This window comes from Camelus dromedarius, chromosome 8, assembly GCF_036321535.1.
Source record: "Camelus dromedarius isolate mCamDro1 chromosome 8, mCamDro1.pat, whole genome shotgun sequence".
Taxonomy (NCBI): Eukaryota; Metazoa; Chordata; class Mammalia; order Artiodactyla; family Camelidae; genus Camelus; species Camelus dromedarius.
Window position 1 is genome coordinate 68,277,653 of NC_087443.1, and position 252,977 is coordinate 68,530,629.

At 45.3% G+C, this 252,977-nt stretch overlaps 4 protein-coding genes across 10 annotated transcripts; 3 read left to right on the plus strand and 1 right to left on the minus strand.

Moving 5' to 3' along the window:
* Nucleotides 1-41,100: 41,100 nt before the first annotated feature.
* On the plus strand, nucleotides 41,101-75,404 carry HABP2 (hyaluronan binding protein 2). Its single transcript, XM_010983224.3, has 13 exons — nucleotides 41,101-41,251; nucleotides 53,444-53,480; nucleotides 60,878-60,988; nucleotides 62,460-62,567; nucleotides 63,751-63,867; nucleotides 64,635-64,754; nucleotides 65,245-65,416; nucleotides 66,621-66,718; nucleotides 68,103-68,358; nucleotides 69,448-69,590; nucleotides 70,302-70,436; nucleotides 71,803-71,948; nucleotides 74,062-75,404. Exons 1-13 carry the CDS (start codon nucleotides 41,183-41,185, stop codon nucleotides 74,224-74,226), a joined length of 1,677 nt encoding a protein of 558 aa, XP_010981526.1. The 5' UTR covers nucleotides 41,101-41,182; the 3' UTR covers nucleotides 74,227-75,404.
* NRAP (nebulin related anchoring protein) lies at nucleotides 74,655-149,197 on the minus strand. Of its 4 annotated transcripts, XM_064488447.1 has the most exons (43): nucleotides 148,772-149,197; nucleotides 142,148-142,327; nucleotides 140,272-140,366; nucleotides 139,618-139,705; nucleotides 135,146-135,250; nucleotides 132,590-132,694; nucleotides 131,408-131,512; nucleotides 130,600-130,704; nucleotides 129,708-129,815; nucleotides 129,314-129,418; nucleotides 126,299-126,403; nucleotides 125,212-125,328; nucleotides 122,725-122,829; nucleotides 120,602-120,709; nucleotides 119,464-119,568; nucleotides 114,443-114,541; nucleotides 113,127-113,231; nucleotides 111,853-111,960; nucleotides 111,508-111,609; nucleotides 109,634-109,831; nucleotides 108,956-109,060; nucleotides 107,459-107,557; nucleotides 106,242-106,346; nucleotides 104,964-105,071; nucleotides 103,089-103,400; nucleotides 101,828-101,932; nucleotides 98,951-99,049; nucleotides 97,228-97,332; nucleotides 96,391-96,498; nucleotides 95,731-95,844; nucleotides 93,808-94,005; nucleotides 91,956-92,060; nucleotides 90,560-90,658; nucleotides 88,479-88,583; nucleotides 88,024-88,131; nucleotides 86,848-87,159; nucleotides 83,656-83,760; nucleotides 82,749-82,847; nucleotides 81,360-81,464; nucleotides 77,953-78,060; nucleotides 76,379-76,690; nucleotides 75,469-75,600; nucleotides 74,655-74,907 (listed from the first exon to the last, which is right to left on the minus strand). In XM_064488447.1, exons 2-43 carry the CDS (start codon nucleotides 142,196-142,198, stop codon nucleotides 74,803-74,805), a joined length of 5,172 nt encoding a protein of 1,723 aa, XP_064344517.1. In that variant the 5' UTR covers nucleotides 142,199-142,327; nucleotides 148,772-149,197; the 3' UTR covers nucleotides 74,655-74,802. The 4 variants fall into 4 exon arrangements, with proteins under 4 accessions (XP_064344517.1, XP_031317637.2, XP_064344518.1 ...); XM_031461777.2 differs by lacking the exons at nucleotides 142,148-142,327; nucleotides 148,772-149,197 and adding an exon at nucleotides 140,680-140,955; XM_064488448.1 differs by lacking the exons at nucleotides 76,379-76,690; nucleotides 142,148-142,327; nucleotides 148,772-149,197 and adding an exon at nucleotides 140,680-140,955.
* A 12-nt stretch (nucleotides 149,198-149,209) lies between these two features.
* CASP7 (caspase 7) lies at nucleotides 149,210-183,700 on the plus strand. 2 transcript variants are annotated; one of them, XM_010983223.3, is made up of 7 exons: nucleotides 149,210-149,350; nucleotides 155,217-155,326; nucleotides 175,940-176,073; nucleotides 176,512-176,640; nucleotides 178,989-179,164; nucleotides 180,010-180,139; nucleotides 182,085-183,700. In XM_010983223.3, the coding sequence occupies exons 2-7, from the start codon at nucleotides 155,217-155,219 to the stop codon at nucleotides 182,306-182,308; spliced, it is 903 nt and encodes a 300-aa protein (XP_010981525.1). In that variant the 5' UTR covers nucleotides 149,210-149,350; the 3' UTR covers nucleotides 182,309-183,700. The 2 variants fall into 2 exon arrangements, with proteins under 2 accessions (XP_010981525.1, XP_031317650.1); XM_031461790.2 differs by lacking the exon at nucleotides 149,210-149,350 and adding an exon at nucleotides 149,985-150,115.
* Nucleotides 183,701-196,553: 12,853 nt separating this feature from the next.
* PLEKHS1 (pleckstrin homology domain containing S1) lies at nucleotides 196,554-220,374 on the plus strand. 3 transcript variants are annotated; one of them, XM_010983221.3, is made up of 14 exons: nucleotides 196,554-196,747; nucleotides 197,964-198,047; nucleotides 200,879-200,925; nucleotides 207,228-207,316; nucleotides 207,430-207,536; nucleotides 207,867-208,001; nucleotides 209,322-209,397; nucleotides 210,290-210,406; nucleotides 212,213-212,338; nucleotides 214,446-214,549; nucleotides 215,052-215,258; nucleotides 215,948-216,049; nucleotides 217,287-217,422; nucleotides 219,973-220,374. In XM_010983221.3, exons 3-14 carry the CDS (start codon nucleotides 200,898-200,900, stop codon nucleotides 220,150-220,152), a joined length of 1,407 nt encoding a protein of 468 aa, XP_010981523.1. In that variant the 5' UTR covers nucleotides 196,554-196,747; nucleotides 197,964-198,047; nucleotides 200,879-200,897; the 3' UTR covers nucleotides 220,153-220,374. The 3 variants fall into 3 exon arrangements, with proteins under 3 accessions (XP_010981523.1, XP_031317653.2, XP_010981524.3); XM_031461793.2 differs by lacking the exons at nucleotides 196,554-196,747; nucleotides 197,964-198,047; nucleotides 200,879-200,925; nucleotides 207,228-207,316; nucleotides 207,430-207,536 and having other exon boundaries at nucleotides 207,861-208,001; nucleotides 210,287-210,406; XM_010983222.3 differs by lacking the exons at nucleotides 196,554-196,747; nucleotides 197,964-198,047; nucleotides 200,879-200,925; nucleotides 207,228-207,316; nucleotides 207,430-207,536 and having other exon boundaries at nucleotides 207,861-208,001; nucleotides 215,052-215,216.
* Nucleotides 220,375-252,977: the final 32,603 nt, after the last annotated feature.

Consider the following 252,977-nt stretch of genomic DNA (forward strand, 5'->3'; position numbering starts at 1 on the left):
AGTTACAAGAGTGGGTGAACAGCATGGGATCAACACCTGTTCTGCACAAAAGCAGAGCCGAGGTGGGAGGGATGACAGGCAATGAGGCATGAAAACAGCAGAGATGTGCAACCGACAGATGTGTAATTCACAGATCCAAACTGAGAATCGGCTGGCCTCTGCCTAGCATTGCACTGAGGGAGCATCAGTCTGCCACCCGAAAGTGACTCCGAAGCAGTTCGATCTACATTGCAGTCCCTTCAGAAACCACGTCACAATGCAAAGCAGGACTTCCTAGAATTCTTTTTCCGCTCATCTCTCCGTGACCTGGTCCACACGTGCACAGCAGCTGCTTCCCAAATCTCCCCTCCTCTGTGCCAGTCTTCCCCTAAAACCTCTCTCTATACCCATCCCAAGCTGTCTGCTCACCTTCCCTGTCTCTCCCTCCCTTTTCAGAGCTACTTTTGTCTCCCCACTTCCTAGCTCTCTAAACTTTCTAATTCTAAACTTCCTAGCTCTCTAACTTTCCAGGCTTTCTAATTCCCCGCCTGAATGTTTCCTGTTACAGCTCTTAGGCTCAACTGGTGAGTTGATCACAGACCAAGAAAAGCCCGTAAACAAAAGGAGAACTCTCAGGGGCAGCCTTGGGAAAATGACTGTGAATATCCATGTGTTATTATTATTATTTTAATTATTATTATTACAAACAGACTGATTGTCAGCTCCACTACTTATGAGTTAGGTGACCTGGAGTAAATTCTTTACATCCTTTTGCCTCAATTTTCTCACCTGTAAAATGGGGCTTATAGAACAGCACAGGAATCTCGCAGGGAGTGAATGAGATGCAGTGTGTGCAAGTAGTTCCTGCATAGCAGCAGGAAGCGATGTTTTCTGTCCTGTCTTCCCTGAACTTGCAGCCCCTCTGCTCCCTGTGCGGAGAATCAGAGGTGCAGATCCAGCCCAACTGTACAAAGGACGGTAAACTGAGGCCCCAGTGATCAGCAGCAACCCGCCATGATGCCAGCTGCTCTGGGTCTCCCTCTCGAGTTTCCTGGTCAACTTTCAAGTGACCTTGAAGGAAAAACTGCTTTTCCCTGTGCCTCCAGCTGAGCGTTTCTGCCACAGGGGGAAACGTGCCCACACTTCGTCCCCCAGGGCGGGTTGTGAAGGTTAATGAATTGGTATTTGTGAAGTGCTTTGAGATCCGCGGATGAAAGGCTCTATGAAGTCAAAAGCATTGGGATGATTATTAAATTGCCTAGCCTGAGGTCAGACAGCACAGGGCTAGGGGAGCCAGGAAGGGAAGACTGCTCCCTTTCTTCCGTTCCCCTGCTAGAGCAACGGAGACCGCTGCGTGTTCTTGTTCAGATGGGCCCGTCCCTCCGTGGATGGATGTCCTTCGGCCTCCACACCCTGGCTTCTTTATTCCCGCACCCTGGTCAGGACCAGACGCGGGCTCCTCGCCAGCCCTGCTCATCGGAATGCGGTGCAGCTCCCCTGCGCTTGGGGAAAGCGCCGGGTTGCAGGGTTTTTTAAAGGCTCAGGGAAGCTGTTGGGTGAAGGACCAAGAATCACACTTGACCCTGGGGATCTTACTGGAAAGAAGAGACAGTCTTTCCTGTGCCAGCTGGTCACCCAGACTCAGAAGGATCTCTGCCCTGGCTGAGTTGGGGGCTGTCCTCCACAACGCCATTTCCTGCGCCCCATTTTCTTTTCTCTTTTCTTTTTCCTTTTTCCGTTCAACCAGCCTAGCAGTTGCAACATTTGTTTTACAAACATCTCCTCCGTACCTTTGTCTTTTCCTTCCCCATGTTGGCAGTCCTACAGACACCTCATTGCAATTCAGACACCTGTCACTTTTGGATGTCATTGTGGCTGTTTCCACACTGATTAGTTAAGATGAAGAAAAAAAAATACAGTACCATATAAATAAAAAATTAGAGACTGTCACATTGTGTAAAAACGGCCAACCTTGTAACACCAGATCTCGGCAAAGCCGCATTCCTTTTTTTCCTGGGCATCCCAGCCAAGGGGAATGCTTATCATGTCTTGTTTTAGTGATTAAGTGGTTAATGATTTAATGAACTAAAAAAAAAAATCTCATTTGTTGCTTCCCTTGGACTTGGAAAAAATTTCAAAGAGCTGATTTTCTGTGTACCTCAGTCCAATATTGCTACCTGCTGGGATCCGAACACAGTCTCTAAATAAATTGCTAGTGGCCTTAGGCGGGTGGAAGAGTCTCTCTTTGATCCTGCTCGAGCGGATGAAGTCAAATGTTCAATCAATCAATCACATTCATAACTTGCAGCTACAATCGGGCTGACAACAGCCTATTATTTATTTTTAAAATCATATATTTCATTATTGCAAAACACACAGGCTCTCACGGGGGGGGAAGAGACTAAATTATTGATAAGCCGTATAGATGACGGGGTTTGTTGCTTCTGACATGCTTGTCACTAACTATCATCAGGAAGAATTTACTAAGATGTAGAGTCAGGAAAGTTGGCCAGGAATGTATGCCGTGCCAAAGCGGAGACGGAGAGAGGAAACTCTAATGGCTTCTCTCTCTCCCTCTCTTATTGGAGTCTTGTAGGTAAAAGGCAGCTGAAGGCAGAACGGGTTTCTATTGTAAAGCAAGACTTGAAAAGCCCCCAATTTGATTGCTACAGAGCAGGAGATTTGGTTCTCAAAATAGCCATGCGTCTGGGAAATGAATTTTTGCTGGTGTCTGTGCATTCCTGGAAATAACAATCGTAACTCTCCAGAATTCCCACATGGACCCAAGCCAGGCATATTTATTCAGTATTGTGTGTCGGGGGCCAGGGGTGCGAGGCGATGTGAAGACGCAGTCTGAAGAAGAGGGTGTGAAGGAGGTTGGCTTTGGGCTCCGATGGCGGGAGAAGAGGGGGCGCTCTCCCCCCTGCCTCCCTGTCCTGCTCCCTGAATGGCAGGGCATTAGCAATGGAGGTGTCCTCCCTGTGGACCTGGACTTGAACTTCTCTAATGGGCTTAGGAGAAGGAAGGGCAGTCGGGAGAATGCTGACCACTCCTTTCTGTGTGTGTCTTTCTTTTCTGTTTTCTGGGTCACTGGCTGGGGAGACCGTGGCGAGCTGTGAGCCCCACCCAGGATGCTCAGAGCCGCCACCAACCCTCTGGGTGTATGAACAGTGAGGGGTCAGGATGGAAGATCTCCCAACATTGTCACCTGGCTGCCACCTCCACAATAAGGAGAAAGTTGCTTCTGGATTTGCTGGAAGAGAGAGCCCCCTGAACGGTGGTAATGAAAGATGTTTTACTAAGGGAACTTAAATGTCCACTCATATAGATCAAATCCTGTTAGAAAAAATACCATCATGTTTGAACAGAAACAGCTGCAGAACTAAAGATTTCTCATCCACATCCACCCCCGTTTGATGCCCCCGGAACACAAGTACAATGTAAGTAAAAGGCAAGCTCCTGTGGAGGTCCAGTTGAGACTGGGCTTGTTCTCCTAATTTATTCGCTCCTTCCAAGATGATTTCCCGGCAGCTTGGATGGAGAGAGACAGGGGTCCATGTGTGTCCTAGAACCAAAGTGTTCTCAAAGGGCCCTTCCAGGACAATGTGTCCAACCTCTCCCTTCCCTATTTCACAGATAAGAAAACAGAGTCAGAGAAATAGGAATCAGACAGCCAGTTAGTGGCAGGTGCCTGGCCTCCAACCCTTTCCCTAAGTGAACTATTAGCAGAACTTGAGTCAGAAAGAAATGCGCCTGGTTTCCCAGTCAAGTGCTCAATCCACTTCATTATGCTGCCTTCTAGGGTAACATTCGACTCTGTGTTCCCTTGGTTTTTAAGATAGTGAACTCCATTTAGAACCCAAACAACTAGAAAACTTGTGTAATCACATATGTTTTCACCATGCTAACCCCTGACAATGAGTAGAAAGGTTGTATAGGAGTAGGATTTGGAAGTGACTTCTGAATCTGTCAGAAGATGCTGGATCAATCTTCTGGGAGTCGGGAGCCCTCTCTTCTAAGCTTGGGGCTGCCACTTCCTCTGTGTGTCGCTCTTGGCTGACTTGCCCCCTCTGGGGCACAAATTTCCATCCATGAAGTAAGAAGTGGTCCATATGTGCTTCTATGCAACATATAGCTCCAAAATTCTACATAAAATCCTCTCCAGTAGCATTTTCCTTCCATTTTTTGGAACATTTTGCAGCCAAAGTTAGCACACAGGGAAACTGAGTTGACCAAAGCAATCAGTGCACCAGAATCAACCATTCTTCATCACCTTCAGGACATGGTAGAGTTAACTCTTCACTAGGGACCAGGAAACCTGGCTTTCCTGAACTTGGGTGAGTCATGGAATCGCTCTGCATTTCAGTTTTCCCATCTCTACAATGGGGAAGATTGCCTCCTTTTCTATCCACCCAGCTGGGGTGGACTGTTACGAGGATCTAAATCCATTACATGAGTGAGGGGATGGGAGAAAGCAGCTTACAGTGCACTACCGATGTAGGGCAGGACTATGATTCAGTGGTGGGAATTTACTAGAGATGAGAGAGCTTGCTGCCAATATAAGATTACATTTTTAATTACCTTCAGATGCTGACCTATGTAAATAAGCCTGTTTTGCTTCTTTGGGAGGGGATAGGAGAACGGGATGGGGTGGGACTCATTAACTTCTTGGCAATGCTTTTTCTGCAGCAGTTTCAAGGAAAATCTTGAGGAGGAGGACAAAACAGCTGCTTTCTGCAAAGCTGGAGTGGGAGAGAGCTGCACAAGAGCCAGCTCTTCTTTTTTTCATCCTTTTTTCATCCTTTTCCATCTTCTGGGTTGCGAGGTGCATTTGGCCACTAACAGCACACTGGCAGCTCTCTTTTGACAGTGTCCATAAGCATTCCAGTCACTTCCTGTGTGTGGCTCTTTTCTTTTGAAGACTGTTTGCTGCACACTTGGGTGAAAGTTGCCACCGCAAGGAGGGCCAGAGTACCTGCGTGCTGTCGGGTTGTCGGATGCCAGACAGATGGCTATTTCCCTCTGGCAAGATAAGACTATATTAAGTGTACGATTTTATGAATAGTCTCCCTCCTGGGCTTGGCCCCCCTTGGGAGCCTCCCGTGATTGGTCAGTTGTATGATTACAATGGGCGCTAATTAGACCTGGAAGCTAAGGACTAGCCTGCGTTAACTTACAAAGCCCTCGGTGATAAGGGTTTGGGGGAAACACAATGAGATAAAAACGACTTTATCCTTCCAGAAGGACAAAGGAATTACTTCTTGAAAAATGAGTGACTTAGGAAAACAGTTTTAAAAAAGGAACAGAAATAAAACAGAAATGCTTCCAGCTTTTCACCGGTTAGGGGAGCACAGGCAAATTTGGATTAACCCTGCGTGGCCCGGAGTGGAGTCAGTAGAGGGTAGTCATGAACTCATCCTGCTTGGATGCTGGGAGCATTGGGATTCCAAGGTTACTGATTCTCAATGAAGGGAATTCTCTAGTGTGGAAGCCAAATGGGGTCCTCTTTCTAGACCCCAAATGTGTTCATTTAAGCCAAGAGACAGCCCCAGCCTACACCCCATACAAACGCTCTTTATAAGGGCTCCTGCTTTTTCTTCCAAATGACTCAGCAGCAGCTGTGCCCCGTGAACTCGTCCTCAGCCTGTGGCTCTTCCTCCAAGGACTAGTCAGCCAGGAGAGTTCAACAAGGTCAGGATGCAGTATAATAACGTGCGTAAGATGCAGCTTGGGCACAAGAGGCACCACAAGCCCCAGAAGGAACTTCCTGGAGGGAGGGTGATGGGAGCCGGAGGTAAACACACAGGTGAAGGCGAAGCTCCTGTTTCCGGAGGACGGCTCACTCTGGTGTGTGGCACAGAGAGCTGGATTTTTCATTTCTTTGATTCCCAGAGTGACTGGCTTCCCCATGATTTCAGACTAACGGGGGAAGTGAGTGGGGTTCCCCTGCCGCACTGTTCTTTCCCCTTTGGAGCATTGGGCCACTTAACCAGGACACACCCAGCCCTAGTCTACAAAAGACCCTCCACACACTCAAGGTGTTTCACATCCAGGAGGCCAGTGGTTTTGTGGCAGACAAGCGCATTTGGTGTGATCGCTGAGCCATGGAGTCCTGAGCCCAAGTTCAATGCCCTTAGACTCGCCCACAAGACTCTGCGTGGTCTGGCCCTTATTAGTCTCATCTCCTGCCGTTCTAACCCTTGCTCACTCTGATCCAGCCAATGGTCTTCCTGCCGTTCCTCAAACAGGTCTTGCTCTTGCCCCAAGACCTGCCCCCTTACTCTTCCCTCTGCTGAGAACATTCTTCCCCCAGATAATTTTCATGGCTCCTACTGACTTGCATCAGGTCTCTGCTCAAAGACTCTAAGAAACCTTCTTGGTCAAGCTGTTCCTGAACATTCAAGCTGAATAAAATAGCAACAACCACCCTTCCTCCAGCCTCGCTCCCTTCCCTTGAGAGATTTTACCACAAAGCATGTGCTGCCATGCAACAATAATTATATTCAATTGTTTCATTGTTTATTGTCTGTCTTCCCCCTCAAATGAAGCTTCATGGGACCGGGAGCCTGGCTTCACTCATGCTGCAGCCTCAGAACTTAGCAGAGTGCTTGGTCCATAGTTGGTGATAAAAAATGTTTGTTGAATTGAATCCAGATTCAAACACCCACATAGACCATTTGGCCCAGATCTCTTCTCAAGGCACATCGAAAGGCAACCCTTGAAGTCAGGTGCCCTTGGGGGATGTGTTTTGCTTCTACAAAAACACACATACGGCTCATGGATGCTACTGAAAGGACATGATTAAACACTAAAGTAGAAGATGTGGATGGCATAGTCATTGCCCACTGGGAGCTAGCTGAGAAGAGCCTTCAAAGTTTCTATGTGTGTGCTATTTTCACTTTTGATCTAGCCTAGCAGAAAGTGGTTTCTAGACTTTTTGGCAGAATATCGATCATTTTCCTAGATTTCACTTGCCCAAGTTGTCAGAGAAGAAGGGATGTTGTCTGACAGAAGTAGACTAGAATAGACAGCCTTGGTCCCTGTCTTTCCCTTGAAACTTGAAGCAGAGCAGCACCTCCCAGCCATACCCCTAGACTTCTAGCTCAGGCTCAGTGGGGTAGATTATATCACTTATTCATAATTTTTCTTTCCTTCTTGCCCTTGCATTGTTCACTGTGAGTAGAGTGTATAGCCTCATACCATTGGTTTTGTCCCCATACCATCATTAGATTTTTGTGTCGTAACTTGGTTTGATCATATGATAATGGCAGAAAGATGGTGTGCATGCTCTGAGCCAAGGCCTTTAGAAGAATCACTTTTTGGTTTCTATCTACCCCTCTTGAATCTCTGATTCCCCACCATAAGAAAAGCCATCAATCCAAGAGTGAGAGACCCATGGAGGCAATCTGAATCCAGCCCACAGCCTGAAGCAGAGCTGCCTCAGCCAACCCACAGACCCCATGAGTGAGAAAAGCACACATTTGCTGTTGAGGTTTTGATATTTTTGTTACTCAGCATTACTACACATTAGCTGACTAATACACTCAGTAAGTGATTTCCAGTGATCAAGACCTTCCAGACTGTTATTACACCTCTCCCCACATTTTCCTTCCATGTAAATATCCTTTGAAGATACAGCTACCAAAAGTTCATCTTTCAAATGTACTTTTGGTACACTTACCAAAGTGTTACTCAAAGTAAACCAAAAATGGTTTTACCTAAGAGAGACTGGGAGATACAAGAGACACAGAAAGCTATAGCATAGATTATGTGGGAGATGGGAGAGATAATGACTGATACGTTTTGACTTTTGAGTTGTTCTTATGAAGCTAGATTGACTTTGCTTGTCTTTTGTCCTCTATTTCAAAAGCAAGTCTCTAAATTATTGACTACTTTGATGAACTCAAGCACTCTCTAATTAATGATCTGAGTTTTCCTATATGCTTTTTTTTTTTTTAAACATAACCCTCATCCTGGTTGAACAACAAGGCTTTGGGACATCCTTGCCACCCAGCAGCAGGGAATTCGGTAAAGGAGGGAGCAAGTGGGCCACAGCAGCTGACCATGACCCTCAGGAAGGTAAGTTGGGATCACAGGTCCCTTTAGGAGTTTAGGAGATTCTCTTGGGCACCTTTGTGTAGAAATGGAGTGACCCTTGCTTCTAGTACAAGGTCCCAGAGGTTCACCAGCTTCTACTATAGGGTGATGTCAGTAATGCTCATAACTCTATCCTTACCTGGTTCCATCCAGCGATCATATTAACATAGATGGAATGCCTACTAGGGGCTGGATGTGTTATAAATGTGATGGTTAATTTTATGTGTCAACTTGACTGGGCTATGGGATGCCCAGAGACCTGGTAAAACATTATTTCTGGGCATGTCTGTGAGATTGCCTCTCAAAGACATTAGCACTTTAACCTGATAGACTAAGTAAAGAAGATCACTCTTACCCATACAGGTGGGCATTATTTAAACCGTTGAGGGCCTGAATAGAACAAAATGAGGGAGGAAGAGTGAATTCACTCTCTCTGCTTGAGCTGAGACATCCGTCTTCTCCTGCCCTCAGACATTGGTGTTCCTGGTTCACAGGCCTTCACATCTTTCTACTTCACGTGCCCACCAACATAGATTTATAATTGTTGCTTTAGGAAGTTGTCATCTTTTAAATCACATAGGAAAAAAGAGACATTACAAACCAGAGATTACTATTCTATTTTATACTTACCCATGTAGTTACCTTTAACAATGTTCTTTATTCCTTTGGGTGAATTTGAGAAATTTCTGAAAGACTCCCTCTAGCATTTCTCGTAGAGAAGACCTCCTAGGGGTTAATTCTCTCTGTTTTTGTTTATCTGGGAATGTCTTCATTTCTCCTTTATATTTGAAGGACAATTTTGCCAGACATAGAATTCTTTGTTGGTAGTTTTTTCTTTTCAGCATTTTGAATATGTCATCCCACTGCTTTCTGGACTCCATGGTTTCTGAAGAGAAATTAGTCTTATTGAGGATGACTTGTATGTGACAATCATTGTTCTCTTGTCACTTTCAAGATTCCCTCTTTTTGTCTTTGATTATACACAGGTTGATTATACTTTATCTCTCAATGATTCTTTTTTAATTTACACTACTTGGAGTTTATTGAGCTTCTTTGGTGTGTGAATTAATGTTTTCATTTTTAAATCGAGACATTTTGAGCCATTATTTCTTCGAATATTTCTTTTACCTCCCATTCTCTCTCTTCTTTCCTAGAACTCCCATTTTGCGTATGTTGGTATTCTTGATGATGACCTACAGGTCTCTTAGGCTGTTAATTTTTCCTCCTTTTTTCTTTCTACACCTCAGACTGGATAATCCCAATTAAGCCATTTTGAAATGTGCTGTTTCTTCTTCTGTCTGCTTAAATATGCTTTTGAGCCCACCTAGTGAATTTTTTATTTCTGTTCTTATAATTTTCAACTCCAGGATTTCTGTTTGATTCTTTTTTATAATTTCTATCTCTTAATCAATAATCTGTTTGGTGATATATCATTTTCATGATTTGCATTAGCTTTTTGAACATATTTAAAATAGGCAATATGAAGTCTTGGTCTAGTAAGTCCAACATCTAGGTTTTCTCAGGAACAGTTTCTACTGATTGCTTTTCTTCCTGTGCATGGACCATACTTTTTTGTTTCTTTGCATGCTTCATAATTTTTGTTGAAAACTGGACATTTTGAACATTATAATGTGGCAATTCTGGAGATTAGATTCTCTCCTTTTTCAATGTTTGTAGGTTCTGTGTGTTGTAGTTCTTTGTTAAATGGTTTTTCTGAGCTAATTTTGTAAATCCTGTATTCTTTTTCATTTGTGATCACTGAAGTCCCTGTTCCATTAGCCTAGTAATCAGCCAGAGGATGGACAGAGACTTCTTCAAATGTTTGGAACAACAACAATAAAAGCTCTCAGTCTTTGCAGATGAGCTCTGGTACATATTGCGGCATGCTTTCAACACTCAGGCAAGCAGACAACTCTGCCTTAGCCTTTATTTTTTGTTTGTGTACCACCTGAAGATCAGTCAGTGATAAGGCCTTAGAGACTCCTCAGTTCTTTCCTGAGCATGAACTCAGCCCTGGGGATGCATGTGACCTTCAAGACTCCCAAGAAAATGCCAGAACTTTTCAAAGCCTTTATTCCCCAAAACATCATATCCCCCAGCTTTTCCTCTCAAATTTTCTGGTTAGTTTATTGTTTACCCCAGCTGTTATCCACTGTCCGGTTAGCAGGAACTAGTACATTTCCTTAAATGTCTTTGACAAATGCCCCTTGGATAGCCATCTCAGCACTGGGAGTGTTCTGAGTTAGGCCAGATAATGGCAAACCCTTTGAATTGCTCATCCACAGAGCCACCAGATAGACCAAAACAACTAACCACAATTCTTTGAGAATAAGATCTACTCTTCTCCCTCAAATAATTATGCCTCTAGTGGGACTGTAGGCTGCTGTCTTCAAGACCATTTGCCTAGCTGGGGAGTGAGGAATGGAACTAGGGTAAGTTAAAAATGCCTCAAAGCTCTCTTACTGAGATTCAACTGTTTTTTCTTAATTAAGTGTTCCCTCTTTGTTGTTGTATGCTTTTGATTAGTTTCCAGAATTCCAAAAGAGTTGATTTTGTGAAAGTTTTTGCCAGTTCATTCATTGCTTTTGAGACTTCTACTCTGCCATTTTCACTGATGTCAGTCCTGCGAATATTTTTCAAGTACTAACCACATGCTCCACATGGGGCTAGGTACTGGGGATGCAGAGATGCTTACAACATCTGACTTGACCTCCAGGAGTTTACAGTCTAGTAGGGGAGCAAAATTCTGACACATGAAATGACCAAGACTAATACGGAATGACAGCTGCCCAAAGGCAAGACTCCCATTTCCCGAGAAGGCCATGGAGGAGAGAATCCTCTGGGAAGACAGTGGTGTTCAAGCCAAGTTCTTTTCTCTAGCAGTTTCCTAGGCATCTCCTTGTCACCTCTCTTAAGCATCTAGTGTATCCTTAGAAGCTGCAGCCACCACTCTGTCACTTTGGGTTCTTGTTTGTAACACTGTACTAGACCAGGATCATTCTCTCCTAACCAGCTTAGAACTGGCCTTCTCTGATGTTCCTCTCTTTAAATTAGACCTGAATAGAAACCTGAGTATTTGGGATTTAGAAGCATTGATTAGGCCTAGGTTGAACTGACCTGGTCTAGAAATAAGTGGCTATCAGATTAACAGAGCATACACATTTTTAGTAGAGTTAATTTGTAACAGTTGTAGGTCATGTCAGCATCCAAAGAACGATCTCTTAGTCATTCAACTGCGCTCTGCTGTCTTACAGGCAGCCTTCTGTTGGCCCCAAATCCAACTATTTCATTCAAAAATGTTTATTTTGTACCTGCTGTATGCTAGAAAGTTGGTAGAGATAAGATATTGAAGAACAAGTCAGTCTTTTGCCCCGAGGAGATCACAATCCTCAGGACAAAAGAAACTCTTGGCAAAATAATCTGGGTCTACATAACACAAAAATGCACCATGAAAAGTGCGAGTCAATTATTTGGATGCACTCCTTCCTCCCCTGCTCCTTCCTTCTCACCTTTGCCCTCCCTCTTTCCCTTCCTCCCTCCCTCTTCCTTCCTTCCTTCCTAGATTCCAAAAACATAAGATGTACAAAGCACTGCTTGCATGCTAAAAATAAAGTACTAATAAAACAGACTCAATTTCTGACTTCCTGGAATTTACAATCTGGCACTTGAATCAGAAATATAAAAGGAATTCACAAATGATTAATTACTATCAAATCTAGGTAACATCAGAGGCCATGAATTGCATCCCCAAAGAGAGGATATTTAATGTGGGATGAGGAAGGGGAAATAAGAATGATCCAGGAGAAGAAGTAAGGGGAGAACTTAGGAGGAAGGGCCAGGAGGTGTGCAAAGGCCCTGAGGCAGGAGGAAATCTGAGCGTGGGGAATGGGAAGCAGGCCATCATGCCAGGCATGGAGAGGGAGGAGAGGCAATGGTACCAGATGAGATTGGAAAAGGGGCAAAGCAGGGACCATGTCATGCAGCGTCTTGTGGTAGAGACTTGGACCTTATTCTATAAGCAATGGAAGTTGTCATAATCATAAAGCCCGTGGGGGAGGAACGTCCACACTTATCTCTAAGACTCAAATGTGCCCCTAGAATGTAACATTTCCCCTCTAAGTAATGCCAACCTGATCTTGCACAGATATCTTCCTCACCACAGAGAAATAAAAAGCTTGACGTTCTTAATACCTTAGTTACTTTCGATTTAAAGCAATCTGAGATGAGCTCTTTGGGACAAATTTTGATCTTTCCAGAATGTGATCTCAATTCATTCTGGATTTTCCTCCCCCTTTCAGCTCTCCTCCGTGGGGCAGCCTCGCTGGTCATTGTTGTCACAGTTGTTTGTTTGTTTGTGGTGGGGCGGCTTCTGTTCCACCCTGGCATCGTGGAAGAGATGTGTCCCATGGGCTTGTTCTCCTTGTGCCACCCCTGGGTCTTCACCAAACTCTCCAGAGATGTGTCCCATCCCGTGGTCCCTGGTGGCTGGTATCTGTTCGAGTGAGATGGGGACCCTTGGCTCCTGCAAGACCCACAGCATCTTCCCAACAAAGTCCTCACACTCAGAAGCTTCCATCTCCTCCCATCCCTTGCTTGTGTGACCATGTATTAAGCACACCTCTTCAGAATAAAAGATGGCACGTGCATTCCAATCCAATAGTTGGGACAGCTTACTTTGACACACTCATTCTCTCTCCAGGGGAACCATTCGGTCCCTGTTTCCCCAGGACTTTCCCAGTTTTACAACTGAAGTTTCCACGCCTAGAAAACCTTTCTGTTTCAGACAAATGAATTCGATTGGTCACCCCACACCCATTCCCCCTTGTGACCAGTGGTCAGAAGTCAGGGGACCGAAGTTACAAGGACAGAAATGAACCTACACTGACCCAGAGAAGGAAGCCAAGTGCCCCATCCCCTAGACAGCCACAGAGCCCCGGTGTCGATTCCACCTTGCTGAAAATACAAAACAACCTCCTTGCTTGAATATTTGCCAAGGAAGAGGTTATTCGCTGCATAAATGGATTTGATAAAATAAATAAGTAGGACACACGCTTTAAAGTGTAGGGATTAAGTAGCTAAGCCTTATGCTGAAGTCGGAAGAGAAACAAGAATCTTAGGTCATGTATCGGAGTTTACACAAACATCGTCTAATTCTTACTTATTTGGTTAACACTTTGGGGCAGGAGGAAAAAAGTCAAATGCTATAGTTTCAGCATCAAAAACATATGTAAAGCAGCTCCTACTTGCCCACACGGTTGATGGAAACTGCCCCTTTGGAAGGAGCGCTGAAGAATGCCTTTGTGTTGCTGAGTTTTTACGTTCTTGACTTACCAGATCAAGGACAGATGTGAATGTGTTTTTCGACTTCATAACCAACAGGGACTGTTGCAACTTAAAGCGGCTGGGGGAGGAAGCTGCGTATAAGACAACGTTCTTTCTGGAAACAGGCTTATTTTAATAGGCAAAATGGGAGGCAGTGGGGTTGGGTAGCTTGATTTGCTGGGATAAATATGGTTTGGAGGAGCGAGGGGCGATCCCCGTGTTTCTCCTGGAGTTATGGGAAGTCCCTTTGGCTCCCTCAGGGGAAAGGCCCCTCTTCGAAAAGATGCCCAGCTGTCTTTTCTGTCTGAGGCCCAAACCTGGTAGGGGTGCCATTTGGGGGCAGGAGCCAGGGAGAGGATTTCTTACTAGGTGCCAAACCCCGTGCTAAGTGCTTTACATGTGCTATTCTGATTTCCAGAATAATCTTTTGAAGAAGGTATTGCAGATCCAGATCCTCAGGCCCTCATCCAAAAATGCTTAGCGTCTGATGTGTTTCAGAATGAAGACTTTTCCTCCCAGAGTTTAGTAAAGGGATAGTATGGGTGTTGATCATATAGTACGTTCCACCCCCAGCAGGATGGACGGTAGCAGCCTCCCATCTAACACAGTATCTTCACTTTTCGTGGGACACACAGAAGCTGTGAATTGCCTCACATCCATGCAGGTCAGGCTTCACCACTAAATGAGTTTTAGTGCCAAATATTTAGGACAAAAGATGAGGCTTTCTGTTTTCAGAGCTTTTTGGATTTCAGAATGACAGGAAGGCATTCGGACCTGTACTGTAAGGCCCACGTGACAGGTAAGGCCACGCATTCATTCTCTGCATCTCATTCTTTTCCAATTGCAAACAACTGTTTCTCAGTGGACTCCATCTCAGTCTTTAGAATTTGAGTACAGCCCGTTCTGGCCTTTCCCTGCCCTCCCTGGCTTCCTTCTGGTCCATGGGTTGCCTGCTCTGGGTCCTCGGCTGCATGGGGGCTGGACACAACCCTCCCGTTATGGAAACCTATGCTCCGTCCTCATCTTCTGAAGAAGGAAAATCAGGACAAAAATAATGGTTCATTAAAAAAAAAGACACCAAAATAAACAACCCCCCTCTACCCCCCCAAAAAAAGAAGAAAATAAAAACAAACAAACAAATGAGACCCCTATGCTCCCCTGCCTGGGACTCTCATGGCTTGGGAGCTGTTATCTGTGATTCTAGAACATTCCCTGTCTCTTGTGTTTCCAGGTGAGAGAGAAGAACCTCTGTCCATCCACACACGGGATCATAAATCAGCACATAATAACCCCTCGCCCACATGGTGATCTGGGGGGAAGGAAGTCAAAGGCGCTAGCAGAGGTAGGCAGGCATCTCCCTCACTCTGAGGTGCACACGGTACACACAGGAGAGACACATTTGTAAGTGAGGCCCAGGTGAACGCTACCAGCAAAGCTCAGGTGGTGAGATCGTGAGCTGGGTCCACCCACCTGTGTGAGGAAGGGTGGGTGTCCCTCTGAATGGGGTCCAAGCCAGCTCCTTTTCAAAGGCAGGAGCATCCTTGATGGTCTCTGCCCTGTCCCTCCTGCCTAATTTCTGGTCAAGAAGAAGCAAGGGGTCCAGGGCCAAGAGACCAACCCAAGCCATGAGAAGGTGGATGTGCACTGGGCGGGGCCTCCTCGTCGCTGTTCTTCGGGCTGATGGACGGACAACGGGCTCCTGTGTAAGTCCCAACAGCAGAGGACGGGGTTGTGGGTCCTCGATCACTGCTTTGCGGGCTGCAGGGAGTTGGAGAGCCACCAGATTTGACTTCCACCTCTTCAGGCAGATCATGCAAGGCTTTCAAGATGGCGAAAAAGCCTCACTATTCAGAGAGCAAGCAGTGAAGAGCCTGGCATGGAACAGAAGACTCAGTCACGCCGTGGCAGGAAGGAAAGTTTTGCCCAAGTGCAGAAGCTCTGCAGTGTGCTCGGCTCCCCTGCTGGCCCAGCTAATGCTCTAACTTTCAAAGAACAGGTAGGAGTCTGACATGCTCACCGAAAATAGAGAGAGAAAAATAAATCTTCCCCGAGAACTTTTAACATCAACTTTTCTTCTCTCCGTTTCTGAAGGGACTCGGCCCACGTTCTTGCCTGGGGAGAAGCTGCTCCTGAGATCAGAGGGCGTGGGGAGGGGGGAGGGGAGGGGAGGGGGGACGAGCCCGGGGCGCCCACTCTGAGGGCCCTGGGAAGGCGCCCCCAAGGGTGGAGGGAATGTTGGTGGGGACTCAGCAAACAAGAGATGATGCAGAAAATGCCACCCCATCTGGCTCCCATTCCCTGGGTGATGGCTTCATGCCAGGCACTGTGCTGGGGGCTGTATGTGGGGACTATTGTTCTCTGTCATCAATTCTAAAACAAACATCCACTGCATATTTTAGGATCACCAAAATTTGGATGTGTCTGAGTGTTCATGGCATCTCAGCATGGAGTCAGAGTTTAATCAGTTTTTTAAAAGCTTTTTGCAGTGGTATATAACATAATGGTGCATCGTATAACTAATGGTGTCTTAGATGTGCTGCATAAGTCAGGTTTTAGCCCGTCTCACAGATGAGACAATGGAGGCCCAGAGAGGTTAGGAGGCCTGCCTGAGGCCACACAGCTGCTCTTTGGACTTGAAACAAGGTCTTCCCAGCTCTCAGTCACTGGCTTCCCCGGGGGGCTGGGAATGAAAGTGCCACCTGTGCAGGGACGGGCAGGGAGGGGACACTGCAAGATTTGGCCCAGCCTACTGGGCTCTAGGATGGGATGGGGTGGGAGAACAAAAAGGCACAGGGCTGGCTGGCCTCCAGGTCTGTGGAGCATGTTTTTGTACTCAGGGTTGTGTTCATCATGGCTCATCCCTTAAACATCAGCTGATGTTCTAATCTGCCTGCATGTCATGCATTTTAACTCAGAGTAATCAAACTATCAAAGAAAATTTTCATAAGGTCTTTGTCCTTTGGATCCAAAGTGACTAATTCTTTCAGGGAGGCGGTGGGGGACGTGGAGAGGGGATGAATTTTGAAGTCACATGCATCAGGATTTGAATCCTGGCTTTTGCTGCTTTTTTAGCAAGTTTGTAAGTTCCTTAGACTCTCTGAGCTTCAGACTCTTCATCTATAAATGTGGGTAATAACGACATCTACCCGGAAGGAAGTACCATTGTGACGATTTCACGTAGGGAAAGTGCTTTAAGTGTGGTAAGTGCTAGTAAATTAAAGTTACTCTTTTATTATTATTATTGTTAGTAGTAGTAGTAGTATGATGATGATGGCGATGATGATGATGATGATGATGATGGTGAAGGTGATGATGATGATGATGGTGATGGTGTTGAAGGTGATGGTGATGAAGGTGATGGTGATGATGATGGTGATGATGGTTAAGGTGATGATGATGACGATGGTGATGGTAGTGATGGTATTGAAGGTGATGGTGATGAAGGTGATGGTGATGATAATGGTGATGAAGGTGATGGTGATGATAATGGTGATGATGGTGAAGGTGATGATAATGGTGATGATGGTGAAGGTGATGGTGATGAATGACACACAGGGCCTTCCTCTCTAGTGCCTCACATCTTCACACTCTCCCCAGGCTCTGCCACCCCTGTCCTCTTACTCTCTAGTTGCTGGGTTGATGTCCCCCTTTCTGGCCATGGGTGCAGCCCTGACACTGTGATTGACATGGTCCCTGCTCCCACCCAGCCCTGCCCTCTCTTGGGCTCCCCTGGAGAAGGAGCAGGTCTGGAATGAGGGGGCCATGACTCTCCCCCAGCACCCCCAGGGGTCGGCTCCCCCATCACATTCCCTCCTTAGTCCATTTCAGTCCCTCTCAGCGCCCAGCTTCCTCAGGCTAAGGGACAACACTGGAGGAGACAACAGTAGCAGCCCCCCCCCCCACAACAGTTTCTCAATGTAGTTTCCTCACTAGGGCTCCCCCTGCTGGGGGAGGGGGGGACCCACCTTCCCCCGGGGGCTCCATGAAGCGCCCTGACACCCCGACCTGCCCCGTCACTGCCCCTGAGATTGCCGGCATCCTGGGGTCCACAGCCCAAGCCCTCACTTGGGACCCCAGTCCACATTTACCTCTGTTACGTCTCACCACAAGCCTGGGAGGAAAGGAATACAATACCCATTCCTCAGATGAAGAAATGGAGGCCCAGAGAGGCCAAGCGTCAAGTCCAAGCTCACATAGCCAACGTGGACGTGGCCTAGATTTGAGCTCAGGGCTGATCTCAATGACCTCATGACCTCCTGCCCCACCTTATACCCAGAGACTCAGATCAATTGCCAGAGCAGCTGTTGTTTGCCATGGAATCTGGCCTAAATCAGGAGAAAAGTGGGGAGGGCCATTTTGGAGAAAAAGCAGGGCTGGAAAATCCAGCTGCTCGGGACTGAAACTGTGGCCTGTTTTCCAGAATTGAGAGCTGGGACCTCAGCCATCTCTAGCCAGGTGCAGAGGTGCAGGTGGAAGTGTCCTCAGGGGTTCCCACCTTGTCCCCTTGGGCTTGTTCCAGAGTTAGATCCGTGATGCCTTTGCTGGGAACTCCCATGAATCTGCTCATGAAGAATATAACCATAGGAACTTCCTAGAAAAGATGGTTCCCACTGCTACCCTCCAGCCAGAGCCTATAGCTCCACTCCTGTGGGTGGTTATACACCTGACCCCAGAAGACAGGAGAATTTCAGGGATCTTTGTGTAAAGATGGCCATCAAGTTCTAGCCCCTGGCAAGCAGTAAAAAAAAATTCACTTTCGTGCCAGTGACTTCTGCAGCTCCCACTCTCCTGTTCTCTTTGTCTGGGTTGCCCTGTCCCCAGCCTTCTCTATCTGGGGAACTCCCAGACCTCCTCCAAGACCCAACTCAAAGGTCACCTCCTCTGAGATGCCATCCGGGACTCTTCTAGGAACATGGTGAGAGGTTGCAGATTCCTTCCAGAAACCTGTACTAGAGTTGTCAGTTTACTTCTCTGTCACCCTCGGTAGCAGCATAGTGCTTGGAATACAGTAGGTGCTCAATAAATGAAGGTGGCACAAATACATTCATGAACCAAAGCCCATTTAGCTTAGTTTATGCTGGATACCGCGGGGAAGCCACACGTTAGATCTTTGCATCAGCCTGTTGCGATACATTTCATCTGGAGATTTCTGACAGCGCCCGAATAAAACAAATGACTGCTGCTAAGGTCTCCCCTTGCTTCTGAGGCCTGGATGGAGTCTGGTGCGATTCGGTCCCGGTAGCCTGGTGCTTACTGCCCTCTTGTGGCCAAAAATGTTGCTGTTGCATCTGAAAAACCAGATTTCACGGCCGCCACAGAGAGGGAGATATTTTTGTTTCCTGGAACAGTCCTTTTTGGATCCCAGAGTCATTTTGATCCAGTCCCACATATCTTATGGGGATCTGTGATCCTCCCTCCAGTGCCTTGAGAATCTGTTAAAATAATGCTAGATAGATAACTAATAGGGCCTGATTGATCTCAAACGGGGGCATCAGAGACTGATGCTGGGTGTTGTTGGGTAATTGGGTGTGGAAGGGAAGGAAATGACAAAGTGTGCGATTTCTGCCCTCAAAGATGTGGCAGTCTATTTGTAACACCTTCGCCAAAGGTGAGCAGTTCAGGATGACACCACAGGACACTGTACACTGATTAAGAATCATTAAGAAGGCCTGTCAGCCTAACAGGCTGAGTATGTGATCATGGTCCTTTGGAGGCAAGACCTCTGGCAGCTCGTGCCAGGCAGATTGTAAAGGGCCTGAGCCCCGAGGAGAGGTGAGGAGGGTTGGGACTCAGGACAAGGAGGGAGACAATCGCCAGGGGTGCTGGGGAGGCAGCTTTGTGGGCTTGGTGACTCCTGGCCAGGCAGGAATGAAGGAGGTGGCGCCATCAAAGCTGCTGCTCTGACCTTGAACTCTGCAGGCTGGAGAACAATGACGCCTCCAACGGAAGGGGGGGTTGGGCACGGAGGAGAGGATGTGCTTTGTTTGGGGGTGGGGGGGTGAAGTTGGAGGTGCCAATTTCCTGCGGGGAAATGGGAGATGGGAACCAGAGCTAGAGCGGCAGATATGAGAGAGGAAGAGAGAAAAAGGTTAATGCTTTACAGGTCCAGCCTCGTTTTTACTCAGAGCGGTTTGGGTAGAAAAAGAGAGAGAGTGCATTCAGGAAAAAAGATAAACTGGGTGGAAGGTCATGGTTTAATTAAGAGGCATTTGCGGCGATCGGGTTATTCCAAAAGATACTGCGTATCTGGGTCAAGTGTCCTTTTCACAATATCACCTAAAATGAGTAGGAAAAAAAAATGTTCTTTGGTAATAGGGAACAGTAAGTCTCATGCACAGGACCCCGAATATCCCTGTTGCTAAGAAAGAAAGTGTATATTTAACTGAAATACCCCAGCAATCAGAAGAGAGGTCATAAGGACGATTCCTTTATTAGGAGTCTCCATTCCCTAATGTGTAATAAAGTTACTTGGGCTCGAAGGTCAAACAGACCTGGATTTGAACCTCAGCTCCACCACTTCCTAGCTGTGTGACCTTGGGCAAGATACTTAACCTCTCTGAACCGTGGTTCCCTCATCCATAAAGTGGAGATAATAGAGAACCTAGTTCATAGGGTTGTGGTGGTAATCAAATGAAATAATGTATATAAAGGTTTGGTCCAATACTTGACAAGTAATAAGCATCGAATGTATGAGAATTATCTTTTTGTCCTATTACCTAACTTTTTTAGGACCAGGTTTTAAGCAAGCAGTGATTCTTTTCATGGTTAATATGGTTCCTGAGAAGTCCTCTGGGGGAGAGAGAGACATCCTACACGGATAGGAACCAGCAGGGTACATTTCTTCATCCATTGCCTTGTCTGCTAAGTGACACAGTGGGAGGGGCTTCAGGAGTTCTGTAGGAGCTCAACAGCTCACTGGCAATGTTCCATGGACTTGTGCCCCGGCGAAGGTCTGGAGGGCTCTGCTGTCTGCTCTCTAGTGTCCTTCTCCTTTTCCACCAGTGTTTACATGATGCAGGAGTTCCTGGGGGGGTCCCATGTACTTCTGTGATGGCTCCCTTGACCCATGGGAGGGGATGCCCTCTCAAGTCAAAGGAATGTCCTTGAACCAAGGCCAGTGAGCAAAGATAGGGTCCCTACATGACCCCAGGCTTGTCCTTGAGAAGACCTTGAAGAATTCCTAACACTGTTGGCCAGCAGAAGACTGAAAGTCTGGAAGGTTCTGGAAGGCTCCAGGTCATAGGCTGGAGTTTAGGTTAGAAAGGCAACTTGTTGCAGGAGGGTTAAACTCGCGGTATAACAACAATACCTAACATTAACTGAGCCACTACTACGTGCCAGGAACTGTCTGAAGTACGTATGGACGCACTCCATCCTCACCATGACCTAGGGAGGAGCTATCCTCCCCATTTTATAGATGGGTCACTGAGGCCCAGGGACATTAACAAACTTCTCTAAGGTCTCATGGTTATTAAGTGGCAGGAGGATGATTTGAACCCAGGAAGCCTGACTTCAGAGCCTGTACCTGGAACCCCTGTGCTACAGCTGTGTCCCAAGGCTGGCTCCACATTCGGGGGAGAGCAAGGGCCCTGATTCGAGTCTCTGCTGGTGAGGAAGTCGTCTGTGAGCGAGGTCTGTCCAGACATGAGCCTTCCTCAGGGGAGTCTTGCCCGGAGCCAGGCAGCCAGATAAAGAACCTTCCCATCAGTTGTTCCCGATGGCGCGTCACCCTCAGGAAGCTGCTGGACTCTTCCAGGCCCCTGTGGTTTTGTTCTTTTGTTCCTTTTTCCCTTTCCGGGGATGAATAGGACACTGAGAGAATCTCTCCAATGCCTATATTTACTCATGGGCTCTTCTCATTCCCAAGAAGAAAAGGTTCAAAGCTCCCTCTCACACCATCCTCCTCCCAACTCACGGGGAACTGGCGAGCTGACTCAGGGTCCGCGGCTGAGTGACTCTCCTTGTTGAAAGTATAACCCAGGGCTGGACCTCTGTTCCCTCTCTGAGTCCGTTCCAGCAGAGCCTCTGAGAAGGGGAGGCAGGATCGGAGTGGCAGGGACGCAGCGATGCTCTCAGGCTCCCACCATCAGGAGTAGGAGGGAAAGGGTCCATTCCAGGCTCCGGGACACCCAGACAGCTGCATGTTGCAAGATTCTCTCGCAGCCACTGGCGTGAAGGTATGACGGTAACTCTTAGCGACTTAGGACAAGGGAAGGGTGGAGACAGAAATACGGAAAGTTGTCTCAGGTCCGTGGGCCTTTGGAGAACAGATCCAGAGACCTCCTCGTGCTGTCCTAACCCCGGGGCCACACCGAGCCCGAGTCAGGACAGGAATGTTACGGAAGGAAAGACTGCAGTCCACTCACTTATGACTCACTCATTCATTCCACACGCAGGCAGCCTGCCGTGAGCCAGGCATACAGAGCCCAAAGGACACAGTCCCCAAGCTGCCTGCAGTCTGGACAAGAGCAGACCTCCAGCCCCCCGCTGGTGGCCCACATGGCCCTGGACTGCTGTTCTGAAGCTCAGAGACCCAGGAGGCCCTTCACTGCTGACCCCACCATGATGACATTGGCCAGGTGAGCCCAGTGAAGGCTGGGGAGGAGGGAGGCGGCAGCAGACACCACTCGGGTCCCCCCGAGCCCCGAACTCGGCCAGCCCCCTTCTCTGCTCATCCTCAGGGAGCTTCCGGGGGATGTGCTTGGTGGGACTTGCCCAGGCTGAAGGCCTAGCCATTCCTCTTTCTCTCCTCACCATCGCCCACCATCGCCTGACCTATTCAAACCACACCAGGTCATGGGAACGAGGGGACACGAGGACTGTCATGCTTCTGCTTGGAGGGCAGGTCTACCTCTAGGGGGTAGACGCTCACATGGGGAGCCTGATTCACCCCAATTTGCATCTGGCTTTGCCCCCTTGAGAAAGTGTCTTCATCTCTGAGCTTCTGCAGAGTGGGTGATAAGAGGACCCCTCCCAGGGCTGTGGCACCAGTGAAATGAAGACGATGCCTGTGAAGCTCTTCACTCAGACCTGGCCCCCTGGAGCCCCGCCGAATGGTGGTGTGTATTACCGTCAAATTCAGTGCATGTGTACTACATTCAGAGTCCTTGAAAATTGGAGTGAATTTAGAGTCAGGAGACCGGACCGGAGTCTGGGTGCTGCCCTCCTCACTGTTCTTCATGTCCATCAGCATCTCTGAGCCTCTCTTTCTTCATCACGAGGGAAAGTGTAGCTGCTCCACTGCATTGCAAGGACCAAAGGAGACGACCACGAAAGAGCTTTGTTAAGTCAAGTGCCATGTGAGTGGAGTTGATCATGAGCCGGGCATCCCTGGCTTCTGTCCCACCTCTGCAGTGAACCCTGGTATCCAGAGCTTCCTCCCCTCCTCTGTGGTCTTCTAGCCCTTCTTGGGAATGGAGTGTGTTGTCCCCACCCCAACCTGGGTGACGACCAGCCCGTGTTTATATGTAACGGAGAGTGGCCTTTGTTGCGTTCAGGACGGGCCGAGCATTTGTCCACATCTCATGTTCTCCTCCCGGCAACCTGGACCGGGGTGTAGGGCGGAGTGAGGAGACTACCCTTATCCCCATTGTCTACAGGGGGAAACTGACTCCTGGAGGAGTTAACAATCGCCAAAGACCCAACAGCCAGTGTGTGACTTTTCCATCAGGACCCACAACAGATATTTGAATCCAGATCAGTTTGATTCCAAGCCAAGCTTTTAGCCTCATGCAGAGTTGAGCCCAGGAGGCCACCCAGCGCATTTATTTTGTTTGGTTACTTCTGATTTCTCTTTTACCCCCACCTCACACGTGTAAGGGAGGACACCATTGCAAGAATTCATTAATCATAACTCAGCAGCCCTCATTAACATTCCATGGGCACTCAGTTCACACTGGTGACCAGCGCAGGCACGGTCTCTGTCCTAATTCCGTCACCAGGGGTCTGAGCACCTATGACAGCCAGACCCATTGGAGATCTGGGACAGCAACTGGCCTAGTGGTCAGGGTCCTGTCCTCAAGGGGCGTGAGCTCTGATGAGGAAGATGGGCACCAGGTGCAGGATGGCCAGGAGCGAATGGAACTACGGGGGAAGGCAAGTCAGAATAAGGATAAGGGCTTAGAGTCTGACAGGAGTGGGATGCGCCTCAGCTTGAAAGGCTGGGGGACAATGTCTCCAAGTAAGTGACACTGGAGCTGAGACCTGAATAGGTGAGGAAATGAGCCGTGTGGCTACAGGGGAAGGGGAGGGGCAAAGGGCATTCCAGGCAGAAGGAACGGCAAACACACAGTCCCTAACAAGGGAGCTGCTGGGGAAGAAACGTTGGGTGAGGCCAGATCAGTGGATCACGAAGGGGCGGGGGGCCCACAGTGGACTTGTAGAGTGAGACCAGAAGCCACGGGCGGTTCTGGCGGCCAAACAGAGAAACACAAGCACCCTTTGTCTCCCCTAGTGTAGACCAATGGTTCTCACCGGGGTGGGGGGAGGCATTTTGCCCCACCCTGGGGACATTTGGCGATGTCTAGAGACATTTTTGGTGCTGTGCCACTGGCATCTGGTGGGCAGGGGCCAGGGAGAATGCTAAACAGCCTAAAACGGACAGGACAGCCCTCCACCCCCAACAAAGAATTGTCTGACCTAGGATGTCAACAGTGCCAAGGCTGAGACACCCGGGTAGGACCCAAGGATGGCAATATTCTCTTACGAAGATGGAAGGGGCCCACGAATGCAACATCCAAATCCCTCGGGCTCCGAGTCCTACCCCCACCCTGGAGGTAAATGTCCCCTGCATTGCTGTTGGTATTTCCTTATCAGCTCCAAGAACCCTTCAGGGGGACACACTCCAGGCCACTTCCTCCTGCTTGGCGCCTGCTGTGTGTCTACCCTGAGGGTGATAAATTTTCTGTGCTCGGGGCCATCCGAGTGTGTACACAGCCCTGACGTTTTGCACGCATCCTGCTTCCTGAAGTGTAATTTATTAGACCTATTCCCTGTCTTGGGGTGGGGATGGTAAGTCTTCCCTGTAGAAATGCTGGGGAGGAGGACGTGCCCCCTTATCATTTCATTAGGACACCGCTGGATATTCCAGGTGTCCCCAGGTAGGTATCACATGCTGCTTGGGTGATTTAGCAAGAGAGCCAGGGTCCCCCGTTCCTTCCAGCACTAGGGACAAGTATCCACAGACTTCCATATGTGTAGCTCTTCTTATTACTAAACCCCTTCCCTTCACCTCTTGCCAGTTTTGTCCTTCCACAGCTGGAGAAGATGCTCAAGGAAGCGTCAGACATTTATCGCTTTCTCAACAACATGAGTAGAAGATGCAAAAGCAAATGTCAGCAGCAAAGGTTTCTACCTCGAAACTGGTGCTTGCAGTCTCCCTCTGAAGTAGCACTGACAGAGGCTACCAAGGCAAGTAGCGTGTCCCATGTCCTCTTTGCTCCTTGAGCTCAGCCTGCCCACCCATGCAGAGTGAGGGGAAAGGCGTGGAATTATCGAGAGATTTCGAGCCTCTGGCTCCCCTCAGGAACAGTCATCGCTGTCTCAGTCACCTGGCTTTGCCCTTAATTCCCCACCCACTCCCCATATGCAGGGTCAGCTCTAACACGCCCCAGGTGGTAGGTTTTACAGTCACTGGATTCTAATTCCCCAGTTGGCTCAAGTAAATTGTTCTTTGCATGTTCATTTCATCTGGGAGGTATACCTTCTTCTGGGTCCCTTCTTTCCCATCCTATTGCTGGAGTCTCCACTTGATTTGATTTGGGAATGATTCATGGACCTTTCTTTCTCTACCACCGCAAAGGGCTCATCAGCCATTTTACAGCTTCCCCCATCACTATGGGAAGCAGCTGGACCAGGAGGGAGCAGCTGGAAGGCTGCAGAGTCTGAACTTTGGCTTGGATCTTAACACAACACCTGAGTAACTGAGATATCGTGGGCAGGTCATTTCTCTTTTCCAAGCCTCAGTCTCCTCATCTAGCAGTCTTCACACTGCAAGGGGCAACTTGGATGTTGTGATTCTACTCCGATGTGTCACTTTGCTGCGGGTGGGCTGATGATATGAGAATCAGTGGGATGATGTGAAGGAAAATAGCTCCTCCTCCCAGGGTGTGGTCAGAGCCCAGGGCTTGCTCTGTGCTGGGATGAGGCCACCACACCCATTGTCACCATCTCATCAGCTGAACAGGTGGAAGGAGAAGGGAGGGGGCCACTCTGCATCGCCACCTCCCCTGCAGGTTCAGTTTTTCCATATTTGACCATCGAGATGGCCAGCCTTTCTCCAGGAAGAAAATATCAGACAATATAAGACATTAAATGCCCCTCCTTCCCCTTCCGCTAGACTTCTGGCAGTGCAGTCACGGACGAAAGTTCACACACTCAGTTTCGAAGTCGTTTCTGTTTAGCCCATCAATAGTTGCCTCTGAAGAGCGATTGCATGCCTGGGAAGCATTTTAAGCCTTTTTAAGCTCCAAAGATTAGGGTGAAACAGGGAGGGGGGTGGGAGGAGGACAGATAAACAACAGCCTGGAGAGCGTTCTCCATGCAGAGAAGTAGATTCCGTACTTTGGTTAGATTAATCCCCAAATTGAAGCCGGCCCCGAACATCTTCTGAGAAAGGAGAGCAGAGATAAGAGAAAGGCCCTCGGCAAAGCCCCGGCATCGAGCTCTTCGTGGAAATGCGGGCTGCGTCCTTTCCCTGCAGCCAGAGGACGGAGAGACAAGCCGCAGAGGACGGATAGAGGGTGAGAGTTTCCGCAGGACAGTCGGGGGCCATGTGGGAGGGAAGAGGAAAGGGAGCAGCGGCCACACATGTGATGCTTGAGTGTCCTGTCAAACCACCAAGGTGTCTTTCCTTATCAGCCCAGTGGCCACCGACCTGCCTGTCTGCACACCATACAAAGCACAAGCATTGGGTTCTGCAAAGACCAAGGGGCAGGGAAGGCTGGCTTTGCTTCTAGTCCAGGCAGAAGGACACTTGCAAAAAAAAAAAAAAAAACCTTAACATGCACACGAGGAAGTCACCCCTCTCTCTTGCCATGTGCCTGGTTTCCAACCCCCAGACCACAGCCCTCTCCAGAGAGGCAGCCCTCTCTAGAGAGGCAGCCTTCCGTTCCAAAGACATCCAAGTCTTGCTTGAAGGCTGAAGATTGTCATGAGAGGGGCGAACGGGACGACAGGTCTGAAGGTGAGTCCCAGCCAGATTGATGCCACCCGACTAGAATCCCTGAGACCTCCAAGAGAGCTGAGTGCTTCCAAGAGGACAGTGCTCATTTGGAGACACTGCTGGCTTAAAATAACAGACACACGAGTTCACAGTCACACCTATAAGGGCTGAATTGCCACATCTGCAGGTAGGAGCCTGCCAGCCCCAGCTGTCAGGAGCAGGAAGGGGACAGGACCTAGCATCCAGGAAGAGCCCAGCAGAGTGGCTCGGAGGCACTGGTGGGGAGATGGGCTCTGAGGCTGAGAGCAGAGAATACAAAGAAGCCAGGTTTGTAAAGAGTCTGAAGGGGGTCCCAAGAACAAGAAAGTGAATGTGCAAAGGCCCTGTGGTAGTGAGTGTGTTCATGGAACTGAGAGGAGGCCTTCAGCTGGATCGTGGCAAGCAAAGTGGAGAATGGTTCAAAGTGAGGTTTTCAGAAGGCAAGAACAGACAACGTAGGACCTGGTTAGCCAAGCAAGGGGTCTGGATTATATTCTAAGCACGTTAGGAAAGCATTGGAGAATTTGAGCAGGGAAGTGACAAGACCCCATTTTTGTGCCTTAAGATGTCCTTTCTGGACAATGGACTGGAGACGCCGATGGTGTTCCACCTAGAGTCATGGACACCCCATCTTTCTTGGAGAAAGAGATCCATCTCCCTTCCAGATGTTGTCATCTGTGGACAGTGAGTAGTTCAGGGATCTGGAAGAAAAGAAGGTGCTTAACAGAGAGCTGTTCAAACCGAGGTGCCTGCTTGGCCACGTGGAATATGGCGACTCTCACATCACAAACCAACAAAAGGGGCACTGGCTTTGAGTGGCACCATCCCAGGTGAGTGGAGTCCACCAGGAGAGAGAGGTAGCAGCCTGACAGCGTTCGTTCCCCAGGATTTCAAACTGGGAATCAGAAGACTGGAATTACAACCAGATGTATTTCAGTCCTCTATTAACATTTTTTTTTTTTATCACCTGGACTCTTTCCCGGTCTCCCTGGCTCCACAGCAGGGGTCCCCATGTGATTTCTGCCGGGATCCACCCCCACTTTCAGGGAACAGGGTTTGAGGCACTGCCCCTCCACTTTTCAAAGTCTTTCCCCTGGTCATCAGAGAGTGTCTGCTCGGGGTTGGGCTCTGTGAATCGGGGACTTTCTCCCCCCGCCCCCTCGCCTTCCTCTCCCTCCCTCCGCCCCTCCACTTTTTCCTCTCCTTTATATTCAGTTGTCTGTTCAGAGCAAAGCCATCTCCGGGAACTGCCTGGATGGGATCTTGTCGCCCATCAAAGCTGCAGAACCTTTCTCGGGCCCAGCTAGTGGTGTCTGTCAAAACTTGAACTGCTGCAGCCTTGGGAGGCAGCTCTCCCCTTCTTGGAGCTATAGGGCAGGAAGCATCACTAGTAAAGGCCCAGTGTCGGCTAGTGTCAGCCCATAGGGCCTGGTGGTTAGCGAAAGCCAGGCCTGAGCCAGTCCTCAGTTCTGTAAGGCACCTGCCTTGGTGATCAAAAGCTCTAGAGTCCAACTGTGTCAGTTCGACTGGCCACACTAGGGACTAGCGGTGAGATGGACAGCAGGCAGTTTAACCTCTCTGAGACTCAGTTTTCACATCTGTAAAATGGGGCTAATGGTGGTAGCATCCTCTTCACAGGGTCATTCAGAGGGCGAAGTATGATTAAAATACATGTACAGCACTTAGCACGTACAAGTGTTCAAGAAGATTCCACAGTGAAATTCCAGCACGTTCTGCGGGTACTGAGGTCACAGAGGAGGCACAGAAGTTTCCAGAGTAGCCACAGGAAACACAGCGTAAGGGAGGCATTCCCTAGCTTCTCCCTTCCTTCCATCCTCCAGTCTTTCACTAATGCCCCTCAGTGGCCAAGCCAGCCTGGAAGCCAGAGGGCAAGAGAGCCTGATCCGTGTAATCCCCTCCCTCACAGACGGAAGCAGGGGAAGGACAGAGGATGGATCTGAAAACAGACAGACACCTGTCTGCCGTGGGCACAGGGGTGTGTGTCTCCGCACTTGGGGTGTGTGCAGTGTGGGTTGCGTGTCCGCAGCTATGGCACATCAAGAAGTCACAGCAAAGCCCTTTACTTCACTACATACGCACCCCTAGTCAATTTTCCCAACATCCTGTAACGTAAGGAAACTGAGGCTTCAAGAGCTTGATATATCCAAGATCACGCAAGGCATCAGCAGTGGAAGTAAGCAGAATGGTCTTGCCCGGAGCCAGAGCTCCCGACCACCACACCGTCCAGCCCCGCAAGTCAGCTCCGGCTCCCCTTCTGTCAAGACCAGGGTCCCGTTTCCCTGAGACATGGCTGCAGGTGCCCACGCCAGAAACAGGGGTCTGCTCCTGCAGGAAACGCCCAGGGCAGGCTCTCCCCCTGCTTTCAGTTTTTCCTGTCTACGCGCTTTACCACTTAAAAGTGCTTCCTCAGCAACACTCCAGCCGGCAGCACAGGAAAATAAGGGGGATCAATTACCCCCAAATAAATAAATAAATGGTTCCTCTGGGGAAGAAATATACTGGATTCTGTTCAGCTCAATGCAGCGTAAATTGGTTTCTGACAAGAAATCCAAAGAATTGCCCTCCCTTTTCCCCTCGCCTCCCCAAGCCTCCAGGTGAGTCTGGGCAGGTCCCGGGCAAAACGGCGAGGGAGGAGGGAGGACAGCCAGGAGTGTGGGCTGTGGCCGCCCATCCCTGCCAACCCAAAGAGCGAGACCGTCCTTCCTCCACATCAAAGTCCAGGGTCTGAGATGGAATCAGCAGGTATTTTGTAAGCCGGCCAGCAAGCCAGCAAAATTTGTTCCTTTTTGTTTTCCTTTTTGGAGGGAAAAGGGATGGAAGAGGAGAAATGCTCTCATGTCTTATTTTTATAGTGAGTCACTTGGGCCCGTACCAGCAGGAAGGCCAGACTCCGCCCCCTTCGAGCCCTCCCCCTACTGACTTGTGTGATCACCCCAGAAGCTTACTCAGTCCACGGGGGGATTCGGCACAGAATCTAAAAATCAGGAGGGAAGAAAGCTGGGAGCAGGAGATAAAGGTCGAAAGCTGGCCCAGGGATGTGCTTTAATGGGACACAGATGACAGTGGCCCACACAGGTTAAAAAATCAGTGAACTAGACATCAGAGGAACTCAGGATTTCTGGCTTCTCTTGAAAAAGCTAATTCTCTGGCCACACTGGGCCCACATTCCTGCGGAGCAAGGATGCCGATGCTGGTGGGACCATCCAGCTCACCGCAGTCTCCACCACCCCCTATTGCTCCCCACCCTGAAGCTAAGTGTAATTACCGTTCATCGTGATCCTCAGGACGTTTTCCTTACTTGTCCCTCATTCCACCCACTTCAGAGTACCTGCCTGGCCCCTGTAGGCATCTACATTAAGAGCCCTGCCCATCAGTCTGTTACTGCCACTGCTTCTGTCCTTGCCACTTGCCAGCTGTTCCCAGGGGGCCACACAGAGACCCAGACCTGCCCTCCCCAAGTTACTTCCCACTCTGATTCCACTTGAGGCCTCCATACAGACAAACAATTTATTCTCGGTTCCTTGAAAATGCATTGCCCCTCCTGCCCACAAGACTTTGCCGAGACATCTCCCCTGCAGCCACGCTTTCCCTATTTTTCCTTTAGCAACTAACTTTTAGCTTCACTATTAGCTTTCTTCTTCTATTTTTTGTTTAATTGAAGAGTAGTTGATTTACAATGTTAGTTTCAGGTGTACAGCAAAAAAAAATTTATATTTTTGAGGCCAAGCCAGGGAGAGGGGGAGGACTCGTAAGCCATTTCTTAGCTCCTAGAGGCCACCCACATTCCTGACCCTCTCTCCATCTTCAAATTCTGGTCTCTCTCACGCTTTGAATTTCCCCTCCTTCTGTCTCATCCCTCTTACCCAGCCAGGAAAAGTTCTCTCAAGTCTTTAAGAAATTGAGCACACCCAGATAACCCAAAACAATCTTAGCATCTCAAGGTCCAAACCCTTAATCACATCTGCAAAGTCCCTTTTGCCATATAAAATAACATATTCATAGGTTCTGGGGGTTAGGGCATGGGCATCTAAGGGGGCCATTATTTTATCTATCTTTCTGTTCTAATCTGGTCTCTATCATACACCATTAGAAGCCCGACTGAAGTCTTACATGTTCTAAAAAGTCCTGCTTAACCATTTCTCTTCTAAGCTACTGTGCTGTGTGACTTTGAAAGAGTCACTCGATCTCTCTGTTTCTCATTTCCATTGGGTGTGGTGGTGTGCTGGTAAATGTTTAATAGCTGGCCCTCCAGGGGAGGGGAGAAGCGCTGATCCATAGTGTTTGCCTGTTTCTATGATATGTTCCCACATGGTTGATTTCAAGTTACCAATGTGATGTTCCTGAATGTAGAGCATGAAAGAGATGTGGACAGTCAGCTCTCAGCCAGTGGGAGTCAGCTCTAGCACCCCACTGCTTTGTGTAAAAATGAAGAATTGACTCATCGATCCAAATATCATTGATGAATCAGCGATTTCTCAAAATCCAGGAAACTTTTGCTAGCTCTCTGTGTACGCGTGTTCCTTTCTGGAGCTGGTGCCATCTCCAGTGTAAATATTTCAATGATAGAAGAACACATCAGAGAGATGGTTTTTGTGAGAAAGGGCCGGGAAAAACTACCCAGAAAGACACCCAGGGACCCAGAGACCTCTGGCATCTGTTGGCCTCAATGTGATCACCAAGTCCCAAATCCAACCTCAAAATGAGTTTGTTTTTAGAAAACAAATGCCAGCCTCATAAAGGAACCATGAGGATGTTATATAAAGTACATTCATAATTTCCTCTTGCAATATGTGCATTCATTTGTGGGTCGTTGAACTGCTTGCTCTAAGGCAGCCCAAGAAAATGACAGCTGCATTTATTGAGCGCTTACTACCTGCAAGGTAGTGTACCAAGACCTTCAGTTGTGTTACCTACTTCAGCTGGCCTTACTAGTCCCAATTGGTTTAATAACCAGGTCACTGGGCTAGAAAATGGAGCCACTGGGATCCAAACCTCAAACTCCCAGCTCCACTGTTCCTGCATGTGAACGCCGGCCCTCAAGACGGGCTCACGGCAAGGATCTGTACGGGAGCCAGTGGGAGGGGTCGGGCCGGACTAAGAACTGGCAGGAACGTATTGACAGGGAAGAGCAGCCTGTTTCTGAAGGGACCAGTTCCCATGGGCCCATTGACAAACACTCCCTTTATTTGCTGTTGCTGCTGCTTCCACTGACTCAGCTCCAAGGACGGAAGTCCAGGACAACATCTGAAGGGACTCAGACTAGACCAGGGGGCCTGTCATCTCCAGAGGGCACCACTGCTCGCTTCTAAGCCGGCCTTCATCTCTCTTTTTCCTTCCTTTTCCCTGTTCTGAGATCCTTGTGAGCTCACATGCCCCTAAGGTGACATATACACGCTCACTTCTTTCAGAACACAATTATTGAGCACCTACTGTGTGCCATGGGCTGAAGTCCAAAGATGAGAGAATCACAGTCTCAGCTCCAAAGTGTCCCCAAGAGGAACACGTCAGGGTCTTAAGGTCATAAATATCAAGATGCCACAAGAGTTCTCAGGGTAGAGAGCAGACTCCAACTTCCAGGGGAAGAAAGCTTCCCCCAGGGGGATGGTCGAGCTGAGATTTAAAAGAGAAAGAGTGGGATTCTTCAGGCACCAGAGGGGGAAGAAGACTTTTCTGGCACGGGAACCACGACTGTAAATAAATGAAGGCATCAGGCAGGCCTGTGACCGCAGCTCAGGGCGGGTGTGAGGATGTGCATCAGGGGAGTGGGAGGGGAGCTGGGACTAAAGCTGGCCGGGAGAGCAGAAAGCAAGTGGCCAGAGGCCAGCTTAGCAGGGCCTCGTGTGTCACACTAATCAGTCCGGACTTTGTCCTGCAGCCAGTGAGGCACCGCTGATGACTATGTGGGTGATACAGCCGGATCGGGATTTCGGAAGCTGGCCCTGTGGCACAGTGAGGGCTGGGTTTGAGGGTGGGGCTCCGAGGGCCCAGGTGTGGCTGTGAGTGTGGGGCTCCGAGGACGGACGTGGAGGATATTTGGTTGGGCTCACACTCAGACCGACATACTCAAGTGCATCCTTTGCAGGGGCCCTGCGGGGCGCTGAAGGAAGCACGCTTCGCAGACCCCAGCCAGTCAGAGGAGAAAATGAACTTTGGAGAAAGGGGGCTACTCAAGACAAAATCACCTCTCTCCAGGTGAACTGCTGAGCACTGACTGTACCAACCGCTGCAGAGATGGCTGCTGGGGGCAAGGCTTGGCGACGGCACACAAATCAGCACGCAACACTTCAGGAAAGAGGGGACCAGCAAGGGCAAGAGAAGAATCGGCCCTTGTGTGGGGGAGGTCATTGCGTTTTGGGAGCATTCCAGCCCTTCATCGCCACCTTGGCCAGACTGAAAAAAATGAACTACATTTTTACAGTTGAGAAAACTGAGGCTCAGAGAAGTTGCTGATTTGCCCAAGATCACCAAGCTGGTATGAGAAGCAGCTAGAACTAAACCCTGGTCTCCGGAGACCAAGTATAGCCTCTGGCCACACTGTCCTGACTTCCTTTTCTCCAATTCTGTGCCTCAAGCTGTCTGTTCCACGTGGTCTAACACTTGACCCGTTTCTAATTATGTCATAAGGTAGGAATGGCTTAATATCTGAGGTCTAGGCTGCGCGGCAGGAGATGTTCTAGACACTTCAGATGCTGTTTGCCCTCAGCCCGTTTGCTCACTCAATAGCGGTCAGGCTCTTCGGGACATAACAGGGCCTCTGCTAGTTAGAGGAGGGGGAGTTCCACGGCTTCCCCTCTCAACCGGCTCCCGACGGAAGCACCGCATTAGAGGTAGTTCTGCCACATGTACAAAGAGGCATAAAGGCACCCACGTGTGGGTGAGTCCCCGCCCTCTGCCACTTCAGGCTCTCCGAAACCCCTTTGCAGAAAAGGGTCACTTTTCAATCACAGCTCAGCTGCAGAGTCTGCGGGGCTTCTGGCTGAACCGGGAGTTGGCGGCAAAACCAAAAGGAGGTCTAGACCTGGAACTCTTGTCTGAAGAACCTGGGCGACCAGCGTTACCAGATTCTTTTCTTCTGTTTATGCCTGGGCGGCGGTGACTGCTCAGTCCACCATCTATCTTGGCTATTGCTCATTGTATCCACAAAAATTTAATATTTAACATCCTTTATGCTAATCATCTGAGCCGTTGGTGCCGCTTTAGGTAGTAATATGTGAAGCTCCGGCAGAGACACTCTGGAGGGCAAGTCATTTAACAAATGGCCTCAGAGCACTCGCTATGTGCTGGCGTGGCTCCGAGCACTTCAAACCTGGCGCATCACACCCCATTTAAGTGTCGTAACAACACTACAAGATACATACTAACATTGTCCTCATGTCCCAGATGAGGAAACTGAGTCATACAGAAGTTAAGAGCTGTTTCCCCAGACCAGGTGTGCGGACCTTCAAAGTGAGACCATCAGGATCCTCCAACCTCCATCCACAGAGCTAAGCCCAGTGCTGGACACACAGAAATAGGTCTTGGTACCAGTAGTCACCAATATGACAATTGGCTTTACTGAGTGTCCTGAGGTTGGAGCACATGGTGAAGTACGAGTTGGCTGAAAGCTCTCCTGGAATGACTAATGGAACCCATTTCGCGCCAATCATTCTCCCAGTATGATTTCCTCCAATCTCCGTGGCTGAGAACTGGCCTCCGGAAGGACCTGTGGATTTGCCCACTTGGTTTTCCCTCAACAGAGACAGAGGTCTCTTACACATCTTAGTACCCAGCACAATGAATTCTCCTAAAATAAACGAAAGAATGCATGATTCAGGAAGACAAGTCACACAGCTGTGTGTGGGTTGTTGTTTCCAGTTTTGTCTAAGTCCTTTTCTAAAAACTTGCTTCATTGATTATCATGCCAGTCTGGAGGAAGATGTAGAGTTTTCATAATAAATACAAAAGGAACCAAGACGTGGAACGGAAAAAAGGGAGAAAGATAAATTAACACAAATCAAGTACGTCCTGTGTGCCAGGCACTTTTGTACTTATCATCTCATTTAACACACCAAACGTATTTAAGACAGGCTCAGAGAGGTTTAGCAACCTGCCAAAGAGCACACAGCAGGTAAATAGCTGTGCCACTGGCTCTGTCTGATTCCAACCCAGGCTATTGCCACCGCACAATAGAGGCAGCAAGAAAATGTGCTTTGGAAAGAGATTCATGTCAGGCAGTTTCTAGAAGTACATTTTAGAGAGGTGCTCAGAGGTCTGCCTTCCCCAAAAGAGAAAGGCTTTTGAAAATATCACAGTACCCTCTATTCAGAATGCCGACAAGTCTAGACAGAAAGGGACACCTAAATCTCAAGATCCCTTCTCTCTTTCAGGTTTTCTATCATATCGAAGGGAGGGGAAACTTTCCAACATGTAAAACATAGACAGAATTTTATTCAAAGATGTTTAATAAATCAAAGATGCACTTAGAACAAGAAGCATCACACAATCCAGGTGATAGCTCTTTGTGAGGCTGGAGATCCAAAGGGGGACCTTGTGTTTCTTTAGAACTGATTGATGGGATGCAAGAGATTGCAGGTGAAAAAAAAAAAACCACTCTCTGCCTTAGACAACCACCAAACAGAGAAAATTTAAAATGCAAGAGGGAAGATTGAAGCCCCACAGAAGACTAAAGAAAGGAAAGAAGCACAAATAGTCAGATCAATTATTGTGTGAAGATCCTAAGGTGTTTAATTCACATTAGGTTGCACTACGTTTGGTGGTTACACAGTTGTACTGCATCAATTGTTCTTATGTCTTCCCAAACCTCATAGATCACAGCAGACAGAATTACCAATGGCCAAAGACCAGGGTTCACTTTGGCAAGAGGAAGGCAGCTCTGGAGTCCATGGTGAGCCCTTCCCAAAAGAGAGGCTTCTGGCATCTGATCAAACATGGCTGCCCACTGTCCCTTCATCCATCCATTCAATCAACCAACCATCCATTCATCCGCTCATCCAACAAGTAAATATTGACCCTTCATACCAGGCTGTGGGCTAGGGGATAAGTTAAGGCCGTAAACACGACAGACAAGGTCCCTGGTCTTATGAGAACACTGCATGTCTGAGAAGAACCCACAATGCAGCTGAAGAAGTAAGCAGAGGCCAGATTAAACTGAGTCTCAATAAGAGTTTGGGATTCCATTCTAGGTCCAAAAGGATGATATCAAAGAGTTTCAAGCAGGAGCTTGACATATTCTGATTAGGCTTTTTACAATAAATGCTTTTAGATGGTAGAGAACGGGCTTAAGAGGAAGCAGGAGTGGAAATAGGCAGAGCAGGGAGGGGGGCTATTGCAAGAGACCAGGCAGGAGGTTGTGTGGGCTTGGACTCGGGTGGAAGGTGCTGGAAGGATTTGAGATGCCTCCTGGAGGTAGAAACACGCTGATGATTTGAGTTTGGGGAAGGAGAGGAAGAGACAAATGATGATTTCCAGGTTTCCAACTTGAAAAGCCACGTGTATGCTGGTGTCATTTTCTAAGATGCAGAGGACTGAAGAGGCTGTTTATTCTTCCCGTCCTCCAACTGGCATTTCTTGAGCACCTACTATGTGCTAGAAACTCAATATCTGCTTCTAAGAAAAATAAGAAAATCTGCGTCCTTAGTTCATCGAGACTCCTGCTCAGCCTGATAGACAGACAGACACCCTTCACTGGTGATGCTGATGGACCACGTGAAATTCACGATTGCCAGGGTGTCAGTGAGTTTCCCCTTCCTGTTTACTCAACCCCAGCTTGTGCTCATCAGATCATAATTTTTTTTTAAGAATGAAAATTGACCTGGAATTGGTCATAGGAAAAAGAATTGGCTTAAGTATAATGAAAATCATGCCAAACGGTCAGGGTTTTCCATTCCCTTTGGCCGACAGCGAGCTTAACTATAAATTTGTAGCTTGGCTTGCCTAATAACTGTGTAGAGTTCCTGGTTCCTGTGGCAGCATTCTGGTTCTCTCCCTGATATTGATTGCCTCAACTAAACGTCAGTCATTGTCCGCTCCATGGACCTGGATCAGCCTGGCCATGCTTGTGGCTCCAGCCATCTCTGATTAGATCAAGTATTAACTAGGGATGTTCATCCAAAACTTGGCTGAGCCATTCAGGTTTCCTGAATTGGGTGTTTGAACTAAGGGATGTGGGGTAAAGTCCCAGGCAGTAGTTGGAATAGTGGATGCCGTGGTGTGTACTACCCACCCTTCCCAACTGACACCCTCTTGCTCTCCGCTGAGTTCCTCTCTGAGTGTTACTCTTAACCAGCATTGCCTTGCCCAAACTCATGCCTCTTCCATGGGGAGAGTCCTAATCCAGTGACGGGATGCTCCCAGTTCAAAGTCCCAGCCCCCGCGGCTTATGGCAGGACAACACTGAGGGCCATCCCAGCTCCAGAAGATTCCATGAAGTGGACTCTGCATGGCAGCCCAGCTTTTCCCTCTACCCAGTCCTGCTTCTTTCACTCCCTCAGGGTATTGATCCTCAAGTGCCCCCAACATCTGTGTTTCCCAGGAAACCCAACCTAAACCAAGCGGCTGCTGTTGCGGGAGGAGATGGTCTCTCTACTAACCACTGGGCACGTTGCCACTCTAAGTACAGGCAATAGGAAGGAAGACAAGAATACGGAAATCGGTCAGGCAATTGGCAGTCTTTGCTTTTAGACATGCTGTTTTCTTCAGTAAGTTCTTAGGTGGCTTGAGGTCAAAGGCAAAACCACGACTCCAAGACTCTAAGTCCATACAACAGAGTGGGAAGAGCTTCAAACCTGGCTCTGTCTCAAACTCTGTGACCTTGGACAATTTACTTAACCTCTCTGAGTCTCAGTTTCTTTATCTGTGAAATGGGCCCAATCACCTTGCAGTGTACTTACAATGACTGAATGAGCTCAGGATTGTAAAAGCACCTGGAACACAGAAGGCACTCTGTGAATACTGGTTTCTTCTCATAAACATGGAGGGGGTGTATCTTCCAGGTCAGAAAATGGAGTGTGTGGGATCAACAAGTTTACAATAAATATGAACATACTGAACCATGCTGGGGGACGTGGGGGCAGAGTGGGGAAAAGTTACTGCCTCTGCACCAAGTTAGTAAGCCGTCTCCCCTTCCCTCCAAAAGAGGGTGCCCCTGAAGTGAATGGATCAGACAGGGGCCTCTGGAGACAGGAAGGAGCAGTGACATGTCCCCACAGGATGTCGTCTCTGACTGGAGATGACTTTAAGAATTTAGCTCACGACCAGCCACGTGACTCTGAGTGAGGCTTATCATGGGGGCTCAGCAAGCGCCATCCCATAAAAAGATTTGCCTGATGTCAAAGCCAGTGTGTTTTGCAAACTATGCTCTATGCTAGTTGCCTCACTTAGCACCTCACCTATATGCTCTCACATACACCTCGTGGTAACGCCATAAGGTGGGAACTATAGCATCCCTATTTTGCAGATGAGAAAACCGAGGCTTGGAGAGAATGGCCCATTGTCCACAGTGGGGATATGGCAGAGCCAGGGCCCACCCCAGGTCTGTCTGGAGTCTGAGCTGCTGTTCTTAGGCCCTCCCCTCTGCTCCCTCTCCACTGCTTCCTCCCCATACTGAAGGCCTAGCAGGAGGAAGATGCTTGTTACTTAACAACAAATATGAGGCAGGGTGGTCCAGGCCCAACAGACCTCACGTAACCTAGTACATCGAAACGTGGATCTCCAGCAAGGGCATGGTGAGGACATCCTCTCTTAGGGTGGAAGAATCATCCGCTAGTGAGCCAGGGTCCCAGGGCCTCCAGAGGCAGGACAGAGGCTCTCTCCAGCAGCCTGTAAACCGACACATGGGAAAGTGTCCCCCAGCTCTCCAGAGAACAGACTGACTCGATCACATCTGAACCCCCCCCCCCACCGGGATATTTGGATTTAAAAAGCAGAGATCCCATGTAGGTTTTTTCCGACTCCCCAGAAAAAGCCATATCACATGATAAATAGTCCTCTTGTCTTCCTAAATTAAAAGGATTAAGCGTCTTTTAGAGAATTCTCTCCTTCAGGGCCATGTGCAGAAATTTATTCAGTTCCATATTGTCACGATCGCAAAACTTCAGGGAAATAAGAGACAGTATGTGGGAAGCATGTAGTTGCTACACAAAGGGCACAACTGTCTGCTTTTTGCTTGAGATAAAGGGAAGACTGCATGTCAGGGAATTCATCCGGATTCTAAAGGTGAGCACCGGGTCACTTCCTGTTGACACAGGAAGAAAAGCTTCTGGTTTGTTTGCTGGAAATCTCTCCACAAAGTCAGAAGGTCGCTAGTTCACACAAGGATGCCTAAGTCACACGAGTGGTTCAGTGATTTGACGTGCCTGAAATTCCTCCTTTTTACAGACTGCACAGATGCTGGGAGGGCTTCAGCTTTGAAACTGGAAAACAGCAACCCCTTCGTGCACGCTGCCTCTTTGGCCCCTGCTCTATGACCAGATGACATTCCCCGGGGTCAACACTCACCCTGTGACCCACTTCGCCAACATCACCACCATCGCCACCTCCTCGTCTCCAGAAGCCTCCCACTCACAAGGATTTCTGTTCCATTACCTTGTCTCTTTCTTTTCCAGATCTATCACTAACTAAAACTAACTTGTTTACTTTTTCATGGTCCACCTGTCTCCCCCTCAACCAGAATTCGCTCTCCTTAAGAGCAAAGTTCACATCCACCTCCTCCGTTGTCCCAATGTTGACAACGCTTGGCTCACAGCAGATCATCGGTGGATAATCGATAAATATTCATAGTGTTCATGAATAAACTGAAGTGTGTCTACCATTGCACAAACAGTTTTTCACATCCGTTTTCTTTTCACATTGACTTGGCTATGCTGTCTAAGGTGCCCTGGTCATGAAGTATCCAACTATCACTGTAGGGAAGCGCTTACTCCTTTGCACGTTCATTCAAGGTGCGTTTATTTTATTGAACGCCTATCATGAGCCAGGCAAGCACCAGGCATCCCCACAGGAATTCAGTGGTGAGCAAAACAGAGTGCCTACCTCATGAGCTTTCAGTCCAGTGGGGCCAGTGAGGGAGCAAATACGAACAAAAGAGCAATACAGGTATGTGATTATGACCTTGATAAGTGCTAGGAAGGAAAAAAAACTCATGCAGGGCTTCTGAGGAAGTAATGTCTGGGCTGAGACCTGAAAGATGGATTAACTAGGTGAGTTAACTACGTGAACTTGCGAAAGAGTGATTAGGGTTAGAGTTAAGAACAGAGTTAGGGGTGGAGTAAGGATTAGGGGAAGGAAAGGGTAAGGTTAGGGAAGATCTCTTCCAGAGAAGTCTGCATGCGTTAAAGGATCAAACGGATGCTGACCAGGAGTGAGTTGATGGCTGCCTAAAATAGGGTGGAGAACAAAAAGACAAACTGGAGATGATTGAGGAGGTAAAATGGCAAGACTTGGTTTGTCCCTCAATGGCCATCTATCTGGTGGCTGGGGCATTGACTCCGGCCTTCTCCCAGCCTGGTGCCTGTAAGGCCGTCCATCACCAGCAACCTGGCTTCTAAAGGTGGAAGCAGCCATTGAACAGTCCAAGTGCTTGTGCCAAGTAGGGTTGGCAGATGAATGAACAGGGGGCCCAGGTGAGCACCTGCCTCAGTTGGTGCTGGATACAGGACTTAGCGGGAGGATTCCCAGAGCCCTTGCATAAATGGCTGTGGGCAATCAGGTGTTTACAGGAGCCCAAGAAGATGCCTATTAAAGACATGAACTGTATCCATGAGAACCCATGCTTCGTAGGTAACTGTTGCTTTATACAGCCCTACCTGCAACCCATGCGGCTAAGAAAGGAACGTAGGAAACAACTGGCCCCAACTATGAACATCGTGGTTTTTTCCCCTGCTTTTGATCAAAGAAAGACTCCAATGAAAGGGAAAAAAAAATAATTAGAAAGTTAGAACCTTATGTAATGAAATTTAAAAGAAAACTTTTGAAGCTAACAAGCAACCATGGGCAACACTTCAAAGGGTCCAGAATCAATGTTTGTCAATAGCAGTTTTGCATCCTTTATCTTTCATGAACATAGAGCGTGATGTTATTAGGAGCCTATCCATGCCTTAATTCAGTTTGAGATTTGATGAATCAGAGCTCTATTAATATTCTGTTCAAATCAGCGATGTCGGAGGCCGGTGGCAGAAATCTCACCTGATCCTTCAGCTGGGATGCTAGTTAACCATTGGAACTTCTGCACTGAACACTCGACAGCACCCTCCCCGCTCCCTGCTCCCCACTCCACTGCCCACCAGGAGCCAGGGGCACTTTATCTCTGCCGCTTTCTTTGGAGACTTTCTCTCCAGAAAAGAAACCACCCCATGACTCAGCCCAGCCCCAAAGTTACCATTTGTTTAATCAAGATAGTTGGTTTGCAAAACATTAAACATTAAACAGTATTTGATGCCTAGTTAATAATTTGCATCCTCTTCATTTGTTCCTGAATCCTTGGAGACTGACATTTTGCCCCCCTAAAGGCATAGACAACAAAAGAAATTTTATTTAGAGCAAAACAAGAGTTCTTAAACTACAAAGATGTTTGCCAGAATGTCTGATCTCCATGTTCTGCTGTTAGTGGTTCTGGCGGGAAAGACAGCCTTCGGGGTAAGTGTTCTTTTCAAATATCTATAGTGGAGAGACGCTGGGGTTATTAGGAGGACCAAACCAGCCGGGCCAGGGACGGTGAGAAATTTTATCTGTGAAAGGCTGGTGTTGCCAGGTAGGATATGCCCTGATTACAAGCAGGTCTGTGATGCTGGTTGCTGTTAAGCGGCCAGTTGCATGGAGCCATGCAATTGACTTGAGCCCTCTCGGAGCAAAGTCTCCCTGAATACTTTCCAACTAAGGGGATCGCAGTAAGAAAATCTGCTAAGGCAGGGCGTCGTGATCGGGCATGGATCTCAGAGACCCATTTGGAAAGCCAGTGAAAGCCTCGAACTCTCTGCACATGCTGGCACACATACCCCAGGTGTCCAGCCATTTGGGGTGACATTAAGGCAAGAATCTCCATGCTCTGGCCCTAAAGGAGAACCCTGCTGGATGCCAGTGATCCTGGCAACAGGTTTACTTAGATGGATTCGATTTGGAGAGAAGCTTTGTGTGCAGTAATTTTTCTCTTATCACCCTGTGACTGTGGCTGTAGTGAACGGGACAGCCTGAGCAGGGGCCCAAGAGAGGGTTGTGGTGAGCAGGGAAGGAAAGTCTTGCACGGGGGACTCAAGACACTTGGGAGCAGATGAGTTGTGGAGATGTCGGCTCCTGCTGTGTGCCGTTGTGGTCCACGTGCATTAGCTGGGTTTCTGTGGGCCCACGAGAGGGCGATCTCACCAGAAATCACACCTCCTGGAGTTCCATGCTGGATGTGGTCTGGGCTCGGGAGCCCAGGGTTTGAAGCTCAGATTTGCCACATTCTAGCCACAGAACATGGAGCAAATAACATCATCTCTGTGGGCCTCAGTTTCCTCTACTGCAAACCTAGTGATAATCTCCCACAGGTTTGGGGAGGGTGACACTCAGTTAAATAGGGTGATGCATGAGGCTTTCAATACATGTCAGCTCCTTTCCCTTAAAATTTTCAAAGTGAACACAAGTTCTATATAAAAATCAGAGCATGCGCCCCTTTGTTGGGGGGTGGGAGGGTTGGTGTCGAGGACAAGCAGGGGATGAGAACTGAAATCACAGTCATAACCTCTTTATCTGATTAAACACCTTTCCATCTTATTTCCCATTTTACCATGGAGCTCTTCCTGCAGAGAACAGATTAAATACCCGGTTTTCTGATTAGCATGCTTTAAAAACGACAGACACCCACCTTAGCCCCAGATTGAGCTGCCAAGTGACTTACCTCTGAAAGGGTTTTCTTTTCCAATGATGACTTTTGTGTGTGGTGTGGCCGCCATCACCAACTGTGGTCAAACTCCCCGCATCATTGCTGTTGGATGTCTGGGGCCAAGACCCAGCAGAAATACCACAGGTCTAGAGAAAAGCTGTGGAAATTATCAGAGGTTTACTAGGGGCCCAGAGAAAGTACCAGTTAGAAAGAATTAGATCCTAAAGTTTGCAGGCAAGGTAGAGAGCTGGCACAGTCTGTTTGAAGTTTAGCAAAAGATAATGGTCCCCCCATGTCCCTTTTTTGCAAGCCCCAGTGAATTTTTAGGGTTAGCAATGAAATTATAAGTCAATAATGGATAAAAGAGAAAATACAAGACAGCCTTCAGGCAATGAGCTTAGTCAATTCCAAAGAGAGGATTCAGGGCTTTGGAATGCTTTCTTACCGCCAGACAGGTGGGTGGGAGTGTGGCTTGCGTTCCACGGGCTAGTGCACAGACATAAGGGGGAAAGTGGCCGGTCACTCAGTTGCTTTGGAGAGTTTGGGGCATTATCAGGAAGGAAGGAGCCACATAGCCAGATGGACTGAGTGGCCTCTCCTGCCCCATGTAGCTAAAAATAATTACCAACTGTTACCATTTAATGAGAAATCCTGTGTGTTAGGCTCTATGCTTTTGATGGATTGGTTCATCTCCAGAAGGACCCTAACGGACCCTAGGTACCGTCATTGCTTCCAATTTATGGATAAGGATCTGGGTAACACACCCTCGAGTCATACAGCTGGGAAGTGGCAGAGCTGAGTCTCAGACTGTGCTAGTGTCCTTCTGTCTAGATAAGGCCTCTCGCCTGGGGCCCTGACTGACGATGAGATTTCTTTGGTCCGCACAGCTTCAGGGGCGTGGTCCTTCCTTTAGGATGGGCCTGCTTGCAGGGTGGAGCATGATGGACCCCATGTGCTCCTGAAACTTTGAAGAAAAGCAGCCACAGGGTCTCTGTGTGCTGCCCGTTGGAAAGATGCCTGGTTATTCTCTTATGAATTCAGATCATGGAGCAAACATTATGGTGACTCCTCTATGGGCTCATCCTTAACTTAGATTTTTATCCAGATATCCATGACCCAAAAAGGTGTAGGTCAAATATTATCGCCACGAACTCCAGGAGATCATTCATAGCGCCTTCCTAGTCTGGTCTAGATGTGTTTTCCCTTACTTGTCGGTTTTGAACACCCATCCCCGGCACAGCCTTGTGTGGTTATCCCCACTTTAGGAATGAAAAACAAGCCCAAAAATGCTGAACTAACTTCCCAGCCCGGATGAAGACCCAGCTCTGACGACTCCTCACCCAACACATGAGGCCCGCCCAGCTGTGTGAGGGATGTGCCCGGTCCCCAGGGCTTAGACATCTCTCCTCACTGTGGTCCTTAGGGTGATCTGGGGTGCCACCAGGCTCAGCCATAATGGAGTTTGACCTCCTTGGGGTCAGAAGCCAGAGGACAAGGCTTGTCAGCCCTGCCCTGCTTCTCTCTGCCCATCCCCCACAAGGGGCCTTACAATTAAAATGTGTGTTTGCTCCCATTTCTTAGCTTTTTAAACCCTTGAGTTTAAACCCCCAAACTCTGGAACTCTGGCATCCTTCTCGGTTTAGAGCCACAAAAATGTTTGCTGAGACCAGAGGCTGCAAGTTGTCAGCTCGGGGGGATACGTTCTGCTCACAGCTGAGCCCTGTTTGGCAGGTAAAAAAGTTCATCCTGAAGAGTATTTTCCTTTCCTTTCAATTGCTTGGTGACACTGGAGGATCAGAACATTACACATAACAATCCAGCCCTCCCCTTGCTCCAGCTTTTCTTGAAAGTGAGACATTCCAGTAACACGGGGCTCACATCCCTGTGTGGCACCAAGGAGAGGGGGAGCGACTGCTTCATTATGAGGAGAAGCTGAAGCCCCCCAGGTCCCACAGACCCCAGCACCCTCCACTTTTTGACACTGTCCCCGCTTAGGACTGCACATTATCCGCCTGGTTCTACCTCGGAAAGAGAGAGAGAAACAGAGAGAGAGAGAGAGAGTGTGCACGCACTTGTCTGGTTATTGTTCACGAACACTGTGGATGCTCAAGTATTAGAGATAATTTTGGATGGTCAAGTCAAGAGGCTGAGCATCTGATTAATTCCAGCATCCAAATCTGCCTGGTCCCCAGGACAAAACAAGGCCTTTGATAGAAAGACACAAGCCACCCTTTCAAAGCCTCAACGCTCCAGAATGTCAGAGTCTCTCTTTCGGGTCTAGGAGCCAGCCCTCCCTCTTGCTGTAACCCACAGAGTCTTATGGAAAAGAGGGGAACTGAATTGCCCTGCACATTCTTACAGATTAAAAAAAAAAAAAGAAAAGAAAAAGAAACACTGATTCCAAGCCCAAGTCCAACTCATGAGCTTTGGCAGCGTCCACTGGTACTTAGGGAAATCAGGTCTCAGGAAATCACATGTGTATATAGGCACAGATATATTTTTACTTTAAATTCATTAGGGTTTTCTAAATGCAAAACAATTCTGCTGTCACAGAGAAACAGCATGGCAGAATATTTGGCAGCCGGGATTTTAAATAAAACATGCCTTTTCTTCATAATTAATATAACAAGGGTTCCTGGCTTAGGACTTGGCAAAGATCCCAGGAAAAATGGGGGGAGGGGGTTGGTGTGACGTACTTGTGACCCGACAGACAAATTCCAGGAAGAGTCTGTGCTGAGCAAGCTCTCCTCAATCACTCCACAGTTTGTGGGAGAAAAAAAAACTCAAACTCATTGACAATAGTGGCTCATAATTACAATCATAGCAGCGAGGGTTTAGTAAGTTTATTAGGACTTTACCAAGTGTCAGCTATTGTGTACTTTATGGTTATTATCTCATTTAAAGCTTCTCAATAGTCCCACGAGGTAGAGACCACAGTCATCCTCAGGTTACAGGTAAGAAACTAAGCTTTATAAACGTTAAGTAATCTGCCTCAGTGGCTGCCCTGGGCGGTCACGGAGCTGGGATTTAAACTAGGTCTGTCCAATGCCTGTTCCGTGCTCACAACCACTGTGGTTGTGGTTGCCATGCCAGACACTTCCCCAAAACAAGTGAGGCTTTCCAAAAGGGTCAGTGGCCTCAGACTCCGACTTCAGGCAAGAGAAGAAGCCACTCCTACCTGGAGGCTTTTTTTAACAATCTCTGAAGCTTTCCTCTCCAGCACCAGAAGGATCGGGTCTTGCTAGATGGCTAACCAGTTGGCTCAGTGATTTCAAAACTTTAGCCATAAATGAATCCATCTTCAGAAATTTTGCCAAAGCCCAAACTGGATTCTTAGTACTTTTGTTAAACAGATTCATCTTTCCTCTACCTAAACAGATTAATTTTTAAAGGAAACCATCACTACTGTAAACGGGAAAAATCAAAGAAAATGAAACAATGCCATTGAATTCTAACTGGCTGCAGCTGTCATGCTAACACTCCGAGCTGAAGCCTGCGTTCTCCTCGTTAGAAGGGGAGATTGGCAAGAGGTTGATTTCAGGGACTTAGCGGCAGCGCCCCAGTCTGCCTCTGTGACGGGACTGAAAGAGCTGACAGCAAAACTCAGAAGGGAATGACTTTTTCACGTGGTGTTAGGATGTGATGTCGCTCCCTGGCCAGGCACTGCCCACATCAGCTTGGGTACCAGCAGTGGTTCAAGGCCCACACTGCAGATAACACAGAAGTAGAGACAGCTTCAGGGGTGGAGTTGGTTCCCATCGGTGGGAAGTTACTTTCCGGAGAACCCCTGGGCTGTTTGCTGAGGCCAACTGGCCAAGGAGGTGAATCTGGGGGCTTATATCCATGTGGGGGGGGACTCAGGCTCAACCCCAACCCGCTCTTTTGTTTTGTTCATTCATTTGCCTTTTCAAAGGGCTCCCAAGGGCATGATCACATCCAGAAACAAGTGTTTGTTGTTATCCAGCCTCCTTACCCTGGATGATGTCACTCCCTAACCTTCAGCCCCCTCTCCCCAGGTCCCTGGGGTGACCCATTTGTACTGATATTTCTCACAAGTTCTTACCCAAAGAGTAACCCATTGCAAATCCTGTACTCCCCCTGCGTAGACAAATCCTGACCCAAACATTGAGTTGGGTGAGCGAATTCTTACTTTTATAACTGGGGAGACTGAGGCACAGAGCGATTCAGTAATTTGCACAGGAGCAAATCTAGGCTCACCAATCTCCTTGGCCAGGCAGTCCTCACCTAAGAGAGACCAAATCAAAGTGTGGCCAAGGGCAGAGCCACCTGGGTGAGGGTTGAAAATGCATGTCTGGGCCCACTCCAGACCTCTGGAAGCACAACCTCTACAGGGGGTGTCCAGGGATCTGAACTTTTATCTAAAGCTCTCCAGATAAAAATGGAAATTCTCTATATAAAATAGATACACAACAAGGACCTACTGTGTGGCACAGGGAACTATATTCAATATCTTATAATAACCTATAATGGAAAAGAATCTGAAAAAGATGTGTATGTGTATGTATGACTGAATCACTTTGCTGTACCCCTGAAACTAACACAACATTGTTAATTAACTAGACTTCAGTTTTTTAAAATGGCAATTCTCAGGGTCTGCAAAGGGGACCCTTCTCTCTGCCCTGGCCCATCTTTGCTGGCCTCATGTAGCTGCAGTCCAGCTCTCAGTAATTAACTGGGCAGAGATCTGCACAGATGGCTCTGAGCCGGACACAGGTCACTGGCCAGAGTGAGGAGATCTGGCCTGGTGTGCCCCCTGCCCCAATCTGCTCGTGTCACCCTGCTGGGCCTGAGCACCCTCCTCTGCGCGTAAAGGGTCTAGGCCAGCTCCTCTTCACAGCGCCCCCTGGCCATCACTGTGGTCCTGTGCACAGCGGCTCCCAGGCTCCCCAGAAGGAAACCACCCACAGGGCCCGCTGGCCCATGCCTTCTCCTTTGGCCTCTAAATGTCCCTGTGAGAGCTCTCCCTCCTTGCCCTGAGCCTCAGATTAAAGCCAAGCCACAGCGAGGCTGCCAATCCCGGGACAGCGTTGCATGGCTTGTGTGCCAAAAAAGCAAGGACAAGATTCCTTTTGACTACAAAGGACCAAGTGATGCCACTTCACGCCAATTAGGATGGCTAGAACTTTAAAAAAATGGAAAACAATAAGTATTGGTGAGGATGTGGAGAAATCAGAACCCTCATTTATTGCTGGTGGGAATGTAAAATGGTGCAGCTACTGTGGGAAAGAGTAGGGTGGATTCTCAAAAAGTGTGCCTAGAGTTACCGTATGACCCAGCAATTCCACACCTGGGCATCTACCCAAAAGGATGAAAATCAGGGACTCAAACAGGTATTTGTACACCAATGTTCACAGCAGTGTTATCCATATAGCCAAATGATATAAACAACCTGTGTCCATCAACAGATGAATGGATAAACAAATTGTGATATACAGCGGAATATTATTTAGCCATAAAAAGGAATGGAATTTTGATATATGCAACAACATGGATGAACCTTGGAAACATTAAGCATAGTGAAATAAATCCAATCACAGAGGGACACATGTTGTATGATCCCACTTATATGAAGCACCTAGAACAGGCAAATTTGTAGAGACAAAGCAGAATAGGGGTTACTCGGGCTTGGAAGAGGAAGGAAGAGAGAGTTATTATTTAATGGGTACAGAGTTTATGTTGGAGATGATGAAGTTTTGGATATAGATCATGGTGATGGTTATATAACATTGTGAATGTAATTAATGCCACTGAATGGTATACTTAAAAATGGCTAAAATGAACAGTATTATGTGGTATGTATTTTGCAATTTTTGTTCCAAAAAAGACCGAGTGGCTTTGCATAACTATTCATCTCATGACATAGCTTATGTTCGCAGCAGGGCCAGAGCAGGAGGATGGTACGAGGTAGCAGTTGGGCTGGTGACTGGGATACTGGCAGCCCCGTCCTCTGTCACCTCTACTTCTCACCCTAACCTTGAGCTCTTTGTCCAGCAGCAGGGACTGGCCTTTCTGAGCTGTGCACTCTTGTCCATGGCCCGTCTTCCAGTCCAGCAGCTGGAGCTTCGCTTGCCCATGGTGCAGAGGTCTCTCCTCCCCAGCTGTCTTTAGGAGCAATGCTGTCCTCCCTGGTGTACAGTGACATCTGGTCTACCACCAAGTCATGGTAGAGCATTCACAGAGAAAGAGACGAGTAGGATTTGAAACTTGAATCCCAGTCTCTTACCTACCAGGTGAAAGACTTTTCTGCTATTTGTTCACTCTGAGTCAAGCTTCTGGCCCCAAAGTCCAGGTCTTGCCCCACCTCTCCCCCGGCTATTTCCCAATCCTCAGAACATTTTCCATCAGTTAATTCCTGGAACCCATCAATGCAGACTTTTAGCCTCTGCCTTTTTGTTTGTTTGTTTGTTTTCTAGAAGGTTTAGAATTGTGAAAAGTAGGGGAAGAAGCTGAGGTGAAGCAATCACTAGATTAAAGATAGTGCAGATAAAGATTAGAGGGCAATGCCCCGCACACCAAGGAGATTACCTTGTAAATCAGTAAGTCTCAGACGCAGGCGCCCTCTCTCTGTGCCCCGCCCTGCCTTTCCCACTAGCCAACCTCAGCCTAGCAGACATGAGATCATAAGGCATGCTCCCTGGTAACTTGCGGGGAGATTAGCATTGCTAAGGGTTTGCTCCCAACTGGGGAAGGCCAGCGTCCTGAGCCTCGGACCCACTGTGACAGCCCAGTTGTGGAGCAGATGGACCCAAAGTTGGCTCCAGAGGAGTCTCTCCGAATCTGTTGCAAAGCATTTATATTTCCACATGCAAGAAGCGCTATTTCCAGCTCCTTAAGAGAAGCTGCGGCAGTTGTGACCACGTGTTATTTTATCCCCATTGAGAATAGGAATTAACCATGGTGGACTAAGCAGGCAGTGGTTTGTGTGCCTTTCGAACTGTGTGGAGATGTTTGCTAAGATGTGTTTGCCACACTGGCCTGGCTGAGGCTCCCGCTGACTTTTGTACCTTTCCCAGCTGTCCCTGGAGCCCAGTGGGCTTCTCTGTGTCTGCCAGGCCTGGGCTAGTTTGCACAAGCCTTTTGCAAAGCTTTCCAAGAACAGAGGCCTATCTCTTCACCTAGTTCAATACGCTGCCTCTCATAGGGTTAGGCAGCTCTCCCATTTCCTTCTCCATTCTTTCACTACCATGTTTTGTATGCTGTGGTTCCCTCCGGTGTAAGACTGGCTCCATTCTAGCCTGGTTCCAGCATTACTAGCTGAGTTACTTTGCACAACTTAATCTCTGCAAACTTATTTTCTCACCTTTAAAATGGACATAATTATAGTACCTCAGTTATCAAGGAGTGTACAATAAATGAGACAAAATGCACATAAAACACAGTCTTTGGCGACTGTCAGCTCTTAATAAATGTGAATGGAGATCATAGTTGTCCTTTCCTCCTCCTCCTTTGGCATTGATGATCATCCCTTATGGACCTGCAAGTCCCAGGAGCAGGAGTTCTTATCATTTCCCTATCTCTGTGGGAAAACAGAATGGAATAATGGGATGAAAGAGGCAAGTATTGTGTCTATCCATCCTCCCCACCCCCTCTCCATCACCCAGGTTAGTTTCAGGATCCAAATATAGGGCACAAATAACTGGCTATTGGCCTGGCCTTTCCCGTACGAGCCCCCCATATATCCAGCCTGGGGTTCACATTTCACTAAAGCTTCTTTTCTGCGGGTGGATCTGGTGATTCACAAAATGAGTGGGCCTGCTTCGGACCCCTGGGACCCCCTGACGTGCAGCCCAGGCTGCACAGCTGGGCGGCAGCTGCTCCAGACTCCCTGAGAGCCCGCGGGATCTGAAGGGCCCCCTAGCCCGGGAAGGTTCTGCTTTCTTTTGTTTGGTTTCCCTCTGAGCTACATTCAGCTCTGGCTCCAGCTCTAACTCCTGGGAAGGGCACGTCTGCCACCTTCTGGCTATGTGCAGCGCAGCACCTGGCTGTCCCTCAGAATCTGGTTTAGAGCTAAGATTTGGGGCTCTGGCTTTGGCACAGGTCCTGGAGGGCTGGAAGAAGTCAGATAGAGAGGGACAGACCCTGCCCCCCAGACAAGCTCTGTGGAGGGAAAGTGAGGCAGGGCAAAGGACTAGGACCAAGGCGGAATTGATTGGCTGTGATGAGGGTGAGACTGAAGGAGGTGTAACATTTAGCCTCAGGGTCCCCTCATGCCCTGTCTCTGGCATCTGCCTGGCACTCAAGCCCAGAGGTGTTGACATCAGATGCTCCTCGTTCAAGCACCCTGGTCCTAGGAACACCCTTGAGATCTGAACCTGCCCTTCCTCTGCCAACCCCTCCCCTACTATCAACCCCCCACCAAACAGAACCCCACCCCCTCATCCCATTTCCTGCAGAAACAGGGCAGGGGAATTTTGATGCATTTGAACAGACATAATCCAGACATCAAATGGCCGCTCCCTTTCTTTGCATGCCTGTCACCTCCCCAGCTTTTTATTTTATAATTTGTCGAAACTCCAGAAAAATGGAAAGAATGATACACTGAATATCGCTCATCCAGATAGATGCAACACATTTTGCCACGACTGCCTTCTGTCAGGATCGCTCATGTATATGTTTGTTTTGTTTGTTTGTTTCCTTGGTTGGTTGGTTTGAATCATTTACAACTAAATTGCAGACCACCCCCTCCCTACTTCAGCATCTTCTTAGAATAAGGACATTTCCTACAAATAAGGACAATACCATTGTCACTCTCAAGAAATTCAACATCAATACAATAGTACTCTCTTAACATAAGTCTATATTCAAATTTCCCAATTGTTCCAATGATGTCCTTTAGGGCTTTCTTTTTTTTTAAATCTAGGATCCAATCAAGGATCTCACCCTGCATTCAGTTGTGTTTCTCTAGTTGCATTTAATACAGAAGAGTTTTCTCATCGGTTTTGTCTTTTACGACATTGACAACTTTGCACTCTAGGCTAGTTGTTCTGTAGAACGCCCACGGTTTGGATCTGTTGTGTTTCTCAGGATATGCACTTTTGTCCAGAACACCGCAGGCTGACGGTGTGTCCTTGGTACAGCATGTCAGGTTGCACTCTCTCTTTTTACTGTTTTACCCCAAAACTGTTGGGAAGGCTACAGTAAAACAGAAAATTAGAACTTCTGCTGAGGTAGAGGAAGGAAGTATACCAAAATGCCTAGACTAGGCACCAGGAAGAGACATCACACTGATGGCAGATTTCCGGCCACAGAGACCCAAAGGGAACCTTGTCAGGGGCTAGAACTCTTGTTTTCTAAGTCAGAGGGCAGCAAACTTTATAAAGTGCCAGACAGGAAATATTTGGGACTGCACTGTCTCTGTCACCACTGCCCTGCCATTGCAACACAAAAGCAGAGTTAGACAATATAGGCGTGGCTATGTTCCAATAAAACTTTATTGGCAAAAGCACAACTGCTGGGTCCAGCCCAAGGGCCTTTGTTTGCTGACCCTTGATTTAAGTAAAAGAAAATATTCCAGTTATTAAATGAGTAAAACTTTCTGGGTACCAGGAGGGAAGGGAGTGGGAAGGGATAAATTGGGAGTTTGAGGTTTGCAGATACTAACTACTATATATAAAATAAATAATCAACAACTTTATACTGTATAGTGCAGGGAACTATATTCAAAATTTTGTAGTAACTTATGGTGAAAAAGAATATGAACACAACTATATGTATGTTCATGTAGGACTGAAGCATTGTGCTGTACACCAGAAATTGACACAACATTGTAAACTGAATATACTTCAATAAAAAATACATATAAATACAAAAAATAATAAAATTAAGGCTTAAGAGCAAACTACAGTCAAATGTAAAAATAAGGAGTAAAAATTCCTTTTTCTGGTAAGGATTGCATTCTAAAACAAACAAACAAAAAACAACAGCAACAACAACAAAAACTATTCCTATCATTATTTTTTCAGCAAAAATTTCGAGGCATGCCGTGTGCCAAGCACTATGCTCAGTATTGGGCAAAAGCATCAGTGATGAAATACGCAAGAGCCTCAACTTTCTGGAGAACCGAGCTTGGTGCAAGAGATAGCATGCCTATTAACTCATCAAACTACACGCTATAATGGGGACCATGGAGGAAATGAATGGGTGCAGAGACAAAACAATGGGGGGTATCATACTGACAGGGGAGGCAGAGAAGACCCTCCTTGAGAAGATAACATTTAAGCTGAGACCTAGTGATGGTCACAGGGGAGAGCTTTCTAGGCAGAGGGAACAGCAAGTGCAAAGGTCCTAAGGTGAGAGGAGCTTGCCATTTTGAACCCAGATGTGGCTGGAGTTTAGTAAGGAGCCGCAGGACAGAAGGGTATGGGAGGGGGTTTACAGGTCATGGCAGGTGTTTGTATTTTATTCCAAGAAAAATAGAATCATTGGAGACTTTAAAGCATCTGTCCATCTCCAACCTTAAGGAACAATCACCTAGACTAGAATCCTGTCACAACTGCGAGATCTCTGAGCTTAATTTTCTCATCTGTAAACAGGCTAATAAAAGCTTCTTCATAGGGTTGTTATAAGAGTTAAAATGCAACAACGTACAGCCTGGCAGAGGAGCTGTGCTATACGTGCTGATCACTGTAACTGACAAGATGGTCAGTACCTGGGCGGCCAGGTTCCAGCAGGACAGTAGGTTAGAACTCTAAGAACTGGGGAGAAAGGGAGATGTTTTGGACACTCAGTCAGCACAGGAAGAATGAAGATATCTTCAAATAGGTCCCACCGCCTCCCCCCTACTCTCCAGCCATCAGAATGAATCCAGTGCCCCTGTGCCCAGGATCTGAACCCCCCGCCCCAACCCCCATCCTGGGAAAGGCTCCACTGAACTCCTAGGAACTCAGGAAGGCGCCAGCCAGCTCAGAGGACTCAACCTTGCTCCGCTCTGTCATTCTGTTTTTCAGTTCTCCCTGATGTCTTTGCTCACAGACCCGGACCCAGGTGAGTGTGCGGACCACCCTGGGGCTGCCCCCCTCACGGGCTGGTTCTGGGATGGAGGAAAGGGGGCCTGCACATGTGAGTGTGGGCAGGACCTCAGGGTTCCAATGGTTTGGAAGTGTCACGGACCCCTTTGAGAATTTTCCCAGAGAAACACACCCCTGGGTATTTGTGTGTCCATGCACACAGACAATGCTTCACACACTTTTGAGTTACCTGTGGGCACCCCTGTTGCTCAGTCTCAGGACCCCAAGGGAAAAGCTGCTGAAGCAGTTAAACCCCTTCATCTGACAGAGAAGGAAACTGAGGCCCAGAGAGGCGAAGCAACCTGCCCCAGGTCACACAGCCCGTTCGTGGCTGAGAAGAGATAAAAAGGTGAAGGCAAAGTGAGGCTGTCTTGAGCCACGGCTCCAGGCCGGCCAGCCCTGTGCCACCATACTCACTCCACCCACTTTGGGGAAGAGCCAGCTCCTTACTGCTGATGCAGGCAGCCCCCAGGCTGGTCCCCCCACTGCTGATGGCCCTCCACCAGCATCCCCACTGTTGTCCCCTCTGCCCGGTTTGTTTCCTTGGGTGCTCTTCTGTCGCAGACACACCCACCCAGCTCTCCCCTCCTCCCTGTCCTGTTTCCTCTGCCTGCTGCCGTCAGCCGTGCCCAGGCTGAGCAGAGCTGCTGCTTCCTGCCACATTATCCATCTCGGTCTCTGTCTCTGGGTCTGAGTCTCCCTTTGCTGCTCTGAGACCCAAGGGAGAAACTCCTACTCACTACTCCACTGGGGCAGAGGACAGCATCCCTCACTGGTAGTGACCTGTGCTGGTCACCTGCAGAGGACAAGAGCCAGGAAGACAACAAGTGGAGGTTGCAGTCATGTCTAAACTTTGGATCAAGGGTCTCTTTGGAGCAAAAATGGTGAGCACTGGGCCAAATTCAGCTTGACAGTCAATATTCTCTGGCAGTAAAGCCAGAGAATGGGCAGACAGACTTGTGCCAGCTCAAGGCAAGTGATGCCTGGACCTTGTCCACCCTGGGTGCTCAGGCAATGTTTGTGGAATTGGATAGAAATATACATGAGCATGGTGTGGAGGGTTTAGAAAGGATCTGTGTCTTTCCCCAAAGTAGAGTGTTAAATTCAATAACGTATCATTCAGTTCCTTGGAAGAATCGTGTTTCAGGGGGCTTCAAACCAGCATTCACACTTGAAATCCAGGGAGGGTCCAAAGCCAAGAGATGGGAAGAGCTGTCCCATCCCCAGGCTGCAGCACAAACTGCTCAGGCATCACTGAAGGGGCTGCCTTGGTCTAGGTGCCCAAGAGACAGAGCTGCAGAACTGTGGGGTCACACAGAGGAAGCAAGAGGAGCATTGAAGACTCAAGGGACCTCACTCTCTTCAAGTATTTGAAAAGCATCCTCCACCTTGTGTCCATGAGGTGCACTCTGTGGAAATTAAGAGGTGCACTTACCTCAAGACACTTTACCACTACCTGCCAGAAAGTTGTAAAAGACATCTACAATGACTCTGAGTTTATGACACCCTGGATTATGCAGTGAACAACATGAACAACTGTACTCAGTGGCCCTACTGAACAGAGATCACAGAAAAGGGAGTGGATACAGTCTATGTGTCAGTAAGGCTTTTAACTTTAACTAAATGAACTGGAAACTACAGGGTCAGATTTGATCTGCAAACAGGAAAATCTTCCTCACCATCAGAGTGGTCCAAAAATTTGAATGGGCTTTTGGGCTCTTGGAGGGTAGTGAGTTCTCCATCACTGGTGGTATTTAAGCACAGGCTAAAAAAACTACTTAGTAGGGAGTGGAGAGTGTGAGATTTAACATTCTGAGATTCTGGGCTTTATAAGAACTCTGCCAGTAGTTTCTGATAGTTTGGTGAGCAGACCCCCCTGGCTTCCAAATCCATCTGGAGGTGTTCTGTCAGCTTCTAGCTGTGGAGCAGGGTGAGATGTAGTGGATGGGGCCTTTCTGCAAAGATCAGATTAGGGTCTAAAAACACCCCTATTTGTGTCTGATTTAATTTCACCTGAGGGTTGCACTTTGATGGAATTTGTCAGATTCCCTGCAGGCTTTAGACAACAATGTAGCCAGGGAAACACTGTGCTCTTGTCCACAGGCAAACTGCTTCTTTAGTTGGTCTTGCTGGAGACAGGGCATGGTGAGGGCCTGGCTGGAGCAGGAGGGGCCCAGGCCACAGTCCCCAGTGGGTGGCAGAGGAGGTGACCATGAAACAGCACAGACTCTGCCCATCTCCCCAAAGCAGGTGACACGCCAGCCAACAGGCCTGCGGAAATGCCTCTTCAAAGCTGGCTTGACTCTGCCCTGCAACACAGGCTGAGCCCATCCATCAGCTGTCCTGCCGCCTGCCAGCGAGGGTCTCTGCTGGGCTTGCCCTGTCAGCCGGATTGGATGCGTTAAATGCAGGCCGACAAGGCTGAGATGTGGGGGAGGCCCTCGGAGAAACCGTCTGTGCCACAGTGATGGATGGTGCCAACAGGGACGGCATTCCAGGGATTTTCATTCTGTTCCACACATCTGGCAAGCTCTTTAACCAGAGCAGCTGCAAATTCCCCATCACAGGAACTCTTGAGTTTTTCCAAGAGATCCCGGGTGTGGACCACGTTGATCCTGGTCAAGGGAGCTGGAGCACATGCTAAAAATGATTTCCCAACGCGTGTTTCTTCCTGGAAGCTAAAACCCATGGAGTTTCATGAAACACAAACCCACAAGAGGGCCCAGGGCTTGTAAAAAGGCAAAGCAGACTTGGAGTTAGGTAGACCTGGATTCTGATTCCATCTTCTGCCTTAGCTTTTCCTTTTCTGTAAAATAAGAATAATAATACCCATGCCATAGGGGTTTTTTTTACAGTTAAATAAGATTGTGGGCAACCACACTTAATTAGTGTAGTGTCCCATACATAGAAAATACTCAGTATATAATAATTTATTATTAGAATTATTTGAATTACCTCTGGATACTCTTACCATTCTTGTTGATAAATCCTAAAAACAGACTCTGATAATTAGACAAATCCACAAGGGTTTCTCTTTGTACCTGATATGAAATGCTTCTGACAGCAGCTCCATTCCTCCCGCAAAGCTTTCTCCTTTTCTGTAGCCTAGAGAAACTCTCGAATAATCTGTATTTGAACCTGGAGTCCTTTCCTACAATCTACCAATGGAACCAAATTTCACATCAGGCTGCATGCACTGCCTCTTACCCAGGAAAGAACTGGGACAAATTTCTACCCTCCTACAGAGCTCATCAGGCATTTTCTTCACCAAATACCTAAGACCCAAATCTCACGTGGTTTGTCCCCTCAGTTGCCCTGTTCACTCTGCTCCAAGCAGACACTGTCTGCTGGCAGAGCTATGAGCCCACTCTGCTGGCCATCAGAAGGAAGGGAGGCTTGGCCACAGAGAGAAAGCATCATCTGTCAAACACACAGATTAACTGCATATAGGGCTCTGGGCTGGGCACTGCTGGGTAGAAAGAGGGATAGACCTGGCCCTTCATTTGAAGAAACCAAATATCTAGTTGAAGGAAACAAATCCGGTAGACCAAGTTGAATACGAAATACAAGAAGGAGGTACCCTCTGAGATCTAGCCGTGAAACCTAAAATTCTGCAGCCACCTGGCCCACTGAGGAATTCTAATAACTGAAATTTGTATCCCACTGGCAACTAAATGTTAATCAAGCCGTATGTGTCCGTTTGTTATCACTACATGATACAGTTGAACCTTGAACAATGCAAGGATTAGGGAAGCTGATTCCCCCCGTGCAGTTGAAGATCCACCTAAAACTTTGACTCCTCCTAAACTTAACTGATAATAGCCTACTGTTGACCAGAAGCCTTACTGACAACATAAACAATCAGTTCACACATATTTTATGCGTTACATGTATTGTATACTATATTCTTACAAGTAAGCTAGAGAAAAGAAAATGTTACTAGGAAAACCATAAGGAAGATAAAATACATTTACAGCACATGTATGAATGTATTTACTGAAAAAAAAAATCTGTCTGTAAGTGGACCTGTGCATGTAGTTCAAACCATGTTGCTCAAGGGTCAACTTACACTACCCCAAACTTAGTGGTTTAAACCATTATCCACGTATTTAGATCTTAATTTTCTAAATGATTATTTTGGGGGGAAGAGGGGGAGGCAATTAGTTTATTTTTTTATTTTTATTATTTTTAGAGGGAAGTACTGAGAACTGAACCCAGGACCTTGTGCATGCTAAGCATACGCTCTACCACTGAGCTATTCCCTCCACCCCAGGTCTTAATTCTTCATTCTTTGGGTTGGCAATTTAGACTGGGTTCAGCTGGGCAGTTCTTCCAGCCTGGACCAGGCTCAGTTGATCTTGGCTGGGCCTCCTCATGTATCTGCAGTCAACTGGTAGATTAGCTAGGCTCTCTCCCATGTCTGAGGCCTTGGCTGGGGCTGCAGGGCCTGCTGCTGCCCCACATGTTCTATTATCCTCCTTAGAATAGCCCAAACTTGTTCACAGGGCAGTCACTGGGGTCCATGAAGGAGAGAAAGACAGAGGGAAAGAGCACAAGGCCTCTTGAGACCCAGACCTAGAGCTGGAACACAGTCCTTCCACCACAAGCTATTGGCAGAGCAAATCCCAAGGCCAGCCCAGCCCCACGGGTGGGGCAATGGACTCCATCCTTTGGTAGGAGGAGCTGCAAAGGCATATTGCAAAAGGTGTGGCCGCAGGGAGGGGTGAGGAATCAGGGCCCTTTTGTGCATCAGGTTGGCTCCTACCACAGTAGAGTGTCACTGTGAAACTTGAGGCTGCCAGGCCTAGACTTGGCCACACCTAGCTGCCCTTCCTCTTCACCGCCCTTTCATCTCTAGAATCAGGTCAAGAAAGCTGGCTTTCTTCCCCTACCCACCCTGGACTTGAGGCTCCTTTGATGGAAGCCACATCCCACTATTTTTTGTATGTTTCTCCACTGTTCCCAATGCCTTCCTGCACCTGGCATAATACTTGGCCCATTGTGGGTGCACAATACATGTTTCTTACCTAGACAATGCGCTTAAGTGGCAATAGAATAGAAAAGACAAAATAAGCACTAAGTTTGGATGTAGAGAAGCCTCCCCGGGTGCAGCCCACCCCAAATGTAGAGGATCTCGGTGTCTTCCCTTGCACAGTCCTCCAGCTGGATGGCTTCTGGTGATCTGGGGCCTCCAAGCCTCTGCTGTTTCTATCCACCTCCACCAAGGGCCCTGCCTGGGCCCTGGAGAGTAGCAGGGACTTACAGCCTTGCTTGGCAGGAGTATATAATTCAAAGCCTATGTGTTTTATCCCCTCCTTCTTTGAGCTGAGCAGAACTTGATAGGACTAGATTCAACTCAAAACCCTCTAACAAACATTTTGTCCATCCCCTGTCACCAAGAAAAGTTACACCATTCCATCTATAGGTAAGAACCTTCCCCCATTTTCAAATATTTGCAAAGGAGATCATTCATCATGGCCTTACCGGCCAAGATTAGCCAGTCTGACCCTCACCCTGTGGGAATGATGGGAGAAATTACAGGAGCAATCCGAAGGGGCTTATGTATAAACACTTGTTGGACAAACAAAAATAAATTCTCTGAGACAAACAGAAAGGAAGAAATGGGCCCATCGCCTCCTTACCAGACCCATTGTCTCTCCCCAGTGTCAGTTTGAAAGCTTTCATGTCAAACTCAGGAAAACATTCTTTCCCCCTCATTTTCTCACTCTCTTTCTCTGCTTTATCATGCTACAAGGAAAGGAACTTTATTTGCTCCAGGAAGACAATGGCCTTATCTTCAACCTAGATCCTCCTGCCTGGAAAGGTGGCCTCCTCTGGGAGCATTTTCATAGTTGGGGGAAAAGCAGCGCGGGAGAAATAATGAGGAAGCAAAGGGAGTCTTGACTTGACACTGTGATAAATGAGGTGAAAGTTTGGCAAGGAACCAGAGTTGGCGTATTCAAAAAGGAAATAAAAAGATAGCTCCATTTTAATGGGAAATATAAAACAGCCATTGTGCAAACGTCAATTTTTCAAAAGCCACAGAGATAAAGACTATAAGGGAATGACTGAGAGACGAGTAAGATAATGTGGTTGATAATCAGGCCGAGGTAAAGTGCCATCCTCTGAGTCATCAGCCGGCTCCGTGGGAGCGCCTTTTCAAGTCTGTCTCTGCAGTTGCTCGCTTCATTACCATATGCATCTCTGGACAGCTTTCTTACAGCTTCAGTCTGCCGACTTGCCATACTCCTGCCAGCTGGAGCCAGCAAACTCAACCCCACTTTCTTCAAATCCCAAACTTCTCTCCATAAGCCCCAGCGCTACCAGCATCTTCCAAGGCCCCAGGCAGCCCTGCACCTTAGTCCAGCCTGACACACACCTGCTCTTCCCAATGGACTGTCCTAGTGTGAGGTTTACAGCCATGGGCAACGCCATCCACTGCCCTCTCTTTCGGTGGGCAAGATCCGTGAACCTTCTCAAGGTTGTTCTTGGGTGATTCCTAATAGGCTGGATGTGCAATGAGAATGGTTGGACCCATTTCCCAAGGGTAAGTGTGGCTTATCTGAGGCAGTGGAAGAGGCCTGCTGATGCACTGAGACAGTGCAATCTGGGGGTTGTATGGAGATAAACTACCTTAGTTCATATGCTGCCATTTTTTAGCTCTGTGACCTCGGACAAGTTCCTTAACCTCTCTTAGCCTCAGGATTCTCAACTTAAAGTAGAGGTAATAATACACCTTTAGATCTTTATGAGAATGAAATGGGATGGTTCGTGTGAAATGCTTAGTGCAGGGCCCAGCACACAGTAGAGACTCAGTAAGTATTACCTGTTATGATGACTCTAAAGATACAGCTGGGAGTAGTTTGATGCTGAAGCCGAAAGTAAAGTGACAGGTTTCTTTGAGTTTATTAAGCTAAGGTGACTGATAAAGTCCCTTTAAGAAATTTCATCTATAGAACCACCCAATAAGGTGCTCAAGTTCCACTGGGCAGACCTCAAACGGGACCTTGGAGACCTCCTAGGCCCCAGTCACCTTCCTGCTGTTTTCAGGTGAGAAAACCAGGGCACAGAGGCTGCAACTGGCTTATCCAAGGTCATGGTTAGTGGAAAGCCAGAACTTGACTCCTCCTCCCCATTTCCGATCAGGTGTACTCTTGACCATACCTTATGCCAGTGCTGCCCTGCTGGGTCATAACACCCCCAAAATGAAAACTCATATCCCTGGCCCATCAGTTTCAGCAGCTGGAAAGACACATCCATCCCCCTTCAAGCCTAGAAATCTCTGGGAAAAAAAGGGGGTTTTCAGTGAAATAAATGGCCATTTATTTAGGTCTAATGGCCAGGGTTTCTTCTGTCCGGTTCCCACTTCTGTAGATTGGACCCCCGACTACTACGAGTACAGCCAGGAGAATTACAACCAGGAGGAGAACAGCAGCAGCCCCCTGGCCTATCCTGAGACCCCCGACTGGTACTATGGCGAGGACGGTAGGTGCCAAAGCTGCTGGGGGGCTGCGCTGGGAGGAGAGCAGCACACCTGAAGGGGAGTCTATCTGTGACCAGATGCAAGGGCTCTCTCTCTCTCTCCTCCTCCTCTCTGACCAGCATCATAAAATGGGTATTGAAAAAATTATTTAGACTGGCTTTTTTTTTTTCCAGTTAGAATCATATGCCATGAAAACAGGGGACATTCTTAGAGACCATCTCTCCAACCCTCAAATGACAGATGGAGCAAGTAGGGCCAAGAGAGGAGGTGACCTGGCCAAGGTCACGCAGCAAGTTAGTGCATCATCATCCAGGTCTCCTGATACTGTAAGTTAGAGTTATGTTCAAAGTCATTCCCAGGGCTTTCGTTACAGGGAGGTCCTAATTATGCAGAGGAGTCAGTTAGTGTTAGGCATCAGATCGCAGCATTCACAGATTTGGCATTGGCACATCCCTTCCACCTGTGCTGTGTTTTTCTTTTCTTTCTCCTTTCATTCTTTAGAAGCTTTGCACCTTTGTTAGGGTGTGTGTGTGTGTGTGTGTGTACTCTCACGCATGTGCTTCTGCTACATTTGCTTTTGTTTTTGTGGCTTCTTAACCCAAACAGTGGGACAGAAAGGAAAATGAGAAGCTGGGCCTAAGCAAAGCCGTGCGACTAAACCAGGAGAAGGGATGGAAAGCACTTAGCAGCCGGAATAAAAGCCGTGTAACTGTGAAGTGGCCTGGAAGGCAGGGCCAAGATACGGGGCATCAGGGGAACATCAGAAGGGACCATCAAAACAAGAGCCAGGCCCAGGGATCCTAGTTCCTGAACCAAAGAACAATGTGTGTGAACAGAAGGATAAAGAATTCCCCAAGGGAAGATCCATTCAGACAACCATGAAAAGCCAAAGGCACAGATGAAATATGACAAAATCTAACTGAACAAGTAGTTGAAGAAAGATGAAGGCCACTGGGTCATTTCCTCCTCGCCGTCAATTCTTCTGTCACCCTCTTGCCTTTGGTCTTCTTTCCTGATGTTCAGAAAGCTTGTGTTTCATTAGGGGTGGGTTTTCGTTCCCCACTCCTGACCTTCACCCCTGGGCACTGGGAGTAGGGGAGGTCTTCAGGCTTGTGAAATGCCTTCAGCATCAGAGACAGACCCCGTGGCACTCCCAGCGAGACTGGGAGGAGAGAGACACTGACGGTGGGAAAGGGGAGTTACTCCATGAGAAAGGCCCCATCCAAAGCCAGGCCAAGGGAGACAGTCACGGCCCCTTCTCGCCTGTCCTCTCACTAACCTGAATCCCTCTCTCTGGTCGTGTGGTGGCAGTTTCCCTTGCTCTTTAAGGGCTATGTGTGTTTCCCCCTTTTCCCAGTTACTGACTATGCAGTTTCTCTCTCTCTTGGGGCAGGAGACGGAAATTCAGGGAGCACATGGGGGCTTCTTGTCTGCCGTTCACTGCAAACATTGACTTCTGCCCATGTGTTTTAGATCCATGCCAGTCCAACCCCTGTGAACATGGTGGGGACTGCCTCATCAGCGGGGACACCTTTCAGTGCAGCTGTCCGGCCCCTTTCTCTGGAAACAGGTGTCAGAATGGTGAGTGAGCCTTCACTGGATTTGCTGTTCCCCAGGCTGAACAAGAGGCAGCTCCTCTGCCAACTCTAGGAGGTAAAGAAGGGCTAAATGATCCCGTGGAAAGGCTGATAACCACACATATTACACGATGCATAATGGATTCCTCAGCCTGGTCACAGGCAGCATCTCACTAAATCCTCACCTCCACATGTTAGGTAGGACTAGTGTGTCCATTCCACAGATGAGAACATTGAGGGAAAGAGGACATAAGAGCTGGATTCTGACCGAGGTGTATTCTAAACTCAGGACTTTTTGTTGACAGAGGAATGTCCTCAAATAGGAGAGCAGGAAGGCTCTCAGGGCACATAAGGACCAACCCTATTAGAGAAGGGGAGTCCAGAGCACTTGGGGACTTTCTCGTGGTCACACACAGGTTAGGAGAAGAGCAGAAATTAGAGCCTTGTGCCTAACTCCCAGGCCCACGCTCTTTCTGCCTGCCATCCTCACTTATAGAGACTCTGATGAAAGCTGTGTCTGCCTTTAGTGACCTCTTGTGAGCATAACATGAGGCTATGCAATAAAATTGCATATTGGAAATAAAATTCTGATGGGCTAATCGCACCTCTAGAGAGAACCTGGATTTTGTTCCACCTAGCAACCATCTAACGGGTAGGGGAAGCAGTGAGGGTTTTATGGTTGACTTCTTTTCTCTATGCCCTTTTCAATTTTTTCCTACCATTTTCAATCCTACAAGTTTTTCAATAAATGTTTCAGGTTGGTTTGGGATATCAGGCACAAACATAGTATCTGGATTCATCCCTCAGCTTCTTGGAAGAATGACAAAACTGTAAACAGAATCTAAAATCAGCTATAAAATGGAGAAACTCAAATTGCAGCTCTATTTTTTTTGAAGGTGTAAAAATTATCAAGGTGTTTATAAAGATAGGATAATAAAGGCCGTGAGCACTGGGAACTCATAAGGGACTGGGAAGCAATCATCCTTGACCCAAGGATAAGAGAAAAGCCTTGTCTAGTGGGCAGCATGGAGTTTCAGAACCATGGACAAGGGCACATGCTCTATCAGTCACCATCACCACCTCCCCTTGCCCCCGTCCCAAACATTGTACTGTACGGGTATCTAAGTAGAACGTGCTCCAAATAACATCCTGTACTTTGGCCCTATGTCTCTATTGATCTCCTACAGTGAAAAACAAATGCAAGAACAACCCATGTGGCCGGGGAGAATGTCTCATTACTCAGAGCCCTCCTTACTACCGCTGTGCCTGCAAACACCCTTACAGGGGTCCAGACTGCTCCACAGGTAAGTGCTGGAGGCCTCTTCTGTGCTAGGCTCTCTCCGCTCTGGCTTGTGCCTGGGATGTCAGTATCCTCCCGTGTGGACGTCCAGATACATCCAATGTTTTTAGTGATACCAAAGATGGCCCTTTTAACTGGGACTTTTTAAGATTTATTATTCCTAGAGAGTCCAGTGAAAACTGACTGGTTTGTGTCCCTTCCCATTAAAAAAATCATCCTGAAACTCACTTCCTCTAGGAAGTAAGCCCAGGTCTATTTCTAGAATGGGCCACATAGGAGAATAAAATCTACAGTCACTGCTGTGAGTCAGGCATTGTCCCAGGAGATTTACATTCTCTCTCACATTCTCCCAAACACTCTATAAGAAGAGTTTTCCAGATTTAAAAAACTGAAGTTCAGAGAGGTTAGCCAACTTGCTCACAGTCACACAGCTATCAGGAGGCAGAGCTAAGTTTCAACCTAGCTCAGACTGGCCCCCAAGTTTCTGCTCAGTCTGTGTGTCTTGTTATTCCTTACTGAGTGACCCATCTGCTTATATACTTTTTTTCAGGGCCTCCATCACATTGCTTCATCCATGTTTTGTTTGTGTTCTTAAGGTTTGTGTGCATGTTTACTAGCATGTCAGTGGGGCTCTCTTTCCCCTTTGATAAAGACCCATCTTTTGTGAAAAGATGGACACCAGGAAAGTGCCACCAATATCTCCCCATCATCTCAGATGTAGCGGCCACTCCTTCTGAAGAACCATCCTGGCCCCATTTCCTGTATTCACAGTGGTTCCCGCGTGCAGGCCAAATCCCTGCCAGAATGGCGGCACCTGCTCCCGGCATCGGCGGAGATCCAAGTTCACCTGTAGCTGTCCCTATCAGTTCAAGGGGAGGCTCTGTGAAATAGGTACGGGTCCCTACCACGACTCTCCCTGGAACTCAGAGACATATTGTGAGGCCTTTGAACACTTGTTCTGTTGGGGTTTTGTTGCTAGAATGGAGTCAGGATTCCCAAGTCTTGCTATTGCCTCAGCCTTCCTAAGGGCATAGGCTGTGTCTGGCTCCAGGTGGGAAAAGTAATAAACTGGGATGAGGTGCAGGCAAATCAAAGACAACTGGGCATCCTCGGGCCTCAGTCCACCTACTACCAGTTCTTGTTTGAGCCAAAATTAACTAACTTGGCTCCCACCCCCACAACCATGATATTCCATATTTTTAAGCTGGGTTGAATGTGGAACATTCAGACCACCTTCCTTCTGGGACCTTGTGGTGAAATCTCAGGGGGGAACCAATATTCAGGTCCAATCCTCTCACCACCTGATACACCTGCCAGGTCCTGGCTGGTCGTGGCACGCCAGTTGGTCTCAGTTCTCACACTCCTGCCTGCTCTCTCCGAGGTTCTGACGACTGCTATGTTGGTGATGGCTACTCCTACCGAGGGAAAGTGAGTAGGACAGTCAACCAGCACTCATGCCTTTACTGGAACTCCCACCTCCTCTTGCAGGAGAATTACAACGTATTTATGGAGGATGCTGAGGCCCATGGGATTGGGGAGCACAACTTCTGCAGGTAAAACTTACCTTCTTCCTTATGCTCACTTGTCAGTGTAAGGGTTTACTTGTCCCTTCCCACTCCTAGTTTTCCTGGGCCAGCTTAGAAGTTTTGGAATGAAACACTGAAACTCATCAGCTTTCTTTCTAGGAAGATTTTCCAACTCAGGATAGGTTAGGATATGCTGCTATAACAACAACCCCCAAGTCCCAGTGGTTTGAATACATTAAAGTTTACGTCTCACTAATGCTCCATGTGTCATGTAGGTTGGGAGGCAGGGGTGGGGGAATTCTTAGCTCCACAAATTTACTCAAATAGGCAGGAAGGGCAAGGAGAGACTGGAAAGTGGAGCATGAGATTCTTACTACCTCAGCCTAGAAGTGACACATCATCTCTGCAACACATATTTCATTGGCCAGAAATAGACACAGAGTCCCACAAAGCTTCAAGGGAGAAATGGAACTTCAAAGGAGAAAATGGAATATTTCGTGAGCATTACAGTCTTTGCCACGAGGATGTTCAGGTTTTCCCAAGTAAGGATGATGCCACTTCTATCCCCGGTGATGACTAGTTACCTTCTTCCCCAGCTGCTGCCTCCAGACCATTCTGTTGGCTTCCTCCCACTGCTCATTGTCTAACTAAGGCCAAGGACATGCACGATCTGCACACAGAAACAGGGACTTTGCGTATGGCTTTAAACTGGCTCCATTAAGCAAGAGGGTTTCCCTTGCACAAAACACAAGTTCCCTTCCACTTTCACTTTCCTTGAGCTGTCTTCTTTCCTTTCCCCCCATGGAGCTGTCTTCAGGGTGACCCCGGCAGCCTTTCTCAAAGAATTCCCATGCATGGAATTTGAAGTTTTGGGCAGAGGAGACCTACTCTCACCATGTTTCCATGGCTATTTCACTTTCCTGCAAAGAAGGATCTTCAACAGAGATCTCATTTATTTTCCTATAAACAATTTAATATGCTCTGTGAACCCTGGCACAAAACTTGTGAACTACCTCCTGGTCATTAGGAATCTCCTCTGGAAGTTAAGCTTTGGCCCCAAAGCTATGACCACCCTTGTATGCCAAGGTTTGCTAACCTGTTGGGAGAATGGAATGGAATGTGGTCCCAGGGGCAATGCAAGAACTTGGTACTGTCTTACCCAAAAGTCCTTTAATGACGTCCAGTGGGCTCACCGAGCCTTGACCCTGGGTTATGTTGTTTTTTATTTTAGAAATCCAGATGGAGACAAAAAGCCCTGGTGTTTCATTAAAGTGAACAAGGCAAAGGTGAAATGGGAGTACTGTGATGTCTCCACCTGCTCAGACCTGGGTAAGGGCCTGGGAGTGGGGAGGTTGTAGATCCACAGAAAGATGTCCCTGGCACCCCCACTCCTACCTCTGTCCTCCCACCACACCTGCTTCACCCTCTGCCATCCCGGTAGCAACCCCACTGCCCGATCCTCTGCTCCCTTCTCAGGATGTCAAGCAGACCTGGATACCTTTGTAAACTCAGGCTTCCTGACTTCCAGTCAGTGCGCTCAGTGGCTACTGATCTGTTGCTTGCTGTGTGCCAGGCACTCTGCCAGCCTTCAGTGCACAATGGTGATCAGATGTCCACTGGGTCTCCATAACTTCTCAGGCTACAACATGGTCTGAATTCCAGCCTCACAACCTTCCTGCCAGTCTTCCTTGGCCCACCTCTCTACCCACATCTGGAGCAATGCACCCTCCCGCCCGGGCATTACTTCCCTGGACAACTTCGTTTCTGTGCCTTTGCTCTAATGGTCACTTCTGTCTATAATGCTCCATCCATATCCAACCATTCTTTGAGAGCCAACTCAAGTAACCACTCTTCCCGGAAGCCGTCCATGAAGTACCAAGTGAAGTCTTATCTCTCCCTCCTTACAAACCCCATGGAATGGATTGGGCATCACCCATACAACATTTATTGCCCTCTCCTTTGTAATGACCATGATCTGTGCAAATGTCTTATCTCCTTCACTCTACTGGGTCTGGATGTCTTCCCCCAGACAACAAAAAAGCCTCCAAAATATATGTGTGCATTAACACATAGTTAAGCACATACCCAGAGATGGATTTATATATTTATACACACATATTTTAATTGAAGGATAGTTGCTGTACCGTAGTATCTAAGTTAAAGATGTACAATACAGTGATTTGCAATTTTTCAAGGTTGTACTCCATTTATAGTTACTATAAAATATTGGTTATATTCCCCAAGTTGTACTATGCACCCTTGTAGCTTATTGTATACCTAGTAGTTTCTACCTCTTAATCCCCTACCCCTATGTTGCCCCTCCCCGCTTCCCTCACCCCACTGGTGACCACCAGTTTGTTCTCTATATCTGTGGGTCTGCTTCTTTTTGTTATATTTACCCTGGTGTTCTATTTTTTAGAGTCTAACATATAAGTGATACACATTTTTATGTGTGTGTGTGTACACATGTCAAAATAAGAAGGAAAAAGCAACATCTTCATCATTAATTCTATAGACTTGCTTTGTATTAATCAGTGTGTTCAACAAATGTTAATTGCACACCTACTAGGTGCCCATCCAGAATGCACCAGCATAGTGTCTTAGCTCTGTACACGGCTAAGCTGCTGGATGCAGAGTCATACCTCTGGCAAGGTCCTTCTGAGAACCCGGATGGATGGCGAGAAGCGTGATGTGTTTTTCTCGTGTTTCACAGACACTGCCAACCCAGAGGGAAGCCCCACAGAGCCCCTGACCAAGCTTCCCGAGTTTGAGTCATGCGGGAGGACTGAGATAGCAGAGAGGAAGTTCAAGAGGATCTATGGAGGTTTTAAGAGCACAGCAGGCAAACACCCGTGGCAGGCGTCCCTGCAGACCTCGTTGCGACTGACCATCTCCATGCCCCAGGGCCACTTCTGTGGGGGGGCGCTGATCCACCCCTGCTGGGTGCTGACTGCCGCCCACTGCACTGAGTAGGTACCTGGGGAAGCAGAGGCCAGGGTGGCTCGAGTCCCTGGGGGTGTTCCCTTCCCATCTAAGTAGCATCTTGGTGACTCTGGCAGGATTAGGGGGTCTGATCTAGCTCCAAGGGCAAAAGAATGTCTCATTTAAACCAGATGGAAAAGAGCTCCCCTGTGTAGGATGCTTACCATGTGTATCACATGTATCGTGATATTCAATCCTCAAAACTATCTACTGAAAGATAAGCTCAGGGAAGACAGGGCTTTTTATCTTTGCTTAATTGTAGCATCCCCAGTGCCTAGCACAGGTCTTTGTACGGAGCAAGTGCTCAGTAAATATTTGTGCATTGAAAGAGTTGATTGTTATTCTTATTTCATAAATGAGAACCCTGAGTCTTGGAAAGGATTAGCACTCTGCCTGAAGTCATGTGCAAAGTAAGTGGGTAAGTGGGAAGGGAACCCAGACCCACCTGCTTCCTTAACCTCTCCAGCCCTGCCCTGAACAGAGAAAAATAACATGATGCCATCACCAATGAGCCTCCTGGGTCAGGTTTTGACTCTTGTGTGCCTTAGAGAAGTCAGCACCCACTGGGGAGCCTGAAGAACCACCACCTCCCCCAAGTTCCCTAAGTTCATGGTCAGGGCTGGTCCCATGTAGCCCAGGTTCTGGGGGTGGCCTTGAAGGTCTTCCAGTCCACCCTGTTATTAAACAATTTCTTCTGGGATTCTGGGAGGTTTTCCTCAAGAGAGGTCAAAAATGTAAACATTAGCATCTACCAAGAATACATGTTCAAGATGTTAACTGGCTGCTTTATGGGAAAGCCCAGGGGAATGAGAGGCCTCCCAGGAAATGTGGGCTACCAGTTAGGGCTTATATTTGGAGACTGTTCCATTAATAAAGCTGTCTCCTCACATTATCTTATTTGGATGACACAGCAGAGTTCTGTGAACAAGACCAGGATTACAGTTGAGGATGCCAAGGTGTGAGAAGGTTGGGTCATCTGTCGAGGGTCACACAGCTCACCAGGAGTAGAGCCAGGGCGTGGCTCCAGTCTCTCAAATTCCAGGGCTAGTTCCTGATCATCTCACTTTCCCCTGTAGCTTAAAAGCCAAGTATCTAAAAGTGGTGTTAGGGGACCAGGACCTGGAGAAGACAGAATTCCATGAGCAGAGCTTCGGGGTGGAGAAGATATTCAAGTACAGCCACTACAGTGAGAGAGACGAGATCCCCCACAACGACATTGGCAAGTCTCTTCTATCATGGATCTCCCGTGGGTCTCATCCTGGGGGGGTTTCTCTACTGACGGAAAGCTGAAGCTTGGCTCTAGAAGGTGCTCTTATCTTTTTGGTCCCTCATAGACCCTATAAGGTTGAGAATTTATCCCAGAGCTTTCTTAGTTCTTAATAGTCTGTGTTAGCGTTGCAGATAAATGTGCACAAGCTCTTAAATTGAGGGGAAGAGATGCCAGGAGCATTGTGTTGTGGAAAGAGCTCAGCCTTGAGTCCTGGCTGCCCTATGTATTAGCGGGCTTAACCCCGCTAAGCCTCAGTTCCGTCTCCTGTGAAATGGGGACACTGATGTATGACTCCACTCTCTCTCCACTCACTCAGCCTAGTAGGCAATGATGCACTTAAGCTGCTTACTGCTCAGTCTGTACCCTATTTCTCCAGTCATGGGACATTCACGCTCCTTCCTCAATCTTTTTCCCCCTTAAAGCCTGTCTTTTTTAAAAAATAGATTAGAAATTATTTAAAACTCAACTGCTATTCCAATATTGCTCTCAGTCGGAAGAGTTACTCCTCCCCAGGTGAAAGTTACAAGAATGAAATGACCAAGGGAGACATTCTTAGGCATTGGGAGCGGGGCTTTGCTACGACCACCTTCTAATCAAGTTGAAGCTGATGCTTCTTCGACAGAGAGGATATCATTGTCCATTTCCCCTTTCTCTACCTAGCTTTGCTCAAGCTAAAGCCAGTGGATGGTCACTGCGCTCTGGAATCCAAATATGTGAAAACCGTGTGTTTGCCTGATAGTCCCTTTCCCTCTGGGACTGAATGCCACATCTCTGGCTGGGGTGTTACAGAAACAGGTAAGACTGGCCATGCATTCTCCCGAGACTCGGGTGAGTTGCATCCACCGGATGAGAAGGGGTCACATTCAGCTGCCCTTCTGAACTAAGATCAGGGTTATATTCAAAATGTATTATCAAGAGAGATTGCCCAGCTTTCAAGCTCTGGTTTAATCTCATCACATCCAAGGAGTCTTCCCTGATGTCCGTGTGTGTCCTTAGCTCCTACCCTTAGACCCTTGACTTTCACCAAGGATTGATGCTGTATCCATGGAGAGCGCTCTCCTCCCCTAGGCAGACTGGAAAGGGGATAAGTTAGAAAGAAGATAGATTTTGGAGTCAGACTTGTTTTAGATTCTTGGCTTTGTCACTTGGACAGCTGAGTTTTAGCTTCCCAATAACCTCCTAGGTTTGGAATCATGATAATAGGAGAGGATAGAATTCTCTAGAGGCATTAAGTCAGCCCCTGGAGGGCAGGGGTCAGGTTTCATTCATCTTTGTCCCTCCCGTGGTGCTTTGGTCAAGACTCTCTACATGGTAGCATTCTATAAAATATTGTTAGCCCAAGTTATTAATTTGCCTCTAGGGTTTGGTCTTATCTAAAAAAAGGAACCAAAGGGCTACTTTCATCATAGTACTGACAAGACTACATCCTCTAACACGTGAAATTCAGAAGTATATTTTAAGTCTTTTTCAAAGACTCAAAATAGATTCCTCTTTCCCCCAAATCTTGTTCTTAATCATGAAAAGCAAGAATTAGTTTAAATAGACCTGTATTCAGGAAGATGTGAAATGTAATATTCAAATTTATCAGAACTTTTGGGAAAGAAGATATCTGGTAAATAATCAGACTTAGGGTTAACCAGAAAATCCTTTTTGTAGCGAACTTCATTGTAGCATTGTAGTCTCTCTAAACCTACCTTTCAACATCATCACACTGACAAGAGCAGATTGAGCAGAACAGAGGTTCTTTAGGGGAAGGAATGTCTGCTCTGGGAAGCAGGTAATCTAGACGGTCACAGGGCACTTCAAGCATCGTTAAGGATCCACTCCGTGCCAGCCCTCTGCCCAGCACGGGAAATTAGAAATAGGTTTGAGACATCATCCCTGCTCTCCCGACTTCATGGTCTAGTTGTGGAGACAGAGGAGGAAATAAATGATTCTGCTCCATGGTGATTAGCACAGTATGAAGGTCTGCAGGGCCATGGCGTCGGCTGAAAGCAAAGAGCCCCAACCCTGAAAGAGGAGGCTTCTCTGCCTGTCTCCTGGAAAAACCCTTCCTTCCCCAGCTCAGGGCTGGAGGTCCTCTTCCGACCCCTGCTGGCTTCTCATGGGGCAGGTTCAACCCTGGTCCCTACAGGGGCAACCTCTTTCCTCTGCCCCCTAGGAGAAGGGTCCCGCCAGCTCCTGGATGCCAAAGTCAAGCTGATCAGCAACACTGTCTGCAACTCCCGCCAACTGTATGACCACATGATCGATGACAGCATGATTTGTGCAGGAAACCTTCAGAAGCCTGGGCGAGACTCCTGCCAGGTCAGAGATGCTAAATGGCACTTGGAGAAGGGGAGACTGGTGGGACCTGATGCTGGGCACAAGGGGCCCTTAGAGCCCTGGGCTTGGAGGTGGGTTCAGTGGCCCAGCTGCCACAAAACCGAGGCACAGATGGCAAATCTGAATCTACATGAATCCAGGACAACTCGGCATGATAACACTAGCGGCCACTTTGCCTGGATTGTCTAATTTAATTCTCAGCCTGGTGGAGGGGATGTCGTCATCACCATTGGACAGATGCTGAGAGAAATTATCTTGGCCTCTAGCACCTGGGTGGTCAGGAGGCAGAGCAGGAATTCGCTCCACTGTGTTTAAATGTGACGATGCTCCTTCTGGCCTCAGTGCTGGGCAGTGTGTCTGCAAATCCCAAGAAGCAGGGAACTGTCCCAAAGACCAGTGGCCAGAAGGATAAAAATGAGAGGCCAGAGAGTTCAAAAAGTACTGACTAATCACTAGGATGTGTGTGTGTGTGTGTGTGTGTGTGTAAAAGTGTGTGGGGGGTAGATTTAGCCCTAATAAATTAATTGGGTGAGTAGCTCCTCTGTGGCCACCGCCAACCCAGAGCCTGTCTGACATCCCCTCCATCTAGGTCTTTGAGATACCAGCAGGGACACATTCAAATCTGAGCTCCTCCCGACAAAGGGACCCGACAATGATCTGCTGGCCTTGAGCCCACTTTGGGATGGAAAATCACAGTGGCTCTCTCCAGGTTCCACTGTGACCCTCCGCCCCTTTCCAAGGGGCCACAGATATCCACTTACTCAAAGGAGGGGCATGGGCAGGTGGGTGTGCTTTGCCCTGAGTCCCTAGAAGATGAGTTAGAAAAAATTGTTCAATTCCCTAGGTATTTCAAGGGCTTCCCTTGCAGGCTTTGGAAATAGACAGTCATGGGTTTGAAACCTGGTTCTGTCCTTTACTTTGTGACCTTTGTCAATTACCCTATGCCTTAGTCAGCTCAAGCTTCTCTAACAAATTACCATAGACTGGGTGGCTTACACAACAGACATTTACTTCTCACAGTTCTGGGGGCTGGAAGGCTGAGGTCGGGGTGCCGGCCTGGTTGGGGTCTGCTGGCTTCTCATTGTGTCCTCACACGGTGGACAGAGAGCTAGATCTCTAGGGTCCCTTCTGTAAGGGACGTGTGAAGGCTGCACCCCCATGACCTAATAACCTCCCCAAAGCCCCACCTCCCAACAGCATCACGCTGAGTATTAGGTTTCAGCACAGGAATTTGGGGCAGAGGAGGGGCACAAACATTCAATCCACTGCATCAGAGTAATTCTCCGATCCCGGGTGTCTAGTCTATAAAATGGCAATAGTGTACCCATGAGATCATGAGGTTGTGGCTAAGACTGAGAGAGACAGACAGTTCATTAAACCTCCTACCAGTCGTAGTGTGCAGGCAGCAGCAGCGTGTGTGACAGGTAGCATCCGCGTTCATCCTGACCCCTTTACCTGAGGGCTTAATATGAACCGGACACTGCTCTCTGTACTTTTACAAACATTAGTCCTCACAAGAAACCTCGGGGTGGGGAGGGCGTTCTGTTGACATCAATGGTTTACAGCGTGAGACACCGAGGCCCAGCTGGCCAGCAGGCGGTAAGCCTGGTTTGGAGCCCAGCAGACTTAACTCCATAGACCATGTTGAACATCAAGGCCATGCTGCCTGTGAGCCTCAGCCTTGCTGCCCCGTGTGTGCCCCGTGGGTCCCGGAAGGGGTCTATCCCAAAAGGCACTACCCCTCAGGTCCCTGCCGGAATGAGAAGTGGAGGGCCCCCGAGAACACACGGTAGTAACACCTGTGTGACTAAGAGTCATGACAGGCCAGGAAGGAAAGGTGTGACCCCCACACAGCGCCCCAGCCCTGTGGCTTCTCTGCCAAGCCCTCCCTGACTCAGGGCATGAGTTGGTATTCGCTTCTCTCCCTTCAGAGCACTGTGTCATCTGAGGCAGAGGAAGAGCCTTCTTGCCACTTTCCACCAGGGCTGGCCACTGATCCCACCCCATCATCCCCTGGTGTCCCTCACGGAAGGTGGGGGGTGTCTCCAGATGCACTGTGATTCACAAAGCTGACTCACGCGTCTTTGTCCTGCAGGGTGACTCTGGGGGCCCTCTGACCTGTGAGAAGGGTGGCACCTACTATGTCTACGGGATAGTGAGCTGGGGCCTGGAGTGTGGGAAGAAGCCAGGCATCTACACCCAGGTGACCAAATTCCTGAATTGGATCAAAGCCACCATGGAAAAGGAGGCTGGCGTCTAAGGTGTCTTCCGAAGCCCAGAGCCCATCCTCCTTGGCACCCAGACAAGGCAAGGCCTCGTGGGCAGCAGTGGACACCCCTTGGGGCCTCCAAGGGTCTATGGTCTAAGCAGAGACCACTGCTGCCCAGCCTGGACCAGCATGTTCACCATTTCCTCAGGCTCCCTCCTGGGGAAACCCAGAAATGAGAGAATCAACCTGAGATACATGCTGTTTGCTTCCCTTCCAACAACTGTACCTTCTAGAAAATCAGTGTTCACAGACTGCCTTCCCCTGGGACACTTGCAAATGCACGCTTTCAGATGCCTCAGTGTCGGTGGCTGTCACCTTTACCACTTTATTCCTCATTCCAGACACTCAAGGCGTGCCACAGAGCCAGCACCCACTTCCAGTATTCGACAGAGGACCAAAGTACAACATTCTCCACTCACTTTCAGGGAATTGTTATTTTAATAAAGGAGGATCAGGGGAAGGGCCGGTGTGCTGCTTTCACAGTTGGCCCCAACTGAAGCCAAGTCTCTGGCGTGCAAATTTCCTCTCCAGCTTCTGCCCCAAGAATCCCGGGCAGATGCTGCCCACTCACAACGGCAGGGCCCTCCTTCTTTTGACGTGCAGAATCTCAGTGGCATCTGGGTTCACATCCCCTCTCTGATTATCTCCAGTCTCCACAGCCTCCGGCTCCCACTGCAGAAATCACACACAACCTCCCTGAGTGGGGATGAAGCACCCGCCCCGCTCCTGCAGGACGAGCTGTCTAACACGCTCGCCCTCCCCTTCCTTTTCCCCTCCTCCACCCTCCCCAAGAAAAAGGATCCTCGAGGCAAGGAGGAGAAAGAAGCAAAGCCAATCTCTCATTTAGACGTGGCGTCTTTCTTCTGAACAAAGGAGGGTTCAAAACCCAGACTGTTGTAGCCAGCAAGTCCCTGACCCTTCCCGCGAATGTAACGAGCAAGCAGTCGGCGCAGCCTGGGCTGACTCGGCCCGGACTGATGCAGCCCTGGCACGTCTGTCTCCGAAGAACTAATGGCTGTGACTTCAGAGAAAACCCTGCGGGAAGTTTAACCCGGGTGTCATCTGCCTGGTCAGCTCAGACCCATGAAATTAGGCGCCTTGCCTGAGCTGCATTTCACACTTCTTTAGAGCCAGCTGACCTTCGGCCAAAAATAAAGTTTGAAAAGAAACTGTGAGTTCGCCTTTCCCGCCCTGGCCCTGCAAGCCGGGGTGGGTTTGCAGCCCGCTACTCACGTCAGCCCCCCGGAGAGCCAGGCGCCTGGCGTTGGCCAGTTCTGCAGCCCGCCGTGCCATCTCCACTCTGTACGAGCCAGGAGGTGTCCAGCCAATACCTCTGGTCAGGTTCAAGTCAGATTTGTACTTGACCTTGGGGGAACGGGGGGAGGCAAGAGGAATAGGTCAGCAGGGTTCAGGGTGGTCTGGGCACAGAGTGGAGACGCTTTAAAAGGCTGCCCTGGGGAACTACGTTGTCAGTGAGGCTGGGAAAAGGGTGTAAACTCGTCTTAAGCAGAAGCTGCTGCTGAGGACCCCATGTGCTGTTCGCTGAGCCAGCAGGACGCGGTCCCCTGCATCTTCCCCTTCAAGTGATGGGAGCTGCAATGGGGGTGGTGGAAGGGAGACCTGGTTCAAGCCCGAGGCCCCACCTTAACTTGCTCTGCGGCCTTAGGGAAGTCATTTCTCTACTCTCGGCTTCAGTTGCCTCCCAGAGAAAGTGCACGGGCTGGGCTGGGCTGGGCGACCACTAAGATCCCTTGAAAACAGACCGGCACAGCAACCAAGAACTGGGCTCTCACATCAAACCAAATGGGGCTCTGATCCCAGCTCTGCCACTTATTTGCTGTGTGATCTTGAGTAAGTTACTTAACCTCTCTAAGCCTCCGGTTCCTCATCTGTAAACTGAGGCAGTAACGGGGTGGCTGGGGGTGCTACCCAGCACAATGCTCGAAGAGCATGTGGCACAGGGCCTGGCCCACAGTAGGGACCCGACACATTGCAATGCTTGTCATTTTTTCCTGTGCTATCGTGTTAGGTCTCCTGGTTCTAGCTCAGCCCAGCTCCTCCCTGGGGGTAACGTGGGATGTGGGGTTACGGCCATCTCTCATGAAGAGGCAGGGCCTCAGCCAAGCGGGTGAGGGCTGCTCACATCACTCTGCAGCTGGTGGGCCTTCTGTGCGTGCTTCAGGCCCAGCTGCTCCGGGTCGCAGGAGGGCTGGGGCAGGGGCTGCCTGTAGTGCACGTCGCTGGCCAGCTCCTGGCTCCTCTTGGCCTGGAGGAAGCCGGGCTGGTCCGGGCGGCTGTGGAACTGGGACCGGGTCCTGGCGAAGTCCTTCTTGTACTCATTGTCACTCTGGAGTTTGCCGACGCTGAGGAAATGCCTCATCCTTGGGTCGTCGTTGACGCTGCGGTACCCAACCTGCAGGCCCCGGTCCCGGAGGAAGGCCTCTCTGTACCGGAACTGCAGGTCAGAGGAGCAGAGCTGGGTCACGGGTGCCCACCCCCACTCCAAGGCCAGCCCCCGGGATTCTCAGCAGGAAATTCAACAGTAGGTTAAGGGCACAGCTATGGATTCAAGTCGACCTGGGAGCTCTGTCTCCCTCTGTGGCCTCCCAGCTGTGTGGCCTTGGGTCAGCTACCGAGCCTCTCTGAGCCTTTGGTTTCCCCACCTGATAACATGGGAGCATGAACGTCCACCCCATGGGACACTGAGAGGATTCAGTGAGATGTCTGGTGTAGGCTCATGGCCCTGCGTGGCAGCCGCTGGTATCATTGCAGCAGCAGGAGGACTGCGCCCTTTCTGTCAGCAGGCATCCAGCCTTTGATTCTTTCCAGCTTTCAGAGGCCCAGTCCAGTGCTCCTCAAACCATCCACAGTGAAGAGCAGGACTCATTCGATTTTGCTTTTTTAAATTTCCAGTCCCTCAAAGTCCAACGTGTGGTCCTACAGCCTGTGATCGGTAGGTAAGCAGTAGCAGGTACATTTGATGACACCCAAGCTGGCTTCCCCTCTGCTCAACCAGATGAGTCTACGGGTCACACGTTGGGATGTCATAATGTCTAACTGCTAAAAAATGTTTCTAAACTCTCTCTTGATTTCTGTACTTATCCCAGTAACAAGCCGTTCATGAATGATCACGAATCTAGTGAAGATGTCTTCCCCTTCAACTGTAGCAGTTAATGTTTTGAACACCTGCTACATGCATGACACTGTAAACCCCTTTATTTTTCTCCCTATAGCAATCCTAGGAGACAAGTATGAGATTCTCTATTTCAGATGTAGAAATTTGAGTTCAGAGAATTTAAGCAACTTGCCCAAGACCACAGAGCCAGTTCCTTGGTGACTGAGCCCGGATTTGAACTCAAGTCAACCTGGGGGGGGGCAATCTCTTTCTAGCCCACCACAGTGCCCTTCAGCTAAAAAAAAAAGGTCCACTTATTGAAGGTCAACAAATCAAGCACGTGTTAATTGACTTCTAGGTACTGGTACCATCCACATGCATCAACTTTGAAGAGTGCCTTTCTTAAAAGAGAGGACATGGGAAAACAATCCCCCCCCAATTCTAAATTTCTGGCAAAGATGCTAGACAATAAGGTCAATTTTTTTCTTTCATTTGAAATATCGGTTCAGTTTTGGTTCTTAGTGCTTTGCCTTTCAACAGAACTGGGCAAACCGGAGTAAAACCTATCAGTGACAGAGTAGGGAGTGAAGGCGGGGTCTTACATCACTGGCAATTTCCCTGGACGCCCGGGCCGTCTGGAATGGGATGGCGTCCAGCCTGAAGTCATAGCCGCCAGCCCGGGTCTGTTCCCAAGAGTTTCGGTAGACTTTCTAGTTGAGGGAAAGAAGAAATGAGTGAGCAAGCAGTGAGTAGCTCCGTGTCTGATGTGCTCCTGATTCTCAGCGGGAGTAGCTCCTAAACACACACCCTCTGCCTTGCTGGCTCCCGGATGGCAGAGTCCCTGGCCCCACGTCCATCCTGAGGACCTCCCCAGCTCTGGGACTGGGGGTGCTGGCCACCAGGGGCTGAGCATCAGGCCCTGCTCTTGTGGGCCTTGGGGGTCTATGGGTCTGGCTCATTTGCTACGTCCGATGTTACCTGCCCCACTCCTTCCTGCCTTTGCTTTCACTTTCAGTGCCTCCAGGTTGCAGCTTCTAGATGCCAGAGCTCAAAGTCCAAGAACCCTGTTTCTTCCCACACGCTGGAAGTGCCATTGCTTGGGTCCCGGCACCCATGTGTTCATCGGCTCCACTGGCTTCCTGGGGGCCCTTGTCTACCTCTGATGCCACCTCACAGCATCCCTGTGAAGCACGCTGCATCCCATATGCACCCCTGGTGCCTGCACTGAGGGGAGAGCCTTCACCTGAATTAAATTGATTGTCAGGAACCTGACCAAGTTCCTGACCCATGCATTTCACATCTTTCTCTTTCATTTTTTGCCTTTTCAAGTTCTCACATACCCTCCAGGGGTCTGTAATCACATCCTCTTAGTCCTCAGGTAGACCCACATCACCGACGGAGGCATCAAAATCTCCCGTGCCTTCATGCAGCTCGTATTTTTTTCCAAGATAAGGGAAAGGCTCCATGAAAGGCATCATCTGGAGATCCCAGTGGAAGGCTGTCCTCTATCCCGCCACAGAGAAGGGAGACAGCATGCAAGGCGCATCACCAGCAGGTGACAAAGTGACAGCCCCAGGCCGTGTCGGGCGCTCACTCATTCTGAGAGCCAGGGCAGGTCAGGGGACCCTTAAGAACCTTACTTTCGTCACTTGGAAATAGAGGCTAAGGCCAAAGCTCTGTTCTGCAGGGGTTTGGAGGGATTAAGCCAAGGAGGAGTGGGAGAAAAAAAGCAAAGTGTCACGCCACCCTACAACTGGGCCCAGACTAGAGGGGATCACGGAAGGCTTGAGCCAAGCACAGTGGATCTCATCAAATGACGAGAGAGGTCCTGCTGACCGTCGTCACCTTCACCTTCATCTCTGCCTCCAACTCCAACACCCAACACGAGCCAAGTACCTACTAGGTTCAAGGGCCTAGAAATACAGAGTCGGTCCTCGCTGGGGCGATCACCTAACTGATGAACCACAGACAGGGCCCAAAGGATGAGATCTCCTGGGTCACTGCTGAGTTCAGCAGGCAGGACTGAGAGGCACGTAGAAGGGGAGGAGCATTCAGATGACAGACCACCCAGCCCTGGAGCATTCTGCTTCCTGCTTCGGCGTCCCGCAGACAGTAGACTAGCAACGTCCTGATCATCCCCTGGAAAGGGGACTGTCAGTGCCTCCCTAATAAGAGTCTTCGCACCAGATCTGGGCTAGGAAATGACGCCAGTCTTTCCACAGCATCAAACACCAATGTCACCCCACTTTGGTGTTTGACGCACCCCAGCTCCCGAGTCTCTGGGACTGAGGGTCAGCTGGAGGGCACAGCCCAAACTGGGGTTCTCCCCGAGGCGCTCGCTCCCCTCCCTCGGCAACTTGCCCCTGTGTACTGTTTGCTTGGTTGCCACGGCTTCCTGCCTGAGTTTTTCCCATTCTGTTGAGGTTTCTGCCTTGCCACTGGGAGTCTTTAGATTCCGCAGGCACTTTGATTTGGAACCCTGGGCGTTCCTCTTCTTTATCACAGTGGGCACAGTTTTGCCCTCATCCTCACACATTAGAGTCATTTGATTTTTAGTTATTTCGGCTGCCTTACACATCTCAATGGCTTTCTTTGCCCAGGAAGGTCACTTTCCCTCCACATCTTCCTCACAGAGCACTTGATCCAATTGTGCGTATTCCACACGCCCCCGAAGAAGTGCTCTTTCAAAAGAGGTTCATGAGTTCTCCATACCCGCGTGCCCTGGCGGCTAATTTCAGCTCCGGGACTCTACAGACTGGCATCCCATGTGAGAGGAAAGATGCTTCTGCCACCAGCCTGGGGTGGCTGTCCTCCTTAAGCTGCGTCTCACATAGACTGGCAGTTTTATCCCAGTTTCCAGGGCGATGGGGCCTCCAATAGTTCCTCAAATGGAGGCTGCGCCTTCCCCTATCCTTGAAGCATTAATGAGATGGATTTTTTTGTCCAAGCTCTGTCGAGGGGGAGGTCCCGCTTCCCCAGATGGAGGTCAGCCCACCAGAGCTGCTGTTCTAAAATTATCCCTCGTGCATCCCTCAAAAGCATCAAATGGTCATAATAACTCATATTTACAAAGCACCGTCGCATTCACCGCGTGGGATCCCACAGGGCTTTACAAACGCAACAAACTAATACACACGCTAACTAGAAGGCGCCTCTCGCCGACCCCTGCGAGGCAGCCACCTCTGGGGTGAACGGCAGCAGCTGTTGATCTGCATGGAGCCCCAGGACACAATGGCCAGGCCAGGGAGGGAAGAATGGCCAGGCTGTGGGAGGCCCCGCGCTGCCCCAGGCCGACACACTCTGCCTGTGTTATTCTGATCTGACAGCATCTTTTGATTCCGCCGCCTCGATACCTGTTATCCCAGGATCACAGCGCTGCCGGCAGAGCGGCCGCCTATTCTATTACAACCAGGGGCCTCCAACCCCTGCTAACAACAAGCCTGGGTTTAGGAAACAGCAGCTTGGTTATGCACGCAAAGGGCACACATCCAAGGGAAACAGACATGTGGGGGGCCACAGCCTCAGGCACAAAGGAGCGGATTGTGTTTGGACCCAATGGACTACAATTGCAGCATCTTTCGTGAGAAAGCGCCACTCTGTCTCCAAACTTACACTGCTCTGAATGGCTAAGGGGAGGTGTCCAGGGACTGGACAGAGCAGCCGTCTACACCTGCCAGAGCCAGGGCACCACTCCTCTGACCGTAACCCAGCACAGGACCGGGGTCTTTGGAGCCACGCCCAGCATCAGGATGTGCGAGCTGGAAGGAACCACAGGTGTCAGCTGGCATAGCTCCATCCCCATTTTACAGCTGAGGAAACTGAGGCCCAGCAAGGAAATCAACTCAAAATCACACATGCCATTTGTCCCATTCTCAGTCCAGGGTTCTTTCGGTTCCCAATCTTCCTTTCTAGGAACTTCTTTTTTTTTTTTAAGCAAATAAAATCCAGTTTGGGCACAGATAATTTCACAGAAACAGGCACACCCCACATGAACCACCGGTTCACTTACATCGCTCAGATGCAGCGCGTTGAGGCGGGCTCTGGTGAAATCAGGGTGGTCAGGGACCAGGGTGTATCTGTGCAGGGATTCGGCATCCCCAGACCTGTACAGCCGCTGCAGGGAAGAAGGCTCTCGGTAACTGGAGAACTGCCTGTGCTGCGGCCGCAGGCTGATCCCCTTGCCTGCCTCTCCCACCTCCGTGCCCACCAAGGGCACAGAAGCCACCCCTGCACGTGGAGAGCACCCCTCCAGAACCCAGAGGGAGGGAGGGGCACATGCGACTGGGGTCAGGTGAGGGGGGTGGTTTAAATGACCCCTGCTTAAAATATTCATCAAGATCTGCTCCAAATGGGCCACGTCACCCTGGTTGGCTATTCCTGTGTGTTTTACAAACAGTAAAAGGTGAGTGGATATTTTGGAGAATCTTTGCAATTGGGCATTGTTCAAGCATTTTACTAGTAACAAGATGCTTCAATGCCTTTGTTATTTGATATTAATAAACATAATAAAAAGACCCCATAGCTAAAAAGCTTTAAATGCCTTAATATGTGCACAGAAATTCGAAGTTTTCATAGTCCACCCTGGGTTCCAAGAAGACACAATTTTAAAACTCAAGCTTAATCTTAGTTGCTACTTTTAGGGCAGTGGTCTAAGAACTGCAAACAATTGTAGGGAGTGGCTGAGCCTTGTCTATTTGTAGAGAGGAAATATGATATTTAATATCCCGACCCTGTCCCACATTCAGTTTGGGGTTTGCAAACATGAACTGGTCAGTACAACATTTGGACTCTGCATGAGGATGGGGCAGCTATGACAGTGTGTGTGGGCAAAGTCCAATCCCTGGACAATTTCAGAGAAAAAAAATATTTCATTTCCTATTCTTTGCAATAAATACAGGAGAGGAGAAATGGGGCTAAGTCATACAGAGAGTAAAAGCAGAAAGAAGCTTTTGATAAAGCTGTTCTCTTTTTTTTTTCCCTAATGGTTTATATTAAGCTTTTAATTTCATTGTCATCTATCAAAAATTAAGATGTATCTGCCCTGTTTGGTAAGGGAGCATCAATAATACTTAGCATTATTACAGTTAGGATTATGTATCAAACCATAGAAAGGGACATTTATTAAGGACTTACTATGTTCCAGATACTTGCTAAAAGCTTCAAGTACTTTTATTTGTTTAATCCTCATTTAGTTCGCCCAGTCCTAGGAAATGCTATCGTTACACTCCTTTCAAATAAGGGAATGGGAGTTAGATGAGATTAAGTGACTGGTCCAAGATCAGCCAGGTGAGGGACAGAAGTCTGCACTCACACCCGTCCAGAGCCCGTGTTCTTCAGCACTGCCCACCGTACGGCACGGCCCACTCCTGAGCCTGCGATGAGTGGGGGAAACACCCACCTCGTTGCAATGCACGTAGCTGTTCTTGGCATGAACCAGGTCCGGGGAGTCAACCACCGTGGTGAACTTGATAGTGTCTGGTTTTTTACGGTATTTGGTCTGTAAGAGAAACACCAAGATTCTCGTGAAACAATCAAGGCCCGTTTTCTGGATGCAGCTTGACCCCACCTACTCAGGACCAAAGGTACCAACGACATGACTGGAAGACACGTCTCTCTTCTTGGTGGGCACCTCGGTAGCCTACAGAAGAGATTCCAGCTGCCTCTGTGATGAGGAACATTTTACAGGTATTTACTCTCTTGAAAAGAGAGGCTGCAAAATACCACAGCTCATCCCAATAGAGGAATTCAGTAGAGGGAAGGATCCGGCATCCAGGTGGCCTTGCTCAGACCCTATCCAAGCAGGTTCTGTTTCTAAGGAACTGAAGGCAGCGCCACCCTCAAGGAGATCCCAGGGCAAGAACCTCTAGGTCGTCAACAGGGTGGGGAGTTCAGCTAATGCAACTGTGCCTGTGCAACATGCACCACCTCCTGAAGCCAGACAACCCCAGGGCACTGGGCTCTCCGAGTAACTCAGGAGGTGGGCGGCAAAATCCTCCCCTCGCCCCTGTGAAAACAATGGGCCAGTTCAGACCATACTGGTACATGACGCATCTGCTGAGAATCTTCTAATGCCTCATGCTGCTTTCACTGCCTGGTTGGAACACGCCTCTAACTCCCAGCAAGTGAATTCATTTGAAGGGAAATCTTATTCTGTCTTGGGGATTTGGTTGCAAATGGTTCCAGAAAAATATCTGGAGTCCAGCAGCCGTGGGGGCCTCTCGGGGTCTCCAGTGCATCCGCAGGTCCCCTTGTCAGGAGGAAATTCATGCCAGGTTGCGTTTCTGGTAGAGCCAGGTTATTGGTACCTCGCTGATGAGTTCCCCGGCCTTCTTTGCGCTCTCTATCTGTGGGGAGCGCAGCGCCAGCCATCCGGTCCCCTTCATGCCCATCAGGTCTGACTTGTAGCGAAACTGTGGGAAGAAAACCATTGGCTTTTCTCAGGAGAGTGTCGAAGACTGCTGGGGCATCCTGTAACCATGCTTCATCACAACTTTTCAACACCGGCACGTGGGGTGCCTTCTACATGTCATTATGTCAAACGGAGTTTCTGCCCCTCCCAGAATTAAATAATGAATTGTGCATAAGATACGAGACACCCCCTCCTGTGAAGTGGCCGGATCCAAAGTGGAAGGTGGTGACCTGTGGGAGTGATCACTTAAGGAGGCTCCGAGTATATATACACCCCAGCCCACACATCAGCCCCGGTTATTTTGTTTCAGTCTGGCAGCGAGGCCACTGACCGCCTGCCTAAACAGAAAGGTTCTCCACACTTTCAGCTGATAAAAGGGCTTTGAGCTCTGGATCAAACCTGCTGTGACTCGGAGCAAATCACTGTACCGAAATGTGACTCAGTTTCTCTCTGTGATACCTGGAGGTCATGACAACCCCTCTGTTCCCATGAAAACACCTGAGAGTCCTGAGGGGTAAAAGCCACTCTGTATGTTAGATTTGTTTTTTTCTTGTGGTGGTGGGCGAAGGGGCAGACAATTATAGCCGGACTCTCAAAACTGGAGCAAACCCGGATGCCACTGGCCAACGGCGTGCGAGCCATTTTAATCTTTCTGTGCCTCGGTTTACCCCCACCACCTACTGCTACTCATGATTTGATTATATTGCATAAATGGGTTTAAGCTTTATTCATTTTCTTCATTTGAAGGAGTCAGAAGGTTAGACCTCTCTCCAGCATCAACTGCCGGGAGAAAACAGTACATGGTGCTTTAAGACAATGGGTCTGATCAGGAATCGCCTAACATGTTCACTCATTACTATTCCTTGACCTGCACCCCCATTACCTATGAACAGACAGTCGCTTGAAAGCTTTTCTTCCTCTCCTTATGGAAATGAGGCATTTTTAAAGGTGGAAAAAGCCTCTCTAAGGAAATCTAAAATTTGGATCTAAACGAAGTTGATAGCATTTCTCTAATTTAGATATAAGCTTTGCTGTAACGCAGAATACCACTCCTGAAATCAGCCTGTCGGCCTTTTTAGTTTTCTTTCATTTCAGGAATCACAGTACTCCTCACAGCTGGCCTCAAAGAGGGTCCATTTCTGATCTACTGTCTGCTGGTTAATGCCCCTGTGCAAATTCAACTCTGCTTTCCAACTGGTGCAGGAAGACATCACTCAGGTTCAGGAGCACGTTTCAAAACCCCATGTCAGTGAGATGGCTTTTTATACCGCGATCTTTCAGTCTACACCGGCAAAGCTTTTGCCTTCCACTCTGATAAAGAACAGAGAAAATTGGATAAATTTCTAAGTTAGAGAGAATAATCCTACAGGGCCTCTTCACAGCCAGGCCTTGCTCCTTTCATAAGTGAGATGAAGTGGGGGGCGTTCTTTCAACTTGCCTTTTGTTGAGCTGAACAGTACGATTGCAGGTAAGTCAGAAGGCAAGATGCTGGTTCCCCAAAGATCTGACTGCACCTCAGAGTCTCTTATAAATGGATTGTCTATTGATATTGCAGCTCCCAGCCCAGCTTTGACTATTCACGCAGACCCTAAAAACAACACGCCTGCCCCAGACTTCACCATGAAAGATGGGGAGGGGGGAGGAGGGCTGGGGAGAACGGGCTACTCAAAGATGGGTTCCAAGAAGGATTCTAAGAATTAATAGAGACCTTCTCAGGCTGCCTGGTTGAATCTGGCTTTTCCAAATGGCAGCTTTGTTATTTGCCCTTGTGTATCTTAAGACCTAGAAGTCACATTCAGATTCACACATGGGGTCTCCCAGCACCCCCATTCTGGAGCACAGGGTGGCAGGTGCAACGAGCTGTAGCTTTCAGCCCCTGAGTTCCAACAGGAATGATATGATCAGTTGCACCCAGGAGGTGGCCAGGGGAAGGGGTATATTTGTCATATTAATAATAACCATTATAACCACTACCTTGCATGGGATGTGGTTTGCTTTAGATTCATTATCTCATTCTGTCCTCAAAGGATGGGCTCCTATTCCCACCTAATGAAGAACTTTGGGGTTCAAATGTTTGTTCAGATTTTCAGAGGAGCCACCAAATGCTGTCCACTGGGTATGCCCCATAGGTGGTCCTTAAGAGAACACACAGGAGCCAGAGCTCCTGGGTTCCTAATCCAGCCACCTGGAGGAGCCAGAGAGCACTGAACCCCGAGTCAGGAGCCCAGAGCCTCCGCTTTGCCTCTATCTGTATGGTCTTGAGCAAGTCATTTCCCTGCCAGCTTATGACCCTCAGCAAGTCACTGAAGATTATAGGTTAATGACCACATCTATAAAAATGGCAGTACTACCAGTACCTCCTCAGATACTACATGAGATCGTTCGTGCAAAATATTTAAGCCAACGTCTGGCCCAGGATAAGCATTCGTGTTTCCTAGGTATTGTTATTGCTGTTGTTGTTATTTCTGATGGAGAAACTGAAGGCGGGAGAACTTAAGGAGTCTCTTGAGGCCATAAAGGGAGGGGCCAGGGCTGTCGCATTGACTGTCCCTGCCTGTGCTTTGCAGGACATCCTGCAGTGCCTGCCTGAGATCACGGAGGGGAGTGTGGGACTAAGAGCAGATCGAACCAGCACCCATACGTGGTAGGGCGTGGCCTGGACAGAGCACTGACCCCACATTAGGCTGTACACATGCAGGTACGCAAATGTGCTCACCCTGCACATGGCTCCCTGCTCTGCTTGTCCCCATAGCGTCTCACCATCTGACCTTCTCTGTCCCTCACTCATACTTTATCTCCCTCCCATAGGAGGGACACTCCATGACCCCAGGGGTTTTTTGACTCTTTTGTTGATAACGGTATCCCCAGGACCTCGAGTGGTGCCTGGTATGTAGTAGGTGCTCAGTAAATATTTGTTGAATGATTGACTGAATAATTCCAACCTACAAGATGCAAACCAAATGAGTCATTGTTGTTAGATCTGGACGAGGATCTGAAAGGCTGGAAAAGAAGCAGAGATTTCCACCCAGGCCTGGTGGGAGGAGAAGGGTTAGGGGCCGATGGGCTGCGATCCTGGGGTGCCCCCTACCTCACTCTGCAGAGCGTGAGCCCGCTTGGCCCAGGCCATCTTCAGGTCCTCAGGCAGTGCCGTGAATGCGTGGCACCGTGTCCTGTAGTCATGGTCGCTGGCCAGGGCCTGGGCCTTCCTGGCGTGGACCAGGGGCACCATGTCCAAGGGCAGGTGGCACTGGCCTCGGCCGCCCGCCGCCTCCCTCCTGTACTGAAGCTCGCTCTGCACATGGCCCATCCGCTGGCAGTGCCGGAGCCGGGGGTCGTCGCTCACACTCCGGGCCCCGATCAGCCTCCCCCGCTCCTTCACGAAGTCATGTCTGTAGAGAAACTGGAGGGGAGGACCAGGTGGTCAGGGGCCGAAATTTGGCCCGCTTTATTCCACCTGTGCATTTTCCTTCCAGACACTACAAAAATCACCTGTTCTTACACCAGGAGGGGATGATTATAAGAAAAACCACAGTAAGGTTGTCCTGAGAGCATGCTTCCTCCCTGGGGGAGGAACAATTAAAACACTGCTCCATTCCTCCCATCTAATTAAAACCGGATCTTTAGAACCAAAGGGAAGGCCCCGCTCCCCTTACGTGTCCTATGGCCAGAAGGAATTTATCAAAAATCGTATAAGAGAAACTTGTGCTTTATCCCCTAGCACTTGGCAAAACATCAAACCCCAAAGACGGGATCCACTTATTTGAAGTCGACATTTTCTGTGATTTGTTTGTGGGAAAGAGAAAGTCACCTTCGTGTCCCAAAGCTATGGACGTTATCAACAGAGTGGCTGAGACACAGACTGCAAATCCTACCGCCAACGCAGGCAACTGCTGAGAGCCAAGAGGGAGACGTGCTACGGCCCTCCCCCAGTTTCTACTGTGGTTCTCTTTCCAATTCTGGGTGGAGTTCGAAAACAGGCAGTTCACACGTTCCAGGGGCTCGTTGCTTGGACACTGCAATTAGATCTAAATCATCATCTTTTTCCTGCTGGAGACCTTTGCCTGCATTTAGCTTCTGATTACGAGAGCCTTTCTTTCCCTGTCTCCGTCAAAGAACCTCATTCATAACTAATAGATTCTGCAGGTGACATCCTGTCTCACATGGTGATAGATTTGCTTTAATTCAGGAAAATCAGCCGCAGACATTGTTTTACATGAAGTTAACAGAAATTAGGCGAGATGGAAGGTCATATCATTCGACTCACATCACTGGCTAGATCTCCAGAGACCCGTGCCGCCTGGAAGGGGAGAGCGTCTACTGTCAGCTTGTAGCCTTGAGCACGGAGATTCCGCCAAGACTCCTTGTATTTTGCCTATGGAAGGAACACATGTAGATCTTCTTTAAAAAAAAAAAATTACATGACTCAACGAACAAAGGCAACCCCTCTGATTTGTAGTGTGGTGTTCCAGAATTGATTCCTGACAAGCAAAAAGCTTTCTATGTTGCAAAGAAAGAGCTCATTAGCACCCACGTGGTCGTGGGCCCTGACATGTATATATCAGTGCGTCTGTGGAAGGGTATATTTAATATGAGCATCTACAAGATGTATTTTTTTTAAGTTGCTGTGAACACCAGCAGGGTCCCTGTGAGAGCGCATCACAGACATGGATGTAGGTGGCCCCAGAGCAGGCCTCAACTTCAGCGAGGGGAAAGGCTTACGTCACTCAGATTGGCCGCGTTTGTTTTCGCTCGGACAAACTCCGGCAGGCCCAGGGTCATTGTGTACTGGTGTCTTGCATCCTCTCCTGCTGCTTTATAGAGGCGCTGGGCAGGGGGAAAAAAAAGCAAGAAGGTAAGTGCTGTGCATTTCAGCAGGGCTAGGAGGAGTCCCTCCTTTGCAATCGGGAAATACGTTTGTCAAAGGCCATTGGCCGTGTCATGGATACACCTTCAGCCTGGGGAAGATGTTTGCCTCCATGAAGACAGTCTTCGTGCATCAAATTGGGCGCTAGGAAAGGAATATGTAAGAAACTGCAAGTTGCTTGTGATGGGGTTCAGGACATGTTACCCCAAAATATGGTACCTAGGCAGAGTGACTATTTTAAGCTGAAGGAATCAGGAAGCAGCAGGTGCTGGAAGAAACTTCGCCCCTGCAGCAGGTCACACCCCTCCTGCGGGAGGTGCCCTCCCTCTGCCGGAGGAAGGAGGAACCTGATCTCTGACCTTGAGGGACCCGAGAGGAATTCAAATGAACAAACCTGGCTAAGCTTCCCCCAGCTCATCCCCTTCCATCCCACCACATTTTCCCTCAACTTTACACTTTTCATCAAACCTAAAATAAAAAGCACCCAGGTTTATTCCTTCTGGTCTCCATTTCCTTATACTAAATAGATGTGCAGGCTTCTCTCTTGTTAGCCTGTCTTTTGTTACAGAGCCCCAGCCGAGAACCTAAGACAGGGAAAGGAAAAGATATTTCTGTCCTCCTTTACACTTTGCCCAATAATAGGCTGAGGAAAGAAAAACACATTTCGGAATACTGTTGTGGTTCTTCCCGTGGTAGACTTTTTCACTGAAGACACAGGGTAAAGACAAGATTAAGGCCTGGGGAATTTAGGAGAAGCTGGGCTTGGTGGAAGGGAGGTTCCCAAGCCCGGTCTGCAGCCTTTACCGGTATCTCGGGAGCCTCCGGTGAGTGAACTCACACCGGTGCTGCCGGGCACGGCCTCAGCCCCTCGGAAAACATCCATTCTCATGATTAGAAACGGTTCTCTGGTTGCTGAGCTCTCCAAGGCCAGGGACTACTGCAGGGGGCGCCCTTGCCCCACAGCACCCAGATGGCAAAGCAGGCAAGGAGGGTTCGGTGGGAATTTTAAAATGGACAACGTTGCCACACTGCCTTTTGGGCTTCCTTATCCCGAGCTTGGGGTGAGAGTGGGAACTAATCTATAAATAGCCAGATCTCAACTGACTTTTTTTTTTTTTAGGTAGGAAAAACAGTATTTTATATTTACACTTATGATTGAATCTGTTCGGTTCAAAAGACGAGTTAGATTTTTTCCCCCTACTTTTTTTTTCCAACTGACTTCTAAAAGTGAGGATCAGAAGAAGAATCTTAAAAACTCACGATGATGATGCAACACTTCATTTTCTGCCAAGCTCACTTGCTATGTCAAACTTGTGAGAGAGCCCCTAAGAAGAGGGAGAGCTGCCAGGGTGATTTTTTGTAGTGAGAGTCCTTCTCCGGGCCTCCCCCCCCACCCCCCTGCCCTGTGCTAGAAGGATTCAAGTGAGAGGAAGGGGAGGCAGAGAGTCAAGAAGCCTGGCAAACATCACACTGCATCACAGTCCATGGACAGACGCAGATCCTCCCATGACCACCATCAGGATGACCCTGTAAAAATGGGTAGCCAGTCTTTGCCAAGCTAGGACAAACACATGGCAGCCCAGTACTTCTCCAACTTGAATGGGTATCTTGCTCCATGACCATGCCGATTCAGTGGGTCCGGGGTGGGGCCTGAGGTTGGGCATTTCTCACAGGCTCCCGGGAGATGCTGACATTGCTGGTCTGTAACTGCATTTGGGGGGTGAGCTTGCAGACGAAACCAGATTTCCAACTGGGCCTTTCTTCTTCCTTCTGGAAACCAGTTAGGCTCCGCCTAACGACGTTCTTTTCTTTCCCAACTTCCATGCAAACACCCGTGCTTCCCGCCACCCCCAACCGCACAAATATTCACACATACTTTTTCCAACATCAAGCAGTTTTTTCAAAAGCCCATCCCAAAGCCATCCGGAGATTTTACCTCATTTGTAATCTGGCTGCTGAGTTTTGCATGAGTGAGGCTGGGAGTGTCTGTCACGTCCGTGAACTTGAATGACTGGGGATGCTGACGGTATTTACTCTGAAGTCACATGCAAGAGGGAATAAGAAGACTCAGTAAGATGCAAAACTAGAGGAAAAACCCGGTCTTTAAGTACTAGTTATAAAACCCCATTTTGCAAAGGCTGCTAGTCTGTCACCCGGAATCTAGTCTGTCACCTCCTCTTGTGACCTCGGAACTCAACAGGGTGAAGAAGCAGAAAGGATAGAAGAGATGAAATCAGATGCTTATCAACAGGAAAGAGAGGGTTAGTCCTTTGCCACGAATGTGAACCTGACTACTGAAATTTGTGTTTTGCTCCCAAGTTTCCGTTCCTCTCCGGAGACCTGGGCTCCTCACCCCGGGGGTGTACCAGAAATGACCGTGCAGTGTGAAATAATCCACATGCCGGCACGCCCCCCTTCCCCCCAGGAGATGGGATTCAGTAAGTCATCAGTGGGCCCAGGCCTCCGTAGTTTTTTTTTAAGTTCCAAAGGGAATTCTGATGCACCACAAGGTTTAGAAACCACTCGCTAAAGAAATATTATTGGAAAAGTAAAGCACAAAGTTAAATCTCAACTCCCACAATGAGGACAGTTCTGCTGGCTCAGAGCTTCTAATCAATGCCCAGGCTCATCTGAGGCACCCGGGCTGGACGCTGACCACCTCTCACTTCCAGAGTCTTCCATTACGCCCTCCTGCCCTTCCACCTGCTGTGAATGGAAGTCCTGGAGCCCTCTCAGGGGCGGGCAAGATTCCTCAGGAGTTCAAAGAGCTTAGAATTCCAGGCTTCTGTACTTCTACCAAGAAATCATCACTAAGCTGATAGCAACCATCTCACATACAGCCACCAGAGAAGCACAGTGCTTAGACTGGTGCTGGTCCTCACAAAACCTAAATGAGATAGGTCTGAATATTCCCATTTGACTGATGAAGATGTTGAGGCTGAGAGAGGGCAGGTGACTGGCACACAGCAAATGAGTACTGGCCTGGAATTTCAGTCTCCATCTCTGTCTCCAGAGCCCACTCTCTTTTCATTGTATCACAAGCCAGTCTTCAAAGGGACCCTAGGAAAGTGCATCTTGCGAGCCAGTGGATAATTCTTATACGTTAATAGAGGAACTGATTCAGTGTCTGCAAAGTTGTTTTAAACAGCATGCGGTCTGAACGGAGAGGCGAGTAAGAAGAGAGACTGGCAAAAGGCTGCGCGGGAAGTTGCCCCTGCTAACAGTGTGACATCCAACTGGCTTTAGCAGTAAGACACAAGCTGATTGTTCTGGAGTAACCTCTACTGTGGAATACTCTCGACACTCCCGCCCCATCCTGCGTCCCTGGTTACCTCACTGATGAGTTCAGACGCTCTCTTTCTCCCTTCAATCTCTAACGTGCCTGGAACGACACAGGCCACACCTCGCATGAAGTTCAGGTCCGACCGGTACAAATTCTACAAGGAACGACACAAGGAATCAGAAAAACTAAGCTCGGGGCACAAGGAAGCAGGGCGAAGCCAGAGGACCCCCGACAGACAGCATCACGATTAGAACTCATGGCAAAGCCAGTCCCTCCAGATACGTCATACTCAGCAAATGCACGCACGCTTCTTAGTAAATGCTCGTTAGGGAAACAAAAATGTAGGTCAGAAGAAAATAATTCCGCCGTCACTTGTCTCTGAAGCTGTTAGTGGGATGCTCGGCGGATTTTTATTTTAACGTGGGCTATCAAAAAATAAACGCCGGAGCGGATTGTGGTTAGAAAGGCAGTTGTCTTGGGGCAAATGTGGAAACGGTTTAATAGGTCTTCAAAACAAAACCCAGCAGCAGAGGGTGACATTAATTAATCATAGGTTAAGAAAGAACTAATAAATGAATCCAGAATAACCTGGCAAAGGCCTGAGTCTGTGCTGGTGGGGGTGAGTGCATGTACCTGAGAGATCTGGGCTGACAGTTTAAAGGGGACCCCCAAATTCACTCCCCTTCAGCCACAGAGGCACCCCTCCCCCAGGCATGCCGCCTTCCAGTTGCTATGGTGATGAGAGACAGGGGAAGTGAGGTCTCTGCTCAAGTGACAAACGGGCCCCTGAGCTGATCGTGGCAGCTCCCTCGTTCCTCCAGCTGCTCCCGGGTTCCTGACAGTTTATGTCACTCCGTAAATGCTGTACACAGGTGAAAACTTCCAACAGACGACAGAAAGCCAGATCTGAGCACCGTGCAGCTCTCAGGCTCTGCCAAACCCGAAAGCGGGTTGGTGGGGTTGTTTTATTTTCTAACACAGGCCCATTACTTGTGAATCTCATGGCGCGGAAATCTGGCAAGCTGGTAGATAACGTGAGTACCAAAAAGGATGCTGCTGCCTCCTGGGAACAGACATTTTGCATCTCCTTGGGAGTGAGGAAATCTTCCCGTGCCTCCCACCGCTTCTGGGCCTGCCTCCTTCAGAAAACAGGTAGCTTGAGCTAGAAATGCACACGGGAGGACATAAAGGCCTCCAAGACTCCTTGGAAGCACCCAGGAAGGATTTCTGGGGCCCTAATTGCCTTGCCCTCCTGCCAGCACTCTCCTCTGCCTGAAGTGGGTCAGTTCCAAAGGGGCTCAGTGCACCTCTCCCAGCACATCTTAGCCCTCTGCAGAAGACCGGTGGTCCCAGAACACCTTAGCCCTCTGGAGAAAACCAGTGGCACAGAAACAGAGGAAGCAAAGAGGAACCTCCAGCCCCACGTGGGGCCAGAGGCAACACCATTAGCAAATCTTGACATCCTCGACAGACACCACCTAGGTCCAAGTCTCAGCACCCACTTTCTCATTTATAGTTCTGTGATCCTGCACAAGCTGTTTAAGTTCTTTGAGCCTCATTATAGCTGCTCTGTAAAATGGGGATAAAGACGATCGATACAGGGTTATTCTGAGGATTAAATGAGGTCATGCCTGAAATCTCAATGCTTAGAAATTCAGCAGAAATATTCAATAAACAGTTGTTGCTATTAGTATTCGACCTGTGCAACTGTTCTTATTAAGAGCGAGGCACAGTTTTAAAACCCAGTTTAAAACAACTAAGGCAGTGTTTTAAAAGAAAACCCAGGTGTAGGAGTCCTCACTTCTGGAGCCCCCACTGAGCTCACAGGAGCTTGTGGGCCACTGCCTTGTGATCAAATTCAAGAGGAAAAGAGCCCCGAGAGAGAGGCCAGGTCCCCTTACCTCACTCTGCAACTTGTGGGCTTTCTTGGCACAGCGAAGCCTCAGGTCTTCCGCCAAGGAAGTGTACTGGGGGAGCGGATGTCTGTAGTCCTGGTCGCTGGCCAGGGTCTGAGCCTTCCTGGCATGCACCAGGGTTACCATGTCCAACGGCAGATGGAACTGCGCCTTTGAGTGTTCAAAGCCTTTCTTGTAATTCACCTAGATGGGCAGACAGATCAACAGCAGCTATTTCAAAGCCGCCATCCATTTGCATCAGGACCATCAGGAGAGCAACTGGGATGTGACTGTCCCAGGTTAAGCCCGGGAGGCTTTCCTGGCAGGGCCAGCATTCCTTTCTTGAAAGGACTGGCTTAATAAGAAGGATTGGTCTCCAGGCCCTGCCACTCACCACCCCCGACTCTTGGAGGTCATTGATCTAGATGATCAAGGTCCAGGGTTCCCCTACTCTGGAAAATACAGAAGTTCAAGGGACACATATAATGTCAGTGGTTCCCTTGCTCAAGTCTTTAGATCTCCCCATTTTCCAGGGGCAAGAAGATGCAGGGCTAACCTGCCTCCTGCTCCCCAGAGTTTCTCCCCATCACTCTCTCAAGTTCAGATCTGAGACACCAAGGAGTCTCCTCTCAGGCTGCTGATGGAGAGCCTCTTCAAACATCAGATGACGTCCTAGTAAATCTGGGGGCCAGGAGCAGTGGGCGGATGCTTGAAAAGCCAGTTCTCAGGGATGGGTATTCCCAAGAGCCTAACATGCACCCTGAGGGAGGAGGGGAGAGGCCCATTTGCAGACCTCAAGCTCCACAACAGTCCTGGGACGAGCTGCGGGAAGGTCCCTGAAGCGCACTCGGGGCTTTCTTGTGAGTCAGATGCAAAATCACCACCCCTTCCTCCTCCATCCTTCCCACTGCTTTCTGAACTCCAGCCACTCCTCCCTGACCTCCCACTCCCACCTCCGCTCATCCTCCCCTCACTCCTAGCATAAATCCAAGGACGATTCATGTCCAGTCTCACACTACTTGGTCAGCATCCCAGCACAGAAAGCGGAAAGAAATGTTAAAAACAAGGAAACTGAGGCAGAGAACAAAATGGCAGAGAACACATGAAACTGTGGAGAGGGCATGAGACGTAGAGCTGGCTCCATGTCCTAGCTCTGCCCCTTTCTAGCTGACCTTGGGCAAGAAAGACCCTCAGACTCTAGACTTCCTTATCAGCAAACCAGGATGAATAACAAGTGAAGTTCCTAGAGACAATTTGATGATTAAATGGGACATTGCACGTAAAACTGTTTAGTCCTCTGCTACCCACTGGGCACAGATCTCATCACTGCCATTAGTCAACTCACATATACGCAAGGAGGTACCGTATACACACATGTGCCAGCATCCAGAGAGTCAAAATCAAGGCATGTAAACTCAGAGGCCTCCAGGAGCCAGGCAGGTAGCACAAATGAGCGGAGGAAGTGGGGGAGGAGGGGTTGGCTGCGTGACCAGGACAGCAGGGATGCCTTCTAAGTGGTGCTCTCAGTAATCAACTTCAACCGCAGCCTTGAGGAACCCAAGCCTGGCTTCCGCCCAGAATCTAAAACTTTTGTGTAAAGATTTCCATTTTTAAAGGTTTGCAATGAATTTGCTCTGCAGACCCAACGAAACACCCCTGCCATCCAAATCAGCCCAGCGGCCCCCATTTGTGGCCATGGGTCAAAGCCACAGAATGCCCAGCCCAGAAGGGAGCTTAAGGGGTCAACTAGTCCAACCTCTCACTCGACAGAGGAAGCAGCTGACGCCCAGAAGGCCCAAGGGACCTGACCAGGCCACCTCGCTAGTCAGGACAGAGCCAATACCCGCAGCCAGAAGGACACACGGCATCTGTCGGCTGTGTGTCACTAGGTGGGGGCCCCCCAGCTCCGCTGTGTTCTCTCCCACTTACTTGGCTCTGCAGAGAGCTCGCGTGCACTGAATGGGCAAGGCTGATATCATCTTCCAAGCTCCGGGAGCCGAGCATCTGCCCTTTCATTTTCTCAAATGCCTCTTTGTATTTGTACTAAAGGGAAAGAGAGCGGGAGAGAGTAACAGCTCGAGGACAAGGGACACGGAATGGAAGAGGTGGGTATTGGGCGAAAATGTTTTGTTCTTTTGACAGCAACTGGGTGAGTTAAAAGAAAAGGCGCGGGAGTCGTCAAAAGGCCTATTCTTTCATATGCAAGCCTCCCAATGACTAAAGGGCTGCGATATGAAATGGCAGGACACGTTAGCGCCTGGGCGGCCCACGCTGGAAGAAGGTGGGTGCATTGTTAACAGTCTCTTCACATGGACTCGCTTTAGGAAAACGCTTGGTGGCGGGTGCATTTCATTTGCCCGGGGTCCATATTTACAGTCCAGCATCAGCTTTGTACCCCAGCTAGGGGATTTTTTGTTGTTGTTGTAAGGTATGTTCTTTCTCACTGGTCGTTATCTGATTGCCCTGACACAGTCAGTTGGGAGAGGAGAGGATATTATCCACAGGCAAAAGAAGGCAGAGGTTAGGGGCAAAGGGAATAAAAATTGGCGAGTATTAAACACTGTCCCAGTAACGGAGGTGGCCGCTCACATCACTTATGATTTCACCGGAAGCCTTTGCTGCCTGGAATGGAATGGCATCCAATCTCAGTTTGTATCCACCGTCTCGAAGTTTGCTCCAGGATTCCTTATACCGCGTCTGTTGGGAAGATGTGTGCAAATAAAGACCTTCGTGTGACCTGGTGGTTTCCTAAACTCCCATCACCAAAATGAGAATCCAGTTTGTTGTGGAGTTTTTTTCCCCTAGTTGGAGTTAGAGATCACTGTGGCTTAGCAAAAACCAACAAAGAGTTGAATGCTGCCTTACGCCCACAGACGGAGGGGAGAGCCGGGGGGTGGGGGCGGGGTTTAAAAGGCAAGAGCTTTGGAGTCAGAACCAGATTGCCCTGAGCAGCAAGTTGATTGGAAGAAGGAGGCACGATGCTGTAGGGTCAGCTCTTTATGTAGAACAAAGAAAACTCAACTGTCTCTGCTGAAGAGCGAGGAAGGAAGTGCTGATAGAGATTATGGAAGGAACGAATTAAGTCTCCCTGGTCCCTCTTCAGCACAGCCACTGGAGGTCCTCACCTGTATTCTGACGATGCTCCCATAATCCAGCCCTGCAGTACAGATGCCCTTTGTCCCAAGGAAGTTTTCCTAGTCTCATCCTTTTTAATGAGCTTGACCCTTCAGCAGGACCAACTACGTGACTGGCAGGGCCCAGTGCAAAGGAAAATGGGGGACCCTTGTTCAGATTTCAAGATGGTGACAGCAGAGCGTTAAACCCAGTGTGGGAGCACAGGATGCATCGGAGCACGGGACGCAGACCAACTGCACAGGTCCTGTGATCTCCCGAAATTAAAACCAGTGCCCCCTCCATCCGCCTCACCTCGCTGATATTCATGGCATTCAGCTTGGCCAGCAGGACTTCAGGGAGGTCGGCTGTCTGCGTGTAATGATGCTTTATGTTTTCTCCTTGTTCCTTGTATAACCTCTGCGGATGGAGAGAGGTTCCCATTAAACCCAGAAGCCTCCCCCGTGCAGCCATCAGCCAAGCTACACCTCAGGAGACAAGGGTGATGCAGCTGCCACCTCCCAGAAGAGACAGGATCTCGGGCATCCTGCCTCCACCAGACTACACAGCTAGCGAGATGACACGCGTTTCATTCCCTCCCGAGTTCTACTTCCGAGCTCAGAACATGACGGGCTGAAACTCCCCTCTCACTTAACGCTCCACCTGTAGCGTACTGCTGAGATGGGTGTCAAGTGAAAAAAATGAGTTCTGGTTAACATCTGGTAATTTTGCTTTTAACTATACGCTAGGAGAGGGCATCACAATTCAGCAAGCACAAGGGAAGATGGCTTTTCCACAGGTGGGAATTTCCCAGGATCTACTTCCATCCTCACCTGCTTCCCCTTGCATCTCAATGATTCTTGTGCTAATAAACGTCTCCTGGGTGAGTCTGGGGTGCTATTCACCCAGAACTCTGATCTGGGCTCATGATAATTCTAGTAGTGAGCAATAACACATGGAATTGGCATCCGCCACCAAAGAAAGTTTCTAAACCGGGCTTTTACATCCCGAATCTTATTAGATGTGTCCAAATTTCTATGTATCACAGCAGTGCCCCCTAGAGCTGGTTAGGATAAGGAAAAAGCAGGTATTGTTTTTTTTCTATACAAAAGTTCTTGTTTGACCATCTACGTTTCTCAGAATTCAATTTGCTTCTGATGGGCTGATTGTCAAGAAATTATAAATTCCTAAACTTATAAGTTTATAAATCATCCCATACTATATTCTGACAGGCACTCAGACCATCTCAGAATGTCAGCTGAATAAAGCACAACAGGAATAATCTGTTCAGTTGGGAAACAAGGGAGACAATTTTGAAATCCTTCCCCATCAAGGTTTGTCAGTTTCCCTCATGGCAAGTTGATCTGAAGATATTTAAAAGGCATGTCTTCCCTCACGATGACCTGGGGGCCTCTCTCAGTAAAATCAGCCAAACAGGGCTAATCCACGTCCTAACGTGAATTTTTATAGGATCTCACCATTCCATCTCGTCTCCGCGGGACCCTGCAAAGGCCAGATCTTGGTTTCACTTTAAAAATGGAATATGGGAAATAGCTTAAAAGCTAGTCTAACGTACATAAATCAGATGCAAACCATTTTCAAAGTCTTTGGGGGAATTCAGAAAGCATGAATTCTTTGCCGTGGGTCCCAAGAAACCCTAAGCATTCCAATTGCTAAGTATTCCAATTACCAAGAACTTTGCCCCAAAGTCCCATTTCTGAAAACAATGCTTCAGAACAAAAGGAGAGGGGGAAAGGCCTCACCACAGACAAACCCTGGAGGCATGCAAATGGGAAGGAACGAGAGCGTGGGGCAGAGCGGTGGTGGAGCCCCACTTGGCATCCTAAGAGTGGCGGTGACACCCCGTTTGCATCCTAATGAGGAAGTACCCCTGCTAAGGTGCGCCTCGGCGAAGGATAAGAAGCTCCTTCATCCTTAGAACAACAGAAGGAGCAAGCCAAGAACCCCTCGGCTTCAATCGCAGAGTTGAAAGAGGAGCCCACTCTTAGAGTCATAATGTATATACATTATCGCTTACATCCACTGCTTGGGTATAACTAATTCTGGCCTGGACCATCTCCGGAGTGTCTTTAATACTGGTAAACTTCAAAGCATCTGGATGCTGACGGTACTTCTTCTGTTGAGCAGAAAAAGATCAAAGCTGTGAATTTTGTGCTGCTCTTTCATGCCATTTGAAAGAGAAAATCATAGGTTGCTTGAGATTAGAGTGAATTTGTGAACATAATTATTATTCGGCTTCCTCCATCTTTATATCCTAGGTGCCTTCGGGTTAATATTTGTTTCAATTTAAGAATAACCTCGTGTCAATTAACATTAAAGTATTTCTACCTGGTGCAAAGAAAACATCTCAAAATTAGGTTATACCAGTAAAATAGGAGACACACTTAGGAAAGGACTCTTTTTATAGCCTTCAAATACAGTCTCCAGTTGTTTACATATCTTAGTTTGGGTCTCCCAAGCAAGAAAGAACATTCATCGTTACATTTATCAGTTGAAGCTTTCTGTTTTCCTTCCACAAAACGACATGGCAGAGATTATCATAGTCAAAACCTCTGCATTTAACAGTGACTGTACACTAGCTGATCACGCTAGAAACCGGTTCAGGTTAACATATGCAATAATGTCTCAAAATGTTACAGTAACAGGAACAAGGGTGCTGTTCCTGAAAGGAGTCATCATGCAATTTGAAAGAGACTGAAACAAATAAACAAACTACAAGAAATGTAAGTGCTGGCAAAATCCTAGGTACTCAGTTTTGAAGTATTCTAAAAATTATGCTTAAATTAATTCCTGCTTTTTTTTTTTTATAAAAGTACATTTCCAGGAGACTAAAACAGTTGCTATCTTAATAGAATTAAGAAGGGTATCTTTTCTCCCTTCAAACAAATGTTTTATATACACTTCCTTATTTATCGAGTTGGACTTTTGTATTACTAGGTTGTCTTAAGAAGGCACAGCTCAATATCCAGCCAAATTTGGCCCATCCATTGTTTTTGTAAATAAAGTTTTATTGGAAAACAGTCATGCTCATTCATTTACCTATTGTCTACGGCTGCATCATGCTACCATGGGAGAGGTGAATAGTTACTAACAGAAGCAGTGTGGCCCACAAAACCAAAACTATTTACCATCAGGTCCTTTACACAAAAGGTTTGCTGACTCCTGATTTAAATGGCAGGTGTGTGTGTATTTGTGGCTCTTTCAACAGCGCCTGGCATTCCGCCTGAAAACTAAGAGGTTAATCCAATTCGGCACTAAACTGGAAACGTGGCAAGCTGGAAGGCGATGGTTGGCAAGAAGTTGCTGAAAGATGTCGCGCCTTCCTGAAGTTTGAGGGCTGGTATAGAGTGCAGAAGACAAGCAAATTCGTTGAATAAGTTTGCAAAGTAAGGTGGAAAAGTAAGACCACTGTGGGACAAATGGTTCTCAAAAGATCCCTTGGCTGTCAGGCTTAGCTGCGTGAAGGAATCATCTCAAAGTCTAAATTATGTGCGTGATGGTCTTTATTTTATGAGTGGGCCCAATATTGAGAGCTGGCCCAATATTGAGAGCTTCCAACTTAAATATTTTCTCTGTGAGTTTCTCATGTTCATCCCCTAAGAGGGCTTTTCCTTAATGAGACTGAACTGCTGAGGGCAGTATAGTCTTCGTGTAACTCCCAGGGTCTTCTGAGCCTTGAGTGTCGACTCACATTCCTAAAAATTAGGCCAGTCAGAGCAAGGCCACTTTTGAAATAAGCTCTGTGATGTGTCAGGTGACTAGAATGCTCTCCCGTGGGAAAACATCGATGCTGTGTGTCAAAATATTAGGTGTGTTTACACCACGGCAGTCTTTCTGTTTTAACTATACATTCAGTTAAGAAAAATCTCCTCTTGGGACACAGGGTCCCAGGCTGCTCACTGACAAAGCTGAGGTCTTCTGGGACTACGGCCAGTACAGTCTGCTCCCCACCCAGAAGAGTCCAGAAAAAGCAGGCTAATCTGGAGGCAACTAAACAAATGGTCACGTGCCTTCTGAGCAAGTCCCTGCCCAGACAGAAGTGACAGAGTGCATTTGGGTCGTTTGGGGTGTGCAGCCTCTTTGTGATCATGAGGCAGTGACAGCTCCCTGATGTGTCCTGTCTGATGCCGCTCCACCCTGCGGCATTGTCTGGAGACGTATTTGGTTGCCACAACTGGAAAGGGGTGCCATTAGCATATAGTGCACAGATGTCAGGGATGCTGCCAAACATCCTACAAAGCCAAGGACACCCCCACATCAAAGAATTACCAAAATGTCAACAGGGCCAAGGTTGAGAAACTCTGACCTAGTCTTTAAAAGATCTGCTCAAGGATACTGCCCTAAAATGTGAGGAAAGGGCTCGTTTCATAAGCTGTCATGTCTGAGAGTCCAGCTGGGGTGGCCACAAGTAGACAGGACTGAGATTTAAACAGAAGTGAGACCCTCCAACGAAAAGGAACCATGTCACATGTTCAACACCACGTGACTATCCAAACACTGTTTACACTGCCATGGAAAGAAAGAAGGAGAAAATGTGCGTTAAGTCACAAAAGGGCTTTCTGGGTGTAATAAATGCATCTTTTCATCATCTCTCCCATGTTGCTTCATTAAAAAGGTAAGCTGGTGGGTAGCAATTGAGCTCCGTTTGATTGTCATTATTATTCATAATATCATTTGTCACCCACTTTGTTTTTGCCAGGGCTCTCCCGGCCCCTACTGGGGTGTGTTTGGTATGTGGTTTCTCTCTAATTACCAGCCCTAGTCTGGATTTTGAGGCCTTTTATGTAGCTTTGCCTTTTTCTCTGCCTTTTGAGTGGAAATTATTTTAATTTTATACAGAAGTGCCGCACGCCTAATGCAGCCAGGCCTGCTGCACACTGTCAGGGAATCTCACCTCGCTAATGAGTTCTCCTGCCTTCTTCGCCTGCTCCACATTTAATGACCCGGTGGCGACCCAGCCCGTGCCTTTCATCCACTTCACATCTGCCCTGTATTGGTTCTGACAAAGGAGAAAGCAAGGAAAAAAAAAAAAAAAAAGCAGGCTATTGTTGGTGTGCAGACATTTAGAGGGCTATTAACGGCTCCCCAATGTCGCCTTGGTGCCAGCTGAGTCAAATTAGACGCCACTTTTGTCTTATCCATTTCTGCACAGTCACAGGTAGGGCTCCAAAATGTAAATTAATTTCCCCCTTAATTGGAGCCGACCCGCTGATGGTGGCTTTGGCCCCACCCGACACTACTGGGGGCAGAGCGGGAGGGGCCAAGTCAGCCCCCGTCCCTCATTACAGACCCGCGTCTTCCTCGGAAAGAAACGCGCCCTCATTGTCTGCTTTCCCCGTTTTCTTGTTTAAAATGACACGCGGGGAGAAGAAAATGAGAGCTCACAACGGAACCCAGGCAGGGAGCTATCTGAGAGAATTTCACAAGACAGCCCAGGCTTCCCATCGTGCCGATTCCTTCCTACGAACCTCGTTGCGGGGCGGGTGGGGGTGTCTCATTTCTTTCTTGCCACTGAAGAAGTAGTTTTAATGGAAGGCCATTTAAATGGACACTTCTCTAAAACTAGCACATCATCTCTCCATCCTGAAAGAGCTCTATTTGGAAGGGTGTGTCTGCACTGCCCTCCTCCTACCCCCTACCCCCGTCCTGTGCATGGCAGTCTGGCTCCTGCTGACCTGACTTCTGAGTTCCCCAACTTTCTCGTGCGAGAGTCAACAGAACCAGGTGGAGAATATAAGGAAAAAGGGGAGAGGGTTGTCGGCGATTAGCAAGCTGCCCTTTCTGAAAATGGGACTACTAGCGTGGGAGTGAGTACCACTGATGCCGTCCCAAAGCAAGCCACAGTTGAGAATGTCACAAATACATTCTCCCCCAACCCCCAGCAATAAAAAGGAACATGGCAAACATACGTAGATCAGAATTCCAAGAAGGAAAAAGTAGCTGTAAGATTTTCTGTTTGATAATCTCATTTTAGATTCTAGAATGGGCATAGTTTGAATAAAAGTTAAAGCACTAGGAAGCTAAAACCTTTTCATTTAGGGATCCAGAAACAGGTACGTCTCAGTATAAGCTACAGTCTTGAAGAGTCTGGGAAAACCTTGCACCAATATTAATGCACACACACACACACACACACACATGCACACAGAGCTTACATCACTCTGTAAACCGTAAGCCTTCTTGGCCCATTCCACCTTCATGTCTGTGGGCAAAGCTGTAAAGCGGTGGGACGCCGTCTTATAGCCTATGTCCGTGGCTAAGTGCTGCGCCTTGCGGGCGTGCACCAGGTGGATCATGTCCAGGGGGACGTGGCACTGGGATTTGGTGTCCTCGAATCCCTTCTTGTACTCCAGTTCACTCTGCAGCTTGGACATTTGCAGTGAGTGGCTCATCTGCGAATCCCCCTGGGCACCCTTGGCCCCAATGAGCTTCCCTCTGGACCTCTCATAATCCTCCTTGTACTTCACCTAAATGGGAGGAAGAGAGCAGCGGTACATCAGAATCTCCTAAAGGAATTAAGTATCAAGCCATGCATGAAAGTTAAAAAGAAGCCATACAACAGATCCTATTAGAATCAGGGTCATAAAAAGTTTGCCTTCCTGAAACAACTGATATATTTCTTTTCATCAAATGGTGAAACTAAATATTACTTCTCATTATTTCCCTTTTCACTTTGGCTGCCAGAGAGCTCAGAGCTAAACTGAAAGCTCAGCTTTAGAATAGTCTTCTCCCAATTTCCTGGTGAAATTTCATCTTGCCTCTGTATGATTTGAGATTACGCTTTCTGGGTTTATCTTTAAGTAGCCTGTCACTTTCATGAAAGCCACTTTAAAACCTTTTTTTTTTTTTGTTATAGGGAGAACATTATAAATAAAAAGTTGTCAGGAAATGAAAAAAAAACCAGAATATCTAAAATGCAACTGCTGTTTCAGAAAAAAACTCAAATTAAATATTTGGGCGTTATGGAGAGCAAAAGGCAGCACATTGACCTGAAAAAGAAACACCAGGCCAAGAGTAATGAGGATCAGAAGAAAGAATAAATATGGAAGTGCTTTGAAAACTGTAACAGGATACTCATGTGTGGCATCATGTCAACATCATCATCACTGTGGCCATCAGAAGACTTGGACTCTACTCTCATCTCTGCCAACAACAGTAACAACGGTATCGATAACTGTCACAAGTTAGTGATCACTTACAATGAGCCAGGGATGGTGTAAATCTGTGCCACTCAAAGTGCACCTGCAGACAAGTGTTGATTTGTAAAATGTTACCAGTTGATGCGATAAGGGGCTTGTGTCATAAGGTAAATCAACCCCGTTGCCAAGCCACTGTTCAGTTCAGCTGATACCTATACACATTTATGGATGTATTTTTGCATGTACATGTACTATATACACAACAGATATAGAACATAAATATATACATGTGTATATATTTGGGATTTTTTTTGAAGCAAGGCTTTCTTGATGAAGGAAGCAGAGTTTGACTCACATTCTGGCCTAGGCTCCCTATCTCACAGCAGACTCATAACAGACAGCAGCGAACCATAGATACTTAACGCACATCAATTCATTTCATTTCCTCATAACCATTTTGCAGTCACCAATTTACCCATGAGTTACCTGAGATTTTGAAAGGTTAAGCAACCTGCCCAAAGCCACAAGCGAGTAGGTGATGGAGCTGGGATTTTATCCCGTTTATTCAATGCGAGAGCCTGTACTCAACTGTCAGCAGGCCCCCACATTCTCAGGAAGTCACAGAACATCTCTGGGCATCAGTTTACCTGTAAAATGAGTCATCTGGATTGCTACTCTGGCTACTACCACGAATAATAACAGTTACCACTTACCAATAACCAGTGTGTGGCAAGCAGTGTGTTAGACACTTACATGATTATCTCACTGCAAGGTGGTCGTATTTATCTCCATTTCACAGATTAGAACCCTGAGGCTCAGAGAGATTAAGAACCTGCCCAGATGTAAAACGTCAGGATTGTGACGCTGAGTACAAGTTGGGGACTGACTCACCTCACTGGCCAGGTCCCTCTTGGCTTTGGCAGCTAGGAAGGCCAGGGAGTCAAGACGCAGCTCAAACCCTTTTGCCTTCTGGTTTTCCCAGCTGCTCTTATACAGTTTCTAAGGGGATTTAGGAGAAAAAGAAATCATCTTCATGTGAGAGGGCTTCCCCAGACTCTGTACCAACCTCTCCAGGAGGCAAACGTCAATTACATCCTTCCCCAGGAACCCCGAGAGCCAGAGACACCTATAACCTAGATATAACCAGGCCTTCTTATTTTTGTCTTAAGGCCTCTTGAAAGACAGAGCTTCAGCCAAAAGAAGCAGAAATTGAGCTCCAGAAGCCTTGGAAAATACTAGGGTTCTTCATGGAAGTCTTAATGACAAGCCACAGGTGGACTAACACTGCACGACACACAGCAACATTTCTGAAGTCTGTTCTCCATGTCGGTCCGCACGTCCCACCAGCCCGGCAGCTACTCCAGCTGCACCCTTTTCTCTTCCTGAGCCCAGCCTCTAGTCCACATGGGTCTCCTCCTTGCTCCTCCCCTTTCTTGTCCTGCCCGCATCTTCAGATTTTAAGTTCTTTCTTCTGGAAGACCCCCGTCCGTTTCTGTGTGTGAATCACCTTAGCTTTGGTTGCTCCTTATAATTCTCCCCTTGACCCATTACTCAGATCAAGACCCCAAAGACCTGGGAGCTGCATGCAAGAACCCAGAAAGGCCCCTCCTTGGAAGACAGAGAAGCAAAGTTGGGACTCCGCATGCTTTTGTGTCTCAGGAATAGCTGCCCTGTGCATACACCTCCAAGTGCTTTCTGTATATCAGCTCATGGAAGCCTCAAGGTAACTCGTTATGGAGGAGACCAGGAGTGCCCTCATTTACCAGTGGGACTGAGAGCAAAGAACCTGGTTAAGGCTGCATGCCTAGTAAGTATTAGAAGCAAGGGGCAAACCCAGGCAGTTTGGAGCTAATGTCTGAGCTCTTACTCACTCTCCTCCATCACTGCTCTTATGCTGTTTCAGCTCCAGCTGAGGAATAACCACTGCCTCCTACCCCATCAGTCGGTGGTTCAAATCTCCCACCAGCTCATTTCTACAAAGGGCTGCCCTTCCCTCCCTACTTAAACACCGGACAGAGACAAGGTGCTCCTCAAGGAGCTATTTACAAAGATCAGATGTACGCAGCCTCGGCTGACACAGACACAGCCATGTGGCTAGTGGGTTTTGCGGACCAGGCGCCTACGCGCAGAGAAGCAGAGCCCAGGGCCGCCCGCTGCCCCTCGCTGTACCTCACTGAGATTGGCGGCGTTGGCTCGGGCCTGTAAGAAGAGGGGCTCGTCTTTGCTGATGCTGTACTGATGGACGGACTGCTCGTTCCCTGCCTTGTAGGCCACCTGTTGGGAGAGAGCACTGGGTCAGGGGCAGGTGGCAAGGGAGGAGGTGGGTGGCTGCTCGGCATTTCTGTGTCTTATGTGGAAAGTCCATTACAAGACGGACCAGACCAGACGCTGGCTGGCAGTGTACAGGAAACGAGGCTCGGGGCAGAAGACGTGACGGGAGAAGGAGCAGCAGCCGTGAGAAGCTGAGAGAAGACTGTGGCCAGGGGACCAACCTGAGAAGCCCTCTAAGGTTTCTGGTTTTACACCTTTCCCCTGAGGAGGCATCAACTTCCCCAAGCTGTTCCCAGCTACACTATCCATGGCCACAAAAAATAACCCACTGGAGGGCTCAGATGAGCGCAGACTCCCTAAGTGGGAAAAGTAAGCATCCTCTGCCTCTTGCAGCCCATAATCAACCCTAACACATCCACCGCTACTGACACCTGGAGAGGAACAGTGACCAAAAGACAACTTGAGGGACCATCTCCTTCCCAGAAAACGTATCCTCCCTGCTTTCTCTCTCCCCGCCTCACCCACTCCCCACACTGAGTTTCCAGACAATGGCTTTCTGCTGACTCTGAGTGATACTGATGGCATCCTTTCTGACAGGTGTACCTGGACCTTTAGAAAGAAACACTAGGAAGGTCCTGGCCAGGTGGCAGCAGCTGCACCTGCCTGGCTGTTGACCACCAACGTGTAAATAATGCACACATTGTCATTATGGTGGCATTTCATTATCCTGCCTCTCATATTTGACCTTAAGTGGCCATGAAAGGCACACATCCCACAAGCAAGTGTTACCCTCCTCCAAGATAATTCTCGACTAGCTCCAGGATAACGGAGTCTTTGATGAGAGAGAGAAAAAAGAGGGAACGAGGCTGAAAAGGAATAACGCCAGCTGACAGCTATCCTTAACAACCAGAGGAGAAGTGTGGTGGGTGAGGCAGGGAGGCCTGGCGTCCAGTCTCCAGAGACAGCCTGGAAGCCTGTGGGAAGCTGGGTGCAGCCTAATGAAAGGGCAGGCGCGTTGGTCCCTGGATCGTGCCTGGGCAGCACCTGCTGCTGTCCCCGGAGGCCCCCAGGCCTGGGACACAACAGCTCAGGGAGAAAGGGCAGCGCGGACTCACCCCGCTCTGCAGCTCCTGGCTCTTCTTGGCGTGCTCCATCTGCGAGCTGTCGGCCACACTGGTGAACTTCAGCTCGTCCACCCTCTGCCTGTAGTTTTTCTGTTTTCAAAGCAAAGGGACCCGGTAGCATTAGGACTGGGCCTGCCCCCACCGCCACACAAGCATATTAAGAAGGCAAAGGAAGTGATATCTTCCTGGCCCTCAAGGAGCTTAAAAGTTAGTAGGCACAGGAAGTGAGGTAGAAACAGACATTCGTAATGCAAAGCATCGGCTGGTTGGGTCCCCTTACCACACCCCTACCCAAGAAGTTAGGTAGTGGGGACTCCCAAGGGCATTCTCTTCTCTCTGCCTTCCATTCACACACTCTAACCTTAAGTGTGTCTGTGTCTGACAGAAGGAAGAATACAGTGGGAAGGGAAGAATAAATTACAAGGGGGGTGGAGGGTATTTTTCAGTGGTAGAGCACGTGCTTGACATGCATGAGGTGCTGGGTTCAATCCCCAGTGCCTCCGTTAAGGGGGAAAATAATTAAAGGTAGAAAATGTTTTAATTAAAAAAAAGAATAAATTACAGAACATCCTTTGGGGATCCAATGCTGCCTAATGGCCAAGGGCTGGGGCATTGGACCAAAATACTGGGTACAGATCCCAGCTCCGCTGCTTACTGAATATGACTTAGTCTCTCCTTCCTCATATGCAAAATAGGAATATTCATAGAATAATAATAGTGTCTACTCACATAGGAAGATTAAATGTGAGTAATACATGAACAATAGGTACGTAACACCCTCAATGTCATCAATAAATGACAGCAGTGATGACGTTACTACTATCCGTCCACAAATGGCAGCCATTACTATCACCGTTATCACCATATGCAAGAGAAATGCCAACTCAGCCTTCCTGGCGCCGAAACAAGAATCCCCTGTGAAGATCCCAGTGTTCCTGAAATAGTCATGCTTCCAAATGGAACGCCCTTTGAAAGCCCTCCCCTGCCCGCTGCCACAGCCAGCTCCACGAGGCGGAAAGAAGTGCAGGCTGGGAGCCGCAGGAGCTTTGGAGAGCATCCTAGCCAACTTTCTCATTTTTATAAGAAAGAGGATCGGCAGGATTGAGTGACCTGACCGAAGTCACAGGCCTGATGAGAATGCTGACCTCCAAATACCAGATTCTCTGATTCAGAAGGAATCACACACTCCTCACCCAACAAACATGTCTCCTACGTGCTAACTGACTGTACGTTACGATCATTCTGAAGGATGCTTCGGCTGCCACTACTTTAAGTAAATTGGTCAGCTTCTTACAAATACCTCCCCGGGAATCTCAAGGATGTGGGAAGTTAGTTCAGGATATGCTACAGGGGCAAAATGAAGTTCTCCTCTGTGTCTTGCTCAAAATAAGCCTGGGGGTTAGGGAGGGGGAATCAGAGGAAAATATTCCTCTCAGTGGTGACTCGTGCTGAGAAGGACTAGAAGCCGGGGGCCTGGGCTCAGGTTACCTCGCTGACCAGCTGTCCGGACTTCTTGGCCTGTTCCAAATTGAGACTGCCCTCTGTCAGCCACCCGACTCCTTTCATCCAGGCCAGGTCAGCCTTGTACTGCAGCTGGAAGAGAAAACCCAAGCTCTAATCATGGGCGCGGACTGAGCAAAGTTAACAGGAGAGTCAGGAAAGTCCTCGTTCCTGCATCTGTCTCCCTAGAAGCGCTGCCCCCTACTCTTTTGCAGTCAGGAAGAACTCTGCTTGGGGGTGAAGCCACGGGCCCACCTTGCCACCAGAAGAACCTGTTCTCCTTGAGCCCTGAACCACAGCAACCTCACTAAAAAGAGGGCTTTTCAGACTTTTTGACTAAGGATCTTACCCGCCAACCTGTTACCTTTCCCAGATTTACTTACCATCTTCAACACTTCCTTCCTCTTTGCTTTATCCCATTACTAACACATCTTGGCTTTGGAAATAGCTCCGAGTCCCAGTCCTCCATCCTCTAGTCTCCACTGTCTTGACTCATCTCTACCCTCCCCATCCATCCTCCCTGGGCCTGCCACAGCTCCAGTGGTTCTTCCTAGTCCTCTAAGTTACATAATAGACTCATGTACACATTAAAAGTCACTCTGGAAGTGTCACTGTACCCAGCTGCAACAGATGCACGGGGAGAACTGGCAATGAGCGAGGGCTCACCTCACTCTGGAGCCCGTAGGCTTTCTTGGCCCAGAGAGTCTTCATATCTTCGGGCAGCGCAGTGTACTCATGCAGTTGTTTCCTGTAGTCCAGGTCGCTGGCCAGAGCTTGGGCCTTCTTAGCGTGCCTGATGTTGACCATGTCCATGGGCAGGTGAAATTGGGTCTTACTCTTCTCAAAGTCTTTCTTGTATTCAACCTTGAATTCACCAAAACAAGATCCATTACTTGAAGCCTGACTTGGCAGGAATGATGTGAAAACCCAGGAAGGAAGCCCAGGTTTCCAGGAGGAATTGGCACTCCGGGCAATGCTACCTGTCTGTCCGAAGGGTGTGACCCAAGTCCTGGCTCTGTAAGGTGGTGACACCTGCAAACTGAGGCTTCACACTACTTTGTCTCTGCAGGAATACCTCCTAAATCTTTTTAACTGGCTGCTCCAGAAAGAGAAGACTCTATCCATGGTTTCTGTAGAAGCTTTAAGAGGCAAAATAACCAAGCTGGGGCTCCAGGGCCAGACAAGCTTGAGTTCAAACTTGATCTCCCCTTGCCAGCTGGATGACCTCTGGAAAGTCACATCAACTCTCTAAGGGCTCATTTTCCTTGGAGGGCTATTGTGATGAGTAAATTAAACAGTAGCTGAAACCCCTTTAGTGCAGGGATGATATATAGCTAACACTTGATAAATGTTAGCGATGAGGCTGGCAGTGAGGTTGGATGGTGGTCATGATGGTGTGGTAATGATGTTTCTGGTGATGATGGTGATAATGGTCCTGGTGATGGTGACAGTGGTGATGACGGTGGTGGTGATGGTGATGATGGTGATGATGGCATGATGGTGAGGAAAGGTAGTCCAGTAGAAGCAGTATGGTACCAGTAAGTAAGAGTTCCAGGATCTAATTCTCTACTCCTCCTCCACTACCATTGACTACTCTATGACTTTGGTCAAGATAATCTTTTTGGCCCCGGTGGCTCCAACTGCAAATAGGAAATACCAATTTGTCCTCTGTCTAAACTGAAGCCAAATTCTCAGTGTCCCTGTCTGCTTCATGACTATGCACGTCACATCCCAAATGGCAACCAGGAGGCCAACTCTCTTATTCTATTCAAGCCATGGCTCCTCAATGACTCATCAGGTAACTGTATCTAACCACATCACCAAAGCAGCATAAACTGGCCTCACAGCTTGGGGCAGGCAATCACAAAGCAGAAACCCAATGCTCATGTTTCCTTTTTGCCTGTTCAGCACTGACAGACAAGACTGGATTAGAAACCAAGTCCGTCCCTTCTAGCAGAACTCTCCTTTCCCGAAGGCTTTTTGGTAAGTGACATTTACCGAGGTTAACCTTCAGCCATTACAGTGTTTTACAAGCAGCATCATTTGGAGTGGTTGGAGCCTGGATGCCCCAGTTGTTGGCTAAATATTTTGAATACCAAGTGTGTTTGGATCACAGGATTCATCCAGGACATCACCACAATGAACAAGATGCTTCCTGGCGAACTCTCCCAGTAGAATTAAGCTCCAGTAGGGAGGAACAAGTTTTGCATTGTTTGCTCTTACAACCCGTGTCTCGCACAGCATCCTGCATATAGTAGTTGCTTATTAAACATCTGTAGAATGAATAGATGTAGCTGAACACCTTGTACCCTGAACAGTAGATGATGGTCACCCTTAGGGACCACACACTTCTCATCTACTTTAAAAAATTAGTGTCCCTTGGCAAAATAAAGAAAGAGAAAACCCTTTTCAAGTAAACCAGGAAAGAAATTATCAGTGGAAGTCAATTAAAAAGAAAAAACCAGTCTCAGGTGAATCAGGTCGGGAAAATCTTTCACAGCAACACAGCTCTAAGTGAAGGGCTGGGGAGTGGAGCTTACCTCACTGCTCATCTTGGCAACCTGCAGGGAGTGCAGAAGCCTTGAGTCTGTAGTTCCCAGGACTCTGCCTTTTGCTTTTTCATATTCTTCTCTGTATTTAATCTTGAGAGAAAGCAGAAAGTTAACTGAGCGAGACAGAAACTTTGCCACCTAAGGGGCTTTGGTTTTAACAAGTGCAAGGGTAGCAATTCTGAAAAAACACCTCCCATCTTTCGCAAACCCAGTAGAAGATGAAAGCATGGTGGTGTTTACAATGTTAACAGTCATTATTTTTTCCAACAGGACCACTGGCATTTTAGTAGAACCGTTTCTTATGCACTTCGGAGTTAATGAGAGAAAACCTACATTGCTAGCAAGCTCTCCGGAGGCTTTGGCGGCCAGCAGAGACATGGCATCCAGCTTCATCTCAAACCCTTTCCCCTTTGTCTTCTCCCAGACTTCTTTGTATTTAACCTGACAAACAAAAACACAGTTGAAGGGAAGTCGCTATCCATAGTCCTGCCAAAAGTTGAACAGAAACTTTTTTTAATAACAAAGTCGGTGTCTCCATCTGTTCACAGACCAGAATTGTGGCTGTTATTATCGAAGTGATAACAGCAATTATTAACCCAGTTAATCGGTTCTCTCACTGTAGGGCCATGCGGGGCAGCAAAGTGGCACAGGACAAAGAGAAGACCCATGTGTTCATTCTAGCGCCACTGTTTCTTGATCATGTGACCTTGGACAGATCGCTTTACCTCTTTGAGCCTCAGTTTATCATTCAGGAAAATAATAATATATTACCTGCCTCAGGGTGGCTGTGAGAGTAAATTGTATCTATGAAAACAGATATTCTAAGCTTATAAGGTGCAACACAGATGTAAGTAACGCTATTGCCACGGTCATAATGCCTGACTCTGTCTGCCTGATACCAAAGACCACGCCACCAACTGTGTCTCTACAATAAATACCTCCAGGGGATTAGGATCATTGAATAATTCCATACGTAAAGTGCCTATCCCAGTGTCCAGCACAGAAGAAGCATACCAAAAAAGTTAGTTCCTTTTTAAATTTTCCTACCCTACAAATCCCATCTGGCATGAGAAGTCTAATCACAGCCCACGTGTGACTCCCAGAAAACTCTGGTGATTGAGACTGGTCTTCTTGGGGGGTTACAGCTCCGAGGTAGAGGGCGTGCCCAGCCTGCACAAGGTCCTGGGTTCAGTCCCTAGTACCTCCATTATAAACAAACAAACCTAATTATCTGTCCCACCCAAAACAAAAACAAAACAAAACTGGTCTTCTTAAAACTTAAATTTTACCCACACAGCGAGGCAGCAGCTAGAAGTCACCAGGATGATGATGATATGAGGATACAAGGTGTATGATGATGAGTGTGTCCCAACACACACCATCCACGTGCAGAGTGAGAATTCAGTTGCTATGATTGACTGATCCCCGGTGAACTACCACACGGCATGAGACAGCAAAATGCAAAATTATAACATGATGGGTGCCTTTGATCAATCTCTCCTTGGATAGAATAGTCCCTGGTCTCTCTTTGCTGGACCATCCTCACATCTTCATTCTCACCTCTGTGCGTAACTCCCACCACGTTCTCACCCATGCTGCTTGCTCACCTCACTAAACAATTCGGCATTGGTTTTGGCCTTCACCAGCTGAGGCACATCCTGTGGCAACGTGTAATTCAACTTATTTTTCTCGTAGTCGGCGCGGTAATTCACCTATAGGATTTAAAATCAACCCGCAGGGTAAGTGCAAGTTTTTATGTGGGCAGAAGGAGAACAGTGGAGAGAACATTCTGTTTTTCACTTTCTCCAAAGCTGAGGAATTTCTGGAAAAAAGGCATTTTAAAAGGAAGCCTCTAATTTTACGAATGTTCTAAATTAACAGGTTGAAGATGCCAAATGAAAAGTCCAACAGCTCAAATGCATGCTCAGAGTTGTGAGTGTGCAAACGACTTCTCTGGGGCTACCTTGCCAACTCTCCTCTGAAGAACCTGAGGGCATGAAACTTATTTTTTTAACTTATTCAAAGAATAAGTATCTAATGCTTGCCCCCACTGGAAGAAAGGCATCTTAAATCACCCAAAAAATAGCCAACCAAACATTATGTGATTCCCAATAGAACAGCATCATCTGAGAAGCAGTCTTGCCCCCAAATTAAACCTGAACCTGATCAAACCTATAGATCCAACTAGTATGTTACAGGCATTTGGAGGCCAGGGGACCACAAGATGTCCATGCTGGATGCAGTCAGCAAAGCTCAGATGTGGGAAACTTTACAAGATATACAATTCAGTTTCTTCAACAAAACAACTTGAAAGAAAAGAGATGAAGAGGAAACCTTAAAGATGAAAAGAGTCTTAAAGTCATATCAACTAATCACAAAGTATGGACCTTATTTGGAGCTTGATTCAGACAAACTGTAAAAAACAAAATTAGAACCTTATGAGACAATTGGAATGCTGAATGCCAAATGGACACTGGTGATATGAAGAACTGTTGTTAGTTTTTTGGTGTGACATACTAACATTGTATAAACATGTTTAAAATTATTTTTATCTTTTGGAGATTCACACTAAAATATTTATAAATTAAATTATATAACACCTGGGATTTTCTTCAAAATAATACGGAGGGGGAAGTGGATGGGAATACAGATGAAGCAAGACTGGCCATGCGTTGATATGAATTGGAAGTCGTTGAAGCTGAGTGAGGGGTACCTGGGGATTCATCACGCTATTCTTTCTACTTTTGAATGTATTTGAAATTTTCTATAATAAAAAGTTTAAATCAAAGAGGGTCCTCTCATGGTTGTAACAGGATATATGTCACCATCAATGAAAGTCAAATCTTTGGGGAGCGAGATATCCAGACCTTGCAAAGCAATCACAAGTCCCCCACATCCGGCTGAGCAGGGGCGGGTCACTTACATGACTCAGTTGCTGGGCATTGATTTTGGCTTGAACAATCTGAGGGGTGTTGGTCACAGAGCTGTACTTCAGCTTGTCAATGCTTTGCCTGTAGTTGACCTGGGTGCAAAGAGGCATAAGAAGACGTCACTTGCATTTTTCTCTAAGATTTACTTAACTCTCTACCCCTCAGCCCAACCAAGGGGGTGATTCTCAGATTACCAGAGAAAGGATCAAAGATTCCAGTTGCAGACCAATGGACACTCCAAGCCTACAGATAGGAAAACAGCCCCTTGACAAGTGGGTGGCTTGAAAAGGCAGCTCATAAAAGAGGTCAACCAGACGGCTGGTGAACAGAGGGAAAAGTGCGCATCCCCACCATTAATTGGAGAAAGGCATTTAAAACCCCAGTTAGACACCCCTCCACACTCACCTGGACAGTGAACATTTAAACTGTGGACAAGAACCAAGTGTTGGCAAGAATGTGGAGCTGTGGAAACTCTCACAATGCTGGCACAAGTGCAGGCTGGTACCACCATGTTGGAAAATGCTACGGCTTTTGGTACACACACGTACCCTAAGTCCCCACAATGCTATTTGTAGGCACATTCACAAAGAAAATGCAGGCACAGGTCACCTGATAATAATCTAAGCTGTTTATCAATAATTAGTGTAATTTTTCTGTATATATCTTACACTTCAAAAGAAAAGTTTTTTTCCCCCCAAAGGAAAGGAAAGATGAAAGAGGGAAAGAAATTCTTACTGAGGCTTTATACACGTCTTTTAAGGGGTAGGTGACGGAGCAACAGTGGCGCCGTGTAAGGACAGTCTTCACATGTCTTCGCCCTGTACATCCAGCCCCCGTCTGGCCCTCACTCCCACGGCCCTAAACTTGGCACGTTCATGGAAGATGTGGGCTCAGGAGAGATGGAAGTGGAATCTCCCTGGCTTCCCACTAACTTCAAGACATTGAGGGCTAGTGAATTTTCTCTTTTTTCGAAGTACAGTTTGCCCTCCAGAGAGTTAAGGATTATTAGCTGCTTGCATATGAGACTATATTCATCCAATCATCTTATTTTCCTCCAAACATGCCCAAGGTCTGCTGCAGAGAAAATGGGAATTTAAGCAGAGAGGTCAAGGAGCATGTTCAAGGCTCGAGGGTAGGTGGTCAGGGGTGAGGGCTGAAGTGTGCTGAGTGAGAGCCTGGAAACCTGTCCAGCTGGAGTGGGGCCAGGATGCAGACGGGTGAAGGAAAAGAGGGGGAAGTTGCGGGTGGCACATGGCCTCACCCACAAATTAACCGAGGCTGGCCCTGAATACAGGTAGAGAAGGAAAAGAATGAACTCATCCCTCATCCTGAACATCTTCTTCCTTTTTACCTGACCGGTCCCCTCTCATCCCTTTGTTCATTAATTCATTCCTTCAACAAAGAGCCACAGAGTATCTGCTCTGGGCAGAGTGAGCAAACCCAGCCTCAGCCCTGCCCACATGGACATCTCAGCTGAGTCCTTGCTCCCCAGCACCCCAACCTGCCCCAGTCCCTCAGGACACCTGAGCCCCTCCACCTACGAGCTCCAGGTGAGGCCCTTCAGTCAGCTAGGCTTGGCTCTGGCTTTGTTTGCAGCAGTCAGGTCACCATCAAACACCCGACTCACAGTCTGCATGCCTCTGTGTAATTGCCCAAGGCCCAGGGCCCCACACAGAATCCCACATAGGGTGGCAGCTTCTCTCGGCTGAGCTTCTGCCCAAGAACTCCACTCCTTTCCTGCATCCCCACTACCTCTGCCATCTCTGTCCAGACCTCACCCACCGGCTCTGGACATACTCCTCTGGCAGCTGGCCTTCTCTTCACAGGGGCTTACACATGCGGCCAACACTGCACTTTCCCACCATTTCCTGTCTGTTGAAACTAGAATCTGATGTCTTTGCCACTCTATCTGCCTACTGCTGCCCCCATTGCCATCTCCTTGGGTGAGAGCCCGCCTCAATGGGTTTTTATAGCCTAATGGTCACAAAGACTGTGGGAGCCAAACAGACCACCAGCCAGATAGCACCAGTCTGGGCTCAGTGTTTGGCCTCATTGTCGGGGAAGTAGTAAGGAATGGTGGGGACTGTGGCAAAGGGCAGCAGCTGCTTACTCAGCTCTCGGAGGTCATAATCGTGCATCAAAGTGGGGCTCAGAGTGGCCAGATAACCCAATTATTCCAAAGAAATCAGGTATCTAAAATCTCACAATTTTTAAAGGCTGGGGAGATAGTTCAATATTTTAAAACCCAAGTGAAATAGACCCAAGGACCGCTTGGCACTGCCTCTCTTCCTGGCACTTGCCCCGTTCTTGCCTGTCCCAACATCAGCTAATAGTAATCGTGGCTTAGAAATCAGCACTTACTATGTGCCTGGCAGTATTTCACATGCTTTACACATCCTTACACTTTTAATCTTCCCAACCACCCTGTGGGTAAGCACTGTGATCATTCCTACCCCACAGCCTGCAAACTGAGGCACAGACACCTGAAGTGACTTACTCGAGGCCACCCAGTTGGTGTCGGAGCCGGGATTCAAATCCCAGCAGCTGGTCTCCCAAAGTGGCTCCCAGCCTACATACTCTAAGCAGGGTTTGTCAAAGCGGGTGCACTTGGAACTGTTACTCGCTGTCTTACAGGTGGACCAGGGGTTCCCCATAGCCAGAGCTAACTTTGTTTAGAGAGGGAAATGTATTCTGACCGATCAATTAGCCCCCTACCCCAAAAAAGTGACTTACAAATTAGCTTCTAGAACACGATCTAGGAAAAGCAGGGTATTCCAGATACCAGGCCACAGATTGTTTTGTTGGATTTAGAGAAAAAGGACAGTATGGCTTTGTGTTTTTTAGTTAACGGTTCAAGAAGAAAAGTTTTTGCACGTTCTGAGTTTTGGACACGGGATGTGTGGGAAAACTAGGAAACACGAAGTCATTTCAATGTCAACTATTAATGAGATTACAGTGTAGTCATTCCCTAATGCATTAAGTTAGAGGGAAAATTATCATCTTATGATAAAGAGTCTATTAGAATTCAGAGTTATGCATGATAAAATGCCACAAAAATTGTATTTTTTTAAATGGCACCTTCCTTCCTAGTAATTCCGCATTAAGTATGTTGCACAATTACTTTCCTCTGCAGGACGTAATTAACACTCTCCGTGATTAATTCTATTTTGCAGCATCACAGATGCTCGGTCATTGCTTCAATCTACTTACTGAAAGGTCCCTTTGCTGAGGATAGAGTCTCATTTTAATGCTATTAGTGTTTCTAAAATCCATCTGAACGGAATGCTCTCTAATTAAGGACCAGGGCTTGTTTATTTAATTTCATAGCTATTTGGCCACCTTTAAGACTATCAGACAGAGAGAGATCACACGTGTTCATATAAATGGATTACCCCAAACTTCCTGAACACTAAGGCACTCCCTACATTCAGGGCGATAAACTCAAATTCACATGTGAGCCAGGGAAACGGCAAAAGGAGGGTAAGATGACTGGAAACAGCTGCCACTGGGTCCCAGCCAACTGCTGCCACACAGGAAGCAGGCCCACAGGTCCTATGTGAACTCTCACAATTTCTACATACTGGCTCAAAAAAACTTTTTTTTCCACACTGTGTGGCCAGGCAAAACCCCTCTGCAGCCTAGATGAGGCTCGTGGGCTGCCAGTGTAGAACCTACCTCGGCTTCCAATTAATGTTTCTAATCCAGTCTGGTTTAGTTCGTGTGTCAGACATCCCCAGGTGAGCTGGCTATGTTTCAGGTACCTGGTCTTATGTAGACAAACTTAAGAGCAAGTCGTGTCATAACGGGATATAAAGTCATAGGACTCTTTCGTTTTGTCTGTGCTATTAGCATGGTTTCCAGAATTCTGCTGGGAAAGCACAGACTCATATTTTAACCAGGGGCTCCTGATCCCTCAAATTTCCCAGATAATGCATGTGGCCAGAACAGAAAGGACACCACTTTGGTAGCCACATTTAACCTTGGATTTCATTAAGGTGAAATGAGTAAGTCAACTCAACCAAACTCTGTGGGAAAAGGAGAAGCCAAATTTAGGCCTTTGATATTCCTCTATCTCCCATTCACTACAAACTACCATTTGCCAATGACTGGCCTTCATGGTCCTGTAAACTGTGTTGGACGCTGGAGACGCCCAGCTGAACTTGACACTGCTCCTACTCTGAGCAAGAGGGAGAGAGAGATGCAAAGACCTGTCTACCAATAGCAAGACCCAAGTCAACCGCTGGAGCTGTGCAGATCCCAAAGGAATGTGAAGGAAAGAAGTCCCAGGCGTTCAATAAACACATGTGGAATGATACATTAAATTACTGATGGACTGAGGACAACTTTCACTTACAACCATGATACCAACTCGATTCTAATTTTTACCTTTTTCTTTGTACTTTTCCTTATTTTCTAAAATCTCTGTAATAACTGTGTGGCAAAATTCTCATACTTAGAAAACAACAAATTTGATTAATCAGACATATTTCATTGGAGACAACCAACTATTAATCAATAAAATCACTGCTGCGATAGCTTAGTGATAACACATCACTTCACACATTTTCCCCGTGCTCCCGAAGGAAAAAATTAAGTCAACATTACCACTTCCTCTCAACTTATAGCTATTTTATTTTACTTCCTTCAGTCCTTAAACATACCACACTCCAAAACTTGGGGGAAAAAAGAAAAGCTCATCATTACTGGAGAATGATTACTTTAAATGTGCTCAGCGGCAGAGATAGTCCCCAAAATTCTAAGAGGTAGAACGGAACCTCGGGATAGTCTCAAGATGAAACCAGCACTGCCCTCCTCTTAGACTGGGAATCTAAGAGTTTCTAAATATGTATAAGTGGACTTTCTATTGGGAAAGAGTTCCCCTTTCTCAAACCCTTCCACTTCCTAGGAACTGCGATGGCTTGTTTCTTTCCATCTTGCTGCCTAAGAACCCCTCCACTGGAGGGAAGTGACAAGGAACAGAGCAGAAAGGACCCTCAGGAGGGAGAGGACTTACATCTTTTAAGGGAACCAGTTTCACTGTTGTTTGGTAGGAAGGAGTCAGAGTGGCTGGATAGTTGTAGTCAACAACATCGTGTTTGTAGTCGGCCTTGTAGGCGATCTGAAACAAAGAAAAGAACAAGGAAAGAGAAATTAGCCTCTGCTCTCTTCTGACCTTGTTTGAATGTCATAAAAATATTTTTTAAATAACCAGAAATTAATTCAGTTCCATCACCTCCAAGGAAAATTAAATTATGTTCACACTTTTGCCTTAATTAATTTGAATTCTTCTTCTTAATTAATCCAAAATTAGTTAACTTCATCTGTAGCACATCTGTTTTATCTTTCTCATTAATCATGGAACCCCTTGTAGTTTTTTGTTGAAAAGAAGAATTTGCATACAAATATACAATAAAAGAGCTTCTTGCTAACGCCCAGAAAATAAATGAAAAGCCAACAGTCTTCAGAGTATTTCAAAAAATTTTTTCTAAAGGTCAAATTTGACATTCTCAAGCAGAGGAAATTTGACATTTGTATGTTTTAATAACAAGATCAGGATCTTCTAAGTGTCCTTTACCTCCAAGATTTACAATTTGGCATTTGCAAACCTGTAACTGAATTGACAAACCCAAAGAGAGATTAAGAGGTCACATGCTATTAAAAGAGGGACCTAATCTACTTTGTTACCCTACTAAGTTGACCAGTGCCTGGCCATAGGAAGTCTACAATGAACACCACCATGACTGAATAAATGAACCAATCAACCAACTAACCAACCACTTCCAAATAAATCACAAATGCTTTGGAGATTTGAAGAATTTCAAATAAGAATTATGTTCATCCATTTCTCTTTATGTCTCAGAAACTGACAGTGTCTCCTCACACTGGATCAATTATAAGAGATCTACATACTCTCCAAAGCAGAGAAAGCTGAGATAAATAAATGGAAGCTTTTGAAAATTTTCAAGGATTTTACCTAGCTTTGGTTGTATTCAGTAACACTTAAGAAACTTTCACAGGTTTGTCTTTACACAATAGAACACTGATTTTTAAAAAGGGCAGGTTGAAAGAGAATTAGCTGAATGCCTCGTGACTCCTCTCCCTCCACCCCAACAGATCTCAGGGACCTACAGCCCCTTCATAACAGGACTTACGTTGCTTGCCAGGCTTCCAACTTTCATAGCGTGGAGAGTCCGTCTATCCATTCCGACCCCTTCGTAGTGGCCTCTCATGTGGTTCTGGTAGTTTTCTTTATATTTGTTCTACACGGAAACACAAAACCTTCAACAAAAGCATTCTCTTCCCAACTTGCTGAAGATAAATTACTCATCTTAATGCACTAAGTCCAAAATATAAATGATTAAGTAGGAACTTTTTAAGTATTATGTCACTGAATCAAAAGTAAAATAAACTTTTAAAAAATAACTTAAATTTCAAGAAGTTGGGGTGAGACAAACACACAAGCAAACAGAAGATCTGATGAGCACAGACAGCACAAAAGAGGCATGATTTTGTTGTAAATATACCAGATTTTTCCCATGTGAAAAACCCATCACGAGGGTGAGGAACTCTCCAAAGACGAGCCCTCATTGTCCCCGCACGGCATGCAAGCCCCAGGCTGGGGGCTGGCGCCAATCACTGCATGTTGTTACCTCTGCTTCTAAACGCATAAGGAGTGAGACCTGAGCTTTGCCAAAGTTTGCTGCTTTCACATGATACATCGGTCACTACTGCAGCCATGTGAAATAACGATGTCACGTCCCCAGTGCAGCTTACCAAATAAAGACAAGACCAAAATGCGATGACCAGAAGCCATAAATAGGAAAATAGGGGTAGCTTCTAATGAAGCTACATTAAAACCACCTACCCTGGTGGGCTCAGGCAATGAATGAATGAAGAGGGTGAAATTTACAGATGAAGGTCTCAGAGTGCCTGACTCTTCGCCTCTGCAGCCCTGTGGGTCCTATAGGGCTGTGTTCTTATCCCCCACCTGCAGGTTCAGCCTGGGCCCCCGTGTGTTAGCTCTCTCCTCCTTCCTCCCTCCCTCCCGACTCCCTTCCCTCTTTCGGCAAACATTTCTGAGTGCCACTTCTATGTCAGACAGCTGGGGTTCACCAGTCCCCATCCTCGTGAAGCTGGCTTCCAGTCTTAAGATAAAACCAGACTATAGGAAGTAGAGGTTTTATTATTTTGATTAAAAACATTTTCTTAAAAAAAATCAGAGCTCTAACAGGGAACTATATTCAGTATCTTGTAGTAACTTTTAATGAAAAAGAATATGAAAAGGAATATATGTATGTGTATGCATGACTGGGACATTGTGCTGTACACCAGAAATTGACACACAGTATAACTGACTGTATACTTCAATAACAAAAAAGAGCAGAGCTCTAAAAATAAATAAATAAAATAAAATAAAATAAATCACCTACCCTGGGAGGCCACTGAGTTCCCAGGCATTGAGAGTATTTAAACAGAATACTATTACTCTACATCAGACACAATTCTACTTATCTCAGTTAATCTCCGCAAGCATTCTATGAGGAGAAAGGAATTATTATCATTACCATCTTACAGATGAGCAAAGTGGCTCCGAGAACTTAAACAACCTGCTGGAAGTCAGCCACTTGGCTAATTGTGGAACCACGTCTATCAGCAACAAAACTGGCGTTCTTAACCACAACATTTATGCAAAAGAAATTCCTTACTGAGCCTCATGAAGTCCCACATGATCTTCAACTCTATTATATGCAGGTAAGCAGAAGTAAATCACATAAACTGGTATAGGTCCTTGATGTTCTCAAGGATACATCCGCAGACATTCTCTGAGAATTTCCAAACTTGCAAATGCCACTCCAGCATATGTCTGCTCATCTGTAAGATTGGGTATTAACACCTGGCTCCCCAGGTGACTGTGTGGGTTAACTGAGATTGTGTACTAATTTAAGGAGCATAAAGTCGTGTTGAGAGGGCACATTGCATGCTCCCTCACCAGCATTCACCACTAAGAGCAAGATACTGCTACACACGAAGGATGCAAGAGGACAGGTGCAGCCCCGAGGACTCCAGGTCAAGTGCATGCTGGGGGATTTCACACCCCATGGACCAGCCCAGGAGGCAATCTCAATCAAAACGCATAGCATCTGTGCCTAAGAGGCCATGCTTCTCCAAGACACCCAGATATATTCAGGTAGACTGTCTCTTAGGAGACTTAGAAATTAAGGTCATTAAAAAAAAAAAAAAAGCCCAAACAAATACTTAGGCATTAAAAACTCACATCACTGGTGAATTTTGAGATCTTGCTCACATTCCTGAACTGAGGCGTTTCACAGTAGTTGATACTGTGACCTTTACTACTTTCCAGATCCTTCTTATACTCCACCTTGGAAACCAAAACACCAGATGCACAAGGGAAGCAAACCCAAAGTCACTCTTGAAAAAGTCACCAGGACTCGACTAGGATATTTTCAGAAAACTTTCAACCCAAGATTTTAAAATACCAGGCATAGGATACTGTAAGTTAACAATACATGTTTCCCTTTCGAATAATAAATAAGTAAATAATCAGTTTGGTTCAGAATATTAAAAATACATAGTCTTTCAGGAGTAAATACTTTAAGATTTCATAGAGCTCAAAAAATGGCAAATGGTTTTAAAAGTCAGCACAGAAATCACTCTTGGGGACAGATGTCTAGGGGGATGTCCGGACTTCTGGTTATGTTCTGTTTCTTGATCTGGGTGTTAGTTATGCAGATGTAACCACTTATGGAAACGTTTCCTGTTGTATACTTGTGATGTACGCACTTTTCTGAATGTACACTTCAGTAAAATTTAATCAAAACAGTTACTTTACAAAAGAGTGTATTAACTGAGACCACTCATAGATGCACAGTGTCTTCTATTTTTAAATGGGTTGGCTAGTTGAGCTCCCTTGGGTTGCTGGACATAAGATGTGAGGCCATAGTTATTAAATAGACTCCAAGTTGTCCCTGGTAATTGGAGAAGGCAGCTGAAGCCTGGTTACCATTAATAGAGGCAAAGCCAGTTGTCTTACTAGATAAACATAAGGGTAAGAAAGAAATTGAAGGTTCCCTTGTGATCTCTTACCAACGGAAACACAATTTTTTTAATCATATCTTATAAAACATTTGGTGAGAATATGCCTTTTAAAGCATGCAAGAAGCATGATAATGCTCACAATATGATATAAAATGATAAAAGTACACAAAACTGTATACAGCTGAATTCTAATTCTATCAATGCACGCTTTTATATTCATGTATTATTTTACGGTATATTTACACAGAAAAAAGTCAAAATGGTAACACCGTTATTCCTGGGTGGCAGAACCACACTTCAGCAGTCTGGTTCCTGTTCTGTCCCTAAAAGTCACTCTGAACCAGAACAAGATACTTTACTTTTCCGGGCCTGTGACAAAGCGAGGACCTAAAGATTGCAAAGATTCCATCCAGATATAACGTTCAATAAGTCAAAAGCAAGGTTCAGCAAACGTTTTCTATAAATGATCGGAAAGTAACTATTTCAGTCTTGGTGAGACATCCAGTCTCTATTATCAACTCTGCCCTTGGAGCTCAAAAGCAGCCATTGACAGTATGATGTGTTTCAATAAAGCTTTATTTACAAAAACAAGCTATGGGCCAGATCTGGCACTCAGGTCATAGTTTGCAGACCTCTGGCCTAGAGCATCAGAATCACGTGGAATATTTGTTTAAAGTGCAGATTCCAAGGACCCATCACCCATCTACTACTTCAACGTATCTGAGGCTCCCGATGAGGCTGGGGAGGTGTCACCCTCATGATTCTGAGCAGTAATAGCACCACAAGCTAAGGCACACTCTGGGGTAAACGACTGACTCTTAGGACTTAAAGAAGAAAAATATTTTAGGATATTTGCACATCCTTTTTTGAGTTTTAGGTGACTTGTTTTGTGAGCACCATGAGTAGCCTGGAAAGAGGCTGACAACTCAAATGGCTTCAGGGCTCCGCAGGTAATGCCAACAGGGAGGCCGCTATGAAGGAACTCAGGACATAGAAAGGACACGGGGAACTAGAGGGGGTATTTCCTTGCCAAATAGTCTCAACAGTTCTAAAAGTCCTAACCGCTGGGCAGGCCAGACAGAGCAGTCTCGGCAGCCAGGTCGGCCTCTAAGGCAAGGGGAATTCACAGAGCACACATCGCTTCTCAGAAACCTGACAGCAACACTAAGGGAATGATGGAGGCTCCATGTTCGAAACGCTCTTTCCCGTCTTTGATTGCCACTCTGTAAGAGTGACACATTGTTATAAAAGCTGGCTCAGCCAGCATTCTGGCAACTAGAAATCTACTGCCGGGAACTTCTGAGTATCTCTAGCCCTGTGAAAATTTGGGAAGAAACTTTCAAAACATCGAAGAAAGGTGGGGAGGGTACATCTCAGTGCTAAGTGTATGCCTAGCATGCACGAGGTCCTGGGTTTAATCCCCAGTTAATTCCATTAAAAAAAAAAAAGTTAAATAAATAAATAAACAAACCTAATTACCCCTCTCCCACCAAAAAAGAAAAAACATCACAGAAAGATGTAATCAGTTTGATTCTAGGATCACTTGTGAATTGCTTTTTACTACCTATTCGCGCTTTGGAAGCTGGTAACCTATGTGTAGTTTATGCGGCATTACATGGAATTTCCCATTCTGGGGTCACCCCTTCGCTGTCTGTCGGAGATAAAGGAGGTGACAGCAACCGGGTGAGGCTGTCCCCATACGTACCTCACTCACAAGCTTGTTCACGCTCTGAGCCCGCTTAAGAACCAGGTTGTCGCGGGCTGGGAGGGAGTGGTAATGCGCAGCGCCCTTCATCTTATTGAAGTCCTGGCGGTATTTTATCTGAAAGAAACACACAAAGAGCATCCAGAGTCGTCGTGTTTTCATGCTTCATGAGAGAAGTTACCCTAAATTTACTCCACGTTCAATGTCAAACATTTATTACATAGAATTTTCTGGAGGAAAAAAAAAATCATACAGGGTTTTCCTCCGTTAAGTCCATAAACCACTCAGGTCCTTTTATATCAAAATTGTACTGCCCTCTTTCACACTTTTTACTCTTTACATTCTAATTCTGCATAAAGATCTCAAAAATGATTACACCAAAAGGCGTAATTCCCAAATCCACTCTGCCCTTGGTTTTAACAATCATTTCTCATCCAGCCTTGGGTGATGAATGTGTCTTTTACTTCCCCTCTCTGGGCAAAGTGCCCTCTGCTAGGGACGTGGGTAATAACTGAACAGTAACAAAGCAAAGGAGAAGGGAAAAGGGGGTATGAAACAAACATGGGGCTTCTGCTCATAGATCAAGTTCAAGTCGGTGGGTTAAGCTCTACAGCCTGCATGTCACTTTACCAAGTTTAATTATAGCCTGCCTTTCAAGGACTGCCAGCTGGATAACATTCTGCAAATAAAAACCATTTTATCATCCGGGTTACACTCAGTTTGATAATCATATGACTATTTTAATCAGCTATTCCTCTAAAGTGTTCAATTTCTAAGACAGGTTATTTTGCTAAGGCTCTCCTAACCCCAGCTTATCTGGCGGGACCAGCATTTGCACTTGCTTCAGCTGACCTAAAGTAAGTTACGTGGCTTGTCCTTGTCAATCTCCTTTGAAGCAGATAAGTGTGAACTAACAGTATTCACAACAAAAGAAGAATTCAGAAATTTGGATAGAAATCGAGGACATTCTGCATTGACTCAGCTCTGATCAATTTAATTGCGTGTAGGTTTCAGTAAGCACCGCCTTCAAAGTCTCCTTTCTCCTCTGCTTCTGTGGCTCTGGGGGTTGTCGCATTGTGGTACTTACATCACTAGCGAGTTCGTTGGCTTTCTTGGCGTTCTGATATGCTGGGGTGATCATGGCGGGGAAGCTGCCCTTTCCTCTGTGTTCGCCATACTCCTCTGAGTAACCCTGTTGGATGAATGGAAAACTTTAATCAGTGATGCTCCACTCCTGGAATGGGTGGGAGGCTAGCAATAATTTCTCCTAGAGCCCTGTGGAGGCCTGTCCATATTGGATGTAATTATCCTAGAAGCAGTACCACGCCAGGGTTAAGGTAGTCCATTCTGGAGGCAGACCTACTTGCTGGTGCCCAGCACACGGTCAGCACTAATTCAGTGCTAACTATTGTCATTAGCATCATCATGTCCATTAGATAAATCAAGACACTCTGTGTGTCTCCTGGGTCCATGTGTTATGGAGTATTCATTTCTTAGCTGACACCTGGAAAGTACCTCTGCCTTCCAGGAATCTCCAACACTTTCTCAAGCCCGTTGCTGTATCTATGCAGAGATGCACTGACAGCCACATACTGTCTCCTCCAGTGATGGATTCATTTCATTTACCAAAAAGAGAAGTTACATAACTATTTGAATTTTTGTGATTTGGGGGAAAAGACTTCAAACTGCCATACGATGTTCTCAAATGGGACTAAATGCATATTTCAGACAAAGTATTACAATCTAAGTCATAATTTCTTCCTTCCTCCTCCCTCCCCCCCCACCACCCACCCATTTCCACAAAGGAAAATCTCTCTCTTACGGAACTGTCATTGAGTCCCTAGGGTAATCCTTCCCTGGTGATTGGATGTACTTCAAGATCCTGTCAGATGCTACGTTCTCTCAGGGGAACTCCTCCCTTACTCCCAGGCCTGCCCAGGCAGAATTAGCTATTTCCTCATCTGTGTTTCCACAAATTTGGAAGAGCCCTTAGTGTGAGCCCCTGGGTTCATGACTCCATCTGTCTCTTGCCTCCTCCAACACACATACTTTCTTAAATGAAACAGGTGGGTCAAGTTAGAATGTCCAGGCTTCCTTTTTATCCAATAACGACAGCTGTTTCACCAAAATGCTCCTTTATGCTCAACTGCCAGAATGTTCTGGGCCAAATGTGGTTAAATAAAAAAAGGTTAAGCTAGAAAATAATAACAATAAAGGCTCTCAAATCCTTTGGTAATCTCCTTTCGCCTATTCTGCTCTATGGTTTGGAGCTGGTTTGTTGCTTTATTTTAACCTCTCTGCTTATATGAATATGTGCTGTGCATGTAAATGTTTCCACAAGACACTTAATCCTATTGGGCAGTTGACTGGTTACAAATAATAAATTGATTACATAGTATAGTCCATTAACCTAAAAAAATAGGCACTTATTAAGAAGAAGGACAAACTGTTTGGCCTCCTAGGCACTACAGATGTTTATAGTTTATCTGACTGTCTGCCTCTTCTCTCTCCTCCTATCCTCGTCCTGGCGAGTCTCACTAGATCACAGCGAAATGCCACATGAGGCTGAGACCTCTGGGCCGACAGCTGCTGGCCGTGTGCTCAAACAACGCGCACTTTAATTCCTGTGTTTGTTACTATCATGATAGGAAACTTCAATCAAAATGTCCTAATAATGAAGGCCCCACTACCAGACCGTGAAGTCACATTTCATCAATGTGTATAGACAGGTCTACACAGGGATATGAAATTACATGTGTGTGTTAGAACTAGTGGTAGATAGGATGGTCGAAATATAGAACAAATTATTTTTTGCCAAATATAGAAGCCAAATTTTTTTTTAATAAAACTGATTTTTCAAGTTGTTCTGAGCATTCTAAACAACCTACTTATTTTTATTTAAACCTTTTTTAAAACATTTTTTTCTAGGGGGAGGTAATTAGGTTTGTTTGTTTGTTTGTTTACTTAATGGAGGTGCTGGGGATTGAACCCAGGACTTCATGCATGCCAGGCATGTGCTCTAACACTGAGCTACACCCTCCCCCAAACAACATATTTAAAAAAACATGAAACCAATACAAATACACTTTCACTGAGCTTTAAGCACCAAGAGACTACTTAACGAACTTATTGTGGAATTTAATAAAATGGCCTTTTTAATGTAAAACCAAACATTTTTGCTCAGATCAACATTTGCAAAGGGGTCAAAATCTATCTTCACATGCATTCTAAGTTTCACATGAACATTTCCCCAATAGAGCAACTTGGTTTTCTGAAGAAGAGAAACAGCTCTTCGTTCCCTTTTATGAATTGCATATACTGAATAAGTCACGTAAGTTGTAGAGCCTACTCACTGCCAAAACATTCAAACAGCGGTCAAACTAAGGGAAAAACATCAACTAATCCCACTGAATGTGCACTTCCAGTACACACGCTTGGTCTTCCAACAGTCTTTACTTATAGCCATGAAAAAATTATGTTTCCTTTCTCCCTTACAACACCTGTCTAGTACCAGAAAATACAGGGGAATGTGCAAATAAAATTAGCTTGTAATTGTCACTCAACCTTTTTACATCCTGTCAAGATGTAGTTCATTTAAGAAGTGAAACTGAGAAAAGGGGTTGCTTTCTCTGGCATCTTGCTTCATCTAGCAACCCAGATAAGAAATTCACTTTCTAACAAAATGAGTCCTGCTACTCAGTGAAGTCTTCTACATTTTTCAAGACATTGCCTTTTGATCCCTTTTGTGCTTACGCAGTGATGGGCTAACCATAACCAGACCTTAGAATATTTCTTCAATGGATACATGAGGGTGCTTTATTGCCAGCAAACCCGCCATTTTGATACAGGTCCTTTATGACAAAAAAGGACAGAAAAAGTGCTTAGAATCTGTTTTCCTAAGTGAGTCAAGTTAAGCCTAGTGTAACTGTTTGTCTGCTACTTTCTGACTTGGAAAATCCACCTTCCGTAAATAGGGCAAGGATAAACCATAAGCCAACCCCTGATTAAACAGTCACAGGGTATGTCCCAGGCTAGAGGGCTGCCGAACTGAGAACTGACCATCAGAAAGGGCAATCTCCCAGGAAGTTATTTCACCACGCACCTGGCCGTACTGGTCCGTGTGCTCCCTTGGCAGCGAGCCCGCGGCTCCAGCAGCTGGACCGGCCACCCCCTTCATCTCTCTTTGATATTGTTGATGGTACCTCACCTGTTTGAGGGGAGGACAAACCTGGTGAACTTAGCCGCTTATGCACAGGCGTCAGAAGGGTACAAATGAAGGTTTTGTGGAATGTTCTTCTCCTGCTTGGGTCTAGGGACCGTGTCTTAGACCTGAAAGTAGCCAATCACTGTCAGGGTAAAATTGATTGAAAACTACGAAGGAAAGCTACTTTCTGGATGCACAGTGCGTGCAAAAGGAGATAGGAAGTCGGGCTCGCCAGGCCCAGGTAACTTCCTGATTCTTCCCCTAGCGTGACAACGCTGCCCTGGACACTTACATCACTTGCCAGTTCGTTGGCTCTTTTGGCTATCTGATAAGCAGGTGTGATCATAGCAGGAAAGCTGCCTTTCCCCCTCTGTTGTTCATAGTCCTCTGTGTATCTCATCTGGAAGAAGAAAACACTTTCTGAATCACACGCCACAATCCCACCGTCTACCGGGCAATCGGAGCAAGAAGCCCTGCTAACAGCTGCCGTAACACCCGGCATAGCCCTGCTCACAGCTCTTACAGTGATGTAGCTGGCTTAAAGCTTGATGGGGCCTGCGCATTTTATATACCATTCTATTCCCAGTACCCAGCACAGTGCCTGATTCACGGAGATGCTCAGTGTAGAATACAACGTGTAACTTGTGAGCACCTGCTGCAGGCCAGCTGGTGGGGCCAGGCAGAGAAATAAGGCTTCTGCTCTGCCCTAGAGGAGCTGCCAGTCAAGTCTGGGACAGGAAAGAGGTTTCTCAATCCCAGGCAAGGGGAAGCCACTTTTTTAAGCTGAACCTGGGTTCATGCTTAAACTTCCCACTCAAAAATCACTAAGTTCTCGGTCTTATTATACTGTGGAGCAACTGGGCCATGAAAAGGCAAATGGTAGAAATTCTTTGAAAGTTATGTTCTAAAATTTGCAGTGACAAGGAGAGCATTCTTTCAGATTAATCAGATACATGTGGTTTGTTACCAACACTGTCTAAACTTTTCTCTGTAAGGAAGAGTTTTCGCTAGGTCTGTGCTAGCTGACGAATCTGACCTGACCGTCCATGGCCTTAGAAAGTTCTTCCTGGCCCCCATGCAGGATTGAGAAGCAGCCTACATTCTCTCTGCCTTCTCCTCCAAGTAAGGAAAAATGGGGACCCTTAAATAAGAATCACTGCATCTTGGCCGCCATCATTTCTTACATCGCTTTGAAGCTGTCCTCCCGCCTTGGCCCGGAGCAGCTCGGGGGTATCCGCCACCGTGGTGAACCTGGAAATGCGCTCATCATGCCCTCTCTTGTATTCCACCTGGTGAAGAGACAGCGGAGAGTCAAGGTCACATCCACTGCCTTTGTGAGGACCTCTCCCTGCAGCCATCCTGAAGCTACACTATGGGGCAACACTCAATATGGCAAGTCGCTCTGGCTTGCTCTATGCGCTCCTCTCCAAGGAGCACCGATGCTAGTGTGGTAAGTCTGAGAGAGTGCCAGGAGCTGCTAAACATGAACAGATGTTAATACATCTCCACAACAATTGCATAAGGCAGGACTGTGATTTTCTCCATTTTATAAATGAGCAGCTGAGGAACAGAAAGGTTAAGTAATCTGTTCATGGTCCCACAGCTTCTAAGTGGGAGAGCCAGGATTCAAATCCCAGCATTCTGGCTCCAAAATCTGACCTCTTACCCAACAAGCTACGCTCCTTTTCAGGAAGATCTGCCCTCCACTTGCTAAAACACAGTGTCCTTCATGCTAAAGCCACTTCAAGAAATTATTTGGTCCAGTCTTGGGGTGGACTCCAAGGTCTTCTCTCCATTTGACGGATGTGGCCCAATCAAGGCACAGAGAATAATTGGTAGGGAAAAGAGAAGAACACAGTTTTCTCCATAATATCACACTAAGGGTACCTACTGCCCCAAAGCACTCTCCTGCTGGATTTTATCCGAGTCCCAGGGGTTCGCTAATGACAAAAATGAGCATAATTGATGGTGAGTAAGCACTAAGACGCTCACTTGGCTGGCCAGCTGGTTGGCTCTCTTGGCCCTTTGATAAGCAGGTGTGATCATGGCTGGAAAGCTCCCCTTGCCCCTTGGTTGCTCATAGTCTTCTGTGTACTCCTGTTGGTCAGACCAATGTCAGCATGAGAACCAATATGACATCCAACAAGAACGACTAAAATGACAATAGCAGGCGTCATCAGAGCCAATGCAACTTATTGGACTTACAAAGTACCTGGAAAAGATTTCAGTCACCTAGAATAAATCTGAACATGGTATTCACCTGGTGATTTGAATAACACTTTCAAGCTGAAGAAATCATATTTCCCAGGTCAAAGGGTTTCCTCTTCAACTTTTATATTAAATTATGTGGAATCTGGCACCACTCAAGGGATGCCCTTTGGCTCAAAGGCTTGAATGACAATAATCAGCAGTTATTATGCAGGAGACTTTTCGGGAATTCATCTACTAGAGAGAGTTCTACATCATTGGGAGTGAAATGTCTGTTTCCCTCCTTACTTTTTGGGCATCTCTGATGGTTAGTTTTCCTAAGGACACACAGCACCTCAGCAATTGTGTTTCTGCTGTTTTCTTTCCATTTGCTAAAGAAAAGTTACTAAAAACTAACAATATTTTTCAAAGTGGCTTCTTCAAAGGGCAGGTGCCCTGGAAGGACGGAGAGGACTAGAGGGTACTACGTGCAAACGTTAAGGATTTCCATAATCTGGGCTAAAATTGCCTTTTCGACAATGAAAACCTACTAAGATCTCTCTTACAGGGCTTCAGATCAGAGGTCTCTAAAATAGGGCATCGGGGTGGATTCCTTCTGGAGGCTCTGCCTTTTCCAGCTTCTAGAGGCTGCCCGCGTTCCTTGGCTTATGGCCCCAAACAGCTTTAATCTCTGCTTCTGTTGTTACATCAACTTTTCTCTGACTCTGACCCTCCTGCCTCCCTCCTTATAAGGACCTTTGTGGTTACATGTGGTCCACCCTAATGATGCAGGGTAATCTTCCTATCTCAAGATCCTTACCTTAATCACAACTGCAACGTCCCTTGGGCCATGTGCAGTAGGATACACATGGGTCCCAGGGATTAGGACATGGTCATCTTTGGGGGGAGGGCCAGTATTCTGTATCCACAATCTTAAAATAAAGGAACATTCAAACTAATTGCTACAGTGATTTCTAGGGCCCTTACCTCACCAAGTGACTTTCGAGCTTCAACCATCCTTACGATTTCAGGGTCTGGCAGAGCTCCTGGACACCAACCATTCCCGTCCCCACATCCAGTCCAGTAGGTTCTCTATGGAGGAAAAACAGATGCAGACAAACACGCACCCCACACATTTGGTTAGTGAGATCCACCCCTCATCTACCTCATCCTCCCAGCAAGGCTCACTTACGTTGCCAATATAAGCTAGTAAAGAGAGAAATTCTCTAAAAACTATAAACTCCTTTTGTCATCTGGCACATCTCAGAACCAGAATGTTCCCTTTTTTTTCAAACTAGAAAATAACCTAATATAAATAACCGAACTTTCTGATATTCACATATATCATAGAAGAGTTCCAAATGTAACTTAACGTTTCTTTGCTCATTGTTGCACCAAGATTGGGCAGCGGGGAGGTGCTGTGCACAGGCAATCCTAGATTAACCAGCACTCTTCAGCCAAACTTCAAAACCCCACTACCGGTTGTGTGCCAAGTATTGGCTTATGCAATTAACACTAGGAAAAGAAAAGCAAGAGAAAAAAAGAAAAAGAGGAAGACAAAGTTCCTTTTTTAAGAGACTTGTGACCTATCTAGGGAGATAAAACTAACATATGAAACAATTAGTAATTAGAAAACGTTTGTTTGCTTAAATATACTATATCAAAGATAAACACAGTGAGAGTTTTAAAAAGCAATCTGTGTGTGATGGGCCCTGTTTTGGAAGGAAGCTGGGCTGGAACTCCAGGGCTGAGGTCAGTGAACAGATGCAAAGGGAGAAAGAAAAGCACCTTCTCTAGGAAGTCAGTTCCTTGACAGCAGGGCTTGATTTTCATCTGTTTTGTACACTTGTGTATTCCAACAGCCTGCAACTGTGCTTGGCACATGATACTCAATAAATACATGTTGAATAAAGACTAGAAGTGGGGACTGCCATGAATAAAAGCATGATGGCAGTGACGGGCTTCATGGGAAAAAACCATAGGGAGATGGATTTGATTGGAATTGAGGAGATGAGATGGGGAGCCAAATGCACTGGAGGTGGGGTAGGTGGGACAGGTTGGTAGAACCATCCTTTGGAAATCTGGAAAGACAGAATTCATAGGTGAAAATACGCTCAACTACACTGGCCACCAGGGAAGTTTAAATTAAAATAACAAGACACAGATTGTCAAAACTTTCATCTGGCAATACCAAGTGCTGCTGAGAATGTGGGGAGACAGGTATTCTCGGACCCTGCCTGTGGGAATATAAAATGTACAGTCATTTTAAAGAGCAATTGGACAGTGTCCATGAAAATGAAAAAGGCACACACTCTTGACCTGTTCTAGGCACTCACTGTGTCCAAACGAGCTCATGCACAAGGGTGTTCGTTGCAACTTCATAATGGAAAACAAATTGAAATAACCCTGCCCAGCAATAAGACATCACGATACATCCATTCTTAACACCCGTTCTTGCACCCAGGATACACCCATCCACAGCAGCTTAAAAGGATGTTAACACAGAAACATCTCCAAGGTATTTGTTGAGTGAAAAAATACAAGCTGCAAAACAATGCATATTGTTTTATGGAAAAACAAAAATATGCATTTCCATAGAAGTATATGCATATAATTTTCAATAATTAATAGTAGTTGGTATTTATTGTGCCTATTAATGCTCTAAGATCTTTGCATTATGTGCTCTTCTAATTTTTACAGTAGTTCTGTGAATCAGGAATTGTTTGGAGTTCAATTTACAGACGAGAAAACCATAGAAAAGAGTGGTTAAATAGCTCATTAAAGGTCTTTCAGTAAGTGGCAGTAGTCATATCCAAACTTAAGGACCAGAAGAATATTAATCACATAGATACTGATTTGTAAATTAGAGAAGTTTAGAAGGGTACCCACGAGATTGCTAACAATGGGTACCTCTGCAGAAGGAACTGGGGTTGGAGATGGTGGACAAGGAGTGAGCTTTGCACTGTTTGGACTTTTCTTTTTATAAGAAAAATGCCAGTATCATGTGTATCACTAAAAATAAATGGCTGGGAATTTTGAAATGATGAGGCTTTCAACAGAGAGTGGCCATACATTCTCAGGTGGTAGAAGAATAAGGCAGAGATAACCAGGAAGACGCATGTGACCAACGTCACATGGCAGGCTGGAGAGGGGCAAACCCAGGAGAGAGAAGGTCCTCACAGAGGTCCAGGCAGGAGATGATGTGGACCAGAGCTGGGACAGTGAAATGCAGGGGCAGCGTGGAGCTGAGGGAAGTGTCAGAAAAAGAAAGGGCAGCACTGGTTTCCAGCCTGGGTGGCTCTTCCCAGTTGCAGAAACACAGTGGTTGGAAGCGAGAAGTCAGTCAGCTTGGACGGGAGCAGATATGGCTGAAGTGATGCTAGGACATGTGGATGCAGGTCTTCTGTCGACAGCCGGAATTACAAACTGGATAAAAAAAAGCCTAATCGATTCTCTCTAGAAGTAATACTGAAAATACATTTCATCTGCATAGTGTATCCTCCTTTTCTCTGTTTCCAAACCCATTTATAACTCTTCTCTCACCTCATCCACCAATGGTTGCCTGCTAGGTGCAGCTGCCCCGTCCTTGGATTTCATGTCCCAGTGAAAAACCGACTTAAACCGTTCACCATCACCTTGGTCACCAATCTGCACAATGAAGATGTTGTCAGTAATGTTTCCATCAGAAAAGAAATACTATAGAGCTAAATTGGGGGGATTTTCCTAAGTCTCAACTGCAAAGCATCTTAATTGCACTACAACCTACACTGTGCTGTTAGTCTCACCATGGATTCATCTGTGCCACCCGGCAGGCAGCACATACAGAGCACCTGCTGTGTGCAAAGCTCTGTTTAGCAGTGTGATTAAAAAGACTGAAAAGTCCCTATGAGATTGTCACACAAGTATTCGGCTTAGAGTAATCTCAGAAAACACCAGACATTAGAGCAGTAGTTCTTAACTCGAGCCTGTGCAACATCCAGGGAGCTTGTTGAATGCTGGCTCCCCAAATTCATGCAGGTGTTCTCCTCTGCTCTCTAATTTCACCCTTCACTATCTTGATCTATAATACACCTTGAGCTAATTTTTGTGCATAGGTGTCAGGTAGGTTATGAAGGCTCATTTTTTTCTATGCAGGTGTCTAATCACTTTGGCACCAACTATTTAAAGATCATTCTTGCTACATTGAATTGCAGTGGTGCCTTTGTTGTACTTCAAGTTGCCATATAAATGTGACTCTATTTCTGAACCTTGCATTGTATTCCACTGGTCTGTTGGTCTATTCTCATGTCAATACCACACTGAGTTAATCACTACGATTATTGTAAGCCTTGAAATTAGGTAACCTAAGTCCTTCGACCTTGTTCTTCAAGATTTCTTGGCCATTCTAGAGTCTTTGTGTGTTCATATCAATTTTAGAATCAGTTTGTCGATTTCTATGAAAAACACCAGGATTTTGACTGGGATCGCAGTAAAAACGTAGATCAATTTGGGGCGAACTGACATCTCAACAATATCTTCATGCCCTGGGAATAGGCAAAGATTTCTTAAAGAGAACACAAAAAGAATTAACCATAAAAGAGAAAAATCAGGTCTTAGGTCCAAACCTAGACATTGCAATGTACAAGGTCTAAGATGGGCCCAGAAATCTGCAGCTCTAACAAGATGAAGTTTAAATCATTAACTTTACAGATGAGGAAAGAAGGGCAGAGAAAAGAAGTGAATTTATTCAAATCATTCAGCAGGTTAGCAGGGTCAGGTTCATAACCGAGGGATTCTAGTTCCCCATCAAGGGCAGTTTGTCTGGGCTTGTTACTGCTTAATGAAGCTCCAACATGTATACTTATAAATATATAAATTAAGAGACCTTTACATGCTTTTCCCCTTGGATTTTGAGAAACTACCACGAACATTACACAACTTAAGGCAAGGTTTCTTGGCAGCCCCACTGATACTCAGGGCCAGTTCATTCTTTGTTGCTGGGGACTGTCTGTGCGTTGCAGAATGTCAAGCAGCATAGCTGGTCTCTATCCACCAGATGCCAACAGTACTCCTACCTCCCAGCTGTGACCAAAAAGAGACCCCAGACATCACCAAATGTCCCCTGGGGGATAAAACTGCCCTCCTTGACAGCCACTGACTTAAGGAATCAGAATCACATGACCAAAATGGATAGGAAGTCATATTTGCTGTCCTCCCCACACAGTGCAAATCCATCACTGGAGTGCCTGCCTCCCCAGAGGCCTTTCACAAGACTTGTGATTATTTGGAAGAAGTAGGAAGAGGAAAAAAAAACATAAACTAAATATATATGTATAACTGAATCACTATGCTGTACACCAGAAACTAGCACAACATTGTAAATCAACTATACTTCAATTTAAAAAAAAAAAGCAAAAAAAAATGTCACTAGGTAAGGAAGCATTAAGGGCTAAAAGTCACTCTGAATGGAAGAGAACCCAGATGTTCTATTCTCCTAAAAATTCCATTCACACCTGCCAAACAGGAAGTTTTGTCCTACTTAGCAAATTTTTTTTATTTATTTTAAAGAACTACATTTAAAAACAAAAAACAGAAAAATGTCAACCTGCTTCCGATGCCAACTTAAAATTTTTATTTTTCTCCTTCATCATCATCACTGAAGCATCCCTTTCTCTCCTTTCTTTACTTTAGCCCCTGCTAAACCAGGAATCTGTTTTTGATTCAACTGGCAAAGTCTCCAAGAGAAGAGAAGGGAGGAAGAAAGTAATTCATCACACTCCCTAGGGCGGTTATAAGCTCTGGGGCCTAGAAAGGACATGGTTGTCCCTGTGAGTTTTCCCCTGGCGGGAAAGGAGGAGAAAGCGATCTCAACAGTCAACTGTTCAGTGTGCACACACACACGCACACATGTGCACATGCGCACACATCGGTGCGGGTATACATACGTCCACCATATGCACACAGAGACAGACACACATTTACACATACACACATATACACACCACACACATACACAGATGTGCACACATGCATGTACACACACACGTGTGTGTACACACACCTGCACACACACCATGTAAACACATATGTACACACATGCACACATATTCACACCCACATACATACACACATATACTCTCCACACGCACACATACATATTTCTACACATACACACACATTCACATAGATGCGAACAGATACACACACGCAGGCTTCCTGAGAAGCTCACATCACTGTCTGCGGCTGGAGATGGAACCAGCGATAATCTTGCTCCAGGTCGGACCTGTCACACACAGTTAAAAGAAAGTTAAAAGAATCCACTGCCACCTCAAAGAAAGGTAAATACGGTGTGACCTGCTGTAAGTTTGTAAGGGGGGGCATGCCAGCTGACACCTAGCGTAGGGCGGAAGATACAGATATTATGGGGGGTTTTTGTGATATGCACAAACAGCACTCTGATGCATACCGGGTAGCTCTCCTGTGTTCAACCTGTCAAACTCTGGCTACACAACTGCAGAAATCTCTGGATATTTATAAACATCAACAAGTGGTTTTCTCCCTTCTGGAGAGTGTGCCACCCCCTCGGTAGATGGCAGTAGGCCCATGGAGCAGTTTAGGCTATAGATTCCAAAGTCAGGCAGATGTGGCTTTGTGCCCTCAACTAGCCAAGCAAAGCTGGGCAAGCTACTTAATCTCTCTGAGCCTCAGCCTCTCCAGCTGTCATATGATCATCTTAAGGAAGGTTCTCATGAAGAGTAAGTACATAACGTAGCTAAAGGCTCTAGCAGAGTGTCTGGAGCTCTGTAGAAGCAAGAGCTAAATTCAGTATTTACAGTGACATCGTGTAGCTGCCCTTACACAGCAAGAGACGAAAACAAACATCAACCAAAAACCAAACAGACAAACAAACGAAAAGAGCCGAAAGCAAAACCCTAAAAGAACTAGGCTTCTCAGCAATCTAGGATGGCTTGTGAGTTCCTAACATTTGTTTACCCTTAGAACTCAATGACGTATGAGCAACTCTAGAGCCTCAGTTTCCTCAGCAGTAGAATGGGATAATAATACTATTTACTTTATTGGACTGTAACGTATGAAATGAATTTAGCAATGGTACAGTAAGTGTTATATAAGCTTGTTTTTAAAAAATGATAAAAGTCACCATTAAAGTGAAGCACTTGGCAAAATAACTACTAGGTGGTCTGTGTAGAGAGCCACACAAGGATAAACCCAATCTAATGCCCATTTTCTTGAGAAGGGCGATGGCCTGGGCGGGCAGGAGAGTCAGCAGGAGGTGCAGTAACATGAGGAAGGCAGATTACTAGACAGCCTTCCACCTCATGTGTAATTTTCTAATTTTAGGCAGCTGCTAGCTCCATCCCACAAGACAACCTGTTGTGGGGCATGGGGGAGGGAAGTTAAATGAGTCATCATTTTACTCAACACAAACATCCAATCAATAGTTATTTGACAAAACTCTACTTGGGGTTTTTCAAAAGAGGTTGGTTTATCAATACGGCCTTCTTGTCTATCCAGACATCAGCTCCAAACCAAAATATCTTTGACCTACCCCTACCCCAAAGGGAAAGAGAGGCTGCAAATAATCTTACACACTACTGAATGCAGACAGATTTAAAAGTGTGGAACGAGAGGTTTTCAACTCCTGTACCAAAATGTCATGGGGGAAAGAAAGGAAGGGCCTTTGTAATATTTCCCAACTAGATGAACTTTGTTTTATGTATTAAGTACCTAGTGTATGCAGGGCCTGTTGTATCAATACGTCCAGAGCTGACAGACACAGACATTATAATAGACACAAGAACCTCAGATACTCGATTCAACTAGATTACCCTGTGTGTTGGCCTCCATGCTATGGTAGAACAAATAGCAATATTTGTTACTTAAATGCACTTTGCTTGTGTGGGTGGAAAACATGGGCAGGTTCCCATCAAGACAGTGACACTTAAAAACCTAACAGGTGTCTGAACTAAGAAACTTTCTTTAAAGGCTATTTTGAAATTCAAAACGAAGTGACTTACCCCACAGATGGCCTCTGGGGAGTTCCTCACATTTAGATTCAATGGAGTGTGATAGACACTTGTGAAAGTGTTGTTCTTGGGATTATGGCTACAAAAATTAGATACGAACCAAAATTAGAAACGTACTTTATCCAAGATGACTGAGTGACTATTCTTAGAGGCAGAGTTTTTTTCATTTTTTAAATCAAAAAATATAAGACCTAACAATTAAATTCCAGATTTTCCAGGCAATGAGTCTTAAATAAAATAAAATCCAAACTGTTTAACTTAAAGACCAAATTTAGCTGGAAATGATCACTTAAAAACTTTCAGAAGAAATAGAAAAGGATTATGAAATTATGTAAAAGAAAACATTTTAAAGTTCTATGCATATCCATGGCAATTAGACTGCTCTGCACAATATTTAATAATTTGACATGAAGTGATAGTGGATAGATTTGATCTTTTATGTATAAGAAATTTGAAATTTTCAACTTTGCATCCATTGCATAAATCCCATCTGAGGTCTCTTTAATGATTGTATGTAAGTGAACACTTTTGAGAAGACATTTCTTGGATTTAACCCTGGGGTGTGTGATTTGAGCTTCTGGTTGGCTACTTGTTAAAAAAATAAACACAGCTCAGGAGGTAGTGGAGGAGCCATCAATCACTTACGTGTGACAGTACGGCTTCTTCTGGTGACTCACAAAGTTATTAACAGATAGCATCATCTTGCAAACTTCACAGTGAAAACACGCTTTGTGCCATATCTGGAAATCACAGAGAAGAGATTTAGCAAAATGACTTTTTTTTTTTCAGACTCAGGATTCCTATATATTTCAGGGTAAAAAATTGAGCTTTAGGGATAAAACATACATGGCTATGATACACTAAATAAATGAATAAACCAATTTTGAAACAATATAGGAGACGGAGCTACAAATGGGTAGAACTAAGGAAAGGTGGGAAATGTATCTTTCTTTTTTTCCCTTGGTGGTTCAAAAATACCCACATGTCTGTATGTGAGAAGATAAATTTCCCACGTTCGTTATGATTCTCAAAGGCCGACAAATATCTACTGACCTGGTCTAGACAGCTGACCTTCTCAGCAGGGTACACTCCATACCCACACCGAGAGCAAGCCTGCACATTCATCTTGAAGTCCGAAGAGAGAAGACAGAGCCAGGTAACAGGCAAGAAGTCCAAAGAGAAGCCCCAGTCCGCTTGTGCAAGTCTGCCAGATCCCGACCCCCTGTTAAATTCCTGTGGGCACCTCGGGCGTTCAGAATCCAACTTCCACTTTCCTTTGCTGACCTTCAAGCTGGAAGTCAGCAGCGGGATGGTTTTTAAAGCTGCCACTTACTCAAAGGGCTATTTTGGCAACTCGCTCAGCACGCATGCGCCTGGGAAATAAGGTGGTGGTATTTCTAGCTGACGTGCTTCTCTAAATAGAAAAGTGAACTCACAACAGCCTCATGTTCATGTGGGTGACCAAATCCTCGTGTGTGATCCGGCAGCCTGTAGTAGTTTAACACTAGCTGTGATCATAAGCCAAGAAAAGAATCCAAAGGCAGACACTGCACCCTCATCCGACGACCAAGTGAGAAAAGCTTGCTCCGTGAGGCCTGTGACTAAAGCACAAAGGCCAGCTTCCCCCAACCCACCCCCAAAAGAAAATAAAACAGGATTGATTCACTCCACAGGATGGTAAATACCATAACTGAAATTCAGCCTTACCTATTTTTTTCTTTTTCTTTTTTTAAAAAAAAATTTTATTGACACATAGTCAATGACAGTGTGTCAATTTCTGGTGTACAGCACAATGTCCCAGTCATGCATATGCATACAAATACTCGTTTTCACATTTTTTTCATTCATGGTCATTCCAGGATATTGAACATTATTCCTTGTGCTATACAGAAGAAACTTTTTTAGCATCTATTTTCATATATATTAGCCTTACCTATTAAAAATGTTTGTTAACAGCAGGATGGGAAACTACTTAAGATACCAATTCGTGTTTAGCTTCTGCAAGAATGCAAAAAAAAACCAAATGAGAACCCTTTGAGTGCTGGCCTCGGTTTGGTACCCTGGACTGTTCCAAGAAGTCCTTATCTTCTGGGCCTTGCTTAGTCCCTTGCCTCTCAGCCTTGAAGTGGGCAGCTTGAAGACAAACCCTCTCTCATTGGCTTTTGTGAAGTCCCTCACTGTCTCCAGTATCTACCTAAATGTCACCTTAAAATGGACCTTCCAGAATCAGCTTACAAAAGATGGTGCCTCCCCTGTCCCCACTCCCCAGCTCACTGTCTTCTACGACCCTTACTCTGTTCTTTCATGTTCCTCCCAGCAGTTACCACCACCTGACGTCCTCACTATTAGTGTATTCACTTGTAAAAATTATCGTCTCCTCCACCAAAATATGAGTCCATCAAAATAGGATCCTTGGTATTTTGTTGCCATTTCTGTATCCCCAGAGCCTAGAACAAGGTCTGAAACAGGAAAAGTGCTCAATAAGGACTTATTGAATCAAAGAAATCAGCTTAATACTCACACCAAAATGCCTACAGGGGCCAGAGGTGAAGCCATAGGTCACACACCCCATCTGAACCACTCCTCCTTCTCAGCCAGCTTGTCATGAGGGAATGAATATCCAGCACTGCCAAATACTCTGATTTTTCCAGAAGAGCCAGATGTATGCAAGTGCACTTGAAATTCCCGGGTTTGTAAAACACTGGAAATTAAAACAAGAAAGCACAGCCATGGGCAGTATCTGGTCAGCAGGCTACCAACTAGTGACCTTTGGCCTAAAAGGCTCTGAGAAAACTAAGCTGGGGGACCCCCAGGGAGGGCGGAGAGAAATCAGCAGTGCTTGTGTGTTGTGTTGGGAGAACCAGGGGGAGAAGGAGGCTGCAGAGCAAGTGAAGGAGAGTAGTTTTCATAGGACTAAGGGGAGGGTGTAGAGTGAGGTTCCCCACAGAGAGACAGTGGGCACAGGGCATCCTCTCCACCCAGGAAGGGGACTCTAAGTAGGTACTTCGGGCTCAGGAAGACACTCATGCTGAAATGGGACACGGGGTGGCCTGAACACATGGGAGCAGCAAAGGCGAAAAACAAAGGCCTGTAGGTTCCCCAAATGCTTTGCTCTGTGCTCTGTGCAGGATTTCTCCAGCCTTCCCTGGACAGGGGCTGGAAGCCCCAAAAATCACGGAGAAGGAACTCTGCCCCCACCAGAGGGATGAGGAACCGCAGTCAGATTTCATTTAAAGAAAAAGCTACCTAACACTTCTTCTCTAAGGCTGTGATTACACTCCACAGCTCCGGAAAGGCGTTAAATTCAACTTGTATTATCACTTCTGCTTTTAAAAGGCACTTTTTACGTATCAGAAATTGTGAGGCAAAACAACCCCACTGAACTGGAAGTGGGACGGTTTAAGGACGAAAAATGAACACACGCTGCCGGGGCAAGAGACATATCTCCTTCATGGACTTTGTGGTTGGTCTTCCCTGTGTCCATCCCACCCCTCCCCCATCTGGTAGAGCCCCTCCCCCTTGGCACAGTGATTACATCAGGCCCTCCAAGCCTTAGCCAATGAGCACACATGCTCCCCGGGCCCCTGGGATCAGTTCAGACAACATGTGTTAGCCGGGTTCCCCAGGAAACAGAACCTGATGCAAAGGTTTATGTGCAAGGACTTATTCAGAAGTGTGATCCCAGGGAGCAGAAATAAGGACGCAAGAAACGGAGGCGGGGGGAGAGTCAACAAGAGGGTCCTTTCTCAAAGAGGCGACGGCCTGATGTAAAGTGCATCGGGTCTCTTGGTCTCCACCTTCCAAGAGGCCACACCAACCACTACTCAGGAAGATCTGCCAGAGGAAGAGTATCTATTGGCCTCAGTCTCCCATTGGTGAGAGTTTGGCCCCACTGAGTGTTAACTCCCCTACACATCCATGCGATGTATGTGCCCAGGGAGTCCCACAGCATCTTATGGCTCAATAGCAACAAGAAAAAAGCAGCAGGTCAAAGACACTGTCGGTTGTGCCCCTGTGAAGATGGCCAGAGCCCACCCAGAGCCAGCTACCCCTGCCAAGGCTGGACCGGCACAAGCAGGCAAAGGACCTAAGACAGGTGAGGCTGGGCAAGTGGCTCCCGAGAGGAGGCTGACATGCTGTCTGATCAGCAGAGAGTCCAGGACTGGGGCTTGGTGGTGGTGAGCCAGGGCCAGATTGTGTGGTCTTGTTGATCCTTGATCTGGATGCTTCTGCCAACAGTATCCTATATGGTTTGGCTATTTTTTTTTAAGTCTTGATTCATAGGGAGATTATGATCAATGAAAACCCCCACATTTTGTTTCACATCAGTTCATGTTCAGTAGACAGGCACGTGAGGTCTTTCTGACCTGAGACAGAGCAATCATTCCTCTCTAAGTCACCTCCTATGGACTGGGGCCTCCTTGCTTCAGCCGGTCAAGATCTCTTTGTGCCTTGGTTCTGTCATCAAGAATATGAGGTAATTCTTCTCAGCTCTGAATCATTTCCAGTGCTCTCCAGGGAGGTGGATGAGAAATGGTTTTGAAATTACAGAGAGATGACAAATGTGAAGGAAAAAGAAAGCTACCAAGCCTTCACTCTGTCATCGTCACTCTGGTTAGACTGGGGTTGTTCCTCCCATGCTGGGGATGTGTGCCAACCTTAGTTTAGATTCACCCAAAAGCATGACTCAGGGTCTGGACTTGGGTGCAGGTCATTTATTTGGGAGGTGATCCCACAAGACAAGACTGAGGGTTTGAGGTGAGTGAGCCAAAGCAGTCAATAAAGGGCACATTCTGAGCTAACCACTATCACAGGCAACCACAGCTCCTTCTTGCTGAGGATCCTCTGAAGAATTGTGTAGAATGTGCCCCCAAACTGTGCCGCTGAAGGACACGAGGCTGGGACACTTATCCACCCAAATGTCATCTCCCACTGGCTGCAGGTTACTCTCGGGTTCAACAGCTCCCTACACCTCTAGGTTACACCTGTCTACGAGCTGAATCGACTTCTGCAGCTTTGAAGAAAGCCCAGAGGCAGAGAAGCAGAAGGACACTGCTTCAGGAACTGAAGGAGGTCCTGGTGACATGCTGGAGCTATCGGCGAGCCGAGGGGATGCGGCATAGGGTACCCCAAGGGTCAGTCACTCAAGAAAACTGACTGTGGGGAGGGTAAAGGAAAGGGTTTACATGAGATCCACCAGGAACTCCCACTGTCCTCTTTTCTGGCTGATAGTGTCTATTCTGTTCCATCCTTCCACTTCTCTGTGCTGTGCAACGCTGTGTCCAGATACTAGGGATGGAAGATTCATGAAGCAAGAGCTGTCACTAGCTTTCATGCTTTCCCAGGTCAGAACTCCCACTGCACACTCATGCCCATCGCTTGGTGTTTACAGGTGCCTGGGGGAAGTTGTTGGTGGCGTTCATGTGAGGTTAGACAGGGGCAGAGCAAACTTCCATGGGCACCTGTTGGTGGCTTCAGAGCCAAGTTCCTCCATGCAGCCATAATGCCTGCACACTAGATGGTGGTGACATCTCTCTGTAATAGTTAAGTATCTCTCCTCACCCTGGTGAGGTGACCTAGCTGGTCAGGGTCAGGCTTTACCTTGAGATGTCAAGCAGACGATCTGTTGGTTTATGTAAATTGGGTCCATGGGAAATAATGTGCCCAGGAAAATCACAAAAAAATATTTTACCTCCCTTCAAACATAAATCTGGTTTGAGACTACTCTTTAATTGAAAGTTACCATTTGCCCTGGAGGTGGGACTATGTCATTTGGTCTAAGACAGAGTCCGCAAACTTCTTCTCTAAAAGGTCAGATCATAACTATTTTAGGCTTTGCAGGCCACATACAATCTCTGTTGCATCTTTATTTTCATCTTCTTTTTTTTTTTAACAAATCTTTAAAAATGTAAAACCATTCTCAGCTTGGGTACCACATACAAACAGGCCACAAGCAGCCCACAGGCCACAGTGCACCAACCCTCGTCTAAGGACTTGCTCATAAGACATCAGACGCGACTAGCCCTGAACTTTTCTTGGGAGGAGGAACGTGAGAAAAAGGATTTGGAATTGGTTCACCCCCGTCTGACCTGGGCTTTAGCTGTCTGCAGGCAGAATCTTATTCCAGCGTGAACAGAAATACCCAACTGCCGTGGATGCCATTCTTGGACTGGGGGACCACAACACACTCTGTGGGTGAGATGCAGCTTCCCCTCTGAGTCAAGAAATGGTATTCTCACTGCTGAAGGCCACAGAATCAGAGAGGAGGCAGCCCCTGGATTTGGGATACACAGGTCTAGCTGTCTGGGTCCAGTCAAGAGAAAGAAACCACCCAGTAATATGAACAGGGAAAGGTTAATATATTGAATTATTAACTATAGCAGGGAATTGGAATATCAAGAGATTGGCCAATAAGAAGTAAAGAGAACCTTAAAAAATACAGCAATTCCAGATACAGTAACTTGCAGATAACGCACATCCTAGTTTGTCAGGACTGCCACACAGAATGCCACAGACTGGGCGGCTTCACAGCAGAAATTTATGTTCTTACAGTTCTGGAGGCTGGAAGTCTAAGATCAAAGTGTCAGCAGGGCTGATTTCTTGTAAGGCCTCTCTCCTCGGCTTGTAGACAGCCATCTTCTCCTGTGTCTTCACACGGTATTCCCCCTGTGTGTACCTGGGTCCTAATTTTTTCTCGTAAGGTCATCAGTCACACTGGTCATACATAGCCTACCCTAATGATCTCACTTTACCTCTTTAAAAACTGTCTCCAAATCAAGTCACATTCCTTGGTAGTGGTGGTTAGGATTGCAACTTACAAATTTTGGAGGCAGGAGACACAATTTATTCTATAATAACATAACATAACATAACATAACATAACATAACATAACATAACATAACCTGCCTCTACCTCTAGAGGGCTTGAGGAAGAGCCCCCTACCTTCTCCCCACCCCAGGGCTGTGATCTAAACCTTACTGGGGAGAGCACGTTCATGGCTCACTAGATGCAGGGAAGTTACTGTGGTGTTGCGCTAGTGGAACTTGCTAGAAATCTGTCCTCTAGAACTTTCTGGAAATCTACCCTCTAGGTGCCAGAGAGGTGTCTGCTCAAGGAGAGATGTCTCAATGGTGGCACTTTGCTACAAAATCACCTGAAGGGGGCGCCGGGGAAGTTGTTAGCAGCAATAGGTGGTACTACTGGCCACCAGGCACAGCAGGGGCTGGGCAGGGGGAAGTAGGTATGCTAGAGGAACTTGAGAACCACCCTTTTTGCGGAAGCCGGATGCTTCAGAAGCACGACAGACACACAGAACCAAAAGCCTTTTCTCCTGCAATCTTTCTCCAGCGCCCCCTACTGGCAAAGTTGAACATGCGGTTACAGGAAATGGAAAACCACTTAAAGGGCCCGGTTCCATTTTCACAGAACAGATCTGGGAGCTTAGAGGCAGTGGGTAATAGGAACAGCATCAATTCCTCCTTTCAGGGAATTTTGCCTGGACTCCCACTCACCCCTTTCCCTCCTTGCAGAAGCCTGCCGGTGCCTCAGCCAGAGTCCGGGTTTGAGACTGTGAGCCGTAAGAGTGGCATTTCTGTGACTTCAGGGATTATCCTTCAGTGGAGCCCTGTATGAAGTCATAGCCTGGCCTGAGCTGTCCTGTAAAGAACTGGAAAAGCAATCATTGGTGGAACCCCTTGGGGGCACTGTGCCCAGCAGGGTGAGGGTGGGATTGGGGAACGGAGCAGGGTTAGCAGCAGCAGCCTGGTGACCAGAGGAGAGGGCTGGAGGGAACGTATGGAAGGACCAGCCCAGGAGCTCCCATGAGGCCAGCCCTTGGGAAACCATCTGAATAATGGAGTTGGGGATTTTTCTGGAGTGAAGAGGAAGACTTGTGCTCTAATCACGAGTTTAGAAAGGAAACATAGAACAATGACATGGGGCCAAGGCTGGAGAAACACAGGAATTGCAAGCAGGAGAGAGTATCATTTAGATCTAAAGGGTCAGTATGATTATTATAGAGGGAAAAGTTCAAAACTGTTTCCCCCTTTCCATAGCACCACGATTTTATTTGTTAGTACTGTGACAATCCAGCCTTGGAGTAATATATTCGGAGTTCCCCCATGCCAGCCCACCCAGCACAACTGAAAAATGAAAGTTTTCCTTCAGATCTGCTTTCTGTCTGAGCCAGCCACAAATTCCTTTGTGCAACACATTTTAAAAATTGCTCGATATAATTTATGGTAGGACCTTCATGTGGATGGAACATTCATTCTTTTTCTAGGCAACCTGATCCTGGTTCTGCCACTAGCAAGCTTGGGATGGGGGCAATTGCTCTGAGCCTGGGATTTTTCATCCATCGTATGAGCAGAAGAGTCAGTTATTAAGGCCCCTTCCACATCTAACACTGTGTTTCATCATCATTCAGGAATAACTTGCAAAAACTTAAATTTATAAATATAGATAAATTAGAGCATAACTTATTTGCTTTACTAATAGGATTTTTCATTTCTCAAATGCTTCACAACTGAATCTTTCAAAAAGCAAGTTATCTTTGTGTCTACCATGATTCCGTTTGCCCTCAACATTTCAGAAGTATGAGTATTAAAGAAAGAGTAGTGCAACCTGTCTCAGTCTGTTCTGGCTGCTGTAACAAACATACGACAGACTGGGCAGCTTATAAACAACAGAAATTTATATTTCTCACAGTTCTAGAGGCTAGGACACCAAGATCAGAGTGCCAGCATGGTTGGGGTCTGGTCAAAGGCCTCTTTGAGGTTGTGGACTGCAATTTTTTTGTGTGTCCTCACATGATGGAAAAGGCCAGGGAGCTCTGTCTGGCTTCCTTTACAAAGGCACTAATCTCATTCACCAGCGCTCCACCCTCATGATTTAAGCATGTCCCAAAGACCTCACCTCCTAATGCCATCACATAGGGGATTAAGTTTCAACATATGAATGGGGGTGGGGGACGGCAAAAGTGGTCAGTCTAAAGCACAGCCATATTGGAAACAGCGTAACAGCTCGCTTAAAATATTCAGGATTTCAGGATTCTCACATTAGTTAATTAGTTAAGAAATCAGTATAATTTATTACCCTTACACTTGCCTGGGGCCATTCTTTCTTAAATCAAGAAAGTGTCCTTACCTGGTGAGATTTTTATGGACAATATTGAAGTCTCAGGCCCAGAGAAGAGCAAACAAGCAAAAAGACGAGATGTGGTTCTTGCCTGATGTCACACGATGAAGATTCACTCCTTTCAAAGCAGCTATCTTTGGTATGAATAAAACTGGTATAAAACTCCTCAGCTATTTACATCTCAATGTGACTGAGTTCATTAGTGGGTCCCCTGAGGAGTCTTGGAGAGCAAGGCGTTGGAGGCCTCACTCGGAGGCTCGAGGGCGAAGAAAGACCAATGTGGACGCGTGCACGCGTGATGCGGGGTGCGTGGATGCAGGGTAGCGGGGAAGTGGACTTGGTGGGAGTACACAGTCTCTCCCGTATTAGACTAACTCCTGGCCACGTACCCAGTGGCTGACACACGGGGGCGCTCCGTAAATAGTCCATGGATGATTCTGGCGCTACATCCAGGCCAGTTGACTGTGTTAGGAGGTGGGAACGCACTCGGGAGAGAACCGAGTTAGCGTCCGGCCGCCCACGCGCGTGGAAGCAAGTTCTGGGAGGCGGGAGCGCCCCGCGGCTCGCACGTCTGGCCCTTGGGAGAAGGTAACTCCCGCAAATGCGGGCGGCCAGGCCCGCCGGGAGAAGGCGCGAACCTCACAGACTGGGGTCAGAGTCTGGCTGGGGAGGGGCCTTCGGGCCCTGGGAACTGGCTCCCGGAGCTGGTTTGGAGGCCAAAGTCGGGGTGTAGACTCGGGGCAGCAGCGGGAGGGCAGGAGCGGGGACTCTGACGAGCGCCCCATCTTGGAGCACCGGGAAGTCGGCAGGGCGCGCTCTTCAGTTCGCGCGGCGGGGGACACTGCGTGCGGCAGGCTTGCGGAGCGCGCTCTCCCGGTCACCGGGAGCGCGGTCACTTCTGCAGAATTTCGTCGCGGAGACCCCGAGCGCGGCGGCGGGATCCCTTTAGTCTCCGCAAACTTCGCCCAGCACGCTCTGCGGTGCGCGCGGCCAGCCCGACCAGGGGCGCTCTCCGGGTACGCCGCGCGCGGTGCCCGCGGCCAGCCTTGCCGGGGGCGCCCTCCGGCGACGGCGCGCGCGACCCTGGGCCCGCCGGGCGTGGCGCGCTCTCCCCGACGGGGCGCGCGGCGGCGCGGCGGTCCTGCGCGCCCCCGACTTCGCAGAGCGCGGGGTCCCGAGCCGGAGGTGGCGCCCCCAGCCGCGCCCGCCCCGTCCACCTCCCGCCCCGGGGGCGACTCCTCCCCCAGCTGCGTCGGGGCTTTTACTTTCGCTTCCGTTCGAGCGACCCGGGGCCCTCGCCGCGGAGGGACGGAGCCGGCCGCCAGCTCGGGCCGCCGGGCCACCGTGGGAACGGTAACTTCGGCCCCCACCTCCACCGGCGCGTCTCCCGCCCAGTCGCCGCACTTCCGCCCTGCTTTCCTCTGCTTCCTCCCTTCCCGCCCGGGTCGCCTCTCCCCTGCCGCCCCGAGCTCTGTCTAAAGGAGCCGGGTCCTTGGGGCAGGGCGGCCCGACGGCGGGCGCTGAACTAAGGGGAGAAGGCTCTCCCCGCCCCCCAAGCATCGCCTGCTTTGCTCAGCTTGTCCTCCCTTCCCTCCTAGACCCGTACTACTGGGGATTTGGAAAGGGGGGCTGGTTTTAGGAGGGCGGGAAGGGTTCGTTCTCTGGCCTGGCTGACAGCGAGGGCTCCCGTGTTAGACAGCCCTGGGTTCCAGTTCCTGCTTGTCAGCTATGGGGCCTTGGCCCTCTCCATGCCCGTCTGTGAAATGGGGATGATGGTCAGGTTGACAGTCGCTACGAGGATGGAATGAGGTGATAATGGTTCATTGCAGGGCCTCTGTCAGGGCTTAGTACGATACACATGAGCTGCTGTCACCGTTGTTGGGGTACCCTTGTGTAGGGATCTTCAAGGTCCCTTGAGGAAATTTTGTTTTAAAGGACGGGCAGGACTGTCAGGCTGCAGCCTTTGACTCTTGTGTTCAAATTTGCCTTTTATGAGGCAGTAAAATTAATTGTGGGTGATTCGAAGTGAGTCATTCCCAGGGCTTTTCCTCTTGAATTCCTGGGTTGGCCAAGAACATGGCCCTAACCTTTGTTTACTTACAAGCTATTTCCTCCATCAGGGTCTACAGCCTGATCTTCATCATAGGATAGCCAGACACCGCCTAGGTTCATAATCCACTTCTGCCTCTTATTAGCCATGCAGCTTTGGGCAGGTTACTTAACCTCTGAGGAAAGCAAAGTTTCTTCTGCAGTACAGGCTCCAGCCTCCTAGCCGTGCTATATCAGATGACAGTGGAGTACTTGAGTGCCCAGGAGAGCCCCCTCCTCCAGGTGCTGGAGGTGAGAGGTGGAGGTCCTTCCAGCTTCTTCTCTCTGAGCCTCTTAGGAAGATTGTCTTTACTTGGGCAACAGTAAGGCTGCTGTCACAAGTTGTATTGTGTCAACATTCATGATAGGGGAAGCAGCTGCACTGAAATTCAGACAGTAGCTGGGAAGTGACTTTCTACCAGATGTGTACCAGTCGCCTGTTAAGCATGTATAGAAATAATTGCTAGAGGAATCTTTTTTTCAGTCTCCACAAAAGCTGCTTGAAATATGAATGTGATTTCCAAGTACCAATGAGGGTTGACAGTTGAATGTTGCCTTGATCTTGAGTTCTGTGGACAGTGGTGATAATAAGGAATATTTATAGAACATTTATAGACGCCATGCTTAGCATTTTACATGGATTGTTCCTTTCGTCTTCACAGCCATGTGTGATTTAGGCATTACTGTTTTCCCGTTTTACAGATGAAGAAACTGAGTTTTGGAGAGGTTGAGATCTTTTGTTCAAGGTCCCATGGCTAATAGGTGGACCCCTGATCTGCAGTTCACCATGACTGGGCTCTCAACCACCCTCCTGGGTCCCTTTAGTTCTGTTGTCTGTCCCATATCAACAGTTTATTCAGGGCCCTGAAGGATTTAAAAATTTTAAGTACATTTCAGTTGTAACATTTATAAAGAAATATTTATTAAGTGCCTACCGTGTACCTGGCACTTTTCTATGACTGGAACAAAAAAAGGATGTTTAAGATAAGCTCTCAATCTATAAATAAGAGTCCCCGTAGGTAAAAGAGTCATAATAATAACTAAGAGTGCTTACAGAGAGTTCCTGGCACTGTTAATGCGTTGTATGAATTACATATTAATTAATTTAAAGGGAAGATAGATGTGTTTAACAATTGAATAAGAAATATTCCTTGAATAACTGACTGCTCTTTGCAGCCTGAGTTTTAACGAAGGGAACGAATACAAGAAAATAAGGCCAGGCATGCCCTCTCCAGGTGTAGCAGACAGAGGATAGCCTTGGATTGTCTTGGGCTGTGGAGATGAGTAGAAATGAAAGGCCATCACCAAGTCTTGGCTTGACTGAATGATGTGACCAAAATCAGGCACCCCACCCAGACATCACTCTCGTACTGGGTGAACTTGATTTCACCCAGAAATCAAGCGCAGCCTCAAAGGAATAAGAAAGTCGCTGAATGTTTAGCCTTACAGATTTAAGAGTAAAGTCCCACCACACTGCCTTGCTTCAGATGCACACTCCAGCAGGTTGTTAAAAAGGACTCTTGCTGCCCTCTAGACAGAGTTCACCATCCACCCAGGAAGATGCTGTAGGTTTCAAACGGAAGACCCTTCTGGCCTAATGTTTGCAGAGAAAGCTCTGAGAGTCTCTTGCCCCTGAGCCATAGAAATCAGCCTGTAGCGAAGGCCAAAGTCCCCACTAAGCTTCTGGGAAGGATGAGAGGTTTAAGCCATGCCCCTCCGGTGATGGAGCATGTCAGGTATTTAATAAGTGTGTGGTGCCTTGTGCCTCCCTCACTTCCACCCTCTCTGCTCCACCTTCTCAGACTAACATTTCCTCCCCTGAGAACCCTCCCTAACTCCTCAGGGGCTCAGTCGGGTCCCCTACTGTGCCTACAAGTTGTTCATCCTAATGGCACTGACCACAGTTGCTCTCGACATTGGTACCATCTGTTTATCAGTGCCTGTCTTCCAACAAGAAAGGACCAGGTCAGGTGTATCCCTGGCTCCTAGCACACACCTGGTGCACTGGACTTCCAGGAAACATACACATGTATAATATACATATAATGGTCGTGTTGTTTTATCATTATGTGTCCTAGATTCAGTCTTTAAGATTAGCCTTGTTAAAAGACTCAAAGCTTCAACACCACATGTCAAAGTTAGTGTCTTTTTCTGGTGGACTTTGGTATAATGTTAACTTGTGACTTTGAAAATATTTCAGTGCTTTGCTAATAAAGCTCCATGGTGAAAAGTAAGGCTGTATAAAGGAGATGAAATAAAAACGATCGAGTGTTTCCTTCATGCCTGGAATCGTGTTCATCTCCTTTGGTGTTAGGGTTATCTATGTTTTCGAGAAACATTTTGGGTCCTAATCTGCAACATCTTACTGCCTCCCAACCGGAAACAGGCTAGTGGTGACAGTGGGAGGTTCACGATGTGTTGAGAAACAGAATGGCCGTGGGACTTCTCACTATCTTTGTAGAGGTTTGGCCGCAGGACTCACCCTCCCTCTCTCCTCTCCTCACTGCCCAGCTCAGGCCTAAATAAGCTGTAAGGTGACATGACGATGACACATGGGGCTTCAGGCCACAAGGACAGTGCTTTGTCATCTTGGACGTCTCCCCCAGCTGGATTCCTTCTGCCCACCTCCAAAAGCCGTTACCTGTGCCCTGGGGCAAAGTGTGTTCTGTCTGCCTTCTTGTTTTCCAGCCACATGAAGACATCCCTGGGAGGGCCTGATAGGAACATAGACCTGCATCTGCCAACCGTGGCCCGCTCTGTACGGTTGCTCAGAGATTGAGACCGGCAGGAGTCTGGAGAGGCTTCCCTTTGTTACCGAAGGCCAGTCCCTTTACGGGAAAGGAAACAGGACTTGGTTCCGGAGAAATGACTCTAGAACAGCCTCTATCACTTTTAGCTTATCCTTTTCCCCTGGGGCGTCTGTTTCTCCCAGTTTTCCATTCGATGCATATTTATTTAGCAAGTACCATTTGTGTGCCACTCGCCTCTGCCATAGTAAACTTGCACTGTTGTGTTGGAGCCAAGCAATAAGTAGAGTGCAAATAAACAAGACAAATACAAGGGCCATATGTAAAGGGAAGGAGGGGAGGGAGGGAGCTGGTGATGCAGTTGTAACCACGGAGTTCTCCCTGCAAAGGTGCCATTAAACTGAATTCTGAAGATTGAGAACTAGCCAGCCAGGCAAAGATGGCATGGCCAGGAAAGTTATGGGTGGTGACTTCCAGAAAGGGAGAACCAAGAGTCTTGATGGGGCCTGAAATGAGCCCAGTGGGCCCAGCGACGCTCGGGTGCTGGGAGGCTGAGTGGTACGATGTGAGGGGTGGGCTCTCAGTGCTTGCTGCTGGCTTCAGATCCTAGTCTAGTTGGCTGGTTACTTAGCCTGGGACCAGTTACTAAGCTTTTCTAGCCTCAGCTTCCTCATCTGTCAAAAGATAGTCATCACAGGGCTGATCTAACAGCATTTGGGGGAGGTATTGAATAAGGTCATGCTTACGAAACAATTAGCACAGCGAATAATCAAAGTGAGTTTCTGTTCTTATTGTTGCTGTTTTTACTTCTCAAAGTAGAGGGAGTAGTAGGTGAGTAGGGGGTCCTATTGGCTGCTGGCTCTCCTAGATCTGGGGGTGGAAAACCTCTTTAGTCTAGGTGTTTGGGGCCATAGGCTCTCGGTCACAATTACTCAACTCTGCTTGTGGTGGGAAAGCAGCCACAGACAATGTATAAATGAATGGGTGTGGCTGTGTTCCAGTAAAGCTTTATTTATTAAAACTGTTGGTGGGTCATAGCTTGCTGTCGACTCCAGGACTAGATAATGAAGAACCTTAAAATCCAAGGAGTTCAGATTTGAACTTTCCAGTTTTAGAGACCTCTTGAAGACTTGAGCAGGAAAATAATTCAATGGGGATCTGTTTTAGTAGAACCACGTAAAATCGTCTGAAACAGGAGGAGCGCTTTATGCCCCAGGTCGCTGCTGTTTTTGAACTGAGTTGGAGTGATGCCAGCAGAAGAGTTCAGGAGTTCAGGAGAAGTTTCTTATTGTTGCAGACCTTGATGGACCTTCCTCAGCTTCTCCAACACAGGAAACATTTAACAATTGTGAATGCTGCATTGGAAGCTCCCAGAGGGGCAGGGACTCTGCTTTCTTGGCCGCTGTGTACCCAGTCTCTGAAATGAGGCTGAAACGGAGCTGGCACTCAAGCATTTGAATGAATTTGTTGGTCCAGCAACCCTGGAGTCCAAATATGCAGGGTTGCTCATCTCTAGGCTTAATTAAAAATTGTGTCACCAAGTGAGTGTTATTTAAAAATATCATGAGGCCAGTGATGCCACTGGGTACCAATTTTCTCATTGGCTTTCTTCCTTGCAGATGGCAGACGATCAGAGCTCTGTTGTGGAGCAGGGGGCTGGGGATTCAGCAAGCAACGATTTAGTTGATGCGAAGCCAGATCGGTCCTCTTTTGTCCCATCGCTCTTCGGGTAAGTTTCCTTCCATCCTTGCTGAGTTAAAGAGGAACCCTGGGGCAGCCTGCCATGCCTCTGTCATCTCCACCCACCCATGCGGAAAGCGGGCATTCCAGAAGGTCTATGCTGTGTGTGGGAGATTTGCACAGAATCCTGCTAGCTGTGTGTGACAACACATGGGGTTCCCATGAGCACTCCCATGTTTCCAGGGCAAGCCCAGGTGTAAGGGACCCAAGCCCTGGGGGTCTTCTGCTCAGTTTTTGTGCATCTAGATGGCAGCTGTCCAGGAGTGAGGGGCTGGCCCTGTCAGAGGTGATTTGCGGCCAACTTCCTGCAGGGCAGAGATGGGCTTCTACTGCAAGTTGGGACCAGGCTTGGCTGAAAGGCAGAATCTGGGATTGGTGGCATAGGAGGTTTTAGGGTGGTACTCCATTGAAGGGGGGAGCATCTTGTCTGCTATTCCTTCCGTTTCCTTTCTGGAGTTCACTTTTTAAATTCTAAATTTTACATTTAATAATAATAATGATAACTTCATTTATTAAGCCTTTGTATGCCAGCTCACTGTTGCATGTAGTCCTCACAGTCCCAGGAGATGGTTCTATTACCATTATTTAGCAGGTAAGTGAACTGAGGCGCTAAGAGGCTTAGTAGCCTCCCTTGCTGATGGCGGTTTATAAATGATGGAGCTGAGATGAGAACCCAAACGGTACCAATGCCACTCACTCTGCTGTGCTTTCCATTTAAAAGTAGGGCTGCAGGGATGTGGAGGAGCCCTTTACCTGCTCTTAACCTTGATCATGGAGGGGCAGTGAGTGGGGCTTCCTGGCAAGAGGCAGGAGAGGTCTTTGCATCAAAAGCATCAGACTTCTTAGAAGCTCCTATGCCAAGCCCCACGTAAGAGGGACAGTGAGAGGGATAAAGGTTAGGGAGTGCTCCCAAGCAGCGCTCAGGAGGGGTAGAGCTGATGATGAGGGGCATCCTGGCTCCCTACAGCATCCCACAGGAAGCCCTGGGTCAGATCATCCCAAACAAGACTCAGAAAAGTGAGAAGATGCCGGCATCCTGGACCTGAATTCCATTGGCATCATAGCCATTTAGGGCCAAGGATATCTGATGAGATGACCAGAAAATACAGCTCCATGTCCTGAAAACTTTCCAAAGCCACGAGGTTAAGTGGTCCAGGCTAAACCGTTCCCCAGAGCAGACCCTTTAGAGCAGTGGCCTTCAAATGTTTTTGCTCACGTGCCCCTGAAATAATGTAAAACTACCCACCCTCTCCTATACTTTAAGGCGACATATAAATTTCTTGTCAGAATAGCTGCAAAGGATGTAGTATCTCAGGTTTCCCATCTCTCCAAATATTAGGGTTATGCAAGTTGCCTCTAAGTGAAAGAGAAACAGAAATTGTGTAATAGTCATTTCGTAAGTCTCAGTAAAGCTTTTTGTTGTACTTTCCAGAAAACAAACTGTTTGTTGTAAATACTGGTATTTAAAAATCATCTCTTTAAGTGTATCCAGTGAAATCTAAATCCTTAGTAATTTTATCCATTAAAAATGTACATGAACAAGCTGTCTTGTAACATCTAGAATTTTTATGTTATTTCTTTTTCCCCACTGAACTCTTTTCTTCATGGTTTCTCCCTACAATATTTTATTCTGATGTAATAGATTTGGTCGCTTGAAAGTCATTCATCAATCACCTCTTCATACATCTCTGTGACCTATATGTGTGCATACGTATGCATGCTTAAGTTTGAAGACATTTTTCCATTAAAAGAAATTCCTCCTAGACTAAGTTACTGTTTATTATTAACCATGGATCCAAGTAAATACATGTTGATAAATTAGTGCTGTTAAGTCATTTTTCATCATAATAATTATTAAATAAAAATTGCATTGAGACTGCAATTTATAATGGACTGGAAGGGCATTTAAAAAGCTAGTTTATGAATAAATGGATAAATAATATGTATTAGAATACGAAAGAGTTCAGTATCACCTTTTTTATTTTTAGAGATAGAAGCACTGAGAAACCATGAATAAATACATGGGATGGCAGGAATTTTGTTATAATAATGTCGCTTAATTCTTTGAATTCCTTCCAAGTTCTCTGCCAAAAAATGACAACGCAATTAGGTCCTTCTTCAGCTGCATTGAAAATAAAGAATTGGAAATTACCTGACTTAGAAAAGAAATTATTATTCAGCCCTGAGAGACATTTTGGTTTTTTCAGTTTCTAGGAAATACACCAAAAAGACTTTATCAAAACTTCTCTAACAACTGTTAATTAAACCTGTTCCTTTTTCACTTAAAGGCAACTTGTTTAACCCAAACTGTTCCAATAGAGATAAGAAAATTAAAAAAGCATTAATGAGCATTTGTCAGTATCCCTTTTTTTGGGTAAGATGCTTTTAAGTTAGATGCTGATTATTTATACATTGGTCCTTTCTCCTCCTAAACCTCCTCTCCTTCTTTGTTCTCTGCCTCAGTTGTTGTCACTATCATTCATCAGCCAGCCGAGCTGGAATCCTAGAAGTCATCCTTGACTCCTGTCTTTGTCTTGACACTTGCCTTCCACCTCTGCTCCTCATCAAATCAGTCATTAGGATCTAACAGTTTTGCCCCTTCCACTCTTTCATTTTATGTTCTTCCCCTTTTCTTGATTAAAAACCTCTTGAAAGGTGGCGATTCAAGGCCAAAGCCAAGGTCCTAGCTCTGAGGAAGTTCATGATGTTGGTGGCAAAGACAAGCTCCCGTGTTGGATGATATTATTCAGAATATTTTCTGCCCCTGCCTCTGGGACCTGGAGAAGGAATGTGCATCTCAGCCACACTGGTGTCTGGCTCGGCCATTGACTTGCACTGGCCAGTGGAATGTGAGCACATGTGACGTGCTCAAGTTCTGAGCAGAAGCTCTAAGAATTATTGGGTGGTTCCACCATTGCTCTTTTCTGCTGCTGTGACACCACCATGTCCCAAATAGGACCTGCCCCTTCAGCCTAAATCACAAATGAAAAAGATGAAACATGGCAGCAGCCAATACATATTATATACTCAGGATGATCAAGAAATAAAGCTTTCTTGTTGTTAGGATATTGGAATCACTTGTTACTGCATCATAACCTAGCCTAAACTGACGGATACAACGCTCTTCGGGATCATTTATAGAGTATCTGAAGCTCATGTACCATGCTACGGAAATCAGGGAGGCATAATGATGCCAGGCACAGTGTTCCTCACCAAAGTAGGAAAGCTTGATGTGCTGACAAACATCACAGATACCTCACACATGAAGATTCTTCTTCTGGTCATAGTCCTGTTTGGCAAAGTAAAATTTTACTACTTTGAAGATGAGATTAGCTGTAGGAGTTTCAAAAAGAGGTGAACAAAGTCAGACTTAAAAAAAAAATCTGTTTGATGTATATATAATGGGGAGGGGTGGCAAAACAAGAGCTGACTGAACCAAGAGATGGTTATTTAAAATATGTATATTTTTTAAGACCTCAGGAGCTGCACTTGTAGCTCCTTCATTTGTGTGAGTAATCTAGTGTGCTGAGTAATCTAGTTGACGAAGCCAGTTCTCCTTGTCAGACCAGTCAGCCACACCAGACTTGCTTTCCATCAGTCTAAATGAAAGGTCTGAGGCCGTTTTTTCAGTTCAGCGACTGCTGTTAGGCACCCCCGTGGCTGCCGTCTTCTGAATTCTAATTCTCAAGTGGATGGATGGATGGATAGGGAGGCAAAGAAGGAAGGAAGGTGGGAGGAAGGGGCACAGAGCCCAGTGCTGTGTTTACCTCCTTGAATAACTTCTTGGTTTGCTCTCCCAGGGCTCTCGCTCAAGTGAGGGTGATAGTGTCTTTAGGAATAATCAGGGGGTGAGAGAGGCAAAGTCATTAGACAAGAGTCACGTTACCCTCATTCTGTTCTCCATATATTTCTTCAGTATTTTCTCAACATGTAATTGGATCTGAAACAGCCCAATGTGGCCCCGAATAGCCCTGTTTCTTTCCTTTCACCCTTATCAGACTCTTGTATAAGTAGGAAGCCCCTGTGCACAGCACGGTGTCAGATTCAAGGAGACTCACGGATACTGATGTGTGAATTGTCCCTTTGTTAGATGACGTGGAGGTTTCAACGTCATCTAAGGTCCAGGGTGGGTGAGAAGTCTGCCCAGCTTTTATGTAGCAGGAGATGGGAGACTGAGAAAGGGGAGGTGGTATCATACTCAGGCAGACCAATTTTAGGAAAACTACAAGTGGAAATAGAGGATCTGACAGTCCATTCACTCAAAACTTTCTTGTCTGCACCCCTTGGAAAGTCTCTGAGTACCCTGGTTGGAGACCACTGCCTTAAAGGCCCATTATTTTGCAAAAATGGATATGTTCTGTGATGTGGGGTTTACCCCCTTAAATTTGGGGGAAGGTAAACAAGCCTGGAGTATCTTCTGGTATTCTAGTCCGTTGTACTTCTTCTATAGCATGGCTGATACTGCCATCAGGCTTCATGTTATCAAAATAAATAGTAAGTATCCTTGCAACGTATTTAAATTAGATTCCATTTTCTGAACTGCTTATTTCAGTTGCATGCATTCTAAGACATGATCGTTGAATTAGTAAGCAATACTGAGCTACAATAGGTGTCAATTTAATGTCTTACTTGCCCAGGTTGTGAAATGTTAGTTGCTTATTTTCTCTGCCGTCACCCGGCATCTGACTCATCCCCACGTGTTAGGTGATACACCGACCACCTACCGAGGATGCAATCATTGCAAATAAAATTTTATCGGAATTTGTAACATACCCTTAAAATTTAGATGTTTCCTTCCATTTTTTTTTTTCACTTCAGTAGGATGGAAGTTTCTTTTATCTAGTGAAGTGTCACTGGCTTTCAAATTAACCACTTGAGATGCCATTTTTGGTCACTAATTCATAATTTCATCCATTCATTAAATATTTATGGAGTGACAGAGAGCCAGGATTTGAACCTATGTCCACCTGCCTCTCAAGCCGAGCTCTCAACCATGGCTCTCTTGCCGCCTTTTTCGGCCAGGTTCTGTGTTTGGTCCTGGGTCTGCTGCCGGGACCAAGACCAACAAGGTCAGCATGGCCTCTGTCTCAGACACCCCCATTCTGGCAGGGAAGGCAGACATGGAAAGGGTAATTGAGGTGCAGTGGCGCCAGGAGCAGGTGGAGCAGAGATCGGGGGAGAGGGGCTGAGCCAGGCTTTAGAAGGGCTTGGCTGCCGGTCACATAAAGGATTTGGGATCAATCCTAAGGACGGGGATGTCACTAAAGGGTTTAAGCTGTAGAGTAACTTGTTCAATTATCCCTGCAAAGCCCCACAAGACCACCGGAGCTGCAGTGTGGAGAGGGAGGCTCTGAGGAGTGGGGAAGTGAGTTAGGAGGCTGTGGTGGTTTCCCAGGTCTGAGAGGGTGGTGTAGATGGAGGGGGACTGGGGCCTCCAGAGATGCCTGGAAGGTAGAAGCCACCAGACTTTGACCAAGTGGAAGGAGAGGCCAAAGAAGGGATGATGACCAGGAAAGGGGCACCTGGACCACAGGGAATAGTTGAAGTTGGCTGGTGCCCACCAATCCCTGTTGCTGGGCAGAGGGGAGACGCAGTTTATATCTGCTGCCGTTTGTTGTTCCCCTTGCACCTGCTGCCTTGTCTTTGCTGACCGAGACCTTGTGAGAAACTTGGATGGTGTCAGGGACCTCATGTGTGATGGGGTGGGACTCTGCGACTCAGTGTGATTTGAAGCAGAGAGGGAGTGTCCATTATCACACCTGGCCCACAGACATCCTGCACTTAACCTCTGTGCATTAGGGACTCTAACTGGGATTGTTTATCTTGCTAAAATATAACTAACTAACGGGGGTGGCCTGAATATGGCATCGGGGGTTGGTTTTTTTCCTGCACGTCTGGCAGGTGCTGTAGCCTCTCCCGTGGTCCCGTCTGTGGTGTGTTTGGAACTTTGCATCCCACACGTCAGAGGGGTGGGTGCAGCATGTGGAAGCCTTGCTGGCTGCTCCTGTCCCCTCCTGTCCCCTCGTCAGCTCCCTTCTCTAGGCTGTCAGAATTGCAGTGAGGTGAGGCAGTGGAGGGGGCAGTAGCACCCCCATCCCTCTCTAATTGAAGACCCTCACCCTCCGCTGGAAACCTCAAGGATTCCCAGAAACGGAAAGACACCTTTTCTCCCTGAAGCCTGCGTGGGACTCAGCGGCCCAGACAGTTCCAAGCCTTCAGACTTGTCTTCGCTCTTTTGTCTCATTGCCACTAGATGGCGCAGCAGCATCATTTTATTCCCATTTCATCGGGCACTGAATAAACCAGACTATTCTTTAATTCACTTTTCTTAAAAGATAAAAATGTATTAAAATGTCCTCTTACCTGATTATTGAAGAAAAATTTGGGAAGCACAGAAAACCACAAAGAAGACGCATTTAGAATGTAATTTTAAAATTAGTAGTGTTTGGACTTCAAACAATGACTTAAAGTAAGTACAATCTGCCCTCTGTATCCATGGGTTCCACACCCGTGGTTTCAACCAACCTTGGATCGAAAAATAGCGGAGAGGTGAGGGGAATTCCAGAAATGTTCCAAGAAGCAAAACTTGAAATTGCTGAGTGCCGGCAACTATTTGCGTAGAATTTACATTGTATTAGATACTATAAGTAATCTAGAGATAAATTTGAAGTATAAGGTTATATGCAAATACTGCTCCATTTTCTATGAGGGACTTGAGCATCCTAGGATTTTGGTATCCTCGGGGGTCCTGGAACCAGTCATATGAGTGAACAATTGTATGTGCACAGTCTACGTTCCTTATGAGCCATAGTTTATGAACAAGATTTATATCATCTGCAAACTTGAAGTGGGATCCCCCTTGGTATAAAGGTCACCCTAGCACATGGCCCAGGTTACCTGCCATCCATGTTAACGATGTGGCCCCTGCCCTGGTTATGAACTCAAGTTCTTACTGAATGTCTAAGCACAGCTACAGAAAATAGCTAATCACAGGAAATGACTAATTGTTGAATTGTAGAGTATTGGGAGCTATGGGAGGCTGGAGGAAGGATGAGGGGGAGGGCTGGAGGAGGAGTTGGGACTTGTCAGAGAAAAGGCCGCAGGGTTATCAGGGGACTGGAAGAGCCTGCCTGCCGGGGCCAGGGCCACGGTGGGAACGATGGTTAGGCCAGGCCACGCAACGCAGGTCCGGGAAAGTGGCTGGAGGCCCTTGGACAGGGTGAGTTTGGTCCTGGTGGCACCACCTGGAGCAGTTGCAGAATCGAGACCAAGCCCTGCCAGGTGGCCTGGAATATGTCCCCTGCTAGGAACACTTCAGCTGTGAAATCAGGCTCCTTTCTGACCTCTGCTCAAGGCCAATATTAAAGGAACTAAAAAACAAAGTAGCCAACAGATTACACACACTCTTAGATTTCCCCAGGGCCTTGGTGGAGCCTTGAGTGTCTCTGCTGAGGGGTGTGTTTATCCTTCCCAGTCCCCAGTGAAAAGCGCAGGAGAAAAAGCTTGTTTTCAAAGCTTGATAAACTCCCTATTTTTGAGGCACTGACTCGGATCACACGGGCTTTCTCCTCTGTGTCATCTTTGTTTTCCAGCCTTTGTCCTCCTGGAGTGTGTTTCATAAAAGCCACTTGGTTGTAATTTTTCTTCCTCCTGGACTGCAACTTGAGTTGCTCCACCAGTAAGTGCTATCTGTAAGCAGGTCCCTGTTTTAAAAAAATGTGTTGTTTGTGTAATTATGAGAAAGATCCAGGTGGTCTGCCTTTTTCATTTTGGGAGGGGTTGGGGGGAGTTGTTTAGAAGAAGCACTGCTTTGGAATTGGAGAAAAGAATAAAGAAGGAAGGTCTTAATTCATTCCAAAGACTATGTTCCAAATTGAGTGAAAGCTGTTCAGTCTCACCCATTGATTGAAAGAGGCCAGGCCTGAGTCCTGTAAAAGAAAAGGAACATTAAACCATACCTGGGGCAAGGGCCAGGGGAGCTGGGGAGACTATAGCTCCGTGGTAGTGTGTGCTTAGCATGCACGAGGTCCTGGGTTCAATCCCTAGTACCTCCATTTTAAAAAAAAAAAAATTAAATAAATAAAAACATAAATAAAACATACACAAGGAATTTACTCTTCAGTAAAGGAAGCCTTCAAATTCAGGCTCCAGAGTAATGGATGCCTGTCTCCCAAATGGGTTTATAAAGAGTAGTAAAGATTTGATGCTGTGTTTGAAGCAGTGATGGTACCACTTAAAATGACAGCAGTGTCGGTAGGAAGTGGACACCCCAGGTTCAGATCCTGCCCTGCCTCCCACTCCCTAGTTGAGCAACTGGAGCAAGTGTTTTGACCTTTGTGAGCCTCAGTGCCCTCATCTGCATAATAGGGATATGAATACCTACTCAGTGGGTTATTTGTGAGAATTAAATAAAGCAGCTGTCAGCTTGCTGAATTACCTGATGCGGAAGAAATCATGAGTCATAATTGCAAACAGGAAGATTCCTTAAAAGGTAATTTATCCAATTCCCTCCTGTAACCATTAAAGAAGGTTAAGACCAGAGAGGTAAAGCTCTCTACCCAGAGTCACCCAGCAGGACCTGGACCAAGACCCAGGTCTAACTCAGGGTCCTGCGCTCCCCCTCTTCCGTCAAGTGCCACCCACAACCGTAGTGGCATTGAGCTATTCAACCACATTAATCCACCAGCAGAGCGGTTTTTTCTTCCACCTAAGTGGGTCAGCAGGTTTAATTCTTCCTGGAAACTGCTCCCTTTCTGCTCCACTGCAGCTGAGGGAGGGGATACGGACAGCGTTTCAGCAGGGCCCACGATGGGCTTTCTGGTAGAGAGGGCCACGTGCCCATTTCAGGAGCAGTGAGCCACACCTCTAAAATGCGGTCACGGGGTCTGGGAACTTTGAAGTCATACGTGTGTAGTGAACTTCTGGTTATTTTAGGTTATTGCTCTTGTGGGAAGGAAAAAATAAGCTCTGAGGTTAACAGAAGTGAGGAAGGGAAGTGAATGACCAGGTCTTCACAGTGATGGAACTTTTAATACACCGCTAGTGTAGAATGAAGTCCAGGAATAGGAAAGTACTATGAAAATAAGCGCTGTTCCTTCTCAAGGGAACGTGTCGTCCCAAGTGAGGAATGTGCATTAGGGCCCTGCAGGTTCAGACCCCAGGCCTAACGGCGCTCGGGGCTTTCTCCCTGGCGTGCATTTGTTAGGGTGGGTTTGTCTGCTGCTCAGCTCAGAGTGAGAAAGATGGGTGAAGCGGTTGTGTGAGAATAAGGACTGGGCATGTGAGCGGTTCTAACTTCTGGAGCCTGCAATACAGACACCACTGTGTCTTCCATTCCGTTCGAGGCTGTTTAAAGAGAAGTCAGTCCTTTATTTCTCCTGAATGATTTTTTTAAGACATTTTTCAGTTTTTACTGCCAGAAATCTCTGGGGTTTTTCATTATATTTTGTTTTGTTTTGTTTTTAGAGGGAAGTAGGGAAAATGTGGAGGTTGAGAATTCTCCTTAGCCTCTTCTACACTGACTTTGTTTCCCAATGTAAGTGAAGTTTTGCAAACTTGAGTTTAAGAAAAGAATATGTGGAGTCAGTTTTCTCTCCTTCACAGACCTGAGGATGGCAGGCGAGGTTTGCCCGGGAGAGCAGGTGGCGTGGCTCTGCTTCATCAGTCTCACACCCTTCGTTGACTATGACCTTGAACCAGGAAATTGAGAAAAGCATTGCTGAGCTGTCTGCTTAATAATTTGGTTTTCCCGTGTTCAACCTTTTCCTCATTGCATTTGAAGAAGTGAAGCAAGAAAGTGTAGTAACTCCTGAATCATTCCCTTTATTCAAGACCCTCGGAAAAACATTTATATGACTCATTTGAAAATTAAGGGATTTGGCATGCCTCTTTGCCAGTCAATCTTCTTTGATTACTTATATTACCACCTTGAATACCTTTATAAGGAAAAAAATAACCTAATGAATTTGAACTCTTTGATTCAGCATAAACTCACTTCCTGTTTTTGTTCACTCTCTTACATGTAATGGTACATATTTTGCAATTCCTGCGTGTGCTGTTTTGCCCCCGTTTGTAGATTTGGCACTTCGGTGGGTTGACCACGTCTGCATGCTCATCACTTTAAACAGCTGTGTAGTATTTTATTCTACTGATCCTCAGTCCCCTGCTTAGCTGTTTCCCCATTGTTTTCACCTTTTCACTCTTAAAGATGGTGCTACTGGCTGCATCTTTGTGGAAATGCAGGATTTTCCCCCTAGGGACCCCATGTTCCTAGAAAGTCACTTTTTCTCTAGGGAGCTGTCCCAGAGTGGGGAGGATGCAGCCATGTGGCGCCTGGGCATTTCTGCCGGTCAGCAGAGAAGGGGGAGGCCAGTGTGACTTTCCCAGCCCCAGTGTGAATGGTCCTATGGAAAACTCCAGCGTGCAGCTCACTGCTGATTCAGTCACAGGCCTTCAGGGCCAGGAGGGCTGTGCCAGTCTTCTGCCCCTGCTGAGCTCCGAGCATGTTGAGTTTTTATTATTTCAGAGAAGAAGGAAACTCACTGCCTGTCATCGCAGGGCGAAGCCTAGTTCTGATGCAGAGGGAGATGCTTTCAGATGGAGACATGAGGTACCGCCTTCACTCTCTCCTTTCCTCTTGGTCTTGTTCTGTGCCTTGGTATGTCAGGACTGCTGGGGATGCCCTCTGTTGAAATCTTGAAACCATGAATGAATCATCCCAAAAATATTTAGACAAAGCAGCTACGAAAACCAGAGCTCTAGTTCCGAATGAAGTAGCCCCGGGGAAATGTGTGCTCGGTGGTGTGTTTACTTTCATGCTGATGAATGTCTGCAAACAGACAGAGCTACTGGGAATCCTGTTCATGGAGGCACTTTAGAAAATAAATAGGAGGAGGTTTGCGTGCTTATATACCCTTCCAAATATAGAAAGATATAATTCAGGTTCCAAGCAGCCTGGGAGATCTGTAAGAAAATAAAACCTGTATTTATCCACTTCGGTGATAGGGAAAATTGTACACGCACCCAGAGTGGATTGTAAAAATTTATTGCATAGTTTCTAAGATTTTTTTCACTTCTCGGTGAAGTAGGCACAGTCTTTTTATCCTACACTGTTTTCTGGTATGAGTTGCTGCAGGCTCTTCAGGGAAGTCTTTTTCCATAAATAACCAGCAGAGCTTGGTTGTAATTTTTTCCCTCTTGACTTTGTTGACATGATGGAGTTGGCCTCGCACTGCAAAATTTGAGGTTCCAAAAAATGACTCTCGACCTAAGAAGTTAGGGTAATAATCTAGTTCCTTCTTGATAATCCGTGCTGGCATTACCTGTGTTCCTAGCAGAGATGTGAGCTTACCGGAACGCATCTGGAAGATGAAGACAGTGGTACTTGCCCATATTAGCAAGGAAATACAACACCAGGAGACGTTAAGGGTGGTTAAGAAGCACCGTCATCAACCAACCTGCTTCTGTAAATCCACTGCCCAATGTATCTTAGTGCAACTTAAACCCACTTCATAAGTCATTCTACCAGGCTTTCCTGGTTGTTGTGATCTTGCTTGTCTGGCCCTAACCAAGCACAGTGATTTTGCGGCCAGATTTATTTTTTAAAATCTGCAGCTAATTATGGAACACATGAGCTTTTAAGAGGATTTGGAACTTTCAAAATTCTCTGGTCTGGTTTCTCATAGCCTTGCACTTAGCAGCAGGTTCCAAAACCAGACTCCTGCGTTTCGCCTCAGCACGGGAACGTTGGCCGACTCGCTCGTGTTACCAAACGCAAGTGGGTGTGCCCAGCACACAGGCCATACATGTCGGAGTTTGGAGCAACGGAAGGTTTATTGCGGGGCTAAGCAAGGAGAATGGGTGGCTTGTGCTCAAAAAACCCAAACTCCCCAATGGTTTTTAGGGGGAAGTTTTTATAGGCAAAATTGGGGATGAGGACGGGAAGGAGGTATGGCTTTCTTCTGACTGGTTGAATGGTGACAGGACAAGTCTTCCAGGAGTCTTGTGCTCCAGCTTGAAGTTATCATCCTCCATCTGAGTGGGGGCCTTAGTTCCTGCAGAAGAACTCAAAGCTACTGTCACGTATATTCCTTCAGGAGGAACCCGGCCCTTGCCCCATGGGCTGCACTGTTGTTTCTTGACTGCTCCTCCTTGGTTTCTGCATTCCCTGCCTTCTCTGATTAGCAACTGTCTGAATCTGCCCTTTGGAACTCAGGGAAGGTCAAGGAGGCAGGCTGAATGAAGCCTATTTCCTACAAAGAAGAAATGAGGGTCGGCGGGGAGGACACAGAAAGGATTTGTACCAGGGAAAGCCCCATTTCATTCCGAATGTAAAAAGGTCAAGTTAAAGACTAAGTTTATCGGCAGGAAATCAGCAGGGGCCGGGGGTGGGGATGGGGCCAAGGGGTGGAATAAGGAGTAATAGAATCTGGCTTTAAAAATACCCTGGCCAGCCTTCCTTTGCTGTGTGTTTCTATACCTCTCGTCTGTACTTTGCAGAACAAATGGGGTAATGATTATTAACACACTTGGTAAATCATAAAACACTATTAGAAATATTAACAATTCTTGTTCCTGGTGACTTAGGGGATATCTAAAGTAGTTCCTCCACCGTTTGTACCGTTTGTCAGATTCAGGAGAACTGCTGGTTTCCACTGGTCTAGACTTGAAAGAAGCGCAGGTGCCCACCTGTTAGGGTCCGTGTAATGACAGTTCTCACATGTTCTGGCATCTCCTGCAGAAAGGCCGTGTGGACCCGGGACGAAAAGAACAGCCACTTTCAGAAAATCTTATATTTGGGGGAGGATCCCCAGTTGAAGAAGTTTCTAATCTGGATCTTTGCAAGCTTCTTATCATAACCCTCTCCATTCCCTCACCCACCCCGACCCCTGGGGAACCTGCGGTGCTGAGCTGTGGACTGTTGCCATCTCTCGGCAGTTGGCTAATTAATTAGCACCATCTCTTTGGAGCCCTTGAGGGCCTTGCTTCTGTCCAGTAGCAGTTGTTTATCTGATGATCTGCTTGGCTCCAGCCATCGATCTCCAAACAGACAGTAAGTCTTTGTGATCTGCCAGCACTGGGATGGCAGAGTTCACCTCTGCCGACTGTGCTGGTGGTGAGTGACAGGGCCACCAAATGTTGTGCAAACAAGGGAGAATAAGGATGGCGTTGCCTGCACAGTGGCATTTCCTGGAAGCGTTTTGGTTGTGATGTTATAGTAATTTCGGTTTAATGTTCAGCTTGGCTGTCACCACTGGGAGACCTTCAGTTTTCATGAAGAGCCATAAACCCTACACTTGACCCTAAATATAACCACACCGCTGCCCAAGGGTATCTCCCCAAGGCCTGCTCCTCGAGGCACATCTTGTTTGACCTTCTGGGCAAGAGCTAAGGAGCCCAAAGGCTGCAGCCACCTGGGGAGAGGTGTTTGGTAGGTAGCTGGTGCTCTCTGCCCTGCGGGGAGGGAGGGAGACTGGCCGGGCAGGGACCTCTGCTTCCATGGGCTCTGGAAGGGACCAAAGGGGCCTGACCCAAGAGCAGAGACAGCAATAAAAGGTCAGGGCCAGGAGAGCCCAGGCAGTGGGCAGACAGGCTAGTGCTGAGGCCCTCAGGCATCAGAGGGTGTGAGCGCCTGGCTCTGGTCCTCTGGGTCTGGCTTGGGAATCTGAATTTTACCAGGAAACTCCTGGCATAAGGGACTTGGTATCAGACCTCAGAATAAACCTGGAATCTACCACTGTCGCTATGTTATCTTGGACCAGCTAATATGACCTTTTTCTATGAAATGGGGTTAATGCCTTACAGAGTTATTGTAAAGATTGCATGAGATAATATATGTAAAGCAGTAAGTATTTAGTAAGTGGTACTTATTAAAACTGTATTTATTGTTGTTGTTACTGTTGACACATAGAGGAGGAAGAAGTTTAAAAGGCGAGGGAGAGGGGTGAAATCACAGTAGAAAACAGAAAAATGGGGTGTCCAGAGAGTCCTTTCAACAATTAACATAAAAAAGTATAAATCCAGAAAATCCGAAGTGGTAATTTTCCAAACAGGCCAGATCTCAAAATCCATCTGCAGCAAGTGATTTTTAGCTATTAAGTTAGAAGTTTTATTTGAATCTTTTGAGTAATTAACCTATTCATATATATAAAAAAAAAGATATACAGTCAAAATTCTTTCTCCTTTCTGCTGTCCTGCTCTTGGTCCCCTAGAACACAGGTAACCACTTTTGATGATATTTAATAAATAACATTAGTAATAATAGTGGCATTTATTTACCACTTACCACATGCTGCACTGTTCTGGTGCTTTGTGAATTCTAACTTGCTTACCAGCTCTAAGGCACATGCTGTAATTTTGTCTTTTTTCAAATGAGGAAACTGAGGCACAGAGAGGTTAAGTAACTTGCCCACAATCACTCAGCTGTGTGGGGGAGCAGGGTTTCAAACCCAGGCAGTCCAACTCTGGAATCCATGGATTTATCCATTATATCATCCTTCAAGAGTCTCTATGTATAAATACAAGGAATATATTACTTTTTCCCGAAAGTTAATGTTCTCAATTGTTCTGCCCCTTTGTTTTGTTCCACACTTAACACTACTTATTGGAAATCACCCCACATCAGGACAGGAAGAGCTTCCTCATTATTTTTTAACAATATTATGTGATTTGGAGTCAAGATCTTCCCCTTTATAGTCCAACCAGTGGAGCCCAGCAGAACCCTGTGGGGCCTCCCCAAGTACAAAGGCCCCTCTGTGTCCCCTGCCTCTTGTTTGTAGAAAAGCTGAAGTCTCCCAGGCCTCCCAGAGTCACAAAAGAGCAGGCTCAAGCAGTTAATGAGGAGGACAATAGAGTTACAGACTCAGTGTCTGATGACAGAATGGGATCACCACTATTGCTCCTAATAATCTGTATCTTTAGAGGCACTGAAATAATTGTAGCTTGTTCTGCCCGTACGTGTAAGCAGGCAACTAAAATTGTCATCAGGGAGATGCTATAGACCCATGTCGACATCTTCCACTCTTAAAATACGGTGCCCTGTGTCAGCTTGAAGAAGTTACAGAAGACAGACCTTCGCCCCTAGTCCCGTAGAAATGGGATGATGTCTGACAGTGTAAGCAGCTCTTTGGCCCCTTTTCTGTTTGTTCATCTCTGTTTTCCTCAGACCTTAATTATAGAGATGAGATCACTAGGAAACATTTAACATAACTCCTGATTTTTGCTCTGTTGAATGTACACAAATGCCTTGTTTGAACTATTGATTCCTTTCCTGGATTACAAGGAGTAAGAGTGAAGAATTAAGTAGCTGAAGACTTTATACCCCTGGCTCCCCCTTAGCAAATCTGCAGGCGGACCACGCAGGCAAGAGAGCATGCAAAAGGAGGTCAGGAGAAGTCAGCAGGTCTGCTCACGGTGGGAAAGTGACGAAGAATCTGACCTCCTACCTTAATAATTAACTGAGATTGTCTTCCTCTTTTTTCCTTTAAAAATCGTTGTGGCTGAGCAGAATCTTTGGAGCTGGTCTGTGGACATGGGTCCACCTTCTCCTGCAAATGACCAGCTTTGTCTGAATAAAGCACCTTTCCTTTCTACTGACGTTTGCCCCTGGATTATTAAGTGTTGAGTGGCAAGCAGCCGAACCTAGTTTGGTAACACCAGGAAGTAGAGACTGAACTGGATCTGGATACCTGCCCTGCTGGTTATTATAGGAGTGAGTGGTCAATTGAATCAACTTATGTCTGCCAGACAGGTCTTTTCATTGAGACCCGCTGTAAAGGTTCAAAACTGGAAATGAGAGCAGCAGGGGGAAAAAGGGAAGAGAACTTGTCAGTCCAAAAGTGTTCCCAAATCACATTAGATGTTACACACAAAAGAAAGACTCGAGCAAAACAGTTGTCCTGTGTTCGCGCAGAATTGGCAACTGAAGGTTCCCTAAGGTGGGGTCCCTCTCAGGAATCTGTCCCCTTCCTGAATGTGAGGCTGTACCTACCTCGTGTCTCTGCAGCAGCCTGGCAGCAGGAACTGGCAGATGGAAGTGACGGCACTGCTCCCACGGGAGTCTCGGGGAGGATAGGGTGAGGGGGAGATAATCCCCAGAGCCTCACAACTAGTAGGTGGTAGGCTCGAGTCTCTTGGACCCGTTTTCTTGCAGTGTGTCTACAGGCAGTAGACGAGTCCACTGTGTTTTTTCCTGGCACTTTCTCCCTGATGCCTTCTGGACAATCGTTTCTCCCTCTGATTTGTCTCTTGTTGCATGCTTTAAGTTAATCACCAGATTGGCTTCCTGAAGCTTAAGCTACAGATGGACTTTTCCCAAGGCCACTGCCTCTTAGGAAGATGAATTCGGTGGCATTGAGTTGATAGTCGCTCTCTGACGCATTTCTGTGGTGTGGGAAGACCTGGGTTTAACAAAAAGCTATTTTGGTTAGAAGGAAAAATTAATATTGACTGACTCAAATCCAGGAAGAAACAGCAAATATTAAGCTCATTTTGAAACAAAATGAGAGTTCAGTTTAGGGGAAGGATAGGTAAGGGAAATTTTCCTTACCTCCTTCTTGAGATATTTACCAAGGATAAGAACCACATTTCATATTCATTTTTAAGGTACTTTTCATAGTCATGGGAAGTATTCTCTTTACAATGTGTATATCTTTATTCCCCTTTTGTGTTCCTTTTTTTTTAAGCAGTTAATTTTCCAAATTCTATTCCAATAGAAACAGAGTCCTTTTTTCTAACTTACATCTGAGCCTGTTTTTCTTATAAATGATGCTCGCTAATGTAGTTTTTTGCTTATCACTGAGGATGGGCTAATGGCAGCCCAAAAAACAATCACAGTTTGTTTGTTTTTTGGATATCATGGTACAGTTTGTTTTAAAATAATCCATATTACGGAAGACAGAAGTAGAATTTTATCTCTCAAGGGGCATAAACTGTGACCTCCAGCCTGCCACACTCAGTGATCCTCTTGTTAGGATCTTTGGCCTTAAATTAGCTGAAGACCTGTCGGGAGCCAATGAGAAGATGCAGGTGGGAGTTTTATCAACATCCCAGCCCCTAGTAATAAGCCCTGACAAATGCTAATTCTCATTATTACTGCCTATAAAATGAGAGTGCATGTGCCTCCTCCACATACCTCAGAGGCTTCAGCTGAAGACCAAAGATTCTGTGTACACGTGAAAGATGGGGCAGGCATTTCAATCTGCACAGAGGGCACTATCAGTAGAGGTCACTGACAGGGTGGCAATAAGGAAATAAACCCTACTCCTCCCCAAATGGCGTGTCCTTGAACAGTGCAAACTCCCACTTTGCTGATACGCATCTCCTCTGAGCTTTTATGGAGGCCTGGGAGCAGGAGGAAACTCCACGGGAGCACTCGCTGCCACAGACCTCCCATCCACTTTGTGACAGTCGCAGAGGCCTTGGCCCTGGCACACGGGCAGATGGATGCAGACCTCAGTCTGACCGCAGGGCCGGTGCTCTTTTGTGCTGCCTCTCTTGGGTAAGAAGCTTAAAGAAAAACTGGCCTCACCCCTGTAAACAGACAGGGAACAAAGGGAGGGGCGAGTCTTGTGAAGGTAGGAGACCAGACTGAGGACATTTCTCTTTAAGGTACAAAATGATATCAGGGATGAAACGTGCCCTTCTAGAAATAAAATGAGACCATGGGAGAAATTTGGCATTATAAAAGTGGAGGATGAAGTCATGTTGTAGTTGAAAATAGCAATAAGGAACCTGAAGGTTCGACACACAGATCTCACCTGTAATCTGGACCAAGGTAGGAAGGGAAAGGGAAATGGCCAGGTCCCTTTGGAGATTGTGAGAAACTCAGATAACGTTCAGTGGAAACTCAGAGTGAAATACCCTTGGGCGCACCCTTATTGATCAGGTGACAAGCTCAGTTTTTACTTTCACTTTACTTCTCCCAACTTTTGATCGAAGCTTTGGGAGGATGGCGGACAAGTCATTCTAACAAATACTGAAGAGCACAGGGCTCTGGAACTCTGACATAAGTCGGTGGCCTGTGTGGTTGTCCCACTTTGCTGATCACTAGGTGGGGGATCTTGGACAACTTCCTGCCTCTCTGTGGACCTCAGTTTCCAAATCCACGATAGGAGCAAATAAAACCTGAATCTTTCATTCATATGACAAAAAATTTTAACCTAACTGCCCCACATAAAACCTCCCGTATGGTATTTAGTAGAAGTGGCAAGAGTGGCTTTATTTGACTTGTTCCTGATCTTAGGAGGGAAGCATTCAACCTTTCACCATTAAGTATGTCGACAAAAATTCAGTTAACTTTCAAGTCAAGGAAAAAAAGAGGAATTTTATCCGAGCCAAACTGAGGATTATAACCCAGGAAGCAGATTCTCAGAGAGCTCTGCGAACTGTTCCATCTGTGAGAATTGGCTCAGTCATAAACATTTTTGAGACAAAGGACCATACTTCAAAATGACTCACTGATAATCTTACATAAAATTCACCAAAGATACACAGTCCAAGTAAGCATGTACAAAACCAGCAGCAAGTCACCATGACCCCCTACAGAGCTGGGAAAAAATGCTATTCTTTAAAGAAGCTCCATTGCTAGCATCAGAAGAAAGAAAAAAAATTGATCTTTACTGCCAAGCAGGCATTCCCAACTTTGAGGTGTTCTGATTAAAATGAAATGCAGATGCACACTGCACACTGTGGAGGGAGGGAGGAGGCCCAAACAAACACCGAGAATTTTATGTTTAATTTTTTTTGGTCCTGCCTTAAAATACAGATTTTATTTAATCAAGTATGACATTATCAGTGGGTTTTTCATAGATGCTCTTTTTAAGTTTGTCAGTTCCACTGTAACCTAGTTTATTTAGCATTTTTACCGTTAACAGGGTGTTGGATTTTGTCAAATGCTTTTTTGCACCAGTTGATCATATGGTTTTTGTCCTTTATTCTGTTAATATGATGGATGACGCTAGTTGATTTTTGGATGTTAAACCAACCTTGTATCCCTGAGATCAGTCATACTTGGTCATGGTGTATAATCTTATTTATAGATTGCTGGATTGGCTTGCTAACATTTCATTAAGGATTTTTGCATCTGTGTTTGTTAGAGATATTGGTCTAGTTTATAACAAATATTTGTTGAGCAGCTCACATGCCAGGCATTGTTCTAGGTATTGGGGACTCCGCGAGTTTTCGGAACAGATTGAAAGATCCCTTCTCTCATTCAGGTGACTAACTAGCAATACAGCTCCCCGCTGGCATTTGACATGTTTTTCCTCTGCCCTCTTAACTATGCCCCACGTTCCAGTCTTGATGCCTGAGTGCCAGACTTTGCTAAATTGAATGGTTTCTGTCTGGAGACTGGAAGGGGCCCTACTATTTTTAAATTGCTCTTCCTTTTTTATTAATGTAAATGTTAATTTTGGCATCCACATGGCAGATTACACACACTTAGGAGTTTCCACTGACTGATGCACTCGTGTAACCAGCCCCCAGATCAAGAAACAAAATATGGCCAGCATCTGAGAAAGTCTGTCCATCGCCTACAGTCCCCAACCCTCCCACCATAGGGGAAGACTGCCTTTCAACTTTGAATACCAGGTATTCATTTTTTGAACTTTATGAAAACAGAGTCATACAATAGGTACCCTTTCGTATATGGTTCTTTCACTCACGTATCAGATGTGTGTGATGCATCCATGTGGCTGTGTTGTCATGATCTGTTCACTCCCATTGGAGGCATACCATGCATGTTTTATGACGCCTGCTTTACCATGCATCACAGATACTGTGTTTTTTTACAGATTGAAGGTTCATGCGACCCTTTGTTGTCAGATGATGGTTAGCATTTTTTAGCAATAACGTATTTTCAGATTACGGTTGTGTACATTGTTTTCAGACATAATGCTGTTGCACACTTAATAGACTACAGTATAGTGTAAATGTAACTTTTATGTGCACTGAGAAACCAAAAATATCCCACGACTTGCTTTATTGCGGTAGTCGCTTTATTGCAGTGGTCTGGACCGAACCCACAGTATCTCCGAGGGATGCCTGTCTATTCTGTTGCATTATATGAATATCCCATGGCTTATCCATCCTACTGTAAATGGACATTTGGATTATTTCCTGTTGGGGGCTATTACTAAATAGTACTGTGTGCTCATGTGCGGACCTGGCTTTGGGTAAATGTTTGCTTTCCTTTGGGCTGTATACCCAGGAGTAGAATTGCCATGTCATAGGATATGTTTAGTTCAGGTTTAGTAGATTCTGCTAGTTTTCCACAGTGGATGTACACAGTGGGCGCCCTCCCCCCCGCAATGTATAATAATTCCAGATGCTAAATAATTCCAGTCACTATAGCCTTTCTGAGGAATCCGTACTGGTATTGCAGTGTGATTTCAACTTGCATTTCTCTAGCATCTAATGAAATTAGGCAGGAGATCCTGTTCACTTTAAAACTGACAATTAAACAGAATCATCGGTCCACCCCTAGGTCTTTTTTTCAAGACACTGCAGCTTTCCTGGGTACCCCTTTCATGCTGGGAGTAAAATTAAGAGGTCATTACTGTCCAGACGTCTTCCACAGCCCCTGACTGGCTTCATATTTCCCCAGTAAGAAGAAAAATGGCTCAGGGAGATCAGTCAAGACCCCCCGGGACCGAGTGCCTACATATCAGTATAACATGAATTTTGAGAAGGTGGGCAAATGCATCATAATAAACAACAAGAACTTCGACAAAGTGACAGGTAGGTGCTGTGGGCACGGGCTGACCTCTTCTGTTCCCTTCCATTTTCTTCAGCTTGAGTTAAGACCTGTACATTCATCAGAAAAACGCCGCGCCCATCCGCTGTGGCCACCGCCCCTCCGCAGGTGGTACTCCCGTGCCCAGGAGAAAGGGACGCAGGGAAATCCGGAGCTTTCAGACTGAGATCCCACCGTGTGCATTAGCTGATATGGGACTTGAACCAGAGGGCCTTAGGGGAGCCTTTTGGCCTTGGCTGGACCCGAGAGATGTCGTGATGGGGCTCACCTGTTGTGGGTGGGCTGTCACCATCTCCTCTGAGTTTGCTTCTTATTTCGGTTGTGCATCTGAATTGTGACCTTGGCAGCATCTATGCCGGAGCACCTGGCCTGATGGTGCCAGCCCACAGGACTCACCGTGCACTCGGTGTCTGCTCCCACAGGAATGGGCGTCCGAAATGGAACAGACAAAGACGCCGAGGCTCTTTTCAAGTGCTTCCGGAACCTGGGTTTCGAGGTGGCCGTCTATAATGACTGCTCTTGTGCCAAGATGCAAGATCTGCTGAAAAAAGGTACGCTCCTGCCCCTCCTCTGCCTCCTGTCTTCTTCCTGCTCCCAAGTGGGGCAAGGCTCCACCCGGTCTCCGGAAGACGCCTTCCCCGTAGGGGAGGGATTTCAGCGGGAAGCCTTTCCTTCCTCCAGTTACTCCATCCCTGTCTCTGGGGCACCTGTCTCTCTCGGGAAACTCAGCTCCCTCCCTAAAAGGATGGAATCAGCTTACATTACAGCAAGAGAAGTAGGTCCCATACCTGCAGAACAGTCTTAAGCTCAAAAGGCTAATCCCTAGGGAAGTAACAAATCTAGCTTTCTTTGCAGAATGGAGTTTAAGTGTAAGCTTTCCCTGGTGCTGGACAGAGAATAACCATCCCTGTACACTACAGAACTACCTTGTTTTAAATATACAACATGTTCACAAAATTGTTTTCTCAGATCTTTAACACAACCCCTGCCAAGTTGGCCAACAATATTACCATGCCCGTTTCATAAATGTAGGGACGGAGCTTAGGATAAGGGACATACTGAAGGCTCAGTTAGTTGGGGCAGAACCAAAACTCAAGCCTTGGTCTTCTGATCCCAGAACGATTATGTTTTCTGTCACATCACACTCTCCGCTGGATGCCACCTAGGGCACTCTCGCATTTAGGGCAAGGGTTTGAAAGTAATGCCTTACTCATCAATGAGTGGCCCATGGGCAGTGAGTGGGCACACAGTTTGGACCACTGCTGCCTTTTTGAGCTATGTAGCTAAATAAGAAAAAGAGATCCCCCTCTCCCTTATAACACCCTCTCTTAAATACCCTCTCTTATGTTTTTAAAAACTAGGCATCTTTCCCTAATTTCTTCAATCATGAATCCTAAAAGCCGACCTTTTATGCCCTTGTAGGCCACAGGGTGGAGCAGACTGGAAATCAGGAGTAGAGTTTAGGGTCTAGTCCAAGTTCCAGCAGCTGGGCGTCCTCGTCGAGGCGTCTGTGCCCTCCTGGTTTTTTGCTTTCCTGAGATACGGATCCTGACACCAGCTCCTCCTGCTTCTTGAGCTTGCAGTGAGGATTAGCCGAGAAAAAGCTTGTGAACGTGCTTTGAGAAGCAGCCTATACCGACGTAAGGTTCCAGTTGCGGTTTCTGTTCTTATGGAGAGTGAGTTATTCCACCCGAGCCCAGGGCATGCCATGATCACAGAATTCTCATTTATTGTCCCATCAGAATAGCAAAGTGGTCATTTTTCTTGACTGGGCAAAGTTATAGGACCTCTCCAAGATTCCATTTTTTATCAGTGAAATAAAGATAAACCAGGCCTACTTCAAGGGGCTCTTGTAGGGATTAACTCAGATAACTCAGGCGAAGTACCTAGATCACTGTCTGGATGTGGCAGGTGCTCGAGAAGTTCTAAATCTTATTCTTCCCTCATTAGTGGTCATGGCGAAGAAGGAAGGATAGGTTGTAAGTTAGCTAGCTAGCTGGTTAGTCAGAACCACAGAACCACAGATAAGTTCAAGCTGAGGCAACCTATTACGTAATTTATGATTCCTCTCGTCAGTATCCTGGATTGACAGCCAACCTAGCATGTTTTTCTCTCCTTTTTTGTAATTTTATTTTTTGTTTTTAAATTGTAAAATAAAGCTTAAATTTACCATCTTCAGCATCTTTAAGTCTGCAGTTCGGTGGCAGTAAGTCCATTCACATTGTTTGGCAACCGTCACCACCATCCACCTCTGGAAGAACTCTTTTCATCTTGCAAAACTGCAACTCTGTCCCTAGTAAACAGTAACGCCCCATTTCCCCAAACCCCCAGCCCCTGGAAACCCCCATTCTCCTTTCTGCCTCTGTAAACCTGACTCCAGGAACCTCATAGAAGTGGAATCAAAATAGTTGTCCTTTAGTAAACGGCTTATTTCGCTTAGCATGATGTTTTATTTTCTTTAGCAGATACTCGCACAATACTTACGTGGTCTGCTTTACAAATATTAACTCATTTAATAGGTACTGTTATATCCATTTTACAAACAAGGAAACTGAGGCACAAAATGATTGTCACTTGCCCAGCGTCACAGACCTAACAAAGACCACATCCTTCAGCAACTCAACATACTACCTGCCAGCAGCTGCCTGAACCCTTCCTGCACTTGGTTTGGGCTCTTTTCCTCAGGAGGCAGCCCCATTCTGGTTCCAGACAGAGTGAGAATTCTAGAATTCTCCATCTCTCCAACTTCTCCCAGTGCCATTGTCCTCTCCAGAGGGAGCTCCTTCACCCTCTCTCTGCCCACTCTAACAGTTAGTCACAGCTGCCAGGCCGGAAGGGAATCTGAGGTCCCGCAGGACTGGTGTTTTAACTTTCCAATGTTTACTTTGCTTGCTTGCAGCTTCCGAGGAGGACCACAGAAATTCAGCCTGCTTCGCCTGCATCTTATTAAGCCACGGAGAAGAAAACTTAATTTATGGAACAGATGGTGTGACAGCAATAAAGGACTTGACAGCCCATTTTAGGGGGGACCGATGCAAAACCCTTTTAGAGAAACCCAAACTCTTCTTCATTCAGGTAATCACTTTTCGAAGCTAACACAGTTGAAAATAGGTAAAGATGACAGAGTGACTTGGAGTGTATCATTTTTCCAAATCTACATGCTGTTTCCATCGGGGTATGCAGATTTGAGTTTTGTTTTTCCGCCTCTAAATGCTTGGCTACCTGTGTTTGCACTGTATCACAAATTATAAGAGTCTTTAAGACACTGCAGTATTTTTACTTGCTTTACCTACTAACTCGACACAACAACATTCATTCATTTTTTTCATTCATCAAATTATGGTTGAGTCCCATTTGCAGCAAGATGGATGGACCTAGAGATTATCATATTAAGTGAAGTAAAAGTCAGACAGGAGAAAGAAAAGTATCATATGATATCATTTACATAATAAGGAATTAAAAAATGAAACAAATGAACTTATATACATAACAGAAACAGACTCACAGACATAGAAAACAAACTTACAGTTACCAAAGGGGAAAGAGAGGGAGAGGGATAAATTAGGAGTTTGGGATTTGTAGATACACACTACTATATATAAAGTAGATAAACAAGAAGAATCTACTGTATTGCACAGGGAACTATATTCAGTATCATGTAATAACTTATAATGAAAAAGAATACATATATATATATATATATATATATATACACACACATGTATAACTGAATCACTATCCTGTACACCAGAAACTAACACAGCATTGTAAATCAACTTTACTTGAATTTAAAAAAAAATTATCATTAAGTTGCTGGTACACGCCAAGCACAGTTCTGGAACAACCCTGGGACACAGCAGTGAACCACACACTTGTTCCTATTCCCGACTTCATGGCGCGATCTCTGCTTTGATATTTAGGCTTGCCGGGGGACAGAGCTGGATGATGGCATCCAGGCGGACTCAGGGCCCATCAATGACACAGATGCCAATCCCCGATACAAGGTCCCTGTTGAAGCCGACTTTCTCTTCGCCTATTCCACAGTTCCAGGTATCAGGTCCATTGTCTGCTAACCAGACCGTGCCATTCCACCATCGAAATGCAGGCTTGGAGCTCTATTCCTTCCCTGTTGCTGCAGCAATAAATTACCACAATATAGAGGCTTAACACACACAGATGTATTGTCTGACAGTTCCAGAGGTCGGAATTCCAAGTGGGTTGGCAGGGTTACATTCCTTCTGGAGACTTCGGTGATGGGGGGTAAAATCTACATCCTTGCTTTTCCCAGCATGTTAGAACCTCCAGCATTACTTGGCCTGTGGCCCCCTTCCTCCAGCTTCAAAGTCAGCAGCTTCACATTGCTAACCCTTCTTCTGTCCTCGCGTCGGTCTCTCTGACCACCGGTGGGAAAGATTCTCCTCTTTTTGACGCCTGTGATTAGATTGGTTCCACCTAGGCAATCCAGGAGCCTCTCCCCGTCTCATTTCCTTAACTTCAGTCACATCTGCAAAGTCCTTTCTGCCATGTCAGGTAACATATTCGTAGGCCCCAGAGTTAGGGTGTGACATCTCTTGGGGGGCCATGGTTCTGCCTACCGCGGGGATGTGTTCACTTTCCTCTCCAAGAAAACTGAGTTTTCTCGTTTATGATGATGACGATTGGTCATTATAAACACAGACATTTCTATAGCACTTTACAATTTGCAGTGTATTTTTCATGCCTTCTACCTCATTCCTGGGATACTTGTGTAGGTAGTTAGGAAAGGTGTTACTGCTGTCTTAATTTTACAGATGAAAAAAGAAAATTGAGCTTGGGCGAGTTTAAGTGATGTCCCCAAGGTCACATAGAGATTTTGGTAGATAGTAGAGCGCCAACTCAGACCAGGAATCCTTTATACGGCAGCCTGTAAACAGGCACCAGAAATGCCAGTAGTGAGCAAGCCTCCTCATTGTTTACCAAGCTCTGGGTTTGCCTGAGTCAGTTCATTGTAGTTCCTTTGTTTTGGGTAAAAGCCATCGCTAAGTTAGAATTCTCCCAGCTGCAGTAATAGTTTGGCAAGTGCTTGAGACAGAGGTATTGGTTACAGTAAATAGATCATTGTGTTTGGAAAAGCAGCTTCAGCAGGATCTCCAGGTGGGGTTTTGTGAGAATGATAACTTCAGAAGTTTTAAGGATCCTGTAAGAAAGTAATTTGATCTTCTGCGCTCAGAGGGAGGCCGAGTCCTGGGGGCATGTATCTGTGTAAATCAACCTGTAGGTCGAGTTGTAGCGCGCTCTGAGCCAGGCCTGGCAGAACTCAAGGAAGAAGGGTGAATTCTGGAGAGGCAGGTGAGAGAGGCTTCTGGGAAAAAGAGCTGCTGTAACTGAGTCTTGAAAAAGTAAACGGGGGGGGCGGGGAGGGAGAGATGGTTGAGCAGATGGGGTGCCTGGGGCAGACAGCTGGGTGCACTGGTGAAACTCAGAGGCCTGGACCACAGGGTGTGTTCGTCTGCTTGGGCTGCTGTAACAAAATGCCACAGGTTGGGGGACAGAAATTCATTTCTCACAGTTCTGGAGGCTGGGAGGTTTGAGATCAAGGTGCCGAGCAGCATGGCCTCTCATGAGAGCTCTCACCCTGGCTCGTAGATGGCCATCTTTTCACTCACATGGCAGAGGGAGAGAGAGAAAGGCCATAGCCCAGGGTGTGACAGGGCACTGGCAAAGTTCAAACCTGGGCAGGTAGGCAAGGAGCCCGTTGTATTGAGCCATGCTGAGCAGCCTGAACTTCACCCTGTGCAGGGGAACTGTTTTAGGTAGGGGAGTCGCAGGATGAGATTTGCATTTTAGGATGGTGACCTGTAGGACAGGGGTTAGAGGACACACATCCCACATGGAGAAGCGGGGACAACTGTCATTTCAGAAAAGGCCCCAAACACTAAGAGCTGAGTTGCTTCTTGGTGGAGAGCAGAGCTGTGGCCAGATCAGCTGATGCGATCTCCTTTCTCTCCTGTTGAAGGCTATTACTCATGGAGGAACCCAGGGAGCGGCTCCTGGTTTGTGCAGGCCCTCTGCTCCATCCTGAACGAGCACGGGAAAAGCCTGGAGATCTTGCAGATCCTCACCAGGGTGAATAACAGGGTGGCCAGGCACTTTGAATCTCAGTCTGACGACCCGCGCTTCCACGAGAAGAAGCAGATCCCGTGTGTGGTATCCATGCTCACCAAGGAACTCTACTTCTGAAGATAACCTTTCCAGGGGCGCCTTCTGCTGAGAAGCCACATTCATCTGTTGATGAATCAGATTTTTTTTTTTTTTTTGATGCTCTTGAAAGATCCGGAAATTCTAAAGGATTTTATTTTCAGGAAAATTATTGATTCAACAGGAAAGAAACTTTCTGGTGCTGTCTTACGTTCTCTGAATTTTCAGAGACTTTTTTTTTTTACACTGTTATCCATTTGATGACTTTTTCTCTTGAGATTAATTTTCTGTTTGTCTATCTTTCTCCTTGTTGTCACATTTAGTATATACAACAAAAATGACCTCCGCAGATGACTTTTGTCTGTGTCCAACGTGATTGGTGGTGACATTGGTAGACTGTCAGAGTCATATTTGTACCCCGGCAAAGAGAGTGCTTGACTGACAAAACAGCCAAAGGGATATTCATTTGCCTGTATTGCAGAAAGTGGCAACTGAGTGTGGTTTGAGTGATTTTTTTTTTTAATTGGCTTAGGGCAGATTCTCAATGCAAAGATTCCCAGATATGTTAGAAGGGGGAAAAGTTAATGATTCTGTTACGCAGCAGTCAGGATCCAGTCAAGAAAACAGAAACCATTCTATGTGTTTCAACAGAGGAAATTTAATAGAGGAAATCGACATACATAGATGATGAAAAAGAAGATAAATAAAAGGAAACTGTTGCCACCTCGGTCTATGAGAAGATGTGGTTCCCTGAGTCCAGAAATTGGGGTGGTCCACAGGAGCTGGAACCATGTTGGGGGCTGGCTGGTAGAGACTGGTACCACCCAAGAATTGTGAGCAGTAGAGCCATGGCAGGGCAAAGCCACTGCCTGAGATGGGGCAACACCAGATGAGTTGGACATGGAAAAACATCCTGGTTTCACCTCTTCTTCTGCCCTCTAGTCTTCCTCCAGCACCTCACCTCCAGCAGCCCTACCTGGAAGCTGTCTGGCAAGGGCTCTGTGATTTCCTGCAATACAAAGCATAGCAAGGGATAGTGAGGCAGGGGAGGAACAAGAAATGAACACAGGCCTGGCTTACAATGTGAATAGAAAGAATCCTACTTTCTGATGTTCAGTGATTCATCCATTCAGTCATTTATTCATTGAGTTGTCCAATAATTTCTGTATTGCCCACTATGTGCAAAATCATCTGTTCTAGCTTTAACGTATCCTTGGAACTTTTTAGGTTATTCCAAGCCTTATTCTGAGTAAATTTTTTGTTACCTCTAATTTTCTAAATGGGGAAGGTTTATGGCAAAGATATTTGCACTTTGTCTTCAAGGTAGTGTTGCCTTTTGAATTCTTGACAAATTACTATTTTATTCTACCTAATAACTTGTTAACAAACAGATGTTTATATTTATTGATTAAAATGTGGTTGCTTAATTCCTAACCTGCTCAGTTTTGCTTTCCTTTTGAAGTTTTGTTTTGTTTTAAACGGCAGTGGGAAAATGAGAAAACAGGATAAGAATTGACGCTAGTGACTTGACCTCAACAAAAAATGTAGGTCATGTTTCTTTTGAAGCTAGAACACTAATAAAACAAGTAAACAATCACCAAGGAAGCTGAAACTCTTCTCATAAAAGGGTTAATGAACTTGTAAAGCTGTTTGTGATGAGCTGCCATTTATTAATTTGGCAACAAAATCAGATGGTGTAAAAGATGGTATTCTTTCAATAAGAAAACTAATTTATGGCCAGTTTATTAGACTTGTCCCTGGTTTCCTGCCATCTAAAATATACCAAATGTTCAAATTTTAAGTGGTGATCATGAGTCAAGAGAATCAACAAGCATCTACCCTACTTTTTTCAGAATTCACAGGCTGTTCCCTGGGAAATAGAGTATCCTATTAAAGGTCCCTGACTTAGAAGGAAATATGCCTAAATGCATTGTCGTTTGAAGTAAAAATCTTAACACTCTAGTTATTTGCCTTGTAAGCTTCATTAAATAGACAGAATTGATCCCAAGTATCAGCATTATTTTTTTTTAATTCTCTGACCAGTCACTTTTTTAGGTTTATAAATAATGAATATTATATGCCCCTTAGGCCAGAGATGTAAATCGCTGTTAAGAAAGAGGCTTCGTCCTTGAGTACTTCATTGGGCAGACACTCTTGTTTATCCAGATCAGAAATCCTGCTCCAAGGTGGATATGTATTCAATCACATCTTCTTCATTCTTAAACTTCTCGATCCTTTTATAATCTGAAATCCTGATGACAAGTTACCAGAAAGGAGAGTTCAATCCTGGTGAATTTACATCCCTTGTTACTGGTTTTTGGGGTTTTTTTCTGCTTTTTTGGGCTGGGTGGTAATTAGGTTTATTTATTTATTTTAATGGAGGTACTGGGGATTGAACCCAGGGCCTCGTGCATGCTGAGCATGCGCTCTACCTAGTTACCATTACTTAGAACCCAAGCTTCCAAATGCAAAAGCATCAGGCATCTGTTGTCGGATGTAGAAGACAGGTCTGCAGTGTCCTTACTGCCATCATAGCCTCAAATCTGGGTTTCTCTTTGTTTTTTTCTCAAGGTGCCACTAGCCTATTTTAAGTGCCAGTTTTAGGCTCTGCTCTGAGATTTTTTTCTCTGAGCAAATTTCCATAAACCATCATAAGTCTATTAATATGCTTATAAATTGCACAAAATAGGTCTCAAAGTGCTGGGATGCCGTGTATTCGACAGGGTTTAAAAACCTCAAGGAAACCAAGATTTCTCTGTGATAAAGAAGATAGTGTCCACTGAAAGAACTTAGACACTGGCTGACAAATCTTTTCTTTTGTCCAGTCTTGCAGTGCATCACCTGAAATCTTTTGTCCAGATACTCTGGCTACCAAGGATGCCTTTTGACTTCCTGGGAACACAGACTTCCTCTGACTTTCCATCTCTCAGGCCCTTTTCCAGCAGACGTTTGGCCAGGTGAGAAGCTGCAGTGGTCACTAATGTAAAGCCCCAACTGAAAGCGGTTTCATTCCACAGGAAGACAAACAGCAGTAGCTCTGGTATCACCAATTTCCACAGGAATGTGATCCTTCAGAGTTCTTCAAAGATATGCAAGATGAAAGGTTCTTTTGCACGGTTTTGCCTTGTAAATATTTTTGACTTATAAATACCAAGTTGATATGCACAGTTCCATCTGCCCCCCCTGGGAGCAGAAATGCAGAACCCCTCCCACCCTCCCAACCTACTCAATAAGAACCTACATTTTAACTAAATCCTTGGGGGATCCATGTGTACATGACAATTTGAGATGCTCAGTTTTGAGGGCAAGGACCACTTGTTTACATTTTTTGCTTCCCCTCTGCACTGAAGCTGGGGCTGTGATACAGTGTCTGCCTAAAAAGAATTCATGAAAGGACATACATCTTCTGGAGCTTTCACAGAAGACATGTTTTCAACTATGTCTTAACCTTCAGCAAAAGCTTGTAAAACTACATGATGCCCTTAATTTACTTGGTGTTTTTTCTATGCCCTTCCTTTTTTTAAATGAACCGTCTCTGAGTGATATAGTGGGATTGTTTATATGTTCTCAAAGTGTCTGAAAATGTGAATTTCAGCCTTTACAATGTCTTCATAAACAGAAAGGGATTAAGAGAGCCATTCTTTGCATGTTTTCCTTGAGGGCAAAAGCTGTTACGCGTTGAAGGCACAGAGCCTGTCTCTCCCCACCTGTGCTGGGAGCCAGGTCAGAGAATTATTGCCTCTCCCTGCCAGGGTGCCCGCAGGCCATAGATCACCCTTCTGCTAGATTTCAGGACTTTGTTTTGGATCAGATGGCAAATAATTCTTTCTGACTCATAAATCATTAACATAAATGCTCCAAGAACACATTTGGAAGGCCCCAGCCGCCACCGCAGTACTGATGGGGACGTGGAAACTCCATTAGCTCGCAGGTTCATGCATGAGCAGCCCTCTAAAAGTACATGATCAACATCTGAAAGCCCAAAAGCCAAATATGATGAGTTGGCTTTGGCGTGAGTTTCGGTTTATATAAATACTTGTGGTACTGCAGTTTTCTAATAAATTTGTTTTAAGCATTTAAGGCCAAACTGTGTCAAAGGATTTAAATTTGGAAGGCACCTGGGGGTTAGGAATGCAGAAATACAAGGCCAAGCACTTCTTGAGCTTGGACGGTCTGACCCAGGTAGATGGCATGAGGTTCAGGAAGGATTTGGGGGGAAAAGGAGGTAGAAACAGTCTGATAGGTTTGGTCTTAATTGCTAGTTCCAGCTTAAGTTGTTTAAGATATATGTCAACCAGACTTTTTTTTTCCTGAAGATCCAGGGTTAGCCAAGGTGCTTTTAAACATCAGTATTTAGAAATCTGGCTCTGAGTCCTGTTAAAAGATAAACTGAGGCATATTAAAATTTTAGGAAATTATGTGAGTCAAACGAGAAGTGGTTAGAAGCACTCCCTCAGCGGGAGCTGGAGAACACCTACCTACGGAGAAAAAGTGGAGGGAAAGTAAGGACATTATTGATTGGCTAAAGCTTAAACCCTAGTTGGCTGTGACTGGTTGTCCTTAGGTTTTGCTTTCCTAAACCTGAGGTGTCTGCAAGCTTAGATTTTGGTTTAATACGGAGGTGCAGCAGCATTAAAACTACCTTGAGTCGAATGGCCTCCTTGTTCAATTAATTAAACAGTCTGATCCAAGTTCTAATCCCAGCCCTGCCACTTGACCATTTCGTGCTCATGTTACCTTAGGCCATCTTTATGTTTCCTCATCAGCCCTTGAGAATACTAACGTTGTGAAGATCAAATGAGATAACTTATGTAAAGTGCTTAGCACAATGCCTGGCACAAAACACTCAGTGCTGGGGGGAGGGGTGTAGATAGCTCAGGTGGTAGAGTGCATGCTTGCATGCACGAGGTCCTGGCTTCAATCCCCAGTACCTCCTCTAAGACTAAATAAATAAGCCAAATACTACCCCCTCCCTAAAAAAAGGTAGGTATCAAAGAATGATGTGAAGACAATGATTTTGATGTGAAACTTACGGAAAACGCTCTACTGGACACTTTCTGCCTCAAAGTGAGGTCTTCCAAAAGTGTGGGAATTTACACCAAGGGTTGATTTATGCAGCAAACATTTAGAGAGTCGTACTAAATTCCAGTTGTTGTGTTAGGGGTGGGGTTAAAAAGATGCCTAAGAAATGATACTTTCCCCAGAAGAGATAAACAAATCACTCCAGTAAAACAGTGGCTGTAACAACGTTGTACATACATTACTCGAGTGTACAAGTGAGGAGGTGTCCCTCTGCTTGGGGATTCAGAGACAGGTTACCAAAGGAAATATCTAATCCTCTCCCATTTCAGCCTCTCAACAAGGAAGCTCATCAGATAGAAGATGATTCCTTTACCCTAGTGATTCTCAAGTTTTGGGGTGCCTAAGAATCCTGGAGGATCTGTATGGAGCAGATTCATGCACCCGACTCCACCCTCATTGTGATTTCAGTATTTCTCGGGTGGAGACCAGGAATCTGCATGTTTAACTAACCTGCCTGGAGATTCTAGGAGAATGTGCTTTATACTGATACCAAAAGACTCCTGTGCAGATCAGCGTGAGTGGCAGCAAAACCAATATTAAACAGCTAGGCAAGACCGTCGATTGACCATCATGCATTGACTATTCAGACCTGGTGTCTTAGTCAGTTTGAACCGCTAACAAATTACCATAGAATGAGAGACTTAAACAACAGACATTTATTTCTCACGGTTCTGGAGGTGTAAAGTCCAAGATCAAGGCCCCAGCAGATTCAGTGTCTGGTGAGAGCCTGCTTCCTGGTTCATAGACAGCTGTCTTGTCACTGTGTCCTCACATGGCACAAGAGAGCTCTCTGAGGTCTTTCTTGTAAGGGCACTAATCCTATTCATGAGAGCTTCACCCTCATGACCTGATCACCTCCCAAAGGCCCCACCTCCTAATACTGTTACATTGTGGGGGTTAAGATTTCAACATATGCATTTGGGGGAAAGACATAAACATTCAGTTTATAATAGCCAGCTAGCCATCCTATCCTGACTCAAGGCACAAATGTGCTCAGAGCTAGAGAGCTCTTGCCCAGGAACTTCCAGAGTCTGAATAGTAAATTCAAGCCACGACAACTTTTGGAGGAAGCCTGCAAAGTGTAAAGGGAGCAGCACCCCGGCAGACAACTTGCAGTGAACGTGTCCAGGTGCACTGGCTTCTTCGGCTGGTGTCAGCTGGCACACCTCTTTCCTCTTTCTCTCGCGTCACTTAGGCAGTCATTTCTAGGCAAGATGGGTCACTCATGTTTCCCCTCTCCTCCAGTGCCTCGTAAGGACCACAATGCAAAACACTCCCTTTAACAACATCACTGACATTTCTAAAGAAACTTCTCTACCACGCCTTTGATTAATGTTGACTGAATTAATGCTAAGGAAGGAAGGGAAAAATTAGTTCTCAAGTGAGTGTTTTTTATGCTAGGGTGTAGGACAAACTCCTAATAGCTTAGAGAAGTCAGCTTTTGCAAATTATCTTTTCTAAAGCTTCTAGCTGTATTAAATGTTGACAGTTTTTAAGCACTGAGATGAAAGATACAAATTTTTTTCTTTTGTCTTACTAATTACAATTTTGCTTGGCATTATGAAGCCTGCTTTTCTCTTAAGACGTTTGCCAGCATACATTAATTGCACAAATATTTACAGACTGCTAAAGATTAGGGGCAGTTTATACCAAAAAAGATAGGGAACACTTGAAAAAAAGCCTTTCTGACACGTTGTATTTGTGGCCAGTTACCCCGAATCAGCATAAACTATTTGCCCCTTAGCCTCAGCAAACATGTTCAAAGAACATTGTCCCTGTGTTGACTGAGAGTTTATTTACTTTGCTGGCAATGGATGCTGAAGTCTTTCTTCAAGAGCCTTATGGGTGACACTTCTTTTTTTTAGGGTTAAAAATAAAGTTTCCAAAAATATGTATGCATCTTATAGATTGCTACACTGTCAACAGTTTTCTTCTCCCCGGCCACCCACATGGCATGGAAGAGGTGGAGCCAATGGTTGTTCCAAATCCCAGGAGCTTCAGAAAGCTAAACTGAACAAGCTGGAAAACTTGAACAGCAAAGCCACAAGGCTTTTCATCTGGTTTTTCTAGTATGCTGGTGCAGAACAAAGGCTCTGGACTTAGAAAGCCCTGTTCAAATCCCAGCTTTGGCACTTCCCCGTTGTAGGACCTTAGGAATCTCTCAAGCTCTCTAAACCTCAGTTTCTCCATCTTAAAACAGAAACAGCTGTATGTAGGAGCCTAGGAAATGGTACCTACCTCCAAGAGCCTGGTGAGGAACAAATGAAGTACTGAGTACAAAGCACTTAGCACAATGCCCGGCCCATGGAAAATACTCAGTAAATGTTTGTGTTTTATAAACCAGCCTGACCTGATTAATAATTTAGGACACAGGAAGGAGATTGGGAGGGGAAAATAGGAAGTGCAAGTGGATTCTAGTATACACGAGAGGCTTTCTGAGGATTATGGCTACCCCTTCAGAGGAGAGGAGGAACAAGGGTGGGACCTGGTTGCCAAGGTCCTGGGACACTACAAGAAGACATAGCCACTAGCCTGAGCTTCAGAAGAGGAATGGACACTGAGTGTAGAGTTGACCAATAAAATTCAAGTACCTGTTTTTACATTGAAATTGCAGATAGAACTTTTTTTTTAAATGTATGTCCAAAATATTGCATGGAATATACTTATACTAAGAAATTATTTGTTGTTCATCTGGAATTCCAATTTAACTGGGCATCCTGTTTTTGTGGGATTGTTTTTGTTTGTTTCTTTTGCTCCATCTGGCTGCCCCAGCCCTAACTCTGCAGACCGTTGTCCCAGCTGCCATCATTTCACCTTGCCTAGAATGCCCACCTCACAGGGATGTTGGGAGAAGTTAGAGGAAAACAATGTGTGAGTAGGGCTGTACGAACTCCAAGGTACTATAAAATCAAGTAAGGAGACATCTCCTTTGTTGGGTGTTGTTATGAGTCATCAGGCAAAAGCCTGTTCTTTGCACATTGCAACAGATAAATGGAAAATTCCAAGGAGTCTGAGGAGTTTATTCAGAAAGGGGGTTCTAAAGACCCTAATGAGAGGGACTAGATGTGATGGTTCTCAACTGTGGCTACACCTTAGAATCACCTAGAGATCTTTTCCAGTCCCAGTGCCCAGGCAGCATCCCAAACTGACTAAGTTGGGATCTCTGAGGATGGGACCAGGAATCAGTGTTGTTTAACTTCAGTTTGCAGCCAAGTTTGTAAACCAGTGGTAAAATACACCTGGGAAGGGGTAAGTTGAACAGTTTAGAAACTTTGGAGCCTGGGGAGGGTCCCAAGGGATAGTTACACTCTTCAGTGAAACTGAGTAACAAGAGAGAAAGGAATTGTAAAGATAGATGTATTCTATCTGCTAAACATTTAAAACATAACATAAGCACCAAGAGCAAATGAGAAAGGCTAACTTTTAAAACCAGGAGATTTGGATGTGTGCTGGAGGCAATGGTTAGGAAAGAATACCAGGGAAGAATTTCCTGTAATTAATCAACCGGCACCTAACAGTCACACAGCCAATGTGAACAGTGGTCCCTCTCATTTGAGAGGGCAAAAGTCATCCATTTGTGATTGAAGAGGGCTGCGCTATTGGATTTGTACTTTCAACGAAGTCATAGTTGGTTCACAACTCCTCTTCCAACCTATGACAGGACTTGTGGGAGCTGAAAACCAGTTTCTCTTTCAGGCATAAAGATACAGAAGGTGTGGATGAGTATGTAAAAATGCACTAATTTGTGTTCTGAGTAAACATCACCTACATAAGAAGGCAACACTTGCCCTTTCACCAATCATGAAAGAGACCAAAAAGGAGATAACCATTTATATATATTTTTTTCCTCAATCAACAGTTATTTATAGAGCTCTTTGCCAAGCACTGTTCTTAGCACTGGAGATACAGCAGGTAACAAGATAGTCCTAGCTCTCATAGAATCTGCATTTTAGTGAAGAAGACAGTTAATGTGATTTCACATGGTGAGAAGTGTTATGAAGAAAGGTAACTCAGGATAAGGAGCTTGGGAGTTAAGTGAAGTGGAACTGTTGCCGATAGATGCAACCGGTGTTCCGGGTTCTTGTCCTGTCCCAGAAAGAATTCAGAGACAAGACTTAGAGGTTAAAAAAAGGTAAAGTGGGGATTATATTAAAGGATGGATAGTACACTCTCGGGGAGGGCGGGCAGGCTCAGGTGAGCGGCTGCCCTGAGTTTCTTTCGCAAGTTAGCTACATAGGGTGTAAACATGAATGGGCAGAATATTCAATGGGGAGGGAAGGGTTTGGGGTCGTATTCCCTGATTATCATCCCAGCTCCACCTTCCCAAAGGGAGGGGGGATTTTTGTCCTTATTTAGTCTGGATTGGAGGTGTCATGGTGTCGGTGCATGATGGGTACTTCTGATCTGCAAGGCTAATTTTATTAAAATGAGGGCACAATGAGCAAAAGGTTACATTCGGACACTAGAAATTCCTGCCTTTTCTCACCTTTCTTTGTTCTTCTCCAGGCCACTTGTCATCCCAAAAGGCATGATCCCTTATCAGCCCCAAGGTTCCTGCTCTTCTTTCTATGCCCAAGGATCCCTGCTGCTCACATGATGTGTGGTTTCCTGCATTTGGCCTGTGCCCTTCCTTTCTGCCCAATTCCTGCCATTTGGTCTGTGTCCCCCTTTCTCTGCTCATATCTAGCCATCTGCCTGCTCTGACAGAATGACTGGGAAAGGCTGCTAAGGCCTATATCTGAGCAGAAATTTGAGCAGAGTGTTGGAGTGGGCCATGTGGATATGCAAAGAAGGGTGTTTCTAGGCAGAGCAAGCAGTGAGTGCAAAGGCCCTGGGGCAGCTACCACTTGGGCCCATTTGAGAAGCATCAAGAAATCTAGTACTGCAGAGCAGGATGCTGGGAAATAAGGGTGAAAGGTGACAGGGCCAGATTGTGTAGGGCTTTCAACCCTGGTGAGCACATTGGGTTTCATTCTAATGCAATGGGAAGCCATTGGAGGGATCTGAGCAGGAAGGTGATGGAATCAATGAACTATTGTCAGAGATAATAGGATAATGAGATTAAAGAGAGAAAGAGTAGAAGTGGGGAACCCAGGTGTTACAGAAGTGGCCTGGGTAAGAGATATGGCAAGTTGGCGTGGCCGTGGACGTCAGGGGAAGTGGTCGGGTGTGGGCTTTGTCTTGAAGGTAGAGACAGCAGGATTTGCTGACAGATTTGGAGTAAGGATGTTTGAAAAGGCTAGAAATCAGGTTTATAGTCTAAGCAGGTGCTGTTTCCTGAGACTAGGAAGAGGTGGGAGGGTTAAGAACGGTGAAAATCAAGATTTCCGTTTTGCACAAGTTTGAGCTGGCTACTACACATACATGGTAGACCCTTATGTTAACCCACCCAACACCCATTCTCTCTGCATTAGTTTCCAGTTGCTGCTGTGATAAATTACCACATATTTAGTGGCTCTTAGAGTTACAGAGTTCAGAAATATAAAGCCAAGGTGTCAGTAAAGCCATGTTCCTTTTGGAGCTTCAGGGAAAAATCTATTTCCTTGCTTTTTCCAGCCTCTGGAGGATCAGTGCTGGTCTTTTTGGCTGTCTCCCCAGCCTCTAACCTTTGGGCCACCTCCTACCACCTATGCACATTCTCTAGTCCCCAGAAAATGAACCCAAGGGTTCTTTTGAAACAAAGAGGATTCTGACTTCAATCTTCTATGGATCCGAAGGTCCTCCTTTGACATTTATATCTACTTTTGCTTTTACAAATGAATCCAAATATAAAAATAAACATTGATGTATATATGTGTTAGGAGAGATGGGCAGAGAATGATTAACTTTATTCTGTTTCTCATTTCAAAAAACTTCAGAGAATTTCAAAAGGATTTGGTTTCATAAACTGGATGCCCACATGGATGTCCAAACACCTTAGCCTTTAAGTTCCTTGACTCCCTCATGGCCACTGACCTTTCCCTACACTAGAGCTCAGCCACTCACCTCCTGCAGCTGGTCTGCTTTTAAGATCTTCAACTCAATCATGCTTTCTCCAAACACCACCTCCTACCCTTCTGGCCTGTTTATTCCATCTTCTTCAGTCTCACCAATACTTTCTCCCCAGGAGCCCCTCCTATCATCTCTTCCCTCCTTATGCCCCTCTGACTCCATATTTCATCTATTTGAGCACTCTTTTGCAAGTATCCTAAGCTCATTTACTTTTTTGTTCTTCTGTGTCATCTCTCCAGCAAAAACACTAACCCAGAATGAACCTCGCCACTTGGCTCCCCCATGTCTGCTCCTGAACAGCTCAATACCACTGAAGAGAAATCACACATCAGGCAGCTAGGAATCTTGCCAGATTTATGGTCACCAATTTCAGTGGACCCGCCACACTTCCAATGTTAAGAAATACTTGTAAAGTGGGGAAATCTCTAAGAAAAGAACTCTGGGGATTCAGAAACATAAGGATTGCATGCAAGTAGAGGACTGAGCAAAAGAGACAAAGAAAATAGATCAATGCCAAAGAGAATCATATGTAGAGTAACTTGGAATTTCGACAAGGCTTCCCTAACTGCACTGCCACGTTTGAGCAAAACTCTGTGTCATGTCGCTCTATGGACCACCAGGCAACCAATCAACAGGCAGCCCCAGGGTCACATGCTCACCCTGATCCAATCAGTGGTTAGACTTGTACAAAGCCTAGGCTGGCTCACCTCCGTTGACAAGGGGTTGAGGGAACGGTAGTTTCAGCTGGAAAAGGTCACTGATCACAAAAGACGTGTGAAAGCATGAGGAAGGGTTGAGAATCTTGAGGGCTTGAAGAGGCTGAAGAACAAGTTTGGTTGAAGTGAGGAAATAGAAAAGGTGGAAGGATGGGAGGTTGCAGTCAGAAGGTGAGATACCAGAATTAAAGTTATCAAAGACCAGACAGGGATGGGTAACTATCAGGTCCGAAGTGTGGACATGAGAGTGAAGTATGAAAGTGAAATAGAAGTGATTATCTTTGGAGTATTAATGTTCATTGTCTCTGATCTCCCTGGCCAAGTTTTAAGCTTTCAAAAGACATTGATTTTTTTCATTTATCTATTGATCCATAATATAACACCTTGTGCATAGTAAGCACACAGTTAGTAAAGCATGGGAGAGGCATTTACGCCAGCTACTGGAGGTACAACAGTCAGCAGAAGCAGATATAAAATTAATAGTCCTCATGGATTTTACTGTCTCGTGGAGGAAGAGACAGACATTAATCAAATACTCAGACAAATGAATACAAAATTACAAATGGGAAAATGTGTTCTGAAGTTAACAGAGCACCATGATAGTGTATCAAAAGAGAATCTGGCTTTGTCTGAGGGAGAGAGGGAATCACTTAAGAAGTGATATTTGGATGAGATCTGAAGGATGAGTAGTAGTTAGCCAGGTGAAGAGTTGGGAGAAGAATGAATCAGAGAAGGGGAACAGTGTATACACAAGTTCAAGGTGCCTGGAGGGCAGAGAACATGAGTGGGAGTTCTCAGAGGTGATCTTGGAGAGGGAGGCAGGGGCCAGGTAATGATGATGTCCACAACAGACTTTCTGGCTCACTGTACCTCAGGTTTGTTTAGATGGTAAGGGAAAAAATCATGATTGGTCCAAGCCAGCCCAGGAAACCTGGCCAATGATTGGTCTTGAAGGTGACACAAGACCTACTTTGTATAGTTTGATGTAAGGGGGAGTCTTCTGCAAGCCTTGAAGGATAAAGTTTCCTCCTTAAAGTGGAAGGTCCATAAAGAGAACCCTCCTTTTCCCTCAACCCTTCTCTGCTGCTTGAGATGCTATCTTGTGAAAACATGATTCTTCTGACTGCAAATGTATGGCCATCTGGAAAAGACCAAGAAAATCAGAGACATGAACTCAATGTTCTGACATCAATGAATTGTCAGACCAACTCTGGAACTGCTTTACTTCAGACATCACACATGAAGTATGACAAGCAAATTATAAGCTGCTATTGTTGAGTGCTTTTTTTCTTTTGCTTGCAGCCCAAAGCAATCCAAACTGTGTAACAGTTTTCAAATCCAATCATAGACCAGAATGATATAAAATACTTTATATTACCAGTCCTATTCTCTTTACAAATTTAAGATGATTCAGACCACCACCAAATAGGTGATAGAAAATAGATTTTAGTCTGTTATCATTTTAACACAGTCCAGAAGTCACCCTTGTTATTATTTTTTATCTGTGTACAGCTTTCTCCTTACTTCTGTCAGATTCCTTGTTCCAAAGAAGAGGTACAGCAAGGATGACCTGAAGTGATGTGGCTGATGTCACCCCTTCACTGGGGACATCAGCAAAGGCATATTCACTGTCCACATGGAGAACAAGAATGCGTCATGCAGTGAGACAGCCTGCATGCTAAGTCGTTGGCTTTGCTTCAAGGGCATGGTCATAATCAGGACTGAATGGGTACTTACAGCTCTTTGACAAAGGGACAGCAATGGGGTTATGAGGCCCAGAGAGCTGGAAACCTATGCAGTGTCACACAGTTGGTGGCAGGGCAGGCCAAGAGCCCAGGCCAACGGATCCCAGCCTTGGATCCAACACAGTATACGGTACAAAAAGTCACGTGTAGGCTTAATAGCCAAGACAGACCAGAGTTTGATTTCTGGTGCTCACTTACTAGGTCTCTGACTTTGAGCAAGTCATTTTTTTCTCTCCAAATTTCAATTTCCTCCTCTTAAAATTGAGGAATCATGATACTTATCCCGCACAATTGTTGGGATTAAATGAGATATTATATGTAAAAGAAAAGTTCCCGACAAACATAAGGTCATGTAATATAAACTGTTCAGTTGTGTTTTGGTTAAGCGGCAGCAGAGCTAAGGGGCCCTTTCATGACAGAGAAAAGCAATCGGCAAAGTCATGGAATAACTCACTTGATATTTTAAATGAACAGGTGATTGCTTTTCTGCAACAGGCGTTTCACCATTAGCCTGTTTACAGGTCACTGGAGACAGTAAAGGAAACTATGCTTGCATTTCATAGGTCTGTTTACTTTTTACACGTTTAGTATTTCATGCCTGCTTGCCAATTTTTTATTTTCCAGGTGGCATCTACAGGACAAATTAACTCTTCTAGGCACCCCTAAGGTATATTAGGCTGCTTCTTCAAAGAGCTTTGTAACACCATTAGAACCTTATGATCAAAAAAGCCTAGAACAGGGTGGGCTGGGTGGATGGATGGGCGAACAGACCCATAGGTGGATGGATGGACAGATGGAAGGATGGGTGGGAAATCCATTTTCTGTTTAACTGGTTTATAGATATCCTGTCCAAAGGAACACAGTCTGAAAGTAATCTTCTCTCTTCCCCTTTTTGATTAGGTCTCTGGATTATGACAACGGGCTGTCTATGGCTTTACAGTTCGCAAGTAAGTAGAGATCAGCACACACTTTTTATGAACTACTTAGAGGAGTAACTAGTAATGTCTAATTAAAGACCACATATAAAGGTACTAAAAACCATTTCCAGAGAAGTCAAACGCTGACCTGAAGAAACAGAAAAAGAAATACATTCCGAGAAATTATTTCTCCTAAATCAAGCAAAACCTGTCCTGAGCAGGAAGTGAACAAAAAATTGATTATTTCCACATATCTGAAGTCCAGCGAGGTTTGCTGAACAAAAGAACCAGTAATACCTGTATCCTCCATAGGGTACAAAAGGGGAAAACAGAGAAATAACCTTTGCTGAACGCTTTGTTGAATGCTTACCGTGGAGCCAACACTGGGCTACATGCTTGTGATGGTGAAATCTTACTTCATCTTTGAAAAGATCCTGTGAGGTCAGCATTATCCACTGCATTTTTCAGATGAGGAAGCAGACTCGGAGAATTTACCAGCCTAAGCCACTCTGTGAAAAACCTAGCAGAGCTGACTCAAGTCCACCTCCACTAGTGAAGACAGATTAAAATTATGTACTTTTACTTCTAAAGGTGATTTCGTAAGAAGATAAAATCCATTCGCCACTCGCTCTTTCCCCTAAAAACAATTCAGTATAAATGAAAATATACCGAAGGCCCTCTGAGAATGACCATTCACGGCAGGCTGCTGGTTTTGAAGGATTGCTGGTGGCTGTGCAGGATTGCACCAGAGCCTGCCCAGTGCTGCCCTGGCAGTGACCACTCCATCACGGATAAATAAATACATCTTCCTGGAGACCCTGGGCATGTACAAGTGTGTCAGAGGAGCCAGTCTTTTGTTTCCTCATCTGGCACAAAGGAATCCTTCTTATCTTCCAGGAGGACCTTGGGAGGATATGGATGAGCCAGAAGCAAAGGAATTACTTCAACGGCCATCCATTGCAGGAGGTCAAGACTGTATTTAATAAGAGTCATTATGAAATGGTTCAAAGTCTTTCAGGAAGTTCAGTCTTTCTTTTTTTATTTGTTTGCTTTCATTTTGTTGTTAGACAACTGTAGTGCCAGGGGCGGTTCTGTGCCAAACCACACGCAGAAATAGAGCCCCGGACTTCCCTTGGGTCACCAGCTTCCTTCAGCTCGGGGCAAGGATAAAATCTGCCCGAAGATAGAAATTTGGGAATTTCCCGTTGGTTCACATTTCAAACAAAGCTTGTGTTTAAATCCTCAGAGCTCGGAGTGAGCAGAGTAAGTCCAGGAGACCCAGGGACAGGACAGTTTGCTGAGAACTCAACCTGCGACTCCTTGGCTTCCGGTAAGTACTGTTCGATGTGATTGGTTTGGGTTCTCAAGGCTGCGGTGATCTGGATGCTTAATTGAGAAGACTTGCTGTTATGGGCTCTTTCTTCATCATCTTCTTGGGCTGCACAGAGGGAACTAGGACCTCTTGGAATCACACGTAACAGATCTCATCCCAATAACAGGTTAGGCCAGGAGAGTGGTGTAGAGTCTCCCCGAATAAGATCGAAGAGCTAAACCTGAAAGGCTTTTCGTTTGGGGGCACTGACGAGAAAGGAAAGCCAAACTATGAAAAGATTTAATTCTTTTCTTCTCGTGAATAAAAGGAGGGGCAAAGTAGTTCAGACGCCAGCTCTCAAGTTAGGATTCTAGCTCTGCTTTTTATTTATGTGATCAAAGGCAAATTGCTTACTCTCTCTGGTTACAGTTCCCTCATCTGTAAAACGGATATTGTATCATTGAAAAACAGTGTAAACCTTAGAGTATTGTTGTATCTCATTGCTGTGTTAAATCTCACCAGATTTCATATTTATAATATATAATATAATATTGCTTCCATTATATAAACAAAACTTATACACTAGATCTCATATATATGTATACATACACTGGATTTCGTATATATAGTATGAAATTAATATAGATAATATGAAATATTTATATATTATATGAAATCCATTATATATAGCTATAATCCACTATATATATATGTATATGAAATCTATTATACAAATTTTGCTTAGAAGTGCTTGGAATGTATTAAGAATTCGATACATGCTAGTCATTATTAAATAACCAGAGAATCGTAGACTATCTGAGCTGGAAACCACCTCACAAGTAGCACTTACTGAGCCTAGAAGATACTGAATGCTCTTTGCCAAGTTATTTCAAGTGATGCTGACAGCAGTCCCATGAGGATGGTGATATTATCACTTCCATTTTACAGATGAAGAAAGAAGGGTGTAAGAGGTGTTATAATGTACCCAAGATGACATCTCATAACTGATGAGGGTGAACATGAAACCCAGATTCCAGAGTTAACCCTCTAAACCACCACATCCTACTGCCTCACCTGTCATCTCATTTTACAATGGGTTAAAAAAAAAAAAAAAGCAAAAACATAAAAAAAAGTGGGAAGAGTGTTTCCTAAACAGAATTTTGGGGCCTTTCCCAGACATTGGGAAGCCGGAAATGTCTTCCAAAGCTCTCTTAGCCATCCACAGTGCACAGGGAGCGTGGGTGTCATTGTTGTGTGGGGCGATGTGGGGGACCCTGTGGGGCCCAGCCCAAGTCTCCTCTTCCTCTCTCAAATGGAGTTTTCTCACGGGGGACAGCCCTGAGACACCAAAGCAAATCATGTAACCAAACACATTTTACAAAGTGTAAAGTCTTAACAGATAATTATTTTATCAAGAAAATTGATTTTTGGCTTTTTAACAAAGAGCTTGCAGGAAACACACTGCTTTAAAATATATTACCCTCAGCTAGTCTGTCCTGCACAGTCTTTGATCTGATCTTTGAACTCCATAGCTCACTAGGCTAAATGCCCTTTGGGAAAGATGGCCAAGTCCCACGTGCATGGATGAAGAGTAAGGCAGGGGGCTGAAAACCACTGGCCCCCAGTTCTGCTTCAGGCAATGAAATCCCTGAAATTAGAAAGAACCTCATGGATTTGAAGCAAAACCTCAGGGGTAAATTTTTTTTAAACATCCTTTTTTTTTTTTTTTTTTGCAGGGGGTGGGGGCAAAATTTTAAATAGGATACATTCCTCATCCTTGTGCAGAAATGCTCTTCCCTCTTCCTGGGAACAGGGGATTTTGGCCTCAGTGGCCCAGTGCTTTCACCAAGGTGGTCTTAACCTTAAGACTTTCATCTCCGTATACTACATATCTATGTCTATACATAGATACTATATCTATATTTATAAAGAATGGCTGTGAGTCATTCATACCTTAGGAGGAATGAATGACTTTATACTGGAGAAAGGGAGAACTCAGGAGACAGAAGGCATGACCTCATGCCAATTGGATGGTGGAGGGCCCTTTGCCTCCTCCCATTTACTGGGACTGCCCTGGGACTGCTCCGTTCACTGCTTCCTCCTATTTTGAGAGTGTTACTAATTCAAGGTAAAAACTAGCCACCAACACATTTTTGTTTCAAAGATATCATCGACCCTGTGGCCTTCTATCCCGTGGGATTCCTCTTCTTGCAGGGCCCCTGTGTCAGTCATGGGATCGCCAGCAGATCTGTCCAGGAAAGGGCTCCACCTCTAGAGTCAGTTTCATTGTGTCAGTTTCAGCCTCAGCCCCTCCCCCCCAGGGTTGGGTAGCCTTGGAAACAGGTCACTTAAGTGGCTGAGGCAACTTAAGAACAGAGATATGCCCTGGCCCTGGCACTCAGGGTTCCCTCTGGAGAAAGTGAGTTCCTGGCATGGAGAAGGGCTTATCTTGGGCCTCCTTTTGGCCAGAAATGCTTTCTCAGCTGCAGCTGGTGGGTAGCATCCTGCCCTCTGCCCTGTTCTTGTCTCTCCTCCTTGGTGTTGCTGTCCCCGAGGGCTCTCTTGTCAGAACCACTTATGAAGCAGGAGCAGAGAAAGGCCAGGGAAGATGGCTCCTTCAGTCATCCTGGCAACACCTCCTTGGAACTGCCACTTGGTGAGCACAGGCTGCTTGGATAGGTCCTCGTTACCATGGCTACTATCAGCCTCAGGGGCAGATGGGAAGGGGGGAGCTGATAACCCACCTCGCCAACATTCAGGAGCACCATCCTGATCCTTGGTAACTGAGTGGCTAATCAGTGAAGCATCCTGTTGTCTGAGGACTAATGCTTCACCCTTCTTTTTGACAGGTGAGAACAGACAGCCTTAATGGAAGCCAAACCTCAGAAGAGTCCAGGTACCCAGGGAGCATACTTTTTTAAAAAATTTATTTATTATTGTATTTTTTTTTTAATTTTGGAAGATGGGAGGTAATTAGACTTATTTACCTTTAGAGGAGGTACTGGGGATTGAACCTAAGAACGTTGTGCATGCTAAGCATGTGCTCTACCACTTGAGCTATACCCTCCCCCACCAGCCAGGGGGCATACTTTAAGAAAGGAAAAAACTTTCTATTGAAAATAATGATCAATTCCCATCAAACGAACCAGGACACATAAGATGGTTTTAGTAAGGATAATGGGTGGCATTCTGGGACAATGATTCTTGGTGTGGCGAACGTAGCAGAGGCTATTAGATTCAATGAATTATTTTGTAAGAGCTCACTTATCTAGAAATTTGGCATTTTCTGATTTTCATGGACCAAATGTTCCATTTGTTGCTTGGAGATGGTACTAACAGCAAACTATAGATGGGAAAGGACTGGAGAATACTTCCTTAATTTTATATGAAATTCTCACTTGGTTAAATGACCTAAATTGTTATCAGGGTTTGTTGTGGGGATAGGTCAAGGGGTATCATACAGATGTCCTAGCTTCATGTTCACATTCCTCACTGTAGGTGACTGGTCAGAAGGACCAAGTTTAGGATGAAATAACTTAGAAATCAAGCGATCCAATTCAATTCTAAAATAAATATTTTGAATATTTATTCAAAGCACCTATCATTAGTAAGTCACTCTGCGTCATTTTGCAGAGAATATACAGGTTAGTAAGAGACATCCCTCTCAATGAACTTATAATTTCATTAGGAAATTAAGATAAACACATTCCAGTAGCCATATTGGGAAGTTAAAATAAGTAAGCAATCAGGCTACGATAAGAATCATGAAATAAGTGAAAAATGCTGTAGGGTCTGAAGAAAAAAAGAATACACAGATTTATGGGAATCCAGAGAGGTTTTATGGAGAAGGCATTTGAGCTGGACCCTTAAAGGATGTGTAGGATTTTAAAAGAGATTGGAAAAGAGAACACATCTCAGCAGAAAAGGATGGCGTGACTGAAAGCCATGAAGTGGGTTAGAGGCAGGATGGATTAGAGGAGGATGTGGCTGTGAAGTAGGATGGGTGGAGTTGGGGTGGGGAGGACAAGGCTGCAGAACTGCGGTGCTATGTTGTGCTAGAACTTGACCCCATATTACCGGCAACCCTTGAAGCACTTTGAGCACAGGAGCAGTGTCATCAGATTTGCTTTTTGAATTGCTCATATATTAAAAAGATATCTTTAGTGTGGTGTAATTAACATACAATAAACTGCACATACTGAAAGTAAACAATTTAATAAGTTTTGTGCATATGTGCTTAAGAAACCATCACCACAGTCAAGACAGTAATCACATGCGTTACTCCCTAAAGTCTTCTCGTTCCGGTTTTATCATCCTTCCCTCTGGCGCCCAGCCCCACTCCCTGTCGCTCTGCTTCCTGTCACTCTGAGTGTGTTCATATTTACTAGAGTTGTACGCAGTGGAATCGTACTGTATGAACTCCCTTCTGCTTCTTTGATTCAGCACAACTCTTTGGCGATTCATCCACGTTGTTACATATTTCCAGAGTTCCTTTTTATTCCTGAGTAGTGTTCCATTGGATAGATATTTCACAATGTGTGAGCCCATTCACCTGCTGATGAACATCTGGGTTGCTTCCAGTCTTTGGCCATTACACACAAAGCTGCTGTGAACATTTGTAACAAATTTTTATATAGTCATACATTCTTTTACTTACTCTAACATCATCTTTATTTTTCCTTCTGCATGCATTATGTCTTTTTTTCCCTCCGATGGTTTTTAAGGTTTTTCTTTATCACTGATTTTGAGCAATTTGACTATGATGTGCTTTGTTATAATCTTTTTCATATATTTTTGTTTGGGGTTCCTGAGCTGCTTGGATTTCTACTGTAGTTTTCTTTAAATCTGTAAAATTTTCAGCATTATTTCCTCAAATATTTTTTCTGTCTCCCTCCCCCACTTCAGGGACTCCCAATGACTGTAAATTAAGTCACATGAAGTTGTCCCATAATGCACTAAGGCTCTTTTTATGTTTTGGGTTGCTTTTTCCACTCTGCATTTGTTTTGACAGTCCCGTTGATCCCATTCAGTGTATTTTTTTTTTTCTGAGATATTATAGCTTTCATCTCTTGAAGTTTACTTTGGATTTTTTTTATATCTTCTATGTCTCTAACTTCTTGAATGCTTAAAATACTGTTAATAATAACTGTTTTAATGAACTTCTCTGCTAATTCTAACATCTGTGTCAACTCTAGGCCTGTTTTGATGGAGCAGTGATTATCCACCTTATGGGTCATGCTTTCCTGCCTCTTTGCATGCCTGGTAACCCTTGATTGGTTGCCAGATCTTGCAAATTTTACCTTGTTGAGAAATATTTTTGTATTTCTGTAAATCTTGAGCTTTTTTTCTGGAATGCAGTTAAGTTTCTTGAAAACAAGTTGATCCTTTTAAGATTTGATCTGGAAGTCTGGGTTGGATCTGGAGCAGTCCTCAGCCCAGAGCTAATTATTCCTCATTACTGAGGCAAGAACTTCCTCAGTACTCTACCCAATGCTCCATAAATTATAATATTTGCCAGTCTGATGGGAGGAAACAGGTACCTTTTCTGGCCCGGTGAAGGACTGGACACTGTTTCCTCTAATTTTTTCTAGTGGTTCTCTCTCTAGCCTTTCTCTGGTCATCTTAACTTTCACCCTTCCATCACCCTCATGTCCAGTCAATCATTAAGTCATGACCATTCTACTTCCCAAATACTTCCTGGATCCACCCCATCTCTCTGTTCTTATCACCATTGCCTTCAAGACCGTCACACATTTCAATATGTTCATTCAAGACCCTTATATGCTTTTCACTATACTGCTTCAGTAGCTATCTAGATTGACTCTCTAATGTCAGTCTTGATAGCTTCAAATCCAACCTCGACCTAGCCCTGAGAGTAAACGCCAAATCTGACCAATTTAGCACTTTAGGCTAAGATGAAATCACAGGAACTGGATTTACTCTCCTGTCTGAAATGAACAAAAAATATAAAATATATAAAATAGTGGTTTTCAAGACATTAGTCATAAACAATAAAAGTCGTGGATCCCTAAGAGATAGGAAACAAAGTGGGCCCTACAATTTCCTTGACTGAGTTTCCAGTCCACAGTAGAGGAAAGAGGAACCGAGGTGGAAACAGGTGGACCCCTGAGCTGAGGAAACAGAGCTGAGAGTTCAGGGAGATCAAGGCAGCAGGAGCTCAGAGGACAGAGGAAAGAGCTGCACAGAGAAAGAACCCCGGGGACTTGGTGGGGGGATCCCCTCAAGTATTCAAGAGTGTTGATGAGTATACATGTGTGGGGAGACTAGATAGATGTTGGTGTTACCAAGTGATACAGGACATCTGAGAGAAAACGATGAGAGAAAGACATTTATGGGAAATCCTGGTGGAGATGTTCAGGGGCAAAATTATATATACTAGGCTAAAAATACTGAAAAGTTGTCCTATAAATTCCCCCAGTGACTGGATTTTGCTGATCATGTCCCTGGCATGGTGTTTAACGTGTTTCTCTGTTTTCTGTATTTCCTATAAATCAGACCTAGAGGGTTGATAAGACCGTTTCAGTGGTTTTTTTGGCAAGTCTAATCCATGGGCAGTGTTGTCCATTCCTTTTAAAATAAAATCTAAACTCTGCCATGAGCTCCTATCTCCAGGTCCTGCAGGACTCATCTCCAGACTCATCTTTTTCTTTTTCTTTTTTTTAATTGAAGCATAGTCAGTTTACATTGTTGTGTCAATTTCTGGTGTACAGCATAGTAGTTCAGTCATACAGGCACATACATATATATATTTTTTCATATTCTTTTCCATTGTAGGTTACTACAAGATATTGAATATAGTGTCCTGTGCTATACAGTAGGAACTTGTTTATCTATTTTATGTATAGAAGTTAGTGTCTGTGAATCTCAAACTCCCAATTTATCCCTATCCTGCTGGTAACCACGAATTTATTTTCTATGTCTGAGTCTGTTTCTGTTTTGTAAATAAGTTCACTTGTATCTTTTTTTCAGATTCCACATATAAGCAATATTATATGGTATTTTTCTTTCTCTTTCTGGCTTACTTCACTTAGTATGGCAGTCTCCAGGCCCATCCTTGTTACTGCAAATGACATTATTTTATTCTTTTTTATGTATGAATAGTATTCCACTGTGTGTGTGTGTTTGTGTGTGTGTGTGTGTATGCACCACAACTTCTTTATCATCTGTCAATGGACATATAGGTTGCTTCCGTGTCCTAGCTATTGTAAATAGTGCTGCTGTGAACATTGGGTTGTATATATCTTTTCAAATTAGTTTCCTCCAGATATATGCCCAGGAGTGAGACTGCTGGATCATAGGGTAAGTCTATTTTTAGTTTTTTAAGGACTCTCCATACGGTTTTCCATAATGGCTGCACCAAACTACATTCCCACCAACAGTGTAGGAGGGTTCCCTTTTCTCCACACCCTCTCCAGCATTTATCATTTGTGGACTTTTTAATGATGGCCACTCTAACTGGTGTGAGGTCAAAACTACAATGACCTCACACAAAATTACAATGAGGTATTTGTGGTTTTGATTTGCATTTCTCTAATTAGTGATATTGAGGATTTTTTTATATCTCTGTTGGCCATTTGTATGTCTTCGCTGGAGAGATGTTTGTTTAGGTTTTCTGCCCATTCTTGGATTGGATTGTTTGGTTTTTTGTTATTAAGTTGTATGAGCTGTTTATATATTCTGGAAATTAAGCCCTTGTCAGTTGCATCATTTGCAAATATTTTCTCCTATTCCGTAGGTTGTCTTTTGGTTTGTTTATAGTTTCCTTTGCTGTGCAAAAGCTTATAAGTTTAATTTGGTCCCATTTGCTTATTTTTGCTTTTATTTTTATTGCCTGAGTAGACTGCCCTAACAGAACATTACTGAGATTTATGTCAGAGAATTGTTTGCCTATGTTTTCTTCTAGGAAGTTTATTGTGTCTTATGTTTAAGTCTTTAAGCCATTTTGAGTTTATTTTTGTGTATGGTGTGAGGGAGTGTTCTAACTTCATTTGATTTACATGCGGCTGTCTAACTTTCCCAACACCACTTGCTGGAGAGGCTGCCTTTTCTCCTCATCCTGTTTTTCATCCTGAATTCCTCTCAGGGTAGACTGTCAGTCAGCGACTACAGTGGCTACGATGCTCTTTGTTTTTCTTTGTTTTATACCTCCAATTTTACAAATGAGGAAAAGGAGGGAGATTTAATGATTCAAGGTGTTCTATAAATATTTGTTCAATAAATTAATCTGTGAGTTTGTCCAAAGCCACACAACTATTAAATAAAGGAGCTAAAAGTTTTTGCTATATTGTTTCCTTCTGGTTTTCTTCTCCTCTTTTTTTTTTTTTTTTTTTTTTCCAGGGTGGGGCTGTAGGGGGAGCAGGCAGAGTTGCTCGGAAGGAGGAGAGGGCGGGAAGGTGAGGACGGAGGGCGGCTGTCTGAGAATTACTAGTTAGGAGCATACTGGCTTCATCAGCTGTACTTCCTAACCTTGATTCTGTTTTCACTTAATAAAGAAGCGCTAATTCTTTAGTGAAGGCTGTCTTTTACAAAACCAGGGCTCCTCCAGAACTGCAGCCTGGATGGAACTGCAGCCTGGATGGAAAAGCAAAACCTATCTCTTTTTCTTTTTTTTTAAATAAGTGTTATTATAACAACATTGTGGTTTTTCTAAATAATGAAAGCATTACTTGTTTCTACAGACATTTTCAAAAATGTAGAAAAGAATTTAAAAACTGCCTATGCATTTCAGTACTTACAGAGAAGCAGTTAATATCTTGGAAAACTCTTATTTAACCACTTTGCCACCTTATCTTCCATAGCAGGTGGCTTTGTTTTTGTTTGCTAAGCCAAGGGCTAAGGCAGAATTATCTTGCTCCTGGTACTTCAGCAAGAATGGAGACCAATTTTTGCTCACATCTGGAGAGCCAGTGGCATACTCCAGAGACAGAGAGCCAGACAGGTGTGCCCTGAATTAAAGAACTTCTAAGTGTCATCTGAATGAACGTCCCGGCTGTGGATGAATAAGAATCACACACGTGGTTCTCGGGTGTTTTGTTCTCCTGGCCTATAAATGGATGCTCTTTTCCATACTGAATCATTTGAAGACCTTTCCAGAAGTAAGCAGAGTTTCCCAATCGAAGCAGTTCTTCTCAGAGATTTACAGGGAACAAACTGAGTCCTATCACTTTCTTTCATTAGGCAAGCAATTTACATTTTCTTATGAAAATGAAGTCTGCAAACAAGATTACTTTATTAAATCACCACCTCCTCGGCTTTTCTTCTCTGCGGTGAGTATTCATGAAGATTTAACAGGCCTCCCACCAGCCTCAGGAGCATTTTTTTTAAATCCTTTCTCTTCCTCAGAGATTTAACTGGGATGCAAAATATTTTCATTTTTCAGGCCTCTTGGAAAAAGCGGATTTTCATTCTGTCAAAGAATGGGGAAAAGGGCTTTAATCTTTCCTATTACAAAGACCATCATCACCGAGGCTCCATTGAAATTGATCGGTGCGTGTGCAATCAAGAAAGTGTTTATAACAGGAAATACTAACACATTATATGCAAATTAGAAAAAAATTAGAAAACATGTTAATTTGTGGAACCAAGAATCCAACTGATACAGGAATTTTTTGAACTAAGTTTCAGGTTGAACAAAGTATTTACAATCAGTGATAAATCAGATCTAAATTTAGTTTCTAAAACTATTGGACAATTTTCAAAGTAGAGATCAAACAGATCTGAAGTTTTTATTCAGTTTGCATCTTAATAAAAACCAGTCAGTTTTCTTCCTAATTGTATATTTGCATTTGTTTCATACTTTCTATCTCTATCTACAAGAAATTCCAGGGTAGAAGTTGGCATAAGTAGCCAGGAAAAAATGCAATTTGTACAGAAGATGTTTAAATGCCACCCTGATGAAGTGATGTCCATCAGAACCCCTAACAGGGAATATGTCCTCATTAGCTACAGCAGGTAAGTGGTGAGATAACAGAGGATGTCCCTGTGTGCAGAATAAAACAAACAAATAAACAATAAACATGCTTTGACTAGAAACCCCTGGCCACAACCTCAAACACCATCTGGGCAGTCTTCATTATTTTTTTTAAAGAAGCTTGAAAGGTCACAATGTTCATCTTCTAGGGCTGCCATAACAATGTACCCCAAAGTGGGTGGCTTGGAACAACCGGAGTTTATTATCTCGCTGTCCTAGCGGCTGGGAGTCTGAAGTCAGGTGTCACAGACCGTAGTTCGCTGAAGGGACCAGAGAAGAGCTGTTCCAGGCTTCTCTCCTAACGTCTGGTAGTTCCTTGGCTTGTGGCAGCATTAACTCCGGTCTTTACATGGCGTTCTCCCTCCGTGCATGTCTCCGCGTCCAAATTTCTCCTTTTTACAAGGACACCAGTCATGTGGGACTAGGATGCCCTACTCCGGTATGACCTCATGCTAACTAATGACATCTGCAGCAACCCAATCTGACTTCCAAATAAGGTCACATTCTGACGTACTGAGGGTTGGAAATTCAACATATGAATTTAGAAGGGGACACAAGTCAACCCATAACAGTCACCATCACCCCAGATGCATTTTATGGAAACAGACCCAATACATGAACATCTGCACAGGCTACATATATTAGGGAGGGGCTATGCTCATTGCTGAAGGAGTCTGCAGTTTTTAAGAGGGGCTCCCAGTGCTAGCCAAGGTGCCTAATGGATCCTGCATAGATGATTATCTGCTTGACAGAGAGGATAAAGTCAGGGCAGGGAGCTGTGTGGAGGAGGCAGCAAAGGCTCAAGCCAAAGTCTGAAGAAACTTGATCTGCTGCAGATCAACCCTAAGGCGAAAAGCTTTCTTTTCAGTTGTAGTGAGAGTCCATAGAAAAGAAGATGAGATCTATATAAAATCATTCAGTCACATCCTTCATAAACACAGGCATCCCCTCAAGGGAGGCGCACCTGGACAAAATGGCGCTGACAGGTTAAAGGACTTGCTTAAGAACACAAAGGAAATCCGTGTCAAAGCCAAAAGCTCCCAACCCTGTGATTACTACTGTGATTTTCCGTTTCTCTGAGCTTTCCTCGCAGAGGTGGCAGGAGGGTTAATTCTAGTGCGTGAGCTGGAGGTGGTGAGGAGCCAGGGGGCGTTTAAGCTGCTTAGGGGAAAAAGCCCTGTTTCTGTGCCACTGCTTTCACTGCCCGTTCCAGTCTTAATAAAAGAATCCCTCTCTGGTTCAAAAGGATCGCAGGCGCTATTGTTGCTACATGCCAGCTGAAAGCTCATTCCTATCAACAGGGAGAAGATTAAAGACTGGGTCTCCTTCTTGTCATCATTTTGCCTGGATATGAAAGCAACACCCTGGAATACAGAGGTGACTCTCCATCACTAATAAAATAACAGGGCACCTGAATGCAGCCTTCTTTCCCAAGGAAATAATGCAAGCTTTTTTTTCTCTCCCTCCTTAGCAACTGGCATTAATACAAGGAAAAAAAAATAAGTGAGAAAATGTACATCCTAGTTATTTTTATGGTTAACAATAGAAAAGAATACTTCCGTGTTTTACAAGAGAGCTAAAAAAATACAGACACTTCAGATTTTCATTACTGGGGTAGGAGTGAGACTTAACTGCGGCATTTTTTAATTGTAGCTGAAACAATAATAAATTCCATCATTGTTATTCAAGGTTCATAACAGCTACCATTTGAATAAATCCAAAGTGGTTTCTATAAAAATACTTTTCATCTGTCTTGTATTTTCATTATCATGTTTCTTTGATATTGTAAGTGCTAGTTATTTTTAAGTTGTTTATTTACTTCATAAGAACCTTTGCTAATTTACAGAAGTTCTTTCTTAGGACAGAATTTATTAGTGAACCTTTGGTCTCTAGGTACCGTTTTGACGTATTTTCCAGGTTATTCTATGCTGATGACAAAAGCAGAGGCCAAGGAGAAGGGGAAAGCAAGTGTCTACAAGGAGACTCAAATGATTAGAGCCAAGGAGTTGGGTGCAGAGGGACACAGGGTTGAAAAGTTATGTTGAGGAAAACTCAGGGCATCTCTGAAGGCCAGGCTGGGAGTCCTTAAGGATTTGGGAACAGGAGAGAGACAAGGTCATCAGTTGTCTGAGCAGGAGAATGCTGGCCGGCAGTATAAATGTTGGTGGTCAGAGACTAGAAGCAGAGTGCCCAGTGATGAGGCTGTTGCTTCATTCCAGACAAGGGATCAATCATGCCCTGATTCCAATATTCTTTTTTTCATAAGCAGGAGAAGCTCTCGTTGGGTGGTAAAAGGCCCTCTTCAGACCCGAACCCTCTTCTTAGTCCTTCCAGGACACTGGAGGCTGTCAACCCCACCACACCAAGAAACAGTCTTCCAAACATGGTAATCAGACTTACTAACCCTCTCTTCCTCAGGACGCCATGCCTGGGAACCAGCTGATGCTTCAGAAATCAATGTATTTGATGCCTTCCTCAAAGCCTCATCCACCCTAAGAGTGATTCTTAGCCTTACTGTTTACCCTGTAGTTAGTCTGTTTCCCCCACGACGATGAGCCTCACCGCCTGCCCTGCCTTCCTCTGACTGCTCCTCAATGGGTGTGTCGAGTATGCCGGGCAGAGGACACCCCAGCTAAACAAAAAACTGGCTGGCAGCCTTTTCCTTTCTTTCCACGCGGGGCACAAATTACCTCTAAAAAAATGCCACAAACACCACTTGATTTTCTGCCATACCATCTGTACTCCTGAGGCAAAATCAGAGTTCTCATTAATTTCCTTTATTTACCCAGATCAATCTTACTTCTCCTTGTACGTGTGTGTGTGTGTGTGTGTGTGTATGTGTGTGTGTGTGTGTGTGTGTGTAAGACTTCAACTTCATTTCTAATGAAGTCCATTTGAGGAAAGAAACATAGTACATCTGCCCCTTGAAAGTGATTTGTAATTGTACTCCCAGCTCTCTTGGATTTGCAATCTTCCCAACTTTGGATATTATTAACAAACAAGCTAAGTGTTTTTTTATTTTTTTCCTTCTGCCATGGATACTATTTTGTTCCTTAGAGATGTAACCATTGCCTTTCCCTTTTCCGTGGGTACCAAGCACATCTTAATAGGGTATAGCGTCCTGTTTTATCTCATTGGAAGCTCTCCAACCATTTTAAAAGCTTTTGGTAGCATGTCAAATTCACCGGGACAAACACTTCGGTTGGTGTTTGTAGGAAAGGCAGTAAGAAATGAGGTTGAGAAGGATAACTTTTCAGTAAATGCTTCTTGCTTTTCACTCCGATACTCCGTGTCCCTAAAAATAATGTTATTAGTCATTTTGCCTTTTCATACTAGTTGTTCCAATCAAGCCAGTGCTTTTTCAATCAGCTCCAGTTAAGAGTACCACCTGCCTTGTTGGGAGATGTTTTTGTTGTTAAAATTAAGTGGGAACCCTTCTTCATCCCCAACTCAGCAGGAATGGCTCCATGAACTTGGGGCTAGAAAAATGGACACAACTTAAATACATTTATTTTTTTTAAATCACTTTCTTTCAATGACTTCCTAGAGAACATTCAGGGTTTTTTTCAAACCCCCTTGTTCTAAAACATTGTTCTTGGAAGAACTAAATTGTACTTATAACAATTTTTCCTGCCATGCAAAGCAGCTACTTTGTGGAGTGTCTTGTATCTGTTGGGGCAGGAAGCGGTCATTGGTTGAACCTAGATCACCTTGAAGCCTATAATTCATACTGTCACATGATCAACACTACAGAACTGCATTGCTGGGGTAACAGTAGAAGTATATGAGCCGAACACAAAAGAGGAATAGTGAGCAGAAAGGGAAAAGGGGCAGTGTCTTGACTCTGGGTGAATTACCTTCTCAGATGGCATTACTAGGAAAAGATGAAGGTGGAGCTTCTGTTGGAGCTTAGTGACTTAGAATACCACCCACTAGAGAGAACGGTTTGTTACAGGTCCCAACAGTCAAGAAGAGTCTGAAAGATGGGCTTATGTTTTTACAGCATTAGTGGTGACCTAGACTCAAGAGTCAAGTTCAATTTGTGCGTGCTTCTGGATGTAACCTTGGAAGATCCTCTGATGTTCTTAACCCGATTAATCTATTATGCCTTTTTCAGAAAACACGTGATTTCATTCTGTCTCTTGCAAAGAAAAAGAAAAAGCATTAATTCTCTCTTCATCTCTTTCTTCAGCATTTAAGAGAACAAAGCTTTCCAGGACTCGGAAAAGCTCATCTACCACATGACTTCTTGTCAGAGACCACCCAAGATACAGAAGAAGACAGCCATTATATTAGTCCTCGTACTATCCTTTTAGAGGTAACCTCTTCCATCCATTCATCATTTATTTGTTCCTCCTACAAATATTTACTGAGCCCCTGGCAGGCACTGTTCCTAAGGCACTAGGCTGGGTTCAGTGGAACCCAGAGGTGAATCAGACACAGGGGATATGCTCACAGTGCTGACACTTTCATAGGAACCCACCATGATACAAGGCAGAAAGGGCTGCACACTGAAAAGAGATGCTAGTGAAATGCCTGGAGTGCTAGCAGGATGGTAGGTATTGGGGAGCTGACTTCCAGACAGAAGGCCAGGGAAGGTTCCATGGAGATGACATTTGGCCTTACATGATAGATAAAATTTGGACTCGGGGGATTGCCTTGGGGAGTCAGTCTGCATTCTGGGCAGAAACAATGAGTGGAAACAATAATATCCTTGGGTGATACATTGCGTGGTGTGTGCCAATCAGTTTGTTGATCAATTGGAAGCCCCTAGTGAGTGCCTTCTGTGTGCTGGCAGTGTGCTGTCTTAGGCGTGGTGGCTGCCAGAAAGGACCTGATGTCACACCTGCACTCAGAGCTCACAGTCTCAGCTGTTACCACGTGATGCTGCTCCACCAGAGGCATGGTCAAAGCTCTGGAAGCGTAGACAAAGGGCAAACTTTCTCTCTCCTGGAGTCGGAGAAATCTTCGAGATTCAAAACAGCATTTGATACATATATGATGAATAGTTTAGTTGAGCTCTAACCTAGCATGAGTGAGTGGCATATTGGGGGAAATACCGCAAAAAAGAGCCAGACCATGATGGTTCTTGAATGCCAAGTTGACTTCATTCTGCAAGTAGCACAAGGGGCAGTGATGGCTTGTCAGTTGGGAAGTGGCCAGACCAGATTATCTTCTAGTGCTTTTCGCCCAGGAGCTATATTTGAGGGAGACAATAGAGAAGAGATTGGAAATGGGAGGTAGGAAGACAAAACTGGGGGGGAAGGGTGCAGCATCTCCCAAACTGGGGGTTTTTGGCAAGATGGTGACATACGTTCATATAAAAGATGCCTCTGGGCTCAAACAAGTTCTGGAAACAGCAGATCAAAGTAAGTTACCCCAGCTTCTGAAGTGCAGAATTCTCAGAACCTTCAGGGTTCAGTGGCACATTGTAAGTAGCCAAGCAGGATGCAACAAGCAGCATTTCCCAAGCTCATTTGACCACAGGACCCTTCTTTCGCCACAAATATTTTCATGCTGGGGTTCTCTGGGACACAGTGATGTCAACTAGTCTTTCATGATGGTCCAGACAAGCAGGCAGGCTGTACATGAGCACTAGGTGCTTTATGGGATGCAAAGTTTAGTGCAGCAGATAAAACTAAGCTAAAAGACCATTACAAAAATTAAGCAAAAAACTGGGTGGCAGAAGTTCAGAGAAGAGAGAAGGTGGCAGTGGCCGAGGTGGTCAGATGGGGCTACAGCACTTCGGGTGAGTCCTGAACGCAACTTCACTAGACAGAAAAGAAAAGAGGCTCCCCAGGTGAAGAAGCCAGCATGAAAATGGGCACAAGAAGAGCCCCACTTGTAGGGGCAGGAGTGGGAAGACTGGCTTGACGGGAGTGAAGTGTTCCAATTATGGTTAATGATGAATTTGTTAGGGAGACAACTGAAAGCCTTTAGGGGTTTTGAGAAACCGTTGCCCCAGATGTCTTAGTTCTGCCCGGCTGGTTGAGTGCCCCCAGAGGACAGCATTTTCTAAGACCTTTACAGCCCCTTGAGGCAACTTGGTTGCCTGTGAGCAGAGTAGCCTGAGGCCAGTTCTCCACTGTGTCCGAGCCTTTGACAGGTGATGTGATTCTCCAGTAGCTGGTGGGGGAAAAGAGTTCATGTCATTAAATGCCTAGTGATGAAACAAAAAAAATAAAGAGCAGTTTAGTCCAGTAGAATACTTGTATCCGGAGCATGGGGAGTCTGGGAGAAGAAAAGAGACTTTGAGTCGACCAGAGCTTTGCTGGTTCAGTCTCCCAGAATGAGCACCACCATTCATCCAATGGTAAATGTTCTCACTGTTTCAGGGCCCAGAGCCATCATGTAGGGGGTAAAACATACCTGGCTTGCATCCTTATGTAGGCTTGCATCCTTACGTCTATTTCTCTTGTCTGTAGTTGAATAATATTGCTTCCAGTAATTCTGATGAATCCATTGAACCTGGAGATTCAGACCAAATCTCCCAGGGAGTCGAGCATCTTTACATGTCAATGAAATCCTGGTAAGTAAAAGTGCCATACTTTAAAATTTAATCTTAGTTAATGTACTGTTGTAAGAACAATTGCTGGCAGTTCATTTCAATAGTTGATATCAAAATACAAAAGCATGACCACGGGCCAAGTTCAAAGCATTAGCCAGTCATCTCCAAACAAGAAAAAGTGAGAATGGTTTTTCTAACCACAGAAAACCATGAGTGGCATTCTCAGGTCATTTCTGTCTCCTGGGGGAGTTCTTTTCTAGTTTGCATTTATGTCTCTCACACTCTCCCTTCTGTCTCCAAACCCTCCCAATGTAAAGGGCTATTTTTGACTCCGTATCCATTTTTAGAAGGAGTGTTTATTGGATTGGATTCTAACCGGGGCTGTGATCCTGACGGCTGGCCATCCTTCAAGACCTTGTTAGTTTTCATGTGGCCGTTAGCTACTTAAATCTGATTCACACACCTTGGAAAGTTGGAAATAGACATGCTAAAAAAGGATTTGTGTTAACTTCTTAACCTCTAGTTTTTTCGAAGAGACATCCCATGAGTCCGCTGATAGCAAAGAGGAATCCCAGACCCTTGCAGAGATCCAGAATGGGCAGCTTCACCAGCAAGAACAAGACTCCGGAGCCGGCTCCTGTCTCTCACCTGCCAATATGGAAGCACAGACCACAAATGACCAGAAGGGGTTGGCCTCACTAACTGTTGTGCAATTGTCTGTACTAATCAAGTAAAGTTCTGATTTCTAAAACTTTACAGGCCCTTAGAGCAAGGCAGGATCCCTTTTGTACTCAGAATTCAAATTTTGAAGCAGTTCCTAAAAGTCTCCAAGTCAGCCAAGAATCTGACCCTTCTCCCTGATGTGGTGGCCAAGGACAGTGAATAACAGAGCTGGAAACAAAGCAGTCCCCTGGGCTGTGGGTGGCATTTTCCAATACTTAAACAAAAAAATTCTCTGTTAGCTCTTCTTTCAGGTCATGGAACCTTGGATCACACTGATCTGGGTAGCATGTCGCCTAGCTTTTACTAGTAAAATTATTGACATGCAGGTTTGGTTACAGACCTAGGAGAGGAAACATTTCAGTTTTAAATGATACCAAGAACATTTGATGAGATTATTTTCAATTTTAACTCTTTTCAGTGTCTTCTTCCGTGGAGAAATGTGCAAACTGATGTGACATGTAATTAATTTAGTCCATTTTTTTAACTCCTTTTCCGTTGTCTACCATCATTACCATATCCCAAGAAGGTTGGGGGGAGGGCATTAATAAGTGGCAAATTCATATTCTTCTCCAAATGTTTTGGACACTCTTTAACTGGAAAATACTATCTTAGATGTCGGAGGCCAAAGTCCACTCAGAAAGTACAGCTCAGAGCCAGAGACAGTTGCCTGACTTTTACAAACGTCTTATCTTGTAGTAACATCCCTGATGAAAGCCAAGTGGAGGAACTGAACGTGTTCCTTTCTCCTCATGACATCGTAAACTATCTTGCTGTCAGAGAAGCTGCAGGACGGATATGGTAGGTGGGAGATTTGAGAGTTACTGATTATAAATGGGGTTGGATGATATGAAGACAATAGTTGTCTCTTGAAGCACTGTATATGGCAAAACTGACTAGAGAACTCGAACTGTTGTGTTAACTGTTGTCATAAATTGTCTTCAGCTGAGGCAGAAATAAGATATTGTTGGGTAAGAGAGTCAGCTGGGAGGTGGGTAGATATGGGAGGATTCAAACGTCCAGAAAGCAGCGAATTTCTGATTTTTTGGAGGTGAGGAAAAGTGGTCGGAAATACATGTGGTCCAAGGAACTCATTCCCAGTCAATGAGCACTGACTCTTTGATGAATGAATGAAATTAGTAAGGTCGACAAGATCCTAAGGTCTAAAAGAAAAAAGCGTACCAAGATCAAAGACTTCCAGACACCAGCCAAAAACCTGCTGGTTAGGGATTCAGACACAAAAGACTGCGTGGTGGAGAATTTCCTGAGAATGATCACGTGTTTATTTGATTCTCTATCCTTTTAAAGACTCTAATTCATTTTGATGGAAGAGTACGGTTTTATAAGAGAAGAAAGTTTGTTCATGTGAAGTCAGCGTTACACATCAATTGTCTTAGAAGTTTGTAAGAGGGCACGAATCACAAGCTTGCATTTTCCCAAATTTCCCACCAACTTAAGCCTCAATAAATACTTGACTGAAACTGTGGACACCTCTGTGCCCAAGCCTGCTCATCTCTCAACTCATTTATTTGCTCATTAGATACTCATTGTATAATCATTAAGTGCTCACTTTCAATAAATACTTAGTGAGCACCTTCTGTTTACTTGGAATTACATTATAAAAACAATTTTTTTTTTACAGTGGGACCATACCTCTGGGGTCTCATAGTCTGGTGAAAGATACAGCTACATGAACAAGTAAATGTCAAATGTATTTTATTTAAATATACAATAAGTGAGGTGCGCACACAGTGGAATAGAAGCCCAGAGGCGGGGGAGATTAACTAAAGGGAGGGCTTTGTAGAGACAGTATGATTGGAGCTGGACTTTGGAGGCAGGGTCGGGCTCCAAGAGGAATGATAGAAGAAAGAATGTTGCAAATAGAGAAAAGAGTCCGTCAACTTCGGAGGTGGTGCCACGTAGCTAATAAAACTGGTGATAGTAGCAGCAGAGCAGACTGGGTGAGGAGCCCACGTGTGCCCCCATCTGTGCAAGCACAGGCTCACACTTGTGTTGGGTGCTGTCACCCCCTTTGCAGCGTGTCTCAGTGGAACGGACCCCCGCGCCTGGGATGCTTGTTTTTTCATGGAGATCACCTTTTGGCCGTGAATGACCTGAAGCCCCATAGCCTGGAGGAGTTCTCCTTGTTTCTCAGCCGGTCTACCCAGAGGGAGGTGAGTCCTGCTGGCTGGCCCTGGCCGGAGCGAGGCAGTGCCAGAAGGAACCAGATCGGGGTCTTGGCTGGTGTCTGAACAGTGCTCTGAAGACAAATGAGGCTTTTCAATCCTCAGCCACCACATGTAAATAAGAGAATAATAAGTGTAAATCACACTTCATACAATACATATAAATGACAAGAATCTTATTTTAGGACCCTTTTAAAATTCTTAAATATAAAGTAGTATTTGAGGGAGCACTGGGTTAGGAGGCTGAAGAGCCGGGGTTGGGACCACAGATGTGGCGACAAGTGGCAAAAAGAGTTTGCACTGGACTCAGACAGGCTCAGGGGTCACATCTCACCTCCTTTAACCAAGTTGGGCGTCAATTTTCTCTTCTGTTAAACTGGGGATGAGGATAATAGTAGTTGTCGGAGAATTAAATGAGATAATGTATGTAACGTGTGTACAACAGTGACTGGCACGTATTAGGTGCTCAGCATAGTTACTATTACTTTTGCTTCTCTTGCTGTTGCCTGGGGAATGCCAAACAGGTTTAGCTTTTTAAGCCTCCGTTTCCTCATCTCAGAAATCGGCCATACCTTCCTCACAGAGTGATTGTAAGAGTTATACAGAACATGTGACTGTCTCCTGAGCACGCATGTTTTAAAAAGGCTTAGCCCTGTCAGTACGATCTTCATGTTCATTCCTTTCCTGGTCTGTTTTTATTTCTGGATGAGCCACATGACCTTGGGAAAATCACTTCCTTGTCTGACAAGTGAGTTTCAATTTCTTCTCTTTAAAGTGAGATGGTTGGCCCTTCTTGGACCCCTAAGACGGGGACAGGAAGAGAGGAGAGGAGAGAGAGGAGAGGGATGGAGTTTGGGGCTTCAGTGAGAGAGAGGGAGCAGTGTATGCTTATCTTTTTTTTTTTTTTTAATGTTGGAATTTCCTATTATCTCATCTCAAGGAAACAGTTCCTTGGCTTAAAATTTCTGGAAACCACTGTGCTGCATAATCTATCAAACTTCTTCCAGTCCTGAGAGTTTATCTCTTCTGCATCACACAATAACCTTGTTGATTAGACAAACTGTACAGTCCCCCTCTGTCTAAATAAGGAAACTTGGTAAGAATGAGTGCATTGTCCAAGATACATCCATAGTGTTAGAAAAGAACTCATGCATCCATTCACTCACTCACTCACCATTTGTTGAACATCTGTGGTGTGCTGGGGACTGTACTAGGTCCCAGAGCTACAAAAATGGCCTCACCTTGAGCTTAAGGAGCTTACAGCTGAGCGTGGAAAATGGGTATGTTATGTACAAGTTATAGTGTGTGCCTTGAGACATGAACAGCCAGCCGTGGGATTGTGCAGGAAGGATGAAGTAAATCCATCTGACGGAGGCCAGAAAGGTGTCTCAGAGAAGGAGATGCTTGGCTTGGTTTTGAAGACTAGGATAGGAGTTTGTGTGGTAGAAAAGAGGTGGCCTTCAGGAGTCCCACCCAACAAGCTAGTAACTGTAATGGATTTCCTCTGCCAAAGACCCACGCTGGAACCAAGTGTTCAATATAATCCTCTGAAAGTTATCAAACAATACTCTGATCCAAAGATCCAGGCGTCAGCGCTGAAGACAAGAAGAGGGTTTTTGCCGGGGAGCGGATCCAGGAGCTCCACCTGGGAGTCGCTGATTGCAGTTTATCCAGACTGCCGTACTAGGTTCTAGATTGTTCAGGCACTGGCCTGGGAGGGGCTGACAGCCATTCTCCTGGGCTCATTCTGCCTGCCCCCTTTCTCCTGGATAACACATTCGGAGTGCCACTGAGAAATAGGGGGTGTTCACCAGCATGATTATTAGAAGATCACAAAATTCCCCTGCTTGTCCACCTCTACCATTCCTGACCTATTTCTTTATGTGAAAGCGGATATCCAGTCCTTTTTTAAAAAAAAAAAATTCTAATAGCTGGTCCCTGGAAGGAAGAAGAATACTGGAAGAGGGGAGATATGGAACCATAAGAGGGGCAGTCAAGGGCCCTTGATGTTTTAGAGCAGCTGAACCAAGCAGATTTACTTTCCTTCCTTGAGAATGAAATTGAGTTGAGAGAAATGGGAATTTGGGGTGTGCATGGCGTAGGAGGGGTGGGGTGGAGAGAATGTGAGACTTTAAAAGGAGGGGGAGGGGGTGTGTGTGTGAAAGGGGAGGAGATGCTCAACTGCAGGAGCAGCCCTTCCAGCTTCAGTTCCCGCCTAAGTTTGTCAGGGGCTGATCCTGTCTGGAGGTCTTGTGTGGAGTCTCCAATGTCAAGGGGCTTTTTAATTCTTGGTATAAACAGGACTGACTGGGCATCACTGGTATTCTCTGGGGTCTGCCCTAAAGGCTCAGGCCAGTGGATGCGAGAGAATAAAAATCCATCTTCCACCCAAATATATAAATCATCCTGGCTTCCTCTGGCCCAGATTTTCTTCAAAACCAGCTTCAAAGGGTGTGAATGAGGACAGACTGAGACGGAAAATGAGCAGTCCTAAGGATAATCTTTAGTCATTTAATGTTCTTCTTTCTGGTGTTTTAGAAGGTGAAACTCACCGTCGGTCGGATCCCAAATTCAGAGCAATTCCACGCGGCAGCCTGTACATGCTTCTTAAAAGACCAAGGTGTTGTACCTCCTCCACTGGATAAGTCTGGACTGGAGAAGACACTGAAGAGGAGTCCAGCCATCAGAAAGAGTAAGCAGAAAGCGACTGGAGAGTAGGTGCCGGGGCCCACTGCCCTTGAGCAAGGATGGGCCCCAGACTCTGTGCTGGGCTCTGCCACTCCCTGCTGTGTGACCGGAGGCAAGTCAGCACACTTCTCTGAATTTCTCCATCTGCATTTTAACAATGGGAATAACTACCCCTTCTCTGGCTATTGCATCAGGGATGTTGAGAGGCCCAAGTGGGATAATGACTATGGAACATGGGGAAAATGTAAGACCTTATTATCTCAGTCTTTGTCCCACACACCACAGACAGAGATTGGGTAAGTTTCTCATCTGAAATGTGCTGTGTGTTCTGTGAGGTCATTCATGCTCCGCACAATCTCTTCTTTGTTAGGGAATGGACAGTTGGAAATACTCATTCCAGGAAGGCGAGATTCCCTAGAGAGATGTGATACCGTATCAGCCTTCCCAAACACCTCCTGCTACTCATCATGTTCATAGACCAGAATGCTGAGACACAGTGGCCTCTTGGCTTCAATAATTATCTTGTTTTCTTAAAGACCCAGTAACTATTTTAGAAGTTGAAGCAATTATAAAGTTATATCCAGCAAAGATCTGCTTGCCCTACCAGTAATAAGAGACCCGCTTAGCACTTCTGAATTTGAAAGGAATTAACTAATGGATGCATTATCGAATTGATCCTGGGAGGCTGAAAGAATCAAGTCTTTTCTCGTAAGTAGGAAAACAAATGCAGAGAGCTAAGGGATGGATCAAATCGGGGAATGGTAGAGAAAAGAGGGCTTCAGAAAATAGATTTTACTGTGTTGCTATTTCACATGGGAAGGAATTAACACCTTAGACGTTTAATGATAGACCTTCTTTGTGGCTCCTGGTTTCATGACTATTTAGTGGCAGAACCAAGAATCTAAAACCAGCCCTGAGAAACAGATGTCCCAATCCTCACTTGGTATTTGGATTTAGATTTAAGAAGACCTTCAGCACACAGAAGAGACACTCAAATACAGTTCATCTTCTATTATCTGGATTGTACAGAAAGTATTAAAAAATGTTCATTTACATGCCCCATTGGACCTACTGTTTTTCTTTCTTTTTTTTTAAGCTGGATTGGAGTTTTGACTATACTTTTTTCCTAGTTCTATTGTGATGCGATTGACGTATAACATTGCATTAGTTTAAGGTGTACTCTATCGTGATTTGATATGTGTATATCAACCCACTGTTTCTACTTCTAGAAGTTTATCCTATGGAAATACACAGATACACAAAGATATCTATATAAAAATTGTTCATGGTAGCATTGTTTGTAACAAAAAAAAAATCCTTTAGGGATTGCTTAATTATGAAATGACTTCATATAATTGAACCTTCTGCAGATGTTCAATTAGGAACATCATTAGGAATGATGTGGCCGATATATTAATACTGAAAGAAGCAAGTTGCAGTGCAGTAGGTGTAACAGCACCTGGTTTTTACAAAAATAAATGATTGGTGCTAGTGCGTATAAAATTCTCCCAGTCCTAAGTAAGGAGAGAAATCTCTGCTTCACAGGGTTGTTGTGAAATGGATAACGTACATACAGCATCTGACACGTTGCCTGACATGAGCAAGTATTGAGTAAAGGTTAGTTACGCTTCTGCTGCTGGAACAACATTTTTTTTGTGGGGGGAGTTCTAAAAGAACATACATCAAATTGCTAGTATGAATCGTCTCTGCGACGTATGGTCATGGTTGGCCAGCGAGGGGGAGGCATTTCTGTAATGTTTGCATATTTTTCTTCTTTTTTTTACCGTGAGTATATGTCATTTTTATAATGTAAAATAAATACTGGTGTGGAAAAAGATATATATGCATATATTAAGCCTGTGATAAAAGAAGCGTACACATCTTGAGATACAGGGGAGTCATTCTGGCTTATACATGCGTTAACTTGAATTTTACGTTAACTAAAATAGCCTGTTTGTGGCCTATCAAACATACTTGGTGCATTTGCTTTAATTATTAAAGAAAAGGGCACATTGACCAGAAGTAAAGAACGCCCTTGTTAAAAGTAAAGACTAAATGTCTGTCTTCCTGGGACACCAATGCTGGTCCTCCTTTGATGGTAACTCCCCAGGTGTCAAGGCCATACTGACTCTCTGTACATGTTCTCTTTTTTTTTTTTAAACCTTAAAGAAATGTTACCCTGACTTGTTTAATGGTCTTTGTTCTGATAAGATGTAAAACGGTGCTGGAAATCCTGTTTCTCAGAGTAATCTGGGAAGCAGGCTTCCAGGCTAGTCCTCAGTTTGGCTCAAATAAAACTCTTCTTTATTCTTACTAGTGATTGTTTATCAATTATTTTCATCGACACTTTCAGAAGTAAGAAACCAAGCCACTTTAGTGAAGGAAATAAAAAACCATCAAGGTAAAACTGGCAATCAACAATGGTGGTGGGGAGGGGGGAGGGTGTAGCTCAGTGGCGGAGAGCAGGCCTGGCATACACGAAGTCCTGGGTTCAATCCCCTGTGCCGCCATTAAATAAATAAATAAATAAGCCTAATTACCTCTCCCACCCCCAAAAAAGAAAAAAAAACCAAAACTTTAAAAAACACCCAGCAAAGGTGGATACACTGCTTTGAAGTCCCGAAGTCCTTCTGCTCTGCTCCATGTAAAGATGTCAGACAGTAAAAGAGCTGAGACGGATGGGCACACCTGAGCTACCAGGCCCTTCAGCCCCCTCACTGAGTAGAAGCCTGAAGGCTGAGGCACTGAAGTGCTCACATGGCTCCCGAAGTGCCGGGAGGAGGATTCAGTGCTCTTGGCTCCCAGTCCACGCACTGCCAGGTACAAGGAGGGCGGAAAGCCTGCACCTGGCCCTCGCTTCATCCCAGAACATTCTTCCTGCAGCTGAACCAGTGAGGGTACTTGTTATGCAGATTCTGCCTCAGGGGCTCCTCCCATGTGAATGACTATTTCCCAAAAGGAAGTCACAGCTTGACTTCAAGGTCTCCCCCAACCCAAAGATTCTGATTCAGTAGTTCTGGTGTGGGGCCCCAGAATCTGTGTTCTAATGGCAACTCCCAAGTGACTGGATGACAGGTGGGCCAGGGAGCACTTTGGGGAGCTTCACCCCCACCCCCATCATGGGGAGAGGAATGTGCATCTTCTGCGAGGCTGCAGAGCACAGAATATGCACATGGGTAATTTTGAGAAAAGAAGGCCCTTAGTTTCCAACGGTTCTAGAAGAGGACCCCCCCTTGCCTCCCCCTCCAAAAAAGAACCCCGTTCCTGAGCAGAAAAGCCTGGTTCTCACTCTCTGCTCTCTGCCACCGGGGAGTGTCATAATCAGGAACTGGAAGGAGCTGCCTGTCCTGACTCTGTGCCACCACACGCCACTGAGGGGATGAGATGCAGAAAGTGTTAGGATGGGGAGAGGGACCTAGTGCTGTGGCTTCAGGCGAGTCATTTCTGCAGCTCTTCCTCATCGTCCAGCTTCATTTCTCAGCTCCTCAGTCTTGCTAGGGGAGAAACTAGAGCCTGGAGATGTGAAAAGACTTTCCTGGGTTCCAACATCTTTTCTGTACCTGCACGGCTTTCCAGTGGGAGCTGCCACCTCCCAGCCTCACGCCCCTAGATCAGGCCTCAGAGGGCATCTGAATCTTTCCACTTCGTTCTCTCTGTTAAGGACACAAACTAATCAGAGGGAAAACTCAGTAGCAGCTGGTAAGATATGCAATGAACGTGCAGGGCCAAACACATCCACTCTGACTTGAAGCTGCCGACACGTTTGCACATATTCCAGAAAGGCAGTCATCGTCACGTAGACAGTGAACTGCTGTGCACTTACACAGTGCGTGCGTGCGTGCGTGTGTGTGTGTGTGTGTGTGTGCGTGTGCGTGTGCGGGTGTGAGTATATGGTGGGGGTGGAGACAGGTGGTGAACAACAATAATTCTTCAATAAGCTGAGAAGCTCAAACACGACAACCTCCCTCCACCTCCCCTCTCTCTTCGGACTTGTGCCAAGTGCTCCCCCTTGGGATGATAAAGAGAATGTAAAGTATCATAAACAGGCCCAAAGGGAGCGGGCTTTCAGACTCAGAACCTGGATTAACTCAGAGTTCTTTAGTGACGTTGATTTTACAGAGACGCAAGACATGTGTTTCACTAAAAAAGCTCTTTAAAAAGTCTGAGTTAACGAAGTCTTTGTCTGAGGATGAAGAATCTGGAAGGATCTCTGGAGCCATGTTCAATATCAACTCTGGCTAGATGGTTCTGGAAATCGAAAGGTTTAAGTGAACTTTACGCTCACATTACTGGCCTCTGGAGCTGGGGTGCCCAATTCGGTAGCCACTAGCCACATGTGACTTTAAAATGTTTAAGGAATTAAAATTAAATAAAATTTAAATTTTGGTTTTTCAGTTGCACTAGCCACATTGTAAGTATTTAGTAGCCCTATGTGGCAAGTGGCTACTAAATTGGACAGCACAGATATAGAAAATTTTCACCATCGCAGAAAGTTCTGGTGAACAGCACGGCTCTAGAATGTGAAATCCCCAAGAGAGGGACAGTTCACAGCTGCCTAGCTCACCACCATATTCCTAGTATTTAAATACAGTGTATCATCGCTCATGACACGTGCTCGATAAATACATGTTTAAAGAAAGAATCACTAAATTTGGGGTTAAATACCAATTCATAATTATTATTCTATTCTGATAATGTTTTCAAATAAAATATTCATATCAATGATTCTGATAACTTTTTTTGGTCTAGGGTCAGATTCAGTTAATTTAAAAACCAAGCAGTGGGCCTTTTGAATGTAAGCTGTGTTCTCAACAGTGAACAGGTTTCTGTGGAGTAGTCTGTACTGATGCAGGAGCTATCACGGGGACACAAAAGATATACAAGGTCTAAAACTCTTCAACAAGAGCTCATGACGTAATAAAAAAGAGGAGAAGGACCATGACCGTGATCTCTTGTTTACCTGATATCATTTGAGAAGGCACTCTTCTAGAAGTTTAATTTTTAAATTGTGTTCATCATTATCTTTCTGAAACTTGTCAACGTTCTCTCACCTTGTTAAACTCCTCTTACTGAGGGTCATGGTAATGAGCATTATTTCACCACACTGAGTATTTTCTAAGATGTACTGAGACATAGAAGGTTTTTCCCTCCTACACCAGATGATCCTGGACTGCTTTTGTTTATACCATTGAATGGGAGAACAGATGGTTCTCACTCCATTTACACTAAGAGTTAATAGGCTATTGGTGTGGGTGTAAGAGGTGTTATGAGCAGTCTATTCGGTCTTAGTACAGGGTGTCTGTGATGTTAATTTGGGATGCTCAGTTATCTTGATGGTGGTGGTGGAGGCATTGTTATTTGCCTGCCACTTGGTGTTCATGTGTGTTCTGGAGGCAAGACAGCCAGGAAAATAATTGGGGGACCAAGTAACATTACCCAATAAGAAAAATTAGAGGACCACTCACTACCAAGCTGCATGTTGATAGAGGAAAGAGATGGTGGTGGAATGGAGTGCCAGTCGGGACTAAAGTTCAGTGAGCATATGCATGCTACTGCATCCTACGGCAGCCTGTGACACCAGGACTGTCACTACCCCAGCTTTTGGATGGGAAGCTAAAGCACAGTGAAGCTAAATAATTTGCCCAAGGCTATGGCTGACGTATAAACCAGACCGGTTTGCTTTGGAGGCCAACTCCGACTCCATACCACACTGAAAGCTTCCTGGAGGAGGAGGGGACTTGAGCTCTGGCAGAGGATAATCCGCAGGGCACAGTGACACAGATAGGAGTGAGCATGGAACATCCTTTCCAAGTGCAAACAAGGAAAGTGTGGAATGACTCAGATTTTTCATACATTTCTGATTTCCATAATATCTACTCATCTACTGGGCCACTTGCCCGGGAGAACCATAAAAGTCGACACCTTCTGTTCCAAGAACCAGGGGAATTCTACCGAGGTTCCTGTTATGTTAGCATGTTTTACAGCCCTCCATTTATATGGCCATCTGGCTCCATATAACATTCAAGTTAACAAGCAATGCAGAGCGCCAATGACAAAGGCGTTAGGCTAGACTTCTGGGCAGGAGATGAGTAATAAAGCATCTTTGACTTTGCAAACCTCATCATCAAATGGGGTAATAAAAACATATACATAGACAACTACAGGACAAATGCAATAGCCCTAAATCCTGTGTTAAAGTACAAATTTAAGGGGCAGGTACAGCTCAGTGGTAGAGTTCATGCTTAGCATGCATACATAAGCTCCTAGGTTCAATCCCCAGTACCTCCAATAAACAAACAAATAAATAAACCTAATTACCAACACCCACCCCCCCTCCCCCGCAAAAAAGGACAAATTTCATGTTAAATGAGTAGGAGAATTATAGATTACTTCTATATAGTTGGTTTGGGGAAAGCCTCATAAGACGGGTGATTTTTATTTACTCACTTATGTATTTACTTATTGCGGGGTGTGAAGGTTGAAATTTTACATTTGGAAGAATGAAAAAAATTCACTTGATTTTCTAGAACAGGCCAAACCACCCGGTGCACAGCCATCAGAATGTGACTGGCAGGACCAAAGAAATTCTCAAGACCCTGTAGAACTCCTTAATCCTTACACTGTTCAAGCCCTTCAGATTGTCACCATCAGCACTTTTTGAGCACCTCTTGTGTTTGGAGAACTGTGCCAAGCACTGGTGATATTAACAGAAATTAAATATGTTCCCTCTGGGAGGTGATAGCCTAATGGAGGATATGGGTGTAAAAATTGCTTAGGGGTAAAATTTTTCCAAATAGAATTGAAATACATGTTCACACAAAAATTTGTACATGAATGTTCATAGCAGGATTATTTATAAGTCAAAAAGGGGAAACATCCATCAATTGAAGTATGAATAAGTAAAATGTGATATATCCATACAATGGAATATTATTTAGCCAGAAAAAGGAATGAAGTACTGATACATGCTACAACATAGATGATCCTTGAAAATATGTAAGTGGAGAAAAGCAGGTACGAAAGGCCACATATTATATGATTCTGTTTATGTGAAATGTCCACAATATACAAATCCATAAAGACACAAAGTAGATTAATGGTTGCCAAGAGATGAGGGGAAGGGAGAATGGGGAGTCACTGCTAACAGGTACTTGGTTTCTTTTTAAGGTGGTGAAAATTTTGTGAAATGAGATAGTGATGATTGTTGAACAACTCTGTGGATATACTCAAAACCACTCAACTGTACACTTTAAAAAGGTGAATTTTAAGGTGTGTAAATTACATCTCAATTTAAGAAGTATAAAAGAAAAATTTCCCTCATAGACTTTAAAATGGAGTAGGGAAATTGGATATCAAGGCATCCCCTCAACCTCAAAGGGAGGGTTCATTTCTAGCTGATAAAGAATTAAGGCAGGAACAGCCTTCCCTGTGACTGATTAATCAGTCTTTTCTAAAACATTGCTTCATGTGAAAATGATAAGAAACAGTTGATCACTTGATTAACAATAATATTTAACTCCTTTATAGGTGATAATTCTTATTACCATCAAATCTTACGATAAAAGTACCTCAAGGACCAGGGATCCCATTTAAAGTATCATTTATACTAAGGTGTAAATGGCTATACAAATCTTAGAGCAGGAGGATGGCAAGAGAGGATAAGAATGCACTCAGTGCTTAGAAGGGCAGAATGTGCAGAGCTAGACTATAGAAAATGAGGCAAGATTATCAATAAATCATCCAAAGCAAATAACACAATCCCCAACTTATCAATAGCTACCTACCTGTTGATACCAACTAAAATAGCCAGAAATTATATTCTCTCTTCGAAAACTTCCTTCAAGGAACTGCTGAGAAAACATAATTGCTGTTTTTGCTCAGACTCATATGTAGGACTTGCAGGATTTTTGTGTGTGTGTGTGTGCTCCAAGGAAAAGTAATTCCTTGATCAAATGTTTTTTGCCTAATATGCTAACTCAGTCCTGCTGTCTCCTAAATTGTTTTGCAATCTCATTATCTTGATGGAAAAAAAATTACACAAAATTTAACGCTGTATTAAAAGGGTCTTCCCAAAGCCTAAACAATGCCGAAATCATGAGGACCCAGCTAGGCGATCAGAAGTTCCAGCAATGAGCTATGTGGAGGAGGAGCAGGACTTGAACTCAAGAAGAGAGAGATTTAGGAAGAAACCGGTCCAATTACAGATGGCTAGCAAGATGCTGCCAGCTCACATCAGCTCAAATCAGCCTGGATGCTGTAATCCAGCTTTTCTTTAATTAATATCTCACACTTCCAAACAAAGTGGGTGAAATCGCAAAGGCTCTGCCAGGATTCCTCTCAGCTTACATAAGCCAAACTTGAGATGAGCTGTGGATTTATTAGGCCGTGTTGTGAACGTTTTTAATGCGGTATTTATTTGCTGAGCTGTATAAATAGACTTGATACTAGTGTCACCATCCGTTTAGGAAAGATGCTTCTCTTCACATGTTGGCTGTTAGGCATTTGCACATTATTCACTATCTTCACTGCGTTCCCCCCCACCCCTCCCCTCCTCACAACCCTTCTCTCTTAATTTGCCGAATTTGAGAGAGCAGATGACCATCCAGATCATTTCAACCATATCAGAATGGCCTGGTTAACTCTCTCTAGTGCAGAAATTAAATTAAAAAATAAGAGTAAAGCAGATAGTGCTGTGAACACTTTTAGTATAATATTCACTTACTTGACAAACTCTCCACCCACAAGGTCCAGCTCAAACGTTGTCCTTCTCTATCTCTTTGCCTCCCTTTCTCAAGTAGACTTGCTTGCCCCCTCCACGTTTCCACATCAGTTTGTATCCATTTCCTCTGTAGCCTGTAAATCTTTTTTTTTTTTTTTTTGGTCAATATATCTGTGATTCCACACAAGTCTGTGGATTTTTTGCAAGCAAAGTCATATCTTGGTCATTTTTATGTTTTTAGGATCCTTAAGAGTGCTCAGAATAATAGGTGCACGTTGAATTAAAGTGAAATGTGAAGTTACCATCTCACAATGCGGGGCCTTCCCCAACATGCGGCTACAATGCCCACAGTGCACCACGTCTGCACTGGTTTTGGCTCTGAAGATGAGTCCTTAGGGTTGGATAGTTCGGAGGTGCTAAGGATGACGGGGTTCTAACAATTGTCACCAGCAAAAAATCGTCCACTTTTCTCTTGTGTCAGTAAACTCATGTTTATTCAGTGCTGCTTAATACAGGCTTGGAGCTTAGAAGTTGTATAAGATACCACTTTACTCTTTAGGATGTAGAAAGGAATGGAAAGGAGTCTGTTTTGAGCGTCTATTCAACAATGCTAGGGCATATATACAGAAGGAACCCTACTTCAAAAAGACACCTGCACCCCAATGTTCATAGCAGCACTATTTACAATAGCCAAGACATGGAAACAACCTAAATACCCATCAACAGATGACTGGATAAAGAAGCTGTGGTGTATCTATACAATGGAATACTGTTCAGCCATAAAAACCGACAACATAATGCCATTTGCAGTAACATGGGTGTTCCTGGAGAATGTCGTTCTAAGTGAAGTAAGCCAGAAAGAGAAAGAAAAATACCATATGAGATGACTCATATGTGGAATCTAAAAAAAACAAAACAAAACAAAAGAACATAAATACAAAACAGAAACAGACTCATAGACATAGAATACAAACTTGTGGTTGCCAAGAGGGGGTGGGGTGGGAAGGGACAGACTAGGAGTTCAAAATTTGTAGATACTGACAGGCATATGCAGACTAGATAAACAAGATTATACTGTATAGCACAGGGAAATATATACATGATTTGGGGTAGCTCACAGCGAAAAAAAATGTGACAATGAATATATGTATGTTCATGTATAACTGAAAAATTGTACTCTACACTGGAATTTGACACAACATTGTAAAATGACTGTAACTCAATAAAAAATGTTAAAAAAAAAACAATGCTAGGCACTACTTTCTGTACATCATTCCACTTAATCTTCTTAACAACTCTTAAAGTTAAGTATGTCAACCTCATTTTGCAGATGAGAAAAATGAGGCTCAGAGAGGTTAAGTCATTGTCTCATCATCATAGATTCAAACCCAGCTGGCCTGGCTCCAAAACCCATGTACTACTGTATGAGGCACTGTCTTTGGAGTCCCACTGATCTGCCACCTAGTTGCTGTTTGACCTTGGGCTTGGAGCATTCACTTCACCTCCTGGGCCTCAACTGCTACATCTGTAAAATGGGAATGGTACTACCTTTGGGGACAAATGATAGTCCAATATTTCAAGAAACCCTTGTAACCCTCAGGCCTATCATTCTAAATCCACTCAGGGAGATATGGCTATCGTGAAACAAGTATTGTGTAACATAATAAAGGATGTATTCAAGTGCTAAAAATGTACCATATAAACAAGACGTGATGCAGGAATTCAAAGGAAGATCACATGCATACAAGAAAATGTTCTCTGTCCCTTGGAACAGAAGAGGGATAAATTGGGACTAAAAGGATGAACGGCATTTGGAAAGAGAAGGGAGAAAGCACACTGAACAAAAGAAGAAAAATGAGTTTGAAATGAGCGTGGTAGTGAAAAGACCACTGCACATAATGATAATATAGCTACCATGTATTGTGTGTGTACTACAGAGCAGGAAGTGTGCCGAGCACTTTGTAAACATTATTTCATTTAATCTCCCCACCAGTCTTATGAAGTTAGCTGTTTGATTATCCTCATCTGACTGATGGGAAAACTAAGGATCAGAGAGGTGAAGTGATTGCCAAGGGTCACACAGCTATTAAGTGGTAGAACCAGGGCTCTGATTCTTGACTAACCAGAAAAGATGACACATGTTAGAGAGATATTATGAAGAGGAATATGGAAAGGCAGATGGAATCTATAGCCACTGAGATATCAGTCTATGTGAATTAATTTTCCCCACAAAATATTAAGAAAAGCAGTGCCTTAAAGCTATCTCCCCCAAATTCCTATAACTTGTTCCACCCCTTGATGGAACAACAAGTCCAACCTATTTGATTTGATCTTTTCTGGGTATTCACCACAACCTTGTATTTTTGCCAGAGTCAATAGATTCCATTGCTGTTTGCTTTATCCTGATGTCATCGTAAAATCAGGTGGTTTCCGGTATCAATCTTTCTTCCTTTTTGAAAAGTACCCTTTCTCCACCTTTTCAAAGTTAATATCTAATAACTTTTTTACTTAATAATTTTTCTGGTATTCTCTGTTGAAAGAACAACAACATGGAGAAGTCAGCAATGGATAAGCTGATTTATTTCCTTAAGTCCACCTGTAGACGGCAGCAGCATGAAGCCCTTGGCAGAGACACATTGCCCAAGGATTCTTTAGAGGAAGACAGTTGTTTGAGAGCTTTGTTTTGTGGTTTCAATTTATTTTACTTTCATTTAACAAAGAGTCCCGAGTCTTATTGTTATAATTTCTAGATTCATTTCTCATGTGCTCACTGGTATTTGGTTCCTTCTGTCTCTTTCTCCCAGGCTTTTAACCCTTAGTTCTCTTTGAGCGCGTTAGCTAAAACAGCTCTTTCCATGTGTTATTATACCAGAAAATTTCTAGGCTAGAGGCTTTTGTTCTATCATGTATTTAGTCCTTGTGCTCCAAGCAGTTCAAGAATTTAAAGCTAGACTTCCAATACAGAAATAACATGATATAAGAAATGACTTTCCCCCTGCACTGCAAAAAAATGGAACCATTGAATGCTGTGACCATGTGGCATCAGGGATCAAGAGGTGATATGGGTTCGAGTCAAGTCACTTTTGACCACCAGCCCTTTGGGGTTCAGAGAGAATTACTCTTTAGATGACCACCACACTTTGAAGTAGCCACACCTGCTTTCATTCATCTGCAACAGCAAAGACTCAGTCAACCTATCACCCAACTTCAGGGCATAAATGTTGTGCCTTCAAGGTTGGGGCCCCCAACCCTTGGTGGGAGTTGGTGCTCAGAGTGTGTGAATCTTCCAATCAATGGAAGATTCAGCGACCATCAGGTGAAGTCATCAGGTGTCACACGCTGTATTGACTTTCTCAGGATGCTAATTATTAAAAACCACTATGAATACTTAGCAAAGTATAAGTCTTTCCAGATGGGAAAATTCTGGATCCCATGGCTCTAGATGTGAAGATTACCATTTGGGAAGGAAGGAAGTCGTGTTGAAAGTTAGCATTTAATAATAATCGCTGTGCTCACTCTGAGGAACACAGATGGACAGAGGAAGGTGTGGGGAGGAGATGGGGAAGGACATTTGCTGTACCCTCTCCTTGAGTGCCCACCTCCCCTTGGTGTCCTCACTTGAAAATTCAACCCAGCTGTCCCCTTTACTGTGAGTCCTGATTAGAGAGGGGGCAGCCTGGAGCAAGCTTAGCCATTTCCTGTCAACCTACCTGGCCCCTGAGGGGCCCTCATACCTAAATAAGTAACCAAAGTAACTTTATACAACACAAAGCCATTGGAAAACTACGTGGAAAATTATGCAGGAAGCACCTTCTTTAAAAATGACTGGCAGGTGGAGAGAAATTGTGCACCGTTTTCCCATATGTTAACAGCTTTTCATTTCAGGTTGGAAATAGAACCAAACCCAATCATTGCAGCAGGACTGAATAAAAGTATGCCTATGTGTTCAGCCCTTATGTTGATTCTTTCCCAGATTAACATTTGCCAAGAAAAACAGAAAACTACACTTAAAACTCAAGTTGCACAGTTCAGAGCAACTCTGTAGGTGTGTGTGGAGTACCTACTATGTGCAAGATGTCCTGAGGAAATAGAAGTGGGTGAAATGTAATCCTTCTTTCTCTTGCCACCTCAGGCATTGCAGGTTGTCAAGGTAAACACGTGGCTGCAAACACATAAACTGAAGATCTGAGAAACACAAATCAACGTCAAAGCTGATATCCCTTCCTTATTTCCAAACCGATGACCAACCTCAACCTGAAAGTCGGAATGAGACCCCTGTAGTAAATGACCTTTGGTCTTGGTAAATCCTCCAGATTTTCATCTTTTTGGCCAATTTGTATCTGTTTAAGAAAAACCATCGGTTCAACAAATATTTCCAGCACCTATTACATTTCAGGTAACTTTCAAGGCACCAGAGCCATAGCATTCAATAAAAGAAGCAAAATTTGCTGCTTTCACAGAGCTTACATTTTGGTAAAATCATCACATCCAGCATAGAAATTATAACGACAGATGTGTTTTCCATACAAAGCTAACGGTGAGTATGTACTTTCTGCCAATATTTTTTTAGGAAGAATTTTTATAGACTAACATCTGAATTGAAAATAAACTCTTCTGAACTTCTCTCAGTGTGTCCCATGGGTACCTGAAGTACACAAGTTAATAAGCTTCTGCTTGCTTGTTTTTCTCTTGTTAAAAAAATAAACTCTACTAAATAATGTTGTCGATGAACGATCAGTCAATCTAAGAAAGAAGTGGAAGTTATTTCTGAGCCAAATTTGAGGATTATAACCTAGGAAGAGCATCTCAGAAAGCTCCAGGAACTGTTCCACCCGTTAGAAGTCAAAGCAGCACAGTTATATGTTTTTTGAGACAGAGGGGCTGCCCATTAAATGATGTAATATTGCCAGTTTACACAATCCAGATCTAAGCATCATCATCGTGGCCCTTCACAAGATCAAGAAGGAATGTTATCTTTTAAGGAGTTGTGTTATTGGTGCTAGGAGACTGCTGCTTTTTATGGTTGAGCAGGTATTTCTGCCGATGGGGAGGTTTGCAGATCCACAGTGCATGGTAGCAGGGAGAGAGGAGGTCAAAGGACAGAGAAAATTTTTCATGTTTAAATTCTTTTTTGTCTTGCCATAAAATATCACTTTTATTTCACAATATGCATATGGTTACTATTTCATTATACTTAAATTAATTTTTCTAAATTGAAGTATAGTCAGTTTACAATGTATCAATTTCCGGTATACAGTATAATGTTTTAGTCATACATACACTCCTTTTCATATTCTTTTCCATTATAGGTTACAACAAGATATTGAATATAATTCCCTATGCTATACAGTAGAAACTTGTTTTGTATCTATTTTATATGCAGTAGTTAGTATCTGCAAATCTTGAACTCCCAATTTATCCCTTCCCATTCTGGATCTTTATTTTAAAAATAATGTACTTACTCTAAAATTAAGTATAGCTATGCTATTTGATTACATACTTTTATTTTTAATTAATCATTAAAAAATTTAAATACACTTAATATGCTGATGGTATCAAAACACTTTCATGAATTTGCTGTTATTTCTAAGATCTTGGGTCTTGCTGGATTGTGGTTTTTGCCGCCACATACTCTTGGCTTTCCCCTCCCAACAAAGTAATCTTTTGAATAATTTGTTTTTGTCCTGAGAAGTAGCCATCCCACATGTGTACCCTTGTAAAGGCCTCAAATATTTCTCACTTCACAATTTTGCTGCATGTGCAAGGTAGTTGGAATGGATCCGATATTTCCTAGCAACATCTTCGGGATATAAAAAGTCTGGAATTTAACATTCAAATGATAAATTGCGCCGTTGGGAAACTGACTAAAAACTCGCAGTGGTTTGTATTTATGAAAAGAACTAAAAAGAGAGTAATGTTGCCAGTGAATTCGACAGTGGGGTTCCCAAGGCGGCGGGATGTTGGTGACTGGCGTAACATCTGGATTCAGTCTGCCCTTCACCACTGACCGTGCAACCTTAGGTAAGTGACCAGTTCTCTGGATCCCTCTCCACTTGAAACCCACATCTGGCCTCCAAATAAAGAGCCTTCCTTCCCAAACAATTTGATGAAGTTGACTGGCTCTCTGTGAGTAATCCCATTTAGTTTTAAATAGAACCAGGTGGAACAATTCATCTTAGTGATCGCATTTTGATTGATGTTGACACTAATCTCAGGAATTTAGAACTGCCTGTCTCCTTTTCAGTACGCAAGGGCACTGAAATGATTTCCTCCCACGTACAAAATGATTTTAACAGACACTTAAAAATCACGTTACCTCTCCTAGATCTATTCTGAGTGCTCAGAATTGGAATCTTGGCTAAATCCAGAACGACAAAACTGGGAAATTCACAGGACGAATCCTCTAGATAAAAGGAGAGTGAGAGCCTGGACTGGTGGGTTGTTTTCAAATTATTTCAAGATCCCCTCTCCCTAGTTTTGTAACTCATTTCTTCAGTCATGAGAATAAATAGTTGCACAATATTTTCAGAACTTAAATCAGGCTGAAATCAGGCAATAAGATTAAAAACAAATGAATTTACTCTGCTTCTCATTTTTCCTAAGGCTTTATTTATTGGAAATCTTTTAAGTTCAGTGAAATGTTCAGATTCATCTTGTTAAGTAATGGCTTTTGTTCCATTATATAATTTTTTTTCTTCCATAAAATTGCCCTTGAGGCTCACAGTGACAATTCTCTCCCAACAGACTGGGAAAACATGCCTTAACAAGATTATGGACTTTTTGTGTGTTTTTAAATGTTTTTAAGCTAAGAAAAGGCCTAAAGGCAGAAAGATACCAGGTGAGGGTTTTTTGTTGTTGTTGTTGTTGGTTGGTTTGGTTTGGGGTTTTGATTTTTTCCAGAAAGCTCATAAAGTTAAAGAGAAAACGCCACAGCAATTGTTTCCCAAATGCCAAGAAGTCCAGCAGATCAAAGCATCAAGACCTCATGGGCACAGGTGATGACAGAAGATTCTGACATTCTACCCCGACAAGACATAAAGCCACCAAACAATAATGAGGCGCTATAGAATAAACACGCTACATTTTCCTCTGGGCTGTTTGAGGTTGGGATTGGCTAGGGTGTGGAATCACTTCCTGACCTGCAGGCCTGTGGAATACCTCCTGGGAACACAGCATAAACATTTATTTTTTCCAATAGATGTTCTGCAGATCATCTGCTAAATTCACTTCCAAGAAAATCAAACCCTTTCCCCCATTTATTTGTAACTTGTGAAAAAACATAATATTTGCACATGATATATGGGGGGGTGTAACATTTATTCTATTTTCTCCTTCTGAAATTTTCAGTTTTCCTCATGACTGGAGAGAAATTCATCTCAAAATAAATTGCCTTTTCAATCTGCCTGCTTATAATACTAAGAAAGCCTCTGATTTCTTTTCAGTCTAACATGGACTCATGTGGTAAAGGAATGCTAAGCTTACTAAACATTAATATGAAATGCAAGCCATCTCTTTCTGAGTTATACATTTTTCATAACTCATTTTATTTTTAGTATTCATTTATATCCTAGCCTATAATGTGAAATGTGGTTAAATAATACGCTGACTTATTTTAGGCTGGATTCCTGTTTAGTCATGAGGAAAATCCTGAAAGTTTGCAGAGAAAATAATTGATTTCAAATTTTCTTAATCCATAAAAATCACATAGAGTTGAAATGAGTTGTACCAACAGTATGAAATAAATTGGAGCACCGGTCCCAATATGACAAAATTGAATGCATATGTTTCACAGTTACATTAACCATTCTATTATCTGTCCTAGTGAGATTTGATTGATTTAGGTCAGTGTTTCTCAATCCTGGCTACAATTCAGAATTCTCTAGTGAGTTTTCAAAACAAACCAATGCATGGGCCCCTCCCCAGATCAAACTGAATCAGAATCTTTAGGGGTGAGACTTGAGCATCGATACTCTTGAAAACATCCCATATATTCTCATATGCAGCCGACGTTGCTAATCACTTGTTTACAGAGAGTCTGACCCTGGAACGGTGACTGATCACGTGGTCTGTGGTCTGGAAGATGCCACTGCAGGTCTACTACCAGCAGGTAGCAGTAGAGGGAAATAAAAAACCAGGCCAGCCGCCAGCCCTGGTTAAGAAGCCCGACCAATGTACATTGGGCACCAAAAGGAATCTTTAGTGACTGAAGGACTTCTTAAAGATTATTCTCAATGTTGTATTTTTTGGCTTTTTCTGAAACTTATATTTGGGTCTGATATTTGGAAAGCTCAACACACTTAACCAAGGCAAGATATATATGAAAGCCTGGAGAACGAAAGAGGGAATGGGGAGGAAGAAAGGAATCACAGAATAAAAGATGTTTCTTTCTCAAGGACTTCTTTGCCTCCAAAAAATGCGAAGTTATTGAGAGGAAAATCTGCATCTATATTTATGTCTGTATTTATCTATGTCCTAACCTTCAGGTCTTTGGAAAGAATCATGGAATTTAAAATGAAAGATGGAGGAATCTTGATGCCATGGCAAATGTGACCTTGAACAAGTTCATCTCTATGACCCTCAGTTTCCTCACTTGAAAAAGATGGTTTAGGTGGGGAAATAATTGAAATACAAACCACTTATAAAACTTTCAAGTGTGCAAGTGCTAATTATTTTCTTTAAAATTGGCTTTCAGGCATATTGGAGTTTCAAGGTCAATCTCTCTACAGTCATTTTTTGAGGGTCTCCCATGTACGGAGCCCTATACTAGGGGCTTTGATCTAATGAAGACTTATTACCATATGGTTAAGAACACTCATCACGAAAGTAATCATTGTTCTAAATATCTGTACGTGCCCTGACTCTTTCTTGGTGTCTCAAGAATTAGCTAATAAGGAGTTAATAGTTCAATTAAAGTTAGTTAAATGTGACTAAAATAGGACATTCTCTTGTCAGCAACTGGAAAGAGTTCTTCTGGCTTCTGGAGAGGAGCCGAGTTTTAAAATGTTTATATCCCCATGTCCTCCTGCCCCAAAAGGCTTAATAAAGTTTCTGGTTGGAATTAAATTTACAATATGGTGACTGGATGTTTCATTTTTTACTGAGATACAGTCTAATCCCCTTAGAGTATTACATTTCATCTATGTAAATATCTACAATTTGCAGATGCCTGTTCCTTCTCCAACAATTGCAAAAGACTTGATGATATTTGGCCGCCCAAGAGCTCACAGATTTGTTTACAAACTATATTCAGCATTATTTTCAAGCATTGCAATCAGAATCGTGAGCCTCAGCAGTCTGTTTGGGCATTTCATAACACATAGCCTTGGGCTGATAAACTTGACTCTTGTTTGTATGCCTGAACTCCCCAGCTGCACTCTGGTTCTTGAAGGGCAAGCACCACGACTTCTGTTTCGTGTCCATCCTTACGGTCTCCTGTATGTTGCATTCACAGCAGACACTCAAAGATTCTTCATAAGACAGAAAGTGCTGGGATTGGATGGATTTGGGGAGGCCATTTGATCTAACATTCTCCTCTACAGAGTAATGTGGAAAGACCCCAGAAAGTCAAAGGACACGCCCATAGTAATTCAGCAGCAAAATGAGAACTTGAACCTAGGATTCCTAACCCTTAGATATGTTGGATGAATCGGTAAGAAGCATTAAACAGCTCACAGGAGATCATGATGCTTTGAAAAGCTGCCAGGAGTGAAAAAGGACTAAAAAGTATGGAGTGGTCCTATTCCCCCCAGCTCCTGACCGGTCCCCTACGATGGAATGACACTAGGTTCCAAGTCTGAGCAGAACACATGGAAGCAGAAGTAGTGGCGTTTGGAGGGATATAAGGATATGGGGGAAAAGTAGGAGGGTTCTTTACTCCAATCGACCTCCAGGAGCTTTCCCAGCTTGTCCAGACCTGGTTCTTGAAAGAAAACATACTGATTACCAAAGCTCTAAATAAGGGCTTTCAGGACATCTGCACATGTTGATCTGGACTTGGGTAAGACGAATGTGACAGGCATTTGTAAATAATTAAGCACAAGAGAAGCAAAAGGGAGATTCTTGTCCATCATTATTTTAATCCAAGAAAGACATGGCTTTCATCTGTATGGTCAGAATTTGGAGTCAGAACAAAACAATATCAAGAATGGTACAAAATTCAATCTAAGCTTTTAAAATGCAGAATGACCACATTTGTTCCCTTCAGTACAGGAAAGCCCCAACTTGCCGCAAGTGACATTCTCTCTCTATTTTCTCATTCTGAGGTACAGAGGGAGCACATAGCTTTTATTGGATTCAAATCCACACTTGGTAAATATTTCAAAGACTGATGAAACACAATAAAAAAGGACAGCTGTGTGAGTAATCCTCGGGTAATGTAATGACTTCAGGCCTTCCAGCACTTGAAGTTTACAAAGTTAATTGTCAATTTCAGCTATGTTATTTGATTCATGATGAGACATCAATGAGAGATGGTTACAGCTCAGCCAATGAGAAGCCACTAAGAACTCCCAGTTTCTTCCAATGGCCGTTTTGTTTATAACAGCCCCAACTTCCCCTTTTCCTCTATAAAATTTCTCCTGTTTTACTAGACTTGCTTGTGGTTGATCATAATTGCACATCTAAACTGCAATTCTTTGCTGCTCCTGAATAAGCCCATTTTGCTGGTAAAATAACTAGCTATTTTATTGTTTTAGGTTAACAAATGTCAATAGGTAAGCAGTATTTGTCAAAACCTCCTAGGACTGCATAAAAATGGAAAACTCCCTAAGTTATCAACATAAATGTTTATAAATAAAAAACAGAGAATTGTTTTCTATCCAATTCATCGTTCCACCAAATGTTCACTTAATCCACTCAGAGTGGATTACTGACCACCAAAAATCTTTGATTCCAGGTACCAAGGATAAACAATTATTGACTGTTTTCTTCTTGGAATGTTCAGTTCTTCAACCCCACTGTTTATTTAAAACAATCCTATTTTTGACAGAGTTAATCTGGCTTAAGTTTAAATACGTATAAGGATTTTTCCTTCTACTCCTACTCATGAAAAAAAAAAAATTAAGAGGTGGGTCATCACAGACTACGAAATGGAAAGCATGGGGGCTTTTTCGATCATTGTTTGTTTGTGTCTTGGGTTATCCTCAGATACCAGGTTTTCAGGGGTACCCGATGTTTTATCTAACACCATTAGCTGCGTTGTCCTCTCCCCAGGATCCAGTCATCCCTCCCCTCAGTGGGTCATTTATGATCATCTTCTGGAAGCTCCTGCACACTGAGTCCACAGCAGAGAAAATCCAGAAACACGGGCTTGCATTTCGGGGATAAGCCAGCCACCTGGCTAGGCACTAGATCCTAATGTTTTCCCCCCTTAGATTATAGTGCTATTCAAAGGCAGCTGCATTTCCTGACCCCACAACATGCAAGCTGGGGGTAATGAGTCGTGGTGCCCATCACGAGGTGGGGCAGAGTGCTTCCAGTGCAGAGAGAAGGCAGCTTGTGCTAGAAATTCAGTGCCATACAGTCTGCTAAGGGATCCCTAATGAAGCCACTTCCTCGTTGAAACTTTGCTCTCAGGTGTGTCACTTTTTTCCTTACACATAGTACTTATATTCTTAAGCTACAGCAGATGAATGTTCTAGTTTGTTTTCTCGTTGTGACCTATTATGCTGGTATCTTCTGTGATACCTGCCCACGTGTCACAGCATTGCAGCAAGTGTTTTCTCTTTCAGTATTTGTACATACATATTTCCTTCATGTTTCAGGATGCTTAGAGTGAAGCAACACCCACATTTCTTGGCTGATGATGCCAGTGCTAAAAAACTGTTAAATTTTATCTTTTACAGGGAGAAAAAACAGAGCTCTGAGTCCTTTGGATTAAAGCAGTGATTTGCAAATTTTTTGGTGGCATGAAGAATCTTCTGAGTCCTTCCTTCTTAAATACAAAAGCAAAAAAAAAAAAAAAAAAAAAAAAAAAAAAAACCCCGCAGATTGTGTAATTCCCAGACCCTACCCCCTTGGAGATGTTGATTTAGGTCCATAAGTTCTTCTCCTCTCTCTCTCTTTTTCTAAAAACACAAAAAAACAAAACCTAGGGCCCTCGGTGATTCTGAGAAACGCCCACAGATGATGTTCTGAGAAACCTTGGGATGAGGAAGAGCTGTCTGAGCTGGTCTCACCCACTGCTAAGCTGTCATCTGGAGTGATCTCTGTCTAAGCTCAGAAAGGAACCCACGAGGAATTAAAAAGCCCTTCTGTGAGTCAACTGAACATTCCGCAGTGGGGAGTTTCTGGGTGCTGCAGAAGAGGTAAAGGCAAATGCTCTGTTTCAAAAAACAGTCTCATTTCATCACCGGGTTGCCTCCTTCTCTCCTCCTTCCTGCTCTCCCCTCCCCACTCGCTCATCCTGCTCTTCCTCTTCCTTGCCCTCCTCCCTTTCCTCCTCCTCCTTCTCTTCTTCCTTCTTTTTCAGTTCATTTAGGCACTATATTCTTTTCTCCTTTTACCATCCAACATCCTTTTCCACAAGCTGTTGCAAAGTCTGTCAGGAGACTATTTTTAAGAAGATGGAGTAGGTAAGTCTCAACTTCTAGCAGAACTCAGACGTGAGACTCAGAACTTCTGCAGAGCTGAGAGGCCACTCTCTCCAGAGTCTTGGCAGGGGTGGGGGCATTCCTTTCTCATTTTTAGGATGAGTATGAGAGGTGTGTGGAAAGTGGTGGAGAAATTCAGGAGCACATCATAGCTCAGATCCTCGCAAGGGAGCATTCCTCCCCGTCTCACTCCACACAAACACCCCTGCTACCAGGAACAGGCAAACAAACAACTCAGAGTCACCATGTCCCACCAAATTCAAAGCCGTCACACACAGGCGCTAAGGCTGCGCCACAGTGAGAACCTCCAGGAACTGATTATCAAGATTAGTCACCAGGGTAACTAAGAATGAGAAGCGCTTTTGAAGTAGCTGTTGGGGAATGTAAGGGCTGCAAGACTAATTTAAGAGGTTGCTAACGCAGACAAAGCTATTTACAAGCAAGGTCTTTCATTCTTTTATTGGTGAAGCAAACCAGCTGCCCTGTTAGTCTTGACACTGTAATCTGACCAGTAAAATGGCAGTTGGTTAACCAACATCCTCTCTCACCACGCCAGGAAATGGTGAAAAATTGTCTCCATGGGATAAACAGAAGAAAATGCTTGTTATCTTTTCAACTGTTGAGAGGATAGGAGTTTCCAAAATAGGTGAACAATTACCAGTGGGCTTTGAATCGTGGTGCTTGTATCCATCTTACTTGAGGCTAAAAAGCTGTCTCCAGAGATTAACAGAGAGAGAGAGAGAGAGAGAGAGAGAGAGAGAGAAATGGAACTTTAAAAAGCCACTCTTTTCCAAAAGCAAACTAGCTCTGTCCTCTTGTGCTCCCACTAGGGAGGGGCCAGACCTCTGTCTTGCATTGCCTTATAGGAAATGAAGCCATTTTTCATCTGGGAACCTGGCTGTTAAGCCTATAGAGGGAATCCTGAGTATTTGGAGGGCAATGGGAAGCAAAGGTTCTCTCCTATGAGTAGAGAATGAACGAGCAGTTCTTACTCAGGGTCACTCAACTTCTGTTCTCCCCAAAGCCACTTCCAACCTTCAACTATATCCTTCTTGTCAATGCTTCTTGGATCATCAATGCAGGGAATTCCAAGTGTAGGAGAGGAACAGATATTGTAGGGTATTATTAACCAACAGAATCACCAAAGAGGTTCCAGAGATCTGCAGGAGCCTATTAATGTTCGACGTCACTAGGCTGAAACTGGAGACTGCAGTTCTAAACTGTAAGTCCTTATTTGGCAACCTAGGTAATGTACATGTCTTAGCAGTTGCTTGCATGGACACCTTGTGTATCAGAATGAACAATGTGCGTGTGTGGACTTGTTCTGCTCCTGTGTGCTCACCATCCCCTGAGAATGCTGCAGAATGCATGTGCTTACGCTTACTCCCTCCTTCATTCACTTACTGATGGGCTGGTCTGTTGCTATCGGACATTTTAGTTAACACGAGTTTTAGAGTTAATTTTAGAGTTAATACGAGCATTTTAGTTAACACCACTGTAAGGGACCAGTTCTTCCATTGCTTTACCTCCAAGGCCCCAAATCTAAGTTGGAAGAAGTTCTGCTGTTTATATATGTGTATATAAAGCCAATTTTCTCATCTGACGTATTTTAATGTTATAGAACATATATATTGTTATAAATAGCTTGACCAACACCATCATGTCCAAGTACTGGAAAAGCATGAAACGCTGAAAAAATATAGCAACTGAGCTAACAGACTCCGAGAATTATAAAGGCATGACCTGGAGATCCATCAACTCTCTCATTCTAGTGGAGGAAACAGACCTCATTTCAGTAATTCAGGGAAGCGAATTCATTTGCCCAAGGTCACAAAGTTAGTGGCAGAACCAGGCTTAAATTATAGTCCCTGGACACTAAGCCAAAAGTTTCCATTACTACACCTGCTACGTCAGTAATATCTCTTTTCAAAGAGTCCTTAAATTAATTACAGGTTGTATGTTGATGATACTTATGACCTTTTTGCAGAGCTAATCCTTGACCCTCTGATCATCATGTTATGATGTCAGTATTCTCAGCTCACTTGGCTAATTTCACCATGTTTAGTTGGAGCTGGAAAAATTTCCCTCTTCCTTTGGTTGGTGGACATTCTAACCAAAAGGTTTTCGTCATCAAAGAGCCATGCTGAGGAGCTGGGGTGCTTTACTCTCTCACGTTCATCTCTAAAAGGGACTCAAGACCTGCTATCCATCACTGTATTTGCTCCTGTCCGGGCTGCTCTGGTAGGGACCACCATGCTGTCCTGGCTTTATCTCCAGAGTTTTCCAAGTGGGAAATCTAATCACGCTTCATACTCTCCCTGCAAAACTCGCATCTGTATCAGTGGCTGCCTGATGTTTCTCATTCATTCACAGCCTTACTGAATAGCCGCTAAGACTTGTATTTAGCATTGAAATTTATACCATATATGTGTGCCCGCCACCGAGAAGATGCTCAGCAGTGTTTGAGTAAATGTTTTGATGATGAAACAGGTGGCATACAGTTAGAAATATTTTGTTTTGAACACAAAACAGTCATGCCCTCAATATTCCTATGGATTTTGCCAAATCGCCTCATGCTTCCAAGAGTTATTAGAAAGAGAAAATCATGAAATACAAAATGGGAAAGAGAGATTTCATGTGGTTGAAATAGAAGAAGAAACATGGCTGGTTAATAACAAAGGAAAATAATAATATTATGGAGCTGTGCTAAAAGAGGTGTAACAACTTGAGGGAGGAAAAAAGATCATAAAAAACACCATCGTCAGAAAATGTCCATGAGCTGAGAATATCCTTAGTCAAGAAAATTAAGAAAATTTGGGGAAAAAAACACAATCCAAACATCAATCAATAATCAAGAAGATGACAGCAGCATAATTTTTAAAGTTACAGAATCTATTATCTTTTTCTCGATCTTGAAAGTGTGTGCCTGTGTGTGTGCGTGTGTGTGAATGCACTGTTATTTTAGGAAAGGTGAAACGGACACACAGGAGCTGTGGATGTAATCGTAAAGCAAGAAAAGCCAAGTGTTTGGAGGACTGCTTTTGTGGGGCCACATTCTGAACCAGCACAAACAAGGTCCTGTCAGCTCACTGATAGTGCCCTGATTGCAAATGTGACCAAGTGGAAAAAACTTCCTGCTGCCAAATTCGTCATTGGAACTTTGATAAGAAGGTGACAATTTAGCAGTGGGTCCAAGTTCGGAGAAACATTCAAATTAAAAGGGGAAAAAACCTAAAAAGGAGGAAAAGGTAGGAGATCATTCTGTCAGTCTCCTTAACACAATAAAATGATTTCCAGTGTCTGTTTCCTCACATGTTCTGAAACTCCCCACATGATCACCATTCACAGCCTCTTTGTTCTGAATACAACGGGTATTTTTCAGAGCTGATCTTCAGCGTCCTCTTGGCAGCATTCCTCACTGCTCATCACTCCTTCTTTCGTGACACTAGAGTTTCCTCCTGCCTCTGTGGTGGCTCTTTTTCCTTCTCCTCCGTGGCCCCTGCCCTTTAGTTGGGGAGTTGCTTGGAGGGTCTGTCTTCTTCTCTTACCCTATGTATATATGCTAATGAAATGTATTATTCCCTCTCTGACTCAAGGTACCATCTTTTTGCTGGTGACTCTCAAATCTATTTCTAGCCAAGACCTTCCAGCCCTGGAGATCCAAAGGTTCCCTGACTGCCTTTGCATCAATGAGCACCAGGAATCTAGAACCCAGCAAATCCCAGTTACTCACTGATCCCCCTCTGTCCACGCTGCCCCTCAAGTTACTGCTGAGTAAACAGCCCATCATTCAACCAGGTGACCTAGACAGACTCCTGAGCCTTGCCCTTGATTCTTTCCTCTTCTTTAGGTCACAGATAATTACTGAATGTCAAAATGTTCCAGAAACTGTGCTCAGTAAGCCCCAGGATGGGGAGTGAAAACAATCCTTGACCTCATGGACCTCATGTCATGGACACTCTTCATTCTCATCGGTCCTGCTAACACGGTCTGTTATTCCTGAGACCTTCTCTCTAGCCCTGTTGCTGCTTTCCCACTTTAGAGATCCATCATTTCTTGCCTTGATTGCTTCAGTTGCTTCCTGAGTCCTTTTTATGGTTCTAGACTTGCCCTTCTAAAACAATTCTACAATACAGGGGGAGAAACTTGCCTAAACCAGTCTTATCATACCATCTCTGCTTAACACACTTCAGTGGCTCCTCACTGCTTAGATCTAAGTGCAAAACTCCTCAAGAAATGGCTCATTAAGTGGCCCGTAGGAGCCCCTAGGAGGGAAGACACCACGGTGTCCCTTCAAACCTAAAGTCTATAAATATTCACTCAACATTGTTCATCAGGAAAAAAGCACATTCTATTAATAAAACTTGAATATCCATTTATATCTAAAGTTAGGAGTTTGCCATATGCATTGACTATGACAGAGCATCTTTTTTATGCATATGTGCTTCATATATATACAAAAATGGATCCTGCTCCACATATCGACCTGTTATATAACCTACTTTTTTTATTTTCCTATTTCGGATGTCTTTCCATGTCATTAAACAGTCTCTGACCACATCATTTTGACGACTGCCCAGTGTTTTATTGACTTATTTTTAAATTTGATCTTTTCCAAAGTGATATGCGCACAAGTTTAAAAAACTCAAATAGGATTAAAGGGTTTATAATAGAATCTAACAACGGCACCTTGCGTCAACGGTCCCCCCTCCAGCCCTGGTCCCTAGGAGCAGCCACTTAAGAATATATTAGCTGTCGTTTCTCCTAACTGATCTCTAGATTTCCCAGATAATATGGGTATGCTGCTTTTTATTGATCTATTGATGTGCAGTGTGATATAGTCAATCATTTAACAAATACATATGATTCCCTACTACATGCCAGACGCTGTTCCAGGCAATGAGCAAAACAGACAAGATCACTGCATTCATGAAACTTCCTTCTAGGAGAAAGGCAATTAAAAATCAATAACGCAATAAAACAACTTAATAGGCTGCTACATGCTGTGAAGAAAATAAGACAGGGGAAGGCGGACTTCAGGTAGAGTGGTCAAGAAACCCTTCCCTGAGATGACACCTGAGCTCCAAGCCTGCATTGGGAAGATCTAGGGCAAGAACTGCACGAATTAGGGTGTGGGTTGGGGGAACGCAACAGACCCCATAACAGAGAATTAAAACGAGCGATGTTTGGGTTTTGCCTTATATCATAGCCCAAGGGTCGGCCATCCAGGGGTCCAGGCTATTTTCTTGCTCCTCATTTGTGAGGTCTAAGATGTCTCTACCACATCTATGTTCCAAATAGCAAGACGGAAGAAAGAGACGGGCACATCCCTTCACTCTAAGGGCATAACTCAGCAATTTCCCACCTCTTCTCCTCACATACTTTTGGCCAGAACTTAGTCACACAGACACGGTTAGCTGCAAGAGAAACTCAAGATGTGGTTTCTATTCTGGGCAGCCATGCGCTGAGCTAAAATTCTATCACTGTGGAAGAAGAGGAGAGTGGGTATCAGGGACCAGCTTATTCTCTGCCAAAAGAACATTTTACACATAGGAAAGATCAAACACAAAAGCTCTGAGGAGGGAAAGACCTTGACTTGTTTAAAGAAGAGAAAGATGGCCAGTGTCCATGAACAGTGGTTCAAGAGGAGAAGAGCAGGGGGAGATGGGTTCAGGGAGGCAGTGAGGGACCAGGCAATGTGGGGACTTTAAACAGTGAAACTCCTTACCATGGTTTATTAGTTGCAATTGGAACCCATGCGAGAGTTTTCAGCGGGGAACTGATTTAACCATTGCCTCTCACATCTCACCCTTTTCCATTCCTTGCTAGCACTGTATCACTGATTTTGATATTGTTAATCACTATTTACATCACCACGAGTATATAAACATCGCTGTTTACAGAACCAAGTAGTGTAACTGAGGCTCCTTTTCCTGTCTTATATAGCTTTTGGTTTGCCTCATGTTAATAATATGATTTGTTTTTCACTTTTATACACATATGCACACAAATACACAGCTTCGATTCATTCCGGATTCTCTATCATACCATCTATTATTTCTTGTTGAAATCGCTCACCCACCAATGGGATTGTTCTCATGACTCTATTCCTCATTAATACCTTCACTACTATGTTAATGAATTTGGGGAATGAGAGGAGAAAAATAAGCATGATCTATCCACCAATTTGCCATTAACATCTTAGCTTAAGAACTCTCTCCTTTTACAATAACTTTTAACTTGGTAATACACTGAAAATAAGACTCCCCCTTTGTTGCTTTTGTGAGACTGCAGAAAGGATTCAAAGGCTTCTAATACGTCTTTGTCAAGTTGTCCCTTTGAATGTTCCTGGATGCCTGGAGGGGACAATGAGCTAGCTTGGCTTTAATATGGCTATGTTCCTCATTTTTCAACTCCCAGCTTAGACACTGCCTCTACCCACTCCGTCCTATTCCTCTATAACCATTACGATTTCTCATTGACTTTGTATATAGTCCATGAGCCCTGTCGAGGCAGGACCTCTGTCTTTTTTGTTGTTTTTCAACTGCTGAGCATATTACCTGAATTCTTTTCGTGGACACTTAAATGTTTCTTGGGTGTATGGATGCTGTCCACCTCCTCCTTGAGTGGAAATTTTACTCATAACCACCTTTGATTTGCCACTCTGAGCTTTTATCTTCCTTGTCAGTATCCCAATTGTACTTATGTTTAAAATTCGCTTTAAATGCTGCCTGGCCCCTGAAGACTTCCCTAAGGAATCCAAGCCCCTTCCTCTGCCCAGCACAGTATCTTACACGCAATTTACATCCAGTAAATGTTTCCTGAATAAATAAACCAAGTCATCCAATGAGGATTCAAATGAACTTTTTTCATGTTATGTTTTTAAAAAGTTTCAAGCTTCTACCATTAAATATTGAGGAGCTGAAAGGCTAGCATCATTAACTTCAACCACAATTCCTACCCTAGACACAGACATGGAGCAAGAGGATATTTAACATTTTTCTCAGTTGTTTATTTGGCACAGCAAGGGTAATGTAACCAAACCCATCTGTTTCGTCTTGTCCAGGGACTTCAGATGGTGACAAAAAGAACTTCATGCTGAACTTCTCATGACTTCTGACTCATTTCACCTGTTCTTTGTCAGAAATTTGTTAAAAATTTTTAATACATATAAATAAATTACTAGGACATAACCTGGAATAAGTAAAGAGTTCTTACATAAAAGTCAACAGCTTTGAAACAAAAAGATAAATTTCTTGGCTGATTATCTATTCTCATGACATGCAAATAGCTGAGCTGTTTAAAACACTATGCTATTACTATGTACTTAAAAAAAAAAACCTGGATGTTAACCAGGAATTATATAATCACAGGATTTAAGACTAGACAGGACCCAAACAAATTATTTATTTCATTATCTAGCTTTCACAAAAGATCTTAAATAGCATGCCGCAATTTTAAAATTTAAAAACTAGATGAAGATTCACGTTTCTATATTCACATCAACATTGTGGGCCATTTTTATAAATTGCATTGCTTATTCAAGGTTAGCTGGTGTTGCCATGATATTTAAAAACTTCCTATCTCAAGTCTTCCCTTCCAGCTTCTCTGAAGATCATTTTGCTTCCCTTCTGCAAGCTGAGGCTTATGCCTGTCTTACAGGCACTGCATATAAGTTCTTCATGATACCTGAGATGCTGTTATGCATTTTACATTTATCCTGCTATTAATTCAAATAATTCTCATTGGACCAAAACTGTGGGCCTGTCATTATGAAAATCACCATCTTCCGGTAAGTTAAAGCCAAAGCCAATGAAACTGATGAATCTGCTTAGGTTTAAATGCAACATTTTAGAACAACCATTTAATTGAGCTTTCTCTACAGCATACTCTCTCAAGACAGAGTTAGTGAAAAGATGAACAACAGCATTAGTCATAAGGGAAATGCAAATAAAAACCACAACCAGGTACTACTTCATACTCACCAGGATGGTTGCAATCAAAAAGACAGACAATGACAAACGTCGGTGACGATGTGGAGAGACTGGAATTCTCATACGTTGCTGATGGAAATGTAAAATGGTGCAGCATTTTGGAAAACAATTTAGAGTTCCTCAAAGAGTTTGTTGACAGAGTTGCCACGTGACCTAGGAATTCCATTTCTAGGTACTTATCCAAGAGAAATGCATCTATACATGTTCACATATAAACTTGTACAAAATATTATTAGTAGGATTATTCATAAGAGCCCCAAAGTGGAAATAACCAACATCCACTAATAGATGAATAGATGAACAAAATGTGATATTTTCAAACAATGGAATACTACTTGGCCATAAAAAGGAATGGAATACTAATATATGCTACAACACGGATGAACCTTGAAAACTTTAAGTCAAAAAAGCCAGTAACAAAAGACCGTGTATTATATTCCATTTATAGAAAATGTCCAGAATAGGTAAATCTATGGAGACAGAAAGATCAGTTGTGGCCTAGGACAAGGGGGTGGGTGGGAGTCAGTTGGGTGGGGCTGGGGGAGGAGAGGACAATTGATTGGGCCAATGGTTGCACAATTCTGTAAACATACCAAAACCACTGAGTTGCTCACTTCGAATGAGTGAATTATATGGTATGTGAATTGTAACTCAATAAAGCTGTTGTAAAAAACAAAACCTAACAAAACAGAGTTTAGCACTCTTTCCATGGATAAAAGACACTAATAAAAAATAAACTGGCTGATTGAGCAAAACAAGAGTATTTGGCCTTTATTCCCCTTGCAGACACTGTTGCTTTCAGTTCATTTACAATTTTATCTGCTTATCCCATGTGATATGTAATCAGAGCTCAGAGCCTCAACAGGAAGTCCACACAGTTCTTTCAAACAAACTTAAAAAACAGTTTAATAACATTATCTAATAGTATATTAAAGCCCTGCTTTGATGCTGTTTCGTAATCTTAAGCTCCTTGCTTTCCATTTTGAAATAGCCGAAGGGCTTAAACAGATAATGTAATTTTTTACAAAACCTTTTTTTTTTTAATTGAGAAAAAGTCGATCATACTTATGACAAAGCAAATAGTGTTCTTAGGTGTTTTTAAATCCCTACGTAATCTACAATCGCTTTATAGGGATTTAAACCATAAAATGCCATCCCAAACATAAGAGCAACACTTACATAAACCACGTTTGATTTAAATTAAATGAGATTCTTAAAAACCAGTTCAACTGACCACTCGCGATTTACATATTTTGTTTCTAAATTAGTTTCACTAACTCATAGAACTGCAACCTACCCAAATCTCACCCTTTTCAAGATATGAAACCACACACATTTATCTCTTAAGTATTTTACATATATTAGCTTTTACCCAGCCCCCAAGGAAATGCTAAGCTCCTCAAAGGCAAGGACTTTGTCTTAATACACCTCACAGATATCCCATAATTATGTCTCTCAAGGTTCAAGGCTTAGCTTAGTTCTCCTGTCAAGTTGTATATATTGTTCATATATGTATGTGTGTATATCAGTATATGTTGAATGCCCCCAAATCTTCAAAAACTCTCAATTTTCTGCAGACTGACCTCCAAACGCCATAGTAGAGGTATCAGAGCTCTCTGCCATCGTTCCCCAGCCATCCCTCCTTGTCTGAGCTTCACATGCCTACACACCAGTTGCTCAAAGTTCCTCTTCCGCACCTAACACTGTCACACCTGCAAAACTCTGCTGTCTCTTAGAATGCTCTCCAGTCTATGGAGTCTGTTAATTTTTCAAGGCCCGTGTAAAAAGTCATCTTCTCTATGGACTCCCCATCAGAATTAATTTCTCCGATTGAAGTGTTCCCATTGCACATTGGTATTACACCACTGATCCTGGCTGGACTTACAGGGTGCCTAATAGGGACATGTCTTCCTCTCCTGGTACTAATTCTCTGATGTTTGAGTCTCTTATTTACGTGTGAATCACTGAACAAAGAACACATTTGTATCCCATCCACACTATACAGAATAACCACTTAATAAATCTATGTTAGACTGAATTATTCTTAATTTCCCCACAGCACCAAGAATAGTGTGGGGCACACAGCACTTAATCAACAAATAATGTTGATTGATTTAATCCTCACTCAAGAACTTACATTCTAATACTCAGTGTCTGACTTTAGTGACAAATAAACTAAAGTGATAGATCTTGACCAGAAAAAAAGGTTTATTCTCTAAATTGTTCCTACACTGAAGTAACAGACATTTTAGTATATCAAAACAATCAACTGAGTAGTTTCAATATATTTCTATTTTTAGTGGTTCTTCAGGAATCAAACTATTTCCACCTGAGGAAAATGTGTAAAAGTATTTTGGAAGTCAAAGTCTTAGAATTGCAGATGGCTTTTTCACTGTTTATTCAAGATTCATTCAATCATTTACCATCTATTAGAACTGCCTCTGGACCAGGCAAGACACTGAAAAAGTTACCAGGTCATAAAATGAGTAAGATGTGGGTGTTTACAATACCTGGGGGAAGGATCTCAAAGGAATCTGAGTTTTGGTGCTTAGAAAAACTAGTACTATTTGCTCTATATTGATGAATCTGGAAATTCTTGAAAAATGTATTCTCTTAAATTCAGGTTATAATATTTATGTTCCACTGTTTTTTAAAAATAAAGCTATAACAATATTTTATTTAGAAAAGCACTTTGCATTCAACAAAGCAGTAAAACAGCAATTAGATGCTGTGAATCAGGGCCTGGGACTAGGGTGAGGTATCACCCTAGAGAAGTTTCACAGCACAGAATTAAGGAGGTACTTTTTCTCAGAGTCATGCAAGTGCAGGATCAGCCTTAAAAAGGACTTTTAAATTTGGCCTCTTTACATTCTGCACCCTAGGCATCTTTCCTGCCTCATCCTAATTCTGGTCCAGCTCTGAATGTTTAAGGAAATAATAGTTTTGTGTTATACTTAGTGTTGCATACTCAGTACACTCCCTAACAATGTTTTATAGATTATTTCTGGCTTACCAAAAATGGAACTGTGAAATCATGGGGGATTGAGTTCCTAAGCAAAGAGAGAGAGTAGGTCTACTTTCTGGAGAAGGGGTAGAAACCAAAGGAAAGATGAAACATGATTAGCACATTGACATGATTAGCAAGTTAAAAACTTCCCACTATTCAGATTAGAAGCAATTCTCATACCGAAACCATTCCATTATCTATAACTATTAACTTATGATTTTGCTGACTTCAAATAACTTCTTTGGAATTTTTCTAAGATCAGTACCACTGGATTTATCACTAATGTGCCCCAAAACTTTTCCTCCCCTAAATGTGATCCCTATAACCTTTACCTCCGTAACAAAGGAAAATCCAAGCTTATGAAAATAAAGTTCATGGAGAATATGATCTGTCTGGTGACTGAAATTATAACTGAAAATAATTTTCCATTAAAAAATTAAGAAATCCCTCAATTAACTTCATTGCTAGAGGCAATGCAAGAATACACATATACAGATATGCACATATTCACTATGCTAGACATTTTCTTATTTCAACCGCATAGA

Bases quoted from the DNA above. Each gene is read 5' to 3' on its own strand.
- HABP2 (XM_010983224.3), top strand. From the start codon at position 41,183: ATGTTTGCCAGAATGTCTGATCTCCATGTTCTGCTGTTAGTGGTTCTG. The intron at 66,719-68,102 runs GTAAGGGCCTGG...CGTGTTTCACAG, and splicing joins CTCCACCTGCTCAGACCTGG to ACACTGCCAACCCAGAGGGA. The intron at 68,359-69,447 runs GTAGGTACCTGG...TTTCCCCTGTAG, and splicing joins ACTGCCGCCCACTGCACTGA to CTTAAAAGCCAAGTATCTAA.
- PLEKHS1 (XM_010983221.3), top strand. From the start codon at position 200,898: ATGGAAGCCAAACCTCAGAAGAGTCCAG. The intron at 200,926-207,227 runs GTACCCAGGGAG...TTCTTTCATTAG, and splicing joins CAAACCTCAGAAGAGTCCAG to GCAAGCAATTTACATTTTCT. The intron at 215,259-215,947 runs GTAAAGTTCTGA...CTTATCTTGTAG, and splicing joins CAATTGTCTGTACTAATCAA to TAACATCCCTGATGAAAGCC.
- NRAP (XM_031461777.2), bottom strand. From the start codon at position 140,751: ATGAATGTGCAGGCTTGCTCTCGGTGTGGGTATGGAGTGTACCCTGCT. The intron at 99,050-101,827 runs GTGAGATTCCCT...TCTGCTCAACAG, and splicing joins CAGGAGAACTCATTAGCGAG to AAGAAGTACCGTCAGCATCC. The intron at 82,848-83,655 runs GTACCAATAACC...TTTCTCTTACAG, and splicing joins CCGGGGAACTCATCAGCGAG to ACCAAATACCGTAAAAAACC.
- CASP7 (XM_010983223.3), top strand. From the start codon at position 155,217: ATGGCAGACGATCAGAGCTCTGTTGTGGAGCAGGGGGCTGGGGATTCA. The intron at 176,641-178,988 runs GTACGCTCCTGC...GCTTGCTTGCAG, and splicing joins GCAAGATCTGCTGAAAAAAG to CTTCCGAGGAGGACCACAGA. The intron at 179,165-180,009 runs GTAATCACTTTT...TTTGATATTTAG, and splicing joins CCAAACTCTTCTTCATTCAG to GCTTGCCGGGGGACAGAGCT.